This window comes from Arvicanthis niloticus, chromosome 5, assembly GCF_011762505.2.
Source record: "Arvicanthis niloticus isolate mArvNil1 chromosome 5, mArvNil1.pat.X, whole genome shotgun sequence".
NCBI lineage: Eukaryota > Metazoa > Chordata > Mammalia > Rodentia > Muridae > Arvicanthis > Arvicanthis niloticus.
The window spans coordinates 6,531,171-6,815,750 of record NC_047662.1 but is presented as its reverse complement, the minus strand read 5'-3'; the positions used below and the strand labels follow the sequence as shown (position 1 = coordinate 6,815,750).

The 284,580-nt window shown below is 48.7% G+C and overlaps 5 protein-coding genes and 1 non-coding gene across 20 annotated transcripts; 2 read left to right on the top strand and 4 right to left on the bottom strand.

Annotated features, from left to right (window-relative positions):
• Positions 1-10,157: 10,157 nt before the first annotated feature.
• LOC117709783 (U6 spliceosomal RNA) lies at positions 10,158-10,266 on the bottom strand. Its single transcript, XR_004606999.1, has one exon. It is a non-coding gene; the product is annotated as a U6 spliceosomal RNA (small nuclear RNA).
• Positions 10,267-11,996: 1,730 nt separating this feature from the next.
• Ctnnbip1 (catenin beta interacting protein 1) lies at positions 11,997-59,368 on the top strand. 2 transcript variants are annotated; one of them, XM_034503960.2, is made up of 5 exons: positions 11,997-12,136; positions 31,604-31,687; positions 37,580-37,700; positions 38,514-38,604; positions 57,213-59,368. In XM_034503960.2, exons 3-5 carry the CDS (start codon positions 37,605-37,607, stop codon positions 57,269-57,271), a joined length of 246 nt encoding a protein of 81 aa, XP_034359851.1. In that variant the 5' UTR covers positions 11,997-12,136; positions 31,604-31,687; positions 37,580-37,604; the 3' UTR covers positions 57,272-59,368. The 2 variants fall into 2 exon arrangements, with proteins under 2 accessions (XP_034359851.1, XP_034359852.1); XM_034503961.2 differs by lacking the exon at positions 31,604-31,687 and having other exon boundaries at positions 11,999-12,136.
• A 19,642-nt stretch (positions 59,369-79,010) lies between these two features.
• On the top strand, positions 79,011-144,812 carry Clstn1 (calsyntenin 1). Of its 4 annotated transcripts, XM_034503091.2 has the most exons (19): positions 79,011-79,302; positions 110,155-110,277; positions 121,843-121,872; positions 122,946-123,141; positions 124,994-125,202; positions 127,881-128,030; positions 128,183-128,368; positions 130,920-131,168; positions 131,480-131,601; positions 134,798-134,960; positions 137,855-137,911; positions 139,378-139,535; positions 139,732-139,880; positions 140,161-140,387; positions 140,790-140,960; positions 141,302-141,447; positions 142,215-142,350; positions 142,707-142,891; positions 143,256-144,812. In XM_034503091.2, exons 1-19 carry the CDS (start codon positions 79,212-79,214, stop codon positions 143,448-143,450), a joined length of 2,943 nt encoding a protein of 980 aa, XP_034358982.1. In that variant the 5' UTR covers positions 79,011-79,211; the 3' UTR covers positions 143,451-144,812. The 4 variants fall into 4 exon arrangements, with proteins under 4 accessions (XP_034358982.1, XP_034358983.1, XP_034358984.1 ...); XM_034503092.2 differs by lacking the exon at positions 121,843-121,872 and having other exon boundaries at positions 79,012-79,302; XM_034503093.2 differs by lacking the exon at positions 137,855-137,911 and having other exon boundaries at positions 79,013-79,302.
• Positions 144,813-145,287: 475 nt separating this feature from the next.
• On the bottom strand, positions 145,288-193,331 carry Pik3cd (phosphatidylinositol-4,5-bisphosphate 3-kinase catalytic subunit delta). Of its 7 annotated transcripts, none has more exons than XM_076933718.1 (24): positions 193,183-193,331; positions 170,168-170,288; positions 159,563-159,735; positions 156,250-156,478; positions 155,933-156,162; positions 155,238-155,417; positions 154,947-155,096; positions 154,604-154,693; positions 153,401-153,622; positions 152,725-152,821; positions 152,502-152,632; positions 151,671-151,721; positions 151,426-151,593; positions 151,214-151,344; positions 150,902-151,045; positions 150,606-150,705; positions 150,319-150,497; positions 150,118-150,230; positions 149,914-149,992; positions 149,412-149,579; positions 148,700-148,823; positions 148,318-148,463; positions 147,873-148,005; positions 145,288-146,950 (listed from the first exon to the last, which is right to left on the bottom strand). In XM_076933718.1, the coding sequence occupies exons 3-24, from the start codon at positions 159,701-159,703 to the stop codon at positions 146,813-146,815; spliced, it is 3,144 nt and encodes a 1,047-aa protein (XP_076789833.1). In that variant the 5' UTR covers positions 159,704-159,735; positions 170,168-170,288; positions 193,183-193,331; the 3' UTR covers positions 145,288-146,812. The 7 variants fall into 7 exon arrangements, with proteins under 7 accessions (XP_076789833.1, XP_076789836.1, XP_076789835.1 ...); XM_076933721.1 differs by having other exon boundaries at positions 151,214-151,335; XM_076933720.1 differs by having other exon boundaries at positions 151,426-151,590.
• A 23,069-nt stretch (positions 193,332-216,400) lies between these two features.
• On the bottom strand, positions 216,401-239,584 carry Tmem201 (transmembrane protein 201). 5 transcript variants are annotated; one of them, XM_034502452.2, is made up of 11 exons: positions 239,361-239,584; positions 233,240-233,360; positions 232,441-232,635; positions 231,317-231,493; positions 229,767-230,113; positions 229,090-229,293; positions 223,987-224,219; positions 220,842-220,913; positions 219,952-220,245; positions 219,119-219,256; positions 216,401-218,159 (listed from the first exon to the last, which is right to left on the bottom strand). In XM_034502452.2, the coding sequence occupies exons 1-11, from the start codon at positions 239,471-239,473 to the stop codon at positions 218,062-218,064; spliced, it is 1,992 nt and encodes a 663-aa protein (XP_034358343.1). In that variant the 5' UTR covers positions 239,474-239,584; the 3' UTR covers positions 216,401-218,061. The 5 variants fall into 5 exon arrangements, with proteins under 5 accessions (XP_034358343.1, XP_034358344.1, XP_076789830.1 ...); XM_034502453.2 differs by having other exon boundaries at positions 219,952-220,191; XM_076933715.1 differs by lacking the exon at positions 220,842-220,913 and having other exon boundaries at positions 219,952-220,191.
• A 6,475-nt stretch (positions 239,585-246,059) lies between these two features.
• Positions 246,060-282,312, bottom strand: Slc25a33 (solute carrier family 25 member 33). Its single transcript, XM_034504093.2, has 7 exons — positions 282,070-282,312; positions 269,692-269,871; positions 254,207-254,284; positions 252,400-252,500; positions 250,887-250,953; positions 248,035-248,315; positions 246,060-246,525 (listed from the first exon to the last, which is right to left on the bottom strand). The coding sequence occupies exons 1-7, from the start codon at positions 282,123-282,125 to the stop codon at positions 246,326-246,328; spliced, it is 963 nt and encodes a 320-aa protein (XP_034359984.1). The 5' UTR covers positions 282,126-282,312; the 3' UTR covers positions 246,060-246,325.
• Positions 282,313-284,580: the final 2,268 nt, after the last annotated feature.

Sequence of the window (284,580 nt, the reverse complement as noted above, 5' to 3'; positions counted from 1 at the left end):
GGCTGTTGTCCTTGGCTACAGAGAGGAATTGGGAGTTCAAGGTGACCCTTGACCACATGGTGAGTTCAAAATACCTTAGACACATGAGACCCTGCCTTAAATTGTTTTTGAAATTCTATTTTGTGTGAGCATGTTGGCTGAGAGGTATACTTGAGCCACAGCGTGCTCTGTCAGAGCTCAGAGAAGAACTCACAGGGTTAGGATCTCCCCCTCCACTGTGTGGATCTGAGGACTGAACTAGTTTGTCAGACTTGGTGGGTTGTATGTACCTTTAATTGATGGGCCATCTCTACAGCCCTACCCTACTTCCTCCGTGGTCTTATGAAAACAACAACAGGGCTGGAAAGATGGCTCAGCGGTCCAGAGGTCCTGAGTTCCATTCCCAGTACCCACATGGTGGCTCACAACCATCTATAAGGAGTTATGGTGCCCTCTTCTGGTGTGCCAGCATACATACAGGAAGAACATTGTATACATAATAAATACATAAACCTTAAAAACAACAACAAAAAGAATAGAAAGTCCCTTGGTCATTGTTGCTTTGAGATACTTCTGTATCACTCAGGATTGTTTTTCACACCTCCCTCCCTTGGGTGGGGTGTGCTTCCTTGCCTCATTCATAGTTTGGGGCCTAGCCATGAGACAGTTGGCCACTGAAATGTTTGTGGTTGAAGCTCCAGGAGGGACCTTCAATGAGCTTCCACTGTTGCTCTGACTTTACCGTCATTCATCATTGAAGAAAAATATGGCTGACTAGCCCCTGGGCTACCAGAGACATGTGGAGTTATCCCAGTTCAGTCTGCACCTGAATCCTGTTGATCCAGTCCAGCCAGGCAGAGGAAGTGGCTAGACCACAGCCTAAAGCCTGCCAGTCTTAGCCCTTGAGAAAAGAAAAGAGGGAAGAACCGTAACCAGAAAATTTTGAGGTGGTTTGTTACGTTAATTACTTTTCTATTGCTGTGTGAAAACATCATGACCGAGCTGGGTAGTGGTGGCGCACGCCTTTAACCCCAGCACTCAGGAGGCAGAGGCAGGTGGGTCTCTGAGTTTGAGGCCAGCCTGGTCTACAGAGTGAGTTCTAGGATAGCCAGGGATACACAAAAGAAACTCTGTCTTGAAAGTAAGCAAACAGAAAACCACCATGATCAATACAACTTAAAGAAGGAAGGGTTTATTTGGGGCTTCCAGTTCCAGAGGGCTAGAGTCTCTGATGATGAAGCAGAGGCAGCAGGTGGAAGTCAAAGCCAAGGAGCTAAGAGGCACCCCCATCCACCCACCCAAGATTTACTTTTATATGTATGAGTGTTTTGTCTGAACATATGTCTGTGTATTCCTAGGCATTCCCAAAGAAACAAGAAGAATGCATCAGATCCCCCAGCATATAGAACTAGAGATACAGGCAATTATTTGCCACCGTATGAATACTGGGAATTGTAGCCAATGTTTTTAACCACTAAATCCAGCCCTGGGAGCTTACATTTGAACCAGAACCAGGAGGCAGAGAATACCCTGGGGATAACAGGAAGCTTTTGAAACCTCAAGGCCCACTCTCAGTGACATATCTCTTCTAACAAGGCTACAATCTGTTCCTTCCCAAACTGTTCCACCCACTGGGACCAAGCTTTCTAATGTCTGAGCCTGTGGCAGCCATTCTCACTGGAACAGCACATTTGTTACACAGTACTGTTTCATTGCAGCCCATTCTTCTTACTATAGTCCTAGTGGTGTGGGGGTAGAGGGTGGTGGGGTTGAACCTTGACCCTTATACTTGCTGTACCCACAAGCTACCTCTATGCTACACGCCCAGTCTCCATCGTTATCTATTCATGTATAAATCTAATGATGTCATATCCTTATTCAAACCCCCTGCCTTTGTTACTTTTTTATTACCATGACAAAATACCACCACCGAGGCAACTTACAAAGAAAGTGCTTAATTTGGGTCTCAGAGGGTGAGAGTCCATGAGCAGCGTGGCAGCAGGCAGGTAGTCATGGCGATGGAGCTATAGCTGAGATACTACCTCTTGTTTGACGGGCATTAGGTAGAGAGCTAACTGTGAATGGCGTGGGCTTTTGAACCCACAAAGGCCACCCCTCGTGACACACCTCTTCCAATCAGGCCACACCTCCTAATCCTTCCTGAACGATTTCCCAACTGGGAATCAAACAATCAAATATTTGAGCCTATTGGGGGGAAGGGGGCATTCTCGTCTTAACCACTATACACCTCAGTAGTCCTCTTTACTGTTGGGATAAAGACCAAAAGTGTAGCTTCTAAAATCCTAAAAGACCTGGACGGAGCCTGTTTGACCAGCTTCCTTGGTGTCTCTCTCTCCATCCCTCTACAAACAACCCCCAGCTTTCTCACTCAGTTGTGTGGGCCTGTTGCATTTTTTTTTTCTTTTCTTTCCTCCTCATGATCTTTGCATGGGCTGGACCCACTGCCTACAGCACATTTCTCCCTGTTCCTTGCCTAGTTAATTTCCAATTTATAACTTCAGTGTAAGCTTTCACTTAAACTGGATGTAGTGGTGCACACCTTTAATCCCGGCACTCAGGAGGCAGAGGCAAGTAGATCTCTGTGAGCTTGAAGCCAGCCTTGGTTCTACAGAGTGAGTTTCAGAACAGTCAGCACTGCAAAGTGAAACCCTGTTTCAAAGAACAACACAAAAGACTTACATTTTTATTAGTTTTTATTTGGGTATTTTGTTTTGCTTTGCTTTGTTTTGGGGGGGGGTGGTTTACATAGCCCAGGCTGCCTGCAAACTTGTTATGTGGTGGAGAAGATGACTTGAACTCTATTCTCCTGCCTCAGCTTCTTTCTTCAGTGCTACCACATCCGATTCAAGTGTGGACTTAAATGAAGATCCCTAATAGAACCTTGACCCTAACACAAGGCTGTATTCCTACAGAGTTCAGCTTTTAGCACTTAGCTTCGGTTACAGAGAATTACTCATCGGTCATCTGGTTGGCATGTGTCACACCCACCATGAAGGCAAAGACAATGTCAGTGATTTGCAAAAGACACCTGCAAAGGAGATGCCAGGCCTTAGAGGCAGGTTAATTACAGTGATAATGAGAGATGTCTAAATGGCACTGAGATAGAATGAACACTATGGTAAGAGGGATAGCATTAATATCAGGAAGGTTGGCAACTCGGGAAGGTTACACTGGGCCAGAATTGCCTGGGAGTTTCAGGCAGGTGACAGCAGCCCTGGAATATGAAAATAGCATCAAAATCATGCCCTCCCTTTTTGGTTCTTAACTTTAAAAATAGTGTGAATGCTTTTGAAAGACACTATCGTAAGTCCCCAGGATGTGCAGAGGACAGGCAAAAGCTGTAAGATTTGATTTTTGAATTGAAATTTTTACCTGGAACCCCCCGCCCCTGGGAGGGGAAAGCAGGAAGATGAGGTGTTCAAGCCCACCTCATGATGTACAGGCCGGCATAGGAGGGCCGTGAGTTCAGGCCTATCTAACAAGGGCTAGGGAAGTGGCTCAGTAGCCCAGAGTTCTTACTGCACTAGCATGAGGACCAGAGTTCAAATCCCCAGCACCCACATAAAAAGTGGGTGTGGCTACAAGAGCCTGTAGCCCCAGTGCTGTGATACAAGAAGACCACAGGTTCGCTAACTGCCAGACTCTAAGAAAGCTGTGAGCTTTAGATTCAGAGAGAGACCCTACTTCAGGGGAATAGGGAGGGTGGAGACAGAAAAAGATACTAATGTCCCCCTTTGGCTCGCACATGGGCACACATGGGTGTACACCCCTACACATAGGTATACATACACCATACATATATATACCACACGCATACACCATACATATATATACCACATGCATATACAAATCTCATCAACATTTCATGCCCTTTCCTTGATATCATAAAAGGAAGCCTGCTGAAGCAAGTTTATTTTAAATTCTACTTTCTCCACAATGTTTTCAAACATAACCCAATTTGTCGTTGTTCTTAAAGGGAAAAAAGTAATAGACAAAAATGAAATCATCTTTCCCTAGTATCTTGATATAGTTCTCTGAGCTCTATAGCTTATGTTAATTAAAAGATTTCAAGAGAGGATCCAAGAGTGTAGCTTCCTTTAAAAAAAAAAATTGCCTGTGTTGGCTCTAATTTTCATTGCTTAAATAATGAATAATCATGGCTGCCTGTCATGCACCATGTGGGAGCAGAGTGAGCCCTCTCAGATAACAGCATATATGTGCACGTGTCCTTCGGCATGTCTGCATAAGGTTCTGTGTGAGGCTCTTCATTAGCAGGCATCAGGGCCGAGATGGGAAGCCTCTGCTGCCGGTGGGAAGTAATTTCCCACAAGAATTTTTTTTTTTTTTTTTTTTTTTTTTGGTTTTTCAAGACAGGGTTTCTCTGTGTAGCCCTGGCTGTCCCGGAACTCACTCTGTAGACCAGGCTGGCCTCGAACTCAGAAATCCGCCTGCCTCTGCCTCCCAAGTGCTGGGATTAAAGGCGTGCGCCACCACAGCCCGGCTTCCCACAAGAATTGTAATGAAGAGGCAAAGAGGTTAGGTTGTGGAGAAACACAACTACAAAGTTTATTTAGATTGAGCAATCTCTGCTGGACAGAATAAAATCTGGCTGTCACAGTGTACGAGGTGAGAAGGCAAGGTTAGACCTGAGCTGCATACATCACAGAAAACTCCAGACCAATAGCAAAAGAAGCCTGTGACACAGGAAGGTCTAGTCTAGAGGAGGTTTGACATTTTTCTACCATCTTGTGAGGGGGAAAGGCAGAACAAAGCTGCAGATAGCTCTGGGACCTGTTCCTTACACTGCTGAGTGGTCCATCCCTCCCTGTGGCCGGGAAGGAGCTGCTTGTCAATCGTGTTCTCAGCCTCTCCGGATACTCTGATAGTTCTGCAGCATCTGCAGGTATGAAATTCGGGTAGCTATGTTCTAGGAGGGGCATGGTGAGTGTTTTAGCACTAACTCACAAAGAGTGAAGGGTATTTGCTTTTAAGGATTGTCTTTCTCTTCAGTCCTTAATTGGACAATAACCAGTGGTCAAAAGGTAACACATAAGAGTACATTTAAAGGCAGAAGGCTGAGTGTTTGCATTCAAGGTGAGATCTCACTGCTCTGCCGAGTGACTAGAATGTCCGAAGCTGCACCCGCAGTCTGATCCAGTGCTCTTCTACAAACACACAGGTCTGCAAACTACTAGCCCCAGGAAAGGGGAAATGACTTTTTAAAACTGATCCTGGGCACATATATCAGGTTTTGTGATGTGATGGGTACCTCCTTATCAAATGCTGTGGAGACCAACCTTCTGGGAGCAGGCTGGCAGCCAGCCAGATGTTCACAGCTGCACCTACCCTACTCAGGACAAAATATGTATATTCACAGATCTACAAAATGCTTTCATCGTCATGTTTAATAATTCCTTGTTATCTCCAAAGGAAAATTGGTTGAGTTTTTGCCAAGTCACAACCAAGAAGGATGGAACCTGACTGCCAGCCCCTGTCCCCTGTGCATCTGGCCTCCAAATGTCCGTTCTCTGAAAAGTTAGAGCCATCCCAGATATAAGCAGATCTCAGGAGTAGGGATCAGAACAAAAGGCACTTGTTTCACTTAAACATGCACACGTGCACCTTGGTGCACATCTTAAAGTCTATGGATGGTCTTGAATCAGTCTTGAGCCCCCGCCTTGTTTGAGATAAGGTCTTTATTCAGCTATGCCCACAGCAGTCTAGCTGGCTGTGAGCTTCCTGGGGTCCTCACGTCTCCACCTCCTTATCAGGCCCTAGGACTAGATGTGCACTACCTTGTCTGTCTTTAAGGGTTCTGGGGATCAGAACCCAGGTCAGGGCTATAGACTTGTTATATAATCATCCTTAACGCTTTACCCAACGAGACGTCTGTCCAGCCCCTACCCCAACCCCACCCTTGTGTTCTGTGCGCGTGCTGTGCGTGTGCTTGTGCTTGTGAGCGTGTAGGACAACTGTGTGGAGTTGATTCCCTCCTTCTGTTTACTTGGGTTAGAATATCAAACTTAGCTCATCAGGCTGTGCGTCAAGTACCCAGCCTGTCACATCAGTGGGGTTTTTTGTTAGTGTTTTTGAAACAGAATCTTACTCCTATAGCCCAGGCTAGCCTGCAGCTCAGTATGTAACTGTGAAGTCTAGTTTTGCCTCAAACTCATGGCAACCCTCCTGTCTCAGGCTCCTGAGATTACAGGCATGAGCCACCATGCTCAGCTCTGTTTACCATACTTTTTGTTAGTTAGTAGTTGTTACATTTATTTTATTACTTAACTTGTTTGCTTGCTTATTTATTTATTTATTTATTTATTTATTTATTTATTTTGGTTTCTTGAAACAGGGTTTCTCAAAACAGAGTTTCCTGTGTAGCCTTGGCTGTCCTGAAACAAGCTCTGCAGACCAGGCTGGTCTTGAACTCACAGATATGCACCTGCCTTCGCCTCCCAAGTTCTCCCAGTCACTACCTTGAACATTTAAATTTTTTTAAAGCTGGTTTGCCCACTCCTTTTGTGGCACTGGGGTCAGAGTCAGTGCCTGTGCACGCTGAGCACATCACCACAGAGGTGCACCCTCAGCCTGTGTTTGTGTTACTTCCTTGTTGCTGTGATAAAGATATCTAACAACAAAAACAAAAACAACTTAAGGAAGGGGTGACTTTAAGTGTAGTTTAACAGTCCACCATGATGGGGAGGCCGGACATGGGAGTGGGAGGCGGCTGGTCGCATCACCCCTACCGTCAGGAAGCAGAGAGATGAATGCTGGTGTCCGGCTTGCTTTCTCCTCTTTGTGAGTCTGGGACTGCAGCTCATGGGCTAACGCTGCCCACATTTAACTCGCCCCTTCTAGTTAACACCTTGTAGACATGCCTGCAGATGTATCCTCAAGGGGAGTGTAGACCCTGTCATAGTGACAGTCAGTATTAACTGTCACCATCAGAATATAACTCTCTTGTTCTGCTTCTGGGTTTGTTTTGAGCTATGTAACAACGGTGTCCATCCCTGGACTGCACTGGGCTGTGGCCTTCCTGCTTCCCAAGGAGGGACTGTCAGAACTGACAAATGTCCCTTACCTCCTAGGCATAGGGTGGAGCCAGAGCTAATCTGAAGTCATTTTGCTGCCTAGAAATGCCCATTGCCCAACTCTGAACTCATGGGGGTCATTCAGGGGCTGACGTGTGTTGATAAATTTACTGTGATTTTGAACCATAAACACAATAGAGTTCAGGGCTCAGGGTTAAGAGCACTGGCTGCTCTTGCATAGGTTCAGGGCTGGCTTCCCAGCTCCCACATGGCAGGCAGTTCACAGTCATTTGTAATTTCAGTTCCAAGGGGTCCAGTGCCCTCTTTTGGGATCTGAGGGCACCACATACACATGGTGATGAGACACACACTCAGGCCAACAGTCATACACATAAAACCAAATAATCAAATCTGTAAAAAATACATATGAAAACTTGGGAAACTGCAGAAGTAGCCATTCTTTCTCACTGGCACATCTAATCTGTCTGCACTTCCTGCTCAGTCCTTAAATCTTTAAAAGAATATAATCCACACTCTTACATCTTGACTAGCAAGCAACACCAACAGTTTTTATTGATTTGTGAAACATGCATATTTACATAAAAAACAGGGTGCGCATGTGTTTTTGCATCAGTGTGTTCACTGGGAACTTGAAGGACCCATTGGTGAGCTGTATTGGCAAATATTTGTTGAGTTTTTGCTCCAGGCACAGTAGCCTTCTGGATACTGTTGGAGATCCAGTCATGAATAAGGCATATTTATGGCCTTTGAGGACTCATAATCCCATAAGCACCGTGTCACTCGGTTATGACTAAGGTACAGTTTGTGGAATCAAGAGTAAAGAGCAATCTGAGCATTTCAGGGTATAATAAGCATAGTGGTTTTTAAAAACATTTTTATTGGATATTTTATTTACATTTCAGATGTTATCCCCTTTCCTTATTTCCCCCTACCCAGAAACCTCCTATCCCATCCCCCCTTCTCCTGCTTCTATGAAGATGTGCCCCCACCTACCCACCTACTCCCACCTCTCCTCGAATTCCCCCACACTGGGGTATCCAGCCTTCATGGGACCAAGGACTTCTTCTCCCACCTATGCCCGACAAAGCCATCCTCCCCTACCTATACAGTAAGCATAGTGTTTCAAAATGTCTACTGCAAGAGTCGGGGAGGTTGGTAGTTGAATCCCCAGCACCCACATAAAAGCTTGTAATCAAAGAGCTGAGTAGGCAGGGCCTCAGGGCTTGCCAGTCTAGCCAGGTTAGCCTTAATTAATTAAAAAAAATATTTTTAACATGTTTGAATGGAGGTACTCTGCATGGATGGATAATGCTGCTCCCAGAAGCTATAAAAGTCTTTAAACAAAAATCCCAGTGTCAGGTATGGCTCGCTCTCTGTGAGCTGGTGGCCAGGGAGCCACAGAGGCTCCAAAACACTGGAGGCGGCATTGTATGGTATTGCTCTTGATTGTCCACCGGCTGAAGACACCACACACTTGGGATACTGCACACAGGCAAATCAAAGTGAAACCAAGTTAGCAGCTTTCTCCCTTAAGGCAGGCAGCCTGACAAGAAAACTCATGAAGAGACTGACGAGATGGCTCAGTGGTTACGAACACGGGCTGCTCTTCCAGAGCAGTTCCCAGCACTCACATGGCAGCTCACAACTGTCTGTAACTCCAGTTCCAGGGGGTCCAACACCCTCATACATGAGGGCAAGACACCAATACATATGAAATAATGATAAATAAATCATTAAGAGAAATAAAAAATTCACAAAGTGTTCCTCAGCTTCTGGATCAATGAGAAAAACTACTCAACAAACAAACAATCACAAATAAAAACAAAAAAACAAAAAATAGAATAAGGTGAAAAAGAAAAGTGGAAGATACCAGACTTTGACTTTTGACCTCCACACAGATGTACACGTACAACCAACATGCACACACATAACTGTTGTGTAGCAGTTTCCTCCAAGATGAAAATCTTCTGTCTTGCCGAGCGGTGGTGGCACACACCTTTAATCCCAGCACTTGGGAGGCAGAGGTAGGCAGATTTCTGAGTTCAAGGCCAGCCTGGTCTACAGAGTGAGTTCCAGGATAGCCAGGACTACACAGAGAAACCCTGTCTCGAAAAAAAAACCAAAAAAAAAAAAAAAAAAAAAAAAAAAAATCTTCTGTCTTTGAAGGAAGCTCCTTTAGACACAGATGCAGATGTCAAAGCGACTGTATTTTTTTTAAGACTTTTTATTTTATATGAGTACACTATCACTGTCCTCAGACACACCAGAAGAGGGCATCAGATCCCATTACAGATGATTGTGAGCCACCATGTGGTTGCTGGGAATTGAACTCAGGACCTCTGGAAGAGCAGTCAGTGCTCTTAACCGCTGAGCCATCTCTCCAGCACCTATTTTTTTTTTGTTTGTTTGTTTGTTTTGTTTTTTCGAGACAGGGTTTCTCTGTGTAGTCCTGGCTATCCTGGAACTCACTCTGTAGACCAGGCTGGCCTCGAACTCAGAAATCTGCCTGCCTCTGCCACCCAAGTGCTGGGATTAAAGGCGCATGCCACCACTGCCCTGCTTATTTTTTTTTTTTTTTTTTTTTAAGGGAAGATAAAACATTCCATCCTACAGCTAAACTCATTAAGCTCAGGAGTTAGACAATTCAATGGCTTCAGGAAGTTCCTGAAATTGACCAGATTCATTAGACCTCTCCCTTCCCAAGCATATGTTGGCAATAAAGCCAGCTGAGCTGCCTAGAAGAGGCATGGACCAACTGAGCTGCAGGGCAAAAACATTACCCAACTGGTTGAACTGCCTATAGACTGTGCAGTCTGTTTCAGGTTTCCAGGTTTTGTGAGCTGTCACTCATGCTGGGGTGAGCTTTGGTGACACGGCTGTCTTTGAGTCATTTCTGATCCTGTAACTTTACCCATACTTCTGTAACTCACACCAATAAAATTCATTGGTTTACCAAGTTGGATTTTGGTAGAGTTTTGGTCTGCAGTTGGCTTCCTGTCTGAGGTGAGTAGATGTTTGTTTTCCCCAGGGGTAGTCAGACAATAACAATACACAAAAGGTTACTGTATTTTTAAGGTTTTAGTTTTTATCATTTAAAATTTTATATTTAATATGGAATGCTTCACAGATCTGTGTGTCATCCTTGTGCAAGGGCCCATGCTAATTAACCTCTGTATTGTTTCAATTTTAGTATGTATGCTGCCAGGATGAGTACCATTTCTAGTTTTTTAGAATTTATTTATTCAATTAATTTATATGTGTGGATGCCTGTTGTATGTAAACCATAGGTAGGTGTCATGGACACTAGCAGAGAGTATTTTTTCCCCTTCCCTTCTCCCTCTTGCTCCGGCCCCACTCGCTCTGTGCCCAAAGCCTTCATGTAAGAAGGTGTTTTTATTTATTTATTGTATGTAAGTACTCTGTAGCTGTCTTCAGACACACCAGAAGAGGGCATTAGATCTCATTACGTATGGTTGTGAGCCATACTGGGATTTGAACTCATGACCTCTGGAAAAGCAGTCAGTGCTCTAAACCGCTGAGCCATCTCACCAGCTCTAGCAGAGAGTGTTGAATCCTCTAGAACTGGAATTTCAGTCACTTTGTGGGCTACCAGATGTAGGTGCTTGGAGTCAAATCCAGGTTCTCTGTGAGAGCAGCTAGTGTTCCTAACCACTGACCCATCTTTTCCACACTTAATTTTTATATTTTTAAAACCATATGCATATGTTTCTATGAGTGCAGTTTCATGCATCTGAATGCAGTGCTCACTGATGGCAGAAGAGGGCATTGGATCCCCTGGAGCTGAGTTAAGATGGTTTGTGAGCCATTTGAGGTGGATACTAGGAATCAAACTTGGGTCCTCTGAAAGAACAATGTTATCTTAAATCCTGAACCATCTCCTCAGCCCCCAATTTTATCCCCCTCCCCTTAGGGAGAGGAATAAATGTACATCAAAACGTGAAATAAAGAGCAGACACTGAAAGGTGGAGAAGCGGTAACTGAACCGAGAGTCAGGACTCTGATAGTAAGCTAAAACCCTGGAAACCTGGGGTTGGAGCAATAAATGACTCAGCTAAGAGAGCTTGCTGCTTTTGTAGAGGATCAGAATTCAGTTCCTAGTCCCACATGGTTGCTCACAACCGTCTGTAATTCATTTCTGGGAATCCAATGCCAAGGCATCAGACATACATGTGGTACACATACATACATGCAGGCACACACATAAATATTTCACAAATATATTGGAGATGAGACCACACTTAAGCATTCATGTCTCTTTAAACGGATGTCAAATACTAAAAGCAATTAGTATTTTGGCGAAAATGAGCAATTTTCCCCTTTCAACCTCTCCAGATACAGCAAGTCTGCCTGTAGAAACATTTTAATTACAGAGGCCCTGGGCACTCCGGGCTTCACAGACCCCAGACTAGGCCCCAAATTCAAAAGCAGACCTAACTGTTCCAAGATACCACGCCCACGTCCCTAAAGAGTCTGCAACCTCTTCCATTTCAGATTCTTTCCCGGGTTCTGGGTCAAGTGGCCTCAGTGAAGATTCTACCCTATATGACCCCTCACTTCTGCCTAGCCTGCTCCTCCCCTGGGTTCTCAGTACAGACTGAGCCCCTACCCACCTACCGCGAGACCCCGCCCACAAGCCGCTGGTCCCGCCCTCAACCCGAGATGGCCAATGAGTTGTCCTTCTCGTGGTGAGGCTTAGGGCTCCGCCCTCCAGCAGGCAGCCCGCCCCAAAGGCGTGTTAACCAATGCCTGTTCCTCTCCTGCCCTAGGGGCTCCACCCCTTCGGGCCCCGCCCCTCAGCAGTACCTCCTTCTGGGGCGTGGCCGGCGCCGCGCCTCCGTCGCGCGCGCGGATCCCGATGCCGCCCCCTCCGCCGGTCCCTCCTCCGGCAGCCTGGCGCCTCCCTCCCTCCCCGCCGCGGTGACTCACGGAGAGGCGGAGGCTGAGGCGGCCGCTCCTGGTGCTGCTGCCGCCGCCGCGGCTGCTTCTCCGGCTGAGCGCGCCCCGGAACAGGCCGCCGCGCTCCGGACCCGCAGCCCCCGGCGCCGCGCGTTCGGGCGGCCCAGGTAAGCGCGAGGCCCGGCCGCGACCGCAGCACGGGGCCGGCGCGGCGCCGGGACGCGGGGGAGCCGCTGGCCCTTTGTCTCCCGGGGAGGGGCCGCGGAAGGCACCTTCGACCCCGCCGAGACCCACCGGGCGGGCCCCGCTGGCGCGGCGCCCTGGGCCTGGACCGGTCGTCCCCACCACACCCGTCGCTGCTACCTCCCGCCGCAGACCACCCTGCTGCCTTCCTCCCTTTCTCTTGGGGGTCTCCTCCACAGGTGTCCCAATTGGTCACCCCTCTGAACCCGCGTGCTTGTCATCGCCTGTCCACCCTCCTGGTCCTATTACCCTGTCTCTTCCTCACCTTACCGCACCTCTTTGCTAGCATCCTGACTCTCCATGTTTCCCTTACTAGATGCTGCCAAGGTCTGTCTGCCCAGCTGCCCTTCCTCCCTCTCTAGTTTGAATGCACCGTCCGCTCCCCGAATTCCACCTCTCCCTGGTGTTTTTAGAAGGTACATGTGAGACACACATGTCTCACCTTCGCAGGGGACTTGGGAACGTGAGCCTGCAAATTAACCACTCGAGCCTCCAAACTGCACGTAGCTCCTCCTTTTTGCCACCCCAGTATCAAGGTTGCACTTCCCTTTTTCTTGAGCCTGGAGTTCTGGACACTCGACCTGCTGAGGCCCTGCAGCCTATGCTTGCTTCAGTGTGTGGAACTTGTCTGAGGAGTAACTCTGTTGGTTACCTCGTGGGAAGGCCCAAGGGGATCAAGAGTTTTATGAATAATGAGACTTGCGGCTTGCAGCACTTCCTATCTGAGGATCTAACTATGCCCTAGCTATTAATTATTCTGTCTCCTATCACAGATCCTAAGGAAGTGTGCCTAGGTAACTGCTGGGTATGTTGAGGCATGGAGTATGTTGGTATGGGAGCTGGAGGCAAGTCAGTTTTTCTTGAGGTTGACTTCTCAAGTGGCTTCTGGCTTCTTGTCTTCTGGCTCCCTCCCACCACCACTAGGCTCTTGTTCCTGGCTGGCAACCCTGTGATAACTGATCTCTTCTGCCATTAAGGTGTCCAGAGACGCCAGCACTTCTTGGATTCAAAGCAGGACTTTGAATCACAAATAAAGGTGCCAACTGTTAAGTGCCAGTGTCATTCATGGCTTCCTGGTAAAGCCAGTGTGGTCCATGTGGACAGAAGTTATTTCTATGAGATGGAGATCTATCCTTTTATGCCTTCCATGCTCTGGGGCTTACATAGTCCTTACCTTGTGGGAGATGGTAATCCTCGAAGGAAAGAGCACAGAGTAATGAGGAAAGAAATAAGTGGCTGAAACCATTAGGTGCTGTGAAGGGGCCAGAACACTAAGAATGGAGAACCTGGATGTGGTGGCTCAGCTTTTGGGAGGTGGAGCAAGAGGTCATCATGGGCTACATGAGACTCTCAAAAAAGGGGGAGGAAATGAAGCATCTGTAGGTGAAAAGAATGTGTTTTGTAGGCCGTGGTACATTATCCAAAAGAGTTAGAAGCCATTAGAGTGAATTGAGCAGAATGATATTAACATACGGTTAATTTTGTTAATATTAATATTAATTAATTAATATTAATGTTAATATTGTTGTGAGTACTCGGAAGGCACAGGCAAGGCAGAGTTCTATGAGTTTGAAGCCAGCCTGGGCTACATAGAGAAACCCTGTCTCAAAAACAAACAAACAAACAATTGTTCTGTCAGCCATGAAAAGACAGGATTGTGGGGCGGGGATTGTGGAGGTGGAGGCAGAGGTACTTGTTGATTGCCGAGATTGCAGAGCTGGAGGCGGTGGTGGGTTTGAGTCTAGGCGATGGTAATGAAAGGAAGGAACTAGAGTCAGTCTGTCCCCGATACTGGATGCAGGGAACTGGGAAGCAAAACTCCAAGGAACGGCCCCTGAAAGTTCTCAGCAAGTCTGCTTCAGGGTCTGTTGTGAAACAGGTACTGTGTTAGACTCAGACTCTGATGACATAAGACTCCTGGCTTTGAGCTTGCAGTCTGGTGGACCTCATAGCTTAACTGGAAACAGTCCCCATGTTACAGCAATGTACTCACAGAATAGGCCACCCCCCCTGATGGAGGAGAGCTTATAAATCAGTTAGAGGTAGAAGAGAGAGAACACACTGGGCTCTGTTCCCAAATCTGGGTGCATTATTTAAATGGAAGCATTAGTGCCCTGCCTCTGTGGCGAGTTGTTGCACAAAGAATCTGAAGGGGCTGAGAATGTAGCCCAGTCATAGAAAATGTGTGAGGCTCTGAGTTTGGTGCCCAGTACCTGCAAAATTAAAAAACTGGGATAAATAGTCTCATACACTTAATCCCAGCATTTGGGAGGCAGAGACAGACAGATTTCTGTGAGTTCAAGATCAGCCTGGTCTACATAGTGAGTCCAGACCAGCCAGGAGCTACATAGAGAGACTCTATTATAAAATAAATAAATAAATAAATAAATATATATTAAAAAAGGGTGAGGGGAGAGGAAAAGAAGGCAGTTTGGATGCTTTGATTACAGGCTAGAGAACACCTGAGTGAGCCTTGAACTTGAGCTATTAAATGGAATTAAACTTCTTGTCTGCTGCTTTGATTCTGTTCTGTCAGAGCGGCCTTTGGAGGTCACCTATGTGGGCAGTGAAGACCTAGGGCTGGCTAACTCCTTTGAAGTCCCCTAGCAGGTTGTTCCTTTGCTTTAGTGCCTGTCACGATCTCTGCATCAGCTCTGTGTTTGTGCATGTGTCTGAGCTGTCTGAGGCCAGGGTCTCCACCGCAGTCACCTTGTGTCTTCTGTAGTGTCTGAGGTCAATGACCTGCACAGAGTATAAAGGTTGGCTGGCTGGCAGTCCTACCATAGGCAGACTATGCGTTCTTGTAGACCCCTTTCTTAGAGTGAGCTGGCGGGAACCCAGCAGGTCGCCATGACTGTGCTCACTGGACAGGGCAGCTCTTCTTAGACGGGGCTGTTCTCTGTCCAGCCCTGCCCCCAAGAGAACAGCTGCCGAGCGTGCTGACCATGTAGTTATTTAACACTCAGCAAATATGAAGTGTTGCTCTTAATTAGAGCACGGACTTTATCCCAGACTCTGGGCTTTGGATCTCGGTTCTGCCGTCATAGGCTGTGTGAGCTTCAGAAAGTCGGTCTTCAGAAAGCTTAGCCAGTCTGTGTCTAAGCTTTCCCATTTGCAAAACAGTGATACTTCCCTCATAGAGTTGTTAAATGGATTAAATTAAGTAATACCTAGTCAGTGCCCCATGGCATTTTGCACTTAGTATGTGCTTCATCGAACTGCTAGCTATTATCTCACTTTTTAAAAGGGTAGGGATGGGAAGATGGCTCGGGGTAAAGTGCTTGCCAGACAAGAGTAAGGCCTGGAGTTCAGATCCCCAGGACCCAGATACATGCTGGGTGGGTGTGCTCACCTGATAGTAACCCCAGACTCAGAAGACAGAGAGGAGACCCTAGGGTAAGCTGGCTAGCAAGAGCCGTAAGGAGGCTCTGAGCTTGACTGAGAGACCAGCAGGTAGGAGAACAATTGAAGATAGTTCCAGACATTAGCTTTGGGCCATACATGCATGTGTGTACACATGTAACCCTTCGCACATGCAAAGCATGTACATATATGCACATCACATATGTAAAAAGGAAACTAGAGGGTGGGAAGAGAGACAGAAACTGTGTGTACAATGCTCAGGAGCTGGCTCTCTTCTTCCTCTTTCATGTGGGTTCTGGGATTGAACTCAGGGCAGCAGGCTTGCCAGGCAAGTGCTTTACCCACTGAGCCATCTCATCGGCCCAATTATTTCATTGTTCTTCCTTTATCCGTCCATCTCTTCCTTCCTATCAGAACTCGAGCTCTTTGAAAGCAGAGACCTTTGTCTTTTACTATAGTTCAATTCAGATACTCAAAAAGTAATTGTTTAACTGAAGCTGGGCATGATGGCACACACCCTTAATCCCAGGACTTGGGAGGCAGAGGCAGGAGGATCTCTGAACTTGAGCCTGGTCTACACAGTGAGTTCCAGACAAACCAGGGCCACATATTTGAGGCCCTGTCTCAAAAAAAAAAAAAAAAAAAAAAAAAAAAAATTAAATTAACTGATATCAGACACCAGTCATTATTGTATTGTATTGCAGATGTAGTCAAGATTCATTATCTAATAGAGTTTAGTTTTAAGATTTAGTTAGTTAGTTTTGTTGGATACTCAACTTAGGAGCTCAGATATGCAAGGTGACAAGTGCTACTCAACTACTGCCCATCCCCCACTTGATTCTTCCTTTACTGAGTATGTCTAGTAGGTCAGCTTTGTGACTCAGTGATAGAGAACAGCCGTAAGGGCCTGAAGCCCATGGTTCTGGATCTAGCAATGAAGAATAAAACTAAACTAAAAGTAGATTAGTGAACAGATGAATGTGGTGTGTTGAGGGAATGGACCTGGATTTGACACAGGATGAGGGCAAGGGTCCAACTCGTTCTGAGAGGTGACTTTTGAATGGTGACATTGAGAGCTCTGTAGACAGCAAGTAATGGGGGCTGGGGTGTGGTGAGCAGAGTCTGGGCTGGATATGTGGCCATAGTAGGGAGTTGGGTTTTCTCTTGGGTTCTGGAGAGTGAGAAGTTGCTGCCTGAAACCTTTTCCTGGAGCTTTCAGAAGAATGCATTCCAGGAGAAGGATCAGGAAGCCAGGAAGAACAGTTGGCCCGAGTGGGAGCTTCCAGTTCTGGGGAAGTCTTTGCAGGCCAGCAGGTTCTGATTGGATAATACTCAGATAATCCAGGAGGAGTCAGTGGGTAGGTTGACCAAGACCTGCAGACTTAACTGAGCTTTTTTTTCTCCTGGAGTCTGTAAATCAGCAAGCATTGTCTAGTGATAAGACACCAGGTGAACATGGCCAGCCCTTAGCTCCTTGTTCTCCAGCAAGAGGGTGTCTCATAGACTCTGTTTGAAGCTATGTAAATTAGTCTTCCCTTCCCTCTGTACCCTTTCCTCCTCTTCCTCCTCCTCTTCCTCGTTAATATTTATTATTATTATTATTATTATTATTATTATTATTATTATTATTATTATTATTTTGCAGTACTGGAGTCTAGCCCAGGGTCTTGCACATATTAGGCAAGTGCTTTAGCTTTGAGCTACACTCCTAGCCGGGTTTCTGATACATCATGGTTGAGTAGCCAGCTTTCCTGATTTCTCTTCTCTTCTAGACTCCAGCAGGAGGAAGTCCTCATCAGCAGGCTTGCTTTGGAGAGCCAGGCACATTGTCACCTCTGAGCTATCTGGTCATCCGATAAGAACACAGAGATGTCTAGAAAGAACAGGTTTTCTTTGCTCTGCATGGAGCAGAATTGGAAACTTAGCAGAGAAGTGTGGGCAGAGGCAAGCTCACTGGGAACCAGAGCTGCCTTGACCTGATGTGGTGGCCAGCTCCATCCCCACCTCAGGCATGCCATTGTTCTTTATGGTGCACTACTTCCCATCCCGCCAACCTGAAGAGACCGAAGGAGTTAGCAGGGTTAGAACTGGTCTCTTTTTATGAGTCCCACTCAGGGTCCTAGGCACTTCATTGACAGAGTCTGAAACAACAATTAGCCACATGTCATCTGTGCTCCCCTAAGAACTAAGCTCAGAGTGGATGCAGCCTCTAGTTCACGCAGCAGGCTTTCTTATGAGAATGGTGTCTCTTCTGACCTTCGTCATAGTTCTGGAGATGCATGGAGTTATTGCCGCTTACGTAACCAGAAACTGAGGCCTAGAAAGGTTAGCGACCTTGTTTGGGGTTCAGCTTGTCAGGGACAAAGAGCTGGCTCCCTGGCTGCGGCAAAGGTTTGAATCCTAGGCCCTTTCCTCATCTTTTCTGACCTCGAGAGGCTAATTAGCCTTCCTTCATTTTCCCTAATGCTAAACAGAGATAACGGCACTTGGGCTTGAACTAAGTTTATGAGAGGACTGGGCACCAGCTGCTGACATAGTCAGTTATTAAAGGCCTATTATGCTCTGGTCCTCTACAAAGCCTTGCTCAAAAGGGGAGGACAGTGTCCCAAGAGAGAAGGCCACCTGTGGTCAGTATAACTGGACTAAAATGTTGTCCTCCTTTTGAAGTGTGTGAACAATTGAAGGGTCACGAATGAATCTTTTTTGTTTTGTTTTGTTTTTCAAGACAGAGTTTCTCTGTGTATTCCTGGCTGTCCTGGAACTCACTCTGTAGACCAGGCTGGCCTTGAACTCAGAAATCCACCTGCCTCTGCCTCCCAAGTGCTGGGATTAAAGGTGTGTGCTACCACCACCAGGCAGGTCTGTTTTCTTTAGTTTGTCATTTAGGCCAAGACCAGAGACCGAGAAGTGAAGTGGTCTCCCATGTGTCCTTTTTTCTAGTGAGTCATTGATTCAGTGAAGAGATGGGGACTGAGAGTAAAGGTCAGCCATGCAGGGCTTATCCAGCTTGTGGGCACTAGGACCACTGTGTAGGTAGAGCAGAAACATCCCCAAGAGGCTGACAGTCTCATGGAGTCATGTGCGTCAAAACTGTGTCCACCAGAGTGTCTGGGACTCTCGGGAACAGACTCTGGATAGAGTTTCAGATGCGCAGCAGTCCTGGTGTCTCGTCACTGTCAAGAAGAGCAAGGGAAGAGTTAATAGCCTAGAGCCTCTACACTTAGTGTGAGCTTTGCTGGCCACAAGGAGTACCTTGAAAGCTGGGGTTAGGAGGAACTTGTTTCCGTGCTGGGCATGCCGGTGTGTTCCTGTGATCCCAGCACTCAGGAGGCTAAGGCAGGAGGATCAAGAGTTTAAGGCCAGTCTTGGCTCCAGGGCTAGTTACAGGCCAACCCGTGCTACATGGCACTGTTTTGATGGAAGGAACCTGCTTCCTCTTAAAGGGTTACTTTGTCTATTCCTTGAGTCTTCATCTCCCTGAAGGTCTTTTTCCATCAACCTGGTGCCTTTTTTTGTTTGTTTGTTTGATTTTTTGTTGTTGTTGTTGGTGTGTTGGTTTGAGGCAGAGTTTTGTTTTGTTTCTTCTAAGGTAGAGTCTCACTATCTAGCTCTGGCCGGCCTGGAACTGACTGTAAAGGCTAGGCTGGCCTCAAACTCAGAAATCCACCTACCTCTGCCTTTCAAGTACTGAGACTAAAGGTCTCACCATGTGTCACCATGCCCAGGTACCTGGTGTCTTTAAGTAACAATTGCCTTGCCTTGACTCTCCGGGATTCTCTTCCTACCAGACAGGTTCCCCTGCTGCCAACTTCAGAAACAGGCCTGCAGTGGCAGGTGGGCTGTGGGACCCTCTCTGTGCCCACAGAGTTCCTCAGGCAGTGCATGAATGTGGTACCCTGTGGCAGATCAGTAGGTGCAGAATGGGGTGGGGCCAGATTCTTCTTGCCCAAATCTGCCCAGTGCTAGGCCTGTCCATCTCCTCAGAGACCAAGGTCAGGGAGGCCCAACAGGTTGTGGGAAAGCACACAGTGTTCCTTCCTCTCCGGCAGGGTCGAGAGAGCAAAGGGCTGACAGAGGTGACTTCCCACATTTAGAGGGAGAGGAAGATGGAAGGGCATTATGGCAAAGCTGTCCATGTCACTGCATGGTGCTCATAGGTTAATGGGCATGGCCCAATCCTCCAGGCTACGGCTGGGGCAGAATCTGTCTATCAGATGGTGGGCGCAGCAAGGACACCAGGTCACTCAGTGCACCCGCACTTCTTCAAGTGAGGTTGGAGCCTGCGGTGATGCTGTTGCAGCCTGGAGAATGTGACCCACTTCTGCCTCCTCTTCTGTGTGGGGAGCCGGACAGGAGCTTTGAGACAGGCTCCAATTAGGCTTCCTCAGACCTGCATGCCACCTAAGTGTCCAACCACACATTTCCTGCCACTGGAATCCCATGGTCCTTGTCCCTGAACTGAACAGGCAAATGAGCTTACCGCCTGTTATTCTGTAACCTTGGGCTCCGCCAGCGGGGGTTTCCTGTGGAGATCAGGGTCCCTCATGGATCAAACACCTCTCACTGTGTGGTCCCACCCCTGTTCTTCCTGCCAAATCATGAGGCTAATAGTGGACCTGTTTCCAAGGCGATAGTTTAGCCCTGCCCATACCCAGGTCTCATAGTCTGCTGCTCTAAGCAGTCCAGCTTCCTAGAGACATGCCGGCTCCCACTGTAGGGTTGTGAAATAAGGGCTGCTTCTAGTGTCTACCAGGTAACAAACATTTCATGCCCTTTCACATATTACATGTCTGGTGTGTGTATGTGAGGCTACTGATGTAAACACATGAAGGTCACTTGTCACATGTCTGGTGTGTGTATGTGGGGCTGCTGATGTAGACACATGAAGGTCACTTGTTACATGTCTGGTGTATGTATGTGGGGCTGCAGATGTAGACACATGAAGGTCACATGTCTGGTGTGTGTATGTGGGGCTGCAGATGTAGACACATGAAGGTAGGAGTACTGTGGGGGTAACTGGAGATTTACAGCTCATGAGGTCTAATAAATCTGCCCCTGATTGATGCCATTTTGTTTACGAAGGCAGCCATTAAAGATGTCAGCAGAGGTCAGCTGGGGCAAGGCCATGAGACTCCTTCCCTAACTATGTGCTTTCTTGACTTCTAGACTGTGGAAGAGGGCCCCTCATTCTCTCTGTCAATGTTGATGACAGTGCTTGCATTGCAACCATAGGAACATGGCCTTCCTCTGGCCAGACACTGAGGTTGCAGGAAGATGGGGTGCTGGTAATTTTTAGGAGGGCATTGTGGGGCTTTTGGGCAAGCAGCTGGCTGTGAAGCACCCTCACACACAACACACACACACACACACACACACACACACACACACACACACAAACACACACACACACACACACAACACACACAAACGCATACATACACACAACCCCTTTCTGCTTCCTTCTCAGAGTAGCCTGCCGGAGCTTTGACAGACCTTGATGGGGTGTGGACAGCAAATGCAGAGCTGGATTTCTTCCCCCTGGGGAGGGGCTGCCACTGCCACCTGACAGCCCTCATGCTGTATACTCTCCCTGTACTTTGGGTAGTAGCCAATCATGGTTACTCCTTGGTCCCTGCAGAGCAGAGACTTCTGAGGCCTCAGCACAGTGGTGGAGAATGTCAGATACTGCCCTGGACCTTCGGGCCCACTCAGATGAAGCCTGCTCTTTATCTAGTCATGCCTTTGTCTTTTAAAAAAGATTTACTTACTTTATTCTGTGCGTGTGAGTGTTTCCCCCATGTATGCATGTGCACCATGTGCGTGCCTGGTGCCCAAAAAGGCCAGACCAGGGCACTGGGTCCTCTAGAACTGGAGAAGACGATGGGTCTGAGCTGCTTTCTGGATCCTGGGAACCTACAAGAGCAACCAGTGAGTGCTCTTAACTGCTGAGCCGCCTCACAGGAGGGCAGGGCCTGCTGCCTCTCTGTAGAGTGGGCTTCCAAAGGCTTATGGCTTTTCTTGTGAAAAGTGACAGTCTGATGAGTCACTTTCATTTAAAACCAGGAGTATTTGCTACAGGACACGCACACACCAGTTCTGCCAGGAACTTCTGCTCCCTTTCTGAGGCTTGGTGGATTGGGGAATGAAGGATGTCGTTACACGTGGGTGGTATGGATGTAGCCCCTGGGCTGCATTACCAGGGTATATGCCTCGTTCTGAGTATATATACCTATACTTGTTGGCAGTGGGGACGGTTCCTTGGAAGCTTCATTCCAGTCCCCATAGTTTCCAGTCTTGTTTCTGACCACTTTCCTGAACTTGGTTTTCTTTGGAATCCCTGGCTGTAAACCCCACTTACACACCCATTTCCGCTATAGCATGAGCTAGCTCCTTGGAGCATACACTGTCTGATTTTCCCTCACCTGAGGCACAGCCAGCACGGCCTGTGCCGGCCTTGTGACCCCTCTTCAGTGTTCCTCTTGATACCATTTCCCCAGTTAATGGAACAAACACCTGCAGATCCTGAGGTCATCTCTGTTGTCAGCAGCTGGGAGGAAGGAAGTGAAGTCCACAGCAGCTCTTGAAGGGGAGGGTTTCTTCTTCCTTGGATTCTGTTCTGTTCTGAGGTAGCTGGAGACGAGGAAAGGAAAGGTTGCTGATTGTGGCACAGCAGAAGCTGTTACCCAGAGGCCTTCCGCAGAGTTACTAGGCACACTGTAACTTGACAGATACCCACGTCTTTGCACACATTCCCACATTCCTGTGCTGAGATTAGAATGGAAAGGGGCAGTGACCCCACAGTTTTCTTCAGAGTGGTCTCTAGGAGCTCTGCCCAGGAGGCCACTCCTGGAGCTCTAAGCTCACTCAGTATAACAATCCGATCCAAAGCTGAGCAAAGAAATGGGATTGCTCGCAGGCTGAGCCTACTACCTCTGGGGACATAAGTGAGATAAATGAGCCCTCATACCGTAGGCCAGCCTATTGATTTACTGATCTGGTCCTCCATGGTAGAAGACTTGAGCCTCTCAAACTCCACGAAATGGCTGGGGAGGCTAAGGCAGAAAACCTGTGGAGAGAGACGATTTTATTTATTTATTTTTATTAATATCTGTACATAATTGTATGTCTATGTACCATGTGCATGCCTGGTGCCACAGAGGCCAGAAGAGGGCATCAGATCCCCTAACTTGGAGTTAGAGGTGGAGGTGAGGCGCCATGTGAGTTCTGGGAATTGAACTCAGATTTTTTGGAAGATCAGCCAGTACACTTAGCCACTGAGCCAGGAAATGATTTCTGAGGTACTACCTGGGATGCTCTGGGAGACCCTGCCAGGCCTGCTTTAGAGATGGGTTTGGCCCATGATAGTGAAGGGCACTGAGCAGGTCTGCGGCTCAGTGCAGAGGTTCATGAAGAAACTGGAATGGCTTTGCCCTTGTCTCAGCTTCCTCCTTCTCCTAGAAAACACTTTTAAGTTTCTCAGTTTAATTAGAATTGCATACTGTGGTCACAAGGAGTTGACACTTCTGTGGGGTGGAGTGATGGCGCCCCCGTGGGTTCAAATTTCCACTCTGGCCTCCTCCTGTGGAGGAGACCCAAGCTCTGTGAGCTTCCTGACTAGGCTTCTTCCTTAAGATCAGTGGGCCTGCCGGGCAGTGGTGATGCACACCTTTAATCCCAGCACTTGGGAGGCAGAGGCAGGCGGATTTCTGAGTTCGAGGCCAGCCTGGTCTACAGAGTGAGTTCCAGGACAGCCAGGGCTACACAGAGAAACCCTGTCTCCAAAAGGAAAAAAAAAAACAAAAAAAAACAGTGGGCCTGAAACTGGCCCTTCCAGCCTAAAACTGACAGACAAGAAAGTAAAATACAGCAGTTTCCTTCAGGGTAGGGGCCTAGGACAGCTGTGGGGTTATAAGTCACAGAAGAAAGGGGCTTATGTTGTCCACTCTTGGGGCAGAGGCTTTCTTCTGATGTCCTTGCTTAGGATAGGTCCTGCCAGAACCCAGCCCTGGTAGAAGACCTTCTGGATTGGATTCGAGAGGTCCTAGTACTCTCAAGAGCTGAGGAACTCACTTATGAATAGACCAAGTCCCCAGACTGCATTACCCACCCCTGTGGGATTTGACAGAGGCTGATGGTCCTGGGACAGATTAGATTAGAGGAAGATCCGAAGCCGGATCCTGTAGGCGAGTTGGTTCCTGACTTAAGACCTGTCTTAGACCATGGCTTGGCCAGGTTTCAGTGTGCCAGCTGTTCTCTGGAAAGGGATAAAAAGGAACTATGTCTTTCTACCCTTCATGGCAGTCTGCTCCTGCACAGAAATGAAGCCTCTCTGGGTTTTGGTCAGAATTATGGAGCCTAAAAACACAGATGCTTCCTCAGCTCAGTGTCTCTTGCTGTGTGCTCTGTCGCCTGCTGACACACCGAGGCTGCTGCTTGCTGTGAACAGTGCCATACGCTCACTAAAGTCTGCAAAAGACAGCCAGCATGCCCAAGGGGACAGACAGTTCAACCAGTTGGGCCAACCAGAATTAAGCAGATATCTAATTATAGAACTATATCTATACACACATATGCGTGCGCGCGCGCACACACACACACATATCCAGGTTCCTATCAGCCTTCAATGTTTGAGAATTATCTGAATTAAAGTGTCAAGTAGAAAGAGAAGCCATTGTGATGTCCTGTGTCTGTAGTCCCAGCTATTCAGAAGGCTGAGGCAGGAGAGTCATCTGAGTTTAGGTTTAAGGCCAGCCTAGGTGACATAGCAAGCTCTGGACCCACAAATAAATAAAAAGAATGAATTTAAAAAATTGTAGTTGGTACCTATCATCCCAGAACTTGGGAGGCAGAGGGACCATCAGTTTGATTCCAGGGTGGGCTTCCTAGCAAGATTCTGTTTAATTGGGAAAAAAAAAAATAGGGGCCAGTGAGATGGCCCAGTAGGTATAAACCTGTGGACCAAAGTTCATTCCTGGAACCCACATAAAAGTAAGAGAAAACTATTCTACAAAGTTGTCCTCTGACCTCCACACAGGTATGTTTTATCCATATATCACACACACATTAATAAGTTAATTCACTGGGTGTAGTAGTGCATGCTTTTAATCTCAGTACTCAGGAGGCAGAGGAAGGTGGGTCTTTGAGTTTGAGCATCTATAGAGTAAGTTTCAGGACAGCCAGGGCTACACAGCAAAACACTGTCTTGAACCCCCAAAGTTAAGTCATTACATTTTGTTTTGTTTTAATTTAAATAATTAAAAATTAAAGAGGCTCCCAGCACTTGGGAGGCAGAGGCAGACGGATTTCTGAGTTTGAGGCCAGCCTGGTCTACAGAGTGAGCTCCAGGACAGCCAGGGCTACACAGAGAAACCCTGTCTCGAAAAACCAAAATAAATAAATAAATAGGCATTGTTGTAGATTAGGCTCTTGCCCTGGATGCTCACAGCCTCAGCTGTCAGCTATGTAATAAGTTCAAGGCCAACTTAGGCTAGCTGAGATCATGTCTATAAAATAAACAAAATCTGTCAGGCAGAGGCAATTGAATATCTGAGTTTAAGGCTAGCCTGGTCTACACGGTGAGCTCCAGGCAGGTAGAGCTACATAGTGAGACCCTGTCTTTAAAAAAAGAGGGCAGGGAATGAAGAGAAGGCTCTTTGGGTTAAGAGCACTGGCTACCCTTCTGGAGGACCCAGGTCAATTTCCAGCACCCACGTGGTAGCTCACATCTGTCTATAACACCGCCTCTATGGGACTTGATGCCCTTTTCTGGTCTTATCTGGCACCATACATGCATATGGCACACAAATATCCACGCAGGCAAAACACCCATGCACATAAGAATCTTAAGAGAGAGAGGAAACCCAGGAAGGTAAAGGTTTTCTGTTATGAGGAATATTATATTTAATGAGAGGTATGGGTCTGTTACAATGCATTTCTGAGAACAGGGCTGTACAGGGCTGTGGCATATCCCTTCACCACCTTCTGCTTGCCCTCAGTCACACTCTGAAAGCCACAACCTGTGTGAAAAGAGGTACAGGCAGATGTGTAGACAAACACTATGACACATGACATAGCAGCAGCAGTCAGTAGGGTTGGGTGTCAGGAGTTGGGGAATGGGAGGAAGAATGTTTCAGCCTGAGGAAACAGCAGATGCAAAGGCCCAGAGGTATGTAGAGCAGGGCGTGGCTGACGAGAGTGATGTGGCCATCCAACAGCTTTTCTTGGCCTTGATTCCTGGCTCTGATGGCAGTACAGTTGTGCCTAGTATCCTTAGAGCCATCTGTGGGCACTAAAATTCGCAGATGCTCAGTCCCTTGGGTAAAACGACATGGTGTTTCCTATCATGTGTGTACATCTTCCAATGGTTTTGAGACGGAGTCTTATAGCTCTCTCTGGCTGGCCTCAAACTCCCTAAGTACCTGACAAGGATCGTGAACTATCTCACACATGTGGAGGGCAGAGAGAGGACAGCTTGCAGGTGTTGGTTCTCTGCTCCCACTGTTGGGTGGGCTCTGGCAGTGGAGCTCCAGTCTTTGGGCAAGGGCCCTTCTCCACTCAGCCTCTCGCTGGCCTTCATTCTGTACTAAACCATCACTCTTAGCACCTAACACCATGAGATGTCAGTGTAAACGGTGGCTCTGGTTGTTTCAGATCTAATGACATGAAGGAGGTATCTGTCCATGTTCAGTAAAGAACTGGTACTTTTCCTCCAAACATTCTTAACTCTAGTTGATTGAATCTGGACCATGTGGACACAAAGGGCTAACATAGCAAACTACAAGTTAAAATGATCAAAAATACCTTCCATCAGCTGAATGTGGTGGGACATGCCTTTAATCACAGCATTTAAGAGGCAGAAGCAGCCTGGTATACAGAGAGTTCCAGGATAGTCAGTGTTACACAGAAAACCCCTGTCTCAAAAAACAGACAAACACCTTTAATCCCAGCACTTGGGAGGCAGAGGCAGGCAGATTTCTGAGCTCGAGGCCAGCCTGGTCTACAGAGTAAGTTCCAGGACAGCCAAGGCTATACAGAGAATATCTTGAAAAACAACAACAACAACAACAAAAAAAAAAACCCAGACAAACAAACAAACTCTTCCATGGGCTGTCTCAGCAGTTAAGAGTGATAGCTGCTAGTGCAGAGGACCTACATTTGGTTCTGAGCATTCAGGTCAGGTGGCTCAAAACTACCTCTACCTCCAGCTTTGGTATCTGATACTCTCTTCTGGCCCCTGCCAGCATCTGCATGCATGTGCGTGCACATAGACCCACAGACACAGCCATAAAAGTAAAAATAAGCCTTTTTTTTTTTTTTTTTTTTTTTTTTTTTTTTTTTTTTTTAATGTTGGGGTGGAGAAGTGGCTCAGTGGTTAAGAGTCTGTGCTGCTTTTGCAGAGGCCCTGAGTTCAGTTCCCAGCACCCACATCATGTGGGCCACAACCACCTGAAGCTCCAGCTCCCAGGGGACCTGAAGCCTCTGTCCTCCTTGGGCACTGCACTCACATGCACATACCCACACACAACATCCACAAATAAATACAATTAAGAATTTTGAAAAAAACAAAATGTTTCTAGCTAGGAACAATGGTATACACCTTTCATCCCAGCATTCAGGGGATAGAGCAGCCAGAAATACATAGTGAGATCCTATCTATAAACAAACAGACAAACAGACAAACAAAGTCTTATAGAGGCTGGATCTTGCAGTTCAGAGGTAGAGAGTACCTGTCTTGCATGTGTTCCTTGCCTGTTCCAGGGCAAGAAACAAAATACCTGTAGACATTCCCAAATGTCTCCTGGGAAGTGAAATTGCAGGCAGTGAGATCCACACTGCAGAAGGAGCATAGAATGGTGACCACCTCTTTCTCTGCTGTGGACGGAAGGAAAGGGACCCTTCCTGCCTCCTTAGTAGCCTGCTGGTCCTGGGAAAGCTGTCTCCAGGTGGGTCCTGGAACCCTTTTGTTTTGCGTGTTGGTGGTCTTTAGGCCTTGCTCTGAGTCAGGGTCACTACACAGAAAGGAAGAGTCAGGTCTCCTGGGCTCTTAGGGAGTTCACACCCCGCCCCCTGTTGTGAAGGTGGAGGCTTTACTAGTAATTATATTGATGCTCCTCCTGTGGACAGATGGAGGTCCTGGATTAGATTTCAGTACTGTCAGAACCTCACCAAGAGACCTTGAGAGTGCTGTGCACTTCAGATTCATCTGAAGGACTGGTGCAGCCATGAATGGGACAGGCAGGCAGTTTGTGGTAGGCAGGGTAAATCTGTGGAGTCACTCCTGAACCAGAGACCTGTGGCCGGAGAGACTGGTTCACCATACGTGGGCCTCACAGCTATCTCCTACTTGAAGAAGTCTCATACACTGAGACTAAGGTAGGGCAGTTAGGCCTACTGTGTGCCTACCTAGTGCCTGGAGACCTCCTATTGCCTGGAGAACTACTGTGTGCCTGAAAAAGTTGAGTTCCAAGTATTTTGTTTTTTTTTTTAATGCTTCCTTTCTTTGTTCTAATTTTTGTTTTCAAAGGTATGAACAATTTGTAATGTATACCCTTTGTTAGACTCACCAATTTTTCTGTATTAAAAAAAATGTTGTTATTTGTGTTTGTGAAAGCAATGGCCATGTGCAGGATGTGGCACACGTGTTGAGGTCAGAGGACAGCATAACAGTAGTTGTGTTTTTTCCCACTGCGGGTTCTATGGCTCGCACTTAGGTGGTCAGGCTCATGTGGCAAGGCCCTCGACTTGCTCCTCACCAGTCCAGTTCACCACTTTGCTGTATACACCTTCATGTTGTCTGTCAGCACACATCCATGAGTTCACAGAACACATGACCACTGTGTGTGCACACGTGCGCGCATGCCTTTATGCATGTCCCTGACTGTGTTCATGTCCCAGAGGCCACTGAGTGCTGTATTCTGCTTTCAGTTTTATCCCCTTTAGACGAGGGCTCTCATCATACCTGAAGCTCACTGTTTTGGCTAAACTGGCTGCTCACTGCTCTTTCTGTCCCGTCTGCAGTTGCTGGGGTTAGAGACGTGGGTCTCTCTCTCTCTCTCTCTCTCTCTCTCTCTCTCTCTCTCTCTCTCTTCCTCCCTCCCTCCCTCCCTCCCTCCTTCCCTCCCTTTATTCCTCCCTCCCTCCTAACCTAGGTGCTCAGGATTCCAACTCAGGAGCTCAGGTCCTCCTGCTTGGGCAGCAAGAACTCCTAACCCCCATCAGAATCAAGTGCAGAATCAAGAGTCAAGAACCCCATGGTGACTCCAGTTCCAGGGGATCTGAGCTCCTGTTCTGGCTGCCGAGAGGACTGCATGCACAGTTGTAGCTGCAGGGAAAACATCAGACATATAGAAATACAGAACACACAGCAAAAACACCACCACAGGGTATTTCCTGATGTCACCACAGTGTCCTCATTACACTCAACATGTGTGACATGGACACAGATTCTTGTGTGTTACATTATTTTCAGTTGCCCAATAATATTCTTTATAGCTTCTACCCTCTGTTCATAGGATGCCGCCCAAAGCAGGAACTGAAATCCAGGCTCTGCCTTGGAGTCCTTCATGGCCTAGGGCAGGTTGCTTAGCTTCCCTGAGCCTCAGCTGCCTCATCTATTAAATAGGAATAATTCCTACCTTGCAGGCTCGTGAAGTCTAAATTTAAATAAGACGGTGCATAGAACATGGCTGAGTTCATGCTCGGCACTTGGGAAATGCCACAGCAGCAACCGTAATTATCATTGTTCTGTTGTATGGCCTGGCTTCACACGCAGCAAGGAACCAGGGCAAATTTAAATTTGGGTTAGTATCCTCAGGACAAATTCCTAATCCCAAACTCACCCCCCCAAGAATGGCACTGCACCCTGCAACTGCATGACTGGCCTGAGCAGTCATCAGGGGCCAGCTATTGCAGGCTAATTACCGAGAATGGAACAGGTGGATTTTTCTGTGTGCCACATGTTTACTATGTCACTGGAGGACCTGAGGTGCCACCCTATGTGGGATTCCCCAGAAGCTGGAATTCAGGCCTACCTCCCTCTCCTGGCCCAGAGCACTTTTTTTTTGTTTGTTTGTTTGTTTTTGTTTTTCGAGACAGAGTTTCTCTGTGTAGCCCTGGCTGTCCTGGAACTCACTCTGTAGACCAGGCTGGCCTCGAATTCAGAAATCTGCCTGCCTCTGCCTCCCAAGTGCTGGGGTTAAAGGCGTGTGCCACCACCGCCCGGCACTTTTGACATATTCTTAACACATGGCACATGGCATGGTGACCAGTCTTGAATCACACTGCTGGTTAGTGACAGCTGGGTAGGAACAGAAGCCAGCTCCTGGATTACAAAAGTATCCAGTGCTGCCCAGGACCTGGGCACCATGAGCCTCAGTTTCTTTCTTTGTAGTCTGGAACTGTTGGCCTGATTTTTAAATGGATAGCTGGCTGGGAAGACCTGGGTCGTTCTGGCCTTCTGATGCGTTCACTTAAGTCACAAAGTTCCCTCTCCTCGGAAGGTCCTGAGCCCTGTGGACAGGAGGGATAATTAGTGGCCATGGCCGTTGAAGAACTAAAAGCCTCAGAAGTAGGAGATTCTCTTTTCATCTCCTTTGAAGGAATGTGAGGACTTGGGTGGAAAGTTCCCCAGGGTTCCTTGGTATTTCAGTGCTTTGATATCTGGAGGAAGAAGAGAGCAATTAGTTGCTATAAATGGCCTCTTCCTATAGGACTGCTCTGATGGTGGGTTGGAGTGTCAGGCAGGATGCTAGCACTTCTATCCCAGCCATCCTCCAGATGTAGGGACCAACACAGCACACTCAGAGTGGTGTCTGACTCGGGGAGACTGTTGAAGTCCCACTGTGTGGGGCTGGGAAGATGGTGCAGTGGGTAGAAGGAGTTGCTATATAGACAAGAGGACTTGAGTTCAAATTCCCAGCTATGTTAAAAAAGAAAAAAGGGAATGGCCACATGTCTTTGTAACCATCGTGGGATGGGGCAGACAGATAGGCAGATCCTAAGAAACTGTCAGCCCGCCAGAGGCTGGCCAGATGGTGAGCTTCGGGTTCTGGGCAAGACCTTATCTCAAAGATGTGAGGCTGAGAGTGATAGAGGGAGATACACTACTCCTGCCTCTGACGTCCACATGCATGCTCAAGTACGTGCGCTCACACACACTCCCCCAACCCCTCTGTGTGTGTGTGTGCGTGTGTGGATCCCTTTGTAGAATTGTGCCTTCCTCAGCCTTGGCAGCTTTGTCTATAGAAGGCAGGTAGGGAGATATTCCCAGGCTGCTTTGGTCCTTCCTGCATCTGGCTTTGAACCCATTGCCTTGGGCTCGGCAGGGTTGAGCGGGGTTGAGAACTTGGAGGTCACTCACTACTGGGTGGGATACAAAGACTGACAAGCTCTAGTGCTCTGGAATGATGGCCACTGGTCCCTCAGAAGGCCATACTTCTGGTACCTGTTATCCAGGTGATGAGGTTGTTGGGAGAAGCCAGGGAAGCTGTGTTCTTTTGTTCTTGGAAGAGGTGTGTAGGCAGACAGACTGCTGCCAGGCTAGTCAGTGTGTAAGCCTTGGTCACGCCTCCTGTATGTGTGACATGTCTATACCAGAGGACAGCTGCAGATGTCAGCTACGTACACGATGGACACAGTTGGAGCACACAGGAGGCCAAGGGACCTGGCCTTGCTATCTGAGGTGTTTGGTGGGTGGGAGGTCATCTGTCACAGTGAGTCATTCTGGTCCCATGTTTCTAGACAGAGTGACTAGCCCAGAGGAGGAGTTGTCTGTTGTGTGGAGCAGGCAGACCTGCCTCAGCCGGAAATGAGAGGCTTGGTGCACACTCAGCACCCTGTTGTGGAGGTGTTAGAGCAGGCTCCCTGGGCTTGCCTGACACACAGGTATTTCTGGACTGTGATAGAGCCACGGCCACAGGCTTTGTGCCGGCGGTTCTGCTCCCTCAGCGTGGGGGCGTGCGCACAGTCCCACTGCAGCAGGCACTGGGGCCTTCAGGCTCCTCCCATGACCGTGTTCTGTGTTTCCACAGGGCGGCACCTCCTATTTCTTCTCAGCCGCAGCCCTCCCCTTAGAGTTGAGCATCTGTTTGCCTGAAGTTAATTTCCAGAAGCAGGTAAGGACTTGAGGGGAAGGCTCTGTTCTGTGGCCTTGGGACCGTGCTATAGTGGAGGGAGGGGGCAGAAGCTTGAGACCAGACCCAAGGGGTGAGCGCCACGGTCAGTCACCCATCTGACTGCCTTTGCCACGTTCCCCATGTGATGCTTGCTTCTTCCAGTGTGGGGCCTCTTTTTCTTTCTTGTTTGTTTGTTTAACTTGTACTGCTGGGACTTGCACTCAGGACCTGTGCATATAACAAACACACTGTACCACTAAGCTGTCCACCTGATGTGTAGTTCTTACAATGTCACAGCGTTGCTGGGTTTTCAGGCTAAGATTTGAGCAGATATTTTATTGTTGTGTATGATAGTGGCAGAGCCACAATGCATGTGTGAAGTTGGTTCTCTCTGTCCACCTCTGTGTGAGTTCTAAGGACCAAACTCAATTCACCAGACTTGGGCAGCAAGTGCCTTTACCTGCTGAGCGATCTGGATTGCCCTGGGTTAGTATTTTCTGTTAACTCTATGAGTTATACAGTGGTTTATTTTGTTGTTGTTTTGCTTTTTTTTTTTTTTTTTTTGTCTGCTATAAAACTTGTGTAAACGTATATACTTAAAAGTTTCAGAGATGTTTTTGTGGTGCATTGCAGATGGAGCTCAGGGCCTTGCGCAAGCTAGGCAGATGCGTTACCACTGAGCCACATCCCCAATTTTCATGCCCTTGTGTGTCTGTCTTTGTCTGGTGTCTGTTTGTGTCTGTGTGTGTCTTGTCTGCGTGTGTCTGTGGGGTGTGTCTTTGTGGGGGTGTGTCTGTATGTCTGTCTGTGTGTATGTTGACTGTTTGTGTTTTAGAAACAGGGTTTGCTGTATCCTGGCCTGGCCTCAAACTCACTATGTAGTTGCGGATGACCTTAGAAGTCCTGCTGCCTCAGCATCTATCTCCCGAGTGATGGGATTGTAGCCATGTACCACTGTGCCTAGCTCCTTTTAAAAAAGTTGTCAGATGCTTTAAAAGTTACACTTGAACCAGGCATGGTGGCACAGGCCTTTAATCCCAGCACTTGGGAGGCAGAGGCAGGTGGATTTCTGTGAGTTTGAAGATACCCTGGTCTGCATAGTGAGTTTCAGGACAGCCAGGGCCATATAGAGAGACCTGGTCTCCAAAAACAAAAAATTAAAAAAAATATTTTTGACACAGATTCTCATTTTATAGTCTAGGTTGAATCAAAACCCGCCACATAGTCCAGGGTAGCCTCAAGTTAGAGGAAAACCTCCATGCCTGGCTTTCATGGTATGTGTTTTGTTTGGGTTTTTAGCAGAGTATATATGTCAGTCCGTGGTTGGCCTGGAACTCAATGTGTGGATCAGGCTGTTTCAGACTTGTGGTATCCCCCTGCCTCTACTTCCCAAGTGCTGGGATTACAGGTGAGAGCCATCACACTTGGCTTTCTAGTGTGGTTTACCATGAAAGGCAATTAAGTGGTACACCCCAGAGGATGCAACCCTTATGACCTGAAGGGCCAGCCTGTGCTCTGCCTCAGCTTAAGGCTTCTTTTTTATATTTTTCTAAGCAGATGCAAGACCCCCATTGTTATAAACTAAACTTTTTAAAATAAATGCGAGTGTGTGAACAACTTCAGCGTCAGGTTTCTGAATAACAGTGAGCACAAGTGGCCTGGGTCCAGGGCTACTCAAGCAGGTCAAAGGGAGGCCGGCCTGTCAGCTCCTCATCAGCTGATAGAGACCCATGGGGCAGCACTGGCCTCTCCTCCTGCACTGCCTCCTAATTCTTCCAAAGTGCCATCGCTTGGTCCATGTAGGTCTGTGTAGCAGGGTGGGAATACAACATCCGTGTCCTTGATGTCTCCCACATGGTGCCCGTGTCAGCTCGTGATCTCACAGTTCTCTTTCCTGTGTGGATCCTGCACAGCGATTGGGAGCCTCTTTTCCTTGTCCTTTCCTGACCAGCCTTGCTTCCTGCAGCAGAGGGGCAGACTTAGAACGACCAACTGCATGTGTGTGCACTGCCTGTCTGTGTCTGGATCCCTGGTGTTTCTATGTTCTCTGTCAGATGGAATTTTCTGGCGTGGCACAACTTTATACATACCATGTGGTTTATCACTACATAATAGGAAACCACAGGCCCCGCCCCTCCCGGTCATTAGTGGAGTTGACAACTGCCTGCTGTTTCTTTCCACTTTCCCTTGTCTGTTTCTCTTCTGACTCCTGAGAAATGTTCTTAGTGGAAAGGAAGCACCGACCTGTTTGTAGGAGTGAGGTGTGTGTAGGGATAGCTGAAGCCATTACTGAGATGCGTTGTTTCTTTTGGTTCTGAGCTAGGATGAATAATTAGTATCTAAATTAATTGCAGTTTGAGCTTATGTGATTTAGGCATATTTTAATGGAGACCAGTTTTTAATCCCTACAGGGGAAACTAGGAATCCTCCAGTGACATTAATGTACTCCTTGACAGAACCATGATCAAAATTTAATAACATATTCGCTTCAGTAAGAACAAACCCAAACATGCTATGATATGCTTGTGGCACATCTGTCTGAGGTAATTAAGATTAATTTTCTGCACATTGACACCCTTACTGTGAATTAGGACAGTCTTCCATCAGTTATGACGCTTTCTAGAGCATTTGGCCTGGAACGTGAAGGGCAGGGACCTGTGCTCCACTTTTTATCCCAGAGCCAGCCCTGGGCGTTCCTTCCCATCATGCAGCAAGGCAGGGGCAGCAAAGCAGGGCTGTAACAACACCAGCGGAAACTTGCCACCAAGTCTTTGAGAGTTCAATCCTTAGGAGAGAACTGACCCTGAAAATAGTCTTCTCTGCCTTCACATGTGCACTGCGGTGAGCACACAAACACACAAAGAAAGAAATACGTGTAAACAGAATGCTAGATGACAAGAATTTTTAGAAAAGCTAAGTCAGGATTCTTCTGAAGTTTAGGAGACAGTGTTGTAGCAGGCAGTGTGTTGAAGTAAGATGACCATGGAGCCCTGCAGCTCTGTAAGCCCTGAGAGCTCACAGCCGGGCTGCAGCGCAAGCAGGATGGAAGGTTACAGCTGAGGGACAGAGTGCTGTAACGTACACCCTGTGTAAAATGACTGCACAGTGCTGAACGATGGTGTGTCTCCAGCCAGCACTGACATGACAGCCTGCCGTCCTACAGGGGCAGCCTTCTGAAGGTCCTGGGGCCACAGTACTAACCAGACCACTGACCTACAGGGGCAGCCTTCTGAAGGTCCTGGGGCCACAGTACTAACCAGACCACTGACCTACAGGGGCAGCCTTCTGAAGGTCCTGGGGCCACAGTACTAACCAGACCACTGACCTACAGGGGCAGCTCCCTAAGTGAATAGCTAGGAGTTCCTTGGGACCCACTATGATTAGAGTGTGCTATGTGACAGCTTCCCTTGGGAATGGATGCCCTGAAAGCTCCAATGTTTTTGTGTATGGTGGCACCTAGTGGCTGTTCTTGGCATGTCAATGAATCTTAGGGGCCGACCCACTAAGAACTAGCCTTTGAGCACAGGACACGGTTGGAAGATTTTGCTCATGGGAGCTCTGATTCCCAGTTTGAAGGCTTCATGGAACACTTCCAGTGTTTTCTGGAGATCACAGTGGCTCAAGCCACACTAAGTACTTTGAGAAGGAGAGTCCTTTGGAAAAGTTAAATTTGGTTGTTGGACTCTAGGTTAATACTGTTTGTTTGTTTGCTTGCTTGCTTGCTTCCTTGCTTGCTTGCTTGCTTGTTTGAGACAGGATTCCTTTGTAACCCTCACTGTCTTAGAAGTCTCTTTTAAACCAGGTAGCTTTGAAACCACAGAGATCCACCCGCCTCTGCCTCCCAAGTGCTGGGATCCAAGGCAAGCACCACTGTGCCTGGCTTGCTTAATGTAATCTCTTAATATAATGACACTGGTTCCAAATTGGTATGAATACAGTAGAGACAGGAGATCTGAGACACTGAAGACTGCTTCCCTGTCCCATTCAGCCATGTGGGCACTACTTACTAAGTGCCCGCTGGGTGCCAGGCTCTAGGAAAATCAGGGCAAGTAGATCAAACACAGCCTGGCCTTCCAGCAGAAACTGAAAGAGACAACAAGCAGACATTCCAACAAGACACTCAGAAAACTAGAACAGTGAGATGGGGCTGTGAGACAAGAGGTGAGGGCACAGGACTGGATCCCCTGGAAAGGTACTGTGAGGCTGAGGTGAAGCCGGTTCTGGGCCCAGGGAGTGGATACCCAGTGCAGACCCTGACCAGCAGAAGAGTAGGCGGAGCTAGGTTGCAGAGGGAACGGGGCTGATCACACTGGGCCTCACAGTCAATTGCAGACTAGGAAATGTATTTTCAGATAGGACCAGGCCAGGGGTGGTGTCGTCTTTCCTGACCTATGTTCTAGACTATGATAGCCACTCAGTAGGGGAAAAACAGCAGAGGATGTGAGGGGGCTGTGAGGCCAAGGCCATCGGTAGTCCAGATAGAGGCATCAGGGAGGCATAGGCCACAGCGTCCATTCTCAAGGTTCAGGCAGGAGTCACCATGAGGCCATGTGCGGTCCATCCCCAGAGCAGCAGTGCCAGTGCTGGAACTAGAGTGAGATCAGGTGAAATGAAAGAGACATACCCAGAACATTCTGCTGAGGTCTGCAGCAGGGAGGCCATCCACAGGCTGTGGTGTGCCCTGGACACGAGGCTTGAGGCCGCTGTGCCTTTTCCCAGGCCCTAGTAGTTACTTTGCCCTTTTCTGAGCCCAGACTGAGTTGGAAGGGAGTCGACCTCAGATGAGAGGAGTGTGGGTTCCTGGGCTCCAAGGGTGGATACAAAGACTCTAGCAGGACTCCTGTGCTGTGTCGAGTAGTCAAGCATGATGTCACCCCCATCTGGACAGGTTTTCAACCTGTTGTGTGGGCTCTCAGGGCGAGGGCCCCATTAGGCTTTGAGAAGCTGACGAGTAGATACTTGGGAGCTGTTGCCTAGGCATTGATTCATTCCCGGGTACGCCCTTGGCATGGAGTATTGCCTTGTCATGGAGTATTGCCTTGTCCAGCATATCCCTGTCTGGGACTCACAGGCCGCTGAGAGTGGATGGCGTGAGGACCGTCCTTAGCCTGTCAGTCCCATGCTCCCTTGTTCCCCGAGTGCAGCTCCTTGGTAGCAGGGCTGCCGAGGCTCCACCCCACCAGCTGCTGCGTTATTTCTGACTTGTCCAAGAGTTCAAGTGTGTAACCCAAACCCCTAGATCCTGCCTCCTCTCCCCCAGCTCCTTCTGGAGGAGGAGGCTCTGGGCTGCTCTCTCGGGCTGGCTGTAGCTCAGTCCAGAGACACCTGGACACAGCCGCTGGCCTTCACAGCTATTTTCAGGCGCTCTCCTCTAACAGGTGGGATGGGTGTGTGAGGGTGGCTATGGCAGCCCTTCCAGTGCCCTGGGCAGGCACCCTGGAGAGGGACTCCTTGGTATCTTGCCCAGGAGCTCGACGCTTGAGTTCAGTAGGGGCTTTGCACAGGGTGTTGTCACTGGTCTCTGGGATTCTTGAGCCACAGGCCCCATAGCCACCTCTGATCAGGTCCCCTTACTTGTGCTTGCTCCTTGCATTGAAAACCTAGACCTCTCGGAGCTTCATTTCTCATTTGTCCTGTGGCTCTTAATAGAAACCTTGGCTGTCCCCTGCAGCCTCTGCTCTGGAATAAGAGCTCCTCAGCCATACTGCCTGGCCTCACGTCACAAGGCATCGAAGACCCACCACCTCCTCTACAACCTCTCCGTTGCTGTCAGAAATGAGGTCCCTACTGGGGAGGGATTATTTGAGAAAGGGGTGCATCACTTACAGGGGTCAATATTAGAGTGTATCTCATCCTGACATTCTCCCCATAACGTTTCCCGTCTCCTTGCAGGTGTCCCCAGAACTGGGCCAGGGGGATGAACCGCGAGGGAGCACCCGGGAAGAGTCCGGAGGAGATGTACATTCAGCAGAAGGTCCGCGTGCTGCTCATGCTGAGGAAGATGGGGTCAAATGTGAGTGCCTGTGGGCTGCAGGGTACCTGCTGCCCTGAAGGTGGGAGGGGCCGGTGCAGCCGGAACTGGGAGCGGGCTGTGTGCCTGTGGATTATGTCTGTTGTCAGGCCAGGCTCCCCAAGCACAGAGCCCGCATGTTCACTTTAGGGAGCATTGCTGAGATTATCTTTCCACTCCATTTTTATTTTGAGCTAGAGATGGTGAAGACTTTAACCCTCCGTTCTGATCCTCAGTGACCTCAGAGGCTTCTCTTCTGGGGGCAGATACGGGCAGCTGGGCAGGGTGGCCGCTAAAGAGAGCAGTAGTGGCAAGCATGGGGACGTTTTTTGAAAGAGAAATGGAGAGACCTGAGATTGCTGATTGGCCATCGGTGTGTGGCCAGGGTCTGAGCTTTCACACCTGCTCTATGCCAGAGTAGACACTGATCCAAAGTGAGCAGCGAGGCCTGTGAACTTCAGGGACCTGGGTTTCAGGACTGGAGCAGGATATGACTGCTGGGACACTAACGAGGCAGACACCAGAAACAGAGGGGAGGTGCAGGGCCTTCAGGGATAGGTCCAAGGTGCTGGGGGCAGCAGGTATGAGGCCTTTGGGGACAGGTCCAAGGTACTGGGGGCAGCAGGTATGAGGCCTTTGGGGACAGGTCCAAGGTGCTGGGGGCAGCAGGTGTGGGGCCTTTGGGGACAGGTCCAAGGTGCTGGGGGCAGCAGGTGTGGGGCCTTCGGGGACAGGTCCAAGGTGCTGGGGGCAGCAGGTGCGGGGCCTTTGGGGACAGGTCTACACTCATCTCACCACAGCGCTGTCACTCTGCAGCTGACCGCCAGTGAGGAAGAGTTCCTGCGCACCTATGCTGGGGTCGTCAGCAGCCAGCTCAGCCAGCTGCCACAGCACTCCATCGACCAGGGTGAGCCCCCCCTGAGCACTGAGCAGTGGTTCTCTACAAAGCTGAATGGGTGATCGGGAGTTCAGGGAAGGGAGAGCAGACTGTAGTTCCCTCCCATCCACAGGCTCCTATCAGGTCCCAGTGGTGGGGATCCAACAAGGCAGGTGGTGGATCTCTTTCTAGGCCTGGAGGAAGGAGGAGGTAGACATGTCTGGGAGCCTTGTGCAACCACAGAGGGTCTGATTATTGCATCCCTTAACCTAAAGTCTGACCCTAACCACTCAGCACCTTGTTTAGGGACCATGAAACTGCTCAGTGTGTTCTGAGAGCACTGTCCCTGTTGAGTACAAGTATGCAGTGACTGGCGGGTCTGCCACCAGCAGGAAGAGGTGGCTCAGAGGGCCTGATATCTCCACATGCAAAAGGTCCTCACGGTCAGAAGTTCCACTCCAGTGTTTATTGTCCAACAGGGGCTGTACCAGGGATCAGTACACAGCATTGGCCCTTGTCAGCTGTCGCTTGTATTACTCCCAGTTAGCAGGTGGTGTTTGGGAAGCAGGAAGTTATTGCCCTTGACCATACATAGGTGCCTAGGAGCTGAACTGCTCCTCACTGACAAGGCTGCTGGGCTGCTAGCTCCATGGCCTTTTGCTGCTCATGGAGCCTCCTCCCCTCTGAGAGCTCCACCTGACGCTGGCTCAGTGTTCTGAGCAGCATCTCCTCATGTTCCTTTTCTGTTCATCTTTCACTCTTGGTTGGGATTTGGTGGGGGCTATACAGTATTTTAGCGAGCGGGGCAGTGTGGGCCACACCTTTAATCCCAGCACTCAGGAGGCCAGCCTGTTTTACAGATCAAGTACCAGGAGAGCCAGGACTACACAGAGAAACACTGTCTCAAAAAAAAAAAAAAAAAAAAAAAAAAAAAAAAAAAAAAAAACCCGACCAAAAAACAAGTACTTTAGTGGCCCAAAGCGTGTGTTCAGGCAGGAGCAGCCACCAGAGCAGAGCAGAGCAGGTATTTGTTGTTGAGGCTGCTGGGGAGGAGAGCAGGTCCGGCACACTGTGCTGCCACCTCGCTTATCTTTCATGTTGTGGGCTCAGCCCTAGATACAGGGGCTGCTTTTCTGGCACTAGTGCTTGCCCCAGCCAGCTCGGAAGAAGTCTTCCAGGGAACCTCTGAGAACTCAGCAATTTGGGACTGTGCACGTATCATACAAAACCATGCCCAGGCGTGCCTGTTCAAGTGTGCTCCACAGCAGAGTGTGTTTGCAGTCAGCCCTGCCTTCCCTCTGGCTCTTGAAGGAGTCCTTTTCTTCTTAATGGCTGGTCTGGGTTTTCCCACCTACCTAGCTCCTAAGCCAGGTCCACCTGAACGCTTCAGACTTCTGAGTTAGTTCCAGGGACGTTTTTGTGCTCCTACATGTTCCTGAGTCATTGAGTTTCTGAGTCTCTGTGCAGATGTCCCTAGTGGATTCCTTAACAGGAAAGGAAAAGAAGCTGGGGCCATGGCAGAATAGGCCACACCCACACATGTCCCTTTGTCTTGAATGGATATAGAAGAGCTGAAGGGATACATACTGGGCTGTTAATAGGGAATAAATGGTTTATGTGGTGTCGGGGGTCAGTCCTGGAGCCTCATGTATGCCAGCCTGTGCTCTACCGGGCTGCACCCCTTGAAAGAACACAGAGACTGGGAACAGGTTTTCATAATGGACTTTTACTTTCCAAGTTAGTGAGTTTTGTAAAATATTTTTTGTGTGTTGTTCAAGTATTCTTTCGTAAGAAGTGAAAAATCTTCACTGGGTCCAACCCAGGGTCCTGAACATGCTAGGTAGCCGTGCTAGTATTCAGTGCTAGTATTCAGGTATAGCCCAGGGCCCTGGACATGCTAGGTAGGTAGCCACGCTAGTATTCAGTTATAGCCCCCTGCCTTTAAGAAGTTATGTGTTGGCTCAGCAGTTAAGAGCAAGTACTGTTTTTTTGTGGATGGCCAGAGTTCAATTCCCAGCACACCCATATCAGACAATTCACAACTACCTGTAACCCCAGTGCAATCTAGTGTCTCTGGCCGCCATAGGAACCTGCACTCACATGCACAGACACACACACATACTTAACTAAAAAATAATAATAAAATAATTTTTTAAAAAAGTTACTGTTTATTATCTATTTACAATAAAAAATAATGAAAGTTATTATTTAGCTGGACATGCTGGTGCACACTTATAAATCCTAGTAATAGTTCAAGGCCAGCCTGAGATACATGAAACTCTATGTTATATAAAGCACACACACACACACACACACACACACCAACACATGTATGAAAACTTACTTTGCAGAACCAACAACTGAGAATACAAACACAGTCTACTGTGCTGTTTAAGAAGGTCGAGGTAAAGGTTGAGAATCTAGCTCGGTAGAGTGCTTGCCTAGTGTCCATGAAAACTTGGGTTTAGTCCCCGGCACCAAATGGAACCCAGATCCCAGCACTTGGGAGGCAGAGGCAGGAGGATCGATTAAGTCATTCTTGACTACTTAGTGAGTTGGAGGTTGGCCTGGGCTATGTGAGATTCTGTCTCAGAAAGAGGAGGTGACCACGGTGACCCCACTGTGCTGTGGCTCCTGCTGATGTAGCCAGAGGCAGCTGTGGGCAGGTAGGTGTGGCTGTCAGAGACACTCTGGAATCTGGGGCCTCTTGGGTGTGAGGTATCCGTAGACACTTTCTTTGCCGTGGCATGCGTTTTCTGGATTGGGGGAGACTCATATCTGACGAAGGGTGGGGAACATTTGTGCTGCTGATGCCCTGTACCTCTGGAAGTCACACAGACCCAGAGTAAATTCTACTTCAGGAGGCTGGAGGACTCCAAGGACTGTGAATCGGGGCCAGGAGGCACCCAGTGTGGAAGATCTGCTCAAACTTTCTCTTATTTCCTCTGTGTTACAAATAAACCCATGTACAAACACATATTAATAGAACCCCAGGCTAGTGTCTAGTTTAGGCCACAAGCTTATGTCTCTGTCCATGCTGTGAGGCTGAGTGGCACTGCCTAGCCAACCTCAGCTCATGCACCAAATGTCTGCCTAGGTGGCCAAGGGGTCTTACACATCTGACCACTAGGTGGCTCTGTCTCTCAGCAGATGACAAGGCTCCACACTAGGGTTCACAGACCCAGACAAGATTTCTGGCATCTTCCTTTGGAACGTCCCTCTCAACAGAGATCGTGAGGCAGAAGCAGCCACAGGACAGTACTCAATCTCATACACTCTTGCCGTCTGGGGCTGGAGGGGTCTGGTACCTGAGTATTCCTCTACCCACAACAACCCAGCTGTGCTTAAAGACAGCAGGTTGGAAAAGATGCTGGGGCAGAAGTCTGCATTGTAATGTTGACCACGTGGTTCCCACAGGGGCCCAGTGGACTCCCAGAACTGAACAGTGGTCCCTTCAGCCTGCCCGATCTCTAGTAAGCAGAGATCACTATGACCACCTCCTTCCTCCTCTTCATTCTTAGTGTTCCCCTCCCTCCTCCCGTCCTCTCCATTATATTGGTGCCTCTAGATTCAGTCCTTTCCCTTACCCCTCCCTCTTTCCCTACTTCGTGTGATTTCTATAGACTTCAGGTCAGCACCTTCCAAACATACCCTCACCCAGAGCTCACTCCCGACCCCCAGAGCTTTCAACTGTCTGTGTTGACACAGCCTGCCCTGCGTGCTCAGCAGGTCTGTTCTTTACCTGTGTGCTCTCTTGGTCAGGGAGTAGTTCACAGCCCAGGCTCATGGGCAGTACTACCATCACTTCTGCAGCCTCGGACCTTCCTGCCTTAGCGAGCCCCAACCAGCTTCCTCCTCTTAGGCTCTTGGATTTTTGTTGTTGTTATTTTGTTTTTTAAGATTAATTTATTTTTATCTGTGTGTGTACCTGGATATATATGGATACCATATGCATGTAGTCCCCACAGAGACCAGGGCATTGGATCCCCTGGAACTGGAGTTACAGATGACTGTGAGCCACTGTGTGTGCTGGGGTCTGAATGCAGGTTCTCCGAAGGAGCAGCCAGTGCTCTTAACCTCTGAGCAGGCTCTCCAGCCCCAGTGTCTCTGGCCTTCGTGTTTGTGACAGGGTCTCATATGGAGTCTACTGGTCTTGGATTTGCGCTATAGCTGAGGATGATCTTAACGTTTACATGTCTCCCATTTGTTTATATGTGTGTATTAACATGCCTGCCGTGACCCATATATACATGGGAGTCAGAGGGCAATTTGCAGGAGTTAATTTTCTCCTTCCATTATGAGGGATCCAGAGATTAGCAAGCTTGGCAGCAGATGCCTTTACCTGCTGAGCCATTATGCCCACCCCATCTTGAACTTTGATCCTCTTCAGTGCTGGGATTATTGGCACGCATCGCCATGCAGTGTTGAGAATCACACTCAGAGATTTGTGCGTGCCAGACAGTCACTCTACCAATTGAGCCTCTCCAGTTAGCTCAATTATTCTTTAAGTTAAACTACAGCTTAGTTTATTTTTGTGTGTGAGTGTTTTCCCTGTATGTATGTAAGTGTACCTGGTACCAGCAGAGGCTAGAATACACCAGATGCTATGGAACTGGAGTTATGTGTGCATGCTTGGTTGTAAGCTGCCATTTGGGTGTTGGGAGTTACATCCAGGGGGCCTCTACAAGAGCAGCAAGTGCTCTTAACCACTGAGCCATTTCTTCAGCCCCCTTTTAATTCAATTTTTACAGAGAGGTCCTAACTGGCATCTTTTTGTTTGGTTGTTTTGTTGTTGTTGTTGTTGTTTGGTTGGTTGTTTTAAGACAGGGTTCCTCTGTGTAGTTCTGGCTGTTCTAGAACTCACTCTGTAGACCAGGCTGGCCTTGAACTCAGAGATCTGCCTCCTGAGTGCTGGGATTAAAGGTATACACCACCACGCCCCAGCTTTTAAACTGGCATCTTGATTGATGTTAGTCCCCTGGTCCACTCTCCACTCTCATAGCCAGAGTGACTTTTGAATACTCAGAAGTCGGCACTGAAGAGTTACAATCTCTCAATGGCTCCCTGCCACCCTGCACCATGCCCTCTTTCATACCCTCGTAGGCACAGAAACTGACTTCATCCACACCCCTCCTGCTTCTGCATGGTCAGGCTCCAGGACTCATCCTTCAGCCTCCTGCAGCCCAAGCCAGGCCCTCTGCTGACCAGATACTGAGGTCTTTGAGCTCGGGACTGAGGCCTCCTTGTAGGTGGGCATCTGTGTGGCTGAATAGACCTCACTAGGCTCTCGGTGAGTGCTGTTGAATGTAGTGATCGAGCAGGTTCTGGGGCTAAGAGTTAGAGAGGCAGTGGCTTCTGTGAGTACTGTCTCTGGTCCCCAAGGATGGCCAAGCAGACTTGACAGTCAGGCAGGACTCTGCTTTGAACCAAAGAAAATCAATGCTTCTCTGGGAAATTGGCCTTTGTGCGATAGGCCAGCTGCAGACTTGATAGGAGTGGGGAGTGGGGGGCGGGGCTGCAGCTTCTTGAAGCAGGCACAGAATGCTAGGTATCCATTTCTCATCGGTGCTGTCCCATAGGTGTGCATCGTCTCTCCTGGCTCCGAAGTGATGCATGGTCACTGTAGAAAATGGGAGAGGAGAGACATACGCTTGAAGGATTGGGTCCCACTATGTAGCCATGGACTCTGTTTCTTTCCTTCATATTTTGCAGCTTTTACAACATAGACAGGCACTTCTATTGGAGTTTACTTTACGGCATAAATGCTTTGATATTCACTTAAATATATATATTTAACTTCAGGCGGTTCCATGGAGCTCTTCAACAATTTTCAAGAAAGTGTTTTGGCTGTTGCATTATATGTAGCATCTGTTCTTGTCAGTTACTGACCAGTCTCTTCCTGTTAGAGCTCGTTCCTATTACTCATAACGGCAAGCATTTGTTAGGCTCCGTCTTTGTGCCAAGTTCCTGCAAAGTAATGTACAAGGGTTCTCCCAAGGAGTGTCACAACAGCCCTGTGACATGTGTTCTCTCTGGCTGAGAGAGGTAGCTTAAAATCATAGTTAGCTCGTGTGGGTTCCAGATGTGACAGATGTTGGCCAGTGACATCTGTACATCTTTATTATTTATGTTAAGATAGACCTATGGATGGCTTACAGGCCAAAGTGGGGTTCATTGTTGCTTGCCTGCCTTTCTTCTTTCTTTCTGTTTTGGGGATTGAATTTAGGCCCTCACTCATGCTAGGCAAGCATGCTAAGCTATCGCCCCAGCCCTTCATATGTCTTTTTAAGCAGGACAACATATTACCTAAGGACCAAGTATAATTGAAATGGTTACATAGTGTCACTGAGGAGATGAGGGAGATTGGGGGCTCTTTCTGCTGCTTTGCTGTTCTGGCCCCCTGAACCTGCAGGATGCTTTGAATGTGCCCACTCTGGGCGGTTCATGCCCTAGTGCTACACGTGGTACAGGGCACCCAGTGAGTACCAGGCATTGGGGACCTCTGGTTTGTAAATGCCATACCTTAGCCAATTGCCTGAATAGTCATTATTGTTTTGTTTTTATTTTTACAATTTAATCTAGTGTATGTACACACACGCACATGTCATGCGATGTATGTAGAGGTTAGAGGACAGCTTGTAGGAGTTGATCCTACCACCGTGTGCGCAGAGATGGAGCACCATTGTCAGGCTTGGCTGCATCTCGCTGTACCCACTAAGCCATCTAGCCCCTAGGTTTTGTCATGTTTTGCTTAAGATTTTTAAAATGTGTTTGATTGCATGGATATGTGTGGTGTGTGGAAGGTATGTATACATGTCTGTGTGGGCACATGCATGTCTGAGTGAAGTGCTTGTGGAATCCTGAAGAGGATGTTAGAATTTCTGGAGCTTGGGGGCTGGAGAGATGGCTCAGCAGTTAAGAGCACTGACTGCTCTTCCAAAGGTCCTGAGTTCAGTTCCCAGCAACCACATGGTGGCTCACAACCATCTGTAATGGGGTCTGATGCCCTCTTCTGGTGTGTCTAAAGACAGCTACAGTGTACTCATATACATAAATAAATAATTCTTAAAAAAAAAAAAAAAAAAAAAGAATTTCTGGAGCTGAAGTCACTCAACATGGGTGCTGGGAACCGAATTTGAATCCTCTGCAAGGACATTAACCACAGGGTGCTCTTAATTGCTGAGCCATCTCTCCAGCCCCCACCAGAGTTGTGAACTTTTTTTCATTATTGCTTCCTATGTGTGGTGGTTTGCCTGCATGTATGTTTGTGTACCACGTGTGTGCCCAATTCCTTCAGAGGCAAGAAGAGGATATTTGATCTCTTGGAACTGGAGTTACAGTTGAGCTGCCATGTGGGTGCTGGGACTTGAACCCAGGACTTCTAGAAGAGCAGCTGGTATACCTAACCACTCTGTCATCTCTCCAGCCTCCTAGAGATGTTTTTACATGGTGTGGTTTGTTTTTTGAGATACATAGCCCACATTTGCCTTAAATTTATGATTTGCCTCTCAAGTGCTGGGATTGGCCCTGATCACCTGCCACCATACCTGGTGTAATTGTTATTCTTTGGTGGGCTCTTGTCCGTTGTCCCAAGGCTGACATGGCTTATTTTGACCTTGTTCTTTCTCAGCCTACGGAATCCTAGGAGACGTGCCTGGTCTGCCTTTGAGAGCTACTGGTTGTCACAGTAGCTCCCTGGGCCTGGCATAGCCTTTGTCAGTGTCCAGAAAAGGACTGTGAGCTTTCACAGACCTGCTGGCTTTCCCCTACAGAAACAGGCACCTGGTTGAGCGTGCTCCTGGAGGGCCTAAAATAATTCCCTGGGTCTCATGGAGAAACTGACTTATTATTTCGGTTATTATATAGACGTATTATGATAGCTATATTCAAGGTATAACAGCAGGAACTAGGCACTTTGGAAATGACCCACTTCTGCAATTACTCCACTTGACCCTTGAAGTCCCCTGGGACGGAGGAGGGTAGAATGAGTGGCTCCATTTCCCACCCAGTGCCTTAAGTTCTGTGGACCCCCCCCCCCCCCCCGCAGCATCCTGCCTCTGCTCTTTTTCTTCCGTCATGCGCCCTCTCACACCCTCCCAGAGTCGGCTGGTACCCAGCTCTGCCTTCCAGAGCCCCGTGCCAGTGTCTGCTCTCTGAATGTGTGGTCAGTGTCAGGAGTCTGCAGGAAAGGGTCTGTGGTTTGTTCACGGCCCACATCCAGGTCCAGAGTAGCTGTTCCTGCTCAGACCAAAGCCTCGTGGGGTGGCTTCCTGTGCAGCCACTTCTCTGTGTGGTTTCTGGCTCTCCTCTCCCCATGCCTGGCCACTTCAAGGCTTCTTCTAGAGGCCCTGGGTGAAATCAGTCAGTTCTGAAATTAGAGTCAGCCCAGGGAGCATTCACTGTGGGGCAGGAAGCTCAGTCTCTTAACTTTAATCAACACTTCTGTGAGAATTACCTGTAACCCAGTAACAAAGCTGAGCTGAGTCACGTGATGGTACAGAGATCCATGGGGATCTGATTCCTAACTCCTGTCACTGAGAAGAAAAGGAAGAGTGATGAATGTCCTGAGATGCAGGCCTGTTGCTCCCTCATCATCCCAGTTCTACGTACATTAGCCCGGCATCCAGTTCAGCTCAGGTTAGCCCAGCGTGGTGGGTTCTGTTCTTTAAAGCTGAGGGGGGGGGGAGCATGGAGGCAGATGTTCACGTGTCTCCACCAATCAAAGATAGTTTATATATCTAGGTCGGGTATTGGGTTACACTTCTGATTGAGCATTACCAAACTTATAAAGCCCTTGATTAACATTTTAAAAAATGTATAAAAGCAAAAAGGGAAAGGGGGCATGGGATAGGAGTTTTCTAGGGAGGGGAAATGGGGAAAGGGGATGGCATCTGAAATGTAAATAAAATACAAAAAAAATAGTAATAAAAAAATAAGATAAAAGGCGAGTAGCAGACAGAAGAGGGGCTGGAAACTTGGAACTTGGAGGCACTAGGGACTAGGAACTAGGGACTAGGAACTCAAGACTTGGGACTTGGATTAGGAACAAGAAACTTGGAAAGAGAGAAGAGAGACTTGAGAATAAACGGGACTGAATTACAAAAAAAAAAAGAAAGAAAGAAAGAAAGAAAGAAAGAAAGAAAGAAAGAAAGAAAGAAAAGTGAGTACAAATGCTTGGAAGGCAGTAACGCCCCTGGCATGCCTTGGACTTCCTGAGAGTTGGTCTCCGGCTGAGGGCTCCTCTGCAGCAGCTGGACAGTTCCAGTCACGTCGCTGTAAACTCGGCATAGTGTGTGACGACAGCCCTGTCCTCCATGAAGGGCAGACATTACAGATCACAGGCCATTATCGAGGGCGTCAAGCAGATACTCAAGGCTGCCTACTTGCTGGTCCACACAGCATTACTTCTGACTGAGGAGACACAGTGGAGACCATCTTGCTGACCCACCCCCACCAGGCACCTGCCCAGGGATCGAGGCCTTCTGTAGTGGGCTGGCCCTCCTAGATCAATTAGCTATAAGACAGTCTCCCACAGCAGGTCTGATCTGGGCAATCCTTCGGTTGAGGCTCCCTTCTGAGGTGATACTAAACTATGTCAAGGAGATAGTTGAAGTTAACTAGTATTTATGACATACTCAAATTCTGGTCTAGAAGAGCTTATTTTTTTGGGGGAGACATTGGAAATTTTAAGTGAGGAGAATGAGCCCTCACCTAGTAAAGGAAGGTGTAAAGGTCCTGTGTGTGTGTGTCTGTGTGTGTCTGTGTGTGTCTGTATGCGTCTGTATGTCTCTATGTGTTCTGTATGTCTGTGTGTGTGTCTCTGTGTGTGTTTGTGTGTATGTCTATGTGTGTGTATGCATGTGTGTGTCTCTGTGTATGTGTCTGTATGTCTCTGTGTGTCTCTGTGTGTGTGTGTGTCTGTGTGTGTGTCTCTGTGTGTGTTTGTGTGTTTGTGTGTATGTCTATGTGTGTGTATGCATGTGTGTGTCTGTGTGTATGTGTCTGTATGTCTCTGTGTGTGTCTGTGTGTCTCTGTGTGTGTGTGTGTCTGTGTGTGTGTATGTGTGTATGCGTGTGTGCATGTGTGTGTGTCTGTCTGTGTGTATGTGTCTGTGTCTGTCTATGTGTGGTGTCTGTGCATATGTGTGCACGCGTGTGTGTGTGTGTGTGTGTGTGTGTGTGTGTGTGTGTGTGCACTCCTGTGTGTTGCATCTCAGCAGGTGGGAGGGTGGGGGATTGGGTGCAGGAACCTCAGGGAACAGCTGGAATTTGACCCTACAGTTGTCCTTACACATTATCCTTGGTGTGTTAGAGCAATGGGACAGGTGCTCTTTAACATACTTGGCAGATGAGTAAACTGAGGCTGGGTGAGCAGGGATACCTTGGATACACAGGTAGTCAAGGTCAACCCAAGTCCTAGATTCCAAGCCTTGCTACTGGGGTACACTGAGAGCTCTAGGCCTGGGAAGGACCTGTAGTTGTCTCCTGTACCTTCCTTAGCCTGTGCTAGGAGTCCACCTCTGACAGCTCTGGGTGCTGGAGCCCAGTAGGCGCCACTGAGCCTCCTGCTACTCCTGCTGCTAAATCCTTGGTGAATCAGAACCCACTGTTCCCATAGCAACCCAAGTGTGGTGCTACCTTGGGTAAAAAGCATCCGCTGGGAGCTTTGGGGTATCAAAGCGGAGGTGTATGGAACACCTGGCTCATAGCCTTGGGTTGCTAAAAACAGCACATGCTGCCCAGTGGGTGTTGGCTCATGTGGAAGGAAGCCCAGTACAGGGTGAGCACCAGGCTCACTCCCCTCAGAAGTTCTTCCTTTTGCTGGGCCTCTGGGACCTGCTTTTCCAGGCAGCCATTCCCCAGAGCTGGGAGCTGAGGCCTTGCAGTTGAGCAGTAAGATAACAAGCACTTGGGAACACCCCAGATGATGAGCTTCCATCATGAGGAAGTGCTCCCAACCTAGGTAGTCAGGGAAGGGCCAGAGCACCCAGAGTGGGGGAATCACTGGACCCCTGGCGTCCTTTACTCCAGCATGAGCTGGTGCCATGTGCGCTGGAGCCGGCTCACTGAGGCTGGAGCTCAGAGGCTCAGGAGGGGTGCTCCCTGAGGATGTGGAAGTACTTAACCAAAGTGCCCGACATTGGTGATGACTCACAAAGGGGGTTCCCTCTCTCCCCCTTGGGAATGTGGAGTCTCTGCAGTCTTAGGGTTGCAGTTCTTTAGCTTTTCAGACTGCTAACTTATTTTTAAAAAGACTTATTTTATGTTTATGAATGTTTTGCCCGTATCTGTGTCTGTGCACCACATGAATGGCTGGTGCCCACAGAGGTCAGGAGAGGCCATTGGATTTCCCAGAACTAGAATTACAAATGGTTGTGAGCCACCAAGTAGGTGCTGGGAAGAAACCAAGTAGACATCCTCTGCAATAGCAACGAGTATTAACCCCTGAGGCATGCTGAGATTGCAGATGCACATACCACATTCTGCTCCTTACAAGACTCAGGGATTTAACTTACATCGCCATATTGCCAGCCTTCCACCTTATTTTTGAGATAGAATCTCTGAGTCTAGAGTTTACTGGTTGGCTAAACTAGCTGGTCGGTGAGCCCCAAGGATGCTCATGTCTCTATATAGCCTAGCATGAAGGTTTCAGACATAGCCTGCTGTGTACCGTGTTTACATGGGTGCTGAGGAGCTGAGAACACGGCCTGCTTTTGTTTTGTTTTGTTTTTTCTTTTTTGGGTTTTTTTTTTTTTTTTTTTTTTTTTTTTTTTTGAGACAGGGTTTCTCTGTATAGCCTTGGCTGTCCTGGAACTCACTCGGTAGACCAGGCTGGCCTCGAACTCAGAAATCTGCCTGCCTCTGCCTCCCAAGTGCTGGGGTTAAAGGCGTGTGCCACCATTGCCCGGCTGTTTTGTTTTTTCGAGACAGGGTTTCTCTGTGTAGCCCTGGCTGTCCTGGAACTCACTCTGTAGACCAGGCTGGCCCCGAACTCAGAAATCTGCCTGCCTCTACCTCCCAAGTGCTGGGATTAAAGGTGTGTGCCATCACTGCCCTGCACATCCTGCTTTCAAGGCAAGCACTTTACCAACCGAACCAACTTTGTACAACCAACAACTCCTGTACTTTGGTTAGGTAGGTGTAAGGTCCCATGGGGGTACAAGAGATAATGGGTACGTAACCCCAGAATGTCTGAAGCGGGAATAGTCCTGGGCCACCTATGCCAGTAAGGGGTACTATGACGTTATGAGTGGCAGAGCCAAGGCCCCACCCCCATGGCTCATGTTATCCTGGAAGTTGGTCTTTGAGGATTTAGGTCATACAGTATCCTCAGCTGTGGCTGGTGCTGCTCCTATGTGTCCCCTTCTTCCACAGTGCCATCTACATAGGGCGGTGCCCTTCCTGGTTTGTGGAGTCTTTGGGTTTGCAAGAGACAAGTTGTAGGTCAGCCTGGGCTACATATGGTGAACCTGTCTTAGGCTGCAACAAAACATAGCAAGCATGATTCTCGTCCAGGGACCCCTCCCCCGACCTCATTGTCACTGCCATATGAGTGCGGGCTTGAGGCGGAGCCTGGCTGCCAACACTGCTGGTGTGAACTCATACACAGCTCACAGACAGACCAGTGACCCCATTGTCTGCCTCCCGCCCCCGGCCAGGGGCCAGCTTCCCTGGTTCTATGCTTCTGCATATTTGTCATTTTTCTCTCCTCAGTCACTTGACTGGCTCCACTAAAGGGCCAAGCTGGCATCAGGCGTGGGATGGAAGGGCCAGTGGGTGCCTGCCCCACCCTGTTCAGAGAGCTGAGCCTCAGCCCTGTTTTCGGATGAGCCACAGGAGTGCAGGGAGGACAGTTGACAGTTGACTCCATTTCCCCCAGGCACCCTGGGCTGCGGTGGTAGTGGTGTGCTTTAATCCTGGGTCTTGGTTCCATTCTCATAGTGACGCAGAGAGATTGGTCCAGGCTTTGACTAAGGCTTGGCACTCCTCCGAGCTCTGGATGACTCCAGACAGACAGTTGTCTCCCTTTTCCTGTGTAGTTAAAGACAAAGGCTCCAGAGCCTGGGCCTCTGGTTCACCCAGCCACTTCAACCTCTGAACAAAGGCTCTGAGCAAGTGCTCTGAATATGACGGAGAACAGGGCTAGTCCCTGATCACATAGCATGTATACCAGATAAAGATCAGACTAACGGGGATGCAAGTCAGATGTAGACTGCTTACCCAGCATTCCTGAGGCTTTGGCTTGATCCCCAGTGCTACACAAAACTGGATGTGGGGTACACACCTGAAATCTTAGCACTTAGGAACAGGAGATAGGAAGGTCAAAAGATGAAAGGCATCCTTGACTACACAGTGAGTTCAAGACTAGCCTGGGCTTCATCAAGGGTAGCCTGGGTTTCATAGACCATGTTTCCTGCCCTCATCCCTAACTCCCACCACCATGGTGCTGAGAATGCTGAAGACTGCAGCGGCCTGGGCAACAAGCCCCAGGCACTGCTTCAGAGTGGCCCTCAGATCAAGGGTGGAGTTTGTCAGGGAAGGCTCTGATTTCTCCACTGATCAGTGCTTGCTACCATCTGTGGCTTTTTCCCTGTCTCCCCTATTCATGTGTTTGAAGCCGCAGCTCCTGGGAACTTAGACTTGGGTTTCCAGAATGATGCAGAGGTGCTCTTGAGCTGGCTGACCAAGCCTTAATCCCAGCACTCAGGAGGCAGAGGCAGAAGGATCCTGGGTTTGAGGCTAGCCTGGGATAACCAGTGAGACCCTGTCTCTAAGGAAACTGAGCTCAGCTGTAGAACTCAGTGGTAATCTTGCCTCTTGTGTTTTGTGTCCTGGGTTTATTTGTTTAATCCATCACTGAAAAGGGCAGCTGGTGCGTAGGTGATAGACTTCAACTTTTTTTTTTTTTTTTTGAGTGGTACGAGTGGAAGGCCTAGCCTATCAGAGATGATGCATGCCGTTAGTCCCAGCACAGAGGCACAAAGCAAGTTCCAGGACAGCCAGGGCCACACAGATAAACTTCATCTTGGGAAAAAACCAAACAAATGAACAAAACAGTGCCTGAGTTCTCTCCCCAAGGACCCACACGGTAGAAGGAGGGAACGGACTCCTGCAGTTGTCCTCTGACCTCCATGTGCTGTGGTGCGCGCACACGCACACAGAGTAATGCACAAGTGTGAAAAGGTGTGTTCCTAAATGTCGTAGTAGTATTATGAATGATACCATCACTTATTTTCTTCACTCCATTTTCAGATTGCTCATTGCTAGGATATGCAGGTAGACTTGCATATGGGTGTTATGCCCACAAGTTTATCACAGTCACTACTTCTGATAGCTGTTTAATAAGTAGAAATTACAGAGCATTCTCTACTTATAAGATTATGACATCTACAAATTGAAGTAGTTCCTTCTTTCTAATGTGTATGCTATTTATTTAGTTAGTTATTTTTGCCTAATTGCCCAGGAACGAACCTTTAGAACAATCTAGAGAAGGCAGCTGTGGTGGCGCAGTCCTGAAACATCAGCACCAGGGAGACGAAGGAAGAGGCTTGTCAGTCAAAGGCAAGTCTGGGCTACATGAGACCTGTCTCTAGTGTCCAGAGCAAAACAAAACTCAATCTGAGTAGAAATGGTGAGAACAGACTGACCTTTTCTGTTCCCACCTTGCTGGGGTGGGTTTAGCCCTGCACTGTGTTGACAGCTGTGATATTCTCACCGGTGACTTTTGTCAGGGTGGAACAATTCTGTGTTTCCTCTCTTATGCATCTTCTGTCATGAGGGATGTTGGATTCTCTTAGATTGACTTTCTGTGTCATTAAGGGGACTGACTGTGTGCAGTTTGCCCTTTACTGTGTTGGTAGACTGCATTACATCACCTGATTTTCAGATGCTAGGCCAACCTTACATCCCTAAAACAAATCCCGTTTTGTCTAGAAATATGATCCCATTTTGTATGTTGCTTTGCGTAATTTGCTAACGTTCTGTTAAACATCTTTGTCTATATTCATAGGAGGTCCGCATCTGTTCTGTGGTTCCCATGTGTGTGTGTGTGTGTGTGTGTGTGTGTGTGAGATACACTGTCTGTTTTCAGTAGTCTTATTGCTCAGTTTGTTAGAGAAGATGTTGAGGAGCATCTGAGTAGCTCCTGTCTGCCTAGGCTAACCTGCATCTGGTGGGAATCAGTGAGCAGATCCTCTGAGCACCAGAGCTGTCAGTGGATACCGCTGGGGAAGACAGAGCCTTACCTATAAAATGGATTGCTGGCCTGGAGGTAGAGGATGGCCACTTACAGGACAGCAGAGAGGGTGCCTGCGGGATCTTCCCCTTTGTCTCAGGAACTGAATATTAGGGCTGCAGCCATGATAACCAGCTGAATAGCTCTCCCATCCTTTTTGTCTGCTGATGTAAATTCCAAAGAAGGGAGGGACCACCAGCATCCTCAGGCTCTCACTAAATGCTGAGTACCTGGCCCACTCCTCATAGGGACAGGTCAGAAAATGCTCTGCCCATTCTCTGGCTTCAAAGGAAGGAAGTTGTGGTGGTCTGCAAGTCCCTTAGGAGCAGGAGCAGGTGTGGGATGGGCAGCACCTCTGAGGACTCCTTCTGCAGCCCCAACAACAGAACACAGGCTCTGAAATGATGCCTGTGGGTTCCCAGTCTGGGAGGATCTTGCCAGCTGGCAGTGTGGGAGGGTAAAATTCTTACAAAGCTTTTGCTCTAGGTATCCTGTTACATACTCATCAGAGTAAATGTGTGACCTTGACAAGGTTATTGTCCTAGTTAGGGTTTCTATTACTGTTGTGAAATACCATGACCAAAGCAACTTGGGAGGAAAGGGTATTTCACTCAGCTTCCGTAGAACAGTTCATCATCAGGAGCAGTCAGGGCAGGAACTCGGGCAGGGCGGAGAGGCCATGGAGGGGCTGCTGACCGGCTTGCTCTCCCTGGCTTGCTCAGCCTGCTTTCTTATAGAACCCAGGACCACAGTCCAGGGGTGGCACCACCCACAATGGACTAGACCTTCCCACATTGATCACTAATTAATAAAAGGCTCTGCAGGCTTCCCTACAGCCCAGTCTTATGGAAGCATTTTCTCAGTTGAGGATCCCTCCTTGGAGATAACCTCAGCTTGTGTCAGGTTGACATAAAAAACGGCCAGCAATTGCTGTCTTTATAGTACAGGACGTGTACCCACAAGCAGTTTGCAGAGCCCAGTGATAGGGATTTGAGCTTCTCTGAGGAGCCAGGGGCCCATTCCCTCCTGGGGACTCGGTGCTATTTTTATGTGTGCAGCTCTCTACAGAGGCCCAAGGTCCCTGTGAGAAAGCCCATGAGGCAGCCAAGGAAGGAAGAGAGTGGGTTGTTACCATTCATTGCCACAGAAGCATCTTCTGCTGACGCCTGCCTCCCCAGCAGAGTCTTGCTTCGACCCCCTCATGCCTAGTGAGTTGGAGGCAGCCCTCAGAGAAACCAGCATCTGTGAGGTACCCAGCTCAGCCGCCACGCAGGGTATGATGTAATCCTGGAGACAGTCCTGCTTGCAGTGATAATGCATGGTCCCAGGATTGGACTGAGAACAGAGAAAGGATCTCAAGCAAGAAGCCAGTTGTCTGCACTTCTTTCTGGAGGCTTGTCTGTCTTTCCAAGAATGTCGGTGAGGCAGAAACAGGCTCAGAGAATGATAGATCATGTTCCCTTAGCACCACTGCACTGATGTGCAGGCAGGATTTCCACATGTCACCTGTTCATATGGGCCACCTTTCTGCAGCACTACCTGAGGTGCCTCCTGCCTCCTCCAGGCAGCAAGGCACACAGGAAACTCTTCTTTGTGGTGTGGACAAGGATGGCCAACACTATGCTGACTATGGTCCAAGTGTCAGAGGCCCTGTTGCACCCCACCCCCACCTAATTCAATCCAACCCTTGGAGGTCTTTCCTTTCCCTGCTGTTGCCATCTGCCTTCCAGGGAGATTGCCTCCAGTAGCACAGCAGGGAAGTGTGCCGGAGGCCAAGGCAGCCTCACTATTACTGTTTAGGGCAAGATGCTGTTCCACCACCCTTTAGAAAAGGCAGACAGTGCAGTGCAGGGACCAGGAGGTACCACCAGCTTGGGTACCACCAGCTCGGGTAGGTTAGTATTTCCAGCTCCTTCCCCCCTCCCCTTGCCTCTTCTGTCAGGCTATGTGTCAGAGCCTGTCTTAGGGAAAACAAGACATTCAGGATTAAGAAAAACTAAAAGGAGCGGGTATGATGCATTTCCATCAAGCCTGGAAGGCAGGGGGCTGGAAGTGGGCTTGACCAGCCTGCTTGGAGCAAGGGCTGGGTTTGAGCAAAGGGAAACTGTTGCAGAGATGAATAGTGTTTAGATTCATAATGGGAGGACTGGCAAGATGGCTCAGTGTGTAAAGGTGCTTGCCACCAAGCTTGACCCCCTGAGTTCAATCCCCAAAGTCCATGTAAAGGTGGAAGGAAAGAACCAGTTTTATAGGGTTGTCATCTGACCTTTACCCACATGCAGGGGTGTGTTCCCCACCATACAACAATGATAAATAAGCATTTTTCAATTTTGATTTGATTTTCAATCACAAATGACTATGGCATCAGACATAATAGCACATGCCTTTAATCCCAGCACTTGGGAGTCAGAGTCTGAAAGATCTCTGTGAGTTCAAGGCCAGCCTGGTCTACAGAGTGAGTTCCAGAATAGCCATGGCTGTTGCACAAGAAAACCCTGTCCCCAAAATCAATCAATCAATCAATCTCTCTGCCTGCCTCTCTCTCTCTCTCTCTCTCTCTCTCTCTCTCTCTCTCTCTCTCTCTCTCTCTCTCTGTGTGTGTGTGTGTGTGTGTGTGTGTGTGTATACTTTATTTTATCAGCATTTTGCCTGTGTATATGTATATGGTGAAGGTCAGAGGAAGAGCTTTAGATGCCTTGGTTCTAGAGTTAGAGATGGCTGTGAGCCAGTCTGCAGGTACTGGGAACTGATCCTGCGTCCTCTGCAAAAGCAATGAGTACTCCTAAATGCAATTTCTCCAGTACCAAGATCTACACTTGAGAGCAGAGAGGTTCCCAAGAAAATCTTACCTCCCACCCTAATGTGGTACCCTTGGAGCAGAGCCGAGTCCTGCCCCAGGGCCTGTCTCATCTCCTAGCCATACGGCTTTGAACAAACCTCTGGACCTTACCCTGAAGCTCTGCAGCAGGGTGGGATGGCTGCCATGTTCCCAGCTTGACTGCGGGAAGTTGAATGAGAGGTGGGCGGGCGGCATTAGAAACACCTATCTCCTTCCCTGCTGTTTTCATTAGGTTGCTGAATGCCCCAGACTGGCCCTGAGCTCACTGTGTAGCCGAGGATGACCATGAACTTGTGATCCCTTTGCCTTCACCTCTTGAGTGCAGGAATCCGAGACATACCACGTTGCCCAGTTCCTGTGTTGCTAGGGAACCGATCCAGGGGCTTTGCATGCAAGACAAGTATTCTACCAACTGAGTTACACCCAGACCCTTTGAGGCACTCTGAGCTCAGCACTGGTTTGCCAGGGGTGGGAAGATAAAGGAGTGCTCCCCAGTGAGCACAAGAGCCTCTGCCTTGTCCTGGTACCAGAAGCCATCAGCAGTTCTTGTCCCCTGGTCTGCAGGTGCAGAGGATGTGGTGATGGCGTTTTCCAGATCGGAGACAGAAGACCGGAGGCAGTAGCTGGAAGCCCCTTGGAACTCCCTGGAAGCTACCGATGGCCAAGAGATCTGTGTGGCTCCTCCGCCGGCTGAGTGGTAGCAAAGCACCGCCTTCTTACCCTTTGCTCCCCATGCCCCATCCGACCCTCCCCACCAGCCACTCAGCAGGGCTGGCATCAAGGTGGTCTGTGATTGGCTTGAAGGGATGGACTTGAGATTGGCTGCAGGAAGAAACCTTTTTATTTTTAAATCTTGACCAACGGAAACCTTTTATTTTTATTTCTGACTCTTTATTTTTTTAAAAATTTGCGCCTCGGTATCTGGCTTCCCTGGAAGCTCTCCGACGGGCTCTGGTGCTTTATTTAGGTCATTTTTTAGGAATGTGAAGAGTCCCGATTGGCTGCTTAAACTGGAAAAAGGTTGTGATTGGCTGGCTATGGGACATGGTCTTTTCTTTGATTGGCTGCAGGTGTTCTGCTCACATCAACTTCCTCTGTTCTGAATGCAGAAAGCAGGGTTTGGGATACTGATTGTTATATTTGACTTGAAAAAAAAAAAGAAGAAAAGAAAGAAATGAAATGAGCTTTGCAATATTTATTACACAAAGAGCTGGCTGCTGCCTTCACGTAGTGGGTTTGTGTTTGAATTTGATTGGCATTAAGTCCATGCATTTGGTCTCCCATTGGCTCACCCCTAACTCCCGTTGCCATGGGCTTACTTCCATCCTGCTGCTTCTGTGAGGCCTGAGGGGACACCTGGACATCGCATGTGCTTTAATGACCACACTTGCCTCCACCAGCAAAGGGACCCCAGGGACCCAGAGCAGGGTCCACAGCTGGACAACAGGGCCCCCAAGGAGCTTTGTGTTGTCCTGAGCCAGCAGCCCAGAACTTAGGGGTGACTAGGAGGCAGGATTGATATACTCAATTCTGAGAGCTGGCAGCCAGCCAGTTTCCTGGATTGTGCAGAGCTCTCCAGGCCTCCCTGGCCAGCCTGTGCTAAATACAGGAGTGCTGACCAGCGGCGTCTCCAGCCTCTCTGCTGCCCCTGTGTCTCACTTCCCCAGGCCTTGGCATCCCCGGATCCTGAAGATCATGAGGGGTCTTTACCAGACAGAGCCTTGAACCCAAGCAGATGTCCCAGTTTCACTTCCAGAACCCAGAGACTCCAATCTCGGTTTCAAGCACAACCTAGCCCGGCTTCCCAGGGCCCATTGCCAGTGGCAGTAGGTCCAGGATAGCACATGTGTTCTGCCTGAGCCCCCTTACATTGTATCTCACCGTGTCAGCACAGAAGGGAGAGGAACATGGCTTATTTAATATGAAGCACCCACTTGGAAAACCAGCTAGACTTTCACATAGTAGGCCCCACAGGCTACTCAGATCCAGCCCCAGGGTTACATTTTAGAGCAGCTTCTGAGAAGAAGGACCTGGGTCATCATCCCACGCCCACCATGCCTTCACTGGGAGTGAGAGAATGGCGAATAACTGCTGGCCCTTTCTGGTCCTGGGTACCACGATCCAGAAAACTCTGGAGTATCTTCTCTTCTCAGGGCTTAGGCCTCCCATGTGTCAGGGAGTGTGCTGGAGCCTAGTGCCAGCATGTCTTGAGACCAAGTCCTGAGGCACCTCGTTGTTTGTGGATGGTTCAAGCTTACCAGCCTTGTTCCAGGAGGAGAATGTGAACGCCATGTCCTTCAGCACATCGACCCTGTTAGCTGACAGTGACATGAGCTCCAGGGAGCAAGGACAGTGGAGAATCAGCTCCACCAACCCTAGCCTGACCAGCAAGAGCCTGAGAGGAGAGCATCATTCCTGGAGAGGAACAACGTGTGTGCAGGCACAGTATGAGCTCACACTGACAGACACGTGCCTGCTCTGCTGGCACAGTGTGGTCTGGAGATGGGTCTGGGCCCCTGGGCAGAGATAGGGTTGTTCAGTCTCCCTCGATTGTGACTGCCTTGAGACCAAGTCCTGGTGGTGGTGTGTGCTCTGTCTTAGCAGTGGTTCTCAGCTCAGCCTCTGAGGAACAAAGACGCAGTATCACCGTGGCTTCTTATTCTAACTGAAAGTCTAGTTAATGGAGAAACAAATAACAATAAAGATTTTTCACAGCTTGATGGGTAAACTGAGCTGGTTTCTCTCAGCTGACACTGCTGGGCCCCTTCCCAGGAGACATTTGGAGGAGGGAGGACAGCATCAAGTTTGATAAGTGGATATGGCCTGGGATTGGGATGTTGCTCAATGGTTAGTGCAGATTTAGCATGCCTGAAGTCCTGTGTTGATCCCCAACATCACATAAACCAACTGTGGTGACTCATACCTGTAATCCGAGTAATCATAATCGAGAGGCTGTGAGGCTTGAGGCAGGAGGATTGAGGTGAGTTCCAGGTCAGCCTGGGCTATACAGAGAAACCCTGTCTCGAAAAACCAAAAAAAAAAAAAAAAAAAGAAAAGAAAAAAAGAAAAGGGGGTGGGGGGAAACTGGTGTATTTACATGTACACGTAGTCTCAGCTCTTGTAAGGTAGAAGTGGAGAGGCAGGCGTTCATGGTCACCTTTGGCTGTATGGTCAGTTCCAGGCCATGAGACCTTACCTCAAAAGGGGAGAGAGTTGTGGAGGTGGAGCCCACATTTAATCCCAGCACGCAGAGGCAGTGGCAGAGGCAGGAGGCCAGCCTGGTTTACACAGACAATTCCAGGACAGCCAGGGCTACATAGTAAGAACCTGTCTCAAAAGGGGGGAAGGGTGCTGGAGATACAGCTCAATTGATACTGTGCTTGCCTATTCAGGGGCTCCGGCTTAAAAAAAAAAAAAAAAAAAAAAAAGAAAGAGAAAAGAAAAAGACGTGTACGGAGTCTACCCTCTCCCTGCTGATCTAAACTCCTGGGGCCAACCTTGTAGTTTATCTAGCTAATCGCTCAGAGAGAGGGGGAGGGGCCAGCTGGCTCTGGTCCAGCCTCCAGCAGAGCTTAGGTGGAGCTGCCAGTCACTCACCTTGAACTGTCTAACTCAGGAATCTTTAAAGAAAGTAGGTCACTTTAAAAGAGCCAGGTCACTTGAGCAGGTGATGCAAAAGGGTCTCCCTCTGGCCTTGCAGCAGGCAACCTCAGGGCTCTGCCTTCCTCTTCCTCAGCACAGATGCAGGCTGCTGATAATGAGCTCAGACACAGGATTGGGATGAAGACGGGCTGTGGAGTGCACACAGCCTGGAGGGGGCCTAGGGACCTGGAGGGCAGGGAGGCAGAACACCCTGTCCTTTGTTGGTGTGGCCGTTCCCAGGGACGCAGTTGAGAATGAATTAAACAGTTCTCTGTCCCCGTAGGTAAGTAGCAGCTGTGAGCATCCAGGCTGTTCTCGGCCTTTGAACAGGGGCCTTTGTCTCAGAGAAATCATTCCCTTCTGTAGCACCTGATCTAGTTGATGAAGGCAGGAGCCAACTTCCTGAATGGGGCAGCTCTGGACTCCAGGGGACCTCAACACTACCTACACGCCCCAGCAGTTCTCTGAGCAGAATCCCCACCCCTGGACCACCACACCTTTCCCATAAGATGAACTAGACTCCAAGTAACTATGGAGGCCATTTACCTTTTACGCTGTCCTTTGAAATAATTTGATATTCTTGGAGACAGCTGGGTGTTTAGGAGGTAAAGTCACTGAAATAAATGCCTGAAAGGGGGTGGGGGTGGGGCTTGAGAGATGGCTCAGCAGTTTAAGAGCACTGGCAGCTCCTTTAGAGGACCCAGGTTCAATTCCCAGCACCTACATGGCAGCTCACAAAGTCTATAACTCCAGTTCCTGGGATCCACCGCACCAGGACAAGTGAGGTGCACATATCTGAGCATGCAGGTAAAATATCCATACACATAAAATCAAAACAGGGTCTCGTGTATCCCAGGCTGGCTTTACAATATGTATCCAAGGATGGTCTTGAATTTCTGATCCTCCTGCCTCAATTTCTTGTGTATTGGAATTACAAGTCTGGGCAGGGTATATAACCTGTGTTATGCATGTTATGCAAGCACTGTGTTAATTAAACTTCATTTTCAGCCTGCACAAATATCTTTCAATATCAGCTAGTGTCTTGTCTCCACCTGGACAACCTGAATACTTTCCAGAAGGCCATTGGTACCCATCCTTCAGAGAAGGGTACTCGGAAGAGTTGGCAATCTACTTGTTGCCCAGCTCCATCCTTCCAGCTTCTGCCTGGGCTTCTTTCTCAGGTTTCCGGAAGGAGCGTCTGTTTACACGCCTGTGGGAGCCCCACCCACCCTGCACACCCTAGGAGATAACTTTAGACCCAAGACTTCCCACTTCCTGGCCTTGCTTCTAGCAGAAGGTGAACATTCACAAAACAAATGCCTTTTATTTCTTTATACATGTAATTTACGTGTGGCCCCTGAAGTTCATGTGTTGAAAACTTAATTCCTAAATTCATATGTCCATGGTATCTGTATGGGGCTTTTCAGAGGTCATTAGGATTGGATGATGTCCTAGGGTGGGACCCCATGACTGGTGCCTTTAACAGAGGAAGAGACCTGTGCCTGGCTTACTCTGCATCACCAAGTGTTGCCATTCATCGAGCCACAATGCAGCAAGAAAGCCTCCACTAGACACCCACGCCATGCCCTTCACAGGCCTCCATGAGCTAAATAAACTTTCTCACTTGCCTGGTCTTAGGTATCTTGATATAGTAACAGAAAACAGACCAAGATACTGGGTATCTGGAATGTCCCAGTCTTGATAACACAGCTTGTAGGTGTTGGATGATAGTGGCCTGGGTGTGGCCCTCTGCTCAAGCCAGCCTCAGGAAGGGTTAATGTCAGTGTACTTATTCCTCAGCTGCCCCTGACCATCCCTCTGAACCCTGTTTTCTTAGCTACTGCTAAGCTAAACTGGTTTTTCTAGAAATTTCGATTCTACCTTAAGCCTCTTGGACTTAGAACACTGTTTGCACCCACAAGATAAATCTTTATGTCCACATAGCCATAGCCAGGGTCTAGGGAGTCATGGCTTAAAAGTGTGTGGTCTGGGGACCAAGGGAAGCATCCATCCCATGAGGCTGCTTCGGAGGAATCATGACACTTCGTAGGACACGCTCAGCAGTGTGACCTATGTACAGTGGGTTGATCAGGACATAGGGTCACCATGAAGTCACTCTGGCAGGTGTCCCTCCACCCTCACCTGCTCATACGTCACACGGGACACAGATTTATCTGCAGTACTTGGGGAGGAGTCCAGGCCCAAGTCCAATTAGGTGTGTACTAAATGCTTTCTGATGAGAATAGACAAGCTGGGATGATCCCTAAGGAGAAGCCAAGGCCAACTGCCCTCCCCCCACCACAGAGCCTCTGTCTCACTTAAGAGGCTTCTTGACTGTGGGGGAAGGGTGTTAACTGCCTTCCCGGTCCCCAGCCGGTGGGGCTGAGAGGGGTCCCCCAGATGGCAAGGCAAGCAGAGCCTGGGCACAGCAGCTCCGCCTTCTGGGGACCTTCCTTCTCCCCTGTACTTTAAACTCTAAACAAAATCACAGCCAGGCAGGGAAGGGGATAAAATTAAATCCTTGATCATGATCAAGTGGTTAAAATAAGCCATGGCAGCCAGAGGCTTCCTCCCACTTCCCATGCAGCCAGCTCTGCTCTCAGCAAGCAGGAGGAGGAGGAAGAGGAGGCGAGCAGCACCCTGTGTGCCCGCACTCTGTGTGCCCAGCACCCTCCTGCTTTCTTTGTCACCCAATGGGACCCAGTGCCCAGGCTGCTACCCTGTTCCTAGATGGGGAGCCCCAGGCTTACTGAAGATGGGAACTCACATGAAGGATAGCCCCAGAGGACGTCCAACACTTTCTCCAAGAAGACAGGTCCTGAGCTTGGGGTTCCTGCATTGTAGCTCGGGGTTCAAATTCCGACTCTGCCAGTGTATTAGGAGCAGATCATAGAAAGTCTCTGAGTCCATGTTTCTTAATCTGGAATGTAAGAACAACCTCACCTCGGCAGCTGTTGCCTGCATTTATCAGCTATGATGTGCCAAGAGTGGGACCATGTGGTACAGTGTGGGGAGCAGCCTGCCTGGGGCTCAGGCCATGCTAACTGGAGAGATTTTCAAGATAACGGCTCAGCGGTTGGAGCACTGGCTGATCTTCCAGAGGTCCTGAGTTCAATTCCCATCAATCGCATGGTAGTTCGCAACCATCTGTAATGGGATCTGATGCCCTCTTCTGGTGTGTCTGAAGACAGCATACTCATATACATTAAATAAACAAATAATAAATTAATCTTCTTCCCATGATCCCTCACTCCCGCCCCCGCTCCACGAAGGGGCTGATCTCACTCTGAGCCTGAAAGATTCATTCCCCAACCTTTACCTCCCCCTTGTCCCCTTCAGGGGGACAACCCTGGCTGCTGGCTCTGCTCATGGAGCCTCTTCCATGAGTCCAGGTGGTCTGGGGCTGAGGATAGCTTGGTGAAACTTCCCTTCATGGTGGGCAAGCCCACCAACCTCTAAGGTCCACACCCAGCCCCAGAACGAGTCCGATGGACGCATCATCTTCACACGGTAGAACCCAGCTGGCACCTGATGGTGGTGGCTGGTGTTGCTCTAACCTGGTAGGGCAGAGCTGGCACTGCTGGAAGATCTGTGATCCACGTGGTGTGCCCCAGGCAGCACCAGGGTGTACCTTGGCTCAGGAGCTAGGAAGCTCAGTGAGAAAACAATGAGGTAGTAAAAATAGTCCTTTGTTTACGTAGCTCACATCCTTGTGTGTCCTCAATGAAACAGAAACGACAGCCATGAGAGACTCAGGATGAGTCTTGGTGGAAGGAGTTCAGGCTTCAGTACAGGAAGGCCCAGCTGGGCAGGAGTGGGTACAGACACCCTTGCAGGATCCCAAGTAGCCTCCTAGGTTACCTGGATGGCAAAGGCCTTTTGTGTGGTTTCTGCTGAGGCCCCTTAGAAAGGCCTTGCTCCCAGCCCAAGCCCTGGAATCTTGAGGGACCCAGTAGGTCCTGACTGCTCCTTCCCATTTTCCTCTTCTTAGCTTAGGCTGACTGGGAGTTTGTTCCCAGGGATATTGCATTATCCAAAGGGACTCTGTGATCTGGGAGCTCATTTCAAGCTGACCAACCTGCCCACTAGAAGTGCTAAAGCTGTCTGCCAAAAAGCGCTGACCTGGTAGGGGCAGCCTGGAGTCTGTCTCTTAGGGACTTCTGTCTAGAACCTTCTTCCAGATCTTTTGGGAAATTCCCCCCCAAACATGCAGCTCCCTACTGAGGTGAGCCCCAAGTCTTTGGCAGGCACCCAGGACTCCTCTGGGATCCTGGAGAGTTAACCCAACCCATTCTGAGCTAACTGGGCTCCTGCCAGATCTGAGCTGGTCAGGACCTGCTGGGCTGGGCTGAAAGGGCAGAAATGTAAGATCAGCCCTGCCCTCGAGTTGCTGAAGTTGCTGGAGACAGACTTGGAAAAATCCTCATCACCTGAAGGCTAACACGTCATAACAAGCAGACCCAGGCTTGCCAGCAGGGAGGGACACTATCCCTTTGGAACCTCTGCACATGCCCAAGGGGACTTTCTCTCTACTTTTCCCAGGGCTGATTGGGAAAGTCGGGGAAGGTACTGAGGCCTGTGAGTCTGATGGTCCCTGTCCCAGAATGCTTCAGGAGTGGAAAACCCACAGAAACTGATTTGTCCAGACTAGCCCAGAAGCTTTGTGGAAAAAAACAGCCTTGTTCCACCACCTTCCCAGTCCCAGTCCCAGTCAGGGGTTCCCCAATATGTTGGAGAGCAGCAGCCAGTACCAGTTCAGGCTTGATTTTTTTTTCCAGCTCCCCTCCCCCAACGCGCCCCAAGCTGTGTTACTCTAGGCCCCCAGGGAGGAGGAGGAGGAGGCTGAGAAGGGCGGTCCCACCCAGTTGTGTCCCGCTGGCAGTGAGGATTTGCCCAGTCCTCCAGAGGAGCTGAGGCTTATGTGCCAGGAGGCAGAAAGGCTTAGGGGATTACTGTCTGGAGGTCAGCAGGGGGCCACATGGGGAAGACTAGGGCACCAAGGAGAGCATCAGACTCACCTGGAGCCAGGGCTGGGTTTGTACCTCCCCTCACTCCCCTACCCCCAACACACACACTTTAGTAACTGTTCCATGTGTCTCAGCCTCAGGGATCCTGTAGGACTCACTATTGCCAATCCCTAAACATTCGCATTTAAGTAGCTTCTAGATACACAGATTGTAATCTTTTTCTCCCTTTAAGCGTGGCCCTAACTTGCCTTATCTAGATAATGAAGTGTGGGCAGTACATGAAGAGCCATTCTGGGTGTTAGCTTTGCAAGCCACCCTGTAGCATTCCGGAGGTGGCTGCCCCGGTCAGTCTGTGTCCTGGCAGAGGTCCCTTCTCCTCGTATGAGGAAGGAACCATGGTGCTTCAGGCTCTGGGAGTCTTGGCCTTGTTTGTTTCTGCAGTGCAACCTGGCCTTCGCTTGAGTTGCATTTGGCATCTCTTGAGCCGCTGGAGTCTAGGAGGCAGGCCTACACTTGATAGAACAAAGAGGAAGCTGGTCTCCAATTCCAATGATTCCCCAAGGCTGCATGACAGCTGTTTGCTTTTTCTGTTGCCTATGGCTACACAGGTAAGGCCATGCAAATTTCCATCCAGTACCCTGGGAGCCATCAGAATTGAACATTCCCTCCTTGTCTGGTGCTGCCTTTGGCAGTCAGCTCCTTTGAACCTCTGACCCTCTTCCCTTATGCCTTAGAGCCACTGGCATCCCGGCCTCTCTTTCCCAGACACTCTTGAGTTTGCTCTCATTTTAGCCCCCCCCCCCCCCCAAATGCTCTCCTCACATGGCTAAACGAACCTAAATCCTCTCTTTTTAGAGCTGGAGCTGGGGGTCTGTTGGTGGAGTCCGTGGGAGGCAGGCAGGAAGCCCGGGATTTGATCTCCCGCATAGTGGTTCATTCCACAATCCCAGTTCTTGGGGACTGGAAGCAGAAGGATCAGAAATTCAAGGTTGGTTCTGTGCTAGCACACAACTTTAATCCCAGCACTCAGGGGGCAGAGGTACATGGACCTTTGTGAGTTTAATGCCACCTTGATCTACAGATAGAGTTCCAGGACAACCTGGAGAAACCTTGTCTAGAAGGAAAAAAAAAAAAGTTCAGGGTCATCCTTGGCTACATGGCAAGTTTGAGGTTAGCCTGGGTTATATGAGACTATCTCCCAGCTTCACTGGTCTCCCTCATTGTTAGGGTTCATTGATCACCCTTTTTTTTTCTACATACACTGACACCTTTGGCTTTTTAAATTTATGGATTTGTCTACTCTTCTACTTCCTACTAAGAGACTTATGTCCTTAGCTACTGTGTCCCCAGTACCTGGCAAGGCATGGCTCTCCATAAAGTTTTTTTTGTTTTTTTTTTTTGTTTTAGTTTTTTTGAGATAGCCCTGGCTATTCTGGAATGCTCTTTGTAGGCAGGCTGGTCTCAAACTCACAGAGATCCACCTGCCTCTGCCTCCTGAGTGCTAGAATTAAAGGAGTGCGCCACCACGCTCTGCATTCTCCATAAAGTCTTAAGTCACTGGACAACCTTGGCCTCTGCTGGGCTCCCTGTGTCCCACAGGTACTGTGACTGTTTTCTGATATCAAAGGCAAAGATGAGGAGATATCAGAGAGGAGGATGCTCTGTCTGTAGCACTGGCTCGAATTCCCATAGGATATCTAGGGGTGCTGGCCTTGGCCCCAAATGGCTCTCCATGCCTTCTGGTCCTGTTGGGCCTGTCTGTTGATGAAGTGATTTGGGGCTACGGAAGTGGTGGGGGTTAGAGGACATGCGCACAGTCAGCAGTGGGTTAAGACAATGTTTGTAGGAACCACAGCCTCACAGACGGGTCCTGGATCCTTGGCGCTTCCTCGATGCATTTGTCCAACGGTTGCTCTTAGGAGCCACAGCCTAGGGCACTGGTCTTGGAGCCCTGGCGAGTCCTCGATGTGCTTGTCCTTCAGGGTTCTCATCTACTCTCACACAGACTGGCCTTCTCTCGCTGCTACAGTGACACAGGGCCTGGCAGTGCTGGTGGAAAGAAAGCTGCTTCCTCTAGGTTCCTTCCTTTGGGAGGATTCCCAAGGCTGACTCTGACCGAGTGTGTGTTTGGGTCACGTGACACCTGCTGGGCCAATCACGATGGCTGGAAATTTAGTTCTATTTCTATTGACTAAATGCCCGGGGTGGAGCATCCTATTGAAGAGGGACATCACCACTGGAGACACACAGAGGGGAGAGGCCATCTTGGTTCCTAAAAAGGATGTTGAGTACTTCGAATAGGAATGTCTGCTACAGATCTCTGAAGCTGGCTGAGTCCCCAGGGTGAGAAAATCGTGGCTCAGTCAGCCTGCCACAGAGATGAGAACCAGTGAGATTATGACCGAAGTCTTCCATGTGTTCAAACCGCCTTCTAAGTATGTATGTGTACACCCATAGGCTGGGCTGCTCCCAGCCTTGGCCAGATCCGCTTCTTCTGCAGTGGGTAGCAGATATTTCAGGGATGCGCAACTCATCAAAGTCCCCAGAACAAGCCACCATTAAGTGCTCAGCCCCAAATAGGATCTTTATACTAGCACCTCCAAAGCTCAGGGGACATCATAGAAGAAATCGAGGGAAGAACGGGGGGCGGGGGGTGTGCGAAACGCTGTCTTCCGACGTGACGTGATCATTGTAGTCGTGAACCTATTGCTGCTATGGTTACCTGCACAAGGCCAAGGCGGCAAGCTCGGTGAGTTTTCCAGCAGGCAGGCTAACTGGGGTCAATGGGTAATTAAATAAATAAAGATGAGGATATGAAGATGGGAAAGGGTGGGGGGTTGCCCTGGGGGAGTGGGAGTTAAGAGTTGGGTGTGGATACATTGTATACATGTAAGAAATTGTCAAAGAATAAATAAAAGGAAAAATGCTCCCTTTTACAAGTAGATCTGCTTTGTCATCAGAGTGGTACTGTAGTGACATGTGCCTTGCCTGCCAGAGACGTACTGTCTAGACTTACTGTGCTTTGAGAAGCCCTACAGCAAAGACGTCTAAAACAGAAACTACAAAGGCATCCTTTTCTACCTTCCTGTGTTTTGTTTGCTTACTTGCTTGTAGCCCAGGATGGCCTCAGACTTACTATGTAGCTGGAGCTGGCCATGAGCACCAGAACCTCTTGTCACTGTCACCTGGGATTACAGGTATGTGCCACCACATAGGGCTTTAACCCCGGTCCTGTCCCTCCTCTGCCTTCTTTAACCTTCTAGTTTAAAGACAGAATTTTGCTAAGCTGCCTAGGCTGGCCTTGAACTCACTCTGTTACTTAGCCAGGCCTTGAATCATCATCATCTCTTGAGACATTGGACATACAGAATTAGGTACCGGCTCACCCTGATGACCTCGTTCTAACTTGATGACCGCTGTACAGACCCAGTTAAGGTCCCATCTGGAGATTAAGAACTCAACATTCAGCCGGGCAGTGGTGGCTCACGCCTTTAATCCCAGCACTTGGGAGGCAGAGGCAGGCAGATTTCTGAGTTCAAGGTCAGCCTGGTCTACAGAGTGAGTTCCAGGACAGCCAGGGCTACACAGAGAAACCCTGTCTTGAAAAACCAAAAAAAAAAAAGAACTCAACATCCACATTTTGGGGGGCATGATCAAACCCACAGTGGTGGGTATTCTCTGCGGCAGGAATCCCCTCCCTCCGTCTCACTAACGTATCGCTGTAGCCAGAAGCTCATGACTGTGGTCTGCTGGAAGAGAAAGTGAGCCCATAATCGTGTTAATTGCCACAAAACCACATCTGCAATTAATATGCCTTTAGAACAAAGAGCAGATGCACTAATGACTCGTAATTGGACTTCAGCTACACCCTCGGCAGAGCCGAGCTGCTAAGCCCCAGTGTTTATGCTCCGTCTCAAATTAGCAAAGATGAACAAATTAAACATCCATTTGCCCCTCACCCTACTCTGGGGGGGGGGGCAGCTGGAGGGGCACCTGGGGTAGAGATGGCTGATTGGCACCCTAGTTGGATCCTCTGCCAGGCACCTTGGCCCAGCCTTTGTGTCAGTGGGCAAGGTGAGGATGTCAGCGTGTTGCTGAGCATGGTGACACAGAGGGAATGTATCCAGAGCCCTCCACGAATCCTGAAGCCATTACAGACCTTAACAGGGGCTCTGGCAGGCCTGCTGGTGCTGGGGGGCTGGAGTGTCAGGTGACTGGGAATGTCAGGTGACTGGAAAAGTGTGATTTATTCTCTGCTGGACTGGGGGAACTCACACACAAGGGAAGGCAGTTGGGGCCCTAAGATAGGTCTGAGTGGCCTGCGGGAGCTCAGGGCTCAGGCCTCTCCATCTCTGGAGTAGAGGTTAAGTCCAGGGGCTGATGGCTGACTGTGGGAGAGGAGTGGCAAGCCCCCGTCAGAGACTTGGGTCAGGACTCCTATTTCATCCTTCTCTCATCCCCTGCCTCAGCACACACACACACACACACACACACACACACACACCTTTTGTGTCTCTAGGACTGTGGTACAGGCTGTCTGCTCAGCTTGTCCCCTCTCCTCAGGAAGGTGCCCTGCTCAGGCCTGGATGCTGGAAGGCTTGTCAGTCTCCTTGCCTCTGCCTTCACATGTCTGGAACTCTTTGCTCTGGCCTCTCATCTGCCCCTTCCTCTAACTCTCTGGCTTCATCAGAGCACGCCAGGGAAGGACTGTGCATCCAGCCTCTGGTTCAGGCAGTCTTAACGCTTCCATCCATCACAGCTCCTGGCTGGGCCAACGCTGTCAGGGAGAATCATCTACAGACTCCTCAGTGGCCCGCCCTCTTTTGTGGGCCCCTAGTTTGTCTTTCGACACCCCCAACCTTAAAGGCAGCAAGGACCTGACATGCTAGCCAGCCTTCTTGCCTTTCTCTGGTCTCTCTGGGTCTCCTCCTGGCTCCTCCTGCTCAGGGAAGCTCATTGAGAATTCTCTGAGCTCTGTAGCTGGCTGCTGGAGACTGCCATCCCCAGACAGGCAGCCTCTCATTTGCACCATCTAAATCAGTGACCAAAGGCCCAGCACCAGCAACCTGGCTGAGGTGGGTGGGACACTGAGTGAACAGGGCTGGGGAGATAGAAGAGAGGGGAAGGGACAGCTCTCCTCTGGCTGCTGGTGGCCTAAGGGGATCTAGAAACTGGAGGCTCTTGGGAGCCACCAGGGGAAGGGAGGCAGGAGTAAGCATTAAGGGGCAGGCACAGGTGCTGAGAAGTCCCTCCAGACAGGTCCTCTTATTCCATGGCTTTACTCAGGGACTCATTATGTGGTTAGCCCTGATTGGCCTGAAATCAGTATGTAGACCAGGCTGGGCTTGAACTCATAGAGATCTGCCTGCATCTGGCTCCTTGGTGCTGAGATGAAAGACAAGCATCACCCTGCCCAGAACTTAAGGGACCCTTCAGAAAGCAGCAAAGCCAGGCATGGTCAGTCATGCCTGTAATGCCAGCATTCAGGAGACTAAGGCGGGAGGATCGGGCATTTAGGCCAGCCAAGGCGACACAGCAAGGCTCTCTCACAAACAATAAACCCAAGACCAGTAGAAATTAGCCATACAGAGAGTGGGGGTGTCACGTCCCCCCAGCCTGTTCACACCTGTGGGTGTGTGGTGGAGGATAATAAGCTTGCCCAGAATGACGAACATCATTTACGGAGTCTCTCGAGGGCCACACTTCCACAGCATCCCTTGAGAGCCACACACATCATTATCTCTCTACTTCTGTAGATGAGCAAATGAAGGGCAGACATCACAGAACGAAAGGCAGAGCCAGGGTTACATGAGAAGAGACCCCCAACTCCCCCCCACCAGAAGTGTTTGGAAACCTGCCAGGAACCATGTGCCAACGACATGTCTGCAGCCTGAGAGGGCATGATCTGGAAGGGCACAGTCAAACCTCTCTCATTGCTCTAACCCAGCGTTTGGCTCCCTCCTGACTTCATAACTCCAGCACTCAGAGCTGGGGTGGGAAGCATAAGCCAGACCCCGTAAGCAGGCAGATAGATCTTCATGGCCTTGCAGGCTTTTCAATGCCAGGCCATTGGTGGGGGTAGCAGCGTTGGCTCTAGGGACAGGTAGCTGGCTGGTGAAGGGAAGTGGCAAGCCCCCTTCAGAGGCATAGATCAGAGTCCTGTCCTTTCTTACTCTGCCACTCTCCATAGCTGCAAGAACAGGCTGTCAGACTTAGCTGTGCAATTTTGGGCAAACCACTCAACATCTCTGAATACCGGTGTCCTCCTCTGTGTGAGAGGGATCATAATTATATTAATTGTGTGGGATCACTGCCAGTGTGAATTGAGACAAGGCACACAGCATCCTTTGTGGAAGGCTGTCCCACTGCTAACAACGTGGGAGCAGAACTGGTTATGTCTCCATCTCTAGAGGCGTGATTAATCCGGGCGACACAGAAGAGGAAGGAGGGAGGAGGTAGCCCCAAGCAACATAGCGCAGCTGAAGGCTTGGGAAGCCCAGGGTTTGGCTCTTGGTACCCCGCCCCCTTCCCTAACCCCCATGCCTGAAAATTGATGACTGAGCTTCAAGGCCAAAGGAAAAAAATATCACTGGAGGGGGGATAAAAGACCAAAGAGGATCTGGGGACTTAGCTCAGTGGGTAAATGCACTTGATGAGCAAGCTGACAACCTGAGTTCAGATCTAAAGGCTTTTAAAACAGTAAGAAGTGTGACTTGTACCTCCCCCAGCTGCCCATCTAGGGGCAGGATCGGGATATACTGCCCGCTCCCTTTGGTTCCTGGTGAGAGGGAGGAAGCACAAAACAGAAAGGATTATAAAAAGGTGACTTTTTCCTCTCTGACACATTCGATCACCGAAGGGACAGGTTGCTGCATCATTACCTTCATTACCTGGGCCTTTTCTTACCCATACGGACTCAGAGTCATGGGAAGTACTAGAAAGAGTCAGAAACAAAAAGCAAGATGCAGTGGCTTATGCCAGATCCGAGCATCCGGGATTTAAGGTCCTCTTCTGTTCTGTTAGATCTCAAGTTCAAGACCAGCCTAGGCTATGAGACTGTCATATAGATACATATATATGTATATGTGTGTGTTTATATATTTGTATATAAATTAAATAGTATGTACAAGGCTTTGGGTTCAATTTCCCAGGGTAAGCGGCATATGCCTCTAATCTCAGAACTCTGAAGGCCAAAGCAAGAGAATCAGGAGTTCAAGGTTGTCTTTTGTTTTGAATTCCAGGCTTAGGATAGGAGACCCTGTCTCAGAAACAAAACAAAACAAAACAAAACAAAACAAAACAAAAAACCAAACAAACAAAAATCTCCTGGTCTGTTGTTGAGCATTCTCACCACTCAGGAGGCAGAGAAGGCAGGTGAACCTCGGTGAGTTCAAGGCCAGCCTGGTCCACAGAGCACATTTCAGAACAACCAGGGTTACAGAGAAAAACCCTGTCTCCAAAAAAAAAAAAAAAGCAAAACAAAACAAAGTCACAGCTATGAACAAAATAAATGCAACAGTGTCCCACACTGTAGCATGGATGACAGCGCCCTGCTCTGTGTCCTGCTGTTGGGTCAGCTGTTCACCATGACAACACAATAATCTCTCATGAGGGTGCTGAGGACCTCATCCAAGATCATAGGCTGTAGGGTTAGAAAAGGCCCACTCATCACAAACACACGACTGGAACCAACCCTTTAATAAGCAAGTCTTTAGTAGAGGCCTGACGAACAAGCTCCTGTTGGCTCACTTAGTCTCGTAACTGAGTACTGTGCAGCTGGGAAAACGGATGAGGATGTCCACGCACCATGGAAATCTCAGCCTTCATCTCTCTGTTCGTCCATCCGTCTGTCCATCCGTCTGTCTGTCTCCTTCCTTCCTCAGGGCTTCATACATACATGCTCCTTCACTGAGCTACGCCCTGCCCTGGGGATATTTTCTTAAGTGGAAAAAAAGCAAAATGCAGAACAGCAGGTGTGATCTGCTGTCTCTCATCTCAGAAAGCAGAGCAAACTATCAAAATAAAACCAGAAAGCAGGCTGGGCATGGGCGTATGTGTGTGTGTGTGTGTGTGTGTGTGTGTGTGTGTGTGTGAGCGCTCGAACTCGAGTTCACAATCCCATTGCTGGGGTGGGGGAGTGTTCACATGTGTTCACAATCCCACCGCTGGGGTCGGGAGTCCAAGGCCACTCTGATATATACCAAGCTTGAAGTCCTTCTGAGCTACATAAGCCTCGTCTCGAGCAGCAACAAAGACAAATAAACCCTCCAAACAACCCCAAAGTAGAAAGATAACCCAAAGTAGACAAAATATAAATATCTATACAAGAAAGGAGGGGGGAGGGGAAAGGAACAGAAAAGGACTTTAAAATATTCAACTTTCTCCAGGTGGTGGTGGCGCATGCCTCTAATTCCAACACTCAGGAGGCAGAGACAGGTGGATCTCTGAGTTTGAGGCCAGCCTGGTCTACAGAGCTAGTTCCAGGACAGCCAGGGCTACACAGAGAAGCTTTGTTTCAAAAAGCACCCCAACAATTGATTTCTAGGTCTATTTTTAAAATTTTCTTATTTATTTGTTTATTTTAAAGATTTATTTATTTCATTTATTGAGTACACTGTAGCTGTCTTCAGACACACCAGAAGAGGGCATCAGATCCCATTACAGATGTTTGTGAGCCACCATGTGGTTGCTGGGAATTGAACTTAGGACCTCTGGCAGAGCAGTCAGTGCTCTTAACCACTGAGCCATCTCTCCAGCCCCTCTAGGTTTATTTTTAATATAACTATAAAACAATTAATTTGCCAGGCAGTGGTGGTGCACGCCTTTAATCCCAGCACTTGGGAGGCAGAGGCAGGTGGATTTCTGAGTTTGAGGCCAGCCTGGTCTACAGAGTGAGTTCCAGGACAGCCAGGGCTACACAAAGAAACCCTGTCTCAAAAAAACCAAAAAATAAATAAATAAAAATAAAATAAAACAATTTGAAGCTTTACAGAAGAGATGAGTAGAATATATTTGAACCCAAGCAGGTCCAGCCTCAAACCTTATTATACATTGTATCTGAGAATGTAGCTCAGAGGTAGAATGCTTGCCGAGGAATGCCCAAAGCCATGAGCTCTATGCATGGCACTGCCAATAAACAGACACACAAATAGAAGTGGGAAAAGGTTAAAACAGCATTGAAAGGATTCTCACTGATGTGTACTTGAAATACAGTTCATGGAGAGTGGGACAGAGCTGGAGAGATGACTCAGCTGCTGCTCTTACAAAGGGTTTTACCAGCACCATGTCGGGTGGCTTGTAACCATCTGTAATTTCAGTTACAGAGGCTCTAACAAACACTCTCTTCTGGCCTCTTCATGACATGTGCGTGCGTGGGCACACACACACACAATGTAACTTACAGAAAGAAAGTTCAAGACCAGCCTGAGAAACATATATAGACCTTACATCAAAAGGGGAAAAACATCTTTTAACAGCAATAAAGTGATGCTACCCAAAGGCAGAGATCAGGCTAGACCTTGTACTCTGGGTCCTAATGGTTGCTGGTGGTTTCTTAGCTCAGGCTTTAGGACCCCCAGGAGTTATAGTCAGCATGCAGACTTGTCTAACCTTCTCTGGTTGCAGCCCCTGAGTGGCTTTGTTTCCCTGGTATATGGTTAGGCAAGTGCTCATAATAACTGCTTACTGCTCCAGACTCCCTTCTGCAGACACTTGCCAAGCATATACTGTGCAAACCGGTAATAATGTGCCTACCTGTGAGCTGGCTCTGCGTTGTTGGCGAAGGGCCTTCCTGCAGGTGACCTCAGTTCACCCTCACTGCCGTTCTGGATTTAGGAGTCACACACTCAACCAGGAAGCCCAGGATTCCCTGCCCTTCGGTGCCTCCTATAACTGGAGGGTGGGACGCTATAGCTGGAGTCTTCTTCTCCTCCTTCTGTTTTTTTCCTTTCTTTTTATCTACTTATTTCTTTTTTGAGGTAAGGTCTTATCTAGAATCTGAAGTGTAGTCCTGGCTGGCCTTGAACTCACAGAGAACTGCTTGCCTAAAGTTCTGGGTTTAAAGGCATGCCTCACTATGCCAGCTCCAGTGCTGTACCTTCTGAGGCAACCGAGCCAGCTGTGGTATCTTGGAGGCTGTGTGTGTGTGTGCGCATATATATGTGTGTGTGTACTTCATATATAGGCTACTATTTCAGAGTGACAAAATTGAATCCCAGGAGTCTAACAATCTACCTTTAAGCGAATTTGACATTTCCCTTCTCTGTGAAAGAGAAACAACAGATGTACCTTCTGGAAAGAGTTGCTGGAGACCGTGTAGGTGTCGTTTGCAGGTAAGAACATAGAACAGAGGCTCCTGTTGTTACCAAGAACTTTCTTAGAACCCAGTGCTGTGGGAACTTTGTCCGCACCACACACTGCCTCACATCAGAGACTTCAAGTCTTCCTTGACCAACTAACAAAGCCCCTACTTATTCATGATCCTGCAAGCAGGCCTGGAAGATGGCTCCCTCCCACTGTCCCCCGGTTCCTCCCAGAACCCCAGACTCTGCTGGCTTCCTAATCTGGATCGATCCAGATCCGTTTGCACACTAACAATCCCTTTGAAAAGTGCCATTATGGGGGATGCTTTTGTCAGGCAGACCAGAAATCAAGTTTCCTGGCTCCCAAGACTTTCATATTGACCTTTGTGGCTGGACAGAGTATGCTACGGGCAGTGTCTGCATGGGCAGGATGCCCGGCTCACCAGTTCACCCCCACCCCACCCCACTGCCAGCCCTTTTCCATCTCCTGCTTTGTTTCTAAGGGACAGTGAGGAGGAGAGATAAGGGGCTTGGGATTCCACACAGGGAAGATCTTTGTTTCTGTCTGTCTTTAATAGAACTAAATACATCCAAATTTCCCTTTGGCACCGGTCTGTTGACACCAGCCAGTTCTGAGATGAGACCTTGGTTTCATGTTCTGCAAATCTCAAAGGTTTCTGAGAAACCTACAGGGTCCTCTTTTCTTTTTTTTTCTTTTTTTTTTTTTTCAACTGGTGAGTTCCAGACTAATACTACTAATAATTGTAAAACGGACACAGAAATTCACTCAGTTCACCAGTAGGATATTTACTAAGTACCTACTATGTGCTTGACAGTGTGCCAGGGCTCAGAAGCCTTCCACTCCCAAGGGAAAATGCATGGACCATTTATTTACATGCATTGTATGTTAGACTCAATGAAGCATGTTAAATTTTTTTTTTTATATAGCAACTGGATCAATGGTTTAAAAGCACTGGCTACTCTTGCAGAGGACACCTGGATTTGATTTCCAGGGCCCACATGGCTGCTGACAACCATCTGTAATTCCAATTCCAGGAGATACTATGCTTTCTTCTGGCCTCCTTGGACACCTCCTCATGGTACATAAATATGCATGTAGGCAAATTCCCATGCACATAAGATAATAAAATAATTTAATAAAATTTTAACTTACATTTCATTTAATTATTATTTTGTGTGTTCATGTGTGTGTGTGTGTGTGCTGTGTGTACAGCACACATATGGAAGTCAGAAAACAACTTGCAGGAGTTTGATCTCTTCCAGCCGTGGGTTCTGGGGATTGAACTCATGAGGTTTGGTGGCAAGAGCCTTTAGGGCCTTTGTCCCCCTAAGCCATCTCTCTCCAGCCAAGGACTGTTTATTTGTTTGTTTTTTTTGTTTGAGACAGGATCTCCTGTATCCCAGGCTAGCCTCAGATTCCCCATGTAGCTGACTGAGAATGATCTAAATGTCTTATCTTCCAGCTTCCTCCTCTGGAGTACTGGGAATACAAGCATGTGCCATCCTGACCAGTTTACAAGCGCCGAAAATGGAGCCCAGGCTCTCATGGATGCTAGAAGAGCACCCTGCTCACTGAGCTACATCCCCAGTCTCCTATGAGACACTTTGATTTTGTCATGTGGCATAAATCTCCCGACTCTAGAGATGTGGGTATTGCTATTGGATTTCACAGGAAAGGAAAGAGATTTGGAAGGTAGTTTCATGATCTGTACCCGGCCACTTGCAGAGGGAGAACAGAATTCCAATCCAGTCTTGCCAGCTTGTACTATCTAGTTTGGTCCTTCCCACTAGGTTACAGTGGAGAGAAAGAAAAGGACCCTGTTGGATTAGTGACCGGGAGTTTGTGGCGGCAGCAGCTTGACTGGGACCGTTCTTGAGGGAGGTGGTCCTGACAGTCTTAGGGCAGGGGTGAAGGAGGCTGGGTCCTGGGTAAGGATGAATTTGAGTGAAGACATCAACAGCATACTCCTAGCTGTGTAGGGCCCTGGCTGAGATGGGAAGCCTTCCCAGAACTCCCTGGAGCAGCTGAGGTGGCAATGGGCAGTCTCAAGGGTCAACAACAATGTTGACAGTCGCAGCCCCAGTCTGAGCATGACATCTTTGGCTGGGAGGAGTGCTGGGGCGTAGTCTAGAGGTGGGAATGGGTCAGGAAACAAAGGACAGAGAGAGTTTCCATTACAGTTTGCTTTGACCCTCTCTCGGGTCATGGCACCTCTCCTCACAGCTGTTGAAGGTCTTCCTGTAGCATCAAGTCCAAATCCACTGTCCTGCCATCCAGGCACCGCAGTCTACCTCCGTGGGCTTCTTGCCCAAACTCCTAAACAATCCTCTTTCCCCACAGGCCCTACTCCACCCAGCCTAGAGGGCTGCCGGCCTTCCTCGCCCTCTCCCCAAGCTGACCCACCAGCACCCCATCCTCTCTCAAACACGCCCCTGACACTGTTGACTCTTCCAACATTGGCTGAATAACTGTTGCAGGGCTGTTGAGGTTTTTGTTGTGGGTATCTCCCTAATGAGGCTCCCCTGCCCTCCAGGGCTGACTCTTAGTTGTGTTACCTGAGAAGGCATTTTACTTTCCTCATCTGCAATTAAGTCTCCAAAGGCACAGTGTTCACTGAAGCCCCCCTCGGTGATTTTGTCAACCCTCTCCTCTAGAATGGGGGCAGTGTGTGTGTGTGTGTGTCCAGATTACAGGAGGCCTACATGGAAAAGGGACAGACTCTGTAGAGAACCCCAGAAAGGGCCCTTCGTTTGAATCTCCATATTTCTAAAGGATACTTAACATCTTTATCGTGTTACAAGCCTATAAGCCACAAAAGGTTTCTACGGTAAATCAGGAGTCCCTGGAAGACACAGGTCCCTTTCCAAACCCCCAGACTGGAGCTGGAGAACTCGTACAGCCACCCTAGGACGTTTCCAAACTCGTTAAAATGAGCTGTGTCCCTGCAACCTTTCTGAACCCCACAAGCTCCGCTCATCACCTCCACTCTGCAGAGGAGGTCACTGAGGTGGTTGGAGGAGACACCGCTTGGACGAAGTGACCGGGTGCTGGAACTCCGAGGCCTTAGGATCTGCAGTTCCAGGGGTTGGAAGAACAAGTCCTTAGGTTCGGAAACGGAGGTGCGGATCCCCAGGAGCCTTGGGGGGCTTCCAGGTGCAGCGTCCGGGGTCGCGCGCAAGGAGGAGGCGTGGATGCTCTGGGGCGGCCGCGGGCAGGGGGCGCGTCCTGCGGGTCCCTCCCGGCTGCTCCCGGGCCAACCCGCCCCGGCGCGTCCCCGCGGGCGCGCACCTAGGGCTCAGCCTGTGGGCTCGCGCACCCGCGGAGCGGGGAGCGTGCGCGCGCGCTCTCCCTCCCCGCCCCGCCCGCCGCCACCCCGCCCCCGGCCGGGTACCCTCGCCGGACCCGAGAGAGAGCGCCGCCGCCATCTTAGCCGCCGCCGCCGCCTCCAGCGCAGCGCTGCCGACGAGGGGAGGGCGCGCGCGGCCCAGCAGCACGGCGGCTGCCGCTCCCATCCCGGTGCTCGCCGCGCCGCCCAGCCGCCGGCCCCCGGCTGCCCGCGCCCCTCTCGGCGTCCCGCGCGACTCCCTGCTGCTTCCGCGTCGGGCCGGCCGCGGCGCCCCGAGCCCGAGCGATGCTGCGCCGCCCTGCGCCCGCGCTGGCCCCGGCCGTCCGGCTGCTGCTGGCGGGGCTGCTGTGCGGCGGCGGGGTCTGGGCCGCGCGAGGTAAGCGGCGGGGCGGGGTGAGCCGGGTGCGGGAGCCATAACCGGGTGCGAGGTTGGGCCGAGTGCAGGAGTCATGCGGGGCCGCGGGGTTGAGGTCGGGGCCGGTTGCGGGAACCGTGGTCGGGTGCAAGGTGGGGGGCCGAGTGCGGGAGTCTGCGGGGCGGCGGGGTTATGCGCAAGGTGGGTGTCGTGCTGCAGTCTTGCAGGGCCTCTAGGTTTTGGGCCGAGTGCGGGAATCGTGCCAGAGCCCAGGGTTCGGGTCCTAGTGCGCGCATTGTATCAGGCAAGGTTCGGGTCCGAGTGTGGGGATCGTGCCGAGGCCCAGGGTTCGGATACGGGTGCGCGAATCATATAGGGCAAGGTTTGGGTCCGAGTTCGGGAATAATAACGGGGTGCAAAGAGGGGGCAGAGTGCAGGAGTCGTGCAGGGCCGCAGGGTTTGGGTCCGAGTGTGGGAATTGTGCCAGGGCCCAGGGTTCAGGATCGAGTGCGCGAATCGTATTGGGCGAGGCTCGGATCCCAGTGCGCAGATCGTCTCCGGCAAGGTTCGGGGCCCAGATCGTATCATGTGCACAGGTGCAGACCCAGTGCAGGAATAGTGTTAGCGCACAGGGATCGGTGCCGAGTGAGGTAGTGTTGCTGGGGCGCGGGGTTCCGACCTGACTGTGTGACTGATTGCCTGGGCGCGGGGCTTCGGGCTGAGTGCGGAACATCGAGCCCGCTCGCTACGTGAGGTTCAGGTTCAGGCGCTCAGAGAAGAGCTCCGGAGAACCTGGGCGCGCGCTGCAGATGCCTGGGGTAGCCAATTTCATTCCCGGGCGGGGCACCTGGGCCATGACTGTCCTAGTTGTAGCCCCAGGGTGCTTGAGGTGCTGGTCTGGGGAGATCTGGGGACGCGCGGTGAGGGTCAGCCCACTTTCCAGTAGCGCTCGCAGTCTGGGGGTGCGCCCCTGGGTGGGATGCAGTGTACGTGTGTTGGATGGTCCCCCTAGGGATGCACGCACGGATTTTGGTGTGTGCTTACGTAAGATTCCACTCCTCCGCATCACTTTCCCAAGATCCCGGTTCTCTGCTGCGGCTAGGTGGACACCACGACTTCGCCCCTTTTCGCCTCCTCTCCGCGTCCTTTAAACGTAGTTTCGGAAGTAGCAGAGGCGAAAACTCCCGCTTCCTTCCCACCCTTTTGCCCAAAGACGAAATTGAGAAGATGTTTGTGATCACTTTTCATCCACCCGTGTGAACAAAGTGCTCACTTCCTGAAGCTCTATTCAGAGTGATGTACCAGGCTTGTATGACCACCACAGAGATCAGACAGCCCCGCTAATTCCTTAGGAGTGTAGGAGGCAAATAATATTTCTTTGCTAGCTGATTGTTTTAAGTCTTCATCCACTTCAACTAAACATTTTATCTGCCTTCTGATATTGACTGAGCTTGCCACCAAAACCGCTTACGCATTGCAGATAAAGGCTTCGGAATGGAACTTGAAACCGTAAAACATTTTCCCTTGGTCTTAAAGTATTCTAGGTATATCGTCCGTAGAGTGCTCGAATCTATTTTCTTCGAGTGTATAGTTTGGAAATCAAAAGAGCTTCGTGGAAGGAGGATTGATAGATGTCTGGGTGAGATGGTCACATAATAACTTTGCAAGCTTTAAAAAAAGATGGCTTTTTCTCCTTGGCCTGACGCAGGAAAGTTGTGTTCACAAAAAGGGCAGAAGAGGGCAAAGCATCCTTTGTTCCAACGTGCCACACAGAGGGTGATAAACTGAAAACTTCTTTTATTCCATCTAGAACATTCTGTCCATTCTTGTCAAATTCAGCTCCTTGCCACTAAGTATCTAATTATTTTGCATTTTATTACTTTGAAAAGTTTCATCAAACAAAGTATGAAATGAGGTTTGAAGCCTGTTCAAGAGGGAGAATAGTTAGTGTTACTTCTCCTGGGGAAAAAAAAAAAAGTACATGAAACAGGGTGGGGGTAGGGGGTAAGAGGAGGTGTGGAGGGCTGGGTTGCGTATTTTGGAAACAGTTCAAGTAATATTTGGTTGAGTTGGTAATAGCATTGCTTGCTTGAGTCACTGCTTTTAAAGTGTCTTCCTATACTCGCCCACATCGCTGCTCATCATTTCATTACTTCGGTAAACTATGGTTCAGTCTCACCTGATTACCCTTATTCTGGCTGAGAGGAATGTGAGATTTCCAGAGTCTTCAGAGTAAAAATGTTTGAACATCAGTTTTTCTTTTGCGTTTGCTGTGTTTTTTCTTCAGCTTGCATGGTCATGAATATTCCATGACATGCTAATAAAACAATTTCAGTTTGAAATGTTACAAATGAGTTTTATATGTAAATATGCGATTTCTGGAGGCACTTTCCCTGGGCTCCACTGAACATCTGAGTCCTCCCTGGTAGGCTGGGTAGGCTGGCAGGCGCTTAGCTCCTGAGCCACACTGCCCCCCACGCTGCCCTTTCAGTTGTTTCTTGTTGCTAAATGGGATGGCATAAACTTGGTTGGTCTCCACCTGCCTTGAATGACTATTAATGAGACAAAGGTCACACACAGACTTGCAGTGAGAATGATAACTATCCTAATGTAAAACTGAGTCGGACTATTAATTAGTAGTCTTTAGAAAATCTTTTATTTCTTTTCCCCCATCTTTGTGATAGTCTTACTCAGTAGCCGGGAACTTGCTATGTAGACGAGGCTGGCCCTGAACTCGTGATTCCCTGGGCTCTTTTCCCCAATGCTCAGGTCACATATATGCATCTCCTGTCTGGCTAATTCATATTTTGTTTGTTTTGTTTTTTAAGAGTTCTATAGAATTCCACTTTTAAAAAAATCAAGTAAATCAAAATATTAGCGGTCTCCTTTGCATGTTCTGGACGGTCATGCAGCGTCCTATCTGGCCAAGGAGATTGGGAAATATGACGAGGAAGCAGACACTGAGTACAGAAGACAGAAAGCTACATGAATGTGAGGTTCACTGTTTCTTCCTTTTTCTTTTTGAGACAGGGTTTCTCTATGTAACAGCTCTGGCTGTCTTGAAACTTTGTAGACCAGGCTGCCTCAAATTCAGAGACCCTTCTACTTACGCCACCTGAGTGTTGCGATCAAAGGTGTGCCTCACCACCGCCTGGCAAAATTTTCACACAGACTTCTCATAGCCTAAAATTGAAATATCAGGGTTTTTTTTTTTTTTTTTTTTTTTTTTTTTTTTTGATTGTTGTTTCTGTTCTTTTGTCTTCAAAATCAAAATGCCAACAGTAAAGCTCATGATAGGTGCACCTAAGCCCCTTTCCTTGTCCTGTGTGACAGCTACGCGCTCATTTTTGCATACTGTTTATCCCATTGAGTTGGTTTGCATATTATTATTATTATTTGGGGAGAGGGGAGCACGCCATCTAGCCATCTTGCTAGCCCTTGTTAAATAGGTTTTTAGAAATAATTTTGAGGTGTGTGTGTGGGACTATTTAAATACAGAGTTTAATATTATCCTTAGTTGAACCCTTCATTTATTTAGACCTGTAATTGCAGAATTAGTAAAATGTTACTAATCCTTAGCGTGTCATAGTTTAAAAATCCTTTTTTCTTTTCTTTTAATAAACTTTGAGCTGCCATGTGGGTGCTGGGAATTCAACTCAGGTCCTGGAAGAGCAGCCAGTGTTCCTAACTGCTGAGCCATCTCTCCGGGCCATAATTTTTTGCAGGGGCGGGGGTTTGAGACAGGGTTTCTCTGTGTAGCTCTGGCTGTTCTGGAACTTGCTTGGACTCATAGAGATCCACCCTCCTTGGCCTCCCAAGTGCTAGGATCAAAGGCATGCAGCACCATAGCTGGGCCTGTAATTTTATTTTTTAAGTCAACAAGAACAACTCGTTGATGAGAATATGGCTTGAAATAACACATTTTTTGTGAAATATAGTATTTTTATATTGAAACCAGAAAATGCTATAATTGTAACAAGTTTCAGTAGCAGGGTAACTTTCAAGTCTGAAGGTTTAAAATAACCTGAAATAAGGTTTTTTTTTTTTTTGTTTTGTTTGTTTTTGTTTTGTTTTTAAACAAAACTGAAAAAAAATTATAACATTACAACTCAGGTAATCATGAACACCTGTAATCCTGGCATTTGGGAGGTAGAGGCAGAAGAATCATGTTTGAGCTCGTTCTTGGCTGCATAGAAAGTTACAGGCTAGCTTGAGCCATAGGAGAACATGCTTCAAACAGATAAGCAGGTTGCTTTATCTTCTCAGTTGCTTTGTATGACAGGAAAATGTGATTTTTTTTTTCTTGATAGAATTTTCATTTAAAGAACTTAAACAGGACTGGTAGGATGGCTTAATGGGTAAGGCACTTTCCATTACAGCTCCCACAGAGTTGTGTTCTGATCTTCATACATGTGCCACGCAAGCTTTCCCAGAAAAATACATAAACATAATAAGGGAAAACACTTAAAAATAGAACCAGGAGGCTGGAGAGATGGCTCAGTGGTTAAGAGTCTCACTATTGCAGAGGACCCAGGTCTGGTTCTCAGCACACACATGATGGTGGCTTATAACCATCAATAATTCTGGTTCCAGTGGATCTGGTGCCCTCTTCTGGTCTCCAAGGGTACTGCACACATGTGGTACACATATATGCAGCCAAAATACACATAAAAAGTAAAGCTAAATAAATCTTCTTTAAAATGGAAACAAACCAGGCATGATGACATATACTTGTAATTATAGCGCTGAAGAGGGTGAAGCAGGAGGATTGCCACAAGTTCGAAGCCAGCCTAGGCCCTGCAGTGAGTTCTAGGCCAGTGCCAGAAGCCTGTGTACCTTACATATTCTGGTTGAGGCAGCAGAACTGTCTAGCTTGCTTTTCCTGTGGTCTTGATTTGGTGGGAGCAGAGTTTCCCAGAAGGAATTCCATCTTTGCAAACGGAAATTTAAGACGTAGATCCTCCTGTAAAATGCTGCTTACACAGAGTGCATGGAGAATCTGTGCTGTAGACTGGAGATGGTTTACACAGTCATGTTCTCTTTATTGTTTAAAAACCCAAAAGCTACCGTGCCCTTTAGGCAGGAGCAGAAGCTTTGGGAAGGCCACAGGTGGGAGCCGAATGCAATGGCAGCCCCTCCCTGAACAGTCTCTGTCAGAGCCACCACAGCTGAGGCAGGCATTGAATTTGGCTGCGCAGAATTGTCCTGCCTTGGTCTCCAGCGTTTTAGCTGTGATTCTGGTCATCATATCATTTAGCTTTAGGATGGAATTAGTAGATCAGACATTTTCACAGGATCTCCTGCTGAGTGCTTTTTTTTTTTTTATTAAGGTTCTTGGCAAAGATTCAATTACTTCAACGCAACTGAATATAGATATATACTTAAAAACCTGTAAACGCATCTGAAGGTCAGCTTCCTTCCACTCAGAACCCCAGTAGGAAGAGCGTGGCAGGCAGCGTACCAAAAGGAGGTCTGTGTTTTCCTTTGTACTTTTTCCGTCAGAGGTGGGCATTGTCTCAGTCACCTGCTTCAGGTCAGTTCCCAAGGGCTCCTGTTGAGTCCCTTCCCAGCTTAACTGTTTAACCCATTTTCTGTCTCATGCGTGTCAGGTAAACAGTCAACCTCTGAACTTACTCTTCAGGTCAGAAGAAAGCCGGCATTTCCCATAGCCATTTAATAAAATAATTACCTGATAATTATGTTGTAGCTGGAACCCAGGGCCCTGTGTGTACTAAGCAAGTGCCCTGCCACTGAGCTACATCCTAACACTCCCTGTGAAACAACACTGACGTCAGGTGTCTCTTTTGCCCTTCAGCTTAAATCATGATCCAGGGTTCACCGTTTGGCTACTGCTTAGCCAGTGAATACAGATGTCTCTGTTTCCCTCTACCCCAGGATTAGGGTCGGTGACCTTCGTGACCATGCCCTGTGTTTACATGGGTACTGGTGATCTGAACTCAGGACCCTGTGCTTGTGCAGCAGGCACATTAATTGCACACACACACACACACACACACAAAAACACACACCCCACACCACACCCCTACATTAGCAGACAGTCTCATGTAGCCCTGGCCTCCAACTTGCCAGATAGCCAAGATTAACCTTGCGTGTCTGATCCTGTCTCCTGCCCCCACACCAGTGCATGCTGGGATTATAGACATGTACTCCCCTACAGAGTTATACAGTGCCGAGATAGAACCTGAAATTTACCCTTTAAAGTGTACCATTTGGTGATGGTAGTATTCGTAAATTCGCAAGTACCCTCACCACAATTGAATTCCAGTCCATCCCAAACCCTGTGCACATTGTCAGTCACAACCCGTGCCTTTGGCAAGCACTGGTTTTCTGTCTGGATTTCCTTGTTCTGGACACGGCACACCAGTGTTCTTACTGTAGTGCCCAAGATCAATTAGTATCGCATCGTGTGTCAGAACTTCATTACAACTTTTGGTCAAATAATACTCTTTTGTGCTACATTTTTTGTATGTATTCATCAGTTGGGAGGCACTGGGTTACATCCACTTAGTGTCTTTTCTACACTATGAACGTTTATGCACAAGAGTTTGGGGGTGAGTCGTAAGATCTCTTGAGTATATGTGTAGGAGCGGGATTTGTAGATCTTATGGCAACTCTCTTCCTCCTCCTCTTTCTCTTCTTCCTCCTCCCGTCTTCTAATCTCACAGCCCAGCCTGGCCTGAACTCATTGAGTAGCTGAGGCTCTCATTGGTTCTCTGATCCTGCTGCCAAGAAGAGAGATCTCACTCTCCTACCACCAATCCTGGCTGCTTTGGGTTTAACCAGACGTTACTCAGGCTCCGCCATCCTGCAACCTTCACAGTAGCCCAAGGGAGGACTTTTCTGCTCAAACACCACATTCACAGCTGTCTGTTCTTAAGTCAGAGGTTGCTCATTTTTCCTGCTGGGGCAAAGAAGTGTCTCACCTAACCGGTTCCCTCCTTGTATTATCCGCGTCTACCCCCCACCCTGGGGAGGGAGGCTCTGGATACAAAGCCACTTTTTCTCTTGCTCCGATTTCCTCTGCTATGAATCCTATCACTTTTTCCTATCTTGACGTCATCTTAGCCTCCGGCTCTTTGTCACCTTTCACTTGGAGAGGCACAGGACACTTTGTGGCCCAGTATCTCCCACGTTCTGATGCTTGGTGATCTGAGGTGGAGCCAGCTCCTGTGAGGGACACATGCAGAATGTGGGTCTAGGCTTCTGAGCAGGGCTGAGCTTCAGGAAGGGGCCGGAAATGGCATGTGAAGTCCTAGGCTTCGGCTAGCTTCGAAGATGACAGTTGCTCATTCATTGTATTTGTTATGCTAATCAGAGACTGGGGTTTAAAAATCAAATTATTTTGTCTGGCTTTTTGATTTTATTCTTTAATTGATGTTCCTTATTTACCCAGTCTTTAATCCTAGTACAAGACATTTAGAGATACATTTTCAGATTCAAGTGCATTTTAAAACTCGGTAAAAATAACTGCCATTTTAAATACTTCCTTAAAATTAAAGAAACAAAGCTATTTATTCTAAGTTCTTCCAGTACTTAAAAATACTTAAATATCGTATTCCATATGAAACTGAGAATGCCCTTTGAACTTCTGATCCTTCTGCCTCCACCTCCATGTGCTGGGACCACTGGGGTGAGCGACCCCCATTTTATGGGGTTGGGGGCATCAGATACACATACACACATTCACACATTGACACTCGAGTGTGGCTTTATGCACTCTAGGCTAGTACTCCAAGGCCAAGCCACACACACACACACACACACACACACACACACACACGATTGTGCGCACGTGCATGTGTGCACATTTTTTTTTTTTCGAGACAGGGTTTCTCTGTGTAGCCCTGGCTGTCCTGGAACTCACTCTGTAGACCAGGCTGGCCTCGAACTCAGAAATCCACCTGCCTCTGCCTCCCAAGTGCTGGGATTAAAGGCGTGCGCCACCACCGCCCGGCGTGTGCACATTTTTTGACACAGGGTTGTGTCCCAGACCTGCTTAGAACTCTATCACCCTGGCTGGCCTCCTTCCGAAGCCTCCAGATGCCATCCAGTGCTAACCCAGCCTCCCAGCTGATGCTTGCCTCTGGCCTCATGAGAGACTCCAGTCTTCCTTTTTCTAACAGCCTCAGGATGAAGATGGCCCCTTCTTTGTGTGCACAACACCTTGCCAGAGACAGAGCAAGTGGGGTTGCTGCATGATTGGGGGATTAAAACCCTGTGTCAAACAGATTGTGTTTACCTTTAGAATATGTTGACTAATTCCTGCCAGTTTCATGTTGCATATGGAATCAGCACCTAGGAAGGCAGTCATTAAAATTCACAGCTAATCCCTCATCTCTTTCCTGCCATGCATTTCAAACATTTATCACGAGTAAGAACAGTGTACATGGACTTGACTATGATTTTTTCCCCCTGGAGTCCTCTGGGTAAAAACTGTGGAAGAACAGTGGGGTGGGGGCTGGCAGGAGGGCCGCAGCCAGCTTTCTGCCTGAGCCCTGTCACGGCGCTGCATTAATGGGTGATCGTCTCGGAAATCCTCAGGGAAGGTTGTGTACCCAAGTTGGTGAGGGCTGATCCTGTTTCTGAGCGTTTGTAAATATCTTCATACCCCATGTGTGATTCCTCAGTAAAGCTTTTTTTTTTTTTTTTTTTTTTTTTTTTGGGCTTGGCAAAGGTTTAAAAAGGCCCTGCCCTGCCCAGGTGCATGCGTGCACTTGCTTACCAAAGGGGCGATTAGGACACATCATCTATACTTCAAAGTCTCCAACATAAAATAAATATCCTGTGGCTAGAGATGGCCCAGCAGTTAAGACATCTTGCTGCTCTTGCAGAGGACCTGAGTTGGTTCCTAGCAGTCTTACCTGGCAGCTCACAACCACCTGTAATTCTTGCTTCGGGGGATCTGATGCTCTCCTCTGAGCTCCTCAGGATCAGCACTCAGGTGGCATGCATGTACACATAAATAAAATTTACATGTGGTTACGAGTGTGCCTTACTGCTAGAGCACACAGTCTGTGTTTGATCTCCACTATTGCAAAAGCAAAAACGCCACCTGGGAGCTGGGGAGGTGGCTCAGGCTGAGAACACACACTCGGGTTTGGTCCCCAGCACCCCAGCACCCACATGGCAGCCCCCTCCATCCATAACTGCAGTTCAGTGCTCTCAGACTTCTACAGGCAGTGCATGCACACGAAATACTCATACACACATAATGAAATAATATTAAAGCAGAGCAGAGCCATAGAGACCTTGACTGCTGGTGGGCAGGTACAGCTCAGCGGGTAAAGGCTCTTGCCACACAAGCCTGAATTCCCAGAGCCTACAGTGGAAGGAGAAAATGGAACTCTGAGGGTTGTTCTCCAGCCTCCAACTGTGTGCTCCCGGCCATGGACTGCTATTCCTGTATATATAATATAATATAATATATAACATATAACAAATAAAAACAAAAACGTAGGTGCTTTTTCTTTATCAGTTGGGTGTGCGTCGCAGGCAAGCATACTGCCATCGGCTATCCTCAGTCCTGGACAATGTCATGTTGCTCCAGTTCTGGGGACTTAAATAACAAGGGCTGAAGTATCAATATGTTTCAGTGAGATGTTTTAGAGGCCACTCATGGCCACTGATACATAGTTGCTTATCTAAGGTTGAGTTTATTGACCCTTAAAAAAAAGCTATCCTGACTATTCTTTAAAGCACTAAACATTTTGCTACTTTTTCCAAAAAAAAAAAAAAAAAAAAAAAGGGAGGGGGGCGCTGGACAGATGGCTTGGTGGTTAAGAGCATTTGTTACTCTTGCAGAGAACCTCAGGTCCAATTCCCAAAACCCACAGATGCTCACAACTGTCTGTAACTCTAGGGGTCTTCCATTCTCATCAGGCACACAAGTAGTCCAGGGATGTAAATGCAGGTAAAACACCCACACACAAAATAAACTATGTACTGCCGACGGTGGGTGGGCCTGGGTGGCTACTCTTTGCTGCTTTTCTCCTACCCCACTCACACTTAACTACAGGCTGAGTAAACTTCCTGTGGTCACTCGGGAAACTTCCAGGGTTTCTAACATTTCCAAGCAGGAAATATCATTTGAGTTTCAAGTTACTGTCCTCGCAGATTAACAAGTGACCCAACGTGTGACCTATGGATCATCTTGGAATCACACATGACTGTGGTCCCAACAAACACTGTCAGAAGAAAGCTGGATTTTAGCTGCTGCACAGCTCAGAAGATACCAGAGGTCAGAGGGTCCTGAGGGCCAGTTTACGACAACAGGATCTGAGTGAGGAGAGATAAAATACACTCCTAGCATCCAGGAGAAGCTTCAATCAACGCCAGATCAGACATGGCTGAATTTGTCAACAGCCGGCTACTCAGGCCAAGGTGCCACTACCACTTTCTGCACCAGCTGCCTCAGTTTACCAGTGTATATTTGAATTTCTAAAAGAAAATTCAATCAGCTTGTAGTTCCAGTTATTCAAGAGGCTGAGGCAGGAGGACTGCTTGAACCTAAAAGTTCAAGTCCAACCTCAGACAACATAGTGAGACTCCCTCTTAAAATTAAAAGTCAAGACTGTTGGGCCTGCATGGTGTCACAAATCTTTAACCCAGCACTTGGGAGACACAGGTAGGCAGATCTCTGTGAGTTCTAGGACAGCCAAGGCTACACAGAGAAACCCTGTCTCAAAAACAAAACCCCAGAACCCAAAAAGTCAGAACTGTTCACAAGTGAAGACTTTTGCCCTATGTCCTACCCTGCCCTACTGCCTTGAGTTTCAACTTTCACCAGAAACTCAGACTGTCCCTCCAAGCCACCTGTCAAGCCTGTACTATGCGTGACCAGCCCAAGAGCCAGGCTTGCCTTCACATTGCCCCTGGCTCTGCTCCATCTACCAGGACTGAGGATCTCTCAAGCAGAAGGCAGTCACTCATTCAAGCCGAGGAACAGGGGGTCTCCAGGCTCTGTCTTTGCTCCATGCTCCCGAGTTACGTGTGATGAAGACATGGGATGAGTTGAGAACATGGAGAGAGAATTCCAGTTTCTTGAGTTCTGCACCAGGGTGGGTCAGAGGGTGGACAGAGGCCTTTTTGTCATGGTCTCAAGGGGGAAGAATGTAGCCAGAAAGGAAGAGAGTTGAGCCTTCTGGTGCCCCTGGATCAGGTCAGGTGATGTGTCCAGCATGGGGACTGTCTCACCCTTTCTGAAGCTTGCTCTTGCTGTCTCCAGCTCCCCAGTGCTGGGATCCTCGGCATGGGCCACTTCACTCGCCTTTCTGGACTATTGCATACGGCCATGACTGATCAAATGTACCTAGAGTTTGTATTAAACTATTTAACTTAAGAATTGCTGTTTGAAACTGCCCCTTGGTTTTCCAAATTATTTAATCTATAAGTATCAGATTTACTCTTTTGTAGAAGTATTTCACCAAAGTAAAGATAGCGTGTGTTTTAGAGCCAGCCAGATAGCTCAGCAGGTAAAAGCACTTGGCGTGGAAGCCCGTTGGCTGGAGTCGGATCCCTGGAGAGAACCAGCTTCACAGGGTTCGGCTCTGACCACACGTGGGCTGTGGTACATGCATGCCCACAGTCGGACACAAAACATCATACATTCATACATCCATGATAATAAAAACAGAACGGGGCTGGAGAGATGGCTTAATGATTAAGAACGTTGACAGTTCTTGCAGAACTGGGCTCAGTTCCCAGCACCCACATTGTGGCTAAGAACCGTCTGTAACTCCAGTTTCAGGGGAACCCTCACCCTCTGCAGGCAATGCACACACAGGGCTACATGTAGGCAAGAGACATACACATAAAATAAAGATGAACAACTCAAAAAAAAAAAAAAAAAAAAAAAACAACCTTAAACTGTGGCCTGGAGAGATAGCTCGGGATTCAGAGCACTGGCTGATCTTCCAGAGGACCCAGGTTCAATCCCTAGCACCCATGTGGCAGCTCACAGTTCCAGGGGATCTGACATCCTCACACAGACATATATGTAGGCAGAACACCTACATACACATAAAATTTTAAAGTGCATTTTACGTTTTTGTTTTTTGTTCTTTTGTGTTTGTTTGTTTGTTTTGCGACAAAGTCTGTGTCCTAGGCTGCTTTTGAACTTTAACTATACCTGAGGATAATCTTCACTTCCGATCTTGCTGCCTCTCCTTCCCCAGTGCTGGGATTACAGTGCCACCTTGAGGGCTTTATGCAGTGCTGGGGGTCTAACCTGGGGTGTGCTAGGTAAGCCCTTCTGAGCTGTGGCTTCACTTCCTCCTCAGGGTTCCACTGTGCCTCCCAGTGTTGGGGTGGCAAGGACACTCCCCTCTGCCTAGTTGCCTTCAATGATGAAGTATTCCTAGTAGGGTGTCCATTAGGCAAGGTTCCAGGACATTTGTTATATCTACTTGAAGTGTTTCATTGATGTAGTATGGGGTGTGGTGGCTCAGTCTTTTAATCCAGCACTCAGGAGGCAGAGCCAAACAGCTCACTTGCTGTTTGTATGGTGGCCCATGCCTGTACTTCCTGCAGGCCAGTGGCTGAGGCAGGAGGATCATTTCAGTCCAGGAGTTTGAGACCAGACTGGGTAGACCTAGTACCAAACCAGACAAGACCACACTCTGTGGATGTAGCTGAGCCTGGGTTTTGTTTGTTTTGTTTTGTTGAAACAGGATTTCTCTGAGTAGCCCTGGCTGTCCTGGAGCTTGCTTTGTAGACCAGGCTGGCCTCGAACTCACAAAGATACACCTGCCTCTGCCTCCCCAGTGCTGAGCATGTGCCACCCCCCCCCCAACTTTGTGTTTTTTGTTTTTGTTTTTTTTTTTTTTCCCCTCCGAGACAGGGTTTCTCTGTGTAGCTCTGGCTGTCCTGGAACTCACTCTGTAGACCAGGCTGGCCTCGAACTCAGAAATCCTCCAGCCTCTGCCTCCCAAGTGCTGGGATTAAAGGCATGCACCACCACTGCCTGGAGTAACTTTGTGTTTTGAGACAGGGTCTCATGTAGCTCAGGTCTCAAGCACAGACTCCACTGGTCCGTCCTCCCTAGTGCTGGGGTCACACCAGGCAGTCTCAGACTTGACTGAGGACTTAAGGAACTTGTGTGAATGTGGTTTTGTTTCTGTGCGGATATACTGTATTAGAATCAAAAGTAAGTCCTAGCTAAGCAAATTGATAATGAGTTATTAAGACAGTAATAACCCCATCACATGGTCATTTAACATATTAATTTCTTTTTTCCTGAGACAGCTTAGAAAGCTAAGGGTTGTGCCTCAATTGTAGAAAAAAAACCAAAACCACTTGCTAGTGTGCAGGAGGCCTTGGGTTCGATGCCCAGCACCCCAAAACCAGAATAAGCAACAGTTTAGTCAGAAGAACAGCACTGGTTTTTTCTAATCCCTGTGTCTGATTATGAAGTGAGCTGAACTTTAATACCTGCTCCATTCTGTTTGAAATAGATGAGGAAAGTCCAGCCTTACACAGATGCATAGGTGTAGACTTCTGAAGACAGTGAGACACCCCCTACACACACACACACACACACACACACACACACACACACACACACACACACTCAACCCATGGCAGGAATGGCTTCAGTGCACCACAGAGCCATCTACTTGCTTCCTCTTGTTGTACACCTCACTAACCATGAGGGGCTCCCTGGATAGAGTTCTGGGCCTCAGGCCTGGCATTGCTTGTGGCCACCGTGGCCTAGTGAGGCACCTTCACAAATGGAAAGCCCCCTGCTGGTATTGAGATTGCTCTGTGCTTTGCTTGGTTTGATTTGGTCTGTTTGGTTTTTCAAAACAGGGTTTCTCCATAACAGCCCTGGCTACCCTGGGACTCACTCTGTAGACCAGGCTGGCCTCGAGCTCACACAGATCTGCCTGCCTCTGCCTCTGCCTCTGCCTCCTGAGTGCTGGGATTAAAAAGCTGTGCTACCATGCTGGGCCCTACTTTGCTTTCTTTAAAAATAAAAATTTTTGAGACAGTCTCTCATGTAGGGAATGCTGACGTCAGACTAAATTGTATTGTTGGAGGTTGTCAGGGCTGTGTGTCTGCTTTACCACTGGGGTGTCCTAGCACCTCTGGCAAGCTGCTCAGGGGAGGCAAAACACAGTCTGCGATAGGGGTCCCAGGTGAGAAACAGTGGGGTCTGGGACAGATGCGTAGGTTCTCAGCCTCCTGTGTGAACACACATGCTGCTGGTGACCTCGGGGAGTTGGGAACAGGGTCTGTGGGTCCACACCTTCCCTACATGTCGGGCAGGAAGGGGATGGTTGAGCCTGGGAAGGGGTGGAATCCAGTTTGAGTATGGAAGAGCTAGAAGAGAGAAAGCCTTCTCTAGGAGATTTAGCATGGCTCTTTATAACAAAGGCCCCGCCCAGCCACAGTCCTTGATAAAGGAGCCAGACCTTGCTTGTCCAAACTGCTTTATTGATGGCTGGATGTGAATGCATACACCTTACTCAGGGTGAACCAGGGATTAAATACCTTTTGTGGGAAGGAATGGCCAGGATGGGAAGCTCACTGGCTGAACCCTCGGGGCCTGTCTAGATATCTCACTAGCTGGAGAGCTCCAGGTTTTTATGCTACATGGCTGATTGTCATGGTCCTCTCAAGGAGTGTCTTGGTTACATGTTCCAGAGCAAGTAATTTGGCAGGGAGTTGGCCTCACACCTATTGTTCTCGATTCTGAGATTTCCTGGGGTTTAGGCTTGCTCAGCCTCACCAGTTCTTCTGTCTGGTGGCACTGTCCACTTGCCCCACAGAGGATGATCTTGAACTCACCACCTTGCTACCTTCATCTCTCAAGTATTGAGATTACAAAAGTATGCTTCCATTTCTTTCCTTTTAAAAATGCTAATTTTTATTTTTATTTATTTATTTATTTATTTTTGGTTTTTTGAGACAGGGTTTCTCTGTGTAGCTCTGGCTGTCCTGGAACTCACTCTGTAGACCAGGCTGGCCTCGAACTCAGAAATCCGCCTGCCTCTGCCTCCCAAGTGCTGGGATTAAAGGCGTGTGCCACCACCGCCCGGCGTAATTTTTATTTTTTATGTATGAGTATTTTGACTATATGTATGTATGTGTGTGTGTAATGTATGTATGTATGTATGTAAGTGTGTAATGTATGTATTGTATATATACATGCAACACATACATGTAGTGCCTATGGAGGCCAGAAGAGGATGTTGGAGGACTCTCTGGAACTGGAGTTACAGAAGGTTGTAACCACCCTGTGGGTCCTAGGAACCAAACCTGGTCCTCTGCAAGAGCAGCCAGTGCTCTTAATCACTGAGCCATCTGTCCAGCACACGTCTGCGTTTCCTTGGGAGGTGGTTGGTACCGGGGTTCGAACCTCATACATGCTCTGTAGACACCATCGAATGGACTTTCCATCGCCTTTGTTTGCCCTCTCAAGATGGCCCTTTGCAAGCCTGTAAAGCGGTGCTGTCCTTGTAAAGCGCCTGCTTCTTATAAAGCTGTAATGAGTGGGGCCTGTGTTTGCTGCTTGCTTTATTTTTCTGAGAAATCCCAACAGATTTCTCAGGAAAATAAAGCAGGCTTTACCCGGGGACAGTTCTACCCTCGGGACCTGCTCATGCCTGTGGGAAACGCTGTGAACCGCTAACCCCAGGGCATGTGCTTTGGTGTTATCCTTGATAAGACCAGTGACTTGGTTTTGCTTAGACAACATTCCATACAACTGGCTCCCCTGGCTCCGCCCCAGTCCTCTCTGTGTGTGTGTGTCAGTGTCACACACACACACACACACACACACACACAGAGAGAGAGAGAGAGAGAGAGAGAGAGAGAGAGAGAGAGAGCGAGAGAGCAGCTTTACTTGTAAAGCTGGCAGCTTGCCTGTCCACTTAAACAGACTCTAGAGTCTAGAGCCTGGAATTGTATTGCATTAAGATGTTAGGTACTTAAAACCCTTAAGCTTTAAAAGAAAAAAAAAAAGTACCAATTTGTCTTAAAAACAACAGCAATTAAAAAAAAAAAACTTCAGCTTCTGAATTATGATGCTGGAATTCTAGAAGTAAAAGGAAGTCCAGAAGTCATGTTGCTTAAACATTTTACCAAAGCAGAAGTGACCGAGGTCAATACCTCTGTCAGTGGTTCTGTAGCTCAGGACTAGCAGATAAGATTGAATAGTGGAGAGACAACTCAGAGGTTAGGATCATCTAACTGCTCTTGCTGTAGACCTGGGTTCCGTTTCCAGCACCTACACGGTGGCTCACAACCACCTGTAACTCCCGTTTCAGGAGATCTGACTCTGGTTTCCACTGACTCCCGCATGCATATGGTGCGTGCAAATTCATGCACGTAAATTAAAAAAAAAAAGTCTTAAGAATAGATGAAAAGCTCAAGTGCCGTGTAGCTCAGTGTTAGAGCGTGTGCCGTGCTCTGGCTTCCATCCCAGCACACCCCCAAATATTTCGTATAGTTAGCACATTGTATTTATTAACCTCTGTGACATTTACATGTGTAAACATCTCAGAAACTTGGACTGTGCTCGCCCGCGGCTGCAGCGCTGGACCCGCTGTGGCTTTACTAAGTGCTGCTCTGTGTGGTATCTTCAGTGTGAGCCCAGCGTGCTCGCCTGTCTCCAGAGGAGCCCTCCTCATCAGGGAGCTTTACCTTGGAGGGCCTGTTCTGCCTCTGCAGCTGGCAGGCACCTACACCGATGGTGGCTGCATTCTGCCTGAGCATCCCACGGGGTGGGTGGGTGGGTGGGGGTGAGTTTGGGTGTGGCCACTCACTACTGTGAGCTCTCGGTTATTTAACTTCTCTGTGACCTAGATTTTATCTCTGAAATGAGGATAGAGACAATAGGACAATAGCTACCTAGGGTTGTGGGAGAGTGAATGAACCCTGTGAAGTGTTTTGAAAGGTAGAATATGTATACTGTCCTATTAATTCCAGGTAAATCCCCTGCAACTCTTTTTAAAATTGAGACAAAATTTACACAGTGTATACATACGGACAATTGAAAAAAATTTTTTTACATTGACTTGTATGTGTGTGTGCTGATGTGTCCCTCAAATGCAGAGGTCAGAAGAAAACTTAAGGGAGTTGCCTCTCTCTTTCCATTGTGTGGGTCCCCAGGGATTGAACTTTGGTGGCAAGTGTGTTTACCTGCCAGCCCAGGTGTTTATATGAACATAAATTTTTAGTTTACATGGGTAAGTACCAAGGACAGTGGATAAGGGTGTCTCTTGTCTGTCTGTCCGTGTCTTTCAGGGAAGCGATTGAGAGCCCTGCTTGTACCTTCCTCAGCGTTGACTGCTCTGTTAACTGCTCTGTTTAGTGGAGTCTCGCTGTTCAGGTGGACAGCGTGTGTGGGGAACGTCTGTTCACACATTCACTCACCTTGCCGTCTGTAGAGGATTCTGTTTGTCTTTTGCTTGTGTTAAGATTGTTTATTTTGGGGTCTGGAGAGATGGCCCAGTCGGTAAGAGCACTTGCTGCTCTTCCAGAGGACCTGGGTTCAATTCCCAGCACCCACACGGCAGCTCAGAACTGTAACTCACAACCTCACACAGACATACACACATGCAAAACACCAGTGCACATGAAATAAAAATAACAATAATAAAAATAAACAGATTGTTCATCCTGTCACTGAGTTATCCTCTTGCCCGTGGGCTCCTGCTCTTGTTTTCTTTTGAGGCGAGGTCTTTATTTTGTTGCCCAGGCTGGTCTCAAATGTCTGATCTCAATGATTCCCTTGCCTAAGTCCCTTGAGGAGCTCTGGCTACAAGTGCGTCTGACTCATCCATCTGTCTGTCTGTCTGTCTGTCTGTCTGTCCGTCCATCCATCTATCTGTCAACAGGTTCTCACAGTGTATCCCTGTCTGTCTTAGAACTTACCATGTAGACTAGGGTGGCTTCAAACTCACAGATATCCTCCTGCCTCTGCCTCCCAAACTCTGGGACTAAAGATGTGCACCTGCATGCCTGGCTATACCTGGCTGTTTATTGAGACATGAGTCCTTTGTTTATCTTGGGTGACAGTCCTTTATGTGAGACACCTTTTACAGATGCACTTTACCTACCTGTGGTTTGTCTAGCACCTATCTTTTCTTTTCTTTATTTTCTTAGAGATTTATTTATTTACTTTATGAGTGCTGTCTTGCACATACACCTGCAGGCCAGAAGAGGGCATCAGATCCCATTACAGATGGTTGTGAGCCACCAGGTGGTTGCTGGGAATTGAACTCAGGACCTCTGGAAGAACAGTCAGTGCTCTTAACTGCTGAGTTATCTCTCTACACAGTGTTTTTTTATAGAGCAGAACTGTGAGTTTTAAAAACTTATTGATATGTACAAAATCACTGGAATTTTCTTTTTTGTCATCTGTTTGGTTTATGTATTTCTTGTGTGAGTTTTGGCAGACATTGCCTTCCAGGAAGTTGATCTGTTCATCAAATTATGGGCATATAACTGTATTATTCCTTTATGCTAATGTCTACAAATTAATTCTTATTCCTTTTTAAAAATGTTTCTAGCTTTATTTTTATTTTTTATATATTTATTTTGTGTGTGAGTGTTTTGCCCGCACGTGTATCTGTGCACCACATGTATGCAGTGCCCTTGGAGGCCAGAAGGGGGCGATGGATCCTCTGGAACTGGAAATACTAGTGATTGCCAGCTTGCCGTGTGGGTGCTGGGAATGGACCCTGGGTCCTCTGGAAGAGCAGCCAGTGCTCTTAACTGCTAAGCCCTCTCTCCAGCCCCACCTCTTCTATTTCCATCAGGAATCCTTTTTCTTAGCCTGTCTAGAAGTTTGTCTTTGTTTGTTTTATCTTTTCAGAGAACCAACTTTGATCTTGATTTTTCTATTGATTTTGATGATGTAGCTCTAATTTTTGTTTTGATTCCTAAATAACTGCTTTTATATCTTTATTTTAGAGCAGTGGTTCCTAATGCTATTACCCTTTATTACAGTTCCTCATGGTGTGACTCCCAATGACAGAATTGTTTTGCTACCTCATAACTGTAATTTTGCTACAATTATGAATCATAATGTAAATACTTATATGCAGAATATCTGATATGTAACTCCTGTGGGGCTTGCGACCCACAGGCTAAGAACCACTGCTTTAGGGCCTATGTTTTCTTTTGGGGTACTTACTAAGCTGATCTTGAATTCTCTGAGCCTGCAGCCCATGGCTTCTGAGAGGTAGGAACTGTAGGCTTGTGTCACTGGCCCTGGCTGTTCTCTTTCTAATAACTTCAAGTGTTGTTTAGTGATGAGAGTTATTATGACGAATGTGTGGCCAGCCAATCTTATCACAGTGTAAACATTGCGTGTATTTATACAAGCTTGAGTGATAGAGTACATACCTGCACATACCTGCACATACCTGCACATACCTGCACATACCTGCACATACCTGCACATACCTGCACATACCTGCACATACCTGCACATACCTGCACATACCTGACCTCTGTGTTAGAGCTTGGTTTATAGTTTTTGTTTTAAACTTATTTTAATTAGTAACTAGGACTCTGAGATGTACATTAGCCTGTCCCTCCACATTCTTGAGATAGTCAGTATTTCTTCTCTGTCTTGTATCTCACTCCTCAGGTCTCTGGGGCAGTGGCAGGTTTCCTTTCATGTTACCTCATGATGACAGAAAGGAGTACCTTCTAAAACAAACGAACGCCTTGGCCCGTCCATCCGTCTGTCGACGCTTCCTTTGGGCAGACCTCACCTAGCGCCTTTTGATGCTTTGGACACTGCTACTCTGATCAGTCATGTTTATGTGGTTGCCCCCCCCCCCCCCCCCGAGAAAGGGTTTCTCTGTGTAACCTTGGACGTCCTGGAACTTGCTCTGTAGACGAAGCTGGAAGATTTGTTTTATTTTATTTTCTGTTTTTGAGACAGGGTTTCTCTGTGTAGCCCTGGCTGTCCTGAAACTCACTCTGTAGACCAGGCTGGCCTCGAACTCAAAAATTTGCCTGCCTCTGCCTCCCAAGTGCTGGGATTAAAGGCGTGCGCACCACTGCCCAGCTAGAAGATTTATTTTTAATCTTTATTAATGTATATATATGTGTGTGTGTGTGTATGTGTGTTTGAGAGAGAGACAGAGAGACAGAGAGAGACAGAGACAGAGAGAGAGAGAGAGAGACAGAGAGAGAGAGAGAGACAGAGAGAGAGAGAGAGAATGAGAATATGCATCTCATGTACATGCAGATGCTAAAGGCCAGAAGACGTTGGATCCCGCAGAGCTGAAGTTACAGGCAGTTGTGAGGTGCCTGATGCCAGTGCTTGAACTCAGGTCCTCTGCAAAAGCAGCATGTGCCTTGACCCCTGAGCCGTCTCCAGCCCCAGCAGAAACATTTTCACAGGTCAGCCGGCAAAGGGAACCCTTGTCCTTTGCTTTTGCGGGCAGGTCAGCGTTTCCTGTCTCCAAGCCAAGTAGCCTCAATTCCGTTCTTCATGTGACTTTGTTCCTCACGTTTCCACCAGCCAGCTTGGTTTCTTTCTGGGTACCTCCAGCGGTGTGGATGTCGCCTTTTAGGCTGCGGGTTCAGTGGAGGTCCTTATACCTGGCAGTATCGGTGTGGCCGGCTACCCTTTTCTGTCTCAGCACGAGCTCTGTTCTGGTGAGAGCCGATGAGAGCCGATGTCCTTCCCCCATCTCATCCATCTTGCTGCCGGTGACCCTTGCTCTAATTTACTGATTAATCTCCACATATCCCATGTATTCAGTCTGGCCTCGTGTCATCTCCAATTTGACAGATGGGTTGGAGGGAGCCCGGTGAGGACAGAGCCTTTGAAGGGTAGCTGGAGGTTGGTCTGGGTTCCCGTGGGTTCCTGACTGTGGTAAGTCCCCTCGCCTTACTTGGCCAGTCCCTGATTCCCATCCTGTTCTCAGTCCTGGCATACGGGGAAGCCTCGTCACGTGTTCAGGATCTCAGCTGAGTGAGGCCCAGGCCGGTGCTTGGCACTGAGCGAGCAGTAGCTGAAGTTTTCCTCTCAGCCTTAGCCAGAAGCATCCAGAGAGCTTATCCTTGTGAATCTTGGTTGCTAGCTCTTGCAGTTCCTCCGTCTCTAGAGGCACAGGAACCAGCCGAGGTTGTGGTTTCTCCGTGGCAGCAACCGTCAGATGGCCTGTCTCCGTTTCATTGTGCAAATCCGTCTTTGTGGACACCATAGGCCCCTTAAAGACCAGCTATGGCAGAGCTTAGTGTCCTGAGACTCAGAACACTCAGAATAACTCCAGCAAAGTGAGTTCCTTCCTTCACATTCTCCGACCTTGGAGTCTAGTTCACGATTACATTGATTCTGTTCTTTCTCTTGAGAGACCCCATGGCTGAATATGATAGGAAGTTTACTTTTCTGTTTATCATAAGAGTGTTACATTTATTCTGCAAATAACACAAGGGCTTGTCAGAGCACGAGTCTTGCGTTGTTAGCATCATAGGAACATAAATAACAAAGGAGAGAGAGGGAAGAAAAACGGGATCCTGATTTTCCGACCAGGTGTTCTGGCTTCATAGATGCTCAGAGCCAGCCTTTGGTGGCACTTAGGGGAGCAGCTGGTAAGGGTTTTGCGTCAATAATGAATGTCAGCAGGTTTTCAATACCTCGTGGCCTTTTTGGAACTGTGTGTGATAAAGTTTTCTATTGTGCGTGAAGGTCAGAGACCAAAAACACAGAGGACTTGGAAATGCCGCCAGACTATTAGTTACCGTCTCAAGACAGTGCCCTGCCCTATTTAAATTCAAGAGAAATGTGCCGGCGATAAAGCGGGAGGGAAAGGTCAAATCCTGGCCTGTATTTTCTGATAGCACTAAAATAGGAAATGACGGAAATCATAGCTTGTGCTCTGTGGGATACCTAGGTTTGTAGTCTGTAAGCCCCTCCCACCTGCCCTAAGAGCTTGTGCACATGCTAACCCCGGGCTGTTCCCCTGTGGTTACTGACAGGGGAGCTGCCCCTTGTGTGGAAACTGCGTGGGGGTGCTATAGAGAAGGCCCAGCAGTTAAGAGCACTGGCTGCTTTTGCAGGGAACCTGGGTTTGGTTTCTGGTACCCACAGGGTGGATCACAGCCATCTCCTATAACTCCAATTCCAGGGGATCTGATGCCCACTTCTGGTCTCCGAGGGCACCAGACATGCACATGGGAAGCTAGGACAGATAAGTTGATATTGTGGGAACAGTTGGGAGATTTGGAAACACTGGCTGCAGGGCTTGCATTGGAAACCCTGGCCTGCCCTAAAGCACCCAGGAGCAGCATGCACAGAAAGAGACTGTTGGCAGCCCTGCCTGGAGAGTCTATGCTACATCTGAGATTTAGCAGTCATCCACCAGGTAATGGTGAATAAGGGACTGTGCCAAAGCAAAGCAAGGAGCTGGTGGTCTCAGCAGCTGCAGGCCACGAGCAAGAGCCAGGGTTGGGTCCCTCCCAAGGTGGGAATGTTCAGAGGGCACTTGGGAGAACCCGCCCACTCAGGCTGAGGAACCTTGTCACTTTCTCCAGGTGGCCTCTGCCCCTGAGTGTCCTGTGACACCGTTGTTTCTGTTGGGAAGTGTGTGACAGCCACCTAGAGAAGGCCTGGCCAGCGCTACAGCTGGGTCAGTCCGACTGTCTCAGCCTCCAGGGTGAGGTCGGGAGTTGTGCCACCCAGTGGAAGTACACTGGGCAGTGGATGGCCTTTCTTTCCGTATTTAGAGCAGGAGGGCTCTCTGCTCTCTAAGGTTTGATCTCCTCTTCAGGAATGAGAATTTTCCAGTTTCCCTCCTTTGCCAGTTCCAGAGACAGACATCTGAGAGGGATGCATTCTGTCTCAACCCCAGTCTCCCTGACTCCTTTTCACACCTCACACCTTAGTTCCCAGGAAGCCATTGCTCTGTGAGGAGTCAGCAGTCACCGCCTGAGGTCAGAGCTCAGAGGAAGCTGGGCCCCACCCACCTGACTCATCAGATCCCCGGCTACCTGAGATATGACCTACAAACAGCAGGTGCCCTCTTTGGACTCAGGAGAGAGCCTGTTCGATCCCAAGGATACTGTAGCTCAGGGTGTGACTCCTTCATCTCTGCTGGAGGCTGTTCTGGGTTGGGACACAGGGAAAGCCAACACCCAATGGAATCCTGTGACTCCAGGGCCACCTTGTCCTGGCCCTTCCCAACCTCCCACCAAATTCAGAGAGAGATTTCTGATTTTCTCAACTCCTAACGTCTGCCTTCCCCGGACTCCTTGCCCATCATCTTTGGGAACTTCCAGAAAGCGGTGCATGAACTTTTGTTTGCAGTGCTTGAGGTCCAGCGTAGGTCAGTACACGGGCTGTGGTGCAGGCCTTACCTGCTACAGCCGGTCTCCAGACCCCGCCCGGCACAGCACATCAGCTGCAGCGCATTTAGGAGATTGAAGAGCTCTCAGGACACTGCAAACTGTGTAGGAAGCTCAGGTGACAGTAAGGGCCACAGACCATCTTGGGATTTGTCATGCTTTCAGTTGGTGCCATCCCTACAGATGAGAGACATAACGTCTTCAGCTAACGTCACTGCGCTGGCTTTTGTGCTGGGAAAGCATGTATTTCGAGAAGACACTTTGGAGGCTTGAGTATAACTTTTTGTGAGGGTCTTGGTGACAGGAGAGCGAGGTTTGGGTAACGTTTGTTACTGCTGTTGTGGCTTGGGACAGAGCCCAGGACCTTGTCCATGTCAAATCTCTGCTTTGCCATAGGACACATTCTCACCACAGTGTAAGCAAATGGAGCTTGTCCAGCTGCATGTGGCTGCACAAGCGTCTGTTTTGTTTTTGTTTTTCGAGACAGGGTCTCTCTGTGTAGCCCTGGCTGTCCTGGGACTCACTCTGTAGACCAGGCTGGCATCAAACTCTGAGATCCACCTGCATCTGCCTTCTGAGAGCCGGGATTAAAGGTATGCGCCACCAACGCCTGGCTATGACACAAGCTTTTAATCTTAAACTCAGCATCTGGGAGGGAGAAGCAGGCAGAACTGTGTGCTTTCTAGGCCAGCCTGGTCTACATAGTGACTTCTAGGCTAGCCTGGTCTAATAGTGAACTCTGGACTGAATGCTTTTAAGGCAAGGATTTAAGCAACTGAGCCGTCTCCCCAGTCCCACTTTTGTAGATTTTCCTCAGCCTCCCCTCTGTCTTGTGCAGCAGGAGCCTAGGAGCCACACTGTAGCTTAATTCAGCTTCTTGCTTCTCATCTTCCCGTCTCGTGCCCCATTAGCCTTGGCACGCTGCCTTCCCTCACCTGCAGGGCCAGGCAGGCACTTCCTGCTTCCTCCCTCACCGCCCTCCTTTGCAGCCTAGGTGGGAGAAGTCCTGCAGACTCTTCTCACTCCAGCCTCTGTAATCTCCAGTGTCCCCTGTGGCTATTTCCTCACATGAAGAACAGTGCAGTGCTTCAGTCCCAGTGAGCCAGACTCTCTACAGAGTCTGCCCACCTCTGCTGACAGGTTTCAAGCCCTGAGCCCCTAGAGGGTCAGATCTGGCTCTGCCAAGTTTGAACACATTATCACCTTGTAGGACACTGGGCCTCTTGTGCTGCAGTGTCACAAGCCAGTGCTTCACATGGGTGAGGTGAGAAAATATAACCTCATTTCATTCCCCTGAACTCTCTGTATCGCTGAAGGTGACCTTGAACTCTGGGCCCTTGGCCTCTAACTTTGGGTGCTTTTATGATAATACCATGTCTGCGTGTGTGCGTGCGTGCATGCGTGCGTGTGTGTGTGTTCACACCAGAGTTGATGTCGTCTTTAATTGCTTTTCCCTTTATATACTGAGGCACAGTGAGTCTCTCATTAAACCAGGAGGCCTCTGATTCAGCCCGTCTGACTAATCTGCGATCCCCAGAGGGCCCTTGTCTGCACCTGCCAGGGCTGGGATTATGGGTGGGCCCTGCTCTACTTTTTATCTGGATGCTAAGAATCTGAACTCCACTCCTCAAGGCTGTGTGGCAAGTACTTGATCCACTGAGCCATCTCCCAGCACCTTCTCTGTGCTATTTACTAAGAAAACCAAGTGCTCATTTGTGTAATTTAAGAATGACTTATAGTTTGCATGTTTTTGTTCATAAATCACGCTAAATTGGTTGTTTTAAAGTATACAACTGATTTTAATATGGAAAGTGTTTTTTGAGACCGGGTAGCCCTGGCCATCCTGGAACTTGTTCTGTAGACCAGGCTGGCCTCCAACTCAGAGATCTGCCCACCTGCCGCTGCCTCCTGAGTGCTGGGATTAAAGGTGTGAGCAGCTGCTGCCTGGCTACATTGTTCTTAGTGACGCAGGTCCAAGTCACCTCTTGAGGAAATGGGGATAGAATTTGCCTTCTATGGAGGATTTCTGACTATGGCTGTCTGGACGCGAACAGCTTGAGTTAACCAGGAAGACGCTGGGCCATCTAGTGTTTGGAGGGCTAACACTGTACATTTAGACAGCTAGCTTGTTCTTTTCAAACATCGGCTTGTTTTCAATTTGTGAGTGTTTTGCCTGCACGTGTGTAAGTGCACCAGGTGTGTGCTGTGTGTGCCCACAGAGGCCAAACGAGTGTGTAGCACTGAGCTGCTTGCCCAACCATGGCTTTTAGGGGGGAAATCACTCTGAATAATTTGAAAACACTTTACAGTGAGGGAGCTGATGTACTGACCAAGCCTGTGGCTGGGATAAACTGAGCAGCAAGGTGTGAGTTGCCTTTTGCTTCAGCTGGGTTAGTCTCCCTTTTGTTAAAGGTCCAGCTTCTGTTTTACACTTGCTGTGGTCATCGTGGTCATCGTGGTCATCGCTGTATGATCCCTCTCTTCCTTTGTTGAGTGAAAACAATGAAAGGAATCCTCTAAAGGTGTGAGAGTTGTTCTAGTTGGAGTTTGAGGAATTGCTGATTGGAGGGCGGTCAATGGCTTGTGCCCGCCTGTCCTAAGCCTGGGAGGTGGCCTAAGAAGTCTGGGCCTGGAGTCTTCACAGCTGCTTGAGACAGTTGTCTTGCTGCCAGCCCTCAGGTTTATGGTGGTTACCTCAGTAAGGTAGTTAGTCAGTCATCCACTCCCAGCACTGCCTAGCATGCATGAGGCCCTGGGTACCAAACCACCTCTGCAAAAAGAAAGAGAAGGAAAAAAGGTGTACCCTTCCCTGCACCGCATCCTGTACGGTTCCACCAGGCAGAGCAGAGTGGCAACGTTACCCCGTCCTTTCCTACCCTCGGCCTCCTGCCTCTTCTGACCTCCTGCCTCTTCTAAAATGTTAGTGCTGGCATGGTGGTACATGCCTTTAATCCCAGCATTCCCTGTGCCGTTCTGGCTAACCTGGAGCTCACTACTAGATCAGATCAGGCTAGCCACAAACCCACAGCAAGTGCTTGGCTGGAAGGGGAGAGATGTTGCTTTGCTCCACTTGACCTTGGCATTGGAGCAGGCACGTTTGTGTTGGCAGCTGCCTGGTTATGTTGGTCCTCACTGTGAAGTCACCCGCACTGGGTGCCGGCTCACTACCACACTGCGGGGCATTGTGAGCAGAGTGCACATGGTTTAGAGAGCAGATGCAGTTGACGATTGTGTTCTACCCACATGTCCTGTGAGCCCAACACCTTGTAGCTTTCCTTCTGCACGGAATGTGAAGGAGCACCTGCAACAACACATAGCTCTGAGAAGTCACGAACCCGTGACACCCAGCTGGCTAGAAGGACCACAAGTCCTGAACAGAAGCTACACATGGAGACAGTACTCAGTCTGAGAGTGTCTTTTCATTTTTCTTTATTTTTTTTATTAAGAATTATTTATTTTATGTATATGAGGACACTGTTACTGTCTTCAGACACACCAGAAGAGGGCGTCAGATCCCATTATAGATGGTGGAATTGAACTCAGGACCTCTGGCAGAGCAGTGAGTGCTGTTAACCACTGAGCCATCTCTCTGGCCCAGTGTCTTTTTTATTTTTACATTTTATACTTAAGGATATTATTGGTGTGCGTGTGTGCAAGTGCATGTGAGTACACACTGCAGTGTGCATGTGGAAGTCAGAGGATAGATAGCTTTCTGGGTTGGTTTCCCCCTCCAATGCTGGTTCCTGGGCTGCAACTCAGGCTCTCAGGCTTGGCAGCAAGTGCTTCTGTCTGCTAACCTATGCTGGTGGCCTGAGAGTGTCTTCTTTTTAAAGGTTTATTTTTATTATTTTAAATGATGTTTGTGTGTGAGTTTGCATGTGGGTATGTGCTGGGACAGAAAATGCGTGGAACCAAACTCAGGTCCCCTGCGGGAGCAGTACCTGATCGTAATGGCTGAGCCATCTCTAGCCCCGGGAGTTTGCCTTCTGCATTTCCGGTTTGTGTCTGTGCAGACATCCTCCTGTCAGCTTTCTGTTGCTGTGGAAAGTGTGTGAGAAAATCACCCTAAATAAGGAAAGGTGTGCTGCGTAGAGCTTCAGAGGTTACTGTCCGTGTTGACTCTCCTTTCTGGGCCTTGCTGAGTGTGCCACTGCCTGGGGTGCGTCCTGGAGACGGCGGTCATTCTAGGGCCGTGGTTTTCAACCTTCCTGGTGCTGCAACCCTTTAATACAGTTCCTCATGGTGTGGTGATCCACAGCCATAAAACTTTTTTTTTTTTTGCTCTTAACTGTAATTTTGCTTTTATGAACCGTCTATAAATATCTGTATATCAGTAGGATATCTGACGTGATCTACACACACACACACACACACACACACACACAGGTTGGGAGTTGGAGAGGAAGTAGAACAACAGAGAGGGAGTGGGCCAACATTCTGTTCGAGGCCACACCCCAAAATGACCACCTGGCCCCACCTCCTGAAGGTTCTGCCACCTCTCAATGGTACCACAGGCTGGTGAGCAAGTTAGTAGAGCATCCAGGCCTTCAGGGGACATGTGCTCTCCAAACTGTACCAGCCTGTTTTAGTGTTCTGTTTTGTTTATGGTTTTGGTTTTGGTTTTTTTTTTTTTTTTTTTTTTTTTTTTTGGTTTTTTCGAGACAGGGTTTCTCTGTGTAGTCCTGGCTGTCCTGGAACTCACTCTGTAGACCAGGCTGGCCTCGAACTCAGAAATCTGCCTGCCTCTGCCTCCCAAGTGCTGGGATTAAAGGCGTGCGCCACCCCTGCCCGGCTTCTGCTTTGGTTTTTGATTTATATATTTGTGTGTGTGTATGGGTGTTACCTGCATGCATTCTGCACACCACACAGAGGTCCGATCCTGGAGCTGGAATTACGGGTGTTGGTGAGCCACCATGTGTGTACTAAGAACAAAGCCTAGGACCTCTGCAGGAGCAGCAAATGCTCTAATCGCTGAGCTGAGTTTGCAGATAATTGTGGGCATGTGACACTATGCCTAAGTAGGAATTTAGAACATAGTCGCCGGCACTTTCCCACTCCGAGCATCACACGGGGGCTGCTGACACCCCTTTAGTAACCAGGGGGTGGGCTAGAGGTTATTTTTTAATCAAAGCATAATTTCAAGCATGCACACCCAAGCACCTGCTGCCACCTGGTGGCAGTATCCCAGAATTGCAGGGCCTTTTGATGGACCAAGATTCGGTTTGTCTTGGATTTTATAGGTTCACTTTGTTGTCGAAATGCATTAAAGATGGTTGAAACTTCCAGTATGGCCTGTGTACGTGTTCTGATATAGGAAGCATATGTCACATTCTCAGTTTCAGCTAATGGATTTCTACACATAAAAGATGTAAAGCAGAGAGGAAGACTTGTCGTGTGTGATTGATTTCAGGGGCTCTGTGGCACATTGTGGATCTGAAACCAACCTGGCAGAATCTCTTGCTTGTGTGACTTGGGCAGGAGAGCAGCCTTCTTTAGCCCACAGAATTAGGATGTGCTGGGGTAAATCTTTCCTATTTGAATTTCACCCTGAGGTTCACTGTTCATACTGGGTTGTTTTTTTTTTGTTTGTTTGTTTGTTTGTTTGTTTTTGAGACAAGGTTTTCTTTTGTATCTCTGGCTGTATTAGAACTTGCTCTGTAGACTAAGCTAGCCTCAAACTCAGAAATCCACCTGCCTCTGCCTCCTGAGTATTGGGATTAAGGCATGTACACTGGCCACCTGGCATTCGTAGATTCTAAAATCAGGTTTTTAATGATTAAGATCTGTAGTCACAAAGATCATTTTTGCCTGGAAGTAACCCCAGAAAACCCACACACTAACAGGTGTGATCGCTGGGTTTGCTGTTAGGAACGTAGCCGGCTTTGATGCTGTGGCGTGAGGGCCTAGGGCTGTGCCATGGCCCATGTGGTCCTCGACTTTCAGCCCATAATCTTCTGGTGGTTTGGAGAGAGGATGATTACAGAAACATCAGTCACTCGTTTCTATAAATGTTTCATAATGCAAATTGAATGTGATGAAATATTAAAAATATCATTCATTAATTATTGAAAAGTTCATCCTCTGGAAGTGGCCGTATCTCTCATTATACCACCAAGTTAAAGGAGCAATTGAGAAATTTTGAATTATAAAATTAGAACCCTGGGGATGGTGGTGAAATGAATCACCACAAAGGTATTTTCCCCTCTGAATTTTTTTTTTTGTTTTTGTTTTTGTTTTTTCGAGACAGGGTTTCTGTATAGCCTTGGCTGTCCTAGAACTCACTCTGTAGACCAGGCTGGCCTTAAACTCAGAAATCCGCCTGCCTCTGCCTCCCAAGTGCTGGGATTAAAGGCGTGCGCCACCACTGCCCTGCTCCCCTCTGAAATTTGTTCAGCATTTTCAGTTGTATCCTTTCTGTTACGGTGAGCCCGCCTAGTCTGTGGTTGGACAGTGCGGGTGCCCCACACTTCACTTTGCTTACTGTTCTTACATCCCTGTGGTGCTGGAAAAAACCAAGTGATGTCATGTTAAACTAAGAGTTTTACGGACTCAAATGTTGGAATAAAATTCAATTTTATTTTATTATGGCTTGTAATTTTGTTAGTAGAACAAAGCATCGATACAAGTTTGTATCAAATGTTGCTATTAGTTAGAAGCTGAATTAACAGTTTGCCTTGTAAAATGAAAGACTGGGGCGGGGTTCCCTGGTGTGCAGCTGTGATCCCAGCAGTTTGGGAGATGGAAGCAGGGAGATTGAATTTGAAGCCAGTCTGGGCTATATAGCTTGGAGAGAAAGAGGGGGGATGAGGGAGGGAGGGAGGGAGGAAAGGAGGAAGAGAGACAGAGAGACAGAGAGACAGACAGAGAGATAGACAGAGACAGGCACAGAGAGAGAGAGAGACAGACAGACAGACAGACAGACAGACAGACAGAACCATAAAACTAGAGGTTAGTGAGATGTGTCTGAGTCTTCAGAGTTTGTGGGTGATTTGCAGTTGCCTCAGGCTGATCCCCCCAGTTGTCCCAGCTTCCTTCCTAGTATGGTTCATATAAAAAGATACTGGGGTCTCACCAGTTGGTGACTTGCCAATTTCCCATTGCATAGTAGAAGTGCCCTCTGTTCCATGAACCCTTTGATAGAAGGCTGGTCCATGCTGCTTGTGAGCTTCACTGTAGACCCCTGCAGGCATCCCTGCTACCATGCCATCCCATCCTGCTGCTGCTGTGGGGACAAAGGGTGGGAATGTGTACCCTCCTGGGTCTGCTCTGTCAGAGCTCATATCCCAGGAGTCTCTTGTGGAGGGAAGGAGTCAATTTTTGTCTTCGTGATCAGGGTTAGATTTTCTGTGGGGCACTCCCGTAATCAAACCACAGTTCGCCTTTTTCAGATGATCAGTCTCTTTGCCCTCATCCATTTGTGTGCCTCTGGCTTTGCTTCGTGTGTACACATGCACTTGATGACACGAGTCTTCAAAGGCAGCAGAGGGCTGAGGCAGTGATCCGAATCTTACCAGAGTTTCCCTTTTTCTCCCAATGCAGTTAACAAGCACAAGCCATGGCTGGAGCCCACCTACCACGGGATAGTCACCGAGAATGATAACACCGTGCTGCTCGACCCCCCACTCATCGCCCTGGATAAAGATTCACCGCTACGCTTTGCAGGTATGGAGTCTGCAAGCCTGGCCTGGATGGGAAGCAACTTAAGTCTGGCTGGATGACCGGGCCTCTCAGGAAGTGTTCTGGTAGCTGAGAGCTGCTTGTGGCTCCAGGCACCACATGTTCCTGTAATGGTCGAGGTAGCAGACACTAAGCAGTTCTGCTGGTCAGAGGGGGAAATACTTAACTTAATTGCATCGTTATGTGCTCTGCCTTGTGCAGATAGGCAGATACTGTCTAGACATACTCAGCACAGACGGAGCACGCATGGACTGCGTGAACACTGCTCAGGACAGAGTTGGTGTGGTGGGCCTGGGGACCTGCGCTCTGCCCATTCACTTACGTCTGGGTGTTAAAATGCCTGTTTCACGTCACTCTGGCAACTCTTAGTTCCTTCCGTTCACCTGCACAGACTTCAGAAACCTTGAGCAGTCTTTGTGGGGGAATGACTTTTGAACCTAGATTTACTATTTTTTCAATATTTAAATTTTACTTGATGAAATCTTTTTCTGTAGTTTTATTTATGCGAATGAGTGTTTTGCCTGCATGTGTGTGCGCGCACCATGTGAATGTCTGGTGTCCACAGCGGTCAGAAGGGAGCATCTTATCCCTTGGAACCGGAGCTGTGGATACTGGGAGTCAAACCCAGGTCCTCTGCGAAAGCAGCAAGTGCTCTTAACCACTGAGCTGTCTCTCCAGTCTCTCTCTCTCTGTGATTTAAAGTCATGTATGTGTTGTGTTATTTAAGGCGTGTACACTGCATGCAGAGCACACTGTCAGTTTGTATTCGTTTCTTTTTACAGGCATGTACCACCATGCCCGATTTAATGAATTTACTCGTTTTCCTTTTTGTGTGTATGGGTGTTTTGCCTGCATGTGCCTGTGCACCATGTGCTTGCAGTACCCAAAGAGACCAGAAGAGGGCATTAGATTCCCTGGAACTGGAGTTAATGGTCATGTGTGACCTTGTGGGTGCTGGGAAGCAAACCGTGGCCCTCTGGGAGAGCAGCCAGTGCTCTAACCACTGAGTCATCTCTTCAACCCCTTGTTTATTTGTTGAGACAAAGTTTTTGCTGTGTTAATGCTAGCTGGCATCAATCTTGTCATCCTCCTGCCTCAGCCTTCTGAGGGCCGAGGTGACAGGTTTGGACCACAACGCCTGGCTTAATAAAGTTAGTAAGTGTTTGATATGAGTTATTTTATAAGATTATACCCTGTGTCTTTGCGGAGGAAAACCTGTAGGATAGTGTCCTAGATTTTGATCATGGGGTGAATTTCCTACATTGCTGACATTTAATGGTGTTGCCAGTCAGATCTGCCCTGACTGCTGGAGGGCTGTGCTTTCTCAGTCCTAGAGTTAGAGTAAACATTGGTAGTACACACGCATGTGTGTGTCTGTGTCCAGCTTTTACAGTTTTCTTTCTATTGTTATTATTTTTTTAGTCTTTCAGTTTTTTAAAGTTTATGAATGTATTTTGCCTGCATGTGTGCAAGTATGTTAGGAGTCAGAGAGGACATCAGATCCCCTGTTGTGAGCCTGTCATGTGAATGCTGAGAGTCGGGCCATGTTCTCTGCAAGAGCAACAGGTGCTCTTAACCAGTGGGCCATCTGTCCAGCCTGGGTCCAGCCTGGGTCCAGCCTTTTATGTGGGTTCTGGGAATCCAAACCTGAGGGTGTTAGGCTTTGCCAGGTTCTTTACCCATGGAACCATTCCTCAGCCCAAAACAACTTTTTATTTTTGAGAGAGGATTTATTTTGACTCATTTTTTAAAAAGATTAATTCTTGTTACCTTTGCTACACACACAGACACATACATGTGTGTGTGCACACACGAACATACTGTACATAAACACAGACATACACTGCACACATGCACACACACACACACCCCTAATATACAAGCAAACATACACTATACACACTGCATACACACACACACACACACACACACACACACACACACACAGTGCAGATAGCTGCAGAGGTCAGGAGAGGGCCTTGAACTTTGAAGCTAGCTCTTAAGCGTCCAGCTCCTCTGTATTTTTTTATGTTGTAAGTAGTTCTCATTGCCCTTTCTGTGTGTGACATTTAAAGCGATATCACAGTTTTAGTGGGGTTGTGGAGGATATGTTGCCAGTGGATTTATATATATTTATATATATTCCTGCATTTTAAGAACTGATTCAGAGGCTTGGGGAGACACCTCAATGGTTAAGAACACCTGCTGCCCTAGTGGAGGAACAAGGTTCAATTCCCAGCACCCACATGGTGGCTCAGAACTGTAACTCTAGTTCCAGGGAACACAATGCCCTCTTCTGACCTCTGTGGGCCCCAGGCGTGCATGTGGTGGTGCACAGACATACATGTAGGCAAAAAACACTTTTACACATAAAAATAAAATGCTTTGAATAAGTGTTTTAAAAAGAGAGTAGTAACTCAGGCTGGGAGTGTGCCTGCCCAGCAGCGTGAACCTTGAGTTCATGCCAAGTTCATGTCAATGTCATGGCAGTGCGTGCCAGACCCATGTAACATGTCAGCGTTTGTGAGGTAGAAGCAGAGGGATTAAACAGGCTTATCCTCTGTGGCGTAGTCAGTATGAGGAAGACTTGCCTGAGCAACATGAGACCCTCTCTTGAAAAACAAGGAGGCAAGGAAGAAACTGCGGTCCAGGATCACCGTCGCCGACCTTGATTTACCAAGCCCCAGCTGTGTGCAGTCTGTGGTGCCCACAACCCACTCCAGAGCTAACAATGCATTTGCTCCTAAGCATCAAGAATAGATTCCAGGCACCTTTCCAAGTGCTTTATAAATAAAATTTGTATTTAATTCTCCATCACTTAAAGTAAGAATACTTTCTGCCACCTCCCGTTTAAAGAGAGGAACTAGAAGCTGGAGAGATGGCTTAGTGGTTAAGAGCACTGGCTGCTCTTCAGAGGACCAGAGTCTGTTATCAGACATCCACATGGTGGCTTATGACCATCGGCTATAACTCCAGTCCCTAGGGATGTGATGCTCTCTTTCAGCCTCTGTGGGCACCAGGCACGAATATGGTGCATTCACATATATGCAAAGAAACAATCACACATATAAATAAAAATAAAGAACTATTTTTGTTTTGTTTTTTTGAGACAGGGTTTCTCTGTGTAGGCCTGGATGTCCTGGAACTCACTCTGTAGACCAGGTTGGCCTCAAACTCGGAGATCTACCTGAGAGCTAGGATTAAAGGCGTGTGCCACCACTGCCTGCTTTTCAGTTTCATCATCTGTAAACAGAAATTCAATGCCCTTCCTAGGGCTTGGGGCTATTTGTTTGTCTATGTGAGCTGAAGAACTTAAATTCACTCCTGAGGACGAGGGATGTCGCTCAGTGGTAGACCACCTGCCTACCATGCATAAGACTGTGGGTTCGCCACAGTCTTATGCGGCCATAAGACTGTGGTGGTGCACGCCTTTAATCCCAGCACTTGGGAGGCAGAGGCAGGCGGATTTCTGAGTTCGAGGCCAGCTTGGTCTACAGAGTGAGTTCCAGGACAGCCAGGGCTATACAGAGAAACCCTGTCTCGAAAAACAAAACAAAACAAAACAAAAACAAAAACAAACAAACAAACAAACAAAAGACTGTGGGTTCAAGCTCCACCCTCAGTAATCCTAATTAAAAACAAAACAAAACCAAAACAAAACAAAACAAAAAAAACCCCAAAAAAACAAAACAAAACCTCTATCCAAAGGAGTAAAGCAGTGCTTGGTTCAGAGGTTGGTATGGAATGTCTATCGTTTCAGGAGAAACATTGGAATCGTATGTAACACATTTAAAGATATGTTTTCATGGACCAGCAAGATGGTTTGTTGGGTAAAGGCTCCTACTACCAAGCTGGACCCCTGATCCCTGGAGGAAAGAAAAAATGGCCTCTTGTAAGCTGCCCCCCTCCCAATAGATTAAAAGAAAATTTTCAGTTTAGTTTTGCTTTTGTTTTTTCATGACAGGGTCTTACTACTTAGCCCTGGCTGTCCTAGAACTCACTCTGTAGATCAGGCAGGCCTCAAACTCAGAAATCCGCCTGCTTCTGCCTCCTGAGTGCTGGAATTAAAGACATGAGCCACTGCACCCAGCAATGAATGTCATTTTTAAAGATGTTAATGTATATTCTTAAATTTAATATTCTGTGAGAAATATGTGTCTATCTTTTTACATAAGTTGTTACTTAATTCCCTCACACTTCAGATTATTTTTGTGTTGAGCAAGGCTTATTCTGGAGACTTATTCTGAGGTTGTTTTCGCAATGGTACTTAGTCTGCTGTGGTGACAAGATTGGAGATGGCTTGTGGGGTGTCAGTGAACTGACATTTCCCTAGCTTGTCCTGGGCTCTTTGTGGCCACCTGTCCTCAGCTTCCAGTCTCACCACACCATCCCTGGGGGGTGGGGGTGGGCAGGGAACCTGGTCCAGAGCCTGTCAGCCTCGAGCCATCGGGAATGGTGATCTCCCCCTAGTACCCTGGCTAGTTCAGTGCTTGGGGCACGCCGGCACTCCATGCCTGTATGTGGTAGGGCAGATGAGTTTGTCTCAGGCCACACGCTTTACTAAGTGTGCTGCCTTTGAGCCAGGCCCTCTGGCTGCAGTACTCTAAGCCGTGGCATTTCACAGTTGAGAACAGTCTGCTTTGTGTTCCCAACCCCTCGTGGGTTGTGTGTAGGTAAGCACTGAGCTCACTTGACAGAGCTCTGAAGCAGACACGTTTGTGGTACCGAGCATTCTGTCCATGACACCCGTTGTCAGACTCTTAGGGAACACACGGCCAAGTCTGGATTGTTTGCTTGGAGGGAAGTAGGCTGGTGTGACATAAGAAAATGCGCCAGGGAGTTTGTTGAGGGTGTCTGCTGCAGGTGTCCATCTTCATAGGTGAGACGCAATGACCCCCTTGCTCTGCCTTTATCCTTACATTTTTTTCAAGATTGATGATGATGTTGTTGTTGTTTCTGGCTCTTCTCAAGTCTCTTTTTCTGGTCTATAGTCAAATGTGAGCATTTTGCCTCCCTGCATATGTGTGCACTATTTTTTAAAATAAATTTTGTATTTATTTATATGAATATACTGTCGCTGTCTTCAGACACAGCAGAAGAGGGCATCAGATCCCATTACAGGTGGTCGTGGGCCACCATGTGGTTGCTGGGAATTGAACTCAGGTCCTCTGGAAGCACAGGCAGTGCTCTTAACCACTGAGCCATCTCTCCAGCTCCCATTCTTCAGTTCAATTGAACATGTTTACTTCACAAGTAGCTTATGTTCAAATTTCAGAAGTTCAGACACCATGGCTGGTGAGGTGGAAGAGTGAACGTGGAAAGTCTTGCTCTGCGGAGCCTCACAGGTCCGGGTGCTGGTGATTGAGCACAGCTAGGACGGCACTGCGCAGGCGCAGCATACATGGGCACGGGACGGCACAGGTCCCCATGGGTCACTGTCAGCTTCCTAAGATAGCTGTTGGGATATAGCTCTCACTTGCCTAGCGAGGCCCAGGCACTGTTTATAAATCCCTATGCAAAAGGATCCTCTAGTCTGTGCTGATGGAAGAATATTAGAAGAAAATTGTAGGAAAGGAAGACAGAGTGAGCCATAGCCCCCCAGAGCTGTGATGTCTGGTTCAACCAGACCTCGGGCAGTTAAGATCTCCTGCAGATAGTCGGGGTGCTTCAAGGATGAGTGGTTGGTTGGGCGACTGACTTTGGGCTCAGGCTGGTATGCAGGGCTCAGAGCCAGGTGAAAGGCAAGCTGTGTGGACCGGAAGTCCTTGCCGAGAGAGTGTCCCGGCAGCTTTCCCTCATATCCATTTTAAGCCATCTTTTTTTTTCTTCCCCCTGTTGAGCACTGGTCCACGGCTGGTCACCTACCGCTCCGTCTAGTGTGTGCACAGGCTGATCTAGGCTGAGATTTGAACCTGGTGGCTCACAAAGGTGATGGAATTTGTGGTCCTTTCCCACCTGACGAGGACTGTGACCCCTTTTCCTGTCTGAGCTGCCATGGTTTCTGTTGGCTCTCAGGTCTCCTCTGGTTCACAGTCCAGTCCCTGGGTCTCCAGCAGCGTTTCAAACAGTCCTCTTTCGTTAGCTTGAATGGAATCTGTTGCTTGCAGATTCAGAAGCCCAAAACTGGGATCGCTGACCTCCATGAAGAGTGAAGGCACAATTGGAGCCTCAGAGCAGGCGGCCCAAAGCTTGGAGGCTGCCCAAAGAGGGGTAGTGTACCCTCCAGATATGGAGGGGCCGTGGAAAAAGGGGGGCCAGTCTGAAACTCTACTTATATGTAACTTTGGGTCATGGGAAGTCAAATCTAGATTCTGTTGGGTTTCTCTTTTTATATTTTGTCTTTAAAGATTTCTTTAGGGGAAAGAATAACCCTTGGGTCATTTTACATCCAATCTTAGGTTGGAATGAAAGGAGAGGCAGAGGTTGGCGGTCAGAAGTAACTTTGGGAGAGTGACAGGGCGGGACAGTTCTGACTCTGATCCAGGCCAGCATAGCCGGGAACCTGATTTTCATGAGGAAGATAGTATTTTAAGAGTTATCCTGCTGCAGAGTCTGCATGGAGCAGGAAGGGCAGGGAGGAAGTGGTGTGTGAGGTGATTCTAAGAGGTTCTCTGCAGGGTGTGGGACCCAGGGAACAAGACTGAAATCATAATGGCCTTGGGGTAGAGAGAGATGCAGTGTGAGTCCATACAATGCTAGTAACTTCTGTGAACTGGGCGTAAACCAGGGGAAGGTAGGAGACGCCAATGTCGACTGGTAAAACAAATAAACAAGCCAGTTGTTCTGATGCCAGATATCCTATCCTGGGTACCAGACATTTACGTTATGATTGAAAACAGTAGCAAAATTACAGTCATGGAGTAACAACAAAAATAATTTTATGGTTGGGGAGGTCACCATGAGGAACTATATTAAAGGGTTGCAGCAATAGGAAGGCCACAGAAATAAATATGTACATACACATGTAAGTATGTATTATGTATGTATGCATGCATGTGTGCATGCCTGTATGTATGTATTAGCTCCTGGGAGAGTGGAATATGAGTGACATAAGTCTGTATTGGGGGAGGAAGATTCTAAAACACTGTTGTTCATTTAGCTGTGATGGATTATTGTGGTTGTGTTAAACAGAGATACATGCTAAAGTGTTGTGAATGAAACCATGTCATGCCGGGGATCTGCTATGAAAGTCTCCATGCAAGCCTGAAGATAGTGAGGGGCAATGACATGTGCCAAACAACATGCACACACACATACACACAGATACATACCACAGGACACACCCCCACACACACATACACACAGATACACACCACTGGACACCCCCCCCACACACACATACACACAGATACACACCACTGGACACCCCCCCACACACACACATACAGATAACATACCACACAGACACCCACCCCCACACACATACACACAGATACACACCACACGGACACCCCCACACACACACCCACACAGATACACACTATGGACACCTTCACATATACACACAGGTTCATACCACATACACCCCACAGACACACACACAGGTTCACACCACATACACAGAAAAATGCACACACACACACCTCACAGACACACACACAGGTTCACACCACATACACAGAGACTCACACAGACACCCCCCCACACACACATATAGACACATACATGCAGACACATACACACACACAGATACCACATATGCAGAGAGACATACACAGGCTTTATACTACATATACAGAAAGATAAACACAGATGATACACACGCAGACACACACACACACACACTTAGACACACATAAACACACAGCACATATCCAGAGACACACACACAGGCTTAGTTTCTCACTTACACTCTGACCACATCTCCCTTGCTTTTAAAGTTCCTCCCAAGTCTAGGGTTGATCTCATCTAAAATACCTCCTGAGGGGCTGGAAAGAAGGCTCAGGGTAAGAGGACCTGGGTTCAGTTCCCAGCACCCACATGGTAGCTCACAACCTGCTGGAACCCCAGCTCTGCACTGCACACGAATGACAAGTGTACATACACATAAATAAAATTCCAAAAGCAAAAGTGACCTTCTGGGTCTGGCTCCCAGCGTCTCGTGCTGGGGTAACCTGATGATCGTGTTTACTGAGACAGACTTGTTTAACAGAGCAAAGGGTCCTCTAGAACTGAAGTCGGTTCATCCAACCATCTGCTGTCTCCTCTCTTGATGGACATGCTTGTCTCAGCCTGAGAGGATGGCACAGTATTGCTTCTGTGGAGGCTGAGGCAAGCAGACCCCTAGAACCCAAGCGTTCAGGAACAGCTCAGGCCACAGACGGAAGCCATGACTTGTCTCTCATTACTTGGCATGGAGCATCGTCACCCTCTCATGTGTGGCATTAGTGGCGGTGCTCAAATTCCTGTGCTGGGCTTCTGGTCTGTGCTCACCAGCAGGCCTGGGGGCCTTGCTCGGAACACAAAGCTACTGTCAGGAACACAGGTTCACTCCGTACAGAGCTGCCTCTCTTGCCCTGCAGAAGAATGAACTCCATTGAATTAAAGTCTTTACATTGAAGTTTACATTGAATTAAAGCCTGCCAACTAGGATTCAACGTATTTTATAATGCGAGAGAAACAGCTTATTGGTTACGAGGGCACACGGTTCCCAGAACCCATGCCGGGCAACCGCAACACAACACTCCAGCTCCCATGGAATCTGATGTCTCTGGCTTCCCTTGTACTGTTACTCATGTGAATAATTATACACAGATTAAAAGTTATAAAGATAATACTGATAGAATATATATTTATAACACAGTTTGTGAGCATGTTCTAGGATGCTATTTGGGATCACATGTCACCTGGCTGTTCTATCTCAGGGCTCTACAGTAGGGATTAATAAACTGTTTCCCTTAAAGATCTCAACAGGGAATGCTTTCATTCTGTAGTCCATAGGGTCTCTTGCAGTGGTATACTGACAGGGATCTTGGCCATCATTGTGAAAATATGGCTGGGGACTGAGTCAATAAGCATGTTTGTGGTCCAGCCAAATATCACTTATGAAGACTGATGTTTGAATTTTAGTATCATTTTCTCATGTTATAAAAAACCATTTATGCCTGGGTGGTGATGGCGCACGCCTTTAATCCCAGCACTTGGGAGGCAGAGGCAGGTGGATTTCTGAGTTTGAGGCCAGCCTAGTCTACAGAGTGAGTTCTAGGACAGCCAGGGCTACACAGAGAAACCCTGTCCCGAAAAACCAAAAAAAAAAAAAGAAGAAGAAGAAGAAGAAGAAGAAGAAGAGGAGGAGGAGGAGGAGGAGGAGGAGGAGGAGGAGGAGGAGGAGGAGGAGGAGGAGGAGGAGGAGGAGAAGGAGGAGAAGGAGGAGAAGGAGGAGAAGGAGGAGAAGGAGGAGAAGGAGGAGAAGGAGAAGAAGGAGAAGAAGGAGGAGAAGGAGGAGAAGGAGGAGAAGGAGGAGAAGGAGGAGAAGGAGGAGAAGGAGGAGAAGGAGGAGAAGGAGGAGAAGGAGGAGAAGGAGGAGAAGAAGGAGAAGAAGGAGAAGAAGGAGAAGAAGGAGAAGAAGGAGAAGAAGGAGAAGAAGGAGAAGAAGGAGAAGAAGGAGAAGAAGGAGAAGAAGGAGAAGAAGGAGAAGAAGGAGAAGAAGGAGAAGAAGGAGAAGAAGGAGAAGAAGGAGAAGAAGGAGAAGAAGGAGAAGAAGGAGAAGAAGGAGAAGAAGGAGAAGAAGGAGAAGAAGGAGAAGAAGAAGAAGAAGAAGAAGAAGAAGAAGAAGAAGAAGAAGAAGAAGAAGAAGAAGAAGAAGAAGAAGAAGAAGAAGAAGAAGAAGAAAAGAAAAACCATTTACAACAGTAACAACCAGCCAGGTGTGGGGTGCTACTGTAATTCAAGCACCCAGGAGTCCAAAGCAGGAGGATCATGGGCTGACCTGGGCTACAGAGTAAGTTCCAGGCTAGCCTGGGGCTCATAGTGAGAGCCTGTCTCAGTTTGATGAAGTACTTTAAAAAAGGTAAAAGCCATTCTTTAGCACATGGTGTTCTGAGTCTGTAGTCTCCACTCAATGTTGTGAGCCTTGAGTGGCTATCACTCAGATTGTGGAACGAATGACTGAGAAACTAAAGGTTTAATGTTACTTCATTTTAATGTGGATTTTAGTTTATATTTGACCACCACCCTGTGGGCAGCACTGGTACATGGGAGTCTTTGTGCTGTAGGAGACATGGACAGAAATGTTCACAGGCGGGCTGGAGAGATGACTCAGTGGTTAAGAGCACTGACTGCTCTTCCAGAGGTCCTGAGTTCAATTCCCAGCAACCACATGGTGGCTCACAACCATCTGTAGTGAGATATGGTACCCTCTTCTGGTGTGTCTGAAGAGAACTACAATGTACTCATATACATAGAATAAATAAATTTAAAAAAAAAAAAGAAATGTTCACAGGCAGCAAAAGGCCTGAGACTGCGCTGTACACAGAGTGGAAAGTGGTTTTAGTAACAGTGAGTACTGAGTGCTTGCCTGGCAATCAAGCAAATGAGGAAGCCGCCATCTTAGACATCAGTGGGACAAGTGAGCTTTAGATATGAGGTTGTGTGAAAGGCACAGAACCTGCGTTCCATGTTAATACCATGCTTAAAGCCTTAAAGACAAGCTAAATGAAGTAGTATTTCTTTTTTAGGGAGATGTATGGTAGAGCCACCAAAAAAGGAGGGGAGTTTTTGTAATGTTGCAGTCCTAGAAGTGGCATCTTCTCTGTGGTGGGCATGGGGTGGCCTGCTGGGTTGGCGTTGATATCTAGTCAACAGTGGGCACCACCAGATAGATGACTGTCTCGGCCGGCTGTAATGACCTGGCTTCTGTTTCCTTAAGAGGAAACTGTTGCTCTGATGGGGACTTTAGATACAGTGTATCAGTGGGAACAAAGGCTTAAGTCCACTAGCTAGCAAATCTAACGATGAACGGAGTGTTTCTAGAGCCGAATTTAGAGAATTTAGCTTAAAAATAAGAACATAGTACAGGCGTGGTGGCTCATGCTTTTAATCCCTGTACTCAGAAGGCAGAAGCAAGGGGATTTCTGTGAGTTCCAGACTAGCCTAGTCTCTATACTGAGTTCCGGGCCATCCTGGGTTACATAGTGAGACCCTATCTCCAAAACAAGCAAATAAGAATACTTAGTTTTACTTATTAATAGTCATCAAAGGGGAAGGTCCTAATGATGCGTGTGTGTGTGTCTGTGTGTGTGTGTGTCTGTGTGTGTGTGTGTGTGTGTGTGTGTGTCTGTGTGTTGGGAAGGGAAACCTTAACAGCATTGATTGCCTCAGTGTCTCATCGCTGAGTGAGTTCTGTTGTGAAGTTACATAGTTAATGGTAAGTAGGATTCAAAGTAGCATTCGGTGTGAGGCTTCTCTGTAGCAGTTCTAGCAGCTGCTGCCGAGCTGTGTCAGGTGACCTGCCCAGCTTTAAGTAATGTGTGCAGCACTGACTGTCTCCTTGTTAATCCCTAGTCACTCTTTTCTGCATTACTGACATGGGTTTGTCTTTTTTCCCTTTAGAGAGTTTTGAGGTGACAGTCACCAAAGAAGGTGATAAAGGGTTCTTTGTCTCCCTTTTATGAATATTAACCCACTAACTTGTTTATAAAATTGGGAATCAGCCATTAAACAGAAGCAACTGCCATGCCGTTCTCCCCTATTTATTCTCCTAGTTTGTTCTTTTTTTTTAAGTGTATTTATGGAAATTGTATGTAACCGGACCCTTGGTTAGAAATATCTAGAACTCAGACATCCATTTGAACTCCGTGTCCAGGACCACGTTTCTGTTTACTCTGGCTTGCTTGCTTAGTACTGTTGTTCTTCGATTTATTGGACTTGTGGGAGAGCACAGTCTTATTTTTATATGAAATACATTTTGTAGCTTCACATGTGCATCAAGACACTAAATCTGTTCTCCACGGGCGAACGTGGAGCCTTGGACCTTTCTAACTAGGACAGTTTCACATAGTGAAGTTCCCAGGCTGGCGTCCCTCTTCAGTTCGGTAGGGTGAAGCCCAGAGCTGACCTAACACCCCTCCCTGTAACAGACAATGATGATAGCCGTTGAAATGGATGCCTGAAAACTTGGTATTTCTACTATTCTTATTTAGCAGTTTGTTTTGATTCCCTAATTTTAGCCAGGCTCATTGCACAGGAAGACTTGATTCTTTTTTTTTTTCCTTGACAGAATTTCTGTAATTATGATGCTGATTCCACACGTCTTCTATCAATGCTTAACTCTATATTTTATCCTTTCCCAAACCCAAAGAGCTGCCGAGCGCGCGCTCGGGTCGCCTGGACAGCCTGGCCTTGGCTGTTGTCATGAGACTCCCTTTACCCTCGGCCATCCTAAGTGCTCCTGTGGAATGCCTGTCTCTGTTCTCTCTCTTGTATCCCTGCATGACTGGATGCAAAGTAAACCAGTTGCTTGGAAAGCCAGAACCGCTTCTAATAAAGCCCCAGAACTCACCCGTGCTAAAGCACAGTGCCCCCCGCTTTGTCCACGGACCCTCCAAACCCTCCTGGCTGCTAAGTTGTTGTCGTCTGTTTTCTTTGGGGGCGGAGGGCAATGTGAAGAAGGTTCTCGTGGCAGACATACTAACCCGTTCCGGTTTACTCCCCAGGTGAGATTTGTGGCTTTAAAATTCACGGGCAGAATGTCCCCTTTGATGCCGTGGTAGTGGATAAGTCCACGGGTGAGGGAATAATCCGATCAAAAGAGAAACTGGACTGTGAGCTACAGAAAGACTACACATTTACCATCCAGGCCTACGACTGCGGCAAGGGACCTGATGGCACTGGTGTGAAAAAGTCTCACAAGTAAGTGGGCCGGACAGAGCAAAAACAAAAGAAAGAGCCGCCCAGGGGATAAGTGTGCATGGGGGAGGGCCGGTCAGGATCGGGGTTCTGTGTTTTGAAAAGGAGCAGGAAGAGTTCCGCAGGGTGTCAGGTGGGTCGTAAAGGGTGGGCTCCAGCCTGCTTGTCTCCTTTTGTGTTCAGCTTCTGGGAAGAGCCTGTTGGAAACTGGTTTTGAAAAGAGAATGAATGGTTTATCCCACTGAGTATTTTTGGTAAAGAAGCAGCAGGACATGCCTGTTCTTGGAAGGCTGAGGTAGGAGAATCACAAGTCAAAGGCAGCCTAGGTAATACAGCAAGACCCTGTCTCTGGAGGAGGAGGGTGGAGGCAGGGATGGACAGACAGACAGACACACACACAGAGACATAGACACATACACACGAGGTCCTGTATTGAACTTTTTCCTAAGGAAAATGGTTCTGTTATTCTTATTATTCCTGCAAACCCTAAGCCCATAAGCTAGCTAACTTGCGGAGGAAGCAGACAGGCCTCTTCCATCCTACTTAGAGCTCACATGCCTCCTGCCAGCAGAGGGCTCAGCTCCAACAGAAAGGGCTCTAGAAGAAGACAGGTTTAATATTCTAGACTTCTCGACAGCCCGTCAACATCATGCAGATGTGATGTTGCTGAGCACTGGCTGGGTCCCCTCAGTGTCTACACTGTGTGGGCCACATACTGTCTGTCCAAGGACTTGGTAACGGCATGCCACATAGATGAACATGGGTCGGGATGCTTACAGGTGAACAGCAAGGTGTGTTGCACTAGTGAGTAATATCGCACCTTCTCACACAGTGACATTTTATTCATTGAGAAGATTTTGAGTGTGTGCTAAGGGTGGGCCTGTGCATGTCACATGATCTCTCTGCTACAGATCTGTGCTTCCAAAAGATTATAGATGCCTGACAAGTGAGAAGCCCTTGAAGCCTATAAGTGTTGTCATTTGGAGGCTGGTTTGGCAGTACCCAGTTACGGACCTGGGAAATGGCAGCGAGGGGCGCCTCTGCTATAGGCCTTCATTGGTGTAGTCAGTACTGGATGACATCCCAGTGGTGACGTGCTCCTTCGGAGTAGGGCAGAATTTCTTTGTTCTGACATGTGCATGTAACGTGTATTCACAAATGTATGGGACATTCCTGTGTGTGGGTATCCTGGGGTGCATAAGTTTCTTAGTTGCCCTCAACTTTATGTGTGGAGATGGTCTCTCCCTGAGGATAAAGCTCACCTCATCGTTTGGCCAGTCCAGCTAGCCAGCTTGCCCTGCAGTCCCATTTCAGGGCATTTCAGATGAGCCGCCATGCTGGTCTCAGTTCTGTGGTGCTGGGGTTTAGTGCTCCTGCTTTTATACGTTCGTGGGAAGTGCTTCATTCATAGAGCCACCTCTCTACCTCAGAATTTATTTTACCTCACATACTGAAACTTTTTCTCAATTTTCTCACCCTTCTTCCTTTGGCTGCATGTTTATAAGATTCTGTAATAACCTATCTTCATGGCCAGAGGAGTACTGTTTGATGAATTCCTCTCCCTTCACGTCTTACCCCAGGTTAAAAGAAAATCCCATCTCTTTAGTTACACTGGTTTTCTGAGTCAGCTGCCTTGATCTTAGGGCATGGAAAAATCAACCCAAGTCCAGATTTTAACTTCCCGTGTCTCTGTGACAAACTAATAGGAATATAATTTGGTTTCTATTCTGGCTTCATTATAGGGAGCTCAAGAAACAATATCAGGAAAGGAAATGTAGAAACAGGCAGAATTGTTGCTTTTTGGGTAAAAGGCAGGACAAAACTGCCCTCAACAGCCTTCCCCCTTCTTGTCTAGAGCGACCGTGCACATCCAGGTGAATGACGTGAATGAGTATGCCCCGGTGTTCAAGGAGAAGTCATACAAGGCGGCCGTGGTGGAGGGCAAGCAGCACGCCAGCATCCTCAGGGTGGAGGCGGTGGACGCAGACTGCTCCCCGCAGTTCAGCCAGATCTGCAGCTATGAGATTCTTACCCCGGACGTGCCATTCACTGTGGACAAAGACGGTAAGATCGGAGGAGCCTCATGAGGCCTGGCCCTTCGGTGAGGTCAGCTGCTAACCTGGCTTCCCCGTGCTAACGGGAGAACACGGGAGCTTGCAGACTGCCTGGAGTCCACCTAGGGGGTCACTCGGGTTTGACTTAACTTCCTGGTCTGAAGCCTGGGCTCTTTGGGGCTCTCCTTCTCTGACCCAAGTCAAGTAAAGGCCTAATTTAATGCAAATCTTCTCAGTTCTATCCACCTGCAGCTGGGTGTGTTGTCCCTTTAGTCACACTGATCTTCTTTCTTCATTCGATTAGAACCTTTTACATACACCCTATACACACACTTTGGGTGATGCTAAGTATCCAGTCCAGGGCTTTGTGCATGCTAGTCAAACGTTCTTCCACTGGGCTTCCACTGTAGCTCCTTCTTCCTCATCCTACAGGTGAGGGTTCGTTCATTCATTTATTTCTACATAAAATAACAATATAATATATCATTATTAAATATATTAAATAGCATAAACTAATATAAAATTATTTTACTATATGTATTATATAAATAAATATATCTTATTTATTTGTTTGTTTGTTTAGTTAGTTACTTAGTTAGTTTTTTAAGACAGGGTTTCTCTGTGTATCCCTGGCTATCCTGAACTTACTCTGTAGACCAGGCTGGCCTTGAACTCAAAGAAACCCACGTGCCTCGGCCTTCCTCCTGATAGCTGGGACTAAAGGTGTGCCCCACCACTGCCCAGCTAAAATACTGTTTTTAATTACATGTCTCTGTGTGGATATATGCATGGGAGTGCAGGTACATTTGGAGATCAGAAGTGTCAGGTCCCCTGGAGCTGGAGTTACAGGCAGTTGTGAACCACTTGCTGTGGGTGCTGGGAATGGGTCCTCTGGAAGAGCAGTGTGTGCTCTTAACTGAGACAGAGTCTTCCTATGTAGCCTAGGGTGTTCTCACATTTGTTAACCTCCTGCCCCAGCCTGCTAATTGCTGGCTGGGCTTGTAGCTAAGATGAGGATTTATATCCTCTTACCTCTGCCAGAACCTCTGCTCCTCAGTAAAACTCAGCTTCTTTGTAACTCGTGAGATGACTTCTCGATGATAAACTGCCGCACACTGCAGTGTCTGGTAGAACTGTGCGTATGTGAGGCTTTGCCGGGTCGGGAGAGATGGCTCCACAGACCCTGTACAGAGGACCTGTGTTCAGTCTTCAGCATACACGTCAGGCTGCTCACAGCTACCTATACATTTAGATCTGGAGACTCCAACGCCCTCTTCTGACATCTAAAGGCACCAGACGTGTGGGGTATGTGTACATTCAGGCACTCACACATCTATCTGAAATAAAAACAAACCTTAAAAAAAAAAAAGACTTGTACTCATTTAAATCAAAGTCCCTGTCTGTCCTGGAACTCACTGACCAAGCTGACCTGGACCTCAAGATCCACCTGCTTCCACCCTCCCCATCCCCGTTGCTGGGATTAATGGTGTGCACCACCACTGCCTGGCTCCTTGCTTGTTTTATCTAGGGAAAATAGTTTCATGCAGCCTGGGCTAGTCTTGAACGTGGTATTTAGCTCAGTATGACTTTGAATTTTTAATCCCCCTGCCTCTATCTTTCAAGTGCTGGGATTCCAGGTGTGTGCCATCACTCTTGGTTTATGGAGTCTGGTGGTAGGGGAGGGAGGGAGGGTTCAGAGCTACTTTTTCCATCCTATGGCCCCAGCCCTGAGCTTTTAAAAAAAATTAAAATTTTTTTTTTTTTTTTTTTTTTTTTTTTTTTTTTTTTTTGAGACAGGGTTTCTCTGTATAGCCTTGGCTATCCTGGAACTCATTCTGTAGACCAGGCTGGCCTCTAACTCAGAAATCCGCCTGCCTCTGCCTCCCAAGTGCTGGGATTAAAGGCGTGCGCCACCCCTGCCCGGCCAAAATGAAACTTTTAAAAGAAGTATTCAATGAAATTTGGCCTTGTTGTTAGTAGTTAAACTATTTTTCATTTTGTCTTATTACATGCAAAGTATTAAATGTTGATATAAAATCTCGGCAGGCAAGGTAGCTCAAGTAAAAGCACCTGACACACAAGCCTGATGACCCGATTTCAACCCCCCAAACCATGGTATAAGGAGAGAACTAGCTCCTGGAAGTTGTCCTTTGACCTCCGCACACACGTGTACACACATGTACAATCACCCATACACGAAATAAAAGTGTTTTTTAAAAATTGGGTGAAGCCGGGCAGTGGTGGCGCACTTGGGAGGCAGAGGCAGGTGGATTTCTGAATTCGAGGCTAGCCTGGTCTACAGCGTGAGTTCCAGGACAGCCAGGGCTACACAGAGAAACCCTGTCTCGAAAAACAAAACAAAACAAAAAAATAAATAAATAAAAATTGGGTGAATGGTATATGTCCTTAATCCCATCATGTGGGATGCCAAGGTCTAGCCTGGCCTACCTATTATAACAAGTTTCAGGACAGCCAGAGCTACACAGAAAGACTGGTGTAGAAAGAATACACGGAGGATGGGCTGGTAGATTCATATAGTCCCTTGCACACTCAAGCATGGAGTCGGTGTGTTCTCCAGCCCTGGCAGGACGGGGTTGGTGCTGTGATCTGAGTTTATTTCAGGCTCTCTCTGTCCCTCCCTGACAACACAAGTAAAGACGGTTCTCATTGTCGCTTCCCCCTTGCCAGGTTATATTAAAAACACGGAGAAGCTAAACTATGGCAAAGAGCATCAGTATAAGCTCACAGTCACAGCCTATGACTGTGGGAAGAAAAGAGCCACTGAGGACGTCCTGGTGAAGATCAGCGTTAAGCCCACCTGCAGCCCCGGGTGGCAAGGTGAGCTGCCGTCTCTCTGGCTCCTATGTCCATTCTGAAATGAACGCACCATAAAAAAAAAAAAAAAAAAAAAAAAAAAAAAAAAAAAAAAAAAAAAAACGTGGCCGTGAGCTTTCTTTCTTTCTCTCACGGTCATCTGTGAACCAATGCAGGCTGGAGCAACAGAATCGAGTATGAGCCCGGTACGGGTGCTTTGGCCGTCTTCCCGAGCATCCACCTGGAGACCTGTGACGAGCCTGTCGCCTCTGTGCAGGCCACAGTGGAGCTGGAGACCAGCCACATAGGGAAAGGCTGCGACCGAGATACCTACTCTGAGAAATCCCTTCACCGGCTCTGTGGTAAGAAGATCTGGTGTCTGGAGCCCTCAGTCTCCAGGGAGGCGGGTCCCTTAGGACCCCAGCCCCTGTGTCTTAGTAACATGATGGGTAGAACAGATGCGATGTTCTGAACTGGCTTTTGCTGCCTTGCTGTCTGGTTTTCATTCAGGACGGGCATGGGGAGTACACAGACACTGCAGAAAAATTCAGAATCATGTATGTGTCTGCACTGAAGAACCTGTGATTTCAATAAAGTAACACATATTGAGAGTCATCCAAGCATGGGTGACATAAGAATAAGAAATGAGGCTTGGGAATGTGCTCCGTAATCCAGCTACCCTAAAGGCTGAGGCAGGAGGCCAGTTGATCCATGAAGTCTGGTTCTGCCTAGGTCACATAGAGCATACTGTTTGAAAAGCATGCTTTTCCTAATGTGTGAGGCCCTGAGTTCAATCCCAGCTCCAGAAGGAAGGAAGAAAAGTTAACCCTGACAGTATGTACTGGCGGTTGTAAATCTCCTCTCTGCTCTTTTTTAAAAATTAGATTTGTTTATTTTACCTGTGTGTGGTACACGCATGCCTCGGTGTTCATGCAGAAGTCAGAGGATGTCTCGTGATCGTGGGTTTTCTTCTTCAAACACACAGGTTCTGGGGACCAGACCCCGGTTGTCAGGTTACCTGTGCTGGATCATCTCATTGCCTTCTCTCCCCTATTCTTTGGCTCAGTAGTTCTAGTCCTAGAAGTTTATCCTAAGGTCAGAATCATCAGGCACATAGCTGCCCAGTCCCTGTCCCAGAGAGAGACTAAGTCAGCTACATTGTATCTGAGCGGTGAAATGCTATGCACCCACCTTAACCTGTGCTATAGACGAATAAGGAGAATATATGTATGTATTGCAGATACAGCAGGATTCCAGTTTAATTAAAAAATACGTTGTGGACCGGAGGTGTGCCAAGGACCAACCTTGGCTTGGAGAGGGGTCCCGAGGAAGGAACATATAGGAGTAGGTAAAGAAATAACTCGAAGTCAAGTCATGGGTTACAAGCTGACAGCCTGTGTTCTGCTCGAGACAGCTCTCTTTTAGGGACGGCTTTCTTTTAGGAGACAACTCCCTCGTGCTAGGAAAAAAAAAAAAAAAAAAAACTTGCTAAAAGCTCTTTGGATGGCTCATGGGTTTTCCAATCAAAGTCAGGAAAGCTGCCAGAAAAAAATTTCTGGATTTTTCCAACTAAGTCAGAAATCCTGTTAGAGGAATTCTAAAAGTAATTTTCAGGTTTTCTGACCAAAAATATAAGAAAGCCAGAAAAAGTCATAAAAACAGTTGTATTAGCTCTCAAAGCAGTTCTTTCTCTAGGTGTGCTTGTTCTCTTGCTGGCCAAAGCCCAGTCTTTTATTTATGTATAAATTCAGTCATTTATTCCAGGTTTCACCCTAATTATCCCATGAATCAGCATTCTATGACGCCAGCCCATTGATTCTTAGAAAGAGACAGCAAGCATGTGTTTTTTTAACATGGCAAATTAATTCAGAGATCTGCCTACCACTGCAAGCACAGACAGTAAGCTAGCTTACCTGGGATCTTGCTCTGAGATCCTAGCCTAGCCTCACTCTTTCCCAGGCTGACTTTGAACTCATGAATCTGCCTTCCTTTCTATCTTTCTGACAAGCTGTCTCATAGTGCAGCTGCCTCTGTTCTTTTAAGTCTGTGAAACTCTTTATACAATTCTTGTTACATTCTTATATTTTGCATAGTTGAGAAACTGTATATCTTTTTTTAACTCATATTTTCAGGGTTTTTTTCCCCACAGCCTTTTAAGGGCTGTCCATATGTGTGCACACCCATACACATATATGCAAACATGCACACACATGCCAACACCACTATTTTATATATTCATAAAAGGGGGCTAGAAGTGTTTATACACAAAAGTGTATTTTGAGTGGGAGCATCAAAAGTAATTTTGTTGTTGTCTTTTGTCTGTTTTGAGTCAGGGTCTCTCTGCATAGCTCTGGCTAGCCTGAATCTCATTCTGCAGACCAGGCAAACTGAACACAGAGATAAATGCTTGCCTTTGTCTCTGCCTCCAAAGGCTTGTGCACCACACCTGGCTGTGTTTTACCTTCTTCATTCTTCTCCTTTAAACAAAAAAAATCCACAGCTTGTGTTTGTGTGAGAGTGTGTGGGTATGAGTATGTGAATGTGTGCATGTGTGTGTACATGAGTGTGTATGTATGTGAGAGTGTGTGTATGTATATGAGAGAGAGAGAGAGAGAGAGAGAGAGAGTGTGTGTGTGTGTGTGTGTGTGTGTGTGTGTGTGTGTGTGTTTTGTAGTCCAGGCAGGCTTTGAACCTGGTAGTCCTGCCTCTGCCTCTCAAGTGCTGAGATTACTGATCTTGTGTACTATTACATTTTCATTAAGACAAGAAAAAATCCCTTATATTTCAGGAAAAGCAAAATCAAATCAGCAAACATTCTAACCCTGAGCTGAGAGCCACCCTTTAGTGAGGCCCTGAACCACTCCCAAGCCCCCGTTCTCTGTGGAACTCACGGTCCTGTCCCTGTGGTTTCAGGGGCTGCGGCCGGAACCTCGGAGCTGCTTCCATCTCCTAGTAGCTCCTTCAACTGGACTGTGGGCCTCCCGACCGACAATGGCCATGACAGTGACCAGGTCTTTGAGTTCAATGGCACTCAGGCGGTGAGGATTCCAGACGGTGTTGTAACCCTTGACCCTAAAGAGCCTTTCACAATTTCTGTGTGGATGCGGCATGGACCTTTTGGCCGGAAGAAGGAGACAATTCTCTGCAGTTCGGATAAAACAGGTGTGTTGTGTCCCTGGACTGCCTGGTATTCTTAAGAGTCCCCTCACAGGGACTGGGTCTTCCAGCCTCTCTCTGTTGTATGCCGGGGACACTTTGTCCTTGAGAGGCAGAACTAACCTGGGGGTTTATCAATTTTACTCAGTAGCTTACTCAGTAAAGCTCCTGTGTGTCTGTTTCTAATCCCTGTCTTGGCCCAACTGGAGGGTTCATTTGTGCAGATCGAATCTTTAAATCCATTAAGGAAACAGTCCTTACTCTCCCCTTGGGCCTGAAGTTGGCAATTTACCCACAGACACCGTCTGTCTTTGCAGATATGAACCGCCACCACTATTCGCTCTATGTCCACGGGTGCAGACTCGTTTTCCTCCTCCGTCAGGATCCATCTGAGGAGAAGAAATACAGGCCCGCGGAGTTCCACTGGAAGCTGAACCAAGTGAGTAATGGAAGCTGGCCAGGTCTCCTCTCGGGATGTGGTGGCCTGAGGACCACTGTGGTCTGTGCTTCCGTTGGTCACAGGCTAGCACAGCAGAATCTGTCTCCTTAAGCTTCTTCCCACCACTAGTGACCTTCCCCAGGTATTGCAGCCTGCTCCCTCTCCCTGGCTAGAGACACAAGACTTAACAATGCCTGAATAGTTACTATAACAAAAATGTTGCAACCTGCTCCGATCTGCCTGGTTTGGCCTTCCAAGTGCTGGGATTAAAGGCGTGCGCCACCACTGCCCGGCTCAAACTGCCGCTCTGGTTAGGGTCTAGAGAGAGAGAGTGTGGGGATAAGGGGAAGAGACGCAAGGAATGGTGACAAGACAGAGGTTCTGATCAAGTCTCATTTATTGAAGGGAAATCTGGGGTATTTATACACTTTTGCCACGTGCCTTGTAGGCGCGTGGATATGACGTGAGCCTTACAGGCACCGATAGCATGTGCACCCTGCGCCTTGGAGGCGTAGATACCACGTGCGCCTTGCAGGCATGTATGGCGTGGATAGCATGTGGATAGCTGCTTTCTAGCCGCTTTCTGCTAAAAGTCGGCTCCTAACACCTAGGTGTGCATTTTATACATTACATACTAACATAAATATTATGTTCTTTTGGGGCCAGAGAGATGGCTCCCCAGGACTTGCCACCAGGCCTGTACCTGAGCTTGATCCTCAGAGCTCATGCCCATGAGAGAGAAAGAACTCCCTCTTACAAGTTGTCCTCTGACGTGCACACATACACATTTTCAAAATTAAAAAAGAATATGTGTTTTAAAGTCAAGGTGCAGTTATGGTTGACTAGAATAAGGGCCAGTGTCTCAAGTGATGCCGTTGAAACCCGCCTGCTTACCTTAGTCGTTGTTGCCTGAGGCTCAGCCTCCCGGACTGTGGCAGGGAGTGCTAAACTGACTTAGCACAGAGTACCACAGATGCTTCAAATGTTCACAGCTGCCATTTTGGTGTCTTTCAGATGCCACACAAACTGCTAGTTCAACGTAGCGTATGTCTGGCGAGACCGCAGAGCGCCCCTCTCGGTGATGTCTTTGGGGGGGCTGATTTTCCAGTATCCCTGTGATAAGCGCTTGGGAGGAGAAAGGCTGTTGAAATATCTCCTTTGAGGAAATGAAGTCAGCTCTTGCTGTAAACCGAGATCCAATTAGCTTACGAGGGAGGGAAGCTCTGGCTCAGCTGAGACTTGGTTCATGGAGTTACTGAGCAAAGGAAGGGGGACAGACGGGTTATTAGATGGGCCTGGGTTAGGCCTGTCTATTAGAGAGGGTTGTTAAAATGTAACACTGTGTAAAACAGTTTCGAGATCCATAAACATGGTATCCAGGAGAGGGGAGCAGAGCTGTCTTTCTGCTGTGGTTTTTACTTACGTAACTAATTCTTTCTCAAAAGCTTTTACTATATTTTTCCAAGAAGCTAAAGGAAAGTGCGCTGTGGAAAACATTCTGTGCAGCAGAAGTGGCCGCTGCAGGCCGTGCCTACTGAGGTGACTCATGTAGGGTCCCAAGGTCACACATTTGTTAAAACCTCAGGTATATAAGGAAGACAGGTGAGCCTTTGTAACGCCCACTCCTGTGTGCCTCCACCCGGCCTCTCGGTCAGCAGGCCTTGTCAGCTGTGTTTCAGGATTATTCTTATTCTCTGTTAATTTACATTAGCCATCTCCAAATTACTCAGTAATTCCCAAGAAATTCAGGACAGACTGTTCGACTCGGTGTAGACATTGTGTAACACAGCTCCACAGTACATCCCTCACATCTTAAATTAAGGGGGCTGTGGGAATGGGGGCTCAGTGACTGTACATGCTCAGTGTACCTGAGGCCCTGGGTCCAGTAACTAGCACCCTCATTCCCACCCCAAAAGAGAAACAGAAGGAAAAGATAACAGTAATTCTTTTTTTTTTTTTTTTTTTTGGTTTTTTGAGACAGGGTTTCTCTGTGTAGTCCTGGCTGTCCTGGAACTCACTCTGTAGACCAGGCTGGCCTCGAACTCAGAAATCCGCCTGCCTCTGCCTCCCAAGTGCTGGGATTAAAGGCGTGCGCCACCACCGCCCGGCGATAACAGTAATTCATAATAGAATCAGATATCCAGTAAGAGTTCAAATTTCAAGCTGTTCTAAACATGTTTTTTATTTGAGCCAGAGTCTCTACAGTTTAATTTGAATCAGAATTCCATAAGGAGTCAGACGTTACATTAGGGTGACCTATTCCTGATGCTTGTTCACCACTATAGAGGAATTCAGTTTAATTTGGCATGCAGTCTAAGTTACATGTTCTTATTTGTTTATTCGGTCATTTTTTCTTTTTCTTTTTTTTTTTGAGATGGGGTCTCTGTAGTCCTGGTTATGTAGACCTGGCTGAACTTGCTGTGTAGATCAGGCTGGTCTTGAACTCACAGAGATGCTTCCCTTTGCTTTTTCCTTTTCCCTCCCCTTCCTTCCCTCCTCTCTTGTCCTCTCCCCTCCTCTCCCCTTCTCTTCTGTCCTGTCCTTTCTGACAGGGATTGATATAGTTTAGGTTGGCCTCAGACTCACTGTGAAGCCAAGGATGAGGCCTCTACTTTCCAGCTGATAAGAGATTACAGTGAGGCACCGCAGCGTGGTTATTTGTGGTTCTGGGAATTTGATCCCAGGGCCTTATGCGTGGGTACTCTCCTAGCTGGGCTCAGCCTGTATGCTCCTGTTTGGATGAGGAGTTCAACAAAGAACATGTACATGCCCTGTCACGACCTGACTGGTGATACGATACTACCCTTTTGGTCCGAAAATGAATGACTAGTATTCAGGAGGTAGAAGCAGACGGAAACTCACTCCCAGTCTAGTCCCAAGACAGCCAGGGCTATGATAAGTGTCTAACCTGCTGTTAGAGAGACTTCTGGAGAATTGCACAGCCCCTTGCTATGAGTCCCTGGCCTGTGGTGAAGATGCTGGTTTGAAATACCCAAGAGATGATGAAATCACCCTTCTTACTAGAGGAATGTGTTTGTGAAATACTTTGTTGACAGATTTTTAAAACCTTTTCTTTTTAGGAAGTCATTCTTATGTGTGACTCATCTTCCGGGTCCTGTCCTGCTGCGGCCAGGGTTGTGTCTTTGGCTGAGCAGCTGGGCTGGCTGACATGTCATGCTCCCATTGCCTTGGCTAGGTCTGTGATGAGGACTGGCACCACTTTGTCCTCAATGTGGAAGTCCCAAGTGTGACTCTCTATGTGGATGGCGTCTCTCATGAGCCCTTCTCCGTGACAGAAGACTACCCACTTCATCCAACCAAAATAGAAACTCAGCTTGTGGTCGGAGCTTGCTGGCAAGGTAACGGCCTCGGGGATTAACTGGCAGTTCCTTACCTCGTCCTTACTGTGTCAGGGCCTTAGCCCATCTTCTCTGCCCACACCTCCTTTATCTGTGCGTAGCCTTTTAGGGGACACTAGTCATGTCATTGAAGGTTGTTTACTGAAGATGTGTATGAACAACAGCCCCCATCACCTTTCCTGAACCTGACAACACACACCCAGGGAAAGTATGGTTAGGAAACTATAATTTTACATATAAACCAACCTGTTTATTAATTATTGGTGTCTGCAGAGCCAGAGGTGGAGTGAGTCATATATACAGAAATGTAAAGGATGCAGAGGTCTGGGCGGCGGCCTCTCCTGTGGTATTTAGCCCTTTAGCAAGCTGCCAAGAGCTGGCCAGGAACCTTCGAGTGAGAGAGTGAGGGACATTTGGAGAGGATTCCAGAAAGCTCTGCTGGAGGGATGACCCCCAAGGCCATAGCAAAGCCATGACTCGTGTTCTCGTATGTGATAGGTAAGCTTCCTATTCCTCTCGTATAGCGGAAGAAACTGAGGTGCAGGGAAGGAGCAAGCCCAGGATTATCAGAGCTGGGATTTGAACCTAATGCTCTGAACTCACCAGACGAGGCTTTGAGCGTTCCCTGAGAAGTGGAGCCTTCCTGGTTTGGTGAAACCTGTGAACCCCTTATATAATGCCTTGGTTATTTGTAGGATGTTCGGTAGCCAGTTAGGTGATTGAAATAGTGGCCAGCATACAGAAGGATCGACTCTGTGAATTTGTGTAGTGATACCCATGATGCCCCATTAACAGGAGAGAAAAAGGTTTAATGGCAGGGCCAGAAGACACTGTAATTTGAAACTGGTGAAGGACTTTGGGATAGTTTGCCAGTCCCTGCTTCACTGTGCAGTGATAAAAACACACCCATGATTCTCCTGGTGACAGGGTCACAGTGACCACCCACACTGCCGTGGTTTATAGACTGTATTTATAGCCAGAGGAAGTTATTGGAAATAAACATTAACTGTTATTGTCCAAGTTCACAGAGCCACACGTCGGCCTTGGAGGGTCATGTGCCCACTGTGACCTATATGCCTGACCAACCGTCTCCTACATGATTCCAGGCACCATCACTTCGTGTGCTGGGTGAAGAGACTATCTTAGATACAGTTTCTCTCCCTGTAGGAAGATAGTGCCTCGACTTTAGATAGAAAAATATGGATGCATCTAATTCCCAAGACAAATCTGTTTATTCTAGGAGAAATTGAATTTCACAGTTTCTCTCTAAATTCTTTTGGATACAGAGGTTTAAGACAGCACACTGAGTGGTGCTCTTCAGCGGCTCCGAGGTTCACTGTTGGTTTGTACAACTCCCTGTGAGGAAATGAGGTGTGAAGCCAAAGACTGAGGGAAGGGCAGGGTGGGCAGGCAGCTTTCAGATGATGCGCTGTCTTTTAGGTCTAAATTCAGATGTGTTGTAAGAAAAAACAAAACAAGCTAACAAACAAACAAAAAAAATAAAATAAAATAAAATAAAACCACTAGCTTAAGCCTGAAGGAGACTTCAGTCTGGTGGTTTCCTCATGTCGATTAAATGGGCTACCCTGGGCTTTCTGTCACCTTTGGCCTCAGGGTCACTGCCAGGAAACACCAGGTTCTTGTCATCCTTCCCCTGTGACCTCAGCTGTCTCAACCTGACAGTGATCTCCACACCAAACCAACACAATTTTTTTCTTTTTTTCTAATTTTTAAAATTTCACGTTACAGTATTTTTGCCCGTACATATTTTTGTGCACTACGTGTGTTCCTGGTGCCTGTGGACGACAGAAGAGGGCATCAGATCCCCTGGAACCAGAGTTACAGATGGTTGTGAGCCACCATGTGGGTGCCCGGAATTGAACTTGGATCCTCTGAAAGAATAGCTCATGCTCTTAACTACGGACCCATCTCTCTAGCCCTTATCAACACAAGCTGTTTAAAATTCAGTTCACACAGAGGAAGCTGCCCTTCGCCTTTCAGCGAATGTGAATCCCTCTCCTCGATAGTTCACAGTGGGGAGGGTGGGCCATTGGCAGCTGCCCCACCTCTAACTGTTAGAGAGATCAGTGGATGGGCATGGAGGCGTCACAGGTCTGGCCACATCCCAAGGCATCTCTCTCCACACTTGTCACCCAGTATAGTGGTCGGTGTTACCAAGCAATCACAAGGGGAGGCATTTCTCCACAACACAGTACAGAGGTGTGGGTCCTGTGCTCAGCCATGGGTGTATAGCCACCAAGGGAGGCTTTGCATTTTGTACCCTGATCTGCAGCTGTAGAGATTGTGGTCTGTGAGTGCCTAGGCCTGCCATGGTTGTTTATCTGGGTAAGATCCTTAGACACTCAGCCAGTGTCCCTCTTAATGTCTTCTTTCCCTTGGTGTTTAAAATCTGGAAAGTACAGACTCACGCATTTCACATGCCACACTCTGGACTTGGTAACAGGCCCTCCAGTTTTGTCTGTGCATTCTGCTTCCCTGTCTGGAGAGAAGAAGACACTGAGCTGAATGTTTATTTACATCTGCTCCAGCGCCACTCCCAGCCAGACCTCCCTGGAACACACTGTCCTGTCCACTAAACAGATAATAAATTTGGTGTGCCTGCTTCTTTGTCTTACTCTAAACTGATTTGTATTTCCACAAGGAGAAGAGATGCCTGTATAAAAGAGAAACCCCAAATGAAGCACTGGGGGCGGGGTGTGTGTGTGTCACTTCTGGGAAAAGGTCACCAAGTGCAAGCTTGTATCCAGGTGAACCGTGTCCCCGACATCAAGGGGGACTTTGTTCTCTGGGGCCCATGTTTGGCTGCTCGAGGTCCAGTGTGAAGGCCCTAACCTCTCGGTACTTTCTGCCGTCTGTCTGTCTTGCCTTTCCAGAGTATTCAGGAGTCGAGAGTGGCAATGAGACTGAGCCTGTGACGATGGCCTCTGCAGGTTGCTGGATCACCCCACCCCCACTCGCATCCCCCGTTCACTATAGTGTTTCCTTTAAAGATGAGACGTTGATCCATTCCACATGTCGCATGTGATGAGCAAATCGCATTTCAATCCCAGACACCATTTCAGCTGCTTGCCTGCATTGAGCTTCCCCGTTGCCCCCTGGGACTTCCTGCCCCTGTCAACCCTGCAGGGGGGGGGAGCAGATGACACCCCTGTATGTTGCATCATGGGGATTCTAGTGCCTCTAGTTCTCCAGGCTCACTGCACGAGGCTCCCACTAAAATTCCTCAGGCTGGGTTTGGGAGGCCCCTTCATGATACTCAGCTGGCTGAGCCACAGGACAGAAGAGCAATTCTACATCTTCCGTCCTAATGGACAGATTCTAAGCAGGAATACCAGTTCCCTAGTGATGACTAGCCATGCCAGGGCCTGTCCTTCAGTAACAAAGGTGAGCGACAGTATGTGGCTAGTTACTATGGTCTGTCAATGTCTGTCCTCTGGGGTTCTGCTGTCTTCATGATGTCTTCCCTGCCTGTTATCCTCAGAGACAGAGCTTCCAGGAAGCCAAGACAGACAACTCGGCGTATGACATGCCTGCCATGCAAGCATGGAGCCTGGAGTTCAGATCCTTGTCAACACATGAACATCAAGTGAACCTAGGGGCCCACTTGTAATTCTAGTGATTAGAAGGCAGAGATGGGTTCCCTGAACAAGCCGGCTAGTTAGATCAGCTGTATGGACAAGCTCTGGGATCACCAAGAGGCCTTACCTCAGTGAATAAGATTTCCAGAGTCAGGTCTACCCACATACATGCACACACACATGTACCCAGACACATGAACATGCATACACACGCATGCTGTACATATGTGCATCGCAATACATGCACACATACACAAACGTGAATGTGCATACACTCGTGAGTACTGTACACATCATACTGCACACACAAACCTCTGTAGAAGGCCTCAGAGGGTTTATGTGGGGACTCTAAGCATCCAGAGTTACTGTTGCCTTAGGAGCCAGTCTTTCCCCACCCCCACCTCCTACATCTTCAGGAAGAGCATCCCACAGTGTGCTTAGCCAATAGGTGGCAGTGTTTGAGCAAGCTGGTACTAAGGAGGGAGGCACTGTCTCTACACCTTGGTGATAGCACTGCATTGACCACCATTCTCAGAGAGTGGCCAGGTGCACAGAGACCCTGGAGGGGCCTCTGAGCATTCAGGGTGTGGGTGAGGGACCCCACTCCCACCCCTCTCTTCTTCAGGCCATGTGCATGATCATAAACAATTTAATTTTTCATCCCGCTTCCATGTAGATTGCAAGGCTAACGGTTTGTTCTGAACTAACTTGCATGTCCATCCATCAAGCTGCCTCCACTGGTAACATGGCCACGACACGTAACCAGGAGCCCGTGGGCCGAAAGCCTAACCGTTATCTTGCTTTCTCCCCTCCCTAAGGTGGTGACCTGCACATGACACAGTTTTTCCGAGGTAACCTGGCTGGCCTCACGGTCCGATCTGGGAAACTGGCAGACAAGAAGGTGATTGACTGTTTGTACACCTGCAAGGAGGGGCTGGACCTGCAGGTCCCTGAAGACAGCAACAGAGGTGTGCAGGTGAGAGCTCACCTGACCTTACTCCCAGCCTAGCCCTCTGGGAGTGGGGCCAGCAGGGTAAGGCAGAGACGGGGTGCTGGACTTTACCCTATGTGAGAGTCTTGCTTCTCAGCGATTCAGACCCCGCTGTCTCTCATCTTGGCCTCTCTCAATTGGGACCTTGTCCTCTCCTCTCTCTCTGGTGTGATGATTTCAGATCCAAGCAAGCTCCAGTCAGGCGGTATTGACCTTGGAGGGAGACAGTGTTGGAGAGCTGGATAAGGCCATGCAACATATTTCCTACCTTAACTCGAGGCAGTTCCCCACCCCAGGCATCCGCAGGCTCAGAATCACCAGCACTGTCAAGTAGGTAGCCAAGAATGGGTTTCTGGTCTCTGACCCTTGGGTGGAGAGTGTGTCTGCCGTAGGTCTTTAAGTCTGTCCACCTCCCCTGCCAAGGGAAGATTCCCCGGCTAAGGGTCATCACTTGACTTTGCTGAATGAGGAATGGGGTGTGTACTGAGCACAGTGGGGAGAGCATTCCTGGAGTGGCCACCCGCTGTCCCCTCTGAGTCTCACACCAGCCTTTGATTGGCTGCCTCACTCTCACCTCCATCTCTTCCTCCTCCTCCTGCCTCCCTGACAGGTGTTTTAATGAGGCGGCTTGCATCGAGGTGCCCCCAGTGGAGAGCTACGTGATGGTCTTGCAGCCGGAAGAACCTAAGATCAGCCTGAGTGGTGTCCGCCACTTTGCCCGGGCAGCTTCTGAGTTTGAGAGTCCAGAGGGTGTCTCCCTCTTCCCGGAGCTTAGAATCATCAGCACCATCACCAGGGAGGTGGAGCCCGAGGCAGATGGGGCCGAGGACCCCACAGGTAACAGCTGCCCCCCAGGGCCTGCCTCTGTTGTCTTGACTGGCAGCCTCCTCTTAGGCTTTTCCTGTCAGGCTTTGGAGGTTTTGATGTTTTAGTACTTGAGTCTGTTTCTGGAACTTGGCTGTAGCTGGTGTTGGGTTTTAAGATTTAGCTTGAGGGCCAGCCCATAGGAAGACAGTGTCCCACCATTCTTTCCCGGGACTCACTAAGTGCCGTTTATTGACTGAGCTGGGCCTGGGTCTGGGCCTTCAGTATATATTGTACTGCTGTGTACACTCTCAGCCCCCAAGTTTAAAGGTGACTCTCCCCTGCTTGGTCCTCGCACTCTGACTGTGACCTTGAGATGTGGCTGGGGGTGGAGTTGTGTGGCCCGAAGCCTCCTCTATTTCTGGTTTTCTGCAGTGCAAGAGTCCCTGGTGTCGGAGGAAATTGCGCATGACCTGGACACCTGTGAGGTCACGGTGGAAGGGGAGGAGCTGAACCCCGAGCAGGAGCGCCTAGAGGTAGACGTGGCCCGCCTCCAGCAGAAGGGCATCGAAGTGAGCCACTCTGACCTGGGCGTGGTCTTCACAGGTGAGGGGCTGGAGCTGAGCAGAGGGGGAGAAGGGAGGGATCGGGGACGGGACGGCTCTGGCCTGCCTGTTGCCTGTAGATGTGCACTGGTGCATCCACCCCACACTGGCACCTTCTGCACATGGACGGGGACGCGGGCAGTGCTTCATGCAGGGTGGGGCAGGGCACACAGTAGGAGCACATGCCCCTGGCTGGAGAAATGCCTACTTGATTTGCTTTCGTTCCTTGGCTCTGAAAGCCACGGAGGAGTAGCCACCAGCTTGGCTGACCCAAGTGCCTGAAGTTAGCTACTTGGGCCCACCTGGGCTCCAGACTGAAGCCGCCACCCTCACACTCTACAGGTGTGGAGACCATGGCAAGCTACGAGGAGGCTCTGCACCTCCTGCGCTATCGGAACTGGCACACCAGGTCCCTGCTGGACCGGAAGTTCAAGCTCATTTGCTCAGAACTAAATGGTCGCTACCTGAGCAATGAGTTCACAGTGGAGGTGAGTCCAGGGCGCCCGACCCAGAGGGCCGACAGGAAAAGGAGTCAAATGTCCTGACTCTTGGTCCCAAGGTCTCAGACCAGGGGTGGCTGTGTCCACAGGGTAGACATACAGGCTTGGAGTGTAGAGATGAGAGTGAATGACAGAGAGTGTCTGTGGGGAAGGACAAGGTTGTTTGTTGGGTTCCAGATGTTGAAAGAGCCTCCGGGAAACCAGATGGTCTTGGTGGCCGTGTCAGATCACTGGCCCTGTCGACAGGGACGTTTGGGTCCCCAGCTGTTGAGTGCTAACACTGCCACAATCACTCTGGGGCCACAGCAGCTAAAGGACAATACACCCTGCTCTGAAACCTTCAGTGGCCTCTGCTGCAGCTGAGTTCCTCAGCTCTGAGGTCTGAAGAAATGACTGTTGTTCAGAGCTGTTCTGAGCAGCTGCCTGTCCCCACCATGATCCATGTGGTGGGCGGAGACTAAATGTACTCATGCCAAAGGGTGGTGGGTGAGCAAGCAACAAATGGTGGCCCGTGCTAGGGATGTGTTCTTTTGTAAGCTGCACTGTAAATGACCCATTGCACACACGCTGTTTCTGAGATGTGTGTGACACTGTCACACTGTTGTGACAGTTGTCAGGGTCTCACTTGTGATGTTTTTCTGGTCACTGGAGTGACCCTGTTTACCATGGAGCAGGACAGCTTTGCCAGTCACTGACTCCCCGCCACTGTCAGGTGCACTGGGACGCCAGCCCTGGTGACTCTTTCTCTGCTGTAGGTGAATGTGATCCACACAGCCAACCCTGTGGAGCACGCCAACCACATGGCTGCCCAGCCACAGTTTGTCCACCCTGAACATCGATCCTTTGTGGACCTGTCGGGTCACAACCTGGCCAATCCTCACCCATTTGCAGGTGGGACTGGGGAAAAGCATGCGAGTCAGAATGCTGTGGCATGTGGGGTCCAGATGGGGACACACGAACACACACACACGCACGCACGCACGCACGCACGCATTCATGCGCACGCGCACAGACCTGGTGGTCAGCTACCCCAATACTGTCCTATACACAAAGAATCTCACCACAGCCACAGAGCAGCAGCAGGCGAGAGAAGCCAGGCTTAGTGCCCCCTGGTGTGTGGGGGTCAGGTGAAGCACTCTGACACATTCTGTCTGACCTAAAGTAGTTGAGGAGGCTAAGGGTGGGGTGGCTCTCTGGGTGTAAGCATTGTCACAAAAGCTGTGTCTGGTCTTCAAATCCTGTGGCAGTTGTCCCCAGCACGGCGACTGTCGTGATTGTGGTATGTGTCAGCTTCCTGGTTTTCATGATCATCTTGGGGGTGTTTCGGATCCGGGCTGCACATCAGCGAACGATGCGGGACCAGGACACGGGGAAGGAGAACGAGATGGACTGGGATGACTCTGCCCTGACCATCACTGTCAACCCCATGGAGGTAGGTGCAAAGGGACCCCAGACAGCAGAGCGCCACGGAGACCTGGGTCGTGTTGGGTCTGTGAGATTAGGGAGGTCATCTTCAGATGAGGAAGCTCAGGCTCAGGTTGCCGTGACCAGCACACGCAGGCAACTGATGCTCTCTTTACCCCCAGATGTCTCTGGTATGACAGGGCTGAGCTGCAGCCCTCTGTGCATGGCCTCCATATTTCTAATCGTCACTTTTGGTGAGGTGATTCCCAGTGCCACTCGCTCTGGCTTTTCTGTCACCATGGGGTTGTGTTTTCCTTTGTGGCTTCTAGAAGGTGGACACCAGGCGATGGGGCCACAAGGTAGACTTACACCAGTGTCTCTTTTTTTGCCAGACATATGAGGACCAGCACAGCAGTGAGGAGGAGGAAGAGGAAGAAGAGGAAGAGGAGAGTGAAGACGGGGAGGAGGAGGAGGAGGACATCACCAGTGCCGAGTCAGAGAGCAGTGAGGAGGAGGAAGGCGGCCCCGGGGACGGCCAGAATGCCACCAGACAGCTGGAATGGGATGACTCCACACTCAGCTACTAGACACGCACTCAGCGCCCGCACTCAGACTCTCTCCCTGGCCATCTTCCAGCCCCACGGGCCCTCGATGTACAAAATCATTTGACCAGCAGGTCTGCAGATCCCTCCCCCCCACTGCTGAAAGTCCTCCCGTGCTTGGTGTGTGGGACCACCGACTCCGCCCTCCCTGCCCACCACGCTTGCGGTTTTGCTAGAAGCTGGCACTTCCTCCCCGGGCAGGGACCCCACAGCACCTCAGACCCCGAGTGTGTCTGGCGTCCCCTGTCAGCCAGGGAGAAGACACCAGCACCTGGGACCTCCAGAGGAGCCGCAGCGAGCGGACTTGTCTACAGAGGGTAAAAAATTATTCCCACGCAGTCAGTAACCATTTGTCTTCTTTATTTTTAAAAGTTTTTTTTTTTCCAAACTAGTGCATGTATAAAGTGGGAGAGCAGGGGGGTTAATATGTAGATGACCAACTGACTTTTTAATATTTTGTAAATAAATTGGGATTCTTTGTGTCCTCTGTGCTAGTGTAGTCCAGGACAGGAATGTAAAAGTCAGAATAGGGGCCAGGAGGAACTCTTCCTCCCTCTTCCCTCCTGAGAAACCAGGCTGGAAAGGTCCAAGTCACTGTGGCTCTTGCTGTGGTTTCTGTACAGCAGGTGGACAGGGCTGCAGGCTTTGAGTGCTGCCTGGGGGGTGGGGTGGGGCAGACCCATGCACCTCTACCACATTAGAGGCTGGGGAACAGCCAGGGTGTTGCCAAAGCCCCTGGCCTTTCTCATACACGCCGGTGACAGGCAGCCCAGTGTTTTCTGCTTATTGTGTCTCCCTGTCGGTGAAAGCGTGTAGCCGGGAACTGACATCAAAGGCGCAGGCGGCCAGGCGCCTCAATTGGAAGACAACGGTTCTGAGCAAGACTGCACTACAGCACCCAAAAGGAGAGCCTGAGGCCCAAAGACAAACTGCTAGAATGTTCCAAAACAATCTGTCTTTTCTCCTCCCTAGAGGCCCCCATGGGATGCCCCCTTCTGTCTGGTTTGGGGTAAGATCTAAGACACAGCAGATGAGAGCCGATTGGCTTGGCGGGGAGGAGACAGCAGCTGAAACCCACACAGCACAGCTTGTCTGTCATTCAGTCACAGTTGGGACTGCCCCAGCGGGGCTCCAGTCCTCGCTGCTAGTTTTAAGGACGCCGACTCTGTGCTGTCTGTGGCTGCCTCCCATGTCCTGTCCCCTGTAGCTGCTTTATTAGATGGAACAGGCTAATGAAGAGAGGGACACTGTCGTGTGTCAGTAGCCGCAGGGTCCCCTTTAAGATGTGTATATTGACACTAGGTCAGGAAGTGTATGCATTATAATAAAGTTCTGGTTCTAACTCCAGTCTGAGTGGGGTCCATTCTGTCATGGTTTTGGGGGGGTGTTGAGGAATTTTTGTTTTTGTTTTTTCGAGACAGGGTTTTTCTGCGTAGCCCTGGCTGTCCTGGAACTCACTCTGTAGACCAGGCTGGCCTCAAACTCAGAAATCCGCCTGCCTCTGCCTCCCAAGTGCTGGGATTAAAGGCGTGCGCCACCACTGCCCGGCTGAGGAATTTATTTTTAAGACAAGGTCTGCTACATAACCCTCATAGGCTGGCCTGGAATGTCTTATGCAGACCAGGCTGTGCTCAAACTTAAAGCAAACCTCCTGCCTCTACCTGCTCAGTACTGGGATTACAGATGTCCACCATGTCTGGGCCAGGATTTATTTTGTTTTTTTTATGGTACTGGGGAATGTGCTCGAGGCCTTGCACTTTCCAGACAAGGGCTCTACCAGTGCACGGTATCCCCAAACCCCTTGTTATTTGAGCCAAGAATGTAAGAACATAAAAAGGTTTTTTATTTCTTTTCACCTGTCTTTTACCTGTCACATCAAGGTTGCACATACCGGTCTCAACCCACATCAGTGAAAGGAAGTCTACCTTCCCCCTACAGAAACATGAAAACTTAAAAAACAAAATAGAAAATACTCTTCCAGCCAGGTACACAGACCATACACCCAACCCAGAAAGGCTGAGGCCTGTACAGAATCTGCAGCCACACCAAGGAGCACCTAGACTCTTCAATAAATAACATGGCATACATACACACACACACAGACACGTTTCCTATTTCAGAGTTGTTGGGGCAGACCGAGGGTTCAGCAGGGGCTGTGGAGGCACCAACCACTGCTGGCCCCTCAGCTCATCATCATGGAGGAGCTGCCACCTGAGCTCCTTGAGCTATGATCCAGGCTACTGGCAAGGCAGCCGTGATGGTTCTGCAAATCTCAAGAATGGTACCAGGAGATCCAGGTCCTGAGGCGGCAGCTGATACATCAAGATGTGCTCAAGATGGCACCTGCAACGTGTGCACCACTGAGCTGGGCTCTCTAAAAGCTGGGTGGCTGGTTCCACTGCCCAAAGTAGGTTTGGATATCTGGGAGACTGCGTTTCTAGAGTTGCTCTGATCACCCAGACTACACTGAATTTAGGCCCCATCCTTGCTCACACGTCAGAACCTAGCTCCCCATCTGCCTTTTGAGACAGCAGCTCTGGGAGAGATCAGTCCTGTCTTTCCATAGTGTGCGGCTCACATGACTTGGGAGGACTCCGTTCTGGCTTGCCCTTTGTCTCAATTCATGACCACATCAGGCGCCAGTCTCAGTGTTTTGAGGCCTGGAACACACTATCTGTAGTGGAGGCTGGGTCCTTTACCCCAGCTGTAGGGTTTTGTACATAGTTTGCATATCATGTCCTTACCCGCAAATAAAAGGTGAGGGTGTACCCATACCCAAGAGGTTGCTTCAGCAGTGCAGAAAAAGTGTGCCTGAGTCTAGAAGGAAGCTCCTGGCTTCCTCAGGAGCTGCCGGAGACTTGGTCGGTGGAGGTCGCCAAGGGTGGGCCACACAAAGGTGGCGGAGGTGAGCTGAAGATTGAGGTGTCCTGTCTGTGTGGGAGGCACCGCAGGTGACTGCCAGGCTTGTTCCAGGCAGCCTGCTGGGAGCCTGGGAAGAAGGCCCCAAGAACTATCTTTGCTGGGCCAAGACCCACAGGTTGGAAGACTAGGGGTACAATCCTCAAGGTGCTGATTACAGTGCCGACCGGGGGTCATGAGGACATCACCCCTCCCCTGCACAAAAATGCACTTTGTTTATGGCTATTCTGTTCCTTAAACATTTTGAGTCATAAATAAATAACCAGTGTAAACAAGAAGCAGTTGTGTGGCTCTTCCCCATGAGGGACAGTTCAGGCTTTGGGGCCCCTTTGATGACCACTGGACATGCCTGGTCTCCAGGACTGACAGTTTACCTCTAGGGCTGAGAGCCGGGAGGGAACCGCCATGTGACGACCAGGGGATGCCTCTTACTGTCTGTTATCCTTGGACACATTGTGCGCCAGCCAGTTGACTTTGGTTTTCCAGCTCTCCCGTAGAGCTTCATTGAACTTCACCCGGAAGTGCTTTAACGCCTCTTCCTCTGTCTTCCCTAGTGCCAGAGAGTCCTGGACAAACAGCACACAAGGTGACATTGAGGGACTCTGCTCTCTGTTATGTGATCTATTCTGAAGTCTAATGGGATGTTAAATTCTCTTTATTCAGACCCCAGACCCAGATGGTCCACCCATTGACTCAAATGTCAGACGCCTTGGAGAATCAGGTGGCCTTCGGGATGCCCTGGCTAGGCCAGCGGCCCGTTACCACCTCCATCTGCTCTACTTATCACAGACTGAGGATGTGGGAAGAAAGCATTTACACAATGTGCAAGGAACCTTGGCCTGCACAGACTGTGCAGGAGCATGTGTTTGTGTGCACACATGCGAGCATGAAGACATGTCTATGACCGACACGTGGACTAAGAAAGGTTACCACGTATCTGCCACCCAGCACACGTTGGCCACTGCCCACTGCTATGACAAGGATGCCAAGAGGACGCCATAGTCATCAGTACTTTCTGGATGTCTACCAAATAGGGCCCTTCTAGGTCTAGACTGCCCAGGCAGGCTATGGGAAGTATACAGTTGTGGGGTAGGCCCTGACTCAGCCCTGGCTGGACCTACTGTGTTGGTTAGTTTTCTGCCAACTTGATACAAACTAGAGTCATCTGGGAAGAAGGAAATTTCCTCAACTGAGGAAACGCCTCCATCAGATTGCCTGTAGTTAAGCCCTTGGGCATTTTATTTTTTGGATCAATGACTAATATAGGAGTGTCCAGCCCACTGTGGGTGGTACCATCCCCTAGGCTGGTGATCCTGGATTGTAAAAGGCGGCAGCCTGAGCAAACCATGCTAAGCAAGCCACTGCTTCTGCTCCAGGGTCTGCCCTTCATGATGTGACTGCAACTGCAAGCTGAAATAAACCCTTTTCCGCTCATGTTGCTTTTGGTGACTTTTATCATAGCAGAAGGGAACCCACAGGGACACTTACCTTGAGATACTGGATGTCTTTGGAGCAGCTAAGCTCAGGCAGACCTGCCGCACGCATCAGGGCGAAGAGGTGCAGGAAAAGCAGCCCGTGGCGCCGCAGGATGGTGTAGGCTCGTTCACAGTAGCCACGGAACCTGCAGGTGGGGGAGGCGGGGCAGGTGAGGTCCTGGGTTCTCTCCACCACTGGAGCCCAAAGCCAGTGGGTCTGTGTGCACCTTCTCTTGAGCTGTTGTTGAAGGTTGTTGTTGAAGGTTACCTGCCGGAGGCTACTACCTCAGGCTGACCTCCCATTGCCTCCTACTTCTGGAGACACAAACCTCCTTCCCCATGGCCCAAGGAGGGAAGGAAATAGGTTTGGAGGTCACTCATCCCAATCCACCGGCATCCAGGGGTGTGGGCAGGAGCAGGGCTGACAGCTGTCAGATAAACAAGGGCAGAGCCCTCACCTTTCAAATTTCTCACTGTTGTTAGTCTTCCCCTGCTGGATCACATGGACAAAGTCATAGGTGAGGATGAAGGGGACACGCTCACGGTTGATTCCGAACTTGGTTTTGAAGTTCCCCAGAAAGTGGCCAAAGTCAATGTGGAAGAGCTGACGGGGAGGAAGTGGAACCCTTAGCCTAGCGTGAGCGGGGCTCCAACCCCAGGAGCCTCAGGGAGGAAGAAAGAGATAAAGCAGAAAGCAGGGAGCTTCACTTCTTGAGAGACCCAGGGAAAGAAGACACCAGCAAGGCTCACAGCGTTGAACGCCAAACACAGGGCAGAGGGACCAGCAGGCCCGATGGGAGGTTAGCCCCATAGGGAAGCCACCCAGCCACATGCCCCTACCTGCCCACTCTCTCTGATCATGATGTTGTCGCTGTGCCGGTCACCGATGCCCAGCACATATGTGGCCACACAGTAGCCAGCACAGGAGAGGGTAAATTCCTCGATGGCCCGATCCAGGGCCTCCCTGAGTGGGAACATTGAAGGTCATGATACACCAGACTGCAGCACTTTACCTGAGGTGGGTGGGTCTGCTTCTCCTCCTCTTGAGTCTAGCCTGTGAGCTTGCTTTACTCAACAGAATGTAAAGTACACTGTCCCAGAGCTTAGGCCTAGGACACCTCCCTGATCTGGAACCTGTCCCCACCACCTATGAGCACCATGGGGAGAGTCTGAAGGCCAACCTGCACAAGCAGAGGCCATGAGGAGAGGTATAGCTGACAGGCAGAACCAAGGCCCCAGGCATTCAGTGGACTCAAGTCTTAGACCCTCCAGGTTTGGGAAAAGTCCCAGATGACTTGAGCTGTCCTGAGCAAGGCATGTATAATACCCCGAGGTTCATGGCAGCTGACGACTAAGGTCGTAAGCTTTGAGTGGTGTCACACAGCCATTGACAACTGACACACAGGAGCAGCTTTGCTGGTTCAGATTCGGGCTGGCCCCACAGCTGAGCCAACTAGACAGAGAAGATCACAGCCCTTCCCTCTTATCTTGTCTCTGATGGGGCAACCCTTCCCGCATCACACCTCCCAGAAGGAGAAGGCTTGAAACCTACCCAGGGTTCTTGGACTTGAGCCAGTTGAGCAGAGCATCCTTGTTGAAGGCTGCTGTGGCTGCCATGTTGCTCTTGTTCAGCTGGATGTTGGCGATGGTGTCCGAGTGGAGGACGACCTCAATGAGGCCGGTGCGATCTCCAGTGGGGAGGCAGCCGTAGGGGGTCATCCTAGGTGAAGGAAAGGCTGGCAGAATGTCATGGTCAAAGGATTCCTGGGGATGCCACACTCAAGTTGCTGAGGAGGGAAGGGTGAAGGGCTGACACCCAAGAGGATGGATGAGGGTTTGAGGAAAGACGCTGCTGCTTCCTTTGGATAAGGGGCGGGGAAACGCAGAAGGGAACAAGCCAAATGCTTGGCTGCCCTCCCTGCCCTCTCCCATCTCTCCTCTCCTGAGCACAGCCCTTTTACAACCCACACAATAAGGATAGTTTCGATCCCCTTCAAAAAACACAGCACTAAGGGCTGGCCCGGAAGCAAAACGGTCATGAGATGGGCCCTAACCTCAGGTCCAGGCCCTCCTGCTTCCACAGGACGTCCATGAGCTGGATCATCTGCAGAGTCAGCATGTCCTGGCGGAGGTCTGCAGTGTGGGAAGGAGACCACAGTGTCTGCTAGGTTTCCTTTCCTTACTGTGTGTAGGCTCTCTCTCTCTCCCAGGACCACCCCTCAGGATAGTGCAGGGATGGTTAGGCACCGCCTGCTCACCGTCTCCGTTCTTAAAGATGATGCCCACGCTGCCGGCGCTGCCCGCCTCCTCGCTGCTGTACATGATCCACAGAGGCTTCATTTTGGAGTCCATGAAGGTGCACTGCTCCACACTGCCGGCCAGAGAGTGGGGTCCACAGGTGCTCCTCCGCAGGCCGAGAGGGTGGGAGGAGCCCTGGTAGGGCCAGGCATGGGGCTCACCAGACTTCCTCCAGCAGGGTGCTGGGGTCCAGTGGAGACTGCAGGTGGGACAGGGCCTCCATGTAGGTCTCCTGACGCATGCACATATGCATCATCTCCTTGGTTTGGGGCTTGGTGGTCTTCTGGGAGCTCACCTTCACAAAGTCATTCAGTGCCTTAAGCTTGCTCAGTGCTTCCCCCTGGTGGTGATGATAACAGGAAGGCCGTGGTGGGTGCCAGCCACAGGTGGGAGGATGGTCCAGGGACAGCATTCTAAAGCGTGTAAGCACAACCTGACCGGGCCTTACCTGTTTCATCAGCATCTTCATGTGGTGGGTGCTGCCTCTGCAGTAGGCTTCCATGATGAGGCCAAAGCGCAGAGCCACCGATGGGACATGCATCTCAGAGCTGGGGATAAAATGGTCCTGAGTCTTGCCAGTCAGGGCCTCACATCCCCTCCCCAGCCTAGGTGGGACCCGGAGCATCAGAACATCTGAGTCCGCTAGAAACAGGAGTTCAGCAAGATCTCAAGAAGCCTGAGATGTCCCTTCCCTGTGCCCCTCATAGGATTTCCAAGGAATAAGGCTGGGGTGCGTTCATCTACCGGAGGTGCCAAAACAGGAAGTGTCCGATCTTGCGGTTAGCCAGGGCTCGGCCCAGCAAGAATTTGGTCAATTCGCAGTCCAGGTAGGACTCATATTTGAGCACTTGTACTAGCTGCAGAAGGTACTGGGAAAGTTCATCATCCCTGGAGAGAAAGAAAGCCGATGGTCTACAGCTGATAGGTGGCAGAGTAGAAGACAGAGGCCAGGTTCATCCCAACCCAGCACCCACTTCCAGGTGCTTGGGGCAAAGCTGCCTTCCGGAAGAGCAGGGAGTCTGTGGGCCCCAGGGATAGCACCCAGCTGGGACTCACGTCAGCTTCCGTAGGGACTTGATGGCGAAGGAGCCCACGTAGCAATCGGGAAAGCTAAAGTCCAGAAGTTCCAGGGCGCTCAGCACAGGCAGCTCGGGCCAGGAGCACAGCAAATAGAGCATCTGGGACAGCTTGGTGGTCAGATGGGGGGTGGGCGGTAACTGTCCATCTGCCCCGGGGGCTCTTTCCCCGAACTCCCCCTCTCTACTCACCTGGGCCACATCCTCGTGCTTGTTCCACTTGGTGACCAGCAGGAGGCGGGCCAGCGCCTCTGGGAAATGCTCCTGGACCTCGTGGCGCATCTTCCACACCAGGTCCTTCTCATGCTCATACAATTCCCCAGATCCCCGACGCTCCAGGATCTCCCGTAGCTGCAGCTGCTGAGGGGCACAGACAGGGTGAGGCCTCCAGCTCCACGCCCCATTCCAGCTCCCCCCATTCCAAGACCTGAGCTCACCTCCTCCTCTGTGATGCGCCCACGCTCCCCATGACGCCCCAGCTCCAGGATCTGCAACAAGTGTCAGGCTCTCAGTATCCTGGGCTTGGGGTACCCCTGCAGGGCCCCAAAGCAGGAATCTACACCTCGGACCTAACATTTGTCATCCTGACAGAAACCCGTCTTGTGCATTGCGCAGCCTTTACCCGCATCCTAGCTTGGAGCTACGACATACCAGGAGCATCCTTCCCACGCCAAACATTACCAAATGACAGCACAAATGGTTCTTGATAGACCCTGAATTGGCATAATGGCATTACCCTAGCAACGGGCGAATCCCAGGGTGGCCAGGGTCTACCTCGCTGAAGAACTGCAAAACTGGACAAGGAAAAGTCTAGAACAATGGCTCTCAACCTGTGGGTCAGGAGCCCTCTGGGGGGTGTCCAACACACCTTTCACAGTGTCACCTAAAGACCATCTGGAAACACAGGTTATTTACATGACAGTTTGTAACAATAGCAAAATGGGGCTGGAGAGATGGCTCAGTGATTAGGGGCACTGACTGCTCTTCCAGAGTTCAATTCCCAGCAACCACACGGTGGCTCACAACCATCTGTAATGGGATCTGATGCCCTCTTCTGGTGTGTCTGAAGACAGCGGCAGTGTACTCACATACATAAAATAAATAAATAATTCTTTAAAAAAAAAAAATAGCAAAATGACAATTATGAATTAGCAATAAAGATAACTTTATGGTTGGGGGTCACCACAACATGAGGAACTGTATTAAAGAAAGGGCCACTGCGTTAGGACTGAGAGACAGTGGGCTAGAAGGGAAGAGTCTTCACTGACCTTCTCCAGAGCAGGGAAGTACACAGGGTGGGGGGCCACCTCAGGCAGGTAGATGACCAGGGCAGCAGCACTCTCTGTGTTGGGGTTACCGCGTACTGTACCCGCTGGGTTCAGTAGCTCTCCTTTCTCATCTAGACACAGGGACAGATGCAGCTGTGTGTGTAAAGTCACTTGTTTTGGGACTTCTACCCCCTGCTAGCTGCTCCCCTGGGGCTGGGCCCACCTGGGACAGAAGGCCACATGTAGAGACAGCGCTCCCCCGTCTTCAGCTGATCCTTGTAGTCGAATAGCATGAGGTTGGCCCAAGCGATGGGACAGTCCTGGGGAAGGACACCAGTGGGTTAAGTCAGGCACAAAAGCCACGTTTGCTGATCTCAGAGTACGAGAAGCCTAAGGCCAAATTGGGGAGGGGATCTGGGCTTCAAGGGAGGACTCCCACATAGACTCAAGAGAAGACCCTGTTCGAGAAGAGGGAGGACCAACTGCCTTGTCCTAGTGACAAAACCAGCAAAGCCTGCACCCCAGCTCCTGGCCAGTCCCCGTATCTGGCTCAATACCCAGTATGCATTAGCAGGGCAAGAGCCACTTTAAATACTGGACTTGGTGACTAGGGGCCCAGCCACTCAAGACAATAGCTGGCCCAGGCCATTTAGTCCCTCTGAGGACACTTATCTACCCAGGGAGCTGCCTGCAAAAGCCCATCAGACTACAGGTCCAGAGCAGATAGTCCCAAGCAGGCTGTTCACAGGCTATTCCTTGAATGTGTAAGGATCCATGATGGTGGAGAGGCATGGGGTTTAGCACTGCCCACCCCCCATCCCTCCCTGTCCTCAGCCTGCCTGCCTGTGGTTTGTGGCACTACAGGGAGGCCTAGGCTCCTCCCAGCCACCCCTACCCACCGCCTTCTTAGACTTCTTCTTTGTGGAGCGCGCCTTCTTAGCCTTCTCCATAACAGCATAGAGAGCAAAACAGAGCCGAGCCATGCGGGGGAGGTCACAGACGCTGATATCAAACTCTAGTCGCTGCTTCCACACGGGCTCTGAGCACACGTTCACCTCTGAACTCGACACAGTCTTACACAGCATCTCGTTGCCATGGAAGAGCCCGGCCTGCACAACCAGCTGGGGATAGGGTGGGGGCCAGGCACAGGTTAAGGGGAGCAGGGAGCTCTGGGCCCCACCCCTGCTCTCTCCTCACCTGGCTTCTCCCAACCATTTCTCCTCAAATGTCCTCATTCTTAAATGGGTCTGAATCTACTTCCTCATGGTGTGTGTGTGTGTGTGTGTGTGTGTGTGTGTGTGTACACACATTCCGCAGAAGGAAAGTCACTGGCAAAGTAGGACAAGAAGCCATGGGGCAGGATAGGCCACAGACTATGCACTGATAGCCCAAGGCAGTCCCTTCCCATCCAGGCCTCAGTTTCTTCAGCAGGAGATGGTAATTCCATGGCTCCCAGCTCAAACATCCTAAGGCTGCCTGCCCTTTTTGAACCTTATGGGCTCCCATCCAGAAGCCACACCAACTAAGCATCCCAGACCCAAGTACCCAGCCCTCCAAGTTTATAAAATTATGGAGCTGGGAAGGAAAACCAGACCATCTGTGAGCCTCCCATTCCACAGATGGAACAAACACCTCCACCTAGAAGGCAGATGTGAGGCTTGTGGAAGTGTTTTTAAAAAACCAAAAGGCACCAAGCCCCCACACTGTCTTCAGAACCCAGAGGGAGCTCAGACCCCAGGGGATACAGCAGCTACCCATCAGGCTTCAGGCATACCCAGTCCAGCTGCAGCTGGCTCTTCTTTGCGCCTCACACCTCCCCAGATGCCTCTTTCATCCCCAAAACCTCCACCAAAGTCAAATACACAGAAATCTACTCTGCCCGGTTTCCACGAATCAGCCTCTGCCTGGTTGGCCCACCCCACTCCCCTCTTCCTGTTTTGAAGCGGCTTACAACCACTCCAGGCAGGGACGCTGGGTAATGTGGTCAGGTGGCTTTCGTGTGACATCTTCCCACTCGGCTTCCGCTGCCACCCCTCCTTGGCCACAGCCACTTTGTTTGTATAGAAAACAGTGGCTCCCTCACCTGGCCTGGGAGCCCCTACCTTCATCCGCTCGTCTGCATTCACTTTTCGGCCCTCAATCAGCTCAATGCAGAATGGCTGTTCCAGGGACCACAGGGACACAGAGGAGGGCTAGGGAAGTAAGGAGGCAGAGTTAGCGGCAAAGAATAAGCCACCTGTCCCTAACACTGTCATTTTTATCAGAAAGCCTGTTATACAAATGCACCAGGGTCTCCAATGTCCCTAAGAGCCACAAGAAGACAATAAAGGCTGTCCAGTTGATCCCAACAGGACCCTGGTCACCCATCAAGGCCCCTGAACACATGGGCCTCCTGGTTTCCTCCGAGCAGACTGGGAATAAGAAACAGGGAATACACCGCCTCACCTTCTTGGCGGGGATCGGGGGAGGTTTGGCGCGTGGTTTCTGCACTTGGGGGGCAGGATTGCTCTGCTCATCCCTCATAGCGAGGATGGAGGAGGAGTGGACCATGGTCAGATGGGGGGTCAGTCCGCTGTGCAGGCAGCTGCAGATGTACTGGAAGAGAGGGCAGGGTGAGCTATTGATGGAGGGGGAGGGGCACTGATGGGGGGGGCGCCCGCTCATTCCCTAAGTCTGGTTGACTGGATGTTCCTGGGGCCACATGTGGTGGCAGGGACTGCTGCACAGAAGGCTCACCTGAAAGTGGCAGAGCGGGTAGCTGCCGTAGAGGTACTCGAGCCTCCCGTTCACCTGCAGGGCGTATTCCTCAGGCTGCTCCACCAGAGGCTGCCGGAACACTGTGGCCTTTTTTCGGAGGGCACAGGCCATCAGTGCCAGGGGCATGTCATTGGTGGATACCTGGAAGGTGAAGCTCTCCTGTAGGAAGAAGGGTGTCAGCCTGCTGCTCTGCATGCTGTCCCTGAGGCCTCTAGGGCACAGAGGTAAGGCTGCCCATGAGAGAGAGTCACATCTCCAAATCAGATCTAGATGATCACTGATCAAGACATGCAACCAACATCAAGGAGACGCAGGGAGGGAGGGAGGGAGGGAGGGAGGGACATTTTGCATTGTCAAATCTGCTAAATGAGTGGCAGTTCTCATTGAGTGTTTGCTACTCTTGCAGAGGACCTGGGTTTGGTTCCCAGCACCCACATGGTGGCTCACAGTCGTCTGTAACTCCAGTTCTACGGGATCGGACATCCTCTTCTAACTTCTGCAGACACTAGACACTTACATACACACAAGCATACACATTCATACACATAAAATAAAGTAAAATAAAATAAACCCAGATTTGCCTGATCAACATTAGCTAAGCCCGTTGGCACGCACAGGGACCTGGCAGACGGCCCTCTTACGCTATTTATTGGGAGAAGGAACTGGGGGCTCACCTCACTGCCCTCGAACTTCACGTTGACCAGCAGGGCTCGGTTGCTGACACGCAGTAAGCCAGCCCGCCAACCCCTGGCTGAGGGCTCCAGCTGCAGGGGGAAGCTATACTGCAGCCATTCCACCCAGCCCAGCTGCTGACGGCGAGCCGCGGCCTCTTCGCAAAACTGGCGCATCTTAGCGCGGAAGTCGTTTACTTCTGGGTCCCGCAGGGAATCAAACTCATGGAGACCTTTTCGGGGGGGTGAGAGGGAGGGATCGGGATAATGTCAAGACACGTGGGGCCAGCCGAGTCGCCTCCTATCTCCGGTAAAAATACCTTTGCCAATGAGGAGGCTGATCTGGGAGTTGATGAGCTTTTTCACGCGGTCCCCCTCTCGGGCCACCAGGCGCAGCACGGGCAGGAAGGGCTGGATGTCACACAGCCTCCGCTGCTCATCCTCCAGCTCCTGCTGCTCCGCTGTCTGGTTCACACAGGTGAACACATAAGCCTCGGGGTCACTCAGCATGTGGAAGAGTGGCTCATACTGTGCGCGGTGCCACAGCACCTGGGAGAGAGGGTCACAATCAGCCCCTACAGGACTCCCACAGGGGCAGAGGGAGACCCCAGAGAAGACAAAAGCTCTCACACCGGAAGACTAGCCAAGCCGATAAACTTCCTGTCTCTGCCCTCAGTTCATCATGTCGGGGGTTGCTGAGACTAGGGGCAGGGCAATGGGCCTTTTATTTCCTCTATGGGGTTCATGGATGACCTTTGACTACCGAGAAGGATGACCACGTGTGACCTTTGAACCCCCTCCCCCCCCACAGATGATCATCATCATTATGGGTATCACTATCATTACTCACTTTGTAGACCAGGCTGGACCCATCTTTGTTCTGCCCCCTGCTTCCTAGGTACTGGGACCACAGGCATGAACTACCAAACTGGAGTATATTTATATAAAGCTTATAGCCAATATCGAGTGTTACACTGTTCATTCAGAAAAAGAGAGATACAAAGGGGGCTGGAGGGATGGCTCTGGAGTTCAGCCCACTTGTTGCTCCTACAGAGCACGTGGCTTCAGTCCCTAGTATCCTCGTGGCAGCTCACAATGCCCTGAAACAGGAGGTTTTTGGTTTGTTTGTTTGTTTGTTTGTTTTTTTGTGAAATTCACACCCTCTCCTGGCCTCTGCAGGCATTAGCACACGTACACATATGCAGGTAAAATGTTCATACACATTTTCAAAAAAATCTTCTAAAAAGGAGATATAAAAGTCCATCATCAGAATTGTCCCGAGACTGAAAGTGCAAGTACAAAATGAGCTGGGAGCCCCAGCGAGAGGCCCAGCAGGTACAGCTGTTTGTAACCAAGCCGGACAATCTGAGTCCCATCCCTAGAATCTACGGGACAGAAGGAGATACCAGATTCCTCCAAGTTGTCCCCTGATCTCCAAACCATGCCATGGCATACACATGTCTATACACATACATGCAAGGGACACACACAGGTAAATAAACAACTGTAAAACTTTTTTTTTTTTTTTGGTTTTTCAAGACAGGGTTTCTCTGTGTAGCCCTGGCGTCCTGGAACTCACTCTGTAGACCAGGCTGGCCTCAAACTCAGAAATCCGCCTGCCTCTGCCTCCCAAGTGCTGGGATTAAAGGCGTGCGCCACCACTGCCCGGCAACTGTAAAACTTTTAATGAAAAACAAAACTGGGGGTGGGGGGTAACGGGGACTGGAGAGATGTCTCAACGGCTAAGAGCACTGACTGCTCTTCCAGAGGTCCTGAGTTCAATTCCCAGCAACCACGTGGTGGCTCCCAACCATCTGTAATGGGATCCGATGCCCTCTTTTGGTGTGTCTGAGGACAGCAACTGTGTACTCATATAAATAAAAATAAATAAATCTTTAAAAAACAAAACCAGAAACTAGTTAGTGGAGGTGTTGACTGTATTATTTCATCTGGCCCCCAAAAAATGTTTGTTTTAAATATTGTTTAAAATATTGTGAAGGGGACAGAATGCGTCTGCTGGTGAACGTGTGGAAGTCAGTGGACAACTGAGGAACTGGTTCTCTCCTTCTACCATCAATGTCCTGGGGATCAAACTCAGGTTGTCAGGCTTGGAAGCACCCTTGCCTGCTGAGGCATCTCACCAGCCTGCCTGCCTTCCTCTCCTTTTTTGAGACAGGAGCCCAGAATATCCTTGAACTCATTGTGTAGCTGAAGATGACCCAGAACTTCTGACCCTCCAGTCTCCCAGTGCCAGGATTACAGGAGTGTCTGGCCACACCCAGTTTAGGATATGTGCGGAATTGAACCCAGGACAGCATGCATGACAGACAAGCTCTCTACTGACTGAGTTATTTCCCCAATGTCCTTTTTCTTAGCTTCCTACATTTTAGGGAGTCTATATTGTTTTCATAGTGGGGAAAAATAGTATTAAAGGAAATCTGGGGGAGGGGAGGAGGAGCTCAGAGATGATTCTTGCTTCTACAGTTGGTTTTCCTGTTTCCGTTCATGGCTTTTTAAAATTCTGAGGTAAGGTCTCAGCTTTCACCTGCTCAAAACAATCCAGTAGATCCTACACTTAGTGGGTTGAACCAGCCCTGTCCAAGTCACAGACAGAAACCACCAAACGCCATCCAGATGTGTACGGTTGCCTTGACTCGTAAATCACCCTGAAAATGATTCAGTAAAACCCAAACCTCTTTCTTTTTTGTTTTTTTTTCTTCGAGACAGGGTTTCTCTGTGTAGCTCTGGCTGTCCTGGACTCACTCGGTAGACCAGGCTGGCCTCGAACTCAGAAATCCACCTGCCTCTGCCTCCCAAGTGCTGGGATTAAAGGGTGCGCCACCACTGCCCGGCCCCAAACCTCTTTCTAACAACAGTGTTTACTGCCAGAGTGACAAGGCCTTTGCTCTGTGGACAGAGAGGGATGACAACCCAGCCAGAGGCAGCAAACTGGCTGGCAATCTAGCAATCTAGTAAAGGGAAATGCATACTGTTAAAAGGGAAGCTGACTTTGGAATGATAAGTGGAGTTTAACCACGGGTTTTTAAAAAAATTCTTAGAAATTTTATCTAGTAAACTCCACATCTAAGGGCTGAGGGTAATGGCCCACTTAGCAGGATACTTGCTTTGTAAACATAAGGACAGTCAGTTCCTCAGAATTCACATTTTAAAGGCGGAGGGGGACAGGACAGATGACTCAGCAGCCAGGAGCACTGGCTGAGCTGGGTTCAATTCCCAGCAGAACACGGCAGCTCGAAACCATCTGTAAGCCCCGTTTCGGGGGATCCAAGGCCCTATTATGACCCTCTGATGGGCACCAGACACACATGTGGTGGACATTTATACGCATAAAATAAAAATAAGTAAATCACAGAGCAAAACAAGCAGCTGGGGATAGTAGCACTCTTGTCATCCCAGCATGGAAGAAATGGAAAAGGTATGAATAAATAAATAAAAAATAAATAAATAAACAAATAAATCAGAAAAGAAAAATAAGGTGTACTGCTCCTGAGAAATGGCGGCCAAGGCTGCCTCCTCTGGCCAGCTCACACATACAGTTTACACCCTGGAATTCTGTGTCTGGGAACAGTGTCTCCCTGAGCATCAGGATGTGAAAACTGGCCTTGCCTCTACCTGCTTGATGGTGCTGAGGTTGGCATTGCGGGACACGGGGAAGTTCAAGTAGACTCCTGTGGGCAGCAAGAAGTCAACAACCACGCTCTGGCTCTCCTCTTTGGTCCAGAACTCCATGGGGCAGTCCACCCCTGGGGGCATCCTGTTGTGTTATTTCTCTGAGGCCTGTTGTCCTGTGGGAAAGGCAAAGGCACAATGAACCAGGGCTTTGGAAAGTGGGCTGGCCAGATATGGACCACAGGAGGCTGTGCAAAGCTTGCCACTGTCCTGCCTAGGTGGCTATGACTCCCACCAATTTAAGCCACCTAGCAGGCTGAGGTGTTTCTTGTTACAGGTGGGCACACCACAGGCCAAAACACTGTGTGATGGACAACAGGCCATCACTGCGTGATGGGTGGGTTGGTGGGGTGGACATGAAGAATGGGCAGACGCTTGAAAACCGAAGATAAAACTCTACAGTTCTTAAGAACGTTCCAGCCAGAAACCAATTAGCTTAAACCCAGCTTTGACTAGCCTGGCACAGTGGCACATGCTTACAATTCCAATACTTGGGAGGTGAAGGGCTAATCTGAAGGAAAGCAAAGCCAGCCTCAGCTATATAGTAAGTTCAAAGCCAGCTTAGTGACTATGAGCTCTCTCTCTCTCTCTCTCTGTCTCTCTCTGCCTCTCTCTCTATCTGTCTCTGTCTCTGTCTCTGTCTCTGTCTCTCTCTCTCTCTCTCACACACACACACACACACACAGAGGCACACACAGGCACAGAAAGAGAGAATACATGATTTTATCTAAGGCGTTATGATATGGGTCATGCCAACCCTCAGCCACCCCCTGCCCCCTCCACAGTACCAGAGTAATAACAAAACATTACAGATAACAGGACACAGGGTGTGTGCTCCACCCACACTCCAAACTCCTCCCTGCCACCACCAGCTTCCCCCTTCCAGGTCACCGAAACCTGGAATCCAGCCGCTTATCAACTGTGTGTGTGTTTTCATGCTCTTGTTACTAGTGGGCATCCACGAGCAATTTTTAGTATTTTCTGTGTGCTTTTAAAACCTTCCTGCTTAGTGAGTCCTCAGAGCCGAGGGCCACCCAGCACGACAGGATGCCCACAGACCCAGGCTTGTACAGATCTTTTGCAAGTAGCCTACTGCTGCTGTGAGTCCTGGATGCAACAGCCACGTCATATCAAGAAAACATCATTTGCCTGCAGCCTTCCTCACAGCCTTGGGCTTCCGCATTCTCTCTGCCTCCACCCCCTACCACACAGACTAGGGTGGAGGCGGGGCGCTACAGAGTTCCAGTTTAGTGCCGAGCAGTAAGTAGAAGGGTTAACGTTCGTACAATCAAATCTGTTCACTTTATGCTTTATTATTTTTTTTTATTATTTTTCGGTTTTTGAAATAGAGTCTCTACTATGTAGGTCAGGTTGGCCTCAAACTCCATGAGGCCTCAAACTCCTAAATGCTGGGATTAAAGGGGCGCTCCACTGTGATCAGCCTATTTTTATTCTTTAAAGACAAAATTCTAGGCTGAGGGTGTATGGTTCAGTTGGTAGAGTACTTACCTACCTGCCGGCTCCCCCACAAAGCTCTGCGTTCAATTGCTAACACCACATAAACTGGGTATGGCTCTGCACATCTGCAATCCCAGCTCGTGCAGAGACAGGAGGATCAGTACCATCTTCTACTATATTGTAAGTTCAAGGACAGCCTCGACTACATGAAACCCAATCTCAAAGAAACAACAACAAAAAAATGACTTCTGAATTGGGGTGTGTAATTCAATGACAGTTCAGCATGCTTGAGGCTCTGAATTAGAGCCCAAAACATAAGAGAAAGTGTTCGTGCCTACCACAAGGTCACATCCTCATGGATTTAAATGACATGTTTCATTTATGAGAGATCTCCCAGTAGGTGGTGGTACCAATTGGGCTGGGCCTGACTCACTGGGCAGCAGCTAGCAGCTGTTCCATGCACCATGCTGCCTCCCGTGCCCCCCACACTCCAGCCCAGCCCCTGCTGCTGCTGGTAGCTGCTTCCTCTGAGTGTGAAACCAGTCCTACTTGGGGTTCCTCTTTCTGAGGCCAAAGTTTTCCTTTCTTATTTAAAATTCTGGTGGGGGAACAGTCAGGAATCTGGGGGATTATATCTACAATGCATTCTTTCCGTGCCTTTGGTCATGTGAATACAAACTTGGGCTTTTGAGGAACCCTACCCAAAGGTCTGTGTCTGAGGCAAGCAGATGTTTTGTTTTCTTGTCCCTCAGCCCTGTGGAAGGGAAGGTTACAGCTGCATTTACCCATCTGGTGGCAGAAAATTAAGTCTACAAACAACTTCATTTAACCATGGGGAAGACCCCATGGTGTGCATAGCCTGCCATCAAACCCAGAGAAAGGGGAACCACTTCTTTCTTCCCTGGAAAAAGTCTAGAACCTTCTGTTTCCAGTAGGATACAAAAGAGAGAGAAAAGCAGGTGCAGGGACTCAGGGTTACCCCAAATTGCACACTGATGCAGCCATGGAGGCGGCCTGTTGGGGTCTAACCAAGCAGAACATGCCTGTGCCCTGGGACCAAGCCAATCATAGTTTCTACCCAGCCAGACACCCAACAGACCTTGAGTACAGACACAATCAGGACAGTTTAAAGCATTGTACAGTCACCCACATGGACACTTCTCAGGTGGAAGCCAGCGGCGGGATGCAAGCGATCCTTCCCACTGACTGTTAGGTGGAGGTGAAGAGAAAGATTCTACAGATACGTGATGAGAACAACGAATCTCATGGACAGAAGGCTGAGCAACAGAAGCCGAGAATGAAAGCCAATACACACAAGTTCAAGGCCAGCCGGAGACACAAGAAGCATTGTCTCAAAAGAAAAGATACCCTCATGACGCAGGCAGGCTTGTCCTCCCCTGGAGTTCCTGCCTCCTCTCCACTTCCTCGGGCACGCACCATCCTTCCTAGTTTCTATAGCAATGCGGAGGGCACTGAAGGTTTCTCTCTGGTTTTGAATATTATTTTTAAAATAGGGTATGCTGAGCATGGCTGTGGTAGGTATGAATACATGAATACCAATGCCCTTGGAGCGCAGAACCGCCAGATTCCTGAAAACTGGACTTATGGCAGCTGTGAACCATCCCACATGGGAACTGAACTTGGACCTAAGAGCAGTAACCACTGTTGGGTCAGCTCTCAGCCTCTCCAGCACCATGTCCCCCACCCCCAAGGACACCTTTGATCCCGTGGATCCAGCCACACCAACAGCCAGATCTATTCCCGGGGTTCCATGGGGATTTTGTTTTCATTTACAGCATTTGAATTAGGTTTGATTTTTCTTTTTAATTTCTAATTAGCTGGAAGGCAACGGTGGGTGAATCTCTGACATTCAAGACCAGTCTGGTTGACAAAGTGAGTTCTACAAAGATATCCTGTGTCAGAAAGAAAGAAAGAAAGAAAGAAAGAAAGAAAGAAAGAAAGAAAGAAAGAGAAAACTAGGGGCTATAGAGATGGCTCAGTGGTTAAGAGCACTGGCTGCTCTTGCAGAGGACCCAGGTTCAATTCCCAGCAACTACATGATAGCTCACATATATCTATAACTCCTGTCCCAGGGGATCTGACACCATCCACGCAAGCATACATGCAGACAAAACACCAATGATCATAAAATAATAGACAAATAAACGATTAAAAAAAATGTTACATTTACTTATCTGGTCTCCTTTCTGTTGCAGGCATACTCCAAGCGTGCTGGCCCGCAAGCTCCCAGTCAAGTTGTTCCCAGCCTCATCTTTCCATCCTCCACTGCATGTAACTTTTTACATGGGTTCCAGGAAGCCAAACTCAAGATGCAGGCTTGCATGACTCTCATTCTTACCCACTAAACCATGCCAATAATGTGCATCAAGTTGGTTTTTCTGCTATTGCCCACAGATAACATCCTTTTCCACAAATGAAGCCAATACCCTTTCAGACACTTCCTGTTTAGAAAGTTCTTTTCTTGCAGGTTGGCTGCCGCTGACAGCCAATTTCTGCCCTCTGGGCCACCAAGAGGGCAGTTCAGCCGGCTTACACAGAAGGCGAGTGAGGGCCAGGACTGCCCCAGTACCTGTGAGCAATACCTGTATCTCAGGCATTCATCCTGGCAAAAGCAGATAGATAACTGTCTGCCTTATATTACTCAGAAAATGTCTGAGAAGGCGTCACAGGACACAACTCAGTCCCTTCAACCTTTCCAACTTGTACCACATGATCCACAGAATCACCTATTGGACAGCACTGTGGTAGATGTACGAGTCCCTATTAACCCTTTCACCAAATTCTGGATGTCCCCAGCCACTTTTCTTTAGCCCAAGATGGCTTAGCCAGTTAAACATTTGTCTTGCAAGCCTGAGAACCTGAGGCATCCTCAGAACCCACATAAAAAGCTGGATATAAGCCAGGCAGTGGTGGCGCACGCCCTTAATCCCAGCACTTGGAGGCAGAGACAGGCGGGTTTCCGAGTTCGAGGCCAGCCTGGCCTCTACAGAGTGAGTTCCAGGACAGCCATGGCTACACAGAGAAACCCTGTCTCAAAAAACAAAACAAAAGAAAACAAACAAACAAAAAGCTGGGCACATCGGCATACACTTGTAATACGAGAGCTGGCACCATGGGACAGGAGGAAGAGACAGTGAAACCCAGAGGTCATCAGTCAGCTTGCAAAGCTTAGCTGGGGAAGCTGAAGGCCAATGAAAGGCCCTGTATCTAACGAAAATATGGAAGCCTTCTCTGAGGAACAAGACCTGAGATTGTCCTGACTTCTGCACACCTCTGTGAACATGTGTACATGGTGTGGATACAAGCGCTACCATCAACATCCAGGAATGTTTCAGGGGCCCTAAAAGATTTGGGAGAGGCCTGCAAGGAAGCAAGGAAAACCCTGAGCTAGGAGCCCCACTGGCTGGGGGCTTGCTCCAAACTCTGGGTTCCCAGGGAGTTCTTTGCCTTTCTGCTGAGCCTCTCAAGGCTCTCAGTGGCCACAATCTCTGAACTCCGCCTCTTTCCAGGGTCCATGACTAACATAGCTAATTCTGATGAGGCTAGTTCCCCAGCCTTTGTCAACATAAAGGCAATCTTTGGAGTCCTGCAGTCCTGGGCCCTGGGGAATGGCCTCCTATGGGAACACATGAGTCACTCTGGCAGGATACACTGGGGACAGGCACCAAGAACAAGAAGGGAAGTTGTGTCCTGCTTCTCTGGATGATAATCATCTTTCTCCCCTGGGAAAGCCATATCATGTTCCTTCATGCTGCTTGCTTGCTCCAAAGGGGGCCAGAGTCACTCCAGAAGAGCGTCAAGGCCCCCTGGAGCCCTCTCTATATGTCTGTGGACAGTCAGGACATTCTTACTGTAGCCCGCAGAGAAACCATTTGTCCAAAGCCTGAATTCCAGAGACAAGATGACAATTTAATTACTCCAAGAGAGTCTGAGTCACAGAAACTTCCAGAAGGTGACTATGCGTAATCTAAGTATCCATAAACTCAGGCTGGAAGAACCTAAGACTGGCATCCATCTCAACAGTGAGTAGGGAGAATACCACGCACCAGCACTTGTGGGGCAGGTGAACAGTGATCTGAAGCAGACACTGAACCTAGCACCACTTTCAAAGAGGGCTATTTGCAGGAGCCCCTCAACCTCAGGAAGCCCTTCAAATCAAGGTATTCATCTCTCAGCTGCAATCAACCTAGGAAGAAAACCAACACAGATGGGTACTTCAGGGTACAGAGAGTCCAAAGTTGCTTTATCCAAAGGGTAACCTCACAGCAAATGAATCCATGGATGTTCCTCAAGAAAGGGTATTCTTAAGACTGACGTCTGGAGACCAAGGAAAGTCCAAAGCCCCTAAGACACACACCCCTGGAGGCCCCCAGAAGGGTGCCGTGAAGACCCATGCTCCTCGGCTTGTTCTCACTAACCACTTACGGTCAGCAGGAAGCCGACAGACAACACTCACCCTTGCTCTTAGGGAATTTTTAGTCTAATGAGAGAAGATGACAGAAAATCAAAAGGCAATAGAATGAACAAGATGATTTCACAGAGCCAAAGAGCTGGACTGAAACAAAAAGGACTTGTGAGGAGGTGTCCTGTATATGGGGGACAGTGGTGGTGGTGGTGGTGGGGAATACGGTCCGTGGATGTGGGAGGCCACACTGAAGCAAAGGCTCCAGTGAGTGAAGGATCCAGCAAAGATGGGCCCCACAGGGACCAGGTAGTGACAACAAGGCAGGAATGAGTGTGAAGACCCTGAGGCAGGAAACCAGGTGACCAGCCCTAGATCCTCATAGAGGAAAATGACCAGAAAAGGTGAGCTTACCCCCTGCCCTCCTCTGGCCTCCAGTTAAGTGCTAGGAGCTCTCTTGTTCCTGCCACAAAGCCATCCAGCAATAGGTTTAGAGGCTGAACCAACAACTGAGCCACTGGACCTTGGACTTTCAGCCCCCAAGACTACGGACTGAATAAACATCTTTTCTTTGTAAGCAGCCTGCCACGGGCATTTAGTTATAGTAAACAAAAACTTGGCATAGTGTTGTTTTCCAGTCATTCCCAAGACTCAGAGAGAACACTTGAAACACTGAAAACGATTTGGCACACAAGCCAAATGAGAAATAGACACAGTTGTACATTGTATCCACTTTGGTTTCAGTTTTTCTTCTTGGTTTGTAGCCCAGGTTGGCCTCTAGGCTCAGGCTGCTCAATACTGAGATACAGGCATGATACCTGGCTCACTATCTCTGTTTGTTACAATGGTGGAAGACATTCTTTCACCATTTCCTCAAAAAGGCATAAAAAGGTATGTGTCATATTTTTTAAAAATTTACATCTAAAAAATGCCTTACATGAACTGGGCATGATTTTACACACCTGTAACCCTAACACCAAAGAGGCTGAAGCAAGGAGGTCATGAGTTCAAGGCCAGCCTGGGCCATATGGTGAGGCACAGAGATGCACAACTGTAATCCTAGCCCTCAGGAAACAGAGGTAGGAGGACTGTCCCAAGTTCGAGGATAACTGATATACATAGAGACTTCTAGATCAGCCAGAGTTATATAAAGAGACCCTCTTTCAAAAAAAAAAAAAATCCAAACCAGAGGCTAGAGAAATAGCTCAGTGGTTAAGAGTTCTTGCTGCTCTTGCAAAGGACCAGGACCAGAGTTTGGCTTCCAGAACCCATATTTAGGTGGCTCAGAACCACCTGAACTCCAGATCCATGGGTTCTGAAGCTTCTGACCTGGTAGGCCATCACGCTCACATACATATACATACACACAGACACACATATACACAAAGTCCAACCATAATAATGCCAAGATGTAGTGGTGTACCCCTTTAATTCCAGCAGTCGGGAGGTATGGATCTCCGAGTTTAGACTATATATAGACAGTTCCGGGACAACCAGAGCTGCACAAAGAGCCCCTGTCTTTAAAATTAAAGTAATAACCTTTAAGAGAAAAACATTATTTCTGATAACACAGGTTTGTTTGTTTGAGACAGAATCTCAAGGTAACCTTGAACTCACTATGTAGCTAAGAATGACTTTAAACTTCTGATTCTCCTGCCTGCCAGGTGCTGGGAGATCCCAAACACACCTAACTGATGCAGTATTGGGGGTTGCACCAGGGCTTGTGCATGCTAGGCAAGTACTCTGCCAAGTGAGCTATAGCTCAACTCCTGCTAACTTAGTGTTAATGTGCAAGCACATTTTGTTTCTTCTTCTTCTTCTTCTTCAAAAAAAAAATGGCAACTTCTGGTTTCCTTTTTCTGTCTGTCTGAGTCATTCCTGCTAAGACCTTAACTATGTAGGACCATCCAGGATTGCCAGGTCAAATGTAAGAACACTATGCCAGCTACTTATACTTCCCTGTAACAAATAACTTGCAGAAATGATTTATGGGCCAGAGAGATGGTTCAGTGATTAAAAGCACTGACTGCTCTTCCAGAGGTCCTGAGTTCAATTCCCAGCAACCACATGGTGGCTCACAATTATCTGTAACAGAAACTGATACTTTTTTCTGGTGTGTCTGAAGACAACCACAGTGTACATAAATTAATTTTTAAAAAATATTTATTAAAAAAAAAAAAAAAGAAATGACGTAGGAAGGAAAGCCTTATTTTGGCTCACAGTCTCAGGGTTCTCAGTCCATCACTGCTGGGCAGGCATGGTCGTGATCAGCTAGCTCACGGCTTGCAGGAGTCTGTGGCAGAGGCTGTTCATACCATGGCAGACAAAGAAGTAGACAGCACAGCAAAAGCCAGGGATACTACCCTCACCCCTAATGACCTACTTCTGCTTGCCACGCCTTACTTTACCAAAGCTTCCACAGCCTCCCAGAAGTGTACCACCAGTTGGGGACAAACATGTGAAACACGATTCTGAGTGTTGACAATTCAGAGTCACACCACCACAGCCACTAACCCCACTTGCACACTGGTAGGGCTCACTGCAAAGGGCTAAAAGAGTCAGCGACCGATGTCAGGGTTGATGTTCTTGTGGGACCAGTTTCCTCAGAGAGAGGCTTTGCAAGGCCCTGTCTGGTGACTGGGTGGAAGCCAAGCCACCAAGTTTCCATCATTCTGTGCGCAAGCACCTAGGATCCTTCCTATCCAGCTTTCAACTTTTAAAAATCTCCCTCCAGTTTCTATCAGCTCTCTTCCTCCTTATCAGCCCCTTTCCCTGATTCATGACTTCGGTTTTGTTTCCCCAATCCATTTAATTTAACCAGGGCCATACTACTCAGTGGAGTCTAGTGGTCTCTCCCTAGACTGACTAGAAGCAAAGAGTCCAACAGTGAGAGGTGGAAGCCCTGAACCTCTCCTCCAGCCACGCTCAACCACAGACAGGCTCATTCTTTGTGGGCATCCACGGCTGCTGTAAGTTCATAAGGTAATGACTGTAGAGTTCCCAGAAGATGTACAACTCCAGTTTCAGGGAATCCAATGCCCCCTTCCCACCTCTCTGTGCATTGCAAACACATGGTGCACATACACACATGCAGGCAAACGCTCATACACATAAAATAAAAATAAACCTTTTTTAAAATTTTTGAATTCTTTACAAATAAAGGCTATAGTTACCATTAAAGTTACCATTAAAGGGTATTTCTGGGGCCATGGAGATTCGTAGACGTGTTTGCTATGCAAGGCTGGCGACCCGAGTTCACTCCTCTCAACCCACATGAAAAGGAAATGGAAAACAACTCCACAAAATTGTCCTCTGACCTCTGTACACACACCATCATGGCATAAGTGTGCCTGAACTTGTATGTAGAAAACTTATGGCATTTTGAAAACTAAGTTTTCATCATGAAAAGTTCTGTTTCTTTCTATTTCTTCCAACATTAACATTTTGCTCAGCTGGGCAGTGGTGGCACACGCCTTTAATCCCAGCACTTGGGAGGCAGAGGCAGGCAGATTTCTGAGTTTGAGGCCAGCCTGGTCTACAGAGTGAATTCCAGGACAGCCAGGACTACACAGAGAAACCCTGTCTAAAAAAAAAAAAATAATTTTTTTTTCTTTTGCTTAAAGCTGGGTGGTGATGGCACACACTTTTAATTTCAGCATGCAGGAGGCAGAGGAGGATGGATCTCTGTGAGTTTGAGGTTAGCCTGGTCTACAGAGGGAGTTCTAGGACAGCCAGAACTATACAGAGAAACCTTGTTTTGAAAAACTGAAAAGAAAAGAAGATGAAGAAGAAGAGGAGGAGGAGAAGAGAAGGAAGAGAAAGAAGGAAGAAAGAAAGAAAAGAAAGAGCGGGGGGGGTGCTTAATATTTTTACTCTGAAAGGGACCCACAGCAAAGTGGTTTAGCAAGCACAAGACCTAGAGATGATGAGAGAGAGGCTGGGAAAACAGACAACAGTGGCCCTGCCATGTTCTACCTGAAAAGACAACAGCTGCTCAGGCAGAGTGTTTTCCATGCGCACACGATAATCATATACCCACAAAGGCTACAAGGGGACCCCAGACTTGCCCATCACACAGCTCAATATCCACCCAGCTGCTTACTACAGGATAGGAGGTGCCTTAGGTACTTTTCTATTGCTGTGGCAAGACACCATAACCAAGGCAAGTTATAGGAGAGTTTATTTGGGGCTCATGATTTTAGAGGGTTAGAGTCCATGACCATGAGAGTGGGGAACATGGTGGCAGACAGGCAAACACGGTGCTGGAGAAGCTGAGGGCATACTTATCTCTTAAGATATAATCATGAAGCAGTGGAAAGAGACACTAGGAATGGCCTGAGTCTTTTGGAGCCTCAGCTCCCTCAGTGACACACTCCTCCAATAAGGCCACACATTCTAACCCTTTCTTAACAGTTCCACCAACTAGAGACCCATTATTCAAATGCACAGCATTAGCCCAGAAACTCAAAAGAGCATCCTACCTTAGCTTTGTGACTGTCCCAGTCTCTATAGACACAGAAGTCCCTACTCAATGCTACTACCCAGCTATACCCCCAACCCCCACTCTCTTCCTCTGAGAATGCTTGTCTCATGGACAAGTCAGAGATGGTAGAGTTTCTTCAAAATTCCTATCTGTAATACAGTATCTCTCCCTTCCCCCAACCTACCTGTTTGGAATGGGCCAAGGACCACCAGCCAAGGCCAGGCCCCTCTGCCTGGGAGATTAAAGGTGCTTTGCCATCAGTGAGCTTCACCCCACTTCTGCCTGGCTCTCAGCTCCTTATATGTCTGAAAGAAAGAGAAGAGGAAAGAGCACTTTAAACACTGAGCTGTATCATCAGGCTGATGATCTATCTCAGGGCAGCCAGTGTGTAGCTCAGTGGCATTGCATGCCTAACATGCAAAAAGCCCCCAGCACTGAAGGAAGCACCATTTCATCTCAGATTCCCTTCTTGTAATTTGCTGGGTCAGTCTTTCTTGCTACCTGAGTGAACGCCACCCCAAGTTCCCTTCGGTAGCATGGAAGTAAACCACAGGGGCATCCCCAGACCTGAAGCAAGGATGTACACAGATGCTTAGGTGGTCTTTTAGAGCTGCTAGTTGGTTTTATGAAAGCAAAGTTAGAGGCAGGTGGATTTCTGAGTTCGAGGCCAGCCTGGTCTACAGAGTGAGTTCCAGGACAGGCAGGGCTACACAGAGAAACCCTGTCTCGAAAAACAAAAACAAAACAAAAACAAACAAAAGAAAGCAAATTGATCTGAGCCATGCCTAAGTTTGAATTCCATTGCATGGTTGAAAAAATATAAATTAGGTCCATGCACTTTAAACTTTGATTCCCAAAAGCCAAGTCTAAAGGGAAACCCATCCCTGTTGGGTTAGAGATGAAAAGGCCACCTGTGAGAAGAGGGGTGCTTCCTCTCCTTCTTGGGCACACCTAGAAATAACCAGCTCCCTAAGAGAGAAATGACAGACACCCTGCTCCTGGGCAGCGGTACAGTGGGGCAGCTTGAGCCTGCATTCCCTTAGGTAGCGTGGGAAGGGCTGCTGAAGACACACAGACAATCCACTAATTACTGGCTTCTCCATAAGACAAAAGCAAAGCCCTTAGGAGTCCACTGGAAATAGTGTATACTGTAGACACACATTTCCCAGGGTACAAGCTGAAGTCCTCTAGCCAGCCAGACCAGACCCTGGAAGCAAGCTCAGAACCCTGCCTGCAGCAGGAGCCTGGGCAGGTGGGTGTGGATACCACCCTTTGGTTTAGCAACTGGGGAGGACTACTAGAGATTTCCAAGAAAACTACCAGCGGAGCCGCCCGAGGCTCGGGTCAAGGACTCGGAGCAGGAATAACTCACACCAGTGATAATAACAATACTAAGGGAGCAAGGCAAACAGTTGTAGGACGGAGCCAGGGAAACTGGAGTAAGTACAGAAAGAACGCGTCTTTGAAAATGGGAAAGACAAAGCAGAAAGCGTGACTGAGCCCAGAAGATTGCATCCTCAGGAATTCAGGACGGGAGATAGGGAGCCAGGAAAAAATGCACCCGGGATTAGTCAGGAAGAACTAAGTCCCACAGCGGAAGACGCATAGGACCTCGGAGCCTGGGTATGACTTCAGTTAGCCCCTCTTGGTTCAAGGGCAAACCTAAGGATGGAGCCGGAGCGGAGCGTGCCGACTGATGGGTAGGGAATGGGGCCAGGGGGAGGGGGTGGACGGGGGAGCGCGCACCGAGCTGAAGTAAACAGCTTGTCCTCCTAAGCAAAGCGCGTCCTCCTTGGGAGCCCACTGAGGGTCCAGCATCAAGGGTGGCAGGAGACACACCCAGGATTTCATCCTTAGAGAGTCACAAAAAGATGCAACTCAGCACTTCCCCCATCACACACACACACACACACACACACACACACACACACACACACACACACACCAGGGAATCCCAGGCAGGCTCGACACTGTGTATGAATCGGCCTCTCCAGCGGGGTGATGTCGCCTCTGGATGCTCCTGTCTCTCCTAAGCTCCGCTACCCTGGAACCCTGATGAACTCCCACCCTACCCACCCAAACCCAGGCCCACAAAGCCCGGTGTTAGGCGGGGCAGAGCATCTGGCCAGTTAGGGGAGACACAGGGACCCCACAGACTCCAGCACAGGTGGGTTTCGTACCCGGTGTCGGTGGCAGAGGCGGGCTCCGTCTCCCTGGAGACAGTTGCCCAGGGGACACGGCGGGAGGGTCCCGAAGTGACCGGAGGGCGCCAGCCTCTTGGCGGCCGTGTGCAGCCAGCAGGGCCTGAGGGCAGGCCCCGCTCGAGGTGGCGGTGAGTGAGCGAGCATCGGCGGAGGGGCGCGGCTCGGGGCGGGGCTGAACAACGGGCAAGAGAGGGCGGCCGGGTGGGGCGAGGCGAGGCGCGGTCGGAGGCGGAGCATCCAGGGATGGGGCGGGAGCAGAGCCCGCCTCACCACTGCACAGTCTACTACTATTAACACCCCAGGTCTGGAACAGCAAGGCAGGAGGAGTAGCTGCGGGGCGCTAGGAATTGGAGACACCTTAGCCAGGGGCTAAAGCCAGAGTCTTTAGGATTCTCCCCATCTCCCCATCCTGGAGCCTCAGAACAGCCGAGTGATTCAGGATGACAAACATACGTCCTGTCCTGGATCTCTTAAAATCAGCGCATATTAGGCACTATTTATAAAGCAAGATCTAATCATTCACCAAGCCTCTCTGTCTGTCTTAGTTTGTTTTCTATTGCTCTGATAAAACACCATGACAAAAAGCAGTTTGGGGAGGAAAGGGTTTATTTGGCTTACATATGCCTGGTCAGGGTCCATTAAGGGAAACCAAGGCAGGAACCTAGAGGCAGGAACTGAAGCAGAAGCCACGGAGAAATGCCATTACTGGCTTACTCAGCCGACTTTCTCAGGACTACCTGGGGCCACCTACCCAAGGGTGTCACCGTCCCTACTGAGCTGGGCCCCGTCAATCATTAATCAAAAAAATACCCTCACAGACTTGCCTACTGGAAATATGTGAGAAGTATTTTCTCAATAAAGTCTCTTAAAGTTCTTCTTCCCAGATAACTGTAAAATGTAGCAGTCAGTGCTCTTAACCCCTGAGCCCATCTCCAGCCTTTAAAAAAAAATAATTATATATAGATATATATGTTGGGAGCTCCCTGTTTGAGACCTTCTTGGCTGGCCTGAAAGTCAATATGTAGATCAGGCTAGCCTCCAACTCACAGAAATCTGCTTGCTGCTACCTCCCCAAGTTTTGAGATAGTCTCGTGAAGGGCTAGTGAGATAACTCAGCGGTTAAAAGCACTGACTGCTCTTCTGGAGGTCCTGAGTTCAATTCCCAGCAACTACATGGTGGCTCACAACCATCTGTAATGAGATTTGATGCCCTCTTATGGGGTGTCTGAAGACAGCTACAGTATACTTACATATAATAAGTAAAAATAAGCCTTTGGGCTGGAGCGAGTGGGAGAAGGGAAGGGGGAAAGAAAAAAGAGAAAGAGATAGCCTCATGAAGTTGCCCAGCCTGACCCTGAAATCCTTAGTCTCTCCAGCAACTGGGACTACACACCCAGTTCATACAGCTTTTGAAAGCAGATCTAGCATGGTGCCAGTTTGATTTTGTACTGGCCCCATGAACCACTTACTTTGCCTGTCCTCTTACAATGTTCTTAGATTTAAGCCTTTGTGGAAAGTGGAGCTCAGAGAAGGGAGAGGCTCTAGGCCCACAATTGCCCCAGATGAAGCCAGTCCTCACTGGTCCTCATTGCTGAGAGTCCTAGGAACATCTTGGAGTTAGCAAAGAGGGAAAAAGACAAAAGCTGTCCACAAGTTCCCAGGAATTGCTAAGCCCAGCATGGGAGGAGTAGGCTGCTGAGATGGCCAGGATGTGGGAGGTCCCCAGGCAAGACTCACAAAGCCCAGGCCAGGAGCTTCCCACGGCCCCCAGCAGCTCTGCCTGGTGCCTTGGTGCTGGAGCTCCAAAGGAGACTTAGGCAGGGCAAGATGCACTTCATCTCCAGTACCATGTTGAGATGGTCCCCCCCCCCCCAAAAAAAAAAAAAAAAAAAAAAAAAAGATATCGAAGTCTGGGCTTCATGGTGCCAGGCTATTAATCCTCAGCACTCGATCAGGGAGGCAGGTGGATCTCTGTGAGTTCAAGACCAGCCTGACCTACACAGGGAGTTCCAGGACAGCCAGGGCTACACAGTGAAATCAGCTCTCAAAACAACAAACAGAATAAAAACAAGACATCTCCCCAGGTAGTATTAACATAAACAGGGAAGGCACTCACTGCACCAAGGCCTCAAGCATCTAGCTGTGCTGTTCACAAGCCAACCTCTGGATCTTTGGAACCAAGACCACAGGTGTGGCCAACCTGAAGCCCCAGGGCCCCTAACCCTTGCAGCCTCCCACCTTCTCTCAGAGCCTGCAAGCAAATCTGGGAGCAGAGCTGCCTAAATTCTCCAAAGTGTGAAGCCTAGGTCTCCTAGGCCACCAGACTAAGAAAGTCGAGGCTCTGTCTTGAACAAGACAGGGAGGGGACGAAGCCCCCTACCCCCACAGGAGCCAAGTCCTTGGGTAGTGTTACCCCTCCCCCCCACCCCCCCCACCCCCCCACCCCCGACTTAGCTTCTACACCATAGCATTGGTCTGATGAATGTCAAGCTCAAAGACAATGGAAGCCAGTGACTGGTTTAGAGTGTAAACCGAGCAGTCAGGTACTTAATTTCTCTTGGACTCCAGAGGAAAACACAAGATTTCTTTGAAACAGCAAAACCCACAATAAAGGTGACACATCTGTATCACAAAAAATGTATTCAAACTATCCTGGAGAATCCAGGAAAGATAGGAACCATTGAAAAACAAAATTAAAAAGTCCAGAGACATGGCTCAAAGGGTGAAGGTGCTTCTCTTGCAAGCCAGACAACCTACGTTTGCCCAGGGGCCCTTGTAAAGGCAGAAGGAGAAAGTCAGCTTCACAAAGTGGTTCTGTGACCTCCGCACGTGTATACTGGCGCGTGCCCTACTCCCAACAATAATGATACAATAAAGTTGGAAAACAAACAATGTTTGGAGAGAAGCCAGGCTTGGAAGTGCATGCCTATAAAACTTGAAAGATGTGGAACACATACACTCACTCTCTCTCTCTCTCTCTCATCTGGGAGTTTCACTACTGTCAAAACTCAAGAGTAAACAAAGAAATTAGATTTCCACCCCTCTATTTGCTACAGCCAAGAGGAGCCGATTCTCTGTAAATATCCTAGCCTAAGAACAGGAAACCAAATACTCCCACTCATGGGAGCCCTTGTTCCACTCAAGAAGTTTATCGGCCCCATCCATCACTCCTCCCCCTCTCTGTCCTGACACTTCCAGGTCAGCAAGCAATGACACAATCCCACCTCTTTCAGCAGCCTGCCTTTCATCCTCACTCACTGACTTCCCTGTGGGAATCCAGCCCGCTTCTTCCTACTCAAAGTAGCATCCACATTCCTAGGTGTGCTCAGATAAGACAAGAGGAGAGGCTATTTATTCTTTTTAGCTTTGTCAACTTGACATAGCCTAGGGTTACCTGAGAAGGGTTTAATATGTGTGTAGTGGACGGTCTGGATTGCCCAGCCCACTACGGGTGGCACCATTCCCTAGGCAGGTGGACCTTGGGTTGTATTAGGAAACTTGCTAGGCATAGGCCTGTGAGTAAGCAAACCAGAGAGGGGAAAACAGCAAGTAGCATTTTCCCGTGGTTCTTGCCTTACTTCCTGCCTTGACTTCCCCTCAGTGAGGGACTATGTGATGACTATTCTTGGTTGTCAACTTGACTACATCTGGAGCTAAAGACACATCTTTAATCTGGGGCACACCTTCGGCTAGAAGCCTAGATAAGGACACAGAAGAAGGAAACTTCTTTGCCCGCTTACTCTCGCCTTGCTAGAAAGTCCATCTCTTCCCAGGTTTTAGAGCAGTGGCTCTCAACCTTCGTAACACAGTTCCTCATGTTTTACTGACCCCCAACCATAAAATTATTTTTGTCACTACTTCGTAATTGAAAATTTGCTACTGTTAGGAACAGTAGTATAAATATTTGTTTTCCAATGGTTTTAGGTGACACTTGTGAAAGAGTCATTTGATCACACAAAAGGTTGCAACCTACAGGTTGAGATCCACTGAATTAGAGCCTACTTCTTTGGAATTCTAGCCTATACTGAAAACTAGTTGAAACATCAGACTTGTGGACTGAGCAACTACTGGATTGTTGGACTTTCTGTTCACAGTCAACCACTGTTGGGTTAGCTGGAGTACAGCCCATAAGTCACTCTAATAAATCCCATATACATGTATACACATATGTATATGTGTGTGTATATGTATATCTATGTGCATATGTGTATATATATATATTTGTGTGTATATATATGTATGCATGTGTGTGTGTATATATATATTCTATAAATGGGGGCCATTCTTACTCAAACCACCACAGACTTTACCCTCTAAGATGAAATAAGCCCATTCTTTCCCTAAGTGAATTTTGGTCATAGCGTTTGTCACAGCAACAATATGAAATCACAAGGGGGCTAAAGTCAGGGGCAGGGCAGAAGCAGATACAGCTACTATAAAATGTGTTAAATGTGTGTTTTAAATTCTAATCAGAAATAGGAGTGCAATGAAGGTTTATCCCATCTTAGTCCCGGTTTCTCTTACTACAATGAAACACCATGACCAAAAACCAAGTTAGGGAGGAAAGGGCTTACTTGGCTGTAGTCTGTCACTGAAGGAAGTCAGGACAGGAACTCAGGCAAGACAGGAACCTGGAGGCAGAGCCGATGCAGAAGCCATGGAAGATGCTGCTTACTGGCTTGCTTCCCAGGCTTGCTCAGCCTGCTTTCTTCTAGAACCCAGGACCATCCACAGTGGGCTAGGCCTTCCCTATTGATCACTAGTTGAGAAAATGCCTTACAGATGGATCTCAAGGAGGCAATTCCCCAGCAGAGGCTCCTTCCTTTCTGTTGACTCTAGTTTGTGTCATCAACTTGACAGACACACCACTATTAAGCCACAACCCCTTTTTTATTTATCCCAAAGATCTCACATTAAAAACATAAGTTTAAAGTCCTAGTCTTTACAAATTCAAACACAATAAAGTTTCAATCCCTTTAAAAAAATACCCAATCTTTCAAAATCCAAAGATACGTTTTTTTTGTTTTGTTTTGTTTTAATTCAACTGTATTTAATTCTTTCAACTGTAGGCTTCCGTAAAATACCTTATCTCAAGAGGGAAAAAATTGGGGCACAGTCACAATCAAATCAAAGCAAAACCAATCTCCAACCATCCAATGTCAGGGATCTAGTCACCATCTTCTGGGCTCCTCCAAAGGGTTTGGGTCACCTCCCCAGCTCCCCACTCTGCAGCACACATGGCTTGTCTCCTAGACTCCAGTTCACTTCACTCCACTGCTGCTGCTGTTCTTGGTGGTCATCCCACGGTACCAGCTTCTCCAAAACCACTGTGGTCCCTTGCCACAATTCAGCTCCTGTTTCACCAGTAGCCTCTCACAGGAGCTCTTCCTGGTGCCAAGACTCAATTTCTCTGTATGACCCCTTTAATCCTGCACCTTTACCAATGGCCTCTCCAGGCCTTTCACAGTGCCAAGCCTCAGCTGCTCTCCATGACCCCTTCACGCCTTCAAAATTAGCACCGCCTGGGTGATTCTTACACTCCAAGTTCGGCAGCCAGCCTGAGGTACAACCTTGGCTGCCTCTGGAGCAGAGCTTCTGTTTGCTGACTCTCAGGAAACACCTTCCAGAAGATTTCACCTCAATGATGCTGGTCTCTTCGTAATCACAGCTAATTTCTCAGCTCCAGCTGACCAGCACAGAATATCCCAGCAAAGCAAAGGTTTCACTTTACAGGTTCTGGTATCTTGTTAATCACAGATGATTCTGCACCTCTGCACTGTGACTTTCCTAGCTCAAAGTTTCAAAGTCCTTCCACAGTCCTCCCCAAAACAACACAGTCAAGTTTGTCACAGCAACGCCCCACTCCTGGTACCAGCTTGTCTTAGTTAGGGTTTCTATTGCTGCAATAAACACCATGACCAAAAAATAAATTAGGGAAGAAAGGGCTTATTCAGCTTACACGTCTACATTGTGGTCCAGCACTGAAGGAAACCAGGACAGGAACTCACACAGGGCAGGAAACTGGAGGAAGGAACCAAGGCTGAGACCACAAGGGGTGCTGCTTACTGCCTTGCTTCCCCCTGGCTTGCTCAACCTGCTTTCTTATAGAACCCAGGACCACCCTGGGATGGCACCACCCACCATTTCCCCACCCCCACCCCCCATTGATCACTAATTAAGTAAATGCCCTACAGCTGGATCTCATGGAGGCATTTCCTCAACTGAAGCTCCTTTCTCTGATGACTCTAGTTTGTGTCAAGGTGACACAAAACCAGCTGGTCCACTCCCCAAAAAGGGACAGGATTTTATATTTATTCACATAATTTCACTATAGCTTTGTGCCCTTGATATACTGTTTTGTTTAGAATCAGGGTCTTTGCTTCGTTGCCCAGGCTAATTTCTAATTTCTGAGCATCGGCGACCCTGCTGCAGAAGCTCCCTGAGTAGCTAGGGCCCGGAGGTCGGCCTGCTCTGTGCTGCTCTCTTCTCTTCATCTTTTTACCTAATTACTCTCTCCTTCCACTTCACACAATTTCATTAAGCTTTGAATTCTCACCCTCTGGTTAACTCAAAAAGTCACTCAACTGTAGTTAAAAAAAAAAAAAAAAAGCCAAGTTAATTAGAATCTGAAGCTTCCATCTCCTCTGGGGCAAAGCCCCTAAGCTCTGACCACAGATCTGTCTTCATTGAGGCTCCCAGAGTTTGTGACTTGAAAATGGGTGGGCAGGCCGAGAAAAGATGCCTGTGTTGGCGTTATTCATTCTTTCATGATCCTACCAAAACAAAACAAACAAACAAAAAAACCCTACTAGTGTTTCCAGGAATGTAGCTCTGGAATAGGCTTGGCTTTGAAGACACCTGCTAAGCTCTCCACTCCTCAGGGCCCAGGCCCGGAACAGCAGCACAAAGAGGTGACCTTGTGCTCAGGAGCAAGGATCAATGGCACACAGGTGGCTTCTACAAGTACTCACAGGGGAGTCTCAAGTTCCCAACCAGAGCCTGTGAACCTGGGTTTTGTGTCCTCTATGAATGGGAAGAAGTGTTCCTGCTTGTGGAAAGGGCCAGCTGAAGTCCTACTGAGGGCCAAGTTAGAATAACACACTGATTAAATGTTGCGAGTTCCTCCCAAAAGGCACCGGGGTCGGATCATCTTATAGATAGATGTGTTGTGGCAACTGCTGAGGACCAAGTGAGAGGTGATTTAAAAAAAAAAAAAAGAACCTGGCAAAAAATTAAGCTAAACACAGTCACAATAAGCTGTCCTTGGAGAGCAGGTGACTTGCTGTCTGTTAAATACCAGACAGCAGGGAGGTAGTGTCATGGATCAGGCCTGTGTTAAAAGCTTGATTCTAGCCTGGTGCTATCATCTAAATGCCCCTTCCTCCTCTTCCTTTTCCTCCTCCTCCTCCTTCCCCTCCTTCTCTCTCTCTCTCTCTCCCCCTCCCTAGTGCTATCTCACTTGCTCTCCCCCACCCAGATGATGGCTCAGAACTGCTTGTAAGTCTAGCTTCAGGGGATCTAATGCCCTCTCCTGGTCTCTGTAGGCACTTCCTTCACACATGTGGTGCACATATATACACGCAAGCATACATACATACATGCACATAAATAAATAAATCCAAAAACTAATAAATAATCAAATCAAACTCAACCACCAAAGCTTCAGCAAGGGCAAGGTGCTGGTTTCAAGTATGATATATGACCATTATGTGAAAGACTGAATCCTCCCCTCAAGACAGCCTATGGACCACCCAAGAGGAGCAGATGGCGTTGCGACCTCTGTGGGATGGTATGACTAACTACAAGGTTGACTGGGTTTAAAGGGGTGAACAGACTGTCTCCCCAACTCTACTGTCACACCAAGCTTCTGACTTTTGGGGTGTGAGGAGTTTACCCACACACCAGACAGCCAATGGATTCTGCGGTAGCTAGCAGCTGGTCATCCTCTAATCCAGCTGTGACAGCATCCATCTGGAGATGATGCACAGGTCCACTCCTCCACCTCTAGAGACAAGTGTGATGCTCCCGCTTGTTGTATCCACCCCGTGAAGAGGGGCACCCATGACCCTTCCTTTGGTTGCAGCCCCTCTTAGAGTGATTTCAGCACTCAGGAAACGCTGACATAAACTTCTCAGTTTATGGCAAATGACATTCCAGAGGTTTCCAAAGAGTGCCTGACAGAGTAGGGAACAGAGGGGTGTGGAACTTCACACCCGAACTGGGGTGTCACACCCCAAGACTCCATTCTCAGCCATCTAGAAGCAAACACTGTGCTTTAGGGTTTTAGCCTTTGTTTATGTTTTGGGGGGATGTTTGTTTGTTTGTTTGTTTTCAACATAGGGTCTTACTGCCCAGCCCTGGTTAGCTTGGAACTTGTGTTTAGAAACCGCTGTTGTAAAAAAAAAAAAAAGAAAGAAAGAAAGAAAGAAAAAATGTTGCCTGAAGACAGGAGGAAAGCGCGGCATGCAGGCCTCATTTTGTGTCCCTGTGCATCCTTTACTTTGACTGAAGACAGAGCTAAAGCCACAGTCACTGCAGATTCCAGAAGCAAAAGCTCAGACAAGTCTCCTTATTCCCTTCCTGCACCCTCTAGATGAGGGCAATTACCCAGGAGAGTGAGGCTGTGCCCTAAAGGGCTAGCATCCTCCAGAGCCATCCTGTCCCCTCAGGCAATAAAGGTCACCTAGCAAGACAGGAGTTGGGACGATGGCCCAGAAGTCTGTACCTGGCCAGGATTTCTTACTGTGCACACCCTTCCTATTTAAACAGAAAGTGTGCATCAGTGCCTTAAAAGTGAACGAACGTGGGGTCCTGGAAGCCCTCTGTCTGTTCCTTTTCCCCATTGTAGCCGCCTTGAACACATCCTGCCACTCCTCCTTAATTGGTTTAACAGGGATGGGTGGCCTCACCTAGCCTGTGGAGGCAGTCACAGCTCAGTAAACAAACAAACGGACAAACAAAACCACTGGTTATACATAAGTCTTTCCAGTGACAGCCCCATTCCTAAGTCACCTCAGGAGAGCAGCTAGCAGTCAACTTATTAAATGCAAAAAGAAACTTATTAATTTGCAGATTCCAAGGGTTTTTTTTTTAAAAGTTGTGCCACAAGACATAAGGAGGGCGGCGGCAGAAAGAAACCAAATACACACTTCATAATATCCCAGCAACCCAGGGCTGCTGCAGGAACTAGCATAATATCCCAGCAACCCAGGGCTGCTGCGGGAACTAGCATAATATCCCAGCAACCCAGGGCTGCTGCGGGAACTAGCATAATATCCCAGCAACCCAGGGCTGCTGCAGGAACTAGCATAATATCCCAGCAACCCAGGGCTGCTGCAGGAACTAGCATAATATCCCAGCAACCCAGGGCTGCTGCAGGAACTAGCAACCTCCTTGCCCGCTGGGAAGGCCCATTCCAAACATCATTTCGGATAACGAAAATGAAATGTCCAACCTGGATCTTCCGCTTAGTCAAAATGCAAATAAAATCCTAGAGAGGGGTGTGGCACCGGAATGTTAGTAAAGGAGACACTGTGGAAAGAGGTTAGCCGCTGTACACCCACAGCCTCAACTCCCCTGCGGTAAACCCAGGAACCAGTCACCCAGAGGTGACTAAACAGAAGGAGAGACACAGAATGCCTGGATGGTCCTCAGCTGCTGCAGAGGTAGCAGGGTAGCCATTTCCAGAACAAGCCAGTGTTTCCTGGGCCATCTTGGACTACTTCCTGTATGAGAGAGTCACATTTTCATGTAGTCCCTACCTGGGGAATCGAGCCATTGTCTATCTTTATTTTATACTTTTTTTTCTTATTTGTATGTTCCAAGTCTTTATAAGTAACGAATTAAAATCTGTGTAAAGATATATACTATACATGTACAAATGTCACTGATGTAATAATGTATTAATTAAAAATTTAAATATGCTTAACAGTAAATACATGTTTATTATATACATTATATATAGTATCCAATATGCACTACAATAATGTAATAATATAATATTAAATAAAATTTAATATATTTAATAGTAAATAGATGTTTATTATATATATTATGTGCACATATACATATATTATCTAATATGTACTACAGAAGACCTCAGTCCATAACTCTTTTTTTTTTTTTGGTTTTTCGAGACAGGGTTTCTCTGTGTAGCCCTGGAACTCACTCTGTAGACCAGGCTGGCCTCGAACTCAGAAATCTGCCTGCCTCTGCCTCCCAAGTGCTGGGATTAAAGGCGTGCGCCACCATTGCCTGGCCAGTCAGTAACTCTTAAAAGACATGGCCACCTCCATATCCTTGCAGTATTTAGTATCTTTTAAAACTTCTAATTCTCAAGCCAGGCTTGGTGTCGTGAGTTTGAGGCTAAACTGACCTACATGGAAAGGTCCCGGCCAGCTGAGGCTACATAGTGAGAACTTGTCTCAACCCCTTCCCCGCCAATTTCCACAAATTCGCAAATTCTCTATTTTCTCCCCCTCTCTGTGGTAGTGGGCATAGGTCCCCTTACCAAGGGCCTTAGTTCCTTGGCCTGATGCTGGCTATCCACACTCGGTTCCTTCTTCCTCCATCTGTCTTACATGGCCCCTTCCTCATAGTCTCCTGAGACCCTTTACACACAACTCTACACTCACTGGACCAAAGGAAAGTCTTGGGGACACAGGGCTCTCTGTATATACCATCCGTCATTTACCATCAATGCCTGACTCTCCCTGGCAAGCATTCCGTGTCTCCTTCCTTCTCCTGAGCAAGTCTCTAAGCCATTTCTGCCCCCCAGAACCTGTAAGATTAGATGAGCCTCTGTCTGCCTCTGTTTCCCACTGATTATGCTGGGGCTGTGGGGCCACAGGGGGCAACCTTGTCACCAGGGTCTGATGCACACACACACATCAGGAGGCTCACAACCACCTGTAATTCCAGCTCAGGGGCTACAATGCCCTCTGGCCTCCTTTAGCACCCAGCACGTGCATGGTGCAGACAAACACATGTGGAAACACACACAATACACATAAATAAAAATAAATAAATCTTAAAAAAAAAAAAAAAAAAGCTGCGTTGTTTCTTGGGCTGAGGAGATGGATCGGCAGGTAGAGAGTTTGCCTCACAACTCCGAGGACCAGAGTTCCGGTTCCTAGAGGCCATGTAAATGGTGGGTCAGCATTGCAGGCTACCTTGTAATTTCAGTAGCCAAAAGGCAAATGCAGGAGATCCCCCAGAGCAATCTGACTAGCTAGACTGCCCAGCAGACGAGTTCTGGGTTCGACTGAGTGGGCCTGTTTCAATGTGACTAAGTGAAAAGCATTTGATGAAGGTTCCCAACAGGAACCCCAGGTCAACACCAAGGTTCTCACATTTGCACATATACACATCCCCATTCCCATCTGTGAAAACTCATGTATATACATGTACACACACACACACACACGAGAGAAAAAAAATTTTTTTGATGTCAAAATTTTATCTTACATTCACAATCCTCATGTTCTCAAAGTAAGGTTAGAATCACTTGCTGGGAACAGAGGAAGCCCTAGAAGAATATATAAACATCTCTCTGGAGAAGCAATTTGCCTCAAAAGTAGAGAGAAATATTCTCTATAGTAAAATAAACATACACGTATCATGGAAGAGAATGTAAAATTAATGTCAGTTTTAAAACAGGGCTGGAGTCTTCAAAGCAAGGTCACGGTGGGGTTGGGATTCAGTTATGGGCTGGGGTTACACAGAACATCTCTTCGGGCCAGAGGAGTGGCTGGGAAAGTTGGAGAAGACTGGTCCATCTGGGTCAAGGTTACTGCCAGCTGCTCAGTCGTTTTCCAGCTACTTCCCACAAGCCTAGTGCGCAGGGATCCCGGGTGGCCATTTCTGAAGTAGTAGCCCATGCATTACAGCCACAAAGACAGACATCGCCTCAGGCACACGATCAAGTTGCAAAAGGCTGGTGTTCCCACCACACTATGCAAGCTTCAGCAGGAACTTGTGACGTGGACGCCTGTCATTTGAACACAATTCCTTCCCACAGCGTGGGCCTCTAAGACTCAGACTTCAAATGGCGGAAAATTTAGAGCTTTTCATGGGGCAGAAACCTGCACAAGGTTCAATTACGTCTGATCACCAGGACAAACCAGTGAAACCTGTGAATCCCAGGTTTTCAGATGAAACCTTGTTGGCTTACATACCCATTACGCTCACATAACATGTTAAGTATCTAAGTCTGTGAACCACCTGGTTCTTGCCAAGTAGTCTAGGTTAGCATCGAACTCATGATTCTCTTGCCTCCACCTTTTGAGTGCCAGGATTACAGGTGTATGCCGTTATGCCCAGCCCACCTGTCCAGTTCTTTTTTAGATTAAATTTATCTATGTGTATGTTCATGTGTACAGACATGAGAATCGCACCGACCCAGTGGAAGTCAGAGGACAACTTATGGGAAACCATCCTCTCTTCCCACCATGCATCTCTAGGAAACAAATCAGGTCATGAGACTTGGCAGCATCCCTACCCACTGAGCCATCTCACCAGCTCTAATTCTCATTCTCTCTCTCATTTTCAATGTTAAGGATGACACCTAGAACCTCAGGCAAGCTAGGCAAATGCTCTGTCCCACTGAGCTAAACTGCTAGCCTCCATCTGTTTAATTCCCAGGCCCTTGCTCTAAACGCTACGAGAAACTGTTTGCATCCACGTTTGCCAAGAACAGCTCACCAGACACCTGAAACCTTGAGTGTCTCAGGTAATGGCCACTCATTAGATGTGCCTCACTTAGCTGGGAAAAAAACCCCAAAAAAACAAAAAAAAAACACTTCACTGGTTTCCAAATGACAGATGAGTTACCTCATTCGAATCCCAGTCACCACACACAAGGAGAAAAGCTCCAGGAGGATGATTTCACCCCTGAAGTGGGAGTTCCTCCCCCCCAAAGCAGAGGCACATATTATCATTTCATCAACTCTTAAAGGAAAGGGTATTTATTTATTTATTTATTTATTTGGAATTGTTTTTAGATGGAGAAGTAAGTGGGGAAAATTGGGGATTTTGGTGGTTTTCCCCCAGAAAAAATTTCTCATGAAGCAGACTGAGAACAAGATCCTGGTGTATGTACTTCCTTGAGCAGCCGCAGGTCAGCCTCAAAGAGAAACACCTGTACATACATTGTATGGTACACCCTGCCCACTGGAGGCTGCCCAGGACCACTTGAGATGAAATCAGGAGCCACTTCATTCTAAAGGCTTTGGTGGGCTGGAGAGATGGTTCAGAATTTAGAAGTACGCATTGCTTTTGTGGAGGACCAGAGTTCAGTTCCCGGGAATTGTGTCAGGCAGCTCACAGCTGTCTCTCGGAGTTTTACCTCTGATCTGATGCCTCTGAGGGCACATAACCACTCATCCACCCACCCCCACCCCCACAATTAAAAAGTTAAAATCTTTTGAAAATAAAATAAAGGCCTTTAGGTGAGCCAGAGGTGTGGTTTGGTAGAAGACAGCTTGCCTAGAATGTGCAAAGCCCTGAGGTCTGTCCCGAGGAATGAAAACAAAAAACAAAACAAAACAAAAGTGTATGGGGGTGGGGTGGATCCTTCTGTAAGCAACACCGTATGGGCAAAAGGCTGGGCTGGTGCCCAAGCCCCAGGTTCTGGTTTCTGAAGTCCCTGGGTCTTTCCTAGGGTTGCCTCAGTTTATCTGTTCTGTTTTTATTTTGAGACAGGGTTTCCTGCAACCTAAGCCAGCTTCAAACTGGCTATGTAGCCAAGGGTGACCTTCTGTGCCAGGCTTATGCAATGGTAGGAACAAACTCAGGGCTTCTGGAATGGTAGGCAAACCCTGCCTACTAACGTCCCAGCCCAGATTTCTCAAACCACACAATGGGGTGTGCATGCAAACAGTAGAACAGATCCCAAGATGAAGTCTGCTCCTGACAAGAGCCATTCATAACCTTTATTTGTACTTTCCATACCACAGAGGCTGCAAGACTTGGGGACCCAGGTTCTATCGGCCCAAGGTCCATCAAAACCCTTAATCCACTCTGGAAGGCACACACTGCCCCACCACAGGCAACACCCAAATCCAGCCAGACAGCCAAGGATTAACCAAGAGGACAGTCCATTCAGACAGGAAGGCTTTGCTGGCCCTCCCTCTGAGATCACCAACCTCCTTAGCAGCTGATGCCTCTGTGGACGTCAGTCTCCCTTTGGCTTAAGGGTCCATCATTTCTCCTTGTTAGAGAAAGATGTATCTTGAGAGCAAAAACCGGCAACTTGAAACAAATGATAATGAGGACCAGCTAACACTGTGTGCTAGGTGATACTAACCTAATTTGTCTCACTTAATCTAGCTTGGAGCAGATCCATCAACTTTATTTTACAGAGGAAATGGAACACCTGAGGAGTCGAGCAACCTACCAGAGGCCACCCAGCCGGGAGGCAGCGAGAAGTTTGGAATGTGAACCCAGCCACTCCAGAAAGCAAGCTACTTCAACTCTCCAGCAATAAAGAACTACATCGTAAATAACTACCTTTAAGAGGGTTATCAACATAAATCTCTCGGTGCTATTCAGTGATGGAGAGAGGATCTTGGAGCTGTTGTGTATCCACTTAGCTGCTAGAGACAGAAACGTGCTGTCTCTGATGTAATATTTCCACAGTATAATAAAGGCTTGATTTGGGGACAGGGACTGCGGGGTGGGTGGGTCTGGAAACAGCATGAGCGTCCCTCCCTGAAGGTTGTCAGAGCCTATGGCATCCCTGCTTTAGAGACTTATGCTGCACAAAGGACCACTAGGGTAGGAAAGTAACCTGGAAAACTGTAAGGCTACAAAATGCAAAAGGTCAATTACAGGGGATTAGAAAGACTGCAAACACAAGTGCCTGAGTTTTAATTCCCAGCATCCATGTAAAAGCCGACCATGGTTAAGAGTGCCAGTACACCTGATGCTGATGGGAAGAGAGAGAAATGGATCCCAGGCCTCAATGGCTAGGCAGTCGAGTGGAAAGGCCCAGTCTCAGGTTCATCCAGACACCCTGTCTTTTTTATTTTGTTTTGTTTTGTTTTGTTTTGTTTTGTTTTGTTTTGTTTTGTTTTGTTTTGTTTGAGAGAGGGTTTCTCTGTGTAGCCCTGGCTGTTCTGGCACTCCCTCTGTAGACCAGGCTGGCCTCCAACTCACAGAGATCCACCTGCCTCTGTCTTCCTAGTGCTGGGATTAAAGGCCACCACCACCTGGCTGAAACCTTTAAGGGATTAAGGGAGAAAGAATGATAGACAGACAGCCCGTTTCATCTTCTGGCTTCCACAGGTGTGTACCTAAATACACACACACACACACACACACACACACACACACACACACACAGCCAAATACAAAACCACAAGCCTAGCTGGACATGGTGAGTGAAGCCTGCCATCAAGGAGATGAGGAGTTCAAGGCCATCCTCGACTATGTAGTGAGTTTGAAGCCAACCTGACCTCCCTGAGACCCTGTCTAAAAGATGAGGCCGTATTATTCGATATTATTAAATTATGGGAGATACCTAGAGTTGTCAAGGTCTTAGAGACAAGAGAGCAGTTATCAGGGGCTAAAGTGGGTAAGGGGGACTCCATGCTTGGGGTAAAGGGTGCTACTTTTCAGACAGCATCTGTCTTGCTGAGTCTGGCTCCTTTACACATTACGAAATTCTAAAAACTGATATTGCCCCTGAGGCTCAAACAGTTAGGCAGTTAGCCCAAGGTCACTCAGCAGGGAAGGAAAAAAGACTGGAAAGGTGGCTCAATGGTTAGGAGCACACACTGCTCTTGGAGGGAACCGGTTAGGTCTCAGCACCAGCGCAGAGCGGCTCACACTACCTTAACTCTAAATGCCAGCACTACCCATATGTACACAGACAAATAACTTAAAAAACAAAAAGGAGAAATTTTGTTATTGTGTTTTGACACAGGGTCTGTCTATGCAGCCCTGGCTGTCCTGAAAACTCGCTATGTAGCTTGGGCTGGCTTTGATTTTTGTTTGTTTGTTTGGTTTTTGTTTTTCGTTTTTCAAGACAGGGTTTCTCTGTGTAGCCTTGGCTGTCCTGGAACTCACTCTGTAGACCAGGCTGGCCTCGAACTCAGAAATCCGCCTGCCTCTGCCTCCCAAGTGCTGGGATTAAAGTCGTGCGTCACCACCACCCGGCTTAGGCTGGCTTTGAACTCAGAGATTTATCTGCCTCTGCCTCCTGCATGCTAAAATTAAGGTATGTGCCACCATGCCAAGCTGAAACTAAAACCCAGTCCTGAGCTAGGGGATGCCACTCAGCAAGGGAGCTTGACTCCCTGGAAAAGCCTGTGGAGTGATCCTGCCCTACCCTGCAAGGGGCCTGGCTCATCCTCACCCCCAGTGTGAATGTCATCCTCTCCCAAAGTTTCAACAACAGATATGCTTTCCCTTCCCTGTTAAGAACACACTGTTCCAGCCTCTGAAACGAGAAAAAGCAATGTCCCGTGTAGAGCCAAGGGAGCAGAGTGGTCCAGTAGAGCCCCTGGAGACCCCCTGATGCCATCATGACCCCTCTTGTTTCCTGCAGGTTTCAGTAATGGGGGGGGGTCCCCAATTCCCTTCAAACACCAAACCACATCTCATGAAATCTCTGTCAGGCGAATTACAGTCCCCAAGGAGGTCATGGGGACTCAGTAGCAAAGAGAGGGGCACCTCCTTTGGCCATAGAGAAGGCACCAAGTCAGCAGGGGCTGAGACAGAGAGGGGTACAGGAAAAGTAGGGATGGAAGGGTATGCAAGGGCTTCCATTCCCTCCCCGGGAGTCTCACACATGTCACTCAGCAAAACAGACCAGAAAGCTGATGGCAGTCACAAAGCCAGGGAAAGGGAAGCAGAAGGCATACTTGGGACAGCAGCTCGGCAGAGATCACTGGGAACTGAGACATCAGCCTAAGGTCACCCTGCAAAAGAGACAGGGCAGGGCAAGAGTAGGAAGATGAGAGCAACTTCTTCCTTGGAAAACTTATTCAGGACACTCCCTTTGTACTGGTGAGCTGGTCAGTGGCTCTCAAGGATGCCTCTGCCCTCAAATCTTGCCACTGATTGAAAAAAAAAGTTCATGTTTGGAAGCACAAGTGTGTAAGTGTGTGTGTGTGTGTGTGTGTGTGTGTGTGTGTGTGTTTTAGGCTGGATGAAGACCTCAGTACTACTGTGCCCCCAGCAACACCTGTCCATCTTATTTTAAGACAGGGTATTATTTATTTTTTGTTTTATGAGGCAAGGTTTCTCTGTGTAGCCTTAGATGTCCTGGAACTCACTTTGCAGACCAGGCTGACCTTGAACTCACATAGCTCCACCTGCCTCCGCCTCCAGAGTACTGAGATTAAAAGTGTGCACCACCACTGCCTGGCAAGACAGGGTATTATTATTTAATATTTCTAATTTCTTTGCCAGGTGGAAATGGTGCACCTTTCATCCCAGCATTTGGAAGGCAGAGGCAGGTGGATCTTGAAGTTGGAGGCAAAGCCTGGTCTACAGAGTGAGTTCCAGGACAGCCAGGGCCACACAAAGAAACCCTATCTTGAAAAACAAGAAAAGAAGAAGAAGAAGAAGAAGAAGAAGAAGAAGAAGAGGAGGAGGAGGAGGAGGAGGAGGAGGAGGAGGAGGAGGAGGAGGAGGAGGAGGAGGAAGAGGAAGAGGATGAAGAGGAAGAAGAAGAGGAGGAGGAGGAAGAAGAAAGAGAAAGAGACAGATGAACAACAGAAGCTTTTTAAAAAATTGATAAGGATGTGTCTGTCAGTATACACCTTGAGTATGTTGGCTCCCCTGGAGGGGAAGTTACAGGCTGCTGTGAGCTGTCCAAGGTGGGTGCTGGGAACCAAACTCTGGTTCTCTGGAAGAGCAGAAAGTGCTGTGCTTCACTGATCCATCTCTCCAGCCCATTATTATTATTATTATTATTATTATTATTATTATTATTATTATTATTATCATTATTTTACATGTGTATAGTGTGGAATGTGCTACAGCACACACACACACACACACACACACACACACACACGTGGTGGTCAGAATAAACTTTGTGGAGACAGTTTTCTCCTTCTTTATCTGGGTTCTGGGTCCTCAGGCTTGCATCTTTGAGCAGCAAGCACCTTCTCCTGCTGAGCCATCTTGGCAGCCCAAGGCAGGCTATTATTATTTAGAGCTCACCAATTAGGCTTGGCTTGCTGGCCAGTGAGTCCCTGCGACCTGCTCTCTGCCTTTGTATTTGTTGGGACTGTTACACACCAAGGGTGGTCTTCATTGTCTAAACATTTCTAAACATGGGCTCTCCGGCTAGTACTCAGGTAAAGCGTGTTCCACCAAACCATCTCCCCAGCCCTTGAGAAAGGATCTTTGCATTTGAGCTAATGAATGACTTTATGACTAATGACTTCAATTACCTAAATGACTTTAACTAATGAAGTTCAGAACGACTTCCTCCTGCTTACAAGAGACACAACAAGCCACACAGATGGGAGGAGATGGCCATGTGAGGACAGAGGCATATGAGCGAGAGCCTCATATGCCTGTCCATTGGCAGCTAGGAGAGGCAAGGTCTTCCCCCAAGGTCCTGGAGGAGACAGGAACCTGCTGGAACTCTGACTTCAAACTTCTCATTCCTGAATAGAAATCTGTTGTTTTAAGGCACAAAACTGGTGCTCCTTTGTTACATCCAGCAGCCACAGGAACCAACACAGCAACCTAGTAGGAGCTGAAACCCAAGCAAGGTGCTCCCTCTGAGTTCTCTACTCTCCTCCTCTAGTTTTCTGTAAACAAAATTAATTTCCCTTCAGGAGCGGAGCTCCTAGTTGGAGCTGCCTCATCCATCCGCTGGCCAGCAGATCATACTCAGCACACCCAGCACAGGGAACCAGCATCCTTCTCAAGCACCCTGCTCCAGCAGCAGCCTGACCCCTCACCCATCCTCAAAGCCTTGAGAGTTTGCATGCATATTCAACCGGAAGGGGAACTTTCTTAGGCCCCAGGGACGGCCCTGGCCCTGGGGAGAGTAGAGTGAACTGTATTTTGGTGCACCCCACAGAAAGTCACACAGAGTGTTTGGGTGCAAAGAGAGATCCGGGAGGTTCCCGGTTGATGTTTTTTTTCCACCTTGAAACTGACAGCGTTTCTGATATGATGGCTGGGGAATTCCACCAGCCACTTCAATGACCATTCAGTTTGATCGTTGAACGGCAGGACCAAGCAGAGATCTGCAATGAGCGCCGATTCCAGATAAAGCTGGTGTTTTTCTCGCTGCCAAAACAAGCCAGGCTTCTGCTGTCCTCCAGGCTGGCCGCTAGTCATTCATTACTGAAACACGTGCCCTGCTCAGGGTTCTCCTTGCCCATCCTCCAGGGGCACTAACCTTCTGGACCAGCCCTACTCTCAGACCTCTTGGGAAGCACGGGGTCCCTGGGGAGTCACGGAAGCTTTCTTAAGGTCCCCTCTTAAAGAGACATTTGCTGGGGTGCTGGACCCACGGAGGCGAAGTGGGGAACTACTCTAAACAAAAACAATTGTGAAATGAGCAGCCAAAGGGGGAATTGCTTCATACATGGTACATTCACTTCCCTCTCCTACTGTGCAGTTGAAGAAAAACCCGCAGCAAAGCAGGAAGCAACCCCTCACCAACCGCGACCACTCTGGCTCCTCTTTGCGCCCATTCCCAAAAGCCTGTTCTTTCCCCACCCGCCTTGTTCTTAGCATAGTCTCTAGTCCTGGTGGGACCTTAGCATCAATTCGACGCAGCTGAGCCAGAGACGGGATGGGTCCACAGCAGATTTGTATGTAAACCCGGCAAGTTTGTAAGAGAAAGTCCCTATGGTATAGAATTAAACAGCCAAGAAGACTGTGTCCCAAGCCTCAGAGGGCATCTGGGGGTGGCCTTCTTCAAGTCCTGCTACAGAGGCTCCACTGACTGATGAGGCTGCAAGCTGACAGGTCCCTGCTCCTGTCAGAGCCTGGACCCAATGGAAACTGCTCAGAGGACCCCAGATCCCATCTGCAAATGGGAGGGATTTTTTAAGGGAGCTAGATGAGGCCCGTATGTGGGCGCTTCACACCCTGACATTGCAAAGCCCATCCCCAGCCTCCACTCTTACCCCAGAGTACCCGGGTCCTCCCCTGCCATTTGTCCTGTCCTGGAGTCTCTACCTGTCCGCCACCAAAGTGGATGGCCACCTTAGTAGTACCCCTATCCTGGGGCCCACTAAAGGTCATGCTGGTCTCCCTATCTCTTAAGGATGAGGTGCAGAGGAGGAAGTATAAATAAGAACAGGAAACTAAATTAAAAAAAAAAAGGAGCCCCATTCAGGCTGATTTACCGGCAAGAGTATTAAAAAAAAAAAAAAAAGTCCGGAAATGCAAAGCTGGAGGCGGTTTTGCCGCCTTAACCCGGGCTCAGCCGCAGATCTGTAGTGATCTAGTCCTCGTATGGGTCCAAAACTCTGCGGCAAGCTGCACAGGCAGTGGGGAGAGAGAGGGAAGGGGGGCCCAGAAACGTCAGTGTCTGCCCCTAGCCAGTCCTGACCCTCCGTGAAGAGGCTGGGAGGACTGCAGGGCCAGGGTGCAGAGGATCTTGACGCTCCCCTGTCCCCACGCCTGGACTGGCAAACCCTGCTCCGGCTCAACCTCACCGCATTATCCAGACGCCTAGACCACAACACGGACCTCACTGCCCGGCCGGAGAGCCCCTGTCCGGAGATCGGGGTGCACAGAGACAGGTGAAAGGGTGATGCTGGTACAGGGAGAGATGCTGGCACAGAGGACGACCGAAACCCAGACCCTGGTCCCCACAGACCCGCTCCGGAGGGATCCACTGTCCCCTTGCCAGACGCCAGGAGGCGCCCAAAGTCAAGGCGCACTGGCTGTGTGTGCTGGGAGCGTGTGGGAGAGCGGCCCCGCGCTCCCTGAACCCCCTCCCCACCTTCCGACCCAGTCTTCTTCCCACCTCTGCGGTATCCCGCGGTAATCCATCGAGAGCACTTACCGGTCCAGCAGCTTGGCCCGCGGAGCTGGCAGCCCCAAGGCTAGGCGCGAGTGAGCCAGAGGCGGGGCGCGCAGCGGGACAGGCCCGCCTACTGACAGTCCGCACTCTCCACTTCCCACTTTGTTTCCTTTCTACAGATAACAGGAAAAACAACTGGTCCCCTATGCCTCTCCAGCCCCGCCCCAAGCCTAGCAGGCCCTGCAAGGGTAGTGCCGCAGGTGCCTCTGAACCCCGAAGCACCTCGCACTGTTCAAAAACAAAGTCTTCTCTTGATGCAAAGGCACACTGCCAAATAAAGGTCCGGAGAGCCCTGGGCATCGCCACAATCACTCAGAAAACAACAAAGCAAAAAAAAAAAAACCTGGATAGGCCAGACTACAGGGTGAGTGGCTACAGTCTTAGGCGCTCTAGAAGCCAGTGCAGAAGAGTGACAGAGACAGCCTGCAAGTCTCAAAGGTCCTTTAAGAACATTAACTAGGCATGGTCGCACTCGCTTTGAATCTCAGCACTTGGGCAGAGACACATAGGTCTCTGAGTTCTAAACCAGCCTGGTCTATGTATTGAGTTCCAGGACAGTTAGGGCTAAAGAGACCCTCATCTCAAAACTAAAGAACATCCAGCGTTTGGCTGGGTACTGTGGAGCATACCCACTCTAATCCTAGCACTAGGGAGTCAGAAAGCCAAACAGATCTCTGTGAGTTCGAAGCCATACCTTTCTAGGGTCCCCTAGGGAAGGTGAGGCTAGCTTAACTCCTTTTTAACTCAGGCCGGGAACTAAAGTGAAATAAAAAAAAAAAAAAAACAAGGGCTGGAGAGATGACTCAGTGGTTAAGAGACTCTTCCAGAGGTCCTGAGTTCAATTCCCACCAACCACATGGTGACTCACAACCATCTGTAATGGGATCCGATGCCCTCTTCTGGTGTGTCTGAAGACAGCTACAGTGTACTCACATACATAAAATAAATAAATCTCTAAAAAACCAATAACAACAACAAAAAAAAACAAAAAAGCCTTTTGTTTTGTTTTGTTCTTTTGTTTTTGAGACAGGGTTTCTCTGTATAGCCCTGGCTATCCTGGAACTCACTGTGTAGACCAGGCTGGCCTCAAACTCAGAAATCTGCCTGCCTCTGCCTCTCAAGTGCTGGAATTAAAAAAGCCTTTTTTTTTTTTTTTTTTTTTTTTTTTTTTTTAAAGATAAAGTCTCACTATGTATCCCTGGCAGTCCTTGAACTCACTACATAGATCAGGCTGACCTTGAACTCAAGAGATCCACCTGTGTCTAGTTTTCAAATGATGTGTTTAAAGGCCAGTGCCACCATGCCCAGAGAAAGCTCTTGTGATTACAACTATTTTGGTGGAACCTGGTGCCTTCAACATGCTTAAGAACCAGCCCTACCATGAAGCAAGCCCCACTACCATGACTTAACTATTATTGTTTCTATGAACAAAACAGGACCGAAGGCCTGAGTCTCAGAAGGTATTTGGGAACGGGCTACTTCTTGAGCTTTCTTTTTTTTGAGACAGGGTTTCTCTGTAAGTTTTTTTTTTTTTTTTTTTTTTTTTTTTTTTTGTCTTTTTTGTTTGTTTGTTTGTTTGTTTGTTTTGTTTTGTTTTGTTTCGAGACAGGGTTTCTCTGTGTAGCCCTGGCTGTCCTGGAACTCACTCTGTAGACCAGGCTGGCCTCGAACTCAGAAATCCACCTGCCTCTGCCTCCCAAGTGCTGGGATTAAAGGCGTGCGCCACCACCACCCGGCGAGCTTTCTAAAAAGGTCCACAGATACAGTGTGATATGGTCAGAGGCTGGCAGGTCCTTGCTCCCAGCTTCTCTTAAGACTAAAGGTCAGGATCAGGACCATCAGAAACTACTCCATTTCTGTCTGCAAAGGAAAGAGAATTTGGTGCAAGTTATGGTATGGGCCCTGCTGTCTCAGATGGAGGCTGCAGGCTCTAGACATAACTGGAGACTCTGAGGGATTGAGTGGAGGGACAGGTCCCATTCATGGGACTGTTAGGTCTATTCCAAGATGTCCTTCTCACTAGGACATCCAGGCTCACAGCCTAACTTCCACCCAAGGAATCTGATGATGGCAGAGGTTTCCACCCTGCCAAGGAGAACCTGGCAAAGCCACAGGGAGAGAACATCTCAAAGAATGTGCTGGCTGAGACCACAGACTGTGCCAACACCAGTCCCGAGGCTGCTTTTGGCTAGGCTGCAACTTAACCACTGCTCCTGATCGAGCTCTTTGTGAGACAGTCAGATGAGAATACACTTGCTACTGCCAAAATAACTTGCTGGGAGCTGGGGAATGTGGCTCCACTGGTGGAGGGCTTGCCTAGCGTGCACAAGTCCTGGGTTCAATCCCAGCACCATAAACTAAACACTTTGCAGATATCTATCATCGTAGCACTCAGGAAGTGGAGACAGGAGGATCAGAAGTACAAAGTCATCCTCAGCTGTACACCAAGTTCAAGACCAGCGTGGGCTACATGACAACCTGTATCTTAGGGTTACTACTGATGTAATGAAACACTATGACCAAAGGGTTTTAATTTGGCTTACATTTCCACATGGCTATTCACCACCGCAGGAAGCCTAGACAGAAACTTAAACAGAACAGGAATCTGAAGGCAGACAACTGATGTGGAGGCCTTGGAGGGGTGCTGCTTACTGCCTTGTATGACTTCTTTCATCCCCAGGCTTCAATTGCTACTGAGGCTGCACCTTCACCAATGGCCTCTCTTGGCCTCTCACAGTGCAAAGCCTCAACTGCTCTCCTCGACCCCTTCATGCCTTCAAAACCACCTGGGTGACTCTCACATGACCTAGTTTGGCTGCCAGAACAAGGTATAACCTTGGTTGCCTCTGAACCACAGCTTCTCTATGTTCTCAGGAAATGCTTCCCAGAAGATTTCATCTCAATGATGCTGGTCTCTTCTCAATCACGCTAATTTCTTAGTTCCAGCTGACCAGAGAGTCAGTTGTCCCAGTAACACAAAGGTTTCACTTCAGTGGTGCAAGTTTCTTGTTAACCACAGCTGACTCTTCAGCCTGTTATCCAAAAGGATTGAACCTTAATTCAAAATACCAAACAGCCCTGACAGAGCCTTTAAACTTTCCTCTGAAATTCTGTAAGCCAGGCCTCCATTGTCTGCCTTGTCCTCAACATTCTTAACTTCCAAGCTCCCCACGAGCTCTCAGTGGCTTTTCTAGCCCAAAGTTCCAAAGTTCTTCCACAGTTCTCCCCAGAGCATGGTCAGGTGTGTCACAGCAACACCCCATTATTCCGGTACCAACTGCTCTTAGAGTTACTATGAGGAAACATTATGACCAAAGCGACTTGAAGAGGAAAGGGTTAACTTGGCTTACCCTTCCACATCGATGTTCATCACCACTGGGAGTCAGGACAGACACTCAAGCTGGGGCAGGAGCTGATGCTGAGACCTGGAGGGATGCTGCTCACTGGCTTGCTCAACCAGCTTTCTTTGAGAAGCCACACCCACCAACTCAAGATAGGCCACACCCACAATGGCCTGGGCACTCACTAATTAAGAAAATGCCCCACAGGCTTGCCTAGAGTCAGAGTTTATAAAGGCATTTTCTCAATTGAGACTCCCTTCAGTATGATCGCACTAGCTTGTGTCAAGTTGACATAAAACTAGCCAGGATACCTTATCTCAAAAAAAAAAAAAAAAAAAACCAACAACCAAACAAAAGAAGCTATCGAGGAATTGGAGAGCATGAAAGGACCAAACCTGATGATCTAGGTTCAGTCCCCCAAACTCTCATGGTGCAAAGAGAGAACTGACCCCCCCAAAGCTGTCCTCTGAATTTCATCACCATCACCAACCATCATCTCTCACACACATACACAAGCAAACATACTAAAACCTTTTTAAATGGGTACGAAGGGGTGACAACAATCTAATTTATGCCTTTACCATGCACGACAGTGCCATGTGCCAGCCTGTGCTTTCGCACGGTCCTTTTTGATCCCGCAGCAGCCCAGGACAACAAGCTTCATCATTAAGTCTTTTTAATAAGGACACTCGGTCACTTTAGAAAACCACAGTCAGTAAGCAGCCACCCTTTCCCAGCTCCTCCAGCCTGCTACCTTGCTTTGCTGTCCCTGTGAGTCTCTTTGCCTAAGAAAATTCCACCTTTTTAAAAACCCAAATACTCTGCTTTATTGAGAGCCTAACCACAGGAACTTAGGGTACCCCTCCTTTTCACTCGGAGGTACCCGGAAAAAAATGCAAACTAAGTCTGACATTAGAGTAGAGTGGTCCTCAAGTTCCTGAGAAAGTGGCCTTCTGCCTTCCCCTCTCTGGTTTCTGATCTCTCTCTCTCTCTATTTTTAACTGTCGTCATGTGTATGTTAGAGGAAGCTACCTCAGGTTCCCTTTGAACTGTAAATAAAACGAACCACTTATGGTGGGTCATCGGAAGCAACCCGGAGAGGACTTGCCATAGGCAAGCCATGCTGAGAGCTCACATGGTCCTTCTCTCTGGATGTGGGTACTGCTGGAAGCACTCTGGCCCCATTTCATGGGAGAGAAAAGAAATCCTAGCCTGGAAGGGTGGGGGCTGCCCTGTGGAGAGCCTGCTGGCAAAGGCCTGCAGCAGACTCTTGGTTCCCAAGAGCCTTCTCCTGCAGAACTTCCCCTCCCCTCGGCAGCCAGCAACTTCCGCAGCATTTCTGTATGTAGCAAACAGCAAGTGTCTTTGTTCTGCTCAACTGCAGCGGCTTCGCTCAGACACCCACACATGCCCACGGGCAGGGTTACCTCAGGGCAGCTACTTTGAGCTGGGCAGATAGGTAGGGCAAGAGTGAGAAGTCCGTCCATGCCCCAGCCTGTCAAGATGCCCGTCTTGCAACAAGTCCCTGTCCTTCCAGGCAGGGCAGAAACTAGCCAGATTGTACCCCTACCCTTTGAGCAAGAAAAGCACCGGCAAGCATAGCCTCGTCTTGGTCCGGAGCAAGAACCTCCTGTAGAGCCAACTGCAATTGTGATGCTGTGCACCTTCAGGCAAGCGACTTAACTTCCCTGTGCTTCCCTTTTCCTTTCTGTTATTTGGTGATGCTAATTTACAGGTCTAGGTTTAGAATATGCCATAGGATTAAATTAATACATATAGAATCCTTACACTGTACTCTGGGGAGACGGCTCAGTGATGCATGAGGAGCTGAGTTCAAATTCCAAGAACCCACTTAGAAGTCAGACAATGGAGTGCACATCTGTAATCTCCATGTACACAAGATGAGATGGAAGGTAGATACGGGAGAATTCCAGAAGCTCGTGGATCAGCGAGCCTGGACGACACTGTAATTAACAAGAGACTGTCTCAAGACAAGACGAAAGATACCGACAGACATCCGAGGTTGTCCTCTGACCTCCACATGTGTGGTACGGCATGGGCGTGCCCCCCAACAGACACAAATACTTAAGAGCACCCTTCTATCTGTGAAGCAGAATGAACCCCCGTAATATGTTTTTGAGTGACTACTATTTCCTTAGTTATTCTAGAACAATCTTCGGACATTGCAGAATTGGACAGTTCTGCTCTGTAATGGTTCCTTTCAACGTAAGATTCTTGACACAACATCTGTTCAGAGGATCTGTTCAGCAGGTTTTAAGCAAAATAGCAACGAAGCCTGATTGTATAGACCTACCATAGTAGCTCCTTAAGAGGCTGAGGCAGGAGGATTACAAGCTCAAGACCTGTTTGGGCTACACAGTGAGCTCAAGGGATGCTTGGGTCATTTAGGCAAGGTAACATTGTCTTAAAATATGAAATAAAAAAGGCTGGGAATGGGAACAGAGCTTCTGGTAGAGCCCTCGCCTGCTCACTCTGCCCCACCCCACCCCAGTCCTCTCTACGGTAAAAACAAAACAAAAAATCGACACATGCTCTGAAATCCCAGGCCACCAGGGAGATCTCAGCCACCATTTGCCACTCTGTGACCGTGGGGAAGTCCTTCAACCTTTGTTTCCCCATCTATCCCTTGAAGACGGAAGCTGTGCTAGAATTGGTCAAGCACCAGCTAAGTCCTGTCCTCCTCTTGGCACTGAGGCCAGGCACCAACAGTTAAGTTTTGAAAAATCTTGTTAACAGTTTCCTTCGTCCAGGAATTGGAGGGTGGAGGGGGGAACAGGTAGGGTGGGGTAAGAGGCTAATACAGGGTTCCAGAATTAGGAGGCTCCCATCGCACAGCCTAGGGCTGACCCCCAGATGTGTAATGCTGACTCCTTTGGCCACTCTGTGGCTGTGCTGGGGTGCATGCTAAGAGAGAAAAGACACCCTGAAGACCAAAATGATACAGTGTCTAGCTGTAGGCTGAGGAGTTCAGAGGGCCCTCTGAGGTCAGGACTTTTGAAAAAAACAAAACAGCAACAACAAAACACCTTTTTTTTTTTTTTTAATTCTTACCTTGTAGTTCAGGCTGGTTTTGAACTCACAGAGATTTGCCTGCATCTGCCCTGTAAGAGCTGAACTTAAAGACATGTGCCCCTATACCTGGCTTGCTCTCTCTCTCTCTCTCTCTTTGCCATCAATATTCCTCTCGGATATCCTGCTGTTGCCCAGAGTCATGGAGGTCCTATAATTATTATTATTATTATTATTATTATTATTATTATTATTATTATTATTTTGGCTTTTCAAGACAAGGTTTCTCTGTATAGCCCTGGATGTCCTGGAACTCACTCTGTAGACCAAGCTGGCCTCTAAGGAGATCTGCCTGCCTCTGTCTCTGCCTCTCCAGTGCTAGAATTAAAGGCAAGCCCTGGGTTCCACCTCTGTCACAACATAAAGCAGCATGGTGGCACATCTCCTTAATCCCAGCACTGGGGGGTGGAGCTAGAATCCACTTGCATCTATAGAACACATGTGATGGTAGTCTAGTCTAAGCAACATAAGAACTTGTCTTTAAAAAAAAAATCAGCTCTCTTTTCTTCTCTTTCCTCTTCTCTCCGAGTGAGCATTCCTCCCCCCCCCAGCCCTTTCCCCATGGCAACTTCCCTGGTCTCGTCCTTGGGGTCAGTGAACTCGGTTGCCCAAAAGCAGCTTCCCAATAAACCTGCTTTTAACATAAAAAAAAAAAAAAAATCTAAAACCAAACCAAAATAAAACAAAGAAATACTTATGGGGTTGGGCATGCCGCTCAGCGGTAGAGTGCTTGCCTGGGTTCATAAGGCCCCGGGTTCAGTCCCCAAGTTCAATCTCTAGGTTTAATTCCTGGTACCAAGCAGCAGCAGTAGCAAGAAACACGTCATGAGACTGAACCCACAGATCAAAGAGAATTAGACAAGTCTGTGTCTGTCTGTGTCTGTCTCTCTGTCTCTGTCTCTCTCTCTCTCTCTCTCTCTCTCTCTCTCTCTCTCTCTCTCTCTCTCTCTCTCTCTCTCTCTCATTGTTGCTGTTGTTTGCTTTATTTAAGACAGGGTCTCACCATGTAGCTCTGGCCTGGAATGTACTTTGTAGACCAGGTTGGCCTCAAATTCAGAGATCCCCTGACTCTGCCTCCTTAGTGCTGGGATTAAAGGTGTGTGCCATGCCTGGCTAGAGTAGCTTCTTGTACAGAAGAAATCCGAGTAATTCATGCAATGCATTGGCTTCAAAGAGCCTAACTGTGTGTGTGTGTTTGTGCTCACGCATGCCTGTGTGCATATGGGGGAGAGGGCAGGACCTAGTGATTTCCTTACAGAAACTACAGTAGAGGCAAAATACAAACAGCATGCAAAAGAATAATAAAAATTAAAAAGAAAGAGAGAAAGAAAAGAAAAAACAGAGATAAGAAAGGAAGGAAAATAAATGAAAGAACACAGAAATGGAAACTGTGGCCGGGAATGTTGACTCACGCCTTGAATCCCAGCATTTGGAGGCAGACGCAGGCAGATCTCCTGAGAGGCCAGCCTGGTCTGCAGAGTGAGTTCCAGGACAGCCAGGGCTACACAGAGAAACCCTGTCTCGAAAAACAAACAAAGCCTGGCGGTGGTGGTGCACGCCTTTAATCCCAGCACTTGGGACGCAGAGACAGGTGGATTTCTGAGTTCGAGGCCAGCCTGGTCTGCAGAGTGAGTTCCAGGACGGCCAGGGCTACACAGAGAAACCCTGTCTCGAAAAACAAACAAACAAACAAAGAAACAAACTTTTTTTAAAAAAAAGGAAAGAAGGAAGAAAGGGAGACAGGGAGGAAGAAAGGTTAAACCTCCGTGAATCCTCTTGACACCGCTCCTCCCAGGACCTTGGAAGAGCCATGGCTGTCGCCATCTGGGCTCCAATCGCATTGGGCTGCCACTGGACACTCATTTGTCAGCTTCCTTATCTGACACAGGGACATCAAATACAGGGATGAGAGTGTGGCACTGTGTGTGGGCGTGGCCAGATTTTTTTTCTTGGGGGCACTCCTCTTGCATTAGGCACACCAATATCACACTCCCAACTCTGCTGTGTTCTCTCTCCATACCCCTGAGCCCTCCTGCCTAAGTTGATATAGCTCAGGTGATCACCTGACCCAAGGGAGCTGTGCCGGTTTAAACAGGAGTAGACTCACATGCTTGAATGCTCGTCCATAGGGAGGGGCACAATTAGGAGGTGTGGCCTTGTTGGAGGAAGTGTGTCAGTGTGAAGCTGGGATTTGAGGTCTCCTATGTTCTAGCTATGTCCAGACACAGTCTCCTTCTGCTGCCTGAGAATCAAAATGTAGCACTCTCAGTTCCCTCCCCTCCCCGGCATCACATCTGCTCGCTTCCCACCATAATGGCATGGACCTCTAGAACTGCTAGCCAGCTCCAAGTGAAATGTTGTCCTTCATGAGAGTTGTCTTGGTCATGGTGTCTTTTCACAGCAATAAAACCTAAACTAAGACAGACGTGCTGGGTGTTAGTATTCTGTCTAAACTCCACCTCCACAGTTACCTGGCAACAGCCAAGTAGGCCTGGTCCACTATAAAAGGGGCTGCTTGCCCCCTCCTCTCTCTCTTACTCTTACTCTCTTACTCTCTTACCCTCTTGTTTCTCTGTCCCCTCCCTCTTCCTCTCTCTCCACGTGATCCTGACCGGCCTCTACTTCTCTACTCCTCTGCTTCTCTCTCTCTCGCTCTCTCTCTCTCTCTCTCTCTCTCTCTCTCTCTGCCTCTACTACCCTCCTGACTCCCCTCCCCATGCCCTCAATAAACTCTATTCTATACTATACCGGTGTGTGACTGGTCCCTCACGGGAAGAGATGCCTCTACATGGGCCCACTGAGACATCCCCTTCCCATACCTCTCCACACACCCACAGAACATTATCTCTTTATCTTTTTATAACAACTGACACCGGGGACTTGGGTATTGCTGTGATAGACCTGACCATGCTTTTCTTGAAGGAATGTGGATTTTGAGACTTTGGACTGGGAGAGCAGTAGAACTATTTAAACTGGACTTAATGGGCCATCCTAGCAGAACCATGGGAAAAAGTGGTGCCGAGAGTACTTGAACTGTAGGGCCTGGCTCAAGAGGTTTCAGAGGAGAAGAATGTTAGCGTGTGGCCTAGAGCTTTCGCCCTTGTCTGAACTCTATAAAGAACAGTTTGATGAAAGAGGGGTTCAAGGCAGCCATAGTGCCTCATGCCTTTAATCTCAGGACTTCGGAGGCAGAGGCAGGCATGTCTCTGTGAGTTCAAGGTCAGCCTGGTCTACAAAGCAACTTCCAGGACAGCCAGGACTGTTACACAGACAAACCGGTCTCAGGAGGGAGCGGGGAGGGAAAGAGAGAGAGAGAGACAAAGAGACAGAGAAAGGAGAGAAAGAAAGGGGTAGTTCAGGGATTAAAGGGGCACCAGGAAGTGGGGTAGAATCCTTTGTTCAAGGAGATAAACAGATTAAAGATATTAAATAAAATTAAAGGGTGATGACCTCAGGGGGGAGACTCAATCCAACTAAACATCCATCTTGTGAAAAAGAATTAAAGGACAGGTTAGGTCCAGGCACACACCTTTAGTCCCAGCACTCAGAAGGCAGAGGCAGGCAGATCTCTGAGTTCAAGGCCAGCCTGCTCTACAGAAGTTCCAAAACAGTCAAGCTTAGGGAGTGAAGGAAACCATTGAAAACAAAAAGCTGGTGAAGATGTAATTGAACAAGAGGCCATGTTCCAGCCCCAGCAAGCAGCAGAACTTGGCAGCTTTGGCCACGTGGTTCTGGCTTTAGACCAACAATAGAAAAAGGGGGCTGTGGAGTCTCTGAGGCTAAGGAAGGCTGCAAAGGCCAGGCTCCCTGCATGGAGGCCCAGAGAGGCCACTGCGAGAAGCTGTGAAGGGAAAGTCTGGATGGTCTTGGAGACCCCAAGAGGTTAGAGATGCCAGAGTCGTGGGGTGCCTGTCAAGGAGAGCTGCTAACACGGAGGGGAACCAGCCCCAGAGAGAGAAGTATGCTGCAGTCAACAAAGCTGAAAGGAGTTGGAGATCTGAGGGACGCTTTGCCATCAGACATGCAGATGCAGAGTTTGGAGATTGCCCAGCTGGTTTTTGGTCTGCTTCGGTCCAGTATTTCCTCACTGTGCTCCCTTCCCTATGTTTTGGAATGGTCATGTATATCCTGTGCCATGATATTTTGGAAGTGTACAATCTGGTTTTTGATTTTGATTTTATAGGGGGTTACAGTTAAGAGATTGTGTGAATCTCAGAAAAGATTTTTAAACATTATTGAGACTGTGATAGACTATGGGGACTTTGAAGTTGGACTAAACGCATTCTGCATTATGATATGGCTACAGACCTATGGGGACCAGCAGTGAAATGTGGTGGCTTAAAAAGGAATGGCCCCTGCAGCCTCATGTGTTTTAATGCTTGTCCAGAGGGAGTGGCATTATTAGGAGGTCAAGATGGAGAACTCTCAGCCCCTTCTCCAACACCATGTTGGTCTGGATGCTGCCACGCTTCCGGCCATGATGATAATGGACTGAACCTCTGAAACTGTGAGCCAGCCCCAAATTCAATGTTTTCCTTTATAAGAGTTGCCATACCCGTATTGTCTCGTCACATCAATAAAGCCCAAACTGAGACAGGAGTCCATCTGTAATTTCCCTGGGATGCTGTTAGAACCAAGGGGGGCAGAATGAAGTTCTTCTGGGATGAGGAACTGAGGTTCCGCAGTGAAGAAGCTGGATGCTGAGGGGCTTCATTCGCCCAGGAAGGAAAGGGTTAAAGCAGTCAGAGCCACTCCAAGTCAGTGCTCAGCCCCAGCTCACTGAACCTTGAGCCCCACTGCATTCTGATCCCTGTGTTCTGCCAGTGTTGTCCAAACTTGGTAAGACTCCTCCTTGAATCCATCGCAATCAGATTGTCTGCAAAGACCCTGCTTCCAGTTCCGAAGTTCTGAGAGAGTATTGCTTTTTCTTTTTCTCTTTCTTTCTTTCTTTCTTTCTTTCTTTCTTTCTTTCTTTCCTTCTTTCTTTCCTTCTTTCTTTCTTTCTTTTTGAACGGAATATAGTTCTACCCAGAACAAGTTCTTCATTGATTACCACTGTCAGGGATCAAGAATCTCAGTTGGTATAGATATTAGGGTCAGACGTGGAGCGTTACAGAAAGAGTTTGTCAAAGAAAATAGGAAATTAGCTGACTTGAGACCAGGCAAGGGAAGTAGGGGATTCTCTGTTCTTGGCTTGGAGGCTGGCCACCCATATTACATGGTAACAGACCAGCTCTGCTAGGATTATTGGTCTCCTGGGACTCCCAGGTTGGGACAACCATTAAGAAACTTAGTAGCAAGATACGCAGGCTTGGCCTTGACATCTATCAGCCTTCCCAGCTGCTGGTTCAGTCTTACTCTGTCTGTTCAGGGAAAGAGGGCTGGGGAGGTAGCTCTGATACAGAGCTTGGGAGCGAGTCCAAGACCCCAGCTTCTACCTGTTGCACCACAATGATTAAACAAGCAAATAAATAAAGCCAACTGAGAGAGGTGCCGCCCCACCCCTGTAGCCCCAACATTTGGGATGGATGCTGAGGAAGGAGGAGGAAGAGTTCCAGACCAGCGTTAGTGAGATGCCTCAGTGGGTGAAGGTGCTTGCCACCAGGCCTGATAACTTGAGTTTAGTAGCAGGGACCCACATGATAGAAGGGGAGACTCATCTCCCGAAAGTTGTCCTCTGGGCTGTGCACATGTATCATAGCAAGCAGTTACCCTCCTATACAAAATAAAGAAATAACTATAATTAAAATAATTTTAAAAGGATTTATTTATTTAATTTATGAGTGCTCTATCTGCATGTACACCTGCATGCCAGAGGAGTCGGGGGAAAGATCCCATTACAGATGGTTGTGAAACACCATGTGGAATTGAACTCGGGACTTCTGGAAGAGCAGCCAGTGCTCTTAACCAATGAGCCATCTCTTCAGCCCATAAAAATAATTTTCTTAGGAACAGTTTTAGGCCAACCTGGGCTACATCTCAAGTACTATATATTACTTTTTGGTTTTGTTTTTGAGACAGTGTTTCACTTTGTGGTCCTGGCCATTCTAGCACTCAGTCTGCAGACCAGGCTGGCCCCCAGCTCACAGAGATCCACCTGCCTCTACCTCTCTAGTGCTGGGATTAAAGGTGTTCGCCACCACTGCTCAGCTTATATTTAACTTTGTAAAGAGATATTCTTTTTTTTCCCCTATAGTCAAAGACTACTAAGGCTCAAATACCCTCATATATGCTGCATGGCTACACCCTGTACGGGACCCTAAGTTGGCACCCTGCACCCTGCAAGGGAACAGATTTAAGAAGAGCCATAGGCTGACTGACTGTGACCACTGCTCCCTGTAAACTCTCTCCTCTTGTTAGACAGCAAGCCTGCTGCCTTCTGGAAACCGCATGAAGACAGGCAGGATGAGGAATTCATCTTCCAAGAAGTGAAAGAGAAAGCCTTCTACTCCCATCTAGAAAATGGTTACCCCATCCCATCCTTGAGTTGAAAGAGGCTTAATAACTCTTTCTCCCCTGCTTAGAAGCCCACACCCTGGGGCCTGGCCCACTTTCAGGCTAAAGGTTCAAGTGGACAGAATTTTAAGGCGTTGGCACAGACAAGAGGCGTGACTCCAAATAAAAACTGCAGAAATGGGACTGGAGAGACGATTCTGACCTTAGAATCTAGTTCTGTTTTTGCAGAGGATCCATTTGGTTCTTCCTTTGTAACTTCAGCTCCAGGGGATCTGAAACTCTCTTATGGCCTTTGAAGGGATCTATAGATAGACACACATATACGCATAATTTTTAATTTTAGAAAATGTATTTACTTTATTTTTTTATTTATTTTTTATTAGAAAATGTATTTATTTTATTTTCTGTGTATGAATGTTTTGCCTGCTTGTATACACACACACACATACACACACACACACACACACACACACCACATGTGTACCTGATAAACATGAAGGTCAGAAGAAAGCATCAGACCGTCTGGAACTAGATTTACAGACTGCTGTGAGCCACCATGTGGGTGCTGGGAACCAAACTTGGGTCCTTCGCAAGAGCAGTCAGCGCTCTTAGTAACTGATTTTCTCCAGCCCCTATACACATTATTTTTGCTTCATTTCATTTCAGACACGGTTTCTCTGTGTAACTCTGGCTGTCCTGGACCTTGCTTTGTAAACCAGGCTAGCCTCAAACTCAGAAAGATCCCCCTGCCTCTGCTTCCTGAGTGCTGGGATTAAAGATGAACACCACTATGCTCAACTACAGCCCAAATACACATAACTAAACAAAGTATGAATTCCAGGTAATTCACTCGGGCTTTATGGTGGATGAAGACCTGAGAAGCCACACCTGCCAATGTAGACTGTGGCATCCTATCCTTAGGGACATGGCTCTGCCAGAGTCCCAGCACCAGGCAGCAGATGACTGTGTCAATTACAGCTTTGCAAGAAAAAGCCTGGCCAAGAAACTATCAGGCAGGGCTAGAGAGAGTCCTGCAATGGCTAACTTCCCTGTGGGCGGAGCCTGGGGCAGCCATGCTTTCTGACAAGAGAGCAGCACAGGATAAGCCCAGGCAGCTAACTAACATCAGAGGGCAGCTTTCCACACCACTTCCGTGCCTCTCAGCTCTACAAAGTTTGGTGGGTGGTCAATTGACTGATTGTTCAGACATTGAGGGGTCCTAGGGAGCCGCCTAGAAGAGGGACAGCAAAACAGGACAGATGAAGTACCGGGGCAGAAGGTAGGGCTGAGAACAGAGTCATTAAACAAGGGTGACAGGAATGAGGATGTCTTAGAAAAGCAGAGGAGGGGCTGGACGGGTGGCTCAGCAGTCAGGAGCACTGACTGCTCTTCCAGAGGATGTGGGTTCAATCCCCAGCACCCACATGGCAGCTCACACCTGTAACTCCAGGTCCAGGAGACCCAACATCATCTTCTGGCCTCCTCAGGCACCAGGCACATGTGTGGTACTCAGATACAGTCAAGAAACACACCCATATATGAAATAATAATTAAAAAAGAATACAAGGCTACTTATTAAATTAGAGACATTCTTTTTGTCTTGTTTTGGTTTGGTTTTGGTTTTTGGAAATGGTTTCTCTGTTTTGTCCTGGCTGTCCTGGAACTCACTCTGTAGACCAGGGCTGGCCTTGAACTCAGATCCGACTGCTCTGCCTTCAGAGTACTGAGATTAAAAGTGTGTGCCACCATTGCTCGGCTGAGACATCCTTAAAAAAAGAAAATCTAAAGGGGTTGAACAAGTGTGTATGTACTTGCTCATGTGCTGTGTTTGTGTGTTTCTGTGTATATGTGTGTGCTTGTCTCTGTTATGTTTGTGTTTCTGTGTGTTGTATATGTGTGTGTATTGGGCAAGACCAGAACAGAATGAACCCACGTGGACACAGTCTGCTTCTAGCCTGTTAGTCTGGCCCATTTTTGGCAATTCTTCCCCCATGTAATCAAGAATGTAGGCATCCAGCAGACAAACTTGACTCATGGCCACAACTTACTGGACCAGAATGGAGGCCTGGATTCCAGGGACGCCCATCAAGTCCTTCTCAGAAAAGTGGACGTGGGACCTGTTGAAGAGACCCAGGGTAGGTGAGCTTGGCAGGGAAGCAGGTAGGAGCAGGTGAGAGATGCTAAGGGTGCCTCAGTCTCTGGCTGTCACAAGAGCAGTCTGTGCCTGTAATGCTGTGACATGCATATTTGACCTTTGCTCCGTCTCCTGCAGTCAGCTCCTAACGTCCTAGAAAATTCTGTAGTGGTATCTTTCTGTGGCTGACCAGGACTGAGGCTGCTGGACAGTCTCAGAATGGGGCTGCCTGCTAAGGGGAAATAACTAGCTGTGTGGTGAGGCTGGGGACTTTCAGCCCTGCTCCCCCTCCAGCCTACTGAGAGGGGAAGATGGTCTGCATGTCACCAGCCATTCCCACAAAAATACTCAAGAGAACAGGGGGATATTTGCTGTTGTTTGTTTTTAGAAAGGATCTCCTGGCCTGGCGGTGGTGGTACACGCCTTTAATCCCAGCACTTGGGAGGCAGAGGCAGGCGGATTTCTGAGTTCGAGGCTAGCCTGGTCTACAGAGTGAGTTCCAGGACAACAGCCAGGACTACACAGAGAAACCCTGTCTCAAAAAAAACCAAAAAAAAAAAAAAAAAAAAAAAAAGAAAGAAAGAAAGAAAGAAAGAAAGAAAGAAAGGATCTCCTGTGTTATAGACTGGCCCCAAACTCACTACAGAGCTGAGACGGACAGAGATCCTCCTGCCCAGGCCTCTGAAGTGCTGGAGTACAAGCACCTGGTTTTCTGGGGGCTAGGGCTTCCTGTGTGCTAGGCAACACTGTACCTCAAGAGGGCAGTGTTCTGAGCGCTTTTGCTGGTCACTGCACTCAGGGTGCTCCATGCCCTCCCCGACCTGGCCATTCATTCATCTCTCCGCCTCTGTGTCTCATCTAGTTCTTTATTAGAAGTCAGAAAGCGCCAGGGAACAGTTCCCAGGGTTCTCAGAGGGGCTCCAGCAAGTTAGCGGAGCCTGACGTGAGGTCGTGGGAACTGGACTTTACCAACAGTCCTCCAGAAACAGGGAAAACAACTTTGGGGACGAGGTACTTACTGCAAAGTCCCCTTTCCTGTCCCAGTTAATGGGCTGGTTTCTGATTGTGGTTTGGGAAACAGACTGTGGACGAGGTGTGGAGTGTGAGGGCGCAGCTTGAGAATAAGGTGGAAATAAGGCAGGGTCACACAGCCAGCCTCTCGGGATCTGGTCCACCCCGTCTGCCCTGACTGCTCTTGATGCTGCCCCGACGGGGAACTTGCAGGTCCACAGCTTCCCAGGCTCGCTGTGTGGTCTGGAGTACCCGTCTCTGCATTTGACTACTCAGAAGAATCAGGCTCCCAGCATAGATACTACCCAACTGGCCTCTTGCTCCAGAGGGACCCTACTTTGCCTCCGGGTTGTACCCTTGTTTTGCAGCACTCTGTCTGCTGAGCTGTGATTGTATGTCAACTCAGCTGCTCCTAGGAACCCGGGCTCTACACACATCAGGGCAGGCTCCTTTGTTACTTCTCTCTGCCTGCAGACAGCCCTGGAAGTGAGTGTGTGGGGATGCCACAGAATGATCGAACTAACAAATGAATGAGTGATGTAATTTTGAATGGGCTGTTGGCAACAGTAGCCAAGGAATATGAAGAGTAAAGGACACCTCTGGCCATTGCAGAGATAATTCTGCCCTTTAAGCTGGACTTTACACTCAGTGATTATGGGGCCTAGTACTCCTGAGAGCAAGGAGGCTGGGTTTGCTTCTGTGTGTGTGGAGAGAGAGAGAGAGAGAGAGAGAGAGAGAGAGAGTGTGTGTGTGTGTGTGTGTGTGTGTAGATGTCAGATGCCATCCTCCCTCTCCCTCTCCCTTCCCCCTCCCCTCCTCCCCTTAGCTTCACCTCAGAGAGAGATGAGAACTCTCTCTGAACATAGAATTCTCTAATTCAGCCAAACTGGCTGGCCAACCATCAAGCCTCAAGGATCTGTCTGTCTGTCTCTGCTTCCCTATCACTGAGATTCCCGATGCCTTCAGTACCCAGCATTTTATGTGGGTTCAGAACTTAGATACTCACGCCTCTCAGAAAGCCCTTTACCAACCGAGCCATCTCTCCCCTGCCCCGTGCTTTTCACAGTGGTCTCTCAGCCCTTTGTCTCAGAGAGACTGTCTGCAACAGTGTATCCTTAGTTCGGTTCTTGAATCAAGTAGACTTACCCACTTAGAGAGAGGCGGTGGAGGGAAGCCCTGCAGCCTCCGATAGCTGTTCTAGCCTGCCTTATGATGTCCCGGGCTCCTCTTACCCCTAGGCTTCCTCCCCAGTGGCCTTAACCTTCACTTCCCACCCCCAGTCCCTTGATTAAAGAACTGGGAACAAAAGAACTGGGCCATGGCAGGGATGCAGAACTTCCCAGGTTACTGTGTCTACACCTCCCTTACCACAGCCTCACAGGAGAGGGAGCTGGGGGGAAGAGGGGCAGCCCTAGTCTGACTGTGGGTATGCAGTGGAGTTAGGCAAAGCCCTGTGGTGAGACCTTTATTGGGGACCACGTATCACACGAGGGCCTCAGTCTTACCACATCTTATCTAAGCTACAGGAATCTGCCCAGTGTGCAGAACAGACCAGAGATGCTGATGAAGGGCCGGGGGTCACCCAGCTTTTCCCACGGCGGGGTCAGGGCTCCTTGCCCTTTTACAGACTCTGGTGTCTATTTGTGGTATGTTTTTGTTCTAGGTCTGTATGTACAGTGGGGTGGGGGCAGGGCAGGGCAGGGCAGGGCAGGGCAGGGCTGCTGTTTCTGGATCCTTCTCCTTCTCTGCACTTGGAGAGCAGACAGCTGAGGGCCTGAGCTGGAGCCTCTGGTTCCCGAGCTCTGTCTACCAGGAGGTCCAGGGACCCTCATCAAGCTCAGCCATGGATGCTCTCACAGGCTGAGAGACCAAAGAGCTGGGAACTCTAGCGACTTCAGGATTCTCCTTCCCTTCTACACCCTGAGCGCAGGCAGCCAGCCCACTGGCCCATCGTTATATGCTTGGATGGTAGGTATAATCAGGCTGAGACCTCAAGGGGGAAAGGAGACTCTGATGGCCTGAGATGCCAAGGGTACAGCTCCCTACTCTGCCTTCCAGGTCATGAGATCTGCTCCCCCTGCTTGCCCCGTTCCAAGACAACAAGCTCGTCATCTGGGACCTTCTTCAGTTCTACCACGGGACCTTTCCCTGTGAGCTCTGTAGCCTCATGGCCCTGAGGTCACTCTGCTCTCCTGAGCCCCACCCCCACCCTCCAAGCCTTGTTCAGCAGTGCCTACCTTCCCCTTGGACACTTACTTCCAGCAATATCTGGACATCATAACATTTTAGAGAACCCTCAAGCCAAGCACACCTCAGATGCCAGCTCCTTGGGCCCTCCTATCCTGACCCCTCTCACTGTCTCCTCCTCCCAGGCATGTTGTCCAGGCAATCCCCAAGGTGGAGAGTCTGGTGTCCCTCTGACTCTTGTTCACTTCCACAGGCCACTAGTTCATCCTTTCTTCAGGATGAGACACCTCTCACAAAGCCCCTGGGGCAGGTCAGTTGGGAAGCACAGAGCCCATGCTAAGTAGGTGGCCCTGTATTCTTTTCCTAGTCCTCTCAAGGTGGCCGGGAAATGGAATCAGGCGGGGCTGGCCGTCAGCCTCAAATGTGTCTACTCTTCTCTGCCCTCTTTGGAAGAAAGAAGCTTCCTCAATTGTGTATAGCATTCAGGGCCAGCAGGGAAGGTGAACACTGTAGGCCCAGCCTTTTCTTGTGGGAGGAGGCTTGACCGTGTAGAAAGGAACTATAAGAAATTAATACATACAACGTGTTTAAAGTAACCCCGACTCTCAGTGAGAAGCCAACACCAGCTCCTCTTATTTTATTGGCTGCCACCATAGTTTCTTTCTTTCTTTCTTTTTTTTTCTTGAGATAATGTTTCATGTAGCCCAGGCTGGCCTCAAACTATGTAGCCAAGAATGACCTCGAACTTCTGATCCTTCTACTTCTGTTTCCCAAGTGCTGGGGTCACAGGTATGAACCACATTATGCCTGGCTTATCATTGATCATTGTCTATTCTAATTCTCTGTGTGTGTGTTTGAGACAGGGTTTCTCTGTGTAGCCCTGGCTGTCCTGGAAGTCACCCTATAGACCAGGCTATCCTCCAGACTGATGCATCTAGATGCATCCAGAGATCCAGAGTGCTGGGATTAAAGTTGTGTACTACCACCACAGGGCTATCTTTTCTAATTCCTATGCCAGCTTTTTTGAGATATTACGCCCCATCTTGCAGATGAGACTGTGAAGTGGAGGCGAGGCGGCAAAGCACTAAGTGGTTCGGAGCCTTGGAAACTAAGCCTGTTGGAGGCTTGTGCTCTCGGCCTCTGCTTACGCGGGTCTGTTTCAGGTTTGGCATCAGCTTTGAGTGTCCACAAACTGCCTATTGTATTCGAAAGTTCATGAAGCTCCAACCTCAGAAGGATCAGTTGAGGCTGGAGGCTGCACCTGAAACGGAGGTTGAGGTGGGTTCTCCCGTGTGAGAGCGCTTGCCGATGCTCAACCCAGTCCTTCTGTTTCTGGAGTCTGCAGCCTCTCCGGGGGTTTGGGTTCCAGAGAAACATCAAGCTCCACCTAGTGGCAACACACAGAACTGCAGGCGGTTCAGCTCAAAGCTCAGTAGGCCTAAGGTGTAGGTGCTTTCTGATGGAAAGCGAATTCTTTCTCCCCTAAGGGGAGCCGCTGGGGTGGGGCATATCATAGACTAGCGCTGCTAAGTGTAGCAGGTGCTGGGCCCCAAGGCACGTTTTTTCTGGAACCGTTTTTCTTCCCCAAACTTCCTATTTCTTACTTCCCACACTGCAAGTGACACACTATCCAGAGTTGTGTCCCCTCTGTGGGTGCAGGGCAAAATGGCTCTGATCCACAACACTTTCCCGTTCCTTCCTTGTCACCTCCGATGGCACCTGTGCCCACCCCTGCCCTTCCAGCCAGTGCCTAGCCATTCTCTAGGGAGTCCACTGGAGCTGCCCCTGGGCAATGCAGCCCTCCCCCCACGGTATTGGCCCCATTCCACCCTCACCACCCCCATCTAGCCTGACTCCCTCCCACAGTTTCCTAGTTTCCGCCAGCTAGGCAGAAACCCAAACTGGCTTCAGTTTCCCCATGTCACCCCGTGCATGAGCACATAAGCCATGGTATGTGAGACCATCAAAGACCACGGGCTACAGGCTTGTTCCTGCGTCCATCATGTTACTAAATGAACACCAGCCATTTCACCTTTGACATGTGAGTGACATCCTCTGTTTGGAGGACACAGCAGAGACCAGTGTCTCCACCCTTGAGTTGGAAGTACGGCTAGTCAGGAGCTGCCTAGTGGGTCCTGGGAATGAGAGCCACTGGTGACCTTAACCCCTGGTGCATTGCTCCAGTTTCCAGACAGGGTCAATCTGTAGCCCAGGCTATCTTGTGCCTCAGCCTTCAGGGCACTGACATTAGAGGTGTGGGCCACTATACCTAGCCCCGATGCCTTTTTGAGTGAATTGTAGAGAAGGGGAAGATTTAGAAGAGGAACAGAGAACTTCTTGACTTTTTTTTGAGATGGTTTCTCTTTCAGGCTAACTATTCGCAGGCTTTCAAGTGCAAGGATTCCGAGAGCCCATCACCACAGACCTCAACCTGGATCTTAAATTCAAGCGTTTTTGGTGTGTGCTGGAGCACGCTCACAGGTGGAGGTTAGCTTCTAGCGTGTCAGGTCTCAGCATCCACCGTGTGAGTTTCAGGCGTCAAATTCCGGCTGCCATGCTCCGTGACAAGTGTCTTTACTTACTGAGCCATTTCACTGCCCCTCCCTCCTTTAACACTTATTCTGTGTCTGAGTCTGAGTGAGCCACCACACAGGTGTCGAGGTCAGGGGACAACTTGTGGGAGTCGCTCCTCATTCCCCTAGGTGGGTTCCAGGGGCCACACAGAGACAGTTGTCTTAGGGTTTTACTGATGTGAACAGACACCATGACCAAGGCAACTCTTATAAAGGACAACATTTAATTGGGGCTGGCTTACAGGTTCAGAGGTTCAGTTCATTATCATCAAGGTGGGAGCATGGCAGCATCCAGGCAGGCATGGTGCAGGCGGAGCTGAGAGTTCTACATCTTCATCTGAAGGCTGCTAGCAGAAGACTGGCCTCCAGGCAGCTAGGATGAGGGTCTTAAAGCCCACGCCCACAGTGACACACCCACTCCAACAAGGCCACACCTTCTAATAGTGCCCCTCCTTGGGCTGAGCACATACAAACCATAACAATGGTCAAGTGTCTTTCCACACTGAGCTGTCTGTGGGTTCTCAATGTGATTGTAAGTTTTCTCCTGTGGTGCTGTGGATGGACTCTGGCATGCAACATTGAATGGGGGAATCACAGCCACCCTCACCTATCTGTGGTGGCTTGAATGGGAAATGGTGCCCCTATGCTCATGTATTTGAATACTTTGTCCCTGGTGGGTGGGGGCTTCGGGGTCCCTGGTGGGTGATTTAGGGGTCCAGCCTTCCTGAAGGAAGTGTGTCACTGGCTGCATCCTTCGAGAGTATGTAGTCTCCCTTCTAGTCTGTTCTGTGCTGTGCTTGCAGCTGATGATGTGAGCTTCTCGCTGTCACGCCTCCCACAGTGGACTCATCCTCTGAACCCATACGCCCTTTTTTACGCCTTTTTTTACCCATTAGCTGCCCTTAGGTGTCATTTGATCACGGCAAGAGATTAACTAATACACCTTTAAAAGGCACAGAGGGTCGTAAAGGAGACAGGAAATCTTGAGCTAGGAGGTTAACAGCCTTTGTGAGGTGGGGGCCATAGGACCCAACAGGAAAGGACTAAGCTGGCACCACAGGCAGGCTGCTACAGGGAAGGCCCAGGATATCCAGCCATGGCAGGCTTTGTCTGATGGAAGATGCCACAGGCCCAGGTTAGAAATCAAAGGGTGACAGAAGAATAAATCTTTGACCTCACGGTGGCTGTGAAACAGGCTTGGTGGCAGAGACAGGAAAAGGCATGGGATCGTTTTTGTTTTTTAAAGATTTATTTTGTATGAGTACAGTTGCTGTCTTCAGACACACCAGAAGAGGGCATCAGATCCCATTACAGATGGTTGTGAGCCACCATGTGGTTGGTGGGAATTGAACTCAGGACCTCTGGAAGAGCAGACAGTGCTTTTTTTTTTTTTCTTTTGGTTTTTCGAGACAGGGTTTCTCCATATAGCCTTGGCTGCCCTGGAACTCACTCTGTAGACCAGGCTGGCCTCGAACTCAGAAATCCACCTGCCTCTGCCTCCCAAGTGCTGGGATTAAAGGCGTGGGCCACCAATGCCTGGCACAGACAGTGCTCTTAACAGCTGAGCCATCTTCCCAGCCCCAGGGCACAGCCTTTTTTTTTTTTTTTTTTTTTTTTTTTGAAACAGGATTTCTGTGTAATAGCCCTTGACTTGCTCTGTAGAACAGGCTGGCTTCAAACTCAGATCCTCCTGCTTCTGCCTCCCTCCCCAGTGCTGGGATTAGAATTGTGTGCTACCACACCCTGTAGGTTCTGAGCTTAGTGGCCAGATCTACAGGGCTATTTGTGAGGCCTTGGGAATAAAGTGTTTGTCTCTCGCTCACCTCTGGTCCATGTCTGCGTGCTGACTTGTTAACTTATGTAGCCCCAAGGGCCCAGCCCACTGTGGGCAGCACCATTCCCTAGGCTGGGGGTTCCTGAACTATATAAAGCTGAGCATGAGCCTTCCTGCCAGTCAGCTAGCACCATTCCCACACTTCCTTGGTCAGAGGTAATGGCTATGTGGACTAGCACGCAGTTCTGTCTTCAAGCTCTGGTCTTGATACCCCTCAATGATTCACTGTGACCTGAAACAGTAAGAGAAAGAAGGAACCGCTTTCTTGTCCTCTGCTGCTTTCAGTCAGGGTGCTTTATCACTGCAACCGAAAGGACACCGCACCATCTCTCCAGTCTGCAGCAGGGGAGGCTGAGGTGACACCATGTCAGGTTGGCACAGTCTATCAGTTTCCTGGTCATCAGGCCCCCAGGATGTAAAGCAGGACAACACGCCCATCAGCTCACTCCTTCAAGAGTCAGGCTCTGCGATCCTCTGGACACCCTCACCCAGCTCTCCCACCCCTTGAATGGGTGTTATTCCCCCCCCCCCCCCCCGCAGGGCTAGCCCAGCAAACAAAGACAACAAAGCCTGATAGAAGTCAAAGGTTGGTACGGTTTTTATTTTTTTGCTTTTGTAAAGAAAAATAACATCATGTTTGTATATGAATCAAAACATAAGAGCCCGTCCTGGGTGCGCAGGGTGCTGGCTGGCCAGGCTGCCCTGCTGGGAGGGGCTGCGGCTTCTCCCCAGCTGTTTCCTTGGGCTGGAGACAGGGATGCTGAGACAATTTGGTTTCAGGCAGGAAATAAAATATAAAAACTTGATGCATCCATTGTACAAATGTAGACCAAAGAGGTGCCACCTCCAAGCTGGAGCCTTTGTGGCAGCTGGACTCACGGGGTCCTGACCCCTGACTGGTGTGAGACACCCCAGGATAGTAGCAAGAGCTCCCTGGACAGGAGTGTAGAGGTAAGGTCAGGGCTTCTTCCCTAAAGTTAAATAGAAGTACTGAGAGCACCCAAGCTAAGAGACTGCCTCCCTGCAGGGAGGGCCGAGGCATCTGCTTCAAAGCACACGCCTCACCTGGCAAAAGATGTGTAAAAAAATAAAGTTAAACTCTATCCCTGAATGACAGTGAAGACCCTTCCTTTCCCCATGCCCCTCCCCCACAACGAATCCCAAGGGGTATAATACAAAGACATGCGCGCACGCTCGCGCAGGGGGGCGGGGGCGGCACGCTCGCGTGCGCATGCGCGCGCGCGCACACACACACACACACACACACACACACACACACACACACACACACAGGGCCAAGGCCTGATCCCCATAGGCACATGTGACCCCACAATATTGAAATGGCCAGTGTCAGACCAACTTTCCTCCTCCTCCTCCCTCATGGGACAGAATGTGCCCCACCAGCAAGACTGCAGCGTCCTCAGCGGGCAGTGGTTGGGCATGGCACCAACGCAGGTGGCCTGGAGTCACAGGTCAAGGGGCACACAGATGGGGCAGGATGGAGGAGAGGACAGTAGGCTCAGGAGGAAGGGACTGGGTCTAAGGAAGGTCCCGTCTTCTCTGAACTGTGCAGCTCAAGAGCAACTGGTGGGCCAGGCAGGGACTCTGGATGTGTGAGAGAGAGGCGTGGACAAGTGCACAAGGGGGCTCTGGTGTTCTCAGTGTAACAGAGCTACCTGCTGGGAAAGTCACAAATAGCTGTGCAAGGCAGGCATCAGGGAGACGGAGAACAGGAGCTTAACATTGAGTCCCAGGATCCCCACCTGCCCAGCCCTGCCTGGAGCCTACGGTCATGGGCGAGGGGTGGCCAGCTGCCTGCCTCAGGGAGCCTTGCTCTCTAGAGAGGGCAGGTGTGAGGATGACGGGATCCAGGCTCCACGTGCTTCTCTTAGGGGCGTTCTTCATCTTGGTTCTTGGTGGGGCTCTGCAGCAGACCTCTGGTGGCTCAGAGGCAGCAGTGAGACACAGGCAGCCTGGCTGGCCTGTCACAGCTACAGGAGCACTAGTGTCCCTGGGGCCGGGCAAGCCGGGCAAAGATCCCTGGCTTCGGGGTCAGAGTGTCAGCACCAAACACAGTTGATGTTTGCAGTCTGTTGGGTGGACAGCAGGTATCCTGAGGTCAGGGACTCGACCCAGGAGGTCAAGGCGGAGACAGAGCCCCTCAGGGAAGGATCTCAGCGCCAGTGGCAGAAGCAGCATGCACCTGGCACTGTCCTCTGGAAGGGCACTCGGTGGTCAGCGCAGGCTCTGGTACAGGTAGGCCGAGGTGAAGAGTGCATTGACAGCCAAACTCACAGCCAGGAGGCCCCGGACCAGGGAGGGACCGACACGAGCTATAAGCAGGACACAAGTCAGAGGCAGCGTGGTCGTCAGACAGGACCTACCCCAGGGCAAACTTCTACCCCAGCAGGCCAGGCCACACCCAGTCTTCTCTCCAGGAGAGCTCTTTCTATATGGAGGACCACTGCTCTGAAGGCCTACCTTTTCAGAGCCTATGTGACCACACGGACCCTAGGTCAGGCAACCTGTGTCTGCCTGCACCAGCAACAACAGGGTACCAAGATATCAATGTCACAAAGGAATCTTAGAGACGAAAAAGTTCACTAAGAAGCAGGATGACGGTTAATCAGCCTTTAATCCCAGCAGAGGCGGGACATAAGGAGGTCAAAGGCATTCTCAGCTTTGAGTTTGAGGCCAGCCTGGCTACAGGAGACCTTGCTTAAAAACATGAGCAGAGGCAGAATGAGGCCCTAGGTCTTTTCATCAAAGTCACCAAGACACAGTCCAGACCTGGCTCAAGGAGGCACTGAGATCCCCAGTTAGGAAACCTCACTGATGCCGGGCAGTGGTGGTGCACGCCTTTAATCCCAGCACTTGGGAGGCAGAGGCAGGTGGATTTCTGAGTTCGAGGCCAGCCTGGTCTACAGAGTGAGTTCCAGGACAGCCAGGGCTACACAGAGAAACCCTGTCTCGAAAAACCAAACACTAAAAATAAAAAAGAAAGGAGCCAGGGTCAGCCCAGGTGCTAGTAGAACTCTGGCCAAACCATGAAGCATTTGAGGGTTCGGGCCCGTACCCCAGCAGGCTCAGATTCTCCTGAGTGGGGCCAACCTAGATGTCCTCAGTGTCTGTTTTAAGCACAGGGGCCCTGGGCTACCCATGGCTAATGAACATCTGACATGGGGCTAGGGCAGCTGAGTAGATGGACCAGAAGAACTGTCACAGGTATGGGGCTTTATCATTGTCCCCTGAAGGGGGCTTGGGATGGGCTCTCCCACCCTGAGTCACAGACCTTTCCAGGAAGTGGTCTCCTCTGAGCACCCTTTGGTGGTGGTATCTACGACACAGGTGGAGGATTGGGACGACTCGTCCTCTTTCTTGATGGAGTGGCTGCTGCGGGCGCTGTCTCTGGCCAGCACCGACCTCCTATCTGTGGAAGAAGAGTGAGCATCCCTCTGTGCTGAAGCTCAACCCCAAGGGCATCCCTGGCAGCTCTGCTCCAGACCCTGGACAAGGTCCTCGGAGGTCTCAAACTGCTCACCTCCTTTGAGTGGCAGAGGGTCAGGGCAGCAAGTGAACAGTGGTACCAGCAAGTGCCCTGGGCAGTGAGGCTTGAGGCTCCAGGGATATGGATTGCCTACCTGGCCTTTCCTCTGAGCACCACTCAGCCCATGTCAAAGTCTGAGTTAACAAGAGTCCAGCTGCCTTTTAAAAATGCTTGTCAGTGTATAAGGGTGTGAGCAAAATGAGAGCATCCCTGATAGGGACAGGCTGACAATGCACAACAGGCTTTCCAGGGTCCCAGGAAACGAAGCCCTGAGAGTCGATTACAAAAGGAAAGGTTAAAGCTATTTACCAGAGCCACACTGGGTAGTCTAGTGAAGAGTACTTCCCATGATAGTATCAGATGACTTCCAAGATCGGCTGAGAGCTCCATGGCAGTACCCATTGTGTGTGCTTCAGGCCCACACATACCCAGAGCTCCATAGCAGTACCCACTGTGTGTGCTTCAGGCCCACACATACCCAGAGCTCCATGGCAGTACCCACTGTGTGTGCTTCAGGCCCACACATACCCAGAGCTCCATGGCAGTACCTACTGTATGTACTTCAGGCCCACACATACCCATGGTGTGCTTTGTGTCCCGAGTGCGATTCCTCTGCGGGAGCTGGGGAGACTCGATGAAGAGGCTTCCATTGGGTGGTGAGTGTTCTTCTGAGCTGCTGGGGGTATTTGGTGCTTCCCCAGGGGATGAGAAGAGCAGCAGTTTCTGTCCTTTCAGGTTGAGCCGTGCAGGGCTGATGAGGGGTCTGCGGTGGCGCAAGGAGCCAGAGCTGGAGGCCCCGGAGCTGGCCACGGAAGGTGCTGGGGAAGGGAGAGGAGAAGAAGGGAAGCTTCCGGACAGCAGAGAGAAATAATCTGCAGAGAGAGAGAGAGACAGCGAGAGAGAGACAGAGAGCGAGAGAGAGAGAGAGAGAGAGAGAGGACACAACAATGGCGACAGCAGTAGGCACACCGGCACCTGCACTGGATACTGACAGCTGCCATCCACCACTGAGACCTGGTGCTTTCCCTCAACTCATGAAGGAAGGTAAGCTGTAGGCTGGGGAGAGTGGAAAACCAAGCAGGAACCTGAGGGAAGAAGGACCAGGCCCCACCAGGAACTGAGCAGGGGGTGAGGGTGGGGATATCCCCTTACATCTCCTGGGCTGAGAGGTGGGCTCTGGCAGGAGCAGACTCCTATCTGCTCTGAGGTCAGCCGGCCTAATGAGCCAGGGCTGCAGGCGGCGTCTGGCTCTATCCGTGGACACAGCATGATACTGTCTGACCTCCAATGGTCCTCTACCTCACATCAGAGAAAGCCTAGACACACCATGTTGTCTCTTGCCATGAGCTGGGGTTTGAACACAGGCCCATTGCCCCTATACTCACAGTTAACATTATACAGATGCCTTTGGCCTCAGGGTTGCCTGGAAACCGTTTTCCAGTCCCCACTGCCAGCTCTGTCTCCTTACCTGAAAGAGAAACCTCCCTGGCTGGAGACACCCTAGACGGTGGGCGGCTCCCGCTGAATAGGTATCCTGAGTCTGTGCAGAAAGAGAAATACAACGCAGACCTAAGGGTGACGAGCCAGCACCCTCTGTCCCCACATCCCTGCCACAGCTAACTTCAATACTTTCATGAAAACAGGTACTGCTATCCGGGACACACGGGGCATTCCCACTTTGCCAGTAAAGACACTGAAGCCTCCAGTGGGTTACAGGAAGTCAGCAGTGGTATCAAGATCTCCACCTCACTGTCTGCCTTCTCTCCACACAATGTGCCACTTTAATTTTAGGTATGAGTGTCTAGCTTGCATGCAGGTATGTATGTGCACTCTGAGTGCAGTACCCCCAGAGGCCAGAAGTGGGTGACAGACCGCCTGGAACTGGAGTTAAAAATACAGATAGATGGCTGTGATCTGAATGTACAGAGAGACCTGCTGTCCCTAACTGTCACTGGGACTGCTACCTTCCTTTCCCAAGGGGCTTGAGACAAAATCTGTCAACCCTGCTGCTCTCAGTCAGTATGTCCTGAGACCTGGGGAGGAGTCAACTGCCAGCCTGGGGCTGCAGAGACACATGGGACACAAACTTCCCAGCTGTCCCTAATTAAGACAAGCAGACACTTCGCCGAGGAGTCCACTGTGACTGGCCAACTAGTCCTGTCTGCTCTCAGCAGTCCCAGACACAGATGCGTTATTCTGTTGTCACTGTTATGTCAGATGCTGAGGAGAACCCAGGGCTGTGTACCCCAGGTAAGTGCTCTACCGTTGAGCTGTACACCCAATCTGAACCCAAGGCCTCTTTTTGTACCCTGGTGAGAAGAAGGTGCTAGCAATCAGGTGACTTAAAGGTTGATTCTTTTTTTTTTTTTTTTTTTTTTTTGAGACAGGGTTTCTCTGTGTAGCCCTGGCTGTCCTGGAACTCACTCTGTAGACGAGGCTGGCCTTGAACTCAGAAATCCGCCTGCCTCTGCCTCCCAAGTGCTGGGATTAAGGGCGTGCGCCACCACTGCCCTGCTAAGGCTGATTCTTTAGTGTCCTGCATAGAGTGAATCCTCACAGCCCCAGATAGTGTACATGACTGTCCTGACATAGACAGGGAAAGGAATACCACGGAGCACAGCTTGTCATAGTTGGCGTGCGTGTCCCCATTTTATACCCCAAGAGCAGCAGAGGGGAGAAGTCCACTGGCAGTCTGGTGAGTGGTAGGCAGAGCCCGGACTAGGGGACCAGGAACGGCTTCTTGCACAGAGCAAGTCCCGCCTCTCACCCTGAAGCTGGGGCAACAGGAGGTGGTAAACTGCAGATCATGGGAGCTGGGGACAGAATCAGGATTCTCTGAGCACAATGTGCGTTCTTTACCGCTGAGTCACTGTTCTACCAATCCTTTTATTGTCTGTCTGTCTATGTATCTGTGTACGTATCTATATATGTATGTATATATAAGTATGGATATATGTTTCTGTGTGTGTGTGTGTCTGTCTGTCTACCTACCCACCTATCTGTAACAATGTAGCCAACACTGGTCTTGAACTGACTAGGTAGCCTGGGTGGCCTTGAACTCTGGGGTCTACTAGGAAGGTGAGGGGCAAGACAGAGGCCCCCATACAGGGCCAGGCCTTGGTCCCTTCAGGCTCCACAAGGAGCAAGCAATCAACAAATGAAACTGACCTAAACAAAACCTTTGTTCTTCGGGCCCACATTTTCCAGTAAAGAAACAGGAAGTGAGAGGCAGGTGGATCTCTGAGTTCGAGGCCAGCTTGGTCTACAGAGTGAGTTCCAGGACAGGCAGGGCTACACAGAGAAACCCTGTCTTGAAACAAAACAAAAGGAAACAAAACAGTCCCCTTCCCAAACCAACCCTACCAAGCCGCTGCGCCTGTAACAAGCAAGGCAGCTACTTTGGCCATGGCACCGATGCCTGCAGACACACAGGTGAGAAAGGGGGACATGGAAGGCATCTGTGACAACCCTTCTCCCCTGCCTTCCCAAAAGAGTAACAGTCCAAACAGAAAGCGGTCGGAGGGATGCTTAAACAGGTGATGGGGATGCTGGAGTGTCTCCATGGCTGACGGCTTCCGGCGGTGTGTGGGAGGGAAATACGCAGGCCAGTGGTTTGACGGGCTGACGGCTTCCGGCGGTGTGTGGGAGGGAAATACGCAGGCCAGTGGTTTGACCGGGCTCCAGGGAGTACATAGATAACACAAACCTAACTTGTTTGTTTTTCTTCCTATTTTTTAAATACAATTTTTTTAATTTTTAATTTTTTGAGGCAGGTGACAAGAGTTAGAGGCTTGACTGGGCAGTGAGTGTGATGGGGTACGCGTGATGTGAAATCCCTAAAGAATCAGCAAAAATGTGTTGGAAAAAAAGCAAAATAAGAAAGAAACGGGGCTGAAGAGATGGCTCAATGGTTAAGAGCACTGACTACTCTTCCAGAGGTCCTGAGTTCAATTCCCAGAACCACGTGGTGGCTCACAACCATCTGTGATGGGATCCGATGCCCTCTTCTGGTGTGTCTGAGGACAGCGATGGTGTACTCAATACATAAAATAAATAAATCTTTAAACAGGGTAGAAAATGGTAAACCTCATTCACTGAGACCCAACAGATACAGCCCTTTTGGGGGTGGGGCTGGGAGTGGTGTCACATGGCCCAAGCTGGCATCAGACTGCTATGTAGCTGAAGAGGACCTTGAACCTCTGATCCTCCTATCGCTCTGCCTTCAGAGTGCTGGATTTACAGATGCATACGACCATGCCTCAGTTATGTAGTACTGGGGATCGAACCCAGGACCTTGGGAATGCTGGGCAAGCATCCTATCAATTGAGCTACATCTCTAGTCCTCTTCTGAGCCCTTTAAGTCCATTACTGCAAACAGCACAACCACACACGAGGAACATTCTCCCACAAACCCATGTTTTGGGTAGGCAAACAAGAGAATGTGACCGGTCACTGTGGTTGCTGAGTGGGCTCACACTGGAATAGCTTGGCCCTGGCCATCTCAGCTACAGTTCAAACTATCTCTTTGGTCCTGTCCCATCTCCTCCTCACAGGATCCCAGCCTGGCTGTCGCCAGCTTGAATCTGTCATCAGTGCTTCAAGGAAGATCTTACCTGTCCGGGTCAGAGAAGGTATGGTTCCCAGTGAGAGGGCCCGACTGAGGCGGCCTGGCAGTGAGGAGGGGGAGACCCGGCGGGGAGATCGGAACAGATGCTGCTTGGTGAGAGGCAGGAAGCCGGGTGGGGTGGGGACGAACAGGGATGCCGGCGAGGCTGTGACGCTTGGGTAGGGCACAGCCAGGCTGGGGCTGGAAGGGAAAAGGCTGGTAGAGTCTCCTGAGAAGTACCTGCAAGGGTCCGTGGGACACAAAGAAGAGGAGAGTGAGTCAGGAAGGTTCTGGAGATAGCCTCTGCACAATGGGGCCCGGCCCCTCCCAGGGTATGAGGTGGGCCTGAGTCAGGGTCCCAGAGGAGGCGTGCGTTAGTTAAAGCAAAGAGGCAACTGTCCACTTATTAGGAGCGGTGGCTGGGAGATTCCAGCATGACTCACCCCACCCTGCATGCCCCCTCCAACCCCTCAGGCTCACCGCAATCTACCTCTACCATGAGTCTCAGTAAAGCGACACTGTTACCCTGGCCAGCTTCATGCCAATCCACCCTTGGCCCTGAAGCAAACATTCCTATCCCCAGACCAGGCCCTGCGCTAGGCTCAGCAGACCTGGGGTTCTTCTTTCTGGCCACCTCCCATTCTTTGCCTACAAGTTCCCAATGGAGCAGTTGGGCTCAGAGACACTCTGGATGATCCCCAACTGGACTGGAACTTTAGAAGATGCTGCTGGATCTCCATGGGGCTGTGCCTCGTGAGCCTGCCTCCTGCAGCACAGGGGGAGGCAGCCAGGCCTTGGATCCCCAGAAAATGCTTACACTGTACATGCCAAACTCAAACTTAGAGAAGACCCAAAACAACCACCAAGTTGTCCGGAAGACAGAAGGTGACAGTGTCTCTTTAACTTGAGAACAGTACAAATCACACAACAGAACCTGATGGCCACAGGCCAGAATGTCAACCATGCTTCTGATTAAGGCACCCATTTACAGAGGGGAGAGGGACAGAGGCAGTTAATACATTAGTCTGCCACCTGAAAGGAGCTTCCGGTATCTAGCCTTACCTCGGTCCCAAGGGACAAACGAGCCCAGCAGACAATGTGCCGACGAACGGGCTGGCAGGGCAGGGCCCATGGTGAGCAGGGCTAATGAACTCATGCTATCCTGGCCGAGGGCGTGGGGGGCTACTGCTAGCCAGGCTCTGCAACACCTCTTTTTCCCATCTTTCAATTTATAAGAGAGGTGTATGTAGCCAGATGGCGAATGTCCAGAGAACCAGAGGACCTTCCCAGTCTCTTGCAAAGGACCTTGAAGCCACCAGAACTTCCAGCTCAGTGTCTGGAGGACATAGGAAATCAGGGCACAGCAAAACTGCAGAGGGGCATTCTTGGATGCACCCTAACTTTGCTCCCAGAGCTGCCTTTTGGGGGCTGTTAGAAGCCCTACTCCTTGATTAAAGACTGAGGAGGAATGCTGTCCCTGTCTTAAGCAAAGAAGTTGATTGTTTGTGGAACAGGGTTTATCTCAGGGGTAGACTGTCAGTTGCGCGTGTGTGCGTGCATGCGTGTCTGTATATCAGGTGTGTCTAGGTTTGATTTCTAGCCCCCACCTCCTAAAAAAGTGTGCTGTTTTATCTCTTCATTTCGGGATTACAACTGAGTCTCGCTGGACCTCAATGAATGTTCCAGGGGGGACATGTCCAGGCACTTTAGGGCCAGCAGAGGTGAGGCTGGAACCTGGGTACCACATGCTTGACTGTGTATGAACCTTTGTGGGAAGACACTGGGTGCTGCTGAGAATTGATTGGTGAAGTTGCAGCAAGTGTCAGTCAGCCTCAGAGGTGCAAAGGCATGGCCAAGTCCTTCCAGCAGGTGGCAGCACAGGATGCTACACTAGGCCTCCTGTGTCCATGCCTGTCATACCCAGGAGCCAAGGGTGACCCCAGAATAGGCAGCCCCCAAGGACCAGCAAGCAACGGGGTATGCAGTGCACGGAGAGGTCCTAGTCAGGCAGGGATTCCATTCTCCTGGTCCCTTAGGTCAGCACCTAAAGCTGGGCCGGGCTTTGCTAGTATATCCCCATTCTCTCCAGCTCTGCTTATCCTTGGAGCCCTGGCCGTGGTTAAGCCTCGGAGTCCTAGCCACTAAGCACAGGAAGTGTTGCTGGGTTTACTGTGAGAGACGGCTCTGGAGGTCTGTCTCTCACTTGCTATGACACAGAGCAGCAGAAGCAGAGGAGTGAACCCCAAAGGTAGGGAAGCTTGGCAGAGGCTCAGCTGTGCTCGGCCCTGGGCAGTTCCTGAGGCAGCCTCTTCTGTAAAGGGTCCAACGCTTCTTTAGTGAGTGGTCCCAGAATATCTGCATGCTCAAACCCAACCCCACGAGTCTCCTGTCCCCTGGAGTACTGTGAAGAGGACCAACAGGCTGAAGCTCACCCATCCAACCCTGGGGGAGCCTCAAGCCTTCCTCCTCAGCGTGCCAGCCAGAGTGGAGCTGCTCAACCCCAGCTTATCCACACAAGCACTGGGCAGCAGGACAGATGAGCGGCTGGGCCCGTAAGCACTCCTTTTCATCACCAGCTCCCCAACCTGCTCCCAACCCCAAATGCAGTACTGCAAACCAACCCACCTCCCACCTCGGCACAGAAGCCCTTCTGAACATAAAAGAAAAAAAGACGCGGTACCTGGTGCCAACTGGAATGAGCAGGACCCAGGAGGCATTTATTGAAAACACAGCATTCAAAACATGGCATCTATAGCCAATCGTGGTTACAGTGGTTAGGGTCGCTGGACAATTAATCACAATCTACTACATGACACAGGCTTGTACTGGGTGCAGACAGAGGACACAGCAGGATGGACGGGCTGGCCTGAGGATGGAGGGTTGTACTGCTCCAGGGCAAGAATTACTGGAGTCTGCCAGGCCCTGCGTGGGGACCCCAGACCCAGAGGTGAGTATGATTTCTCTCCTTCATTTTTCAGGGATACCACATATATGTACCTGGGATGACCCTACTCTGACCAGGGACAGCCTGGTGGTTGTTCCCAGTCAACAAGGCACAACCCACGGTGCCTGCATCTCCTCAGCTTCTGCCAGCGACACCAGAACATGCTTTCTCCAACTAACAAAACTTTAAAAGACTATTAATGTTAAAAGTAACACAAACGCTTTAAAAGGCCAGGATCCTGTTCCCCCACGCCTTCTACTTCCACCAGTAGGCAGGGCGACGTGTTCAGCAGGGGTTCTGGCTGTCCAGAGTTAACTCTGTATATCATAAATAATTTAAACACACACACACATACATACACACATGCACGTACCCCCCCACCCCTGCTTCTATCTAATGCCAAGAATGCAGAAATTAACACCATATTGTCAGCTTCTTTGAGATCCACAATACACATGAGAGGACGCCCAGACAACAGCCCCCACTGCCTGTTATATCTTTTTTCTGTGGGCCAGTTCCTTGGAGGAAAGAGACAGCTGTCCTCTCAGACAGCTGCCTCTCCCCCTCCAAGTTCAGCAGCAACTAGCCCACATCAACCATGGCCTCACCTACACCTCAGAGGGGGCCTTCCACACCCTTCCCCAGATCGAGCTAAGCCCTGCAATTCCAGAAGCAATGCCTGGTCTTCTGACACTTCCAGGTCACCACACATGGAAGCTGAGTGATACTGGGTTGCTTCTGATAACGGAGGTCAGAGGACAGAGGCTAGAAGGACCCTCAAACCGCTCTACCACAGTGGGGCCTGGCTGCCTCTCAAGCTCCCTATGCGTTTCCAAGGACAGACAGAACCACCGCACAAAGACCCAGCAGCAGATGGCCATGTCTGATGTGACACTCAATCATGTGTAATCTGCCCTTGCCCGCCCTGGGCTTGGTGCAGAGGTGAAAGAGCCCACATTTAGTGGGACTTAAGTTAGCAGACAAGTAGCAGGAGTGTAAGTCAATCAGGAGCCACCAGAGGGCAGCATGCCAGGTGGGTGTAGCCTATGGACCAGATGGAGCCTTAGACAATGACTTCTTCCCATGGCCATGCCCTTCACTGCCAGTTTGTCACCTCACGAGGTCCTCAAATCCACTGAGGCCAGCACCCCAGGGCCCTAGAGAAGGACCCACCTCCCACTCCAGATGGCTAGCCACAGCTGAAAGACAATAGGGGTTTGTCTAAAACTCATCAGCTAGTAGGGGCCTGATCTGGGTCAACTTTTGGGGTAGCATCTCAGGAAGCTGAGCCTGTGAGGAGGGTGAGGCTGAGACCATAGGGGGCTGGTAGTTGCCCCCAGAGAAACTGAGGGTAGAAGCCTTGGCACCCTCCACAAATTATTCCAAGGAAGCTACCGACACTGGAGAGGTACAAGGGACAATGACCTGATGTCACCAATGGTCTGTTGGGTCCTGTTCGTGCAGAGCAGCTACTGATCTAGGATGATCTATTCTCCTTCTACCTGGCAGACCACAGGAAGTGCAGGGATTTCCACTGCCCACCCAAGGGGCCTGCCTTGCAGACACAGCCAAGGACAGGCTGGACCCAAGAACTGTCTTCGCTACTCCAGGGAAGGACCCCAAGGGACCATGAGTCTCAGGAAGGAAGGTCTTAAAGCAGGGAAGGAGGGACCAGGAGGACCAGGGGATGAGAGGGCCCTCTGCTCTAGTCCTAGCTCACTATGCTGAGAGGCCACAGCTTGTCAACTGGCCAGCGTCAAGCAAACGACAAGGGTACAGCGGCAATCTACACCCTTGCCTGTGGGTTCACAGCCAGGGAGAAGCGATGAAGACTGAGTGTCTGGAGCTAGCAGGAAGCCATGGGTCACAAACAGGTCATGGAGCTGCCCATGTTAGGTCACTGGGGCTATGACTGGGTCTTAGGCCAGAGAGGCGGTGGCAGTGGTGACCAAGTACAGGGCACCTGGGGAGCACCGAGTCTGGGGTGGGGGGCTTGGTGGTGCTGGTAAATAAAAGGGGCAGTGGAGGAGGTAATTATTGTATGAAATCAAGGCTCTGCTAAGGGGTGGGAGTGGGATGGCTAAGACAAGACAGGGTTGCCTGCTTCAGGGGGTGGGGCCCATCCGTCACCTGTCCTCCCCCCGCAGTCACTGCTGTTTCTCTGACCTTCGGGGACGGAACCTCCGTGGGCCTGTCGCTTTCCTTGTAGCCACAGCTGCGGTGAAGCCCACCAAGCAGCAGAGGGACGTGGTGCTGAACTTGAGTGTGTCTAGCCAGCCGGGTGAGGCAGCCTGTAGATAATGCTCTGCTAGGTGCAGCCCCAGCAGCAGGGCCCAAAGGCAGGTGGAGAAGGCATCGATCCGTCGGAGCCTGCGGGGAAGATCAAGGTGAGCGTGTGCCCAGAAGACAGTGCAGAGCCTCCCTGTCATTTCCTGTGCCACCCCATCTCAATCGGGCCTGGCTCAGAGGAGAGAGGCTGGCGAGGCCAGCAGAGGGTCTGAGTCCATCCCACAACTTGTAGGCTGCCCGGCACTAAGCAGGGCGGTTCGCCTATGCCTGTCGCCTAGACTGGGAACTAAGGTGGGAACCTGCCTTTACTTGAGCTTCCACATCCTTCTGTTACTCTGATTTTACAAATGTATCAGGTGACTGGGCCCAGGAGTAAAGGCCAGTGGCGACTGGCTCAGTGTCACTGTCATCTGTACTTCTGTGTTGTCCTCCTGGTCCCTGGAGAACTTGGGACAGGCTTGTCTAGAGTTCAGCCCAGAGTAGGGGACCACCAAGGAGGCAGCAATGCCTTGTGTAGATTTCTGGCCACCCAGTCCCAAGGCCCCAAAACACACCTGATACGGCCAGCCAGCAGCATGGCCAGCAGGCAGGTGAGCAGGCCCACTGCCACAATGCCAGTCTGGTGGCTCTGCCCAAAGGCCCAGGCCTCATGTAGCTTCTCTGTGGCATGCTCAGGCAACAGGCCCAGCAGCTGCTGCCAGCCCTCTGCCTGAGAAGTGGTGTTGTCTGAGGCAGAACTGTTGTTCCCAGGAGGTAGGGCCGGGGGCAAGGCAGCCCCTGGGGTGAAGGGTTCGCTGGGTCCATACAGCGTAGTGGACAACAAGAAGGCACAGGCCAGGAAGGCCAGGGCACGGAGCAGGATGACCTGGAACGGGGCCTTCGCTGCCGCGGAACTGAAGCTCTGGGGGAGGGAGAGATGGGTCAGTGAGAAGCCAGAAAGCAGCGACAGCAAGCCCACCATGTGGATGCTGACCAGTCCTGTTTGCACACGCTTGCTCTGATGCTCAGGGACCACGGCCTCACCCTAGGCCATGGTCTCACTAGGACAGGTCTCTGTGGGAGGGGCTCTGCTGTCTCTTCTAGAGAAACACTTCTACATACTGGGACTTCCTGCTTCTAGATCTTTCAATCATTTGTCAAGGGTTCATCAGAAACTCCTATTACACTTGGCTAGGATGCCAGTAAAATGACAACTCTGGAAAAGGTTCAACTAAATGTTTTTTGTTGTTGTTGTCGTCAGTAAGTTATTCAGATTAAAAACCAAGAAACTAGAATAAGAATCAAAGAATCAAAGGTCTTTAATCCCAGCACTTGGGAGGCAGAGGCCAGCCTGGTCTATAGAGTGAGTTCCAGGACAGCCAGGACTACACAGAGAAACCCTGTCTCAGGGAAAAAAAAAAAAGAATCAAAGGTCTGAGGACAGGGGCCACCTGTTCTTTTGAGCAGACACAGGGTAGTAGGGACAGGGGTAGTATGGCCTGCTGGTCAGCGGCCAGCTACAGAATGGAGATGGCAGAGCTGGCAGAAGCAGGCCACATCTGACACAGGGTGGAGAAGCTTCCTTGACTCTCTCTCAGCCCACTTGCTACTCTGACTTATCTTTTGCATGCGGGCAAGCTTCCTACTGCTATGCTATAGTCCTATTTACTCATTTATTATTGTTTAGAAACCTAGACTATTTGCTTACACACTATAAGAAAACCAGAGTTAATTTCAGCCACATGTTCCTATGACCCCTGGCACTGCTGGCGATCGTGCCTATGGGCCCTTGCAGGTATCTCAGCCTCACCCTTGGTTCCTACAGCTGTGACCAGGAGCCACAGTGCTCAGGCTGCCATACCATGAGGAACAAATACAAGGGTGTCTGGAAAGTGGAAGGATCAGCAAGGCACCCTCAGACCAGGTGAGGTACGGGACAGCCACACCATGATCCTAGACACCCTTAGGAAGACTACGTCCAGCTAACGACAGCAGGGGACCACCAGGCAGCTGTTTCCCAGGAAAGGAGTCTTGGCACGAGGCACTGTGACCCAGTCACTAGGGCCCAGCTCCCAGACCATCTTCCCCCACACACCCAACACCCAAATGTCCCACAGCCTCAGACCTGCCCATGGGCCTGGTCAGCCTCCCGCCGCCGGAACTGGTGGCTGAGAAGCAGGGCACGCAGCTGGCGGTTCTGGTGTTTGATGTAGTATTCAACAGCTGCCTGGCACGGGCGGCACAGCTTGTACATCTGCTCCAAGTGGTGTCGGTACACCTCAATCTCCTCATCATACCGGCCCTGTAGGTGTGGGCAGAAGGCCTGGATTACAGCTAGGAAATGGGTTCAGACCCGGCCCTACCTGTGCTAATGGTTCTGTGAGCTCACAGGAGTGAGGGCTAGGGGGAGAGGAGGCCATGTCACAGGACATTAATGACATTCTGTGGCTCACAGCCTGCTCAAGTAGGGACACTGAGCTGACATTCTCTAGATTCTAACAGAAGGACAATCAAAGAGGTCTAACACACACCAGAGAACAACCGATTCTTTAGTTTCACAGTAGCCCAGGATAGGAGTCCCATCCCCTGCTCCCTCAGAGATAGAGCAAGGCCACAGCCAGCAAGCGCACCATCAGTGGCAGTGGCTGGTGCAATCTCTTGTTGGGATAAACAGGAAAGTCAGCCGGCATCAAGCTTTCCCTCATGGCCTCTTTGTAAAAACCCTTTAAGAACCACATTTATTCATTTATTTAGTGTATCAATGTGAGCATGAAAATGGGAGGCCAGAGGGTAAGCAGGGGAGCTTGTTCTCTTTGGGGGCACCCCAGGAATGAAACTCACATAATCAAGCTTGGCAGTAAGTATCTTTGCCCCCTAAGCCATCTTGGTGGCTCTCCCTCTTGGCCTCCTGGCTCATTCCTGGTCCCTTATCTTTTCTAGGCATCTTTGGGCCTCAGGTAGGATCTGTCTCTCTTCCTCCCAGGACACCAAGCGAAACAGGACTGACTAATGAATGAGACCAGGAGGCTGCCCACGAAGGCTGCAGTTGGAGCCCAAGGCCTCCACCTCCCTCTTCTCAGGGACAAAGCCCTCTTGGGCCTGGCAGGCTCTGGTTTCTATGGTGTTCTCCCAGTGGTCACAAGATCAGTGATAACACAATCAGCCCCATCTGTGAAGGAAGCCACACACCCTGGAGTGTGAGGTAGCAGGAGGCGAACAGTTTGGCTCCACCCAGCCATGCATGCTCACCTCCTCACGAGGTGTGAAAGCAGCCAGCTGCTTGATCTTGGTGGTCTGGTGGTGGCTGCACCTTCGGCACAGCAGGACCTGGCTGCTCACCCACTGCTGCGGCTGTGCAGGGTCACGGGGACTGGGCACACTGCTCACCACATGGTTCAGGTGCTCCATGTACTGTGCCGGGATCGGCTTGTTGTAGTCTCCATTCTGGGGGGTAGAGGTCCTGGTCAGTGGGCCCACTCAAGGATGTTCCAGATTCAGACAAGCCTACTCTGCCTTTCTTTACACGAAAGAGCAGCAGCATTCTTTCTGATGTTGACTAACACGGAACCCCAAAAATCGAGGTGCCGAGAAGCTACCCAGCACGTACCTCAGGGCAGGCTCTGGGGTGCCCTGTGCCCACATCCCTCACCCTGGCTTTGCCCCTTAGGAGTACACACTGAGACTCAGGCTGCAAGCTGGGCCTCTGGGTAGGCCGTCTGTCACTAAGTGTCAGTGAAAGCCACACACTCAGACACTCACACAATGTCTATGGTGGATGCAATCAAGGCTGTGACAGAGAACAAACCACCTACAAACCTCAATACTGAATCTGCATGCCTGGGCCTCAGACCTGCCCTGCTCTTGACTCTAACCCCAATCTTACCCTGCTGTGGTGAGACAGGACAAGTGGCCACGGTTCCCTGCACCTGCTCTTCCTCCTCAAAGGGAGACACAGAGCCAGGACCATGGTTAGAACAGTGGTGTGGAGTGTGAGCTCAGGCCAGCTCAGCAGCGGCCTTAGCACTGGCCACCCACCGACAGCCCATACCTCTTGAAAGCCATTGTACTGCTCGCAGTGGGGACAGTCCCAACAGTTGCGGTTCCCGTAGGGCACCAGTGTATCATGGTTGCAGAACCAGCAGTTGACTATCGTGTGTGTCGGCTTCACCCTGTGGACCAACAACAACGTTAGTCTGAAGACTTCAGCATCTATGACATGGAGGCCACATTTCAAGAGTAGGATGTGGCACCCGAGGTAGAAATGAAGGCCCAGCCACAGGACACACAGGGAGAAGGGATTCCTAGACACTATGCTCTCCCAGGAGAACCTTAACCGACAAAGTACTTTGCAGGAGGCAGCTGGAGACTCACCAGCTAGGTAGGCTCCAAAGCGTCCCCCTGGAAACCCAGGGCCGCCAGCCCCTTCTGTTCTGGGGTTCAGACATTGCAGGGCAGAGAGGGGGGCAGCACAAGGTTAGGGCTAGCTAACCACTGGGCCAAAAGAGATGAGCCTTCTTCTCCCATGCGGTCTACTCCTAGGTGCAGAAATCGTGTTTCAGAGAGCTGTAAGACCTAAGGGAAATCCTCAGAGAGTGAACCGAGGAGGCCAAGGGGTGGGGACTGTTGACAGGGGCAGGGATAGGTCACAGCTGCTCAGCCAGGGCCCAGCCTTTTAGGTAAGGTGGGGGCGGGGGCAGGCCCACAATGGGTTGTTGGACACACAACAGGTGGGGCCTTCAGGATAAGCCTGGCCCAGACACTGGGGATCTGTGAAGCAGAGGGCACACAGACAGCAACTGCCCAGCAGACCCAGTCCAGGAATCTAGAAACAAATGGGTGAAGGGCAGCAGCTGGGAGCCCTGGTGTCCTGACCTTGCCTTTCTGCCCTGTCCTCACTCAGAGGCCATGTCTAGTTCACGGGCACTGCCCAGATCTAGGTAGAGTGAGCCACCACACACAGATGGCCCTTCTCCTTAGAAAGCATTACTCTGGCCTTTGCATCCTAAAAGAGAGGGTCTGGCTGGGGAGCTTTTGGATGTGCTCAGGAGGGTCTGGCTCATTTCTTAAACTCAGCCTGTAAGCCAGGCCTGGAAAGTGGACCAGAACAGTGCCTGCTGCTTCTGCATGTCACACAGATTCAATGACAAGACACGAGGGGCTTTGTAATGGAAAAGGCCATCTAGTCAGGAGGCCAGAAGGGAAGACAACTGTGGAGGTGAGTTCTAGCTCCTGGCTCAGCCTGCATGGCCGGCCTGCCTGCCTGCCCATCCGCTCTACTCCGCGGAGTGTAGGCAGGTGAAGAAGGGTGTCCTGTCAGCTGGGGTAATAACATCTTCCTCACAGGGGCTTGCTCTTGGGAAGTACTGAACAGTGTCCTGGCCTCGTCCACGTCAACACACGACAGTGACTGGGACATGTGCTCTAGCAGCCCAGCCTCACACTTTCTTCTGCCTGAGTTCAGGTCTAACCCTCAAAACGACAGGAAGGGTGGAGAGATGGCTTGAAGTTAAAGCACTCACTATTCTGTAGAGGACCCTAGTTTGGATCCTAGCACCCACACCCGGTGGCTCACAACTGCTTGTAACTCCAGCACCAGGGGATCTGATGCCACAGGCCTCCACGGCACCTGCAATTATATACACACTCACACTGTTTAAAAACAGTAACAGCAGCACAGGGCTCTCAGGCAAACCCTTAAGATTGCACCCTAGACAGGGCACCCTATGCCTTGGTCTCTACGGTCTCTCTACCTTCTATAACATTCATTTCAATCCCTCATTTTTCAAATGGGTTGCTCAGTCTTTGCTAGTACCTGGTACTTGACAGCTTCACCGGTCCCAAATGGAAAGGGACACAGGAGACTGGCTGAAGGACTAGGAATGTGCTCTGTTGGGGTGCCTGAGTGTTTGCATTCCTGGGTAATTAAACACTTACTTTGTGGTAATTTGTACATCTTTTATAGGCCTCTTTGTAATTATGCACAAGGCATGCCTCAGAGCTAGTGTGCAAGCAGTGTGCACTCTCATCTGCCAGAGTCTGAGGCAAAGCACCCACCTGACCCTGGGGCTCCTTAGCCTTGGTTCCATTTGATGAGAAAAGTCAACTTCTGGGATTGCTTGGAGACCAAAGACAAGCAAGCAAGAGCTGTTGCTCTGGAGTGACAAGTCTGCCAGGGAGCCCAGCCCACCCAGGAAGCCATCATTTCCACTCTGGGTCTCCAGCTCCGTTGCTAGGGAAATGGCTCCTGGCCTCAGGAAAAAGCCTTGTCTGGAAGTGGAAGGTGGGGAATTCATCCTCCCCTGAGACCAGAGGCTAATAATCTCTGCCAGGGGTGGATGCTTTATGGGCAGAGCAACAATTGTCTGCCTTGGCCAGGTAGGATCCCTACACTACAAGCTACCTCCTTCACAGACAGCCCCAAAGGGTCCGTGGGCAGGAGCAACAAGGCAGCTGGCCAGAGTCTCAGATCTTCTAGTACCAATCAGCTGCTGTACCATGTACCAAAGGGTGGGTGAACATGCAGATAGTCCCAGTAGCCACTTCATAGTTCCAACACTGTCCCAGGGCAGACTGGGCAGTCCTGGCCTCAGAACTCAGCCAGTTGTTTAAAGGAAAGTCCTCGAAGTTTCCCTGGCAAACGCCTTGGGCCAATTTTCTCCCTCAAGCTAACAATCCCAACTCTATGACAAATCACACTCGGGGGCTATAGTGGAGGTGATTAGATAGCATGTCGCTTTAACAAAAGAGAGGACAGTGACTCGGCAGAGGCCAGCATCTTGGTCAATGACCAAGCCTAGGTCATATTCATTACCATGGGTGGATGAGGGACCAGGAAGCTATCTCTCCAACTGGAGGTCATTGTTATGTTCTACTCTTGGGATGCCAAAGAGAACCTAAGGGAGCCATGGGAGATGGATCCTTTGAAGGGGCCAGGAGCAACTGTATGGCAGGTGCCCCCTCCATGGGATCGGAACACACAGAGCAGGAAAACACGAACATGTACCTCTGTTGATGTTTTCTCCATCAGCCTAGTCCATTTAGGAAAAGTAAAACTCCTGCCCCACACCTCAGCATAGGTGATTACTGCAAGTTCTTTGGCCCAGGAACCAATCAGGGCCCATGTTATGTCACATAGGCGACACTGGATGGGCTTAGTTCGTGGGGTGCTCTGAGTCTGTGGGGGACCAATGTGCCAATCTCTTCCTAAGGAGCCTGACAAACTCTGCCTGTGAGAACCAGGCTTAGTTCCCTCAGGGTTCAGGGAAAGCTCAGCTTCACAGGATGCTCTGTCTCTGCTCTTCCAAGTGTGACCTCATCTAAGAGGAAGAGTTCAAGGAGGTACACCCTGGGCTTCAACTGTAGCAGCAGGCTGAATGCAACTCTGCAGAGCCTGGGCCAAGGAGATCTCATCTAAAGCCTAATCTCACAGTAGCAATGTTACACACAACAGCAGAGAACCCACCCCTGACCCCTCAGGGGACAGAGCAGCCCTGGACAGATGCATCACAGTCTATCAAGAACCATGCAAGGATTTCAGAGATGACATCTGAGCAAAATGCAACATTTGACTGTGACACAGGAACCACAATTCACAGAGTGGCGGGGAACAGATGCCACAGGACTGGCCACCAACATGTAGGGCATATGCTGACACGCAGAAACAGGCGCCTTCAGCAGCAGGGCGGAAGGCAGGCGAGTGTCAACTAAAATGCACACAGAAAGTAGCCACTCAGCTGGAGTAGGCAGCTCAGAACAGGGAGCATGGAGCAAGCTTAGACACAGAAGTGAGTACCAGCTCAGAACAGGGAGCATGGAGCAAGCTTAGACACAGAAGTGAGTACCGGCTCAGAACAGGGAGTGTGGAGCAAGCTTAGACACAGGAGTGAGTACCAGCTCAGAACAGGGAGCGTGGAGCAAGCTTAGACACAGGAGTGAGTACCGGCTCAGAACAGGGAGCGTGGAGCAAGCTTAGACACAGGAGTGAGTACCAGCTCAGAACAGGGAGCGTGGAGCAAGCTTAGACACAGAAGTGAGTACCAGAGGGCCTCTGAGTGCTAGGGCAGGCTCTGTGATACACCCGAGGCTATCCATCGGTATCCTCATCAGACGCAGAAACCATGATCTCAATAAACACAGATGCTGCGAGCTGGGCAAGCAGAACCCTGATGGGTGCTAAACTGAGCTCCCAGGGGCAAACCCAAAGTGCACTGTGCAAAGGGACACAGCACACACGAGCATCAGCGTGAAGAGTAGTGGATGCACAGGGAGAGGGATGTGAGCCTCCACCCCAGGACCGCAGGTCCAGGGAAGCCGCTCTGGCTGGTATTGGCAGTATGGGTGAGGCCGGGCTCCTCCAGCTTTGTTTCCCAGCTGAGAAATGGACCTGCCTCACTGGAGCTCTCCTGAATGACAGGTGCTGCATGTATGCCACCTGTACAGGCATGGCAGCTGCTCCCATATCCACAGTAACTGGAACAAGAAAACTCCATGGGTAAGGTATCAGGGTGGCTGGACTTGGTTCTAGACGACTTCCCTGCAACCACTGTGACCAGTTTTAAAACTGAGGAAGGGCTGACCTGAGCAGGGACATTTTCTTTGCATGGCTCCCCCGGGCCACAGTTTGGCCCCCTGCTATCTCTGTGTTTAACTTGAAAACACCCAGTCCACTAGAGGCCTTCCACACCAAGTCCCTGTAGACTCTCCTCTGACATATTCGACTCACATTCTCCACAGCTGATTCCTACCTGCCAGAGCTGCAGCCTCTTGCTAACTGAGGCTTGCTTCAGAACCGTGAGTGGCCAATTCACCTCCAGATGAAACCCAGACCTCCTCATAAAGACATAGGCACATGAGGTGCAGTGCCCTGACCAATCAGCAGCAGTGATCCAAACATGGTACCTTGACAGCCTGGTGTCAGTATGAAAAAGGCACGAAGGGATTTCTGCCTGCTCCTACAAAAATGTATGTCCCACACACACCTTGCCAAGGCCTCAGATTCCTGTCTCTAGTGGAGGCAAGGCCCTTGTCGGCAGGACAGGAAGGGGTGACAGGCCGTGATCCAGTCCTGGCCACAACCAGTTCCACTCTGCTCTTCTGGACACATGCCCTATCCTGAGCTGGCAGGGGCAGTGGCATCCAGGAGGCACCTGGGCTTTGGGACAAGCTCTGCTTGGCACATGAACAGACTGCCCAGGCTCCCCTAGGTCCAGGTAAAGAGAGGCTGCTTTTAGGTGATCTTAAGTGGCCCCTCTTCCAAAAACTGGGTAGAAACAAGACAGGAAGCTTGGGTTGAGATCCCTAGAGTCAGGCCCTCTCGGCCCCCCTGGGATGTGGTCCCTTCCTTCAGACACAGCTAATATCCACTCATCCTTGGACGCCCCCTGTGTCTCACCTACCTCTAACAATTTTTGCCTGCCCTCTCCTTCAGGAAAAAAGCGGGGTTAAGGAAGGCGACCCATCATCCAGCTTGCCAGGAGTTCAAACCACAGCCCGTTGTCCACTACGGGCAAATCCTGAGCTCTGCACATCCCTGACATCCCGTAGAGGCTCCTATAAATGCGTATATGTTCCTATCCTCAGGAAATGTCATCAGGCGAGCTATTCCTTCATCCTGCCGAAGAAACTATTCCATTTTGGGGTTTGACCACGGAGGAGAATATCCAAGGCTAGCTTTGAGTAGTAATGAGGTCTGCGTGATCTCTGAGCCATGGTAGAGCAGAGTATTATTGGTCCCAAAGCCCATCCCAGACATGTGTCCAAGGAGTACAGCGTACACCTCTGAGTGGACAAGATCCCTAAACGTGTGGAGTGCAGGCTCCTGCCCAAGGTTCACACGTGCCTCTTCTAAGTACTCAGCTCTGAGGCTTCTCCGGGTGGAAGCTTACGTGAGCAATGTTATTCCTATCGCATGCAGACCATCGAGTGCCAGCTCTAATCACTCTAACGGATGGGCTGCAGAGGCCCAGCGGGGCAGTACAGCCAGGAGCGCAGGCCTCGAAGGGAGGAGTAAGCAGCAGCCCCCTCCCCCAGCCACGGTCGGAGGCTGCTCCCCGACGAGGTTTTTAGGGGGTGAGGGTAAAGGTGGAGGCCGGTCCGCCCGTGGGACCCCGTCGTAGCCTCGCGGGGGCGGGGCGGCGGCCCGGGCCGCGTGCAGCGGGGCGCGCACTCACCTCCGCGCAATCCGGTAGAGCACCACGCCGGCGGCAGCGCACGCCGTGACCCCCAGGCCGCCCGCCAGGCCGGCGGTGGGGCAGCTGGCCAGCAGCGCGCTCACTCCCTCCATGGCTTCCGGGCGGAATCGGTGGGCTAGGGGCGCGGGCCGTAAAAGGGACTCCCGGCGGCCCGCGCGCTCCTGCTCGCGCCGTGACCTTCGCCGCTTTGTAGCCGGCGCGGACCCGCCCCTTGACTCGGCGCGCTCCCGCCGCGCAGCCAATCGCGGCGCGGGGCGAGCCTGGGTGGGCGGGGCGCCGACGGAAGCGCTCGGCGCCGGCTCGGACTCGCCCACCAGCGGCTGCAATTGGAACGCCACTCTTTAGAGCTGGAGGGAGCCCCGCCTGCGACTGCTGCCTGCGCATGCGTGTATTTGCAGTTCCCAGGGCTCCTTCCCTGCGCCAGTTCTAACCAATGCTTTCTCCAGTTAGTCTTGTTTTTCTGGCGTTGGGCCAAAGCCCGCCTGTGCGGCTCCAGAAGCCACAGGGGTTTGCACAAACACAAACGTCCAAAGACGGAAACGAGGTTAAATAATCACTGGATAAGCATGTTTCGGAACAGAATGCAGCCATTAGAATGAATGGCTGAGGGGGAGGAATTGGCCCTGAAGGGGTTATCTTATTTTTTCTTTTCTTTTTTGTTTTTAGTCGAATGTAGATGATTTTCATAGTTGCCAAGTTTGATGAAGCCTGTGCACTTCAAACAGATTACCTCGGGGAGTGGGATCGTGGGAAGAGCCACTTTATAGGAGTGTTTCAGCATTTATGTGAGCTAAATTACGGATCAAGAAAAATGATGCTTGGTGATGCATGTCTTTAATCCCAGCGGAGGCAGGCGTATTTCTGTAAATTTGATGCCAGCCTGGTCTACACAGTGAGTTCCGGTCGTCAGGCAATCCATGGGCTAGTAGTGAGTCCTAAAAAAATAAAAATAAATAAAAAAATTAAAAAAAGAAAACAGGCTGGGCAGTGGTAGCACATGCCTTTAATCCCAGCACTTGGGAGGCAGAGGCAGGCAGATTTCTGAGTTCAAGGCCAGCCTGGTCTACAGAGTGAGTTCCAGGACAGCCAGGACTACACAGAGAAACCCTATCTCGAAAAACAAAACAACAACAACAACAACAACAAAAAAAAAAAAAAAAAAAAAAAAACAAAACCTCTAGCAAGAAATATTTATACCAGACAGGCAGTGGTGGCACACGCCTTTAATCCCAGCACTTGGGAGGCAGAGGCAGGCAGATTTCTGAGTTCAAGGCCAGCCTGGTCTACAGAGTGAGTTCCAGGACAGCCAGGACTACACAGAGAAACCCTGTCTCGAAAAACCAAACCAAACCAACCAACCAAACAAACAAACAAAAAACTCTAGCAAGAAATATTTTAAAAATGTTCATATCTAATTACATGTTATGCTTCTGTGGAGTACCCCACAACACACACACACAACTTTATGAGTGTCTTTACGATCAAGTTCTCGGTGGGCAATGGTGGCCTGAGGCTCACTATAACCTCTTGCTTTTGTTGCCAGTTCACCTGTCAGCATGTCACCAGTCAGGAAGGAGACAGCAGGTGGAGTTCTGGGAATCAATGTTAAACCACAGGGGCTGGAAAGCATCTCTTGCACATCAGAGACAAGGCCTGTTCCATCCCCCTTTCGATTTCTGTTAGCTCTGAGTGCACTGGCTCACACAACGTTTCTGGATGTGGTACCTTGAGTTCTAGGGAAGGTCTCCAGTAGGTAGAGAACTGTTGTCTGAGAGCTTCCTGGACTTCATTCACCTGGACTTAGGCATTGTGTGATTATTGGTATGTCTAAGTCTTAGGTGAATAGAAGGAAAACTGATTTCAGATCCAGACTCCAGATTCAAAACTGCAATAGATTGGACAGGTCCCCAAATGTCCTCCAAGCCCCATGTGTTAAGGTTTTGGTGTCCAGCTGGAGAAGCTCCTGGAAGGTGACTCAGAAACTTTAAACAACACAAAACCACCAAAACAAAACAAAACAAAAATCACACCTTTTTAAGATGCCAAGTGCCTACTGAGGACAGAAGTCATTGGTTCCGCTGGAACTGGAGGTTGATGTTTCTGGACATCTTGTGGGGTTCAGAACTTGAACCCATATCCTCTAGAAGGAAAACCAGTGTTCTTTTTTTTTTTTTTTTTTTTTTTTTTTTTTTTTTTTGGTTTTTTGAGACAGGGTTTCTCTGTATAGCCTTTGGCTGTCCTGGAACTCACTCTGTAGACCAGGCTGGCCTCGAACTCAGAAATCCACCTGCCTCTGCCTCCCAAGTGCTGGGATTAAAGGCGTGCGCCACCACCGCCCGAGGGAAAGCCAGTGTTCTTAACAGATGAGCCATTTCTCTAGCCCCAAGTGGTAAAAACTTTTAAGAGGCAAGGCCTCATAGTTAGTCACTGGGGCATGTCTTGTAGGGAACTGTGGGTCTTTAGTCTCTCTTTTCTGCTTCCAGGACATTAGATGGTTTTGCTATACCTGAGATCATGAGCTGTGTCTCCGGAGGCCCCCAAGCAATGGATCAAGCAATCATGGACTAGAACTACTCAAACAGCCAAAACAAACCCTTTCACCTTTTAAACTGACCACGTCAGGCATTAGCTACCAGCCTTGAGTTAGAACATTCACCAGTCTTTATGGCTTCTTGGCTCTCCTTTATTCATGCATCCAGTGGGAGGGTCACACATTCCTGTAGGCCAGCTTTCCGTTTGCAGTCCACATCATCGAAAGCTGGCCGTGTACTCTGCCTCACTGCTGACAAGACTGCCAGGATTACTTATATGGGGAAATACCTACCCCCTTGGTCCAGTGGTTGGCGGATGCCTGGGTGAAGTGAAGGCTATTAAAGGCAGAACTGTATGAATGCATACATAGATGTACATATAAGGACTATTTAGAGGTAACAGCCTTGCTGTTCTTATTGGACCGGCTTTGACTCATGCAAGGAACAGGAAAAACACTCATACACATAAAATCATAAATCTAAATAAAATTATAAATCTGTAGGGGTGGGTGTGGTGAAACATGCCTTCAATACCAGCACCTAGGAGGCAGAGGCAGGTGCTCTCTAAATTTGAGGCCAGCCTGGTCTACAGAGTGAATTAGAAGTCAGTCAGGACAACTAGATCCTGTTTCAAAAGAGAATTTTCCCACATGGACTGAACTTGGAAAGAAAGGAATAAAGAACAGTTTCTTTACCCAAATCTCTGGTAATCTTTTCTACTTCAAATCCAGCAGCCTCCTTCCCTTCTTTTCCAGTTTGCTCCGTTTCTGTTCTGGGTGTTGAAGTTTCTATCTTTCAATGCCTTGGTGAGCCTCGTGGTGCTGGCACCCACCTTTAATCCCAGCATTTGAGAGGCAGAGGCAGATCTCTGAGTGACTTCTAGGACAGCCAAAGCTACACAGAGAAACCCTATTTCAGGGAGAAAAGAAGAAATGAAGAAACATATTAACTTAATGCCCTGGTATAGGGGAAGCAGAAAACTTACTTATACTACCTCATATAAAATGTATTTACTGGGGAAGACACATAGGTCACTCTTACTCTTGTGGTACAGGGTGGGTGGGTAGGTAGCTGGTGCTCCTATGTTGAACAAATATGTCATGGAGAGGTGGGAAGATAGAAAAATGGAGTGGTGCATAGGCTGTGGAGAGAGTCTAAACTGGAAACATGGCAGTAACCGGCAGTGACAGCATGTCGTTGACCAGTAAGGTTGGTGTGATGGTGTGTAGTAACCTGGAGCTTATGCCACAGGATCCCCCTGACTCTAGGCAATGACAGGCCACAGATGAGGACCTCCTCAAAGCAGGAGCCTGTGATGCCATTAGAGGCCACATTGGTGTCTGTGGTCCATGCTGCTGTCCTAGGCTGCAATGAAGCCTGAGATTCGCGTGGATATAGGCAGTACGTGCATCGATGCCATAGTGATAGCCTCCAGCTTTGCTGTGGGGCTGTGGGGGCTGTGGGGGTATGCTGATGTGAGTGGCATGTGCACCAAGTGGGTTGGTACTCCTGATTCCTTCAGGGGCTGTGTTGATGTCTGTAGATCATCCAGCCACCCGAATGGCAGCACTGGTTGGCAGCAAGGGTGCCAGGAGCTGGTCCCATCCTCTCCAGCTGTTCAAGGCTCTCCTGAGTTGGCAGCTTCTAGCCTGGGTGCAGGAGAAAGACGCACCACAGCTTGGGGAGCTGGCAACTAACAATTTGACCATGCTCCAGTGAGTATATGAATAACACGAAATAGACTTTTTTCTCCCCCTCCCACCCTTTTTTTGGGGGGGGGCAGGGAAGTCATGGGGGAGGGGGATAGGCATGGGAGGAGCTAGCCAGTGCAGGTGGGCAGCCCAAGATGCTCCCAGACTTAACCAATACTGATGCGGTGTCTATGTTGATGCTTTATAGACAAAGGAGGGTGGGAATGCAGCTGAATTAGTATTTGCTTAGCACGCGTAAGGCCCTAGGTTCCATACCAGCCCCACAGAATGACCGAGAGTAGAAGTAATTATAAATCAACATTCAACTAAAAACAGAACAAAAAATAAAAACCAAAAATAAAACCATATGTATTTATCCAAAACCGCAAACGAAAACCAAGCAGTCTAGCCAAGTGTGGCCGCACACACCTGTAATTCCAGCATCTGGGGAAGACAAAATCAAGAGGACCACTTTATTATCCTGAGCTACATAAGGACTTTGAGGCCAGCCTAGACTACATATTCTCTCAAGGGCACTTATTCGTGCAGAGGACCTGGGTTTGATTCCCAGGAGACCCCAAACCTTCTTCTAAACTCCAGGGCACACCATGTATATGTCTTAGTCCAAAGACATACCATTGAGCAAAACGCTCATACACATAAAGTAAAAAAACAAAGAAAAACCAAAAGAAATGAAGGAATCTAATTTTAAAACATTATGATAGATAAAATTATTCAGGCTTTACTAAGACTATTAAAAACAGGAGGCTGGGGCTGAAGAGATGGCTCAGAGGTTAAGAACACTGACTGCTCTTCCAGAGGACCTGAGTTCAATTCCTAGCCACCACATGGTGGCTCACAACCATATGTAATGGGATCCGATGCCCTCTTCTGGTGTGTCTAAGACAGCTACAGTGTACTCACATACATAAAATAATAAGTAAATCTTAAAAACAGGAGGCTGTTGCCTCATGCTGCTGTCCAGCAGCTGTTAAGAGTTTCTGGAATGGAGATCACTCTCTTGCTATGCACCTCAGGAGCACGGAAAGATAGTCACTTGCTTTGACTTCTAGACTTGGTGAAGCAAAGAGGAGCTGGGGAACACACCCACTGGCCTCCCACACAGTAAAGACAACAAACGGAAATGCCGTAGGACTTGGAAACTCCTCTCAACCTCTTCGGAGCATCTGCAGCTGACTCTGGACCATGACGCCTCAGCTGTCAATCTTCTGATGTTCATCTAGATATTCACACGGAGACATCACCTCCGTGATGTCACGTTCAAGTTCCATGATGAAAGGACAGATGATTACTGTTTTTCCTGCCTTCCTTCTCCCCAACACAGGATCCTACCTGTAGACCAGCAGGCCGGCCCTGAGGTTCCAGTATACCCCTGCCTCAGCCTTATGTGGCCTTTTTGATCCCTGCTACTTTCCTTTAGAAATAGGGAACAGATGAGGAGGGGTAGCTTGCTCGTAAGAGTGCTTGTCCAGCATGCACAAAGCCAGACTGAGTGCAGTGTCACATCTTAGTGATTCCAACACTTCAGGAGTGAGGAACAGGAGTAGCAGTTCAGGGTTGGCTGGGCGTTGGTAGTGCATACCTTTAATCCCAGAACCTGGAGGCTAGAGGCAGGCAGATCTCTGAGTTCAAGGCTGGCCTGGTCTATAGAGTGAGTTCCAGGACAGCCAGGACTACAGAAAAAACCCTGTCTCAAAAACAAAAACAAACAAACCATCAAACAAAACCATTAACAAAAAACCTTTAAAAGAAGGTATCTAAACACCACCAATGCCCCATTAGACTGCAAGTCTGCGCCAGGGCTGGCAATGGCCCCTTTGTCTCACTGCATCCCTCAGCAGCAGAGCAGGCACTGCTCAACACACTCAGTGTGTGAGTGTGTGAGGCCAGCACTGCAGGCTGTGGTATGCCTCACTTGACAGTGTGCCAGGAGGCAAGCAACCGATAAGCAGTTCTTTACAACTGCCCTGGGTTCAGATGTAGAAAAGGGGATAAATGCAGGAGGGTATCTGTAATGTAGCTAAAAGCAGTACTGATTGTCAAGCTGGGTCAGGCCCAGTGGTGCACGTCTGCATTTTCAATCCTTGGGAGGCTAAGGCAGGAGAATTCAACTCTGAGATCAGTCTGGCTTATAGCACCAAGACCTTGACTCAAAAACGGTGGGGTGGGTGGTTAAGGAACCCCATTTCAGTGTCTGGAAACTTGGATTATGGATAAACCTCCATGGGGAAAATGAAGATGCACAGAGGGAACATTGTGGAACCTTTGTCCCCAGTTGTAACCAAGCGTGACTGCTCTTCATGTCCACCAGTGAGCCCCCACAGTTGCTTAGAAAACAAGTTATGCTTCTCACTTCTCTTCTCCTCATTCAGCCAGAGCCCGTGGCTGGCTTATGGTACAGTAAGCATAAAAGAGAACACAAACCCAGCACAAACTTAAATTAAATAGCATGATTTAATTTACTTGCTCCTTAATCCTCAATCCTCTTAAGTTAAAAAAGAAAGTTATAATTAACTATTAACGTTAATGAATTTAAACCTTCCAGAAACATGAATCCAAAAGGAAATGTCCAACAGGTGACATGAGCCAGGTATTCTACAGCCTTCGCTGTTTCAGTTTTGAACACTAAACATCAACGGAAAAGAAAATCTCTAGGGTTTTCAGCTTTATTCTTCTAGAGCACAACCGTGTGGCCCTGTCACTAAGCACGCTCTCCCAGGAGGTACACGATGAACTCGTAGGTGGACAGAACAATGGCAGTATTGGGGATCTGCCGGATGAGCTGAGCAAAAAGTCCTCGGTAGAAGGCGAGGTAGCCTTCCTCCCGGAACACCAGGCGCGCTGTCTGCACAAATGACTTGTACTTGCTGCCTTCTTCCCGAAGCCGTGTCCTGATGACCTCTGTAGAAAGATAGCAGGAAGAAGTCAAGGCTCCCACAGCTACTGGGCATCTTGGTTCTAACCTGACAGTGCAGTCATATGTGAGCGGGACAATGGCAAGTTAAGTTCTAGCAGGGCACAATGGCACATGCCTCTAATCCTAGCACTTGGGAGGTAGAGGCAGGCAGATCTCTGTGAGTTTGAAGCCAGCCTGGTCTATAGAGTGAGTTCCAGGACAGCCAGGACTACATAGTGAGGCCCTGTCTTGAAAAAGGCAAAAGAAAAGGTAAGTTCTTCTTAGACTGCGTCTGCTCCCAAGACTCTCTTGGATTGCCCTACTCTGTCTAGCTGGAAAGCTACCTGGGCTCCCTCCCAGCACTGTGGCCCAGGGCCTGGTCAGCCCTGCTTGTTGAACAGACCTCAGAGCTCAGGAGGCACTGCAGGTCTCTCCCTCTTCCTGCCTTTGTGTCTTGGTGGTGCTCAGCACACAATGGGACCTAACCCTTGTTCCTGGACATGGTACATCTGTCAGTGCTGTGCAGGGGGCTTTTGAAACATTTTAAAAAGTAGGTTAGTGGGGCAGTAGTGATCTCATCCTTGCATCTTGGATAAGGGTGCAGCTCAGCAGCAGAGCACGTGTGTAACACTCACAAGGCCAGCAGAGCACGTGTGTAACACTCACAAGGCCAGCAGAGCACGTGTGTAACACTCACAAGGCCAGCAGAGCACGTGTGTAACACTCACAAGGCCAGCAGAGCACGTGTGTAACACTCACAAGGCCAGCAGAGCACGTGTGTAACACTCACAAGGCCAGCAGAGCACGTGTGTAACACTCACAAGGCCTTAGGTCAATCCCTAGCATCCCAACAGGAAAAGTGTTCCTGGCTTGGGAAGCAGAGGCAGGTGGATCTCTGTGAGTTCAAGGCCAGCTTGACCTACATAGTGAGTTCCAGGACAGCCAAATATAGAAAAGGCTGTCCCCAAAACACCACCTCCCCAGCAACAAAACAACAAGAACACTCAAAGAAACAGAAAGGCCCAAACAGTAGATTTATATATCGCCTACTCAAAGAAGAGGTCAAGTGATTCTTCATTTGGCTCCTGCATAACTATTTGAGCCAGGAAATATTAAGTCTAATTTGGTCTTCTTTGAAAACAATGGTTCAATGACCCACATTTTGGCCCAGCCAACTTTTGCCACACTGAGATGGAGCTGAGCAAGGCAGAGTAGGTCACTACTCACATGACTTGTGTCTGGGCAGTCGAAGTTGGTGTCACTCTGCCCTGCAGGGACAGAGTGAGCATCTCCAATTCAAAAGTCTAGAGTGTAACCTTGGCTGGATCAGACATGCTTAACCATGCATCAGCATGCTTACACATGCTCCAAGCTGGAAATCCCTGGACTCAATCACTCCTGTCACATGTATTTCAGGAAAGGGACACTCAATCTATGTTTGCATTTCAGTCTACACAGTGACAAATGACAAAGCCGACAACTGTTTCACTGCTCCAGAAAAGAGCAAAACATACCGTGTGGGTAAGCAATGCAGGAGGCACATCCTTTAGACACAGCAGCAGCTGCCATGAGTCCAAAGAAGCCCGAGGAAGTTTTCTCGGTCCCGTCTGTGGAGGAGACTATCTGAGCTTCTTTCAAACACTTCTTTAAACTCTCATAAATAGCAAAGCAGATGATTGTCTCTGAGATCCCAGCATATGAGGCAGTCAGCCCTCTATAGAAGCCACGGATGCCTTCTGTGTGGTACACATGCCGAGCACACTGGAGTGTGTTCATCTGCTTGCAGCCTCTCACCCTGTCAGAGGGGATCAACAACAGACACTGAGAGAGAGACATACCACACCCAAGTCATAAAAGGGATCCACCTATGACACTGAACGACACAGGAGAAGAAACCTGTCCTTCCTGTTGAGGCCACCTGACCTCTGGCCCACCGTGAGGCCAGTTCAATTAGCTGAGAAACCTGACAGGTCATATAAGTTGGCGTGTGAATCCACAGTCACCGAAGCAGGCTTATAGCCTCTGACCCAATTCTAGAAAATGCGAATGGAAGATGATTTGTCAGAGAAAACATTTGGAATCATCCATACATCTAAAAGCAGGAGCAGCTAAGGAAAGTGTGGTGCACACACAAGATGAGGACAGTTGTTCCAGCAGGAAGATACAAGGGAGCTGAGTGGAAAGTGGACAAAATTATATACCTGGAAAAACACCATGGCACAAGAGAACGCCGAGGAGAAAGGGTGCTGCAGCCTTCTCTTTGGTATACTGGGGATTAGACTCAGGGCTGTGTGCATGGCAGGCAAGTGCTCACCACTGAGCTACCTGCCCAGCCAATGGCTCCCTCTCACCACTGTTCTCGGAGTGTGATTTGTGTGCATGCTAAGGCCTGAACCCAGGGCCTCATGCATTGAAAAACAACAACAAACAAAACATATTATGTACAGACATATGTTTATGTACACATATATATTTCTTCTTAGTTTTGTCATATGGAATTTTTAATCTAGGTCCATTTCCTGATATCTTATCCATTCATTTACTTTCAAGTATCCATTGTGTATTTATTTTATATATGTGTATGTGCAGCAGGCATTGCTTCCCCTGGAGCTGCCCTACCAGCTGGTGTGGTGCTGGGACTGAGCAGTGAGCACTCTTAGCTGCTGACACAGCTCTCCAGCCCATGATGCTGTATTTTTATTCTATTATATCTAAGGTTAGTCAGAATCCCTGCCTTAATTTAAAAAAAAAAAAAAAAAAAAAAAAGGTAACCAAAACGAGCTGATACTGTTTCTTAGTATTCTGTCTCTGTACTCACTTCATAAGAAAACTCACAGAATTCATCTACTTCGTGTTGTTTCTTTTATACACATTCCTTTTGTTGATAAAACAGTGTCCTCTGCGTGAGAGTCACTGAAGCCGAATTCTGTTTTACAGAATAAAATGGCGCTGAGCGCAAACAGCCAGGAGCGGTGGCTCATGCCAGTGACCCTGATGGATTACAGTGAGATCCTGTCTCAACAAAAAGAGAGAAGGATTTAAGCTAAACCACTAAACGCCTGTACTTGAATTAACTGTTTTCTTGCTCAAACCTTTTTGTGTGGCCCCCGTCCTTGCAGCTAGCTCCTTTCAAGAGGGTGGGAGCTGCTGTCACCTCAGGAGGCTCTCCTATCCTCTCCCAGCATAGATTGTACTGTGGACGTTCCAGGGTGCTGGACACCTCACACCCCTTGTCCCACCAGACTATAATCCTATTTGTTGATTGGCTGTACCTCTGTAAGGTAGGAGGCACGACCAATTTCCCTGGCAACCACTGGAACAATATAAACTGACCAGGGCTTGCATGGTCACGAGGATGATGAACCCAGGTAGGTCCGGCTTTCACCCTGCAGGTTCATCTCAGGCTCCCCCATCTTCCCAACAGGAAGCTGGAGGGAAGACGAGCTTGCTAGTGCTTCCAGGGTCTGCATCTCTGGGCTATAGAGCACAGAGACTCTCAGAATACAAACAGTGCCTTGAACTTAGTCTGGAAAACCCCAAATTTCTACTGGAAATCAGCATTCCTTCAAGAAGCAGGAGTGTGGGTGACAGCCCACAGAAATAGTAGCTGTGGTTTTACACAAATAGAAACACTTTCCTGCCACATTCATCATAAAGTTAAAAGGCATTGTTTAGTATACTTGGTTCTTTGAAAATTCACAGGTATTGCTGGCCTGCTGAGAAATCTGATTTACATATAAAAGAAGCATTATTACTACATCACAATTTTAAAAAATGCTGATGAGTTTATTTCAGTTGTTTTCCATTTCTTTAAAACCCTTGCTCTAGCCAAGGGCAATAGGCCGGTAAGCCTAGGCCTCGGGAGGCTTGAGATAGCAAGATTGCAAATTTGAAGCAGCCTGAACTACACAGCAAGACCCCATCTCAACAAAACACAAAGTCCAGACCATTTGTAGGTTCCACAAGAACACTCAAGGAACACAATTAAGAACTCCAGGTCAAGTTCAGGACACCAGGGACACCTGGGGGCTATGTCCAAAGTGCTCTCACCGGTGTCCTGTTAGACAGCCAGGCCTCTGCAGAGTTTACAGCATCCCTTGTGACATGAGCTCCACAAAGAACCCCAGAGAGGAACAGCCAGGAAGGGAGCTGGGATCATGGAGAGGCCCTTCTGCCCATCTTCCCTTGCTCTCTGCTCCCTCCGCCCCCCATGCTGTCAGGACAGATCTCAAAGGACACTTCTATATAAGCGTAGAGAGAAATCCAGGGGGCAGCTGAAGACCTCTGTTTCCAGCCCACACTTGGTGTTGGGAGAGGGAACAGCACAGCAGGAAGACTCCAGATAAGGAAGGAACTATTGACTTACTTTCGTTCTAGCTGCATCCTCGTTTTAACCATCCAAATAGGATTCATTAAGGTATTTGTGACAAAAGCTGGAGGGAAAAAACAGTCATCACTGATACAGCCAGTGTTTGCTCTCAAGTCACGATGCAGCGGCCTGCACCTTTGGGCACAGAAGCCCTGGGTTCATCGCTCTCTAACCATCCCACACTGTGGCAGCAAGCCCTGGGTTCATCGCTCTCTAACCATCCCACACTGTGGCAGCTACTGCCAAGCACAGCCCTTCCGGCCTCTAGGTGGCGCTGCTATCATTTCGGTTCATTTCACTCCTAGGGCAAGAACTATCTAAAATTCCAGTTTAGAAGCTTCAGATCCAGAAATAATTTATTTTTAAACTTGCTTATCTCTGCTTATAGCTAACGCTGAATAAGGATGCTAAGTCTTCAGTTACCTGACTGCAAACTTAGAATTTTAAGGAAACAAACATTTCAACCCCACTGGCCCACAGCAATCATTATTTTGGTAAGCCGTTGGCAGTGTTTAACATTCCAGATCAGCCCTAAACGTCAAATAATGCTAGTGCCCGCCACAGTCCTGAGTAAGTAGATTAATGAAGTCACTGGAGGACACTGGTTTGAAAAGCTCCCCCAAGGTGTGCTTGCTTTATTTACCCAGGGTTCTTCTGGGTTAAGTTTACAAGCGTTACAAAGCTGATTAGCAGGGTCTGGATTATGGCTAATTCACCATGGATCAACCTGTTTTGGAATGGTACACTGTCCTGCTCAGGGCTCAGCATTAAGGGGAATCACTGTTCTTGTGTGAAGAAGTTTGCTTAATATTGCTTTTTCTCTAACTAAAGATCATAACCTGGGTTAGTAATTTTATTGAGAGTAACAAAGGAAATTGGTGTGGACACATTACAGGCTGTTGGAAGAAGGAAGAAATTTTAAAACGGGAATCTAAATTCTCTAAAATATTCTGTTAGATTTAGATGGACAGAGCTTCTGTATAGAAGGGCAGAGGCTTCTAGTGATTTAGGAGCCAGTGCTTTCTCACAGACACTCCCTGGGGGAAGTCCTGCCCGAGCTCCAGTGTGGCGCAAGTGCTCCCTCAGAAGAGAACAGACCCTCTGGAGGCATAAGGCCTTATGTACCACACAACACACAAAACCCTGATTCTAGCTGTGCAAGTCAGCTGTTAAGGGCAGACACCTTGGGGAGTCAGAAAGAAAGCAGCTGCCTCCACATTAGCATTCAATAGGGAAATCAGGAAGATGAAGAACATACTTGACCAGTGTAGGAAGTGTGTGGGCACCTGGAGGGAGAGTGAGAAGCTAGAGTGGTCTGAGAAAATGAAGTCTGTTTATAAACTGCTAATAGTCACGCTCTACAAACTCCAATACGCAGCTTTGGGAAATGGTTTTAGGGTCAAAAGAAGCAGGGAGTTAATAGCTAATTCCTGGAAAGAAAAAAAAAAAAAGCAAAACAAACAACACATACTTTGGAACAGTCTTTGTGTCACTTGCTAGGGGGACATACCTGCAGAGCCAGCTGAGAAAACGTGCACAAGGTTGCTGTTAGGCACGAAGATGCCGTTGAACTGCTCTTTGGCTTTGGAGTAACATGCAAAGTACACAGCCCTGTCAGGACAAACAGAACACCATGAAGAAACCATGACTGCACTTTAAAGTATATAGGACCCTTTGAAACATCTACAGTAAGTAGTGGGCCACAGCAGAGAGTAAAGATCTTAGCCAGCAAGGAACAAGAGGCTGGACTCACACCCAGGCCTGACACTGCTCCAGGATGGTCATGCTTTCCAGAAATTAAGTGGTGACAGCCATGTCCAGAATAACAGAGTAATGAGATTTTTGGTAATGCATATAAAAGTCCTTTCACATTCTGTTTGTTTGAGACAGTTTTTCTGTGTTGCCCTGGCTATTCTAGAACTCACTCTGTAGACCAGGCTGGCCTCAAACTCATAAATCCACCTGCCTATGCCTTCAGAGTGCTGGGATGCAGGTGTGCACCCCACCACCACCAGCAGCTCCTTTCACATGCTTCACTCTGGATGAATGCCAATCATCTGAGTGGGAGCATACACGGTCTTTCTAAAGGTGCACTGTTTCTACAATGTAAGCGCACTCTGCTTCTGTCTTGTGTTCACGTAGTGTAGACATCAGTCTGAACTGCCTGCAATGACTGAGAGGTGTGCTTCATCTCGGTGATGCAGGAGCAACGATTCACCTCTGCTGACCTGTGGGTCAATCACAGACTCTATTTCAACTAAGGATTCTGACTATTACTGAACAGGATCCCAGAGGCCACTGGTTTGGACTAAGTTCTGGCACCAGAAGTCTGATGAGAACCAGCCATTGTTGCTTTACTATTCTCTGCTCTTTCCTGTGAGTAACTCTGAGATATGTGACCTTTAAGAAGAAAGCTCTTCATCCTTGTTTATGTTTTTTATGGCCCTGTTCTGTCTAAACAAACAAACACACCCATTTCATTTTACGGAATAAAGCACTAAAATTTGGCCAGATTCTAAAATAGAAAAGGCAACTAAAACCTTTAAAGTCCATCTTTAGAGGACTTTGGCCCATGACAACATTGCCACTTGTCCCTTTTACACACACACTTCCTGTCTATTAGTACTGCCCATAACTTTACTGCAGAGACACTAGCTACACATGGTTAATGAATACTTGAAATGTGGCCAGTATTTTCATCAAAAAGGTGAATGGAGACAACAGCTTGGCATGCTGGGATTGTGCAATTCTGCAAAGCCTTTAAAAAGAAAAAAACAAGGACGAGGGGTTGGAGAGATGGCCCAGTGGTTGAGAGCACTGACTGCTCTTCCAGAGGATCTGAGTTCAATTTCCAGCACCCACATGATGGCTCACAACCATCTGCAATGGGATCAGATGCTGTATTCTGGTGTGTCTGAAGACAGCGACAGTGTACTCACAAATAAAATAAATAAGTAAATAAATCCTAAAAAATAAAATAAAATCCAAGGATGTAATATAGAAAGAAAAGCCTAGGAGCCTTCGAAATTCCTTCAGACTAATGTTCCTATGAGTCACCTGGATATCCTGCTAAGAAAGCAGATGACAAGGACCTGTGTGTGCTACAACCCTGGGCATTTCTACACCACACCCAAGGTAAGAAACTCTCCCTTAGAGAGACTGGAACCCGTGGTCACCACTGCTTTTCCATGTGAGACATGGTTAGGCAATTTTATTTGGGAGGAAAGCAAACAGCCATTCAACAGTGTCACCCTTGGGCAAGAAAAGATCCATACTGAATAACTGGGAGCTCACTTAGCAGTCAGTTAAGTGCTTACCTTGATGGGGCAACTCCAACCAAATTTGGACCCAAGCCTCTAAAGAGTGACTTTGGTCCCTCCTTTTCCAGGATTGATCTGAATAATAAGAAAGAGACATAGCTTTAGAATCTTTCTGGGTCCTGTAGCTGCAGATGTGGCTGGTTAGATGAGTGTTTGGAGAATGTGAAGCCCTAGTGGATCCTCAGAACAAACAGGGCGCAGTGACATAGACCTGTGATTACAGCCCTCGGGAGGCAGGAGCAGGAAGATCAGAAGTTCAGAGTCATCCTTGGCTACAAAGGGTCTGTGGCTAGCTGGGCTACATGAGACTGTCTCAAAACAAACCAAGACCTCTGAGTAAAGCCTATCTGGGCTATAAAAAGCCAAACTTCACAGCGTCGCCTTGAAGGAATGAAATGTTTACGAGCCCCCTGACTTTTACTTCCCTCTGTAGAGAAGGTTGTAGAATCAAACAGGAATGTTACACAGGGCGGTGGTGGCGGCACATGCCTTTAATCCCAGCACTTGGGAGGCAGAGGCAGGCGGATTTCTGAGTTCGAGGCCAGCCTGGTCTACAGAGTGAGCTCCAGGACAGCCAGGGCTACACAGAGAAACCCTGTCTCGAAAAACCAAACCAACCAAACAAACAAACAAACCCAGTCAGGCAGTAGTGTACACCTTTAATCCTAGCTCTTGGGAGGAGAGGCAGGTGGGTCTCTGAGTTCCAGAACAGCCAGGGGTACATAAAGAAACCCTGTCTTGAAAAAAACAAAACAAAACAACCAAACAAAAAAATAAAATAAAAGCAACACCACCACCAACTCTTTCTACATGCCATAATAGTTGAGACTGAAATGATAGCATGTAAAGTTTATAAAAATCAAGGATTGGAGGAAAGAGTTCTTCAGCCTCTATGAACACAGTGCTTCAAAAGGAAACTCGTGGGAGTTTCACTGGAGTCACAAGGCCAAAAATAAGCCTCCTGGCTCCCATCAGGCACGACTTAATGTTTTCAATTAAAACACTTTATTTTTATTGTCTTGTTCAAAGAGGACTGTTTTCAATAGCCAAGCTCCTTGAACAAAACACGTCTCTGGTAGCACCTTGGGGTGACCCAATGATACAGCGAGTACTAGAGATTCCATCCAAAGCTGCTCTGCCTGACAGTGTGGAGCCTCCAGCAGTGAGCCCTGTGCAGTTGAGAAGCCATTTAAGAAAGTGAAGGGAACCTCTGGCTCTGGGAAGTTAGGAGCCCTCATCTATAATGCAGCAAGGAGCATGTGTCCTCAAGTGACTTGTGCCTTTTAAGAGCTGAAGAAAGACAGTCTCCATAGTTACGCATTTAACGGTGGCAACCAGTCAAACCTGTTATATAAGCCGACCTTCTGCCCTATCTGGGTGTTTATAAACTCTTCTGGAACAACCAAGTTCCCAGTAACAGAGCACAGTTTTGAAAGAGCCAGGCTTACTCTCCCACAGGCACGTTACCCTTCATGTTGGAAAAGCAGGTAAAAAGCAATCAGAGTCTTGTCACTCTCTCCCCAGGTTAGACCCGGATGCACAGGAGAGACAAGTACGTCATCCAGTTATCTACCAGAACGAGGTGGTTTTCGAAAGATATAGACACTGATTTTTAGACTGAGAAAGGGAGCTGGAGAGAAGGCTCAGGTTACAGCCTCTGCTGCTCCTGCTGGTTCCCAGCAGCTCTATGGGACAGCTCACTTAACAGCAGCCCGTGAGTCTCCAGCTTCAGGAGATTCCACACCTTTTGCTGGCCACCTACGTGCATGTGGAGTAGACATGCACATGCAGGCATACATTTGAGTTTTTAAAAATTATTAAAACTTTTAAAAATACCTTAAAATATAAAATAATAAGGTACTTCAGTAATTAAAATCTTCACTTAAGAAATACTTTTTCAAAAAAGAAAACACCCGACAAAGCAGAACTGAACCCAGGCATAAGAAAAGGTCTGGGGCTTGTCTTTGCTTGTCTTTCACAAAGAGCCCTCTTGGTAGTGCACTGCCCCTCGGCTTGGCTCAGATGGCTGAGTACAAAGCAGCTACCTTCGCTGACCTCACTCCCAGGGCGGGACACTGTTCACTACTTTGGGATCGTATCCACAATAACATCCACACAGCCTGCTTTCTTCAGATGGGAAATAGGGCTCACCATCCAAAGAAATTCTGCTGCAAACCTTACCTTAAGGAGCACAGGAAAGTACCCCCTAACGACAACAGCACAAATGTGTCTCCATTGAGGGAGGCCAGTAGGCCATTCCCATGACCTTTACTGACCTGCTCAACTTCCTAAAAATCATTTGGTTGGTAATGAGTGCTTCTCCAGTCACACACAACATTCTAAGGAGCCCGAGGACACTTTATTAATCAAAAGAACGCACCTCCCACCTTCCAGGGTGGAGTGAGAGCGAGGAGACAAAGAGCATGTAATAAGTAACCGGTGCAGGTGCAGGTGGAGGATGGAGGTAGGAGCTGTAGGTGAAGGAGGAAGGCAGGACAGGTGGTGGGAGGGAGAGCTCAGATTAAATACCTGGGTCACTGCAGGATATACCTGCAAAGGTGTCCAAGCCAGAAATGATGTCTGGCACAAGGAACTTGTGCTAGCTGTGCTCCTGTGCTTTTATCATTTATTCTTGAGACAGAGTCCCACTGTGTAGCCCTACCTGTCCCGGAACTCTCTATGTAGGACAGGCTGGCCTTGAACTCACAGACCCACCTGCCTCTACCTCCAGAGTGCTAAGATTAAAGGCGTGTGCCACCATTCGCATTCCTGTGCCTTTACAGGAACACGGAGGCTGGAGGGGAACAGTAGTCACAGGACTGCTGAGTGAAGAGTCTGCAGGCTCAGGGACAGCTGCTGCTTGGAGGAAGGAAGCGAGCAGAGGCCTCTGGCTGCCCTGCTGAGCAGAGTGAGGAGTATGGATGGTTCGTCTCAGGCCAGGGCAGCTAGGGCACTAGCACTACAGCACAGACATGACGATGACATAGCCTTCCTCAGAACAGCGCTAGCCTCTTATATACTTTGAAAGCAGAGCTGACAGAATTTACTGTGGGTGGAAAGAAGTCTCCAGAGTGGCTCCAAGGTCCCAGAACTGTAGCTACAAGAATGAAGCTTCTTTTAACCATGTAGGCTCAGGGCCTAGCAGGTCAGGAGCTCTGGTCTGCACCCATTTGTTGGGCATGAGTTGAAAACATTCATGCTGTCCACATAGGCAGCTGGTGGTAGATGTGAGAAACCCCATCTCTCACAGGTGACTAAGTGAGTCCGCTGGGGGACAGCTGTCACTGAGGGAGCCCTGGGACCCTGCCACAGCAGGAAGAGGTGAGGTGGTATGGCAGCAGCCACAGCTATGGAAGCAGAAGCAGCAGCTAGTGAAGGGGCTGAGGTCCTGCTCCTGGTATCTCTGGGCCAGTACCAGCTACATCTCCACATAGGACCTAAAGGAGGGAGGCTGCAGCCCAGCCACGAGCTGAGCTGCTCTGGTTTTGGTTTACCTTGCTCGTAGCTGCTTCAAACTGGCCTAGAAATAAGTGGGATGTGCACTAAACACAACTCTTGGCATCTACAGTTGTTAACCTGCAAGTCTTCCTCTCTAGGATGGGGGTAACTCAGGTCCAGACACTAATCTTTAAAAACTCAATAGAATCTTTTTAAAACCTGAAAGGCACTGCCTGACAGCAGCTCGCACTGCAGGAGCATCCTAAAAACATATACAACAGGCTAAAGAAATACAGCTTGAGTGAGCGAGACAACTGCACACGACCTTTTAAATTGGCAGCACCATTAACATAAGAAGCTGACTTAATTCCATGGTTAACATTTGACATGAACATAGTGGAAATGGCTGTTCCTGTGGAAGTGGTAGTTTGTGATGTCATAGCCACTGACTGATCAACCTCCCACTGCTGTAGGTCTGTGGTGAAGCACTGGCTTTTGTGTGGTGTGGAAGCGGTTCCTGAATTTTCAACAACAAAGTGCCCTTTTCCTTTGGTTTCCACTGCGATGAATAGCTCATGTAGGTGGGGCTACTGGAGATATGAAAAACTGGAGATGGAGAATACACATCCCATAAAACTTGCAGAAGAGAAACATTCGCATTTACCTTACAGGTTTAGTTCAGCAAGTAGCTATAGCTTCTGGGTGTAGGCCTCCGACCTGACTCGGCTGGTCAAGATGGCGCCGGCTTCCGGTATGATCTACCGGTAAACAAGTGCACTGCACATGCGATCACCCTTGGGCCAACTCAGTTTTGGCACCAACCCCTCCAGAGCGGGATATGTTAATGAGGCACTGCAATTCCGACCAATTGCGCACCTCCACGCGCATTCCCCGACCAGGGCTGAGCATATAAGCAGCTCGCTCCAGGTGTTCGGGGTCCCCTGCAAGAATGATGAAGCACTTCTGCAATAAAGGCTGTTGAGAAGGATCTGGTTGTTCGAGTCTTCCTTGCTGGTCAAGTGGGGCGCGACAAGTGGTGCAGAAACCCGGGAACGGGGACCCGAGGAGAGACCCTCGAGGATCCAGACAGAACTCTTCACCTCAGAAGCGGCGGTACCGGTAAGTCCCTTGGTAAGTCCTGTGACTGATTATGCTGACATTTGGTGTCGATCCGTTGGTGGCTGCAGTCATTGTTGTCCTTGCTTTCGGTTTTGGTATTGTTGCCTGTTATTGTTTGCGACCCGGGCGAGAGTGTATTTGTTGGGACGAAGAATGCCCACAGCCGACAGTAAGACGGGGGTAGATAACTCCACTTGTCCACCTGTGTATAAATCTCACGTAGATTAGTGAGCATCCTGGGGAACGCTCTTTTTCAACAAAGGAACCTTAAGATACCGACAAAGGTCTTGAACAACTTCCCACAAGAGATACACCGTATAGCCCTGTGGTTTGGCCCTACTGGGTCCCTGACCATTGGGTCATGGGATAAATTAGGTCAGGACCTAGATAGGGAGGTGGAGGAAGGAACCGTGAAACACCGTGAAACCTGGAGTGAGACCGCTCTGGCGCATGATACGTGCCTGCTTAGAAGATGTGAAATGTGTAGAAAGTGTGAAAGCAGGTCAACGACTGCTTCAAGAGCACCAGGATAGCATGTCAGAAGACAGGATGGTTAAAGAAAGAAAAAAGGATAAGGGACACACAAAAAAAGGAAAAGAATAAGGCTAGCAAATCAAAAGAAAGGCCGAAATGGCCAGAAAAGAGAAAGGAAAAGGAGGGGATCTCAGGAATATACATACCCCTCGTTGAGAGAATTAGAAATTTCCGGTGGGTCAGAGTTAGACTCAGAGGAAGAAGCAGAACTTGAGGAAGACGCTGCAAAGTATGAACAGGAAAGGTACGGTCCTGATCAAAGTAATAAGATAAAGACAGATCGGGAACCGAAAGTGCCGTCAGCACCTCCTTTTAACCTTGAATATGATAAAACAGGGGGGAGGCAGGCATTTCATCCAGGCTGCTCATTCTGCCCTCAAACCTGGAGGAAAGCAGCAGACGCATTTCCAGTGTTTGAGGACGCAAACCAACAGAGATATTATGAGCCCTTGGATTTTAAACAGCTAAAGGCTTTGGCTGAGTCTGTCCAAGCCTATGGAATCAATGCATCTTTTACTCAGGCATTGTTAGAGAGATTATCCTTACATGCCATGACCCCATTAGATTGGATGGGTACAGTCCGAGCCTGTTTAACCACAGGTCAATATTTGGACTGGAAGAGCCTGTATACCTGTTGGGAGCCGACTTTAGTAGAAAGCGGCTAGATCAACTTTGCAGCCATCTGGAACCATATACCCTGATGAAAGACTTGGTTGTCAAAAGCCTATAACAGCTGAAGCACACTCCGATAAATATATTGTTTATCCCACATAGCTTGTTTTGCTGTTTAGTGACCTCAGCTGTATGGTGCACGTGGTAAAGTGTTTTCACCTGTGTTCTCCTGCTTGTGTATATAAATACCTCAGAATTCCCTTCAAGAGGGGAGACTTGAGAAAATAGAAGAGAGACTCAATAAGGGAGACTTGAGAAAATAGAAGAGACTGAATCACACCCTGTCTTGTCTCCATTCTTCGAGTCTCTTGCCCCAAGAGCCCCCCTCTCTCTCTTGACCAGAGCACTTAGCCCCAAAAGTGTTGAGGCAAAAGTGTTGAGGCAGAATGTGGGCCTCAACATTAGTGGCGCCTGAACAGGGACTCCAGTAAGAGGGATACAGTGGAAGACACCCTGCGCTGGAGAACCAGTGGACTGACAGAGTCTCAACGTTTGAACTCCAGTAAGTGGGATACAGTGGAAGACACCCTGCGCTGGAGAACCAGTGGACTGACAGAGCCTCAATGTTTGAACTCCAGTAAGCGGGATACAGTGGAAGACACCCTGTGCTGGAGAACCAGTCGACTGACGGAGCTGGCTGAATTCGGAAGTGAAACAAAGGTGATTGCATAGTAACAAAAACGGGGCAAGAAATAAGTAGAAACAGATGAAAAAGGATTTAAAGATGCAAGGAGTAAATTGCAGGCTGCTCTGAGTCAAGAGAGCCAAACAGATAGATAAAGGTTATAGTAACAAAACGGGGCAAGAAAAAAATAAGCAGAAACAGATGAAAAAAGTTTTAAAGATGCAAGAAGTAAATTGCAGGCTGCTCTGAGTCAAGAGAGCCAAACAGATAAATAAAGGTTATAGTAACGAAAATGGGGCAAGAAATAAGTGAGTAAAAACAGATGAAAAAGGCTTTAAAGACGCGAGGAATAAATAGAAGGCTGCTCTAGACAGAGAGCTAAGCAGAATGATAATGTTAATTGATTTAACTTTCAAAATGGGTGTGATTCTGAGTTGTATAATATTTTTCTGGATAAAAACTCAATGTAAAGGTTTTTCTGGTTACTGGCTTAAGGAAAGGCTAATTTGGAAAAAAAGGTTTTTCTATGAGTTTTCTGATGAGGTCATTAAGGTAGTAGTTATGTCTTCCAGAATTATATAGATCAGACATGACAGAGGTAGGCCTCCAGAACACTAGATTTCAGAGAATCAAAATAATTATCTTGATACTAAACCTTGCTTTGAGATTTGTATATTGCAGAATACACAGCTTTGGAGAATGAATCTTATCACCTGCATGTTCACTGATGCCCTGGACTTCCAGCTGGATGTAGTTAAGACAGATTTCAGATGCTTATCAATTTATCCTTCCCCTCATTCCTCTTCTAAAAGTCAACGCCCATGTTCAGCCTGAAGAAGTTAATGAAGAGTCGGCGCCCCAATTCCCTGGACTTGGGGACTGAGGTGGTTAATATTAGGCTGTCTTAATCTGTATAATTGTTACTAAGCTGATGCAAAATTCAAGGATTTCATTGGTATAAATTTGTGGGTACAAGGCTTAGACCTTTCACTTCTCCAACAGGGGAAGTTGTGTGTTGCCTTAAAGAGTGTTGCTTTTATATCAACGGTTTAGATATTAAGTCTCTTGTCTTTCGGGTTCATGCTGTTCAAACTGATGGCTTTGGTACGGCAACAGATAACAAATGAAACCCATACAGGTCCGCTATTACAGGCTGGAAGTAGGGGACTCTGAAACCTCTGTCATCAAGATTGACGAGGATTAACCCCTAACTTACATGCTAAGCCGGATAGCCAATGACGGGTAAGAGAGCATATCGAGACCCTTGCCCCTAAAATAAGGGAGGCCTCACCATCTTAAGTGAGGCTGGGGTCCTTTGTTCCAACCTAGGACAGGCACGGTTTCCGTAAGTTTTCCCAGCCTTCCCTTTTGAAAAAAATTTAAAAAGGGGGACCTGTTGGGAGCCGACTTTAGTAGAAAGCGGCTAGATCAACTTTGCAGCCATCTGGAACCATATACCCTGATGAAAGACTTGGTTGTCAAAAGCCTATAACAGCTGAAGCACACTCTGATAAATATATTGTTTATCCCACATAGCTTGTTTTGCTGTTTAGTGACCTCAGCTGTATGGTGCACGTGGTAAAGTGTTTTCACCTGTGTTCTCCTGCTTGTGTATATAAATACCTCAGAATTCCCTTCAAGAGGGGAGACTTGAGAAAATAGAAGAGAGACTCAATAAGGGAGACTTGAGAAAATAGAAGAGACTGAATCACACCCTGTCTTGTCTCCATTCTTCGAGTCTCTTGCCCCAAGAGCCCCTCTCTCTCTCTTGACCAGAGCACTTAGCCCCAAAAGTGTTGAGGCAAAAGTGTTGAGGCAGAATGTGGGCCTCAACATATACCGAGTACTCTCAGAATCAGGCTCGGGCCAACTAAGCTGATGGCCAGGACGAATGGTCCTTTGATATGTTAATGGGTCAGGGTCAATGGGCCGCAAATCAGACAGCCTATCCCTTACCGGTCTATGGCCAAATTAATACCATGGCCATAAAGGCATGGAAGTCCCTGCCCAATAAAGGAGAAGTATCAGGAAACTTGACGAAGGTCATTCAGGGACCCATGGAGCCATTTTCCAACTTTGTGGCATGCATGATGGAAGCAGCAGGGAGAATCTTTGGCGACCCAGATACAGCCATGCCATTGGTAGAACAGCTTATCTACGAACAGTGTACTAAGGAGTGTAGGACTGCCATCACTCCATGGAAGGCTAAAAGACTGCAGGCATGGATGAAGGCATGCAGGGAGATAGGAGGCCCTTTGTCTAATGCAGGATTAGCAGCTGCTCAAGCTACAAAAGGAGTAGGGAGAACCGGAGCCTGCTTTACTTGCGGGAAACCTGGGCATTTAAAAAAACAGTGCCCCGAGAGGTATAAAACAACAAAGACAGGGCCCTGGGCTTTGTCCCAGATGTAAGAAGGGGAATCATTGGGCACATGAATGTCGCTCTGTCAAAGATATTAATGGACGCCCCCTAAGTAACAACTATGGTGGTGCTCATCCAAAAAATGGGCAGAAGGGCCCACGACCCCAGGGCCCGCAAATGTATGGGGCCATTCAGAGTCCATCTCTGCGAGCCTCTCAAAACCAAGAAGGGCCACTCCGGGTTCCGCAGGATTGGACCTCAGTGCCACCACCAGACTCTTGCTGACACCGCAAATGGGAGTGCAGCCTATAGAGTCTGACTTTTCAGGACCATTGCCCAAAGACACTGTAGGCCTACTCATCCTCAGCTCTGAAGGGATTACAGATCATTCCAGGAGTCATAGATGCAGACTATACTGGAAAAGTCAAAATATTGGCCTCTTCTCTGAGGGGAATTACGGCCATTTCTTCAGGGGACAGGATAGCCCAACTGTTACTACTACCCAGTTTGCACAGCCACTTTCCATCCCATAATAAAGTCAAAGGTAATGGCGGGCTTGGATCCACTGGGTCCCGTTTCGCCTATCTTTCCCTGGAATTACAGGATCACCACATGGCGATGCTCTGGGTAGAGGGTCGATCCTTTTTGGGACTGCTAGACACAGGGGCAGATTGTAGCATCATATCTGCCCGTGACTGGCCTGCCAAATGGCCAACCCAGAGGTCTGCCCAAAACCTTCGGGGATTAGGCTATGAATCCTCCCCTATGGTAAGCTCTAAGGAACTGGTATGGAAAGACCAGGAAGGGAAAACAGGAAGGTTTATACCGTATGTTCTGGACCTGCCGGTCACCTAGTGGGGAAGGGACGTTTTAACACAATTAGGCGTGAAACTTACAAATGATTACTCTGCTCAATCACAACGCATGATGCAGGGCATGGGCTATATGCCAGGCAAAGGACTGGGAAAGAATCTGCAGGGTAGCCCAGATGTGATAACTACACATCCCAGACATGATAGGACTGGGCTGGGTTTTCCTTAGGGGCCACTGAGGGAGGTATACCTATCACTTGGAAAACGGGGGACCTAGTGTGGGTCCCTCAGTGGCCGTTGCCTATAGAAAAGTTACAGGCGGCAAGAGCCTTGGTTCAAGAACAATTAGAGGCAGGACATGTGGAACCATCCCAGTCCCCCTGGAACACCCTGATCTTTGTAATAAAAAAGAAATCGGGGAAGTGAAGATTGCTGCATGATTTGTGGGCCATCAACGCCCAGATGTAGCCTATGGGCTCCATTCAACGAGGCCTCCCTCTGCTTTCCAGCCTGCCAGTGGAATAGCCTGTTTTTATTACTGATATTAAAGATTGCTTTTTTTCCATACCATTGCCCCCCGCCAATTGCGAGCGGTTTGCTTTTACCGTTCCTGCCATAAATAATGAAGAACCCGACGCCCATTATCAGTGGCAGGTATTACCACAAGGGATGGCCAACAGTCCTACTATGTGTCAACTGTATGTGGGACGAGCTTTGCTGCCGGTTAGGCAGGCCTTCCCAAAAGTTAAAATTTGCCGTTATATGGATGACATCCTACTGGCAGCTACCACCAGAGACCAGCTGGACTCTGCTTATGCAGCACTGATTAAACAACTAGAGACAGCACACTTATATGGGGCTCCAGAGAAAGTACAGACAGAAACGGTAGGACGATTCCTGGGAGCAGTAATATCTCCCAGGGACATTAAACCTCAAAAAATAGACATAAGAAAAGATCATTTACGTACTCTAAATGATTTTCAGAAGTTATTGGGAGATATCAACTGGATTAGACCCTATCTGAAGATCCCCAATCATGAATTGGTTCCCTTATTTGATATCTTGAAGGGGGACCCCCACTTGACCTCAACCAGGAGCCTCACACCGGACGCTAGGTTGGCCTTGAAAAAGGTGGAAACTGCCCTAAGTAAGGCACAAATTACTTGCGTCCATGATGTGCATTCCATCCTTTTATGTATTTTACAGACACTGAGACAACCTACTGCGGTATTATGGCAGGAGGGCCCCCTATTATGGATACATCCTCATGTTTCTCCTAATAAAACCTTGGAACACTATCCCACTGCCATTGTGCAGTTAGCTTTATTGGGCCTCAAGTCGTGCTTGGCACACTTTGGTGTACCTCCAATGAGAACTATCACCCCTTACACTAGCCAACAAATACAAACCTTGTGTGTTGCCATAGATGACTGGACCATTCTTAGATGCAGCTTTGATGGGGATTTTGATAATCATCTTCCCAAGAACCCTGTCCTGCAGTTTTTTGCTAATCACCCCGTTGTATTTCCAAAAATTACTGCCTCATTACCTATACCTGAGGCAGTGGACATATAAACAGACGGCTCCAAAACGGGGGTTGGCAGTTATGTTGTTGGTTCTGAACCCCCAGTACAAATCCAGTTCACTCCTGGAACGTCACAGCTCGTGGAGTGCCAGATCGTTTTGGTGGTCTTCCAAACTTTCCCTGGCCCTTTTAACTTGGTATCAGATTCCAGTTATGTAGTCAATGCTGTAGCTTCTTTGGAACTTGCAGGACCTATTAAGTCTAGTAGTCCTGTCTGCCACCTTCTCCAACAGATCCAGAAGCTTATTTGGCTAAGGGAAAATAAGTTTTTCATCCAACACATAAGAGCCCATACTATGCTGCCAGGTCCTATGACAGAGCGTAACGCTCTGGTGGACGCCGCTACCCGCATGGAATTTGTCTTCCACGCGGATGCAATCACCAAAGCCTCTGCTTTTCATAAGCAGTTTCATGTGCCATCTACCACACTCCGTCATATGTTTCGCCTGCCGCAAGCAGCAGCCAGAGATATTGTAATTAATTGTCCAGATTGTGCACAATTTCTTCATCTGCCTCATACTGGCATTAACCCTAGAGGCCTGTTGCCTCTCAAACTCTGGCAAATGGATATTACCCACATACCCCACTTTGGGACTCTTAAGTATGTTTACCTTTCTGTAGATACATGCTCGGGCATTGTCTATGCCTCTCCTCTGAGCGGGGAAAAGGTCTGCAATGTGATAAGTCATTGCCTTGTGGCCTGGGTGGCATGGGGCAAGCCCGATGTCATTAAGACAGACAATGGACCGGCCTATGCATCCAGACCCTTCGCTACATTTTGTCAAAACATGAAGGTGAAACATATCACTGGTTTGCCCTACAACCCTCAAGGTCAAGGTATCGTGGAACGTGCCCATCGTATGCTAAAGGAACTGTTACAAAAACAAAAAGGGGGAATAGCTCACAGACACTCCCCAAAAGATCAACTTTCTTTAGCACTCTTTACTCTAAATTTTTTGACATTTGACGTGGACGGACGCTCAGCTGCCAACAACCAGCATTCCCTACCCACCCTGAGTGTTAAACAAGAAGTGAAATGGAAAGATGTCTTAACATGGCTCATGGCATGGTCCGGATTCAGTTATTTCCAGATCCAGGGGAGCTGTTTGTGTTTTTCCACAGGACCAGGAAGATCTGATTTGGGTCCCTGAACACCTCACCAGATGCATCGGACCATCCCAGGACCGGGACAATGTGGTGGACACGCATGAGGATCCAGACGCTGAGTCTACTGCTGTTGGTAACTCAGGGATTAGCCATCCAACTGTGGGCGATAGCCAGAACTTGGCCAGTTCCCATGCCCATTCATAGCAATTCCCGGTTCTGCCCACCTTTTTCTCCACCTCTTGTGAGCAAGATATGCCTTGCACTATTCCCACTCAGGAGGCCCCTGCAAATTATACAGCCACTAATTATACCTTGGCAGGCACCTTATGTTTCACCTTCAATAAGAGTGTTGGCTCCATGCATTTTCCTAGCACCCCAGTATTTAATGAATTGGCTAGATCCCGTAGATTCAGGGGGGAGTGAACACTGGAGTATTACAAGCAGCTCTATCAAAAGTGAGCTCCGGTTCTAGCCAGGGTTCGGGAGAGACGGGTACTAATTCTAGCTCCCCCCTTAATATTACCACCTTACTTATGTCTCAGTACCTGATTTTGCCCTCTGATAGTAATTCCACCAAAGGCAATTCCACTAAACGTAAAGTCCTGCCTAATTGTCCACCTTACCAAGATTTTCCCCCTAAATTTTCCCCTTGCCAGAGTTCCGATCATCGGGACACCCAGTTTTCTTCTGGGTTTGAATTTAGCCCTCCTTTGTTTAAAGCCAAGTATGCCAATAAGTCCAGGACTGCAACCAGGCCAGGTAATATCTGGCCTTGGTATCAATGGCTACTTTCTAACAATAAGTCAGCCTTTACTTCTCTCACCCCATTTTCTAGGTTGAGAGGGGGCAATTTCTCATTGGTCAACATTAGTGCCACCAGGCACCTTAATGTGAGTTTGACAGGTATCAAGATTAATGGGCAATTACGGAACTATTCTTACACAGGGGCTCCTGTTTGTGTGAAGCCCCCCTTTTTGATTATTCTGGTTAACACCTCGGGGTAGGTGCTAAGATGCAATGCTTCTGGGGTTGCTTGTCTGATATCTGAGTGCTGGGATGGGACAAGTACCACAGAGTTGGTGATGCAGTTACCAACCTTTGTACCCATCCCAGTTGAAGCTGATCCTGAACAGTTTCTCATACTTACCCTGTTGCGCCATAAGCGTGACTTTGGTATCACGGCAGCGATAGTGGCTGCTATTGTGGTGTCTGCCGCCGCGGCCACTACTGCTGCAGTCACTATGGCCTCTAATTGAGAGTAGAGACAGAGGAGGTAGTCAACTCCGTTGTGGAACAGACAGCTGCTGCACTGGCTACCCAGAGGGAAATTAACGCCCATCTTACCTCTGGGATACTGTTGGCCAACCAGTGTATTGATATAGTTCAAAACCAAGTGGAAGAATTATTTACGGTCATTCAGGCCTCCTGTGTATACTTCATGAGAGGCCTCTGTGTTACCCCCCTACAAGCTAACTTTTCTCAGTCTGTCAATCAATCCAGGATGCTGTCAAAATACCTTTGAGGCAAATGGTCGTTGCAAGCAGAAGAAATGACGACCAGATTATTTGTTCAGATCGCCCAGCTGAATGGGACCAAACTGCAGCCTCTCTCCCTTGGTGACCTCACCTCCTGGATAACCAATGCCTTTTCTTTTTTTAAAGAGTGGGCGGGAGTCTTCATTTGGGGGGCCGTGGTGTTGGCCGGTTGCATCTTTTGCATGTGGCTTCTATGTAAACTAAAGAGACCATGCCAGGCATAAAACCGTAGTCTACCAAGCCTTGGCCGCTATCGCTATCGAGGATGGTGAACCTCCCCATGTTTGGCTTGCAACCCTAAAGGAATTATGAGTGGGTTTCAGTGGATACGAGCCCTTGAGGAGTGCACTACTGGCGGTTTGAGGTGTTTTCGAGTGGGCACTCGACAGGGAATGTTCCATGAGTGTGGATAGATTTCCCGAAAGTATGCCTGATTACATAAAGGTTTGATGCCAAAACACTCCTTTCCCCATCAAAAGGCATTGAGATGGGTATGGGAAGTATTACTCATTGCACGACGACGACAAGAGAAGAAACCTATTACAATATCTCATTTTGCACAGGGGATCAGGCCTCTGCTTTCCCTCACTGTACAACTACACTCATAGGGCAACTATCATGTACCCGTTCTGTGACTCAGGGTTTGCAATAAAACTAAAAAGGGGGAGATGTAGGCCGCCAACCCCACTCGGCTGGTCAAGATGGCACCGGCTTCCGGTATGATCTACCAGTAAACAAGTGCACTGCACATGCGATCACCCTTGGGCCAACTCAGTTTTGGCGCCAACCCTTCCCGAGCAGGATATGTTAATGAGGCACTGCAATTCCGACCAATCGCGCACCTCCACATGCACCCCCCCCCCCCCGGCTGAGCATATAAGCAGCTCACTCTGGGTGTTCGGGGTCCCCTGGCAAGACTGATGAAGCACAGAACGTCTTCCTTGATGGTCGAGTGGGGCATGACATCTGGGTAATGGTTTCTCATGCACAGTAAATGTTAATGAGTCACATGAAGCAGTTAGTTCTCCTGAATGCTAGTGAAGTGGCCTGCTTACCCACTTCCATCTCACGATGGACAAACGGGAAGCATTCTCTCAGTCACTGAGGTCCACAGATCCTGTTTGTCCTCACTGAGCTTCATGTTGCCTCACACACCCCGGCCTCTGGCCTTCCTTCCTGTGCCTATACCTAACCACCTGCTTTTGGGAATTCACTCCCTTAGTGTTAAAACTGAAAACTTGATCCTCCTTGGCAGCAATTTCTTTAAAAAAAATCTGACCAGGGCTGGAACTCTGGCTCAATGGTGAAGAACAGTGGCAGTCCTTTCACAGGACCTCCATTCAATTCCCAGCACCCACATGGCAGGCCACAACTGTTTGTAACTTCTGTTCCTGGGGATCCAACACCCTCACACAGACATAAGTGCAGGCAAAACACTAATGCACATTTAAAAATTAATTAACTAATTAATTAAAAACAAAAACAAAGCAAAAAACCCATGTGACCAGCACAATGGTCACCAAACTTGACAACCTGAGCCTGACCCCAGAGCCCTGCCCTCTACCCATGTGCTATGGCACATCATCCCAGCCCTCAAAAAATAAGTAAGAAATCTAATTCTTCTATCTGGACCAAACTATATAAAGTGGACAGGCGGGTGACAGGGGAGGCCTGTATGGCTGGGCTGCACTTACTTCAGAACTTGTAAGAGTCCAGGTGTCACAGACGTTGGTCTCACCATTCCAGCTCCACTAATGGTCCCCAGATGAACCTGAGGATAATACACCGTCCGAAGAGCTAGTCTTGAAGACTGCAGTCTCGTCTTAATGACTTCTAGTGGACATGTGAAAATAGCACCAACCGTGCCTCCGCACCTGCAGGAGAGAGGTCACAGCAGGGTCAGAAGGCAGCATACATCTGTCAGCAAGTGTGATTGACATCTAGCCTTTTCCTCTTTAAACCAGAGTACCTGTTCATTTCATACAACTTCATGGACTTAAAATACTAGTTGAGGCCCCAGACTTAAAGAGAACCACTTCACAATGACCCATCAGCTCAGATGTCACACGGCCACTTAGCAACAGTTTGGTGCCATCCCTCCACACAGTACTGCATGCAACCAACTCCTACTGGATGTTCATCCAGTCTCACCATGAGGCTCTCCATGAAGAGTCTAGAGAACACATACATCTCTGCACATTGAAGCCGAATATTCAGATGGTGCTACTTTTTTGAAAATCTGTTTATTATAGCAGACCATCTAACATGGACACCACTGACCATTACACACCTATGAAATCCTAGTTCCTTCCTTCACAACTGACTAGCACACAGGGTCTTTTCCTAGTTGCTGTCTCTCCAGTCCATTCCTCTAAGATGATGGCTTCAATTCGGCCTTTCACAACACACTGAACTCCATTTAAACACGTTTCTTCTTGGCACAAGAATGAACTCAGGCTCACACTAGGCAGATGCTCTGAGCTATACTCACAGACCTTTTTATTCTACTTCAAGACAAGGTCTTACTAAATTGCCCAGCTTGCAATTCTCCTGCCTCAGCCTCTTGAGCAGCTAGTCACAGGCTACACCACTACACCGAGCTTAAACACTTTCTTCAAGATGCGCACTTATTTATCCTAAACTACCTATTTCCACCTTCTCTTCCACAACACTATCTGCAAACCATGCTGGATGGACTAGCTACAGAAAACTGCTATGTTACATACAGCATGGACTTTTCTCTCTCGAGAACATGACCTACAGCAGAGCAAGTCCAAGTTTGGTCCTGGGGTCTCATTCACCTTTGCATCTGTGCCATCAGGACCAAACAAGTTCACAAACGGTAATTGCTCAGCCAAGGATTATTCAGTTGAGAATTCAGAGAAATTCTTTTTAAATTACATGTATTGGGGGTAGGGAAAGCATGCCATAGCACTTGACTGGAGGTCAGAGGACAACTTTCAGGAGTGGGTTCTCTCCTTCCACCACGTGGGTCCGGGGATTGAGTTCAGGTCATCAGCCTGGGCAGCAGGTACCCACCAAGTGATCCAGTATCTTTTAAGGTGTATATATTTGGGGGAGCACTTCCTCTACCTGTCTGAGTCTGCCTCTTAGGGAGGCTGAGTGAGGGGAGTTTGACTGTGCTTACCCCACGTGGGGCGGGTGCAGGGCTGTGGGGCTATAGAAACACTCTGAGACACCGCTCTGTGGGTAGGAAAGCACAGGCTGAGATGTGGGGAAGCAGGAGTTGGTTCCTTGGGTCTGCCGTGGGGTTCTCAGACTCCTGGATATCCAGGTAAGACTTAAATCACAGAACTACAGCTGGCAAGATGGCTCAGCAGCTGGGAAAAGTGCTTCACTCAACCCTGATGACTTAAATTTAATTCCTAGAATGCATTTTTAAAAAAAGCTGGTTGGAGTGTTTGCATCTGTAACTCTAGCCCCAGCATCCTACAGTGAGATGGGTAATAGACAAAGGAGAATTAGACAGAAGCTCACATACAAAGGGCAGTGGGAGAAATAACAAGAGAGACCCCAGCCTCAAACAAAGTGGGAAGGACTGGAAAATGGCTCAGAGGTTAGGAGGACCTGCTGCTTTTCCAGAGGACCTGAGTTCAGTTCCCAGGACCATGAAGCAGTTTAAACCTCTCCTTATATGCAGTTACAGGACGCTCAGTGCCCTCTTCTTGCTTCCTTACATACACACAGGCAAAACACGACGCACATAAAATAAATCAATCAGTCCTAAACAGGAAAGTGGGAGGAGAGAAGCAACTCTAGAAGAGTCATCCTTCACCAGACACACACCAGCACCGGTGCACCTGCATGCTCTCCTCTGCCCCAGCACCACTACCCCCAGGGCTATGGTACACAGAGGAAGCCAGGTCCTTGTAACTTAGCACTGGACTACACCATTAGTTAAAAGATTGCTTCTGCTGAAAGCTATGGTTCACATGGGTAATCCTGCACTCTAGAGAGGGGGACTATATGATTGAGGCTCTCCTGGACTACACAGCAAGACCCTGTCTAAGAAAGAGAAAGAAGGGAAGGAAGGAGGGAAACAAAAGTACTGTTGGGTGATCAGCATCCAATCCTTCAACAATCTTCTTATGGTGTGGGAATATATTAGCCCAATTTGCCAGAAGGGACAAGAATGTTAAACAGAAACATAAATATGGGTGAGGGAGGAGAGAAAACAGCTTTATTTGGCTATTTAGGCAAACCTGTGTTAAAATTATGATCATAGCATGAAAAATAAAATAAATTGAGCTGTTACCTACTACCAAAAAAGAAGGTGTTGGGGGCCGACTTTTAGCAGAAAGCGGCTATCAGCTTTGCAGCCATCTTGAGCCATATACCCTAACATGAGACTTGGATTACAATAGCCTACAACAGCTGAGAACACTCCGATAATCTTGGTTTAGATACCTTGAGATTAAAGGTGTGTGAGATTAAAGGTGTGTGAGATTAAGAGTATGATTTAGAAGTATAGAGAACAGAGTTAGAGACAAGACCTAAGGGCATGATTAAAGGTGTAACTTAGAGGCGTGACTTAGAAGTAAGACATATAAAAGGCAGAGACAGAACAGATCAGAATTCAGACATTAGGGAGACACAGCAGAGAGAAGACATTAGGGAGACGAGAGAGAGAGAGAGAGATTCATACACATCAGACATTAGGTAAAATCTGGCCTCACCCTCGCTCTTGCTGAACCCCCGACCTGAAGACCGGAGCGGCAGCTTGGGCCGAGATACAGTGGCCGCCCAAACGTGGGTCGGCCCGGGCCTCAACATTTTGCCTGGGCTGCAACATTTATTTTGGCCACCCCAACTTGGGGCTAGTGCGGTCCCCAACAAGAAGGGAGGAAGGAATAAGACAAAGAAGCAAAAAGAAGGGAAGGAGAGGACAGGGAGACAGGAGAGCGGGAAGAGGTAGCCTGGGCTTGTTTGATGTAGCCTCAGAATTTTGGAGGTTAAAGCGTGAAGAGTATCATAAATTCCAGGCCAATTAGGGCTACAAAGCAAGACCTTGTCTCACAAAACAAAATCCAGAAACTAGAGCTGAACATAACACCGTGTTAGCATTATTACAGTGAGCTGGTACTTAATAGGCAAGCCCATTACTCCAGTGCTGCTGAGGGAGGCCAGAACCCAGCAACCACAAAGGCAGTTTAAAGTGCTGAGATAAGGACTGAAAGGCGTGCATTCATTCTCCTCAGGCTTGTTTATTTTAAAGTTATATAAATAAATGAACAAACATCTGAGCGTATCTAAGGATTAGCCAGGGATGAAAACCTACCCCCAAAGTGGGTCAGAGCATCACAGAGGGCTGCATGGAATGAAAGGGTCTCTCCCTGCTTCCTGGCCACTCTCTCTGCTTCCTGGCCTCCTTGAAGTTGCTGAAAACACAAACCCAGATAACTCCTTCCCTAATTAAGTTGTTTCTGCTGTTTATCACAACAACAAAAACATCTAACACACTTGGCCAGAAATTCTGTGGCAGCATCAAGTATTTTCTTTCTCTAGTCTACATATTCTGGGGCACTAAAGCCAGTGAGGCCCACGAGAGCCTCCTTCCATGTCCCCAGAGACCAGCAAGACGATCCTGTGGTAGGAAGTCACCTATGTTCTTTTCTAGCCTCTTCTCATCTTGTTGGCCTGGGTCCAACTATAGCCCTGAGTTTAGGAAGCATATGGAACCAACTAAGCCCTTCAATTTGCAATCCAGACCTACTAGGAGCTGGGACTAAGCAGGAAGAATAACAGGAAGACACCCCTCCTCTCCAGGGCCCAATACTAATAAGAGTCTTTCTCTTCAGAGCGATGGGGTGAAGTCGGCCTCTTGGTTCTGAGCATCTTCAGGCAATGTTCAGATATCAGGAAGTCATATTCAACATGATGGTAGGTAGTGTTAGCATCAGAGATGGAGGATCAACTATCTGGCTGGACAGGAATATTTAAATCACTGATCTCCCAAGTCAGTGGTTCTAAACCTTCCTGATGCTACTACAATCCTTTAATACAGTTCCTCATATTGTGTGACTCCCGACCATAAAGTTACTTTGTTACTACTTCATAACTGTAATTTTTTTTACTGCTAAGAATCATCATGTCAGTATAATATGTAGGATATGTCATGTGACCCCTGTGAAAGGGCTGTGTGACTACAACAGGGATCATGACCTATAGGCTGAGAATGGTTATCATAAATAAGTGGAGTGCATATACTGAGATGTGTTTCTAAATATCCACTGGTGTAAAGAAAGAAAATAGAGTCTGGAGAGATGGATCGGTAGCTAAGGGCTCACACCTTTCTTCTAGAGAGCCAAACTTTGGTTCCCAGCACCCATCATACAGCAGCTTGTAACTGCTGTTACTTCAGCTCCAGGGGATCTGATACCCTTTTTAGGTCTCCACAGGAACCCACACACACTTGTCATACACTTGTAATACACACACACACAGGCACACACAAAATAAAAAAAATTTGTGTGTGTTTTTGGGTGTAGTATTGGCTGTCCTGGAACTCACTATATAGACCAGGCTGGCCTCAAATTCATAGAGCTCTACCTGCCTCTGCCTCCCAAGTGTGATTAAAGAAAGGTGTGTGCTACCACTACCTGACTGACAAATAAAAAATTTTAAAGGAAAATATGGAGAGAAATTTTACTTAAATTTTTACAACTTAATGTATAGTTTGTGTGTATATCTCATAAGTATAAAATAAAGAGGGTACCAAAACTATATGTGGCAGGAGTTGGGGTGGCAGGAGTCAGGGAGATGGACCTGTGTGTGAAATGCTTGCCTCACAAGTAACCATAGTAATGGAGAAGCAGAGACAGATGTATCTACAAAGCTCACTGGCCAGCCAATGTAGCCAAACTGTTGAGCTCCAGGTTCTAGGACAATGTTATGGTTTGTGGCACTATTCGAAGGTGTGGCCTTGTTGGAGTAGGTGTGTCACTATGGGTGTGGCTTTAAGACCCTCATCCTAGCTGCCTGGAGGCCAGTATTCTGCTAGCAGCCTTCAGATGAAGATGTAGAACTCTCAGCTCCTCTTGCACCATGCCTGCCTGGATGCTGCCACGTTCTCACCTTGATGATACTGGACTGAACCTCTGAACCTGTAAGCCAGCCCCAATGAAATGTTGTCTTTTATAAGACTTGCCTTTGCCTTGGTCATGGTGTCTGTTCACAGCAGTAAAACCCTAAGTCAGAGGCTCTGTCTTTAAACAAAAAAAGTTGACCTTTATATACATACGAACCAACATAGCTAGGAACGCAAGAACATTGTAATCTTAGGGCCATGTGATCAAAATCTGAGACCACTACTTTAGACTTGGTTCCTTGGTTCCTAGCCTAGGCAATTCTGCCACCACCTCCGTGACATCTGGCCACATTTCAAGACATTTTTGTTTGTTGAAGTGATGTTATTAGCAAATTGGGAGGCTGATAAACACCCTAAAGCACAGGGGAGAACAATCACCCAGCCAAAGCTGGAAAACTCCAGTCTAGACCAGGAGGACAACAAGCTAATCGTGGTGGCAGTGTAAATAGGGTGGTGGCATTGCTGGCAGACTCCTGGCAGAGGCCCTTCTATCCTAACCAGGTCTCCTAAGCCATACAGTATGAGTGGGATCGAGGCCATTTCTACTTTTAACTCTGACTCACTTAAACCTATTAACACGATACTATGTACTCTACCACACTGTTATTCAGAGAAGAGCATATGATTTGGCCCAAGATACCCATCGTAAATTCCCCTAGAGCCTTTGCTACCTCTCAGGTCCCAATGTGCTCTTTATAATAAAAACCACTACCCGACTAGTGGTAAACTGATTTCCAAGTTCAAGTACTACACATAGGTACAAAATGGCTCTACCAACAAACAATCCCAACATGTACTCTGCCTCCTAATCTTTGGCAATTCAATAATTTTTCCTCTTCTCTGCTACTTCTGTAATCACTACTTGAAGAACGTTAGTTACTTTTGGCATACACTACAATAGTCTGGTAAGTTTATTTAAATATCTGACATCAGGCTTAGGAGGTGTCAATTAGCAAATTGCATATTCATTAAGGCAAAAACAATTGGAAGTAGATGGTTCTCCTTGAAATGATATATCCTCTATTTCATTTCATCTGGAAAGAAAACTTTAAATAGCACTGCGAAGGTTGGAGAGATGGCTCGGTGGTGAGTCCTTGCTTGCTCTTGTGGAGGACCCAGGCTCAGTTCCCAGCCCCCCACGTGGTGGCTCATAACTGTTTCTATAACTCCTGTTCCAAGGGATACAATAGCTTCTTCTAGCCTCAGTGGGCACCAGGCATGCACATGGCACACATACATATAGGCAAGCAAAACACTCATACACATAAAATAAAAATACATAAATCTTAAGAGAAAAAAGCATCCCAAGTGAAGAAGAATCCTATCTTTCAAAAATAAGAGAAAGCTAAATTAACATTACCTTATACCAATATAGTTTCAGCAAATATTAATATGTAACTCAGCAATAAAGTAGTTTCTTCTTATTTAGGACAATTCAGACCACATCAATTTAAACCAGAGTTAAGTTAATAAGTCGGTATTAAATTGTTTAATACTGACTGGTAGTTGTAACCTGCTGGGCACCACAAAAAACTTCCACCCTTAGCCGGGGGCTAAGTGAGAGTGTGTGTGGGGGGGTAGTGGCATAGGCCTTTAATTTGAATGCTAGGGAGGCAGAGGCAGGCGGATCTGAGTTCAAGGACAGCATGGTCTACAAGTCTTCCAGGACAGCCAGGACTACACAGAGAAACCCTGTCTTGCACAAAAAAGAAGGAGGAGGAAGAAGAGAAGGAGGAAGAAGAAAGAAAGGAAGGAAGAAAGAAGAAATTTCCATTTTATTGGGCATTTCCCAATCTAATTAAAAAAAAATACTTTTTTCTGGGCAGCAGTGTCACACACCTTTAATCCCAGCACTTGGGAGGCAGAGGCAGGCGGATTTCTGAGTTCGAGGCCAGCCTGGTCTACAAAGTGAGTTCTGGGATAGCCAGGGCTATACAAAGAAACCCTGTCTCAAAAAAACAAGAAAAAAAAACTTTTCATATGTACAAATATATTAGATGAAGAAGTCAATTATATCCATAATTGTATATAAATAGCCTGATAAAATATTGCTCATTATGTTTCTTTAATAAAAATTCCTGTAAGCATGTGTTATTGCTCGTTTGTCTTATATAGCTCAGTGGATACAACCAAGAACTTGTGTACGCTAGCAATGCTTTACAGTGAGCTGTATCTTCAGACCTCAGGTAAGTCTGAATGGTCTCTACACTTTTCCTAAGCAGGGAACAGTCATTTCTGTACCGTTTCAAAGTAACCAGATTAAACTGGTAGGGACACAGTACCAGAGAGTACACCTATCAGTTCCTGTCAATGATCTGTGGAAAGACAATACATTCTGAAAATATCTACGGGCTATACATTTTCAGACCTTAAAGGTCTACTATATTCTCATTAAAATACGTTTTTGGACCATGCTGGGGATTAAACCAAGAACCCGGGGCCACTGTCATAATAAACATACAATCTACCAATAAAGTTATTTCCTGGTCCCTATTAAAAATATTTTAAAGGTCATATAACTGTATATTATGATAAAACACACACACACACACACACACACACACACAAAGTCACACCAGAAACAATAAGACTGAAAACATCTAGTACAGACTGTCAATCTCTGAATCTATGACAGCTTAATCCAGCTGTCCAGTCATCTCCAGCACAGAGCAGATCTAATCACTACTCTTTGGTAGCACTGCAGGCAAAGGATGTCTCTATTACCAGAACACAAGCCCCTAGGCCCTTAAAGGCAAATCAGTTCACCAGGAAGGATTCTTTGCACGTGGAGGACACGCGATGTTTGGAGTGTATAAACAGGACTTGATGGACAGTGACGGAGGCTGAGCTTGGCTTGCTGGTACAGCTAGCTGTGTAATGCTGTGTGTCTCACATCTTCGCTGATCTTCACTTCTCTGAGAGAGGCACAACTGGGAACTTCTTGTGTTCCTGGTGGTCCCTCCTGCTGACTTGTGCCGAGGCTGAGGCCTGGCTGTCTCTGCTAGGCAGTGTCACTGCTGTGGCTAACCTGACATTACTGAACTGGACTGCTGGTGTATCAGTGAGGTGTTTGCAAGTGGATCGAGCTGCTGCCACCTGCTACCTGTGAACTGAACTGCTGATTTCCAGACAACACAGATGGGAGCTGCTCCAAAGACATCCCCACCCCCTTTATCCTTTTCCACTACCTTTGGTGGGTGGTGGGTTACAAGGAAGTTAAAGCAATTAAGAACCATCATTGAGAATAGGATTTGAAAAAATTAAAGTACATCTTTGTTAGAGTAACAATGTTTCTTGCTTTGAGAACACTGAGGAAAACACAAACCTTACAGTTACTAACTTTTAATACCAGGAATGAAGCTCGTCCACACAGACGCAACAAACACTAGGAGACAAAGGAAAATGCTGAGACCAAACACCTTTAAAATGTTTTAGGTTGGGCCTGGAGATGGCTCGGTGGTTAAGAGTATGTGCTGCTCTTCCTGAGGACCAGGCTTGATTACCAGCACCCACATGGCACTCACCACCCCATCTGTTACCCCAGTTCAAGGGGATCCAATGGTCTCTTCTGGCCCCTGTGGGCATAGGGCATATATGTGATACATAAACATACATGCAGACAAAGCAGTCATACACATAAAATCAAATCTAAAAGGTATTTTGACTCAGCAGCTGTATCTCCACAGGTATGATTTCTAGTGCCTGAGAAGGGACAAAGAGGCAATTAGAAAGATGTCATCAGTGTGTTTAGATGCCTGCTATAATCTATGCCATTTACTCTGTGATGGTGTATTGATTCACTGACGCCCACTCACACAGGTTTTAGAACTGGATTTGTCTTCACTGTTCTCTCCACAACCTGGCACTGAATAGTAAACACAGACTCACTAACGGTAAGCTACTCAGTAATATACTACAATGAAAACCAATACGTCACTAAGAAGAAAGCAAAGTGCCGGGTGGTGGTGGCGCACGCCTTTAATCCCAGCACTTGGGAGGCAGAGGCAGGTGGATTTCTGAGTTTGAGGCCAGCCTGGTCTACAGGGTGAGTTCCAGGATAGCCAGGACTACACAGAGAAACCCTGTCTCAAAAAGCCAAAAAAAAAAAAAAAAAAAAAAAGAAGAAAGCAAAGTGAAGAGCAGGCAGGGTCTTTAGCCAGCCAGGCAATGTGGCTCATGCCTTATAATCCTAGTACTTAGAAGGCTGAGGCAGGACTGCTGGGAGTTTGAAGCTAGCCTGGGCTATACAGTGAATTCCAGACCTGCCCACATAAAATAAACAAACAAAAAGAATTCGATCTTATGTTTAAAGTGAGTATAAAATTGGGATGGGGTGTATACACACTTGGAACCTTTCCCAATATGGTTATCTCTAGATTTTGGTCTGTGGTGGACTTCCTGTTCTCTTCTCAAAGGGCAATACGCTACACTGAAAACCTGGCTATTATATGTTAATATAGGAAGTAACCTTTGGAAATAATCCAGAGACTTGTTTCTTCAAGAAAAAAAAATAAAGACTATAAATTGTTTTGGTGCAGTCTGTTTTCCAGGATCTAAAATAAATTTTCACTACTTATATTAATTTATAAGCCTCTCTGGAGAGATGGCTCAGTGATTAAGAGCACTGACTGCTTTTGTAGAGGTCCTGGGTTCAATTCCCAACAACCACATGGTAGCTCACAACCATCTGTAATGGGGTCTGATGTCCTCTTCTGGTGTGTTTGAAGACAGCAACAATGAGCTCATACATAAAATAAATAAATAAATCAAAAATAATTTATAAGCCTCTGATAGCTAGAAAAGTGTATCACCGGGACCTGGTGGCGTACATCCTTAATAGTGGTACTGGGAAGCAGAAGCAGAGGGAGAGAGAGGATCTCTGTGAGTTCTAGACCTTGTCTCCAAAAACCAAAACTTGTTTGTATTATTATAATTAGGGATATCATTAAATCTGTTTGGGAACATAACCTTCAATAAACAAGGGAAACACCACAGATTTTAAAAGCAAGATCTCAGACTTCTCAAAGGCATTAAACTTAGCTCTCTGGAGAGACGCCAGCCAAACAAGAGGAAAGCGCTTAGCAGGACCCCGGGCTGACAACTTCTGACTACAGGCTGTGCCCTCCTTGTACACAATGCCTTTCATGCTCTACCTTAAAAGGTATTTTAGGCTAAAATCTAATTAGTAACTCTGAAAGCATCTTGTTGAGGTTTCATTTCTTGTTTGTTTTTCTGAGACAGGGTTTCTCTGTGTAGCCCTGGCTGTCTTGGAACTCACTCTGTAGACCAGGATGGCCTTGAACTTGGAAATCCACCTGCCTCTGCCTGAGGATTAAAGGCTTGCGCCACCACTGCCCGGCGAGGGTTCATTTCTTTTCTCGTCTGCAAGCACAGAGATCTTAAATGGCTAATGAAGGCACTAGAACTTGTTAAAACATCACAGCTTCAGACACAACACTAATAAGCTCCTAATGAGCCCTGGAAGCGCTGCTGCCACTGCAGTATTCTCTACCAGAGCATCAGAGGCTGGAATTGCAGTATTCTCTACCAGAGCATCAGAGGCTGGAATTGGCAGCCAGAGGGCACTGTGAAGGGTGTGAAGGGAGATCCATCCAGACAGGGCCATCAACTATCCTGAGCCTCAACAAAGGCCACTCTGAAACTCCTCCAGCTAAACAGCATGCACCCATCCAACCTAAGAGATGACTCAGTTAAAAAAAAAAAAGTGTAAAAACTAATCAACCAAACCAAAAAAAAAAAAAAACAAAAACAAAAAAAAACAACCCATTGAGTATAAACTCATTTCTCTTGGCTTTAGAAATGTTTTAAATTCCCAAGGGATGATGACACATTTATATAAAGTGGTTTGTTCTAAGGGTACCTTCTGAGGCTTACTCTCAAAGGTAATACTAATGAAGACACGGATGGGAGGAATGAGGGGCTGACCAAAATGAATGAACAAGAAATTCCTCCAGCCTAAGCACAACCATTAAAGCTATCTGCCTGGAGAAAGAAACCGCCTGCCTGCCAGGTAAAAGTACCAAGACATCAGAAACCCTTTCATCACGGTTATTTTCTGGGTAATTCTTCAACCATTACTTGCTAGTATAACAAACTGTTTAGGTCCAGGCCACAGCTCAAGGTCTCAAACGAAGATGATAACACAGGATAAACGCTGTATGTTATGTAAAACACCCTACACTTTAATAGTTGGGCTAAGTCTCAAAGAGCTCAAGACCCCAGGGCTGGGGACACAGCTCTATAGATAGTTTGAAAACCTGCACCAAAAGGGTTCCAAGCCACTAGCAGCTATAACAAATGGAAAAAAAATTACTAATATTAAAAAAAAAAAAAACCCAAAAACTTCTGGGCTTTGAGGGTGTTAATTCAGCTCTTAGTTGTATCCCACCATAACGGATTCCTCCACTGAAAATCACTGAAGGTGCTTTAGGATCGACAAGCACAGACAAACCTTCCGAGGTCCCCTTTTACCCTCCCACGTGGTGCAGGCCAGCATCTTTTTCCCTGTACACTGCAGGGCAGGCCACGGGCTACCCTATGACACCTGCTCGCAGATCTCTGACCCTGCGCAGTACCTCCTGCTACCCTGGGACCTCCAGCATCCGCACCTCTGAAGCAGTGAGTGACCGCAGCCTGTTCAGGAAAACGTCAGGAGGCTGAAGCCACAGGGGCTCGCCGCGATCGCCCCTGGTGACAGCCACACCAGCCAGGAATTGTTCAAAAGGAGAATACGGCGAGTGGCGGACGGTGGATGGGGGATGGGAACGCGGACGCGCCGGGTGGAAAGCCGCGGTGTCCGCTGACCCCGCGATGGGGACGCGGAAGCCCGGACCCTCCTGGGCCGCCCGCCCTGGCTTCACCCCCGTCCGCGGCAGACGGGAAACGCGGATTCCCGAGGCCACGGCACGCAGGGTGAGAAGGCCGGGGCTGAGGCGAGACTCACCCGCCGGCGAAGAGATGAAGCAGCGTGTTCTCCTTCTGCTGATTGCCCGTCGCCATGGTCGTGCCGGCTCCGCGGCCCGCCGCAGCCGCTCGTGGGACGCGCGAGGTCTCGAGCTCCGCTGGCCTCGCTGCCCTCGTCAGGCAGCCGCCGACGCTCCCATGCGCGCGGGAGGCCCAGGTGCCCGGCTCCCCCCTCGGCGTCGCGGCCCGCCAGTCAGCGGCCTCTGCGGCGCTTTTCAGCCGCTACTCAGAGCCTAGCGCGCGGCCGTCACGTGGCGGAGGCCGGGCCGTGACGTCACGGGGCGCGGTGCGGCGGAGGTGTGGGCCCAGATCCTGTGCGCCTATTGGACGGCAGGTGGATGTGGGCGTGGCAGTAGTGCAACGCGGGGCGGGGTCAGGCCCCAGAGGCTTAGCAGGCTGCTTTGGGTTGATCTGGATAGTAAGTGGATGGCCTGCAAAGCGGTTGGTGGGCATGGTCCTACTCAGAGGCTGGAAACGCACGCTTAACCACGCTTTATGCTCCAGGCCTCGCCTTAAAAAAACAAACAAACAAATAACAACAACTATGTTTATGTGTGTGTCTGATTTGTTTTGATTTTGAGACAGTCTTGCATCCCTGGACCGTCTGGAACTTGCCACGTAGACCAAGGTTGGCCTCAAATTCACATTTGATCTGCCCGCCTCTGCCTCCTGAGTGCTGGCGTTAAAAAACGTGTGCCACCAGGCCTGGCCTGTGTTTGTTTATTTTCGTTGTTGTTTTAAGACATAGTCTCACTATGTAGCTCTGGTTAGCTTGGAACGTTCTATGACTGCGAAGATGACAAGATGACTGCGAAGTCATATTGATCCTCCTGCCTCTGCTGCTCCAGTGCTGAGATTAAAGGCGTGCGCTACCACATACAGCTGTTTTTTTTTTTTTTTTGTGGGTTTTATTGTGTGTGTCTAGGGGATGTGGTGGGTTCACACGTGCCACTCTGCAAGCATGAAGGGCACAGCACAGCTTGCAGGAGTCAGTTTTGCCTGTCCATCACGTGGGTCCCAGGAACTGAACTCAAGTCATCAGCCTTTGTTGCAAGTACATTTATACCCTGAGCCCCAGATCTTTTCAAGATTTCATTTTGTAATATTTTCATATGTATAAATGTATACAGATTACATATTATATTACATCTCATAGCTCTGAGCTTAAGTGGGAAAAAAAAAAATTGTTGGCCTAAACAACCTCCCTCTTCCAGTGTAACCGTAGTGATTTGTGTGCTCTTGATCTTTCTATAAATAGCATTATATTTGATATGTATTTTTCAGCGTGAATTTTGTACTGTGTGCTCTGATGCTCAGACTGAGATACCCAGACTGCTCCTCTGCTTAAATATCCTGGACCACTGCCACAGTGAGACTGGCATCTTCTTACCTCCAGGCCTGGCTCTGGCTGGGCCTTGCCTGGTTTCCTTGGCAGCACCCTGATCACGTGACTTCGTTGACTTTCCTCATGTGGGCTTCTGCACTCACTCTTGTTTTATTCAAACTGTTCTTGTTTTATTCAAACTGTCCTATTCTGGAATGTGAGCTTTATGGGAGTTCTTAACCACTTCATGGTTGTTCTTAACAGATTGTTCCTGTCACGGTACCTGCCACCTAGTATTGCCCAAGGAACTAATAAACACACGTCCTAGATTGAACTGATCATTCTACTCCTCCCCCAAACCTGCTCAACCTCTTGTGCTCCCTGCCCTGGTTGTGCTCCCTGGCCTGGTAGTGACTTTGTATTCTGCACAGCACAGGCACCAAGGCCATAAATGTCTGCTTCTAAACTGATTCATACTCTCTCCCTCTCCTTCCCTCTCTTCCTCTCTTTCCTTTCTTTCTCCCCTCCTCCCCTCCTGACACTTCTAGCTTTTATAAGTCTTGGAACCCATCTCTCTCTTTCTGCCCCCTCCTCCACCAGGGATTCCAGGTCTGTGTAAGTTCCATCAACTCTACAGCTAAAAGCTAGCTGCTCCCAGGGGCCACTCCTTTGCTCCTTTACCCTCCAGAGGATTCAGATGCAGAACACAGCAACCCTTTGTCTTCCGTCTCCCCGCACCTGATGAAAAGCATCACCGTTAACAGTCCAAGCTGCTGCCAGACGGCCCGTGTGTCCACACAGGAAAGCCGGAGTAGGAGGCAAGCTGAGAGCAAACACAGCCAATCTGTATTTGATAGTGGGCATTGCTTAGAAACAACCGCTAGGCTAAGTCGTCTACAAACACAGTGATTGCTCTATATTAAAGCCATTGCTGCCAGGCAGAGCTGGGCGAGCAGCGCTCCAAATCTGGGAATAGTCCAGTGGTAGAGCTGAGCTCTCTGTGTGGGGGGGTGCATACCAGCTATGCTCTCTGTTGGACACGGGAAAGAGAAAGGTGAGATTCTTCATCTTTCCTGTATCTACCAACTCCTGTACTTTAGTTGTTTAGGAAATGAGAGCTTACATTAGCCGAAGTAGATTTTCAAGTCTTTTAATAAAAAAAAAATT

What these genes read in the sequence shown, in the direction of transcription:
- Ctnnbip1 (XM_034503960.2), top strand. Translation starts at nt 37,605, where the DNA reads ATGAACCGCGAGGGAGCACCCGGGAAGAGTCCGGAGGAGATGTACATT. An exon ending in TGAGGAAGATGGGGTCAAAT is followed by an intron (nt 37,701 to 38,513) that starts GTGAGTGCCTGT and finishes GTCACTCTGCAG; the next exon opens with CTGACCGCCAGTGAGGAAGA. An exon ending in ACAGCACTCCATCGACCAGG is followed by an intron (nt 38,605 to 57,212) that starts GTGAGCCCCCCC and finishes CCTGGTCTGCAG; the next exon opens with GTGCAGAGGATGTGGTGATG.
- Clstn1 (XM_034503091.2), top strand. Translation starts at nt 79,212, where the DNA reads ATGCTGCGCCGCCCTGCGCCCGCGCTGGCCCCGGCCGTCCGGCTGCTG. An exon ending in GGTGTGAAAAAGTCTCACAA is followed by an intron (nt 123,142 to 124,993) that starts GTAAGTGGGCCG and finishes CTTCTTGTCTAG; the next exon opens with AGCGACCGTGCACATCCAGG. An exon ending in ACAGCAACAGAGGTGTGCAG is followed by an intron (nt 139,536 to 139,731) that starts GTGAGAGCTCAC and finishes TGATGATTTCAG; the next exon opens with ATCCAAGCAAGCTCCAGTCA.
- Pik3cd (XM_076933718.1), bottom strand. Translation starts at nt 159,703, where the DNA reads ATGCCCCCAGGGGTGGACTGCCCCATGGAGTTCTGGACCAAAGAGGAG. An exon ending in ACCCGCTCTGCCACTTTCAG is followed by an intron (nt 155,097 to 155,237) that starts GTGAGCCTTCTG and finishes CCTCTCTTCCAG; the next exon opens with TACATCTGCAGCTGCCTGCA. An exon ending in CTCAAGTCCAAGAACCCTGG is followed by an intron (nt 148,824 to 149,411) that starts GTAGGTTTCAAG and finishes GTTCCCACTCAG; the next exon opens with GGAGGCCCTGGATCGGGCCA.
- Tmem201 (XM_034502452.2), bottom strand. Translation starts at nt 239,473, where the DNA reads ATGGAGGGAGTGAGCGCGCTGCTGGCCAGCTGCCCCACCGCCGGCCTG. An exon ending in CAGGGAGGTTTCTCTTTCAG is followed by an intron (nt 220,246 to 220,841) that starts GTAAGGAGACAG and finishes CTCTCTCTGCAG; the next exon opens with ATTATTTCTCTCTGCTGTCC. An exon ending in GGAGACCACTTCCTGGAAAG is followed by an intron (nt 218,160 to 219,118) that starts GTCTGTGACTCA and finishes TCCTGCTTATAG; the next exon opens with CTCGTGTCGGTCCCTCCCTG.
- Slc25a33 (XM_034504093.2), bottom strand. Translation starts at nt 282,125, where the DNA reads ATGGCGACGGGCAATCAGCAGAAGGAGAACACGCTGCTTCATCTCTTC. An exon ending in CTTCATCTCTTCGCCGGCGG is followed by an intron (nt 269,872 to 282,069) that starts GTGAGTCTCGCC and finishes TCTCTCCTGCAG; the next exon opens with GTGCGGAGGCACGGTTGGTG. An exon ending in GGACTCTTACAAGTTCTGAA is followed by an intron (nt 254,285 to 269,691) that starts GTAAGTGCAGCC and finishes CTTATTATTCAG; the next exon opens with ATCAATCCTGGAAAAGGAGG.